Source organism: Coregonus clupeaformis, chromosome 24 (assembly GCF_020615455.1).
Source record: "Coregonus clupeaformis isolate EN_2021a chromosome 24, ASM2061545v1, whole genome shotgun sequence".
NCBI lineage: Eukaryota > Metazoa > Chordata > Actinopteri > Salmoniformes > Salmonidae > Coregonus > Coregonus clupeaformis.
In genome coordinates, this window is record NC_059215.1 from 26,307,292 (window position 1) to 26,576,260 (window position 268,969).

Consider the following 268,969-nt stretch of genomic DNA (forward strand, 5'->3'; position numbering starts at 1 on the left):
CGTTTGCCAATGACCATCTGGATGATCCAGAGGAGGAATGGGAGAAGGTCATGTGGTCTGATGAGACAAAAATAGAGCTTTTTGGTCTAAACTCCACTCGCCGTGTTTGGAGGAAGAAGAAGGATGAGTACAACCCCAAGAACACCATCCCAACCGTGAAGCATGGAGGTGGAAACATCATTCTTTGGGGATGCTTTTCTGCAAAGGGGGCAGGACGACTGAACCGTATTGAGGGGAGGATGGATGGGGCCATGTATCACGAGATCTTGGCCAACAACCTCCTTCCCTCAGTAAGAGCATTGAAGATGGGTCGTGGCTGGGTCTTCCAGCATGACGACGACCCGAAACACACAGCCAGGGCAACTAAGGAGTGGCTCCGTAAGAAGCATCTCAAGGTCCTGGAGTGGCCTAGCCAGTCTCCAGACCTGAACCCAATAGAAAATCTTTGGAGGGAGCTGAAAGTCCGTATTGCCCAGCGACAGCCCCGAAACCTGAACGATCTGGAGAAGGTCTGTATGGAGGAGTGGGCCAAAATCCCTGCTGCAGTGTGTGCAAACCTGGTCAAGACCTACAGGAAATGTATGATCTCTGTAATTGCAAACAAAGGTTTCTGTACCAAATATTAAGTTCTGCTTTTCTGATGTATCAAATACTTATGTCATGCAATAAAATGCAAATTAATTACTTAAAAATCATACAATGTGATTTTCTGGATTTTTGTTTTAGATTCCGTCTCTCACAGTTGAAGTGTACCTATGATAAAAATTACAGACCTCTACATGGTTTCTAAGTAGGAAAACCTGCAAAATCAGCAGTGTATCAAATACTTGTTCTCCCCACTGTATAAAGAAATAATCACTGATCTGACATGACTTGGTTGGTAGCCTAGCATAAAATCTAATTTCATTATCCATCTATCAGTGGTTATCATAGGTTATCCCAAAACAATCAGGGGCATCGTCTCCGTTATAAGCTATTTGTCTCAGTTATACCGCTAATTTAGGCTACCACTTGTTCACCTTATAGAGGCTAGTGACTAGACCTGTTACGTTATAATAATGGACCTTAAAAATGTTCTCAGACGGGGCTTTACCCAAACCCCTGCCCGCTAGCCCTGTGGCTATGCAATGTCCATGACAGGGGTTTGGGGCAGCCCTTGAGCCCGACAGGGATGCGCAATCCTTCACCACGCAATCCATGACTTATATTCACAAAATAATAAACCTAGGCCTATGAGGCTACTTCATTGGAAGTGTACATAAAACACAATGCCATTATGCATTTCTACCTATGTACTGTATGTAACCACACAGACCTGGATACCTCATTTGAGTCAATGTGGTTCGTCCTTCTGAAAATAATCTGTGGCACAACCTCTTCCAGGTCCTAATACTTATACTACCTAATAATATGGTTATTATGTGCTAAAAGAGCAAGGATTTTCTTGTTACTAAAGCCAATTCTAAAGTATAGTTTCACCAGGTCATCTAACTCCGCGCCATTTCAACAGTGGAGTGCACAGCAACAGGGAGACAGATAGACATGCAGTTAACCAAATCCCCTACTTTAAACTTAAAATATAAATGCGACTTCTCAAAATGTCGACTTTATAAAATAAATAAATACTTTATTCTCAAAATTACATTTAGAGTTTATTCTCAAAATATTACCACTTTATTCTCTGAATATTTTGACTTTATTGTTGAAATATTGCCACTTTATTCTCGAAATTTCATTATGACTTTATTTTTTAAATATTGCCACTTTATTCTCTAAATATTGCCACTTTATTCCTCAAATGTTATTTGTACTTTATTCTCACAAATGTATTTCTAGTTTATTCTAAAAATGTCTACTTCATTCTCGAAGTATTTCCAGAACTATCTGTGCAAATCTTTTTTATCCAAGTACCACCACCCATCATTTTGTATTTATTTTTTCTCTTCACTTGGCCCTAATACTCTTCTATGCAATTGTGAGTTTATTGGCAAATTCTTTATACTGTATGTGCACGCTGCAAATTGTAATGTAGCTGTTCCTGCCCATGCACATACCTTGTAAATGCATACAGTAAGTATGCTATTAGTGACACTTATTGTGAAGTGAGATAGAATTCACAATTACAGTATAGTCTTTTTTAATCTAATCAACATGAACACAAACAGCAAGGATGTGGATTTCTTTACTCTAAATATCGAGAGTAGATAGTTGTTAATGTGCATGTGTGAATGCCTGCTTTGCAGACTCTCTGAAGAGGAATTGCCACCACCCAGCTCTGTCAGTCAGAGGCAATATCTCAATGCAGTATTGTGGGTAATTATTGAAGGCCATGTGTTCCATGTATGCTACATCGATCATACATTGTTAAATTGTTAATATTTCCATTTAGAGTATGGAGAGGCTATGGTGGCCCGAAGTAGAAGGCATTTAAAGCAAACAAATGTCACAGAGCACTCTAGTTGTCACACTAGTGTGACAATTATGGCCACTCTGAGTTGAAATAGGTGTTCTGTTAACATCTCATTGACAGCATCCTGACAAGCATACAGCTCATATGATGTTCTCACCTGAATCATAACAGGTTATGATACCCATACTGACACCTGACCATACACTTACACATATAGCAGCTAACACTGCAAAATAATGTCTTGAAACATCAGGTATTTCATAACCAGTCTGCGGAAGAGCTTTATTTTGACCTATTATGAAAGGCAATATGCCACACTCATGACAAAAATGTTACATACATCAGGGACTGTACATAATTGTTCGATCACGTTTGATAACATAGCAAGAAACCAATGTAGCCTACTCTTGACACTTTGTATAAACCTGATATCACTAGCAATTCTGGGGTAGCAGAGGTCAGATGGTGAAGATTTCTCTAGCAGGCTGCGAATAGTGAAGGGAGCCCAATTTATTTTTCAAAGGATTTTTCAGTCACGACTGCAAACACTAACCTACCCCAGCTGCATGAGAAATGTTTCCCATTGTCCTCATTATGTCACATTTGACATTTGTGAGATCTTTTGCCGCTTTGTTTGCACTGGTTTATCAGGGGTTCCTCCGGTGCCACCCATGAGGGCCTTTCTGTATCAAAGAGTACCGTCAGAAATCTGGCACACATCAAAAGGCTTTGCAGAGCTTACTGAGGCTGCAAAGGGACTTCATTGAAGTCTATGAGCCAAGCTGTTGTGCATCATATTACAAAGATATGAAACCCCCATGATGTGGTATGAGTAAGAGTGTAGGCAGAAATTAGATTGTGGGTTGGATTTGTTGGCTGGGAATGGTTCTATGATAAGTATTGATATAGACATTCCCCATTCATAAGCCACTGCCCTGCAACACACACACACACACACACACACACCAACATTGACACATAAAACTAACCAAAACTGTCTTCCCATTCATGTTTTTGGTAAGTTCAACTTTATTGGCAGGATTTGAACAAAAGACGGTGTAGGTGAAGACCAAACTGAACAACCGTGGGTTGTGTTTATTAGGCACCAAACAGAAGACAACAGATTGAAGCGAGGAGAAGCTACCTATACTTGTCCAATAAAAAATGTGAACTTTTCGCTTTCTATTGGAGAACATTTTAATTGTTTTCCATTGTGTGTCCTAATGAAAAGACGACCCATGTCCCTCTACTCCTGTACAACCCTAACTGCTTGAAACTCCTATCCTCATATTGAATTCATACAGGTCTCATTGTCGATAATGATCTGCACTCTCGTATTCTACTGAACACTACAGTCTGTAATACTAGTTTTTGATTTCAACACGTTTAAGCCGTATAGCTCTCCCACCCCACCTGTCAAGTTCCAGGAAAGCCCTAAAAGCATAAAAGTAACCATAAGCAAAAGTTAATCCCAGATTATAGGATAATATTGTCACAGCGCTAACAGTGTGATTATCTATAAGGATGCATGAATATGACAGATAAAATGTGTGTCAATAGCCATTAGTTCTTCTGCAATCATCAAACCATCAGATATTGCTTCAACGTTTATAATACTTCATTTTGTTTTGAACGGTTGATCTCATTGTACTGAGGGGAAAGACACATGCTTTTATTTGCAAATGAACTCATGGATCATGTTTTTTTAACCAACGTGAATTTCATAGTGCATTAACCTTGTGCAAACTGACGGGGAGTCGGTCAGGTTGAATACATTCAAATAGGTGCTTCAAGCTTATCAAGTTAGCATGACCTACTTTTGTTGATGCTGCTGACATCCACTATTATTCCTAATGGGAAAGCAAGTGTAAATCACAATGACATTTTATTCATTTATGCCTCAGTGCCTATTGTCCGTAATCGTACGGTTGGGATCTGACAGTTGTACTGAGACGCTGTGCCAGGCAAAATTAACTAATTTTCTGGAGAAATACCGGTCAACCCATGTTAAATGACATCACATGAGTCGACCCATTTCAAGTTTGTCAACAAGCCTATGGTACAGTTTATTCTGGTGATTTGCCCCATGCGACACAAAGCAGAGTCAACACAAGAAAACAATGGAATTAACTTTATTTATACGCAGGCCCACACACACTCACACGAACACACACACACAGTCTTGTATAACTAACCTCTGGGGATACACAATTCAGTCCCATTCAAAATCCTATTTTCCCTAACCCCTAACCCTAAACCTTAGCCTTACCCTAACCCTAACGCTAACCTTAACCCGAAAACCTTACTCTAAACCTAACCCTAAAACTAACCCTAGTTCTTAACCACAAACCCCCTAGAAATAGCATTTGACCTTGTGGGGACTAACAAAATGTCCCCAGTTGGTCAAATTTTTGTTTGTTTACTATTCTTGTAGGGACTTCTGGTCCCGACAAGTATAGTTAAACATGTCCACACACACACACACACACACACACACACACACACACACACACACACACACACACACACACACACACACACACACACACACACACACACACACACACACATCAATTCTCACACCTCTCTTACTGTATCTCATATCACTCTGTCACAAAAAACACATAAGCTGGCACGCATTCCTGTTCTCAAGGGACAGACCCCACCCACCAGAACCACTTCTAGTTTTCCATTCACCCTTCATTGGTTTGTGTACGACCCATCCCAATGTTCTGTACACTATTAACTACTAATACCCAGTTGGAACCTCTCCAAACCAGGCGTCCACAATCTCATACTCTACCACACAAATATTACACACCAAATATTTTCCCTTTTTATCAGAACTCTGACATTCACAACATCCAATCTAACTGAACAGACACAGTGTTTAATTTGATGATGTCCCAATCACTTTATTTTAGTATCCATTATCTTAAATGAACCATACTTACTGTATGAGTGTCAATTTAGGTCACATAAAGCTATTAAAGTACTGCAGTGTGGGCCAGGGCCGGGCCAAGCTTTTTGGGGGCCCTAAGCGATATTTGGCGATATTTATTTTTTTGTGTTAAAGTGACTTTCCTGCAATTCTACACATTTTGCCATGGGATGTAGAGGAAATGTTGCCGTTTTCAAGCACATTTTCTGTATTTCTTAACATTTTGCCATAGGGCAGAGAACATTTTGCAGTTTTAAAACTAATTTCATGCAATTCTTCACATTTTGCCATGGGGCAGAAATAACAATTTACAGTTTCAAAGATAATAACCTGCAATTCTACACATTTTGCCATGAGGTGGAGAGACAATTGTGCAGTTTAAAGCCAATTTCCTGCAATTAAACACATTTAGCCATGGGGTGATGAGAAACCTTTGCAGTTTCAAAGGTAATATCCTACGGATTTTCTACACATTTTGCCATGAGGTGGGGAGATTGTGTAGTTTAAAGCTAATTTCCTGCAATTAAACACATTTTGCCATGGGATGATGAGAAACCTTTGTAGTTTCAATGGTAATATCCTGCAGATTTTCTACACATTTTGCCATGAGGCGGAGAGACAATTTTGCAGTTTTAAAGCTAATTTCCTGCAATTCTACACATGGCCATTACTTATGCCATGTTCATATGATATCCGAGTGAGAGTGAGTAACAAAATTAATGGGGGCCGCTGGAGGTCAGGGTCACTGGGCATATGCCCTGTGTGCCCGGTCGGTAATTTGATGATTACTACAAGGTTTAGATAGCTGGCTAGACATACCTAGCAAGACATTTTTTTTTGCTGACATCGGCTAATTGAGTAATTGTCAGTGACTGACATAACAAGTGGAAAACTGCTGATGCACTCCTAAATTTCGAAATGTCACCTTGTGTATTCTACTTTTCTAACTCTCAAAAGTAAGTTGAGACCCCAACTGAGTTATTTTGGGGGGGTGGGGGCCCTCTAGCGGCCGCGGGGCCCTTCGCGCAGTGTTGGGTTATTTTACACATCTTCACGTGTAATTCAGTTTACTTATAAGTGTTAAATAGAAATCACATTAACAAGGTTATCCTTTCTTCTCCAGCAAGTGTTTGTTTACGGTACATAGACACTTTTACAAGGTTTGAGGCAACATAGCTAATGCATTGTCCTCATTTACTGGTCCTGGGGCAGTTTGGAGTTTGAACCATAATGATTGTTTTGATTGGGTTGGGTTAAGCCACAGATTCTACACCAAGGGGCCATCTCACCCGTGAGTTGGGATTATCCAGAAGCTATTTGGACTGAATTGGTTCAAATGGGGATACAAGGATAAACAAAAAAGTTATAAATGACAGTCAGTTGGGCAACCTATGGCGTGTGATCAAAAGAAAAGGGGTTAAATGAGCAAATATCCATACCTCTACATCCCCTTTACAGATATCTTTACACTCATTTTATGTTATGAAATTAGCCATAGGAACAGATATTTTGGATTCACATCTCAATCTCTCAACCAAAAATCTAAAGAATAGGACTAAATCAAATCAAACTTTAAATGCACTTTAAATAAAGTTTTGATTTTGTCCTATTCTTTCACTTAGATTGTTGGTTAAGATGGAGATGTGAATCCAACATATACATTATTAACTTGTAGATTACATTTTAAATCAACCAAAGCTTGAAATCCGAATCTTATATGTATTGCCAATTTTTTGTTGAGTCCTGAGTAGAATTGAAACAATAGCTATTGATGACTTTGCAAATGTTATATAAGCCAAAATAACATTATTGATGATGCTCTGACAGTTACACCTACCGTATGGAATGACTTAGATAGCAGCAGTAAATCTATTTTGTTTTTAAGTGGAGATCTCAACAATCATTCTCACGATAGCACAATGGTAATAGTCAGTAACAAATATCAAAGCTAAGCAAGGCTGGGCATAGTAAAAACCCTGGAAGGGAGACCAAAGGGATAGCTGTAGATAGATTAATTATTCAGTAGGAGGTGCTGCCCAGACAATTTATTTCTTCTTCTGATAGTGGATATAACGTTGAACATCAGACATTGTTTCAGAAGTACAAATTCAACATATTTTATACAAGATTTATCTATGTTGTTACCATGATAAAATAAAATCCTGTGGTTGAATTTTCACCATGGCACGTTGATGACTTTGTGCATATCCAGTGTATTTTACACGTAGATTCCACATCACAATGCATTGAGAAATTATGTTGAAACAACGTTGATTCAACAGTTTGTGCCCAGTGGGGAGGCAATAATCATTACACAATATGAATATAAATTACTGTATTGACCACACCTGTGGTAACAGATGTTGAATGTGAGGGTAAAATGTTCTTTAATTCTTTATAAGGTGTCTTATTAGAGACTAGTTACAAGAGATTTAATGAAATCAAAACGTACATACTGTGAATTATAAATCATGCTTCATGCTCTATTATCACAGACAGTGAAAATATAAAATGCATTCCAACCACTATAAATCTACTCTCGCTTTATAGTCTGAAAATGCTGAGTCATCACTTGAAAGGAAAGTACCCATGTCATGTATTTAGTATCTTGGCCTGTTGAACATTGTCCAATATTTTCTGTTGATTAAATATTGATTTCTATACATTTTTGGAACACCATGAAAAATGCTTCCTTGAGTCATATTATGCAGGGCGAAGCAGGAGCCCAGTCAACTCAAGGAGATTTTTGTTCAGTGTTTTGACATGAACAATAAGGCTATTATACATTATGTTTATCTATGCATGTCTACCAGTATTAGCTGTATGATTATTCTGAAAGATTGCTTGAAATTACCTATCCTGAACAGACTTTAAGCTCCCCAAAACGTAATTTTCACTGCACTAAGTCCTTAAGCAGTCACGTATGAGAAAGATGACAATTTTAAAAGTGGATCTTGTGCTGATTTGCTTGCCATGCTTATCAAAATGCCCAGCCACTTATCAAATAGATTTGGTTTATTTGAAAGGGAAATAATTCAATTTGGTCACTGCAGGGTTAACATTGATTTAATATGACATAATTAAATAGGAGACAGATGGTGACAGTTGGATGGAGGACCTTGAATTTAAACTCTCTGCTATCTATAGTCTGCTATATTCTCTGTCTCTGTACACAAATGAGATCATGATAGTAAAGTCATGAAGTGAATTCAAAATGCTCAATTTAAAAGACCTACAGTATGGAGACATGTTCTTAGATACAGTGAGGGAAAAAAGTATTTTATCCCCTGCTGATTTTGTACGTTTGCCCACTGACAAAGAAATGATCAGTCTATAATTTTAATGGTAGGTTTATTTGAACAGTGAGAGAGAGAATAACAAAAGAAAAATCCAGAAAAACGCATGTCAAAAATGTTATAAATTGATTTGCATTTTAATGAGGGAAATAAGTATTTGACCCCCTCTCAATCAGAAAGATTTCTGGCTCCCATGTGTCTTTTATACAGGTAACGAGCTGAGATTAGGAGCACACTCTTAAAGGGAGTGCTCCTAATCTCAGTTTGTTACCTGTATAAAAGACCTGTCCACAGAAGCAATCAATCAATCAGATTCCAAACTCTCCACCATGGCCAAGACCAAAGAGCTCTCCAAGGATGTCAGGGACAAGATTGTAGACCTACACAAGGCTGGAATGGGCTACAAGACCATCGCCAAGCAGCTTGGTGAGAAGGTGACAACAGTTGGTGCGATTATTCGCAAATGGAAGAAACACAAAATATCTGTCAATCTCCCTTGGCCTGGGGCTCCATGCAAGATCTCACCTCGTGGAGTTGCAATGATCATGAGAACGGTGAGGAATCAGCCCAGAACTACACGGGAGGATCTTGTCAATGATCTCAAGGCAGCTGGGACCATAGTCACCAAGAAAACAATTGGTAACACACTACGCCGTGAAGGACTGAAATCCTGCAGCGCCGGCAAGGTCCCCCTGCTCAAGAAAGCACATATACAGGCCCGTCTGAAGTTTGCCAATGAACATCTGAATGATTCAGAGGAGAACTGGGTGAAAGTGTTGTGGTCAGATGAGACCAAAATCGAGCTCTTTGGCATCAACTCAACTCGCCGTGTTTGGAGGAGGAGGAATGCTGCCTATGATCCCAAGAACACCATCCCCACCATCAAACATGGATGTGGAAACATTATGCTTTGGGGGTGTTTTTCTGCTAAGGGGACAGGACAACTTCACCGCATCAAAGGGACGATGGAGAGGGCCATGTACCGTCAAATCTTGGGTGAGAACCTCCTTCCCTCAGCCAGGGCATTGAAAATGGGTCATGGATGGGTATTCCAGCATAGCAATGACCCAAAACACAACAAGGCAACAAAGGAGTGGCTCAAGAAGAAGCACATTAAGGTCCTGGAGTGGCCTAGCCAGTCTCCAGACCTTAATCCCATAGAAAATCTGTGGAGGGAGCTGAAGGTTCGAGTTGCCAAACGTCAGCCTCGAAACCTTAATGACTTGGAGAAGATCTGCAAAGAGGAGTGGAACAAAATCCCTCCTGAGATGTGTGCAAACCTGGTGGCCAACTACAAGAAACGTCTGACCTCTGTGATTGCCAACAAGGGTTTTGCCACCAAGTACTAAGTCATGTTTTGCAGAGGGGTCAAATACTTATTTCCCTCATTATAATGCAAATACATTTATAAAATGTTTGACATGTGTTTTTCTGGATTTTTTTGTTGTTATTCTGTCTCTCACTGTTCAAATAAACCTACTATTAAAATTATAGACTGGTCATGTCTTTGTCAGTGGGCAAACGTACAAAATCAGCAGGGGATCAAATACTTTTTTCCCTCACTTTATTAAATGGACAATTTCTCTGGTTATTGCAAATGTGATGAAAAAATGTCACAATGAATACTCACCCTCTGATTCTGCCCCTACAGAAACCCATTCTGCCAAATACCAATGCAACAGTGTCAAAACTACAGTTAAGTTAGGACATTATCAATCTCCCATTACATTTTTACATTTACATCATTTAGCAGACGCTCTTATCCAGAGCGACTTACAAATTGGTGCATTCAACTTATGATAGCAAGTGGGACAAACACTTTTTTCTTCTTTTTTTATGGGGGGGGGTGGGGGAAGAAGGATTACTTTATACTATTCCAGGTATTCCTTAAAGAGGTAGGGTTTCAAGTGTCTCCGGAAGGTGGTCAGTGACTCCGCTGTCCTGGCGTCGTGGGGGAGCTTGTTCCACCATTGGGGGGCCAGAGCAGCAAATAGCTTTGACTGGGCTGAGCGGGAACTGTGCTTCTGTAGAGGTAGGGGAGCTAGCAGGCCAGAGGTGGATGAACGTAGTGCCCTCGTTTGGGTGTAGGGTCTGATCAGACCCTGAAGGTAAGGAGGTGCCATTCCCCTCACAGTTCCATAGGCAAGCACCATGGTCTTGTAGTAGATGCGAGCCTCAACTGGAAGCCAGTGGAGTGTGCGGAGGAGCAGGTTGACATGAGAGAACTTGGGAAGGTCGAACACCAGACGGGCTGCGGCGTTCTGGATAAGTTGTAGGGGTTTAATGGCAGAGGCAGGGAGCCCAGCCAACAGCGAGTTGCAGTAATGGTGGTGAGAGCACGTGGTGCGGAGACAGATTCTCGCCACGCCACCTGGTAGGAGCGACCTGTCAGGTAGGACGCAATCCAAGAGTGAGCAGCGCCGGAGATGCCCAACTCGGAGAGGGTGGAGAGGAGGATCTGATGGTTCACAGTATCAAAGGCAGTGGATAGGTCTAGAAGGATAAGAGCAGAGGAGAGAGAGTTAGCTTTAGCAGTGCGGAGAGCCTCCGTGACACAGAGAAGAGTAGTCTCAGTTGAATGACCAGTCTTGAAACCTGACTGGTTTGGATCAAGAAGGTCATTCTGAGAGAGATAACAGGAGAGTTGGCTAGAGGCGGCACGCTCAAGAGTTTTGGAGAGAAAAGAAAGAAGGGATACTGGTCTGTAGTTGTTGACATCGGAGGGATCGAGTGTAGTGTAACCACCTACCTGTGGTTACACTATATTATGACTTAATTTGCTGTCTTTATTTGAGTAACAAAGCATACATTCGATTACGTAGGTTATGCAAAAGCCAATCTTAGTTGTTAAATGTTTCCCTATGTTTTATTACATATTTAGAAGTGCCTCATTTATTTATTCATCACGTGTGGTTTTGCTTGACATTTCACTATTTTAATTATTTTACCTTGAACTTGATATTGATAACCCTTTTGTAATGGTGTTTGTCTTGTGGAGTGAATGAGTGCATGAGTGAGTAAACTAGCAGAGTTGGAACCAGCCCCAACACACCTGATCAGCATTTTGATTAACAAGCTGCCACCTGGATAAAAGCAGTTATCGGTCAGTAATGGGTGATTCAGAAAGCAGCACAGAGACCAGGCAGAAGACAGGCCTCGCTGGGTGATTCAGAAAGCAGCACAGAGACCAGGCAGAAGACAGGCCTCTGTAAGCACACAGAGACGGCAGAAGACAGGCCTCGCTGGGTGATTCAGAAAGCAGCACAGAGACCAGGCAGAAGACAGGCCTCGCTGGGTGATTCAGAAAGCAGCACAGAGACCAGGCAGAAGACAGGCCTCGCTGGGTGATTCAGAAAGCAGCACAGAGACCAGGCAGAAGACAGGCCTCGCTCAGCTGTGCCACCGCTATCTGGGGAGAGGGGAGCTGCTACCGGGAGACTGAAACCCTGCTCGGTAGTGATGGGAAACTAGGCTTTCTGAGCAGGTTGACGTTTATTGTCATGAGTCTTGTCCTGGAGACAGAACTGAGTGATTTTCCCCTTAGATAGGCCAGCTGCAAAGTCCAAATTGGCTGTATTGTAAACATTTATTAAAACAAACAAAACTGCTTTTTGGTGTTAGTTTAAGGTTAAGGTTAGCAGTGTGGTTGAGGTTAGGATTAAAATCAGATTTTATGACTTTGTGGCTGTGCTAGCTAGTGATCACGCTGCAGAGCTGCCTCCAGAACAAGATTCATGACCTGCGCTTTCTGAAGCCTTTGGGGCTTTCACCAAATTGTGCGGAAAAACAGTTCATTACTTTGAGCTTTTAACACAATGCATATTAGTGACATCTGTTGGTCAACAATAAATACCAGTGTTTGATATTTAGTCGCTAGTGGAAGTCTACACCCCTTGCGCAGTCTTCATATTTTGATGCCTTTTAAAATTACATCAAAAAAAATTTACATGCGATTTTTTCCCCCAACCTTTCAAAGTGTAAGAAAAATTATAGACATTTTTGTAAAATAATACAAAATTAAGATGTCTTGATTGCATAGGTCTTCACACCCCAGAGTTAATACTTGGTGGAAGCACCTTTAGCAGCCATTACATCTGGGAATCATTTTGAATAAGATTCTACCAACTTTGCACAGCTATTAGGGTAAAATATATCCATAGTTCATTTCTAAATGGCTCAAGCTCAGGAAATTTGGTTGGGAATCATTGATGGACAGAAATATTCAAACCTTGTCTTTGATTTTCAAGCAGATTTAAGTCTGGACTGAGATGGGACCATTCAGGAACACTCAACACCTCATTGAAAGTAGCAGGCAATTGTCGCATCTATTTTCTGTGAAACTTTCTAAATGTCGACAAAAACAAGTAAAAGGGATACTATAGGATTTTGGCAATGAAGCCATTTATCAACTTCCCCAGAGTCAGATGAACTCGTAGATACCATTTTATGTCTCTGCGTGCAGTTTGAAGGAAGTTGCTAACTAGCGTTAGCGCAATTGCTAACTAGTGTTAGCATGCTAGTAGATTCCATAAACTTCCAGCCATTGCGCTAATGCTAGTTAGAATTGGCTTGTGAAACGACGTCTAACTTCCTTAATACTGGATGCAGAGACATAAAAATGGTATTCATGAGTTCATATGACTCTGGGAAAGTAGATAAAGCGCTTATTTTATTTTTATTTTTGGTCATTTAGCAGACGCTCTTATCCAGAGCGACTTACAGGAGCAATTAGGGTTAAGTGCCTTGCTCAAGGGCACATCGACAGATTTTTCACCTAGTCGGCTCGGGGATTAGAACCAGCGACCTTTCGGTTACTGGCACAACGCTCTTACCCACTAAGCTACCTGCCGCCGATTCTTTGACAAAATCCGCCGCTTCTTTGACAAAATCTCGAAGTATCCCTTTAATGGAAAAATAGCTATTGACTCCACAGACTTTTATTTCTCCACAATGAATAGAGCCCAAATTGACCGAGTCCCCTCATAGATACCTTGGCATTTGGATTGATGACAAGTTGTCATTTAAAATACATGTACAGTGCCTTGCAAAAGTATTCATCCCCCTTGGCGTTTTTCCTATTTTGTTGCATTACAACCTGTCATTTAAATTGATTTTTATTTGGATTTCATGTAATGGACATACACAAAATGGTCCAAATTGGTGAATTGAAATGAAAAAAAAACTATTTGTTTCAAACAATTCAAAAAAATAAATAACGGAAAAGTGGTGCATGCATATGTATTCACCCCCTTTGCTATGAAGCCCCTAAATAAGATCTGGTGCAACCAATTACCTTCAGAAGTCACATAATTAGTTAAATAAAGTCCACCTGTGTGCAATCTAAGTGTCACATGATCTGTCACATGATCTCAGTATATATACACCTGTTCTGAAAGGCCCTTTGAACATCCCACGGAGCACCATTAAATCCATTATTAAAAAATGGAAAGAATATGGCACCACAACAAACCTGCCAAGAGAGGGCCGCCCACCAAAACTCACGGACCAGGCAAGAAGGGCATTAATCAGAGAGGCAACAAAGAGACCAAAGATAACCCTGAAGGAGCTGCAAAGCTCCACAGCGGAGATCGGAGTATCTGTCCATAGGACCACTTTAAGCCGTACACTCCACAGAGCTGGGCTTTACGGAAGAGTGGCCAGAAAAAAGCCATTGCTTAAAGAAAAAAATAAGCAAACACGTTTGGTGTTCGCCAAAAGGCATGTGGGAGATTCCCCAAACATATGAAAGAAGGTACTCTGGTCAGATGAGACTAAAATTGAGCTTTTTGGCCATCAAGGAAAACGCTATGTCTGGCGCAAACCCAACACCTTCTATCACCCCGAGAACACCATCCCCACAGTGAAGAATGGTGGTGGCAGCATCATGCTGTGGGGATGTTTTTCATCGGCAGGGACTGGGAAACTGGTCAGAATTGAAGGAATGATGGATGGCGCTAAATACAGGGAAATTCTTGAGGGAAACCTGTTTCAGTCTTCCAAAGATTTGAGACTGGGACGGAGGTTCACCTTATAGCAGGACAATGACCCTAAGCATACTGCTAAAGCAACACTCGAGTGGTTTAAGGGGAAAAATTTAAATGTCTTGGAATGGCCTAGTCAAAACTCAGACCTCAATCCAATTGAGAATCTGTGGTATGACTTAAAGATTGCTGTACACCAGCGGAACCCATCCAACTTGAAGGAGCTGGACCAGTTTTGCCTTGAAGAATGGGCAAAAATCCCAGTGGCTAGATGTGCCAAGCTTATAGAGACATACCCCAAGAGACTTGCAGCTGTAATTGCTGCAAAAGGTGGCTCTACAAAGTATTGACTTTGGGGGAGTGAATAGTTATGCACGCTCAAGTTTTCAGTTTTTTTGTCTTATTTCTTGTTTGTTTCACCCCCAAAATATTTTGCATCTTCAAAGTGGTAGGCATGTTGTGTAAATCAAATGATACAAACCCCCCAAAAATCCATTTTGATTCCAGGTTGTAAGGCAACAAAATAGGAAAAATGCCAAGGGGGGTGAATACTTTTGCAAGCCACTGTAAATGAGCTAACAAAGAAGCAGATCATTAAATTGGGCTTCTACGGAAATAGATTTTAGTAGAAAAAAAAATCTGTTGATTTTGTCAGCTCTGGACTATGGCTACGTGATCTATATGAACGCAGCTACCACTTCTTTAAAACCATTGGATGCTGTTTGTCATAATGCACTACGCTTTATTACGGGTGACTAATATTGTACACATCACTGTAATCTGTATTAGAAATTGGCCAGAGAATGCAAAATTGCCTTTTGTTTATTTACAAAGCTCTCGTCCAAAAACTACCATATTACCTCACATCGCTGCTAACCTACAGAAGTACAAAATACCTTACTCGCTCACAGGAATGGCTAACTCTTTAAATTCCTTGTTGCCTCCGATTTAGGTAAAACGGCTTTTAGTTTTTATGCGCATATTCTGAATACCCCACGATTGGGTGCTAGTACCTTTCGGGAATTTTAAGGTATTGGTAAAAGTAATGTAATCAGTTACATTACCAGCAAAGATATTGTTATCAGATTACAGATACTTTTGAAAAACTAGATGATTACTTCTTTGATTAATTTTAAATTCAGAAAGGATGTGTCGGCATCGAGTAATTGTCTCTGGCCCCCTCCCAGTTAGGGGAAGTGACGAGCTCTACAGCAGAGTCTCAGCACTCAATCGCTGGTTGAAAACTGTTTTCTGCCCCTCCCAAAAGATAACATTTGTGGATAGTTGCCGCCTCTTCTGGGACTCACCCACAAACAGGATCAAGCCTGACCTGCTGAGGAGTGACTCCATCCTAACTGGAGGGGTGCTCTCCTCTTATCTACCAACATAGATAGGGCTCTAACTCCTCTAGCCCCCACAGTGAAATAGGGTGCAGGCCAGGCAGCAGGCTGTTAGCCAACCTGCCAGCTTAGTGGAGTCTGCCAATAGCATAGTCAGTGTAGTCAGCTCAGCCATACCCATTGAGACTGTGTCTGTGCCTCACTCGGGTTGGGCAAAACTAAACATGGTGGTGTTCACCCCTAGCAATCTTATTAGGATAAAGACCTCCTCCATTCCCTGCCATTATTGAAAGAGATCGTGATACCTCACATCTCAAAATAGGGTTACTTAATGTTAGATCCCTCACTTCAAAGGCAGTCATAGTCAATGAACTAATCACTGATCATAATCTTGATGTGATTGGCCTGACTGAAACATGGCTTAAGCCTGATGAATTTGCTGTGTTAAAATGAGGCCTCACCTCCTGGTTACACTAGTGACCTTATTCCCCGTGCATCCCGCAAAGGCGGAGGTGTTGCTAACATTTACGATAGCAAATTTCAATTTACAAAAAAATGACGTTTTCATCTTTCGAGCTTCTAGTCATGAAATCTATGCAGCCTACTCAATCACTTTTATAGCTACTGTTAGGCCTCTGGGCCACATTAGCGTTCTCTCTGAGTTTCCTGAATTCCTATCAGACCTTGTAGTCATAGCAGATCATATTCTAATTTTTGGTGATTTTAATATTCACATGGAGAAGTCCACAGACCCAATCCAAAAGTCTTTCGAGCCATTATCGACTCAGTGGGTTTTGTCCAACATGTCTCTGGACCTACTCACTGCCACAGTCATACTCTGGACCTAGTTTTGTCCCATGGAATAAATGTTGTAGATCTTAATGTTTTTCCACAAAATCCTGGACTATCGGACCACCATTTTATTACGTTTGCAATCGCAACAAATAATCTGCTCAGACCCCAACCAAGGAGCATAAAAGTCGTGCTATAAATTCTCCAGACAACACAAAAATTCATTGATGCCCTTCCAGACTCCTTCTGCCTACCCAAGGACGTCAGAGGACAAAAATCAGTTAACCACTTAACTGAGGAACTCAATTTAACCTTGCTGCAATACCTAGATGCAGTTGCACCCTAAAAACGAAAAACATTTGTCATAAGAAACTAGCTCCCTGGTATACAGAAAATACCCGAGCTTTGAAGCAAGCTTCCAGGAAATTGGAACGGAAATGGCGCCACACCAAACTGGAAGTCTTCCGATTAGCTTGGAAAGACAGTACCGTGCAGTACCGAAGAGCCCTCACTGCTGCTCGATCATCCTACTTTTCCAAATTAATCGAGGAAAATAAGAACAATCCAAAATTTCTTTTTGATACTGTTGCAAAGCTAACTAAAAAGCAGCATTCCCAAGAGAGGATGGTTTCTCAGTTCAGCAGTGATAAATTCATGAACTTCTTTGAGGAAAAGATCATGACCATTAGAAAGCAAATTACCGGACTCCTCTTTGAATCTGCGTATTCCTCCAGGGCTTAGCTGTCCTGGATCTGCAGCTCTGCGAGGGCCTGGGATCGGGAGACACTTAAGTGTTTTAGTACTATATCTCTGGACACAATGATGAAAATAATCATGGCCTCTAAACCTTCAAGCTGCATACTGGATCCTATTCCTACTAAACTGCTGAAGGAGCTAGCTTCCTATGCTTGGCCCTCCTATGGAACATAATAAACAGCTCTCTATCCACCGGATGTGTACCAAACTCACTAAAAGTGGCAGTGATAAAGCCCTCTCTTGAAAAAAGCCAAACCTTGACCCGGAAAATATAAAAAACTATCGGCCTATATCGAATCTTCCATTCCTCTCAAAAATTTTAGAAAAAGCTGTTGCGCAGCAACTCACTGCCTTCTGAAGACAAACAATGTATACGAAATGCTTCAGTCTGGTTTTAGACCCCATCATAGCACTGAGACTGCACTTGTGAAGGTGGTAAATGACCTTTTAATGGCGTCAGACCGAGGCTCTGCATCTGTCCTCGTGCTACTAGACCTTAGTGCTGCCTTTGACACCATCGATCACCACATTCTTTTGGAGAGACTGGAAACCCAAATTGGTCTACACGGACAAGTTCTGGCCTGGTTTAGATCCTACCTGTCGGAAAGATATCAGTTTGTCTCTGTGAATGGTCTGTCCTCCGAAACAAATCAACTGTACATTTCGGTGTTCCTCAAGGTTCCGTTTTAGGACCACTTATTGTTTTCACTATATATTTTACCTTCTGGGGATGTTATTCGAAAACATAATGTTAACTTTCACTGCTATGCGGATGACACACAGCTGTACATTTCAATGAAGCATGGTGAAGCCCCAAAATTGCCCTCGCTAGAAGCCTGTGTTTCAGACATAAGGAAGTGGATGGCGGAAAACTTTTACTTTAAACTCGGACAAAACAGAGATGCTTGTTCTAGGTCCCAAGAAACAAAGAGATCTTCTGTTAAATCTGACAATTCATCTTGATGGATGTAAGTTAGTCTCAAATAAAACTGTGAAGGACCTAGGCGTTACTCTTGACCCTGATCTCTCTTTTTGACGAACATATCAAGACTGTTTCAAGGACAGCTTTTTTCCATCTACGTAACATTGGCAAAATCAGAAATTTTCTGTCCAAAAATGATGCAGAAAAATTAATCCATGCATTTGTTACTTCTAGATTAGACTACTGCAATGCTCTATTTTCCTCGCTACCCGGATAAAGCACTAAATAAACTTCAGTTAGAGCTAAATACGGCTGCTAGAATCTGACTAGAACCAAGAAATTTGATCATATTACTCCAGTGCTAGCTTCCCTACACTGGCTTCCTGTTAAGGCAAGGGCTGATTTCAAGGTTTTACTGTTAACCTATAAAGCGTTACATGGGCTTGCTCCTACCTATCTTTCCGAGTTGGTCCGCATAACCAATACGTACGCCACGGTCACAAGACGCAGGCCTCCTAATTGTCCCTAGAATTTCTGCAAACAGCGGGAGGCAGGGCTTTCTCCTATAGATCTCCATTTTTATGGAAACAGTCTGCCTACCCATGTGTGAGAGACGCAGACTCGGTCTCAACCTTTAAGTCTTTACTGAAGACTTATCTCTTCAGTAGGTCATATGATTGAGGTGTAGTCTGGCCCAGGAGTGTGAAGGTGAAGCGGAAAGGCTGGAGCAACGAACAGCCCTTGCTGTCTCTGCCGGGCCGGTTCCCCTCTCCACTGGGGTTCTCTGCCTCTAACCTCTGCTGGAGGGGCTGAGTCACTGGCTTGCTGGTGCTCTTTCATGCCGTCCCTGGGAGGGTGCGTCACTTGAGTGGGTTGAGTTACTGACGTGATCTTCCTGTCTGGTGTTGGCGCCCCTTGTTTGTGCTGTGGTGGAGACCTCTGTGGGCTATACTCGGCCTTGTCTCAGGATTGTAAGTTGGTGGTTGGGGATATCCCTCTAGTGGTGCGGGGCTGTGCTTGGCGGGTGGGTGGGGTTATATCCTTCCTGTTTGGCCCCTGTCCGGGTTTCTTCGGATGGGGCCACAGTGTCTCGGACCGCTCCTGTCTCAGCCTCCATATTTATGCTGCAGTAGTTACTGTGTCGGGGGGCTGGGGTTAGTTGGTTATACCTGGAGTACTTCTCCTGTCTTATCCAGTGTCCTGTGTGAATTTAAGTATGCTCTCTCTAATTCTCTCGTTCTCTCTTTCTCTCTGAGAACCTGAGCCCTAGACCATACGTCAACTACGGGCATGATGACACCTTGCTGTCCCCAGTCCGCCTGGCCTTGCTGCGATTCCAGTTTCAACTGTTCTGCCTGCGGCTACGAAACCCCCTACCTGTCCCAGACCTGCTGTTTTCAACTCTAAATGATCGGCTATGAAAAGCCAACTGAGAGACCTGAGCCCAGGACCATGTTCGGGACTACCGGCCGTGGTGACTCCTTGCTGTCCCCAGTCCGCCTGGCCTTGCTGCTATTCCAGTTTAAACTGTTCTGCCTGCGTTATGGAACCCCTACCTGTCCCAGACCTGCTGTTTTAAACTCTAATGATCGGCTACGGAAGCCAACTGAGATTTATTCCTGATTATTATTTGACCATGCTTGTCACTTTGAACATTTTTGAACATCTTGGCATGGTTCTGTTATAATCTCCACCCGGCACAGCCAGAAGAGGACTGGCCACCCCTCATAGCCTGGTTCCTCTCTAGGTTTCTTCCTAGGTTTTGCCTTTCTAGGGGAGTTTTCCTCTGCCACCGTGCTTCTACACCTGCATTACTAGCTGTTTGGGGTTTTAGGCTGGGTTTCTGTACAGCACTTCGAGATATTAGCTGATGTAAGAAGGGCTATATAAAATAAAATTGATTGATTGATTGATTGATGTTTAAAACAATTATTATAATAAAGTTTAAGTTTGTTCCACCTGAGCAAGTCTTACCACTATGATGACACCCCAAATGCGTTAGATGGATCATTTTTGTCTTCTTCTAATGCCTCTTAAGGGAAAAGTAATCCAAATGTAACTGAAAGCAATCAGATGACATTACTGAGTTTGGGTAATCCAAAAGTTACGTTACAATTTAGGACAGGTAACTAGTAACTGTAACAGAATACATAAAAAATATATAATAATACCCAACCCTGTTGGTAAATGACTTGTTCTTAGAGGAATGTTTTTTTTAAAAATAATTTGTATTTTTGTATTTCTCATGCACCTGCCTTGTTTGTTGTAATTTGTATGATGTGGGTGAATATACAGTAGGTTGTAATCTCATTGATCAACATCTCAACCAAATATTACACAATTGTCCATGTTGAAATTACATGGTGTGCTCAGTGGGGAGCATTACCACAGTAGACAAAATAAGTGATCAAAATGACATATTTGTCACTGGTGGAGCCTTCTTGTGTTGTAGCCTGGGTGCTGAAAATAAAATAAAAATGCTGTCAAAATAAAATCAGAAGCTTGTCATTGTTGTCATGAGTCTAAAAGACAAACATAATTTGGGCATGCAGTGGGGAGAACAAGTATTTGATACACTGCCGATTTTGCAGGTTTTCCTACTTACAAAGCATGTAGAGGTCTGTAATTTGTATCATAGGTACACTTCAACTGTGAGAGACGGAATCTAAAACAAAAATCCAGAAAATCACATTGTATGATTTTTAAGTAATTAATTTGCATTTTATTGCATGACATAAGTATTTGATACATCAGAAAAGCAGAACTTAATATTTGGTACAGAAACCTGTGTTTGCAATTACAGAGAACATACGTTTCCTGTAGGTCTTGACCAGGTTTGCACACACTGCAGCAGGTATTTTGGCCCACTCCTCCACACAGACCTTCTCCACATCCTTCAGGTTTCGGGGCTGTCGCTGGGCAATATAGACTTTCAGCTCCCTCCAAAGATTTTCTATTGGGTTCAGGTCTGGAGACTGGCTAGGCCACTCCAGGACCTTGAGATGCTTCTTACGGAGCCACTCCTTAGTTGCCCTGGCTGTGTGTTTTGGGTCGTTGTCATGCTGGAAGACCCAACCACAACCCATCTTCAATGCTCTTACTGAGGGAAGGATCTCGCGATACATGGCCCCATCCATCCTCCCCTCAATACGGTGCAGTCGTCCTGTCCCCTTTGCAGAAAAGCATCCCCAAAGAATGATGTTTCCACCTCCATGCTTCACGGTTGGGATGGTGTTCTTGGGGTTGTACTCATCCTTCTTCTTCCTCCAAACACGGCGAGTGGAGTTTAGACCAAAAGCTTTATTTTTTGTCTCATCAGACCACATGACCTTCTCCCATTCCTCCTCTGGATCATCCAGATGGTCATTGGCAAACTTCAGACGGGCCTGGACATGCGCTGGCTTGAGCAGGGGGACCTTGCGTGCGCTGCAGGATTTTAATCCATGACGGCGTAGTGTGTTACTAATGGTTTTCTTTGAGACTGTGGTCCCAGCTCTCTTCAGGTCATTGACCAGGTCCTGCCGTGTAGTTCTGGGCTGATCCCCCATTTTCTAATAATTGCGCCAACAGTTGTTGCCTTCTCACCAAGCTGCTTGCCTATTGTCCTGTAGCCCATCCCAGCCTTGTGCAGGTCTACAATTTTATCCCTGATGTCCTTAAACAGCTCTCTGGTCTTGGCCATTGTGGAGAGGTTGGAGTCTGTTTGATTGAGTGTGTTGACAGGTGTCTTTTATACAGGTAACGAGTTCAAACAGGTGCAGTTAATACAGGTAATGAGTGGAGAACAGGAGGGCTTCTTGAAGAAAAACAAACAGGTCTGTGAGAGCCGGAATTCTTATTGGTTGGTAGGTGATCAAATACTTATGTCATGCAATAAAATGCAAGTTAAATACTTAAAAATCATACAATGTGATTTTCTGGATTTTTGATTTAGATTCCGTCTCTCACAGTTGAAGTGTACCTATGATAAAAAATTACAGACCTCTACATGCTTTGTAAGTAGGAAAACTTACAAAATCGGCAGTGTATCAAATACTTGTTCTCCCCACTGTATGTTGCTGAATACAAAGTGAGCTACATTTCCAACATACAGTATTTATGAGGTGTCATTGGCTCACCACAAAATGATTGCTGGAGTAACTACAGGCAGCTTCAAGGCAACCAGAAAGTTTGAACCAATTGTTGTATGTCGCTTGTGCACTTTTAACATTTTTATAATTTAGCCGACGCTCTTATCCAGAGCGACTTACAGTTAGTACATTAATCTTAAGATAGCTAGGTGGGACAACCACATATCACAGTAATAGTAAGTACATTTTTCCTCAAAGTATCAGCAAAGTCAGAGCTAGTAAAGAGTCAAGTGCGAGTGTTAGTTCACAAAAGGCTTTTTGGGGGGGTGAGAAGGGTATGTGTGAGGTGGGTGCTGTGGGACTATTTTAGATACTCTTTGAAGAGGTAGGGTTTCAGATGTTTTCGGAAGATGGGCAGGGTCTCTGCTGTCCTAGCTTAAAGGGAAGCTGGTTCCACCATTGGGGTGCCAGGACAGAGAAAAGCTTGGACTGGGCTGAGCGGGAGCTACCCTACGGTAGGGGTGGGAGGGCCAAAAGACCAGAGGTGGCAGAACCGAGTACTCGGGTTGGGGTGTAGGGTTTGAGCAGAGCCTGACGGTAGGGAGGGGCAGTTCCTTTTGCTGCTCCGTAGGCAAGTACTATGGTTTTGTAGTGGATGTGGAATAGCAGGGTGATGGGAGAATTTTGGAAGGTTAAATACCAGGCGTTCTGGATAAGTTGCAGGGGTTTGATGGCACAAGCGGGGAGCCCAGCAAACAGTGAGTTGCAGTTGTCCAGATGGGAGATGACAAGTGCCTGGATTAGGACATGTACTGCTTCCTGTGTGAGGTAGGGTCATACTCTACGGATGTTGTAGAGCATGAACCCGCAGGAGCAAGTCACTGTTTTGATGTTTGCAGAGAACGACAGGTTGTTGTCCAGGGTCACGCCAAGGTTCTTTGCTCTCTGGGAGGGGGACACTGGAGTTGTAAACCGTGATGGAGATGTCTTGGAGGGGGCAGGCCTTCCCCGGAGGGAAGAGCAACTCCGTCTTGTTGAGCTTGAGGTGGTGGGCCGACATCCAAGCTGAGATATCTGTCAGCCACACAGAGATGCATGTCGCCACCTGGGTGTCAGAAGGGGGAAGTAGTTGAGTGTCATCCGAATAGCAATGATAATGGAGACCATGTGAACATATGACGGAGCAGAGTGACTTGGTGTATAGAGAGAAGAGGAGAGGGCCTAGAACCGAGCCCTGGGGACACCAGTATTGAAAGTACGTGGTGCAGACATAGATCCTCTCCACGTCACCTGGTAGGAGCGGCCTGCCAGGTAGAATGCAATCCAAGAGTGTGCAGAGCCTGAGACGCCCAGCCCTGAGGGTGGAGAGGAGGATCTGATGCTTCATGGTGTTGAAGGCAGCGGATAGATCTAGGAGGATGAGAACAGAGGAGAGAGAGTCAGCTTTGGCAGTGCGGAGAGCCTCCATGACACAGAGAAGTGCAGTCTCGGTTGAATGACCCGTCTTGAAGCCTGACTGGTTAGGGTCAAGAAGATAGTTCTGAGAGAGATGGCGAGATATATATATATACAGTGAGGGAAAAAAGTATTTGATCCCCTGCTGATTTTGTACGTTTGCCCACTGACAAAGACATGATCAATCTATAATTTTAATGGTAGGTTTATTTGAACAGTGAGAGACAGAATAACAACAAAAAAATCCAGAAAAACGCATGTCAAAAATGTTATAAATTGATTTGTATTTTAATGAGGGAAATAAGTATTTGACCCCTCTGCAAAACATGACTTAGTACTTGGTGGCAAAACCCTTGTTGGCAATCACAGAGGTCAGACGTTTCTTGGAGTTGGCCACCAGGTTTGCACACATCTCAGGAGGGATTTTGTTCCACTCCTCTTTGCAGATCTTCTCCAAGTCATTAAGGTTTCGAGGCTGACGTTTGGCAACTCGAACCTTCAGCTCCTTCCACAGAATTTCTATGGGATTAAGGTCTGGAGACTGGGTAGGCCACTCCAGGACCTTAATGTGCTTCTTCTTGAGCCACTCCTTTGTTGCCTTGGCCGTGTGTTTTGGGTCATTGTCATGCTGGAATACCCATCCACGACCCATGTTCAATGCCCTGGCTGAGGGAAGGAGGTTCTCACCCAAGATTTGACGGTATATGGCCCCGTCCATCGTCCCTTTGATGCGGTGAAGTTGTCCTGACCCCTCAGCAGAAAAACACCCCCAAAGCATAATGTTTCCACCTCCATGTTTGACGGTGGGGATGGTGTTCTTGGGGTCATAGGCAGCATTCCTCCTCCTCCAAACACGGCGAGTTGAGTTGATGCCAAAGAGCTCGATTTTGGTCTCATCTGACCACAACACTTTCACCCAGTTCTCCTCTGAGTCATTCAGATGTTCATTGGCAAACTTCAGACGGCCCTGATTGAATCTGATTGATTGATTGCTTCTGTGGACAGGTGTCTTTTATACAGGTAACAAACTCAGATTAGGAGCACTCCCTTTAAGAGTGTGCTCCTAATCTCAGCTCGTTACCTGTATAAAAGACACATGGGAGCCAGAAATCTTTCTGATTGAGAGGAGGTTAAATACTTATTTCCCTCATTAAAATGCAAATCAATTTATAACATTTTTTACATACGTTTTTCTGGATTTTTTTGTTGTTATTCTGTCTCTCACTGTTCAAATAAACCTACCATTATAGACTGATCATTTCTTTGTCAGTGGGCAAACGTACAAAATCAGCAGGGGATCAAATACTTTTTTCCATCACTGATATATATATATATATATATATATATATATATATATATATATATATATATATATATATTTATTTTTGTCCCCTTTTTTTGTTTGTAATTTTTATATTTCAGCTTTAATATTGCAGATAGATTGTAACTTCCATCAATGTAATTGTCTGCATCACTTCCAATCCCCCATATGTTTTTTTTCTCTCGCATATATATATATATATATATATATATATATATATATACATACATACACAATATATACATACATACATACATACATACATACATACATACATACATACATACATACATACATACATACATACATACATATATATACATATCATTAAAACATATATATTTCCCTTTATTACTTTCCAACCCCACCACCCCTTTCCTAATTGGAGTAAACTAGTGAACAACAACACTTAGGCCTCTACTTCCAGCTTATATATACTATACACATTTTATGGACACAGTCAATCTTACAATAATTATATTTTGTTTGTTTTTACTACGAAACTTCCTCCACCCTCAACTTCTCCGATAATTTTCATGATGTCCATCCGGTTTGCTTCTATATGCCATATCTTTCTAACTGTGCTCTTTCACAAAAGGTCTCAACCTATAACCTTTATACTTATTATGGACACAGTATGCTTTACATTAGTTATCTTTTTGTTATTAGTTGATGTTAGTTGTTATTAGTCCCATCTTTCAACTCCATTCAACACCTCCCATCTATCTCTTAACACCATCCATATTGGATTTTATTTGCCATATATTTTTCAAATGTTCTGAACCATTCGATTCTCATTGTTTCTACAGATTGTAAATTGAAAATAAACATTTTTGCTAAAAGTATTATTATATTATTGATCGATTAACTATGACTTTTCAGATCACCCAGTAGTGCAATCTGCAGGGTTAGCTCCAGGTAAATATTGCAATCCTTTAGCCATTCTTGGACCTGTGACCAAAAACAAGCTACAAATGGACAGTACCAAAACAAAAGATCTAATGATTCTGTCTCTTCGCAGCAAAATCTGCAGATCTGGGAAGATTGTATCCCACATATAAATAACATTCTATTGGTAGCAAGAATTTTGTATAATTTAAATAGAAAAATTATACGTTTTGAATCCGGCGTCGTTTTGCGTATAAGTTCATAAACACTATGCCATGGAATCAGTACGCCAAAAATCTCTTTATTTTGCAATCTATATGGGACGGCTGTCAATCCTTTGGTCCTTAAATTAAACTGGTATACTTTTTTATTTATCACAATTTTCTTTAACCAATTATGTTCTTTAATGCAGGGCCGACAGACAAGTTCCTTACTTTTCCCCCCTTCCACTTTCCTCTTCCATTTTTGCAGTAATGCTGCAATTATTTGGTTGTAATTTTGGGTAGAGCAGACATTTCCATATGTTTTTGTTAGCTGCATGTGCAACATAACCCAGTCCTACCTATGATATAATTTTAAAAGATTTTACTTTTTTTTTTTTTTTTTTTTATAATGGTTTTTTATCAATTAGTATATTTGAGTTTAAGCACAATATTTGTTGCATTATTTGTTCTGTCGTTTCTGGAGGATTAAATTGAAATTGCAACCAAATTTCTATGGCTTGTTTTAGAAATAGTGATATTTGGGAGATTTCCTTTTCAAATAACTGAAAGTGAGAGGTTGTAATCTGAATAAAGAGAAAAAGGCCATTCTTGAACATGGGGTGAGACAATCTTACTAATTTTCTAGAGGACCACTTCGGATCTAAGTATAACTTTGGTATGACTGAAGCTTTTAGTGATAGGTCTACTGCTTTAATATTTAATAATTACTGTCCTCTGAATTCATATTCATTATATAAATAGGCCCGTTTAATTTTGTCTGGCTTGCCGTTCCAAATAAAATGGAATATTTTTTCTCATATAATTTAAAAAACAGTTCGCTAGGTGTAGGAAAGACCATAAGCAAATTGGTAAACTGGGATAATACTAAAGATTTAATCAGGGTGACAAATAGACAGATATTTATCTATTTTTGCTAACTTTCCATTAAAATGTATTGGTGTGAGATCATTTATTTCATTTGGGATATGTATTCCGAGTATATCCACATCACCATCATACCATTTTATTGGTAAACTACATGGTAATGTAAAAATTGTATTTTTAGTGATCCAATACGTAATATAGTACATTTGTCATAATTTGGTTGTAATCCAGAGAGGTTAGAAAACGTATCTAGATCCTCTATGAGGCTATGGAGGGATTCAAGTTGTGGATTTAAAAGAAAACATGAATCATCAGCTTACAATGACACCTTTGTTTTTAAGACCTGGATTTCTAATCCCTTGATATTATTGTTGGATCTGATTTTAATAGCTAACATTTCGATGGCCATAATAAATAGATATGCCGATAGTGGACAACCTTGTTTCACTTCTCTTGACAGTTTAAAACTTTCTGAGAAATAGCCATTATTTACTATTTTACACCTAGGGTTACTATACATGATTTTAACCCATTTTATAAGAGATTCTCCAAAACTGAAATGCTCCAGGCATTTATATATAAAATCCAGTCGTACTTTATCAAATGCCTTTTCAAAGTCTGCTATGAATAGCAGGCCTGGTTTCCCAGATTTTTCATAGTGTTCTATTGTTTCCAGTATTTGCCTTACATTATCTCCAATGTATCATCCTGTCTGATTAAAATGAATAATATCCGACATTACCATTTTTAATTCTATGCGCTATGCATTTTGCTAGAATTTTTGCATCACAACACTGAAGTGTAAGGGGCCTCCAATTTTTTTAATGGACTGGATCATTATATTTCCCACTTGCATCCTGTTTCAGTAATAATTAAATCAGACCTTCTTCTTGAGTGTCTGATAATCTACCATTTACATAGGAGTGGTTAAAACATGTTAATAACGGTCCTCTGAGTATATCAAAAAAAGGTTTGGTATACCTCGACTGGTATGCCATCCAACCCTGGAGTTTTTCTAGACTTAAAATCTTTAATTGCATCCAGAAGTTCCTCCTCTGTAATTTCACCTTCACATGAGTCTTTATGTATGGCTGTTAATTTTACATTATCAATAGAAAAAAAATCCCCAGAATTAGCTTCAGTTAGAGGAGTTGGAGCCGACTGAAACAAAAACATATGCTTAAAGTACTTTGCTTCCTCCTTCAAAATATCATTTGGTGAATCATGTGTGACTCCGTCATTTGTAACCAGTTTCAGTAAATTCCTTTTGGTAGCATTTTTATGTTAAAGATTTAAAAATAATTTGGTGCGTTTTCCCCCATATTCCATCCGGTTTGCTTTATTTTTATAATATATTACACTTGATATTTTTTGAATATGTTTCTCCATTTCTTTTTGTTTTTCCTCTAATTTATACTGAGCCTCTATGTTACAGTTTTTATTGCTATCTATCTGTTCTGTTAGACCTTCTATTTCCTTTGTTAGTATGGACTCTTTTGACCTAAATTGCTTTTGTTTTTGAGATGAGTACTGAATTGCATGGCCTCTAAAGGCACATTAAAAAGTGTCCCATACAATAAGGGGATTTGCTGACCTATGTTATGTAGGAAAAAATCTGTTATAAATTCCTCTGTCCTAGTTAAAAACAAGTTATCATCTAGTAGGCTTTGATAAAATGTTGCAATATCCTCGCCCACGTGGAAATTCAGTAAGAGTAATGTATATGCCAATTATATGATGGCCCGACCGCATTCTGTCCGCTATTAACACTTTTTAAACTTTTGGTGCCAACGAGAATGACATAAGAAAGAAGACGACTAGCTTGATTGAGTCGCTGCCATGTATATCTCACTAGGTCAGGATATTTAAGCCTCCATATATCTACTAGTTCTAATGTATCCATGACATTCATGATTTCCTTAAGAGCATGAGGGTGATAGTTTGTAGAGTGATTTCCTTTATGGTCCATTGAGATATTTAAAACAGTATTATAATCTCCCACCATAATAATAGAGTCTTGTATTGCTTGCAGGGTTGATAATTTATTATATATGGTGTGGATCATCATTATTTGGTCTGTAAAGGTTAATGAGCCACATCTGTTTATGGTCCAATAATAAATCAATTAAAAATCATCCATCTACCTTGCGGATCTGTTTGGACAATGACTGTTAATTAATATCATCACCCCTTTTGAGTTTCTTTACCATAAAGAGATACAGGTTTCAAATCTATTTATCATAATATATGTTTGTCCATTTACCAATAAAAAATACCATAGTGATTGAGTGTCCATATAGCAGTACCATGATATTTGCATTGCTACTAAGTAACCCTCCAATTGTTCTCCACTATTTCCCCCGCTAAAGCCCCTCCCCATCCCAAGTTGGGTTGTCATCCCAGTGATCGGCATACCACCCCCGTCCCTCCGGATCCCTAGGCCCCCCAAGAGGCCAGGACCCATCCTTCGAAAACAGTACACAGTGCCACCCACAAAACAGAAGCAGGTCAACCGCCAAAAGCATTTCCAATGCTCTCACCTCAATATATATATATATATATATATATATATATATATATATATATACAGTGGGGGAAAAAAGTATTTAGTCAGCCACCAATTGTGCAAGTTCTCCCACTTAAAAAAGATGAGAGAGGCCTGTAATTTTCATCATAGGTACACGTCAACTATGACAGACAAATTGAGAAAAAAATCCAGAAAATCACATTGTAGGATTTTTAATGAATTTATTTGCAAATTATGGTGGAAAATAAGTATTTGGTCACCTACAAACAAGCAAGATTTCTGGCTCTCACAGACCTGTAACTTCTTCTTTAAGAGGCTCCTCTGTCCTCCACTCGTTACCTGTATTAATGGCACCTGTTTGAACTTGTTATCAGTATAAAAGACACCTGTCCACAACCTCAAACAGTCACACTCCAAACTCCACTATGGCCAAGACCAAAGAGCTGTCAAAGGACACCAGAAACAAAATTGTAGACCTGCACCAGGCTGGGAAGACTGAATCTGCAATAGGTAAGCAGCTTGGTTTGAAGAAATCAACTGTGGGAGCAATTATTAGGAAATGGAAGACATACAAGACCACTGATATTCTCCCTCGATCTGGGGCTCCACGCAAGATCTCACCCCGTGGGGTCAAAATGATCACAAGAACGGTGAGCAAAAATCCCAGAACCACACGGGGGACCTAGTGAATGACCTGCAGAGAGCTGGGACCAAAGTAACAAAGCCTACCATCAGTAACACACTACACCGCCAGGGACTCAAATCCTGCAGTGCAAGACATGTCCCCCTGCTTAAGCCAGTACATGTCCAGGCCCGTCTGAAGTTTGCTAGAGTGCATTTGGATGATCCAGAAGAGGATTGGGAGAATGTCATATGGTCAGATGAAACCAAAATATAACTTTTTGGTAAAAACTCAACTCGTCGTGTTTGGAGGACAAAGAATGCTGAGTTGCATCCAAAGAACACCATACCTACTGTGAAGCATGGGGGTGGAAATATCATGCTTTGGGGCTGTTTTTTCTGCAAAGGGACCAGGACGACTGATCCGTGTAAAGGAAAGAATGAATGGGGCCATGTATCGTGAGATTTTGAGTGAAAACCTCCTTCCATCAGCAAGGGCATTGAAGATGAAACGTGGCTGGGTCTTTCAGCATGACAATGATCCCAAACACACCGCCCGGGCAACATAGGAGTGGCTTCGTAAGAAGCATTTCAAGGTCCTGGAGTGGCCTAGCCAGTCTCCAGATCTCAACCCCATAGAAAATCTTTGGAGGGAGTTGAAAGTCCGTGTTGCCCAGCGACAGTCCCAAAACATCACTGCTCTAGAGGAGATCTGCATGGAGGAATGGGCCAAAATACCAGCAACAGTGTGTGAAAACCTTGTGAAGACTTACAGAAAACGTTTGACCTGTGTCATTGCCAACAAAGGGTATATAACAAAGTATTGAGAAACTTTTGTTATTGACCAAATAATTATTTTCCACCATAATTTGCAAATACATTCATAAAAAATCCTACAATGTGATTTTCTGGATTTTTTTTCCTCATTTTGTCTGTCATAGTTGACGTGTACCTATGATGAAAATTGCAGGCCTCTCTCATCTTTTTAAGTGGGAGAACTTGCACAATTGGTGGCTGACTAAATACTTTTTTTCCCCACTGTATATTCAAATATCTTGCATATCTTAATTTCCATCATGATGGCGCCGGAGGGGATGGCTGCCGTTTCATGGACTCTTAACCAACCGTGCTATTTTGTGTGTTTTTTCGCATTGTTTGTAACTTATTTTGTACATAATGTTGCTGATACCGTCTCTTATGACCGAAAATAGCTTCTGGACATCAGAACAGTGATTACTCACCTTGAACTGGACGGAAAGAAAATATTTTATGAGTCGGACGAGAGGGATTTGCTCCAGACACCTGACAGAGCCCTCATCCCCGTCATTCACAGTAGAATGAAAAGGAGATATCGCGGAAGGAGATCGGGGTGCTTGGTAAGGAGCCGGCAACGAGTGGCTAATCTGCTTTTGCAATCGATCCTATTGGCCAATTTACAATTTACAAAATGGATGAACTACAGGTAAAAATATCCTACCAACGGGACATTCAAAACTGTAATATCTTATGTTTCACAGAGTCATGGCTGAACGGTGACATGAATAACATACAGCTGGTGGGTTATACACTGTATCGGCAGGATAGAACAGCAGCCTCTGGTAAGACAAGGGGTGGCGGTCTATGTATATTTGTAAACAACAGCTGGTGCACGATATCTAAAGTCTCGAAGTTTTGCTCGCCTGAGGTAGAGTATCTCATGATAATCTCTCCAAGATGGCGTAGCAGTACGGTCGCTTTTATTTTTCGTCCTGTGTAAATATCCCGTTTCTTGTTTTTTTGTCTATATTTCTAAATTTTTTACTTTCACTCTTTAACTAAATATACTCTCCTGCAACCCGCCTCACCCAACGTGGAAAGGATTCTATTATTTCTTTATAACTTTCATCAAGAACCGTAAGCTGAAACGTGTGTAGCCGCAATCTGAATTGGCTACCTGCTATTAGTTACCGTTAGCGTCTCCACCACTGTCCGTGGCCTACACTATCCACCAGCCAGCTCTAGCTAGCCTGGACAATTGTCGGCCAGTCTGCACAGCGTGCTATCGACCCAGCGTGCTATCGACCCATAGCTTATTGGACTTTCTGCCGGAATCACTGGACCCTAGCGCCGGATCATCACAACCAGCTAGCTAGCTGCAACTAAATGGCTACGTGTTATTAGTCACTGTTAGCGTCTTCATCTTTGTCCGTGGCCTACACTATCCACCAGCCAGCTCTAGCTAGCCTGGACAATTCGTCGACCAGTCTGCACAGCGTGCTATCGACCCAGCGTGCTATCGACCCATAGCTTATTGGACTTTCTGCCGGAATCACTGGACCCTAGCGCCGGATCATCACAACCAGCTAGCTAGCTGCAACCTGTTGCTGGCTGATACCATTGCCATATAGCAAGCACCAGTTAGCCTTGAGCTAGCCTGCTAGCTCCCTGCTAGCTGTGCTGAAGCACCAATTTGAACTGCTCTCGGACTCACATATTGCTGTTCACTGGACCTTATGATCACTCAGCTGCACAGCTGATGCCTGCTGGACTGTTCCTTTACACGGTACTCTGTCCTGTTTTTTCTGTTTAGTCTTAGCCCAAACGTTATCGCTATTTCCAGTTGTGTCTTAGCTCTCTCTAATAACACGTGACTGCTTTATGCCTCTCTCCTATGTCAATTATGCCCTGCCTATTGCTGTTTGGGTTAGTTCTTATTATACAATTTCAATGTAGAACCCCTAGTCCCTCTCAAACTGTCTCATATAGTTCCTTTGTTCCCCCCATACACGCCGAGACCGGCTCAATCGATGCCTCCAATGATGCTATCTCTTTCATTGTTACCCAACACTTAGGATTACCTGAACTGTACTCATATCCTTCCATATCCTTTTCTGTACATAATGCCCTGAATCTTTTCTACAACGCCCGGAGAACTGCCCCCTTTATTCTATGTACCCAACGCACTAGAAGACCAGTTCTTAAAGCCTTTAGTCGTATCCTTATTCTACTCCTCCTCTGTTCCTCTGGTGATGTAGAGGCTAACCCAGGCCCTGCAGCCCCCCAGTATCACTCCTACTCCCCAGGAGCTATCATTTATTGACTTCTGTAACCGTAAAAGTCTTGGTTTTCTGCACATAAATATCAGAAGCCTCCTTCCTAAGTTTGAGTTATTCACTGCGTTAGCACACTCCGCCAACCCTGATGTTCTAGCAGTGTCTGAATCCTGGCTTAGGAAGGCCACCAAAAATTCTGAAATTTCCATCCCCAACTATAACATTTTCCGTCTAGATAGAACTGCCAAAGGGGGTGGAGTTGCAATCTACTGTAGAGATAGCCTGCAGAGCTCCATCATACTATCCAGGTCTGTGCCCAAACAGTTTGAGCTTTTAGTTCTAAAATCCACCTTTCCAGAAATAAATCTCTCACTGTTGCCGCTTGCTACAGACCCCCCTCAGCCCCCAGCTGTGCCCTGGACACCATATGTGAACTGATTGCCCCCATCTATCCTCAGAGTTCGTACTGCTTGGTGACCTAAATTGGGATATGCTTAATACCCCAGCCATCCTACAATCCAAGCTAGATGCCCTCAACCTCACGCAAATTATCAACGAACCTACCAGGTACAACCCTAAATCCGTAAACATGGGTACCCTCATAGATATCATCCTGACTAACTTACCCTCTAAATACACCTCCGCTGTCTTCAACCAGGATCTCAGCGATCACTGCCTTATTGCCTGCGTCCGTAACGGGTCCGCGGTCAAACGACCACCCCTCATCACTGTCAAACGCTCCCAAAAACACTTCAGCGAGCAGGCCTTCCTAATTGACCTGGCCCAGGTATCCTGGATGGATATAGATCTCATTCCGTCAGTAGAGGATGCCTGGTTGTTCTTTAAAAGTAATTTCCTCTCAATCTTAAATAGACATGCCCCATTCAAAAAATACAGAACTAAGAACAGATACAGCCCCTGGTTCTCCTCAGACTTGACTGCCCTTGACCAGCACAAAAACATCCTGTGGCGTACTGCATTAGCATCAAATAGCCCCCGTGATATGCAACTTTTCAGGGAAGTTAGGAACCAATATACACAAGCAGTTAGGAAAGCAAAGGCTAACTTTTTCAAACAGAAATTTGCATCCTGTAGCACTAACTCCAAAAAGTTTTGGGACACTGTAAAGTCCATGGAAAATAAGAGCACTTCCTCCCAGCTGCCCACTGCACTGAGGCTAGGAAACACTATCACCACCGATAAATCTACAATAATCGAGAATTTCAACAAGCATTTTGCTACGGCTGGCCATGCTTTCCACCTGGCTACCACTACCCCGGCCACCAGCTCTGCACCCTCCGCTGCAACTTGCCCATGCCCCCCGCTTCTCCTTCACACAAATCCAGACAGCTGATGTTCTAAAAGAGCTGCAAAATCTGGACCCCTACAAATCATCTGGACTAGACAATCTGGACCCTTTCTTTCTAAAACTAGCCGCCGAAATTGTCGCAACCCCCTATTACTAGCCTGTTCAACCTCTCTTTCGTAACGTCTGAGATCCCCAGAGATTGGAAAGCTGCCGCGGTCATCCCCCTCTTCAAAGGGGGTGACACTCTAGATCCAAACTGTTACAGACCCATATCCATCCTGCCCTGCCTTTCAAAAGTTTTTGAAAGCCAAGTCAACAAACAGATCACCAACCATTTGAATCCCACCGTACCTTCTCTGCTATGCAATCCGGTTTCCGAGCTGGTCATGGGTGCACTTCAGCCACGCTCAAGGTCCTAAATGATATTATAACCGCGATCGATAATAGACAGTACTGTGCAGCCGTTTTCATTGACCTGGCCAAGGCTTTCGACTCTGTCAACCACCGCATTCTTATTGGCAGACTAAATAGCCTTGGTTTCTCTAATGACTGCCTCGCCTGGTTCACCAACTACTTCTCAGATAGAGTTCAATGTGTCAAATCGGAGGGCCTGTTGTCTGGACCTATGGCAGTCTCTATGGGGGTGCCACAGGGTTCAATTCTTGGGCCAACTCTTTTCTCTGTGTATATCAATGACGTCGCTCTTGCTGCTGGTGACTCTCAGATCCACCTCTACGCAGACGACACCATTTTGTATACATCTGGCCCTTCATTGGACACTGTGTTAACAAACCTCCAAACGAGCTTCAATTCCATACAACACTCCTTCAGTAGCCTCCAACTGCTCTTAAACACTAGTAAAACAAAATGCATGCTCTTCAACCGAACGCTGCTTGCACCCGCCCACCCGACTAGAATCACTACTCTAGACGGGTCTGACCCTAGAGTACGTGGACAACTACAAATATCTAGGTGTCTGGTTAGACTGTAAACTCTCCTTCCAGACTCACATTAAGAATCTCCAATCCAAAGTTAAATCTAGAATCGGTTTCCTATTTCGCAACAAAGCCTCCTTCACTCATGCTGCCAAACATGCCCTTGTAAAACTGACTATCCTACCGATCCTTGACTTCGGCGATGTCATTTACAAAATAGCCTCCAACACTCTACTCAGCAAATTGGATGTTGTCTATCACAGTGCCATCCGTTTTGTCTCCAAAGCCCCATATAATACCCACCACTGTGACCTGTACGCTCTTGTTGGCTGGTCCTCACTACATATTCGTCGCCAAACCCACTGGCTCCAGGCCATCTATAAATCACTGCTAGGCAAATCCCGCCTTATCTTAGCTCATTGGTCACCATAGCAACACCCACCCGTAGTCTGCGCTCCAGCGGGTATATCTCACTGGTCATCCCCAAAGCCAACACCTCCTTTGGCCGCAATTCCTTCCAGTTCTCTGCTGCCAATGACTGGAACAAACTGCAAAAATCTCTGAAGCTGGAGACGCTTATCTCCCTCACTAACTTTAGGCATCAGTTGTCAGAGCACCTTACCGATCACTGCACCTGTACACAGCCCATCTGAAATTAGCCCGCCCAACTACCTCATCCCTATATTGTTATTTATTTTGCTCATCTGTACCCCAGTATCTCTATTTGCACATCATCTCTTGCACATCATTCCAGTGTTAATACTAAATTGTAATTATTTTGCACTATAGCCTATTTTATTGCCTTACCTCCATAACTTGCTAAATTTGCACACTGTATATTAATTGTATTTCTGTTGTATTTTTTTTGATTTTTGTTTTGTTTTACCCCATATGTAACTCTGTGTTGTTGTTTTTATCGCACTGCTATGCTTTATCTTGGCCAGGTCGCAGTTGTAAATGAGAACTTGTTCTCAACTGGTTTACCTGGTTAAATAAAGGTGAAATAAAAATAAAAATAAATAAGCTGTAGACCACACTATCTACCAAGATAGTTTTCATCTATATTTTTCGTAGCTGTCTATTTACCACCACAAACCAATGCTGGCACTAAGACCGCACTCATTGAACTGTATACGGCCATAAGCAAACAGGAAAACGCTCATCCAGAGGCGGCGCTCCTAGTTGCCTGGGACTTTAATGCAGGGAAACTTAAATCCGTTTTACCTCATTTCTACCAGCATGTTAAATGTGCAACCAGAGGGAAATAAACTCTAGACCACCTTTACTCCACACACAGAGACGCGTACAAAGCTCTCCCTCACCCTCCATTTGGAAAATCTGACCATAATTCTATCCTCCTGATTCCTGCTTATAAGCAAAAACTAAAGCAGGAAGCACCAGTGACTCGGTCAATAAAAAAGTGGTCAGATGAAGCAGATGCTAAGCTACAGGACTGTTTTGCTAACACAGACTGGAATATGTTCCGGGATTCTTCTGATGGCATTGAGGAGTACACCACATCAGTCACTGGCTTCATCAATAAGTGCATTGATGACATCGTCCCCACAGTGACTGTACGTACATACCCCAACCAGAAACCATGGATTACAGGCAACATCCACACTGAGCTAAAGGGTAGAGCTGCCGCTTTCAAGGAGCGGGACTCTAACCCGGAAGCTTATAAGAAATCCCACTATGCCCTCCGACGAACCATCAAACAGGCAAAGCGTCAATACAGGACTAAGATCGAATCGTACTACACCGGCTCCGATGCTCGTCAAATGTGGCAGGGCTTGCAAACTATTACAGACTACAAAGGGAAGCACAGCCGCGAGCTGCCCAGTGACACAAGCCTACCAGACGAGCTAAATTACTTCTATGCTCGCTTCGAGGCAAGTAACACTGAAACATGCATGAGAGCATCAGCTGTTCTGGATGACTGTGTGATCACGCTCTCTGTAGCTGATGTGAGTAAGACCTTTAAACAGGTCAACATTCACAAGGCTGCAGGACCAGACGGATTACCAGCATGTGCTGACCAACTGGCAAGTGTCTTCACTGACATTTTCAACCTCTCCCTGTCTGAGTCTGTAACACCAACATGTGTCAAGCAGACCACCATAGTCCCTGTGCCCAAGAACACTAAGGTAACCTGCCTAAATGACTACCGACCCGTAGCACTCACGTCTGTAGCCATGAAGTGCTTTGAAAGGCTGGTCATGGCTCATATCAACACCATTATCCCAGAAACCCTAGACCCACTCCAATTTGCATATCACCCCAACAGATCCACAGATGATGCAATCTCTATTGCACTCCACACTGCCCTTTCACAACTGGACAAAAGGAACACCTATGTGAGAATGCTATTCATTGACTAAAGCTCAGCGTTCAACACCATAGTGCCCTCAAAGCTCATCACTAAGCTAAGGACCCTGGGACTAAACACCTCCCTCTGCAACTGGATCCTGGACTTCCTGACGGGCCGCCCCCAGCTGGTAAGGGTAGGTAACAACACATCCGCCAAGCTGATCCTCAACACGGGGGCCCCTCAGGGGTGCGTGCTCAGTCCCCTCCTGTACTCCCTGTTCACTCATGACTGCATGGCCAGGCACAACTCCAACACCATCATTAAGTTTGCCGATGACACAACAGTGGTAGGCGTGATCACCGACAACGACGAGACAGCCTATAGGGAGGAGGTCAGAGACCTGGCCGTGTGGTGCCAGGACAACAACCTCTCCCTCAAAGTGATCAAGACAAAGGAGATGATTGAGGACTACAGGAAAAAGAAGAGGACCAAGCACGCCCCCATTCTCATCGACATGGCTGTAGTGGAGCAGGTTGAGAGCTTCAAGTTCCTTGGTGTCCACATCACCAACAAACTAACATGGTCCAAGCACACCAAGACAGTCGTGAAGAAGGCATGACAAAACCTATTCCCCCTAAGGAGACTGAAAAGATTTGGCATGGGTCGTCAGATCCTCAAAATGTTCTACAGCTGCACCATTGAGAGCATCCTGACTGGTTGCATCACTGCCTGGTATGGCAACTGCTCAGCCTCCGACCGCAAGGCACTACAGAGGGTAGTGCGTACGGCCCAGTACATCACTGGGGCCAAGCTTCCTGCCATCCAGGATCTCTATACCAGGCGTTGTCAGAGGAAGGCCCTAAAAATTGTCAAAGACTCCAGCCACCCTAGTCATAGACTGTTCCCTCTGCTACCTCACAGCAAGCGGTACTGGAGCGCCAAGTCTAGGTCCAAGAGGCTTCTAAACAGCTTCTACCCTCAAGCCATAAGACTCCTGAACATCTAATGAAATGGCTACCCAGACTATTTGCATTGCACCCCCCACCCCTCTTTTATGCTGCTGCTACTCTTTGTTTATTATCTATGCATAGTCACTTTAATAACTCTACCTACATGTACATATTACCCCAATTACCTCGACTAACCGGTGCACATTGTCTCGGTACCGGTACCCCCTGTATATAGCCTCGCTATTGTTACTTTTACTGCTGCTCTTTAATTATTTGTTATTTTTATTTCATATTATTTTATATTGTATTTTTTTGTGATTTGTTTTGGTATTCTTTCTTAAAACTGCATTATTGGTTAAGGGCTTGTAAGTAAGCATTTCACTGTAAGGTCTACACCTGTTGTATTTGGCGCATGTGACAAATATAATTTGATTTGATTTGATCAATATGTGTAATAATGTTGTCAGTTCATGCAAAGGATTGTTACCTATAACCCGGATTGCCATTGTATTACATTACATTTTTGTCAAGCAATTATTATTTTAGCAAACAATTATTGTGGTTCATCCTATATTCTCCCTAACATCCTTACCCCCTTGCAACAGATGTGGGATACACACACACACACACACACACGCACACACGCACATACTCTTACACACTCAACCCCTTTCCTCCACAATCAACCATAAGCTCAGATGCTCAACGGTTGTTACATCACAGAGCCCAACTCAAGAAAGGACCTGATTTACGAATGCATTTACAGTTACAGCTGTTTGAGAAAGCATGCAAGATTGAGCAAAAATGGACAAACATTTGAGATTTGATTAACCTATGTCAAGTCCTAGGTGATGGAGATCAGATCCACCCTCTTCCCCTGAAACACAAACGAGAGAGTTGGTCAGAGACAGCACACTCAAGTGTTTTGGAAAGAAAGAAGGGATACCGGTCTGTAGTTTTTTACGTAAGAAGGGTCAAGTGTTGGTTTCTTGAGGAGGGGAGCGACTCAGGCCATTTTAAAGTTAGAGGGGACGCAGCCAGTGGTCAGGGATGAGTTGATGAGGGAAGTGAGGAATCTCCAGAGATGGTCCGGAGAAGGGAGGAGGGGATGGGGTCGCGCGGGCAGATTGTCAGTCAGCCGGACCTCACTAGTCGCAGGATTTCATCTGGAGAGAGAGGGGAGAAGGAGGTAAAAGCGTAGGGTAGTTCTGTGTGAGTGGGACCAGCGGACTCAGTAGGCAGAATGGATGTCGTCAACCTTCTTTTTAAAGTGGTTGACAAAGTCGTCCGCAGAGAGGGAGGATGGAGGGCGTGTGGTGGAGGATTAAGGAGGGAAGAGAAGGTGAAAAATAGTTTCCTAGGGTTAGAGACAGAAGCTTGAAATTTAAAGTGATAGAAAGTTAACAGTGCACAAGTGACATACAGCAATTGGTTCAAACTTTCTGGTTGCCTTGAAGCTGCCTGTAGTTACTCCAGCAATCCTTTTGTGGTGAGCCAATGACACATCGGAAATACTGTATGTGGGAAATGTAGCTCACTTTGTATTCAGCAACATATGCCCAAATTATGTTTGTCTTTTTGACTCAAGACAGCAATGACAAGCTTCTGATTTTTGAAACACAATTCATCAGGATTGGCTGTATGGATGTTTAAGTGATGTTTTGAAAATAACAACAAAAACCTCACTGTCAACTAGGGATGACAGCATCTCTCTGGAGTGAAAGAAAATGAGCACACCAAAGTGAGCAAAAAGACAGAAGGTTGCTATTTTAATTGGAAATATGCACTGCCAAAAAAGCTTTAAAGCAATTCCACAGTAACAGAATGACGCTGAAACTACGATTTTCGCTTTAAAATGTATGCCAAACAAAAACCATTGATTGCAAAGTTAAACAAACAATAAAACTCTGTGACTATTTTAAACAATTTCCACTTATCATTTTACAAAAACACATTTACTCGAAGAACAGTGCAGATGTAAAGTTTGGTAACAGAATGACCGTAAAATCTCCCTCAGTTTTTAATGTGACCAAGTTAAAAAAGCTCAATACCAGAAAGGCAGAGTGAGTGATTTTGAAGTTAATTTAAAATGTTAATATCTCTGCCATTTTTAAAGTCATGCACTCTTCCATCCTTGACTTTTCCTAAATAAGTCTATTTAACGCACGTATGTTGTTAGAATTTTGATATCACAAACAGAATTTGTGTTATAAGCAGTTTTAAGAGGACATGTCATTCTTTTCCCACAGCGCCAAAAAGTGACTTTTCAAATACTCCTACAGAGTCACATGCAGGTAAGATATTTTGATTTCTATATAGTATCAAATCGAGCATATTCTAAGGTTTCCAAAACACGTACCATTGACAAATACCTCTCAGAATTGAAGAGATGAGCTCTATTTCAAAATATCACATTTTCCAAGAATAACCACTGTTACATGCGCACAACACATGAGCACGGGCAACAGATAGCCTACAGTACTATAAAGTAATGAAAATACTATTCTAAAATGGCCTTTCTAGTTAAATATCTGCTCCGAATTAAGATTCAAAGATGTCTGCAGAAAGAATGGGGTGTCAGCTATGATATGACACCTTGAGTTTGAAAAAAATGTATTTTGGTTATTGAACTACATACAGTAAGTAAAGTGGATTAACACCCGGTAACAGAATGATGTAAACAGAAAAAAACGTAATGGGTCCTTGATCTGTACTATATAGAAATGCATAATTATGAATGTCATTATCTTCATGGTGATACATCCTGAATAGGTACACAAAGGTAGAAAAATGTAATATCCTCCTTTACATGTTTGGTTATTATTCTACACACTGGCTATTATTCTAATGAGCTCTGCCCCCAAACATGACCAAATCTGTACCAATCATCGACTTCTATGTTTCACATTTGGACATCACAGTACAGCACAGTAAAGCACAGTAGAGCACAGCACAGTACAGTACAGCATAGCATAGTACTGTAGAGTATAGTTCAGTACAGTACAGTAGAGTTTAGTACAGTACAGTAAAGTACAGTACAGTACAATAGAGTAAATTATACTGTACTCTACTCTAATGTACTGTATTGTACTAAACTCTACTCTACAGTACTGTACTGTATATATTGTACTCACCTACAATCTACTACTTTTCGATGTCCATGGACGTCCGGTGACGGTCGGTGCTCAGTGGGTGAAGAGGCTGGTTAAAGTAATTGGAAAGAGTGGGGGCTAATGGGTAGGTGTCTGTAAGAGCAGGGAGAGGTTACATTAACTGGAGAGCGAGAGAAGCGAGAGACAGAGAGAGAGGGAGAGAGAGAGGGAGGGGTTGTCCAGACTGTTTTCACACTCTTGAGTATTCAGTACAATCACAAACCAAATTGTTATCAGTAAAAACACTATAACTAATTGGTAGGTCTACCTTTACTTGTTTCTTCTGTGAACTTTCATTATCCTCTCTCCTCAAGAGGGAGATAAATGAGAAAATATCTTAGATATTTTTGGTAACAGAATGACAAGACACTGGGCAATATTTCTTAAGGCCAATAATTATAAATATTATAATAGGGGTCTTTACTTACTACATTACTATGTTTTGATGTATTTCTTAATACCTTTACCCACTTTGGTAACACTTTAGTTGACACCCAGTGTCATAACAGCTGACATAACTTGTCATAACCTGTCATAATATGGTCATAACACTGTCATGACCCATACATTTACACCTGTTGTGACATATTTTGTGTTATTTTATAGCTGGTTATGACACCTACATAAGAGTGTCAAAACCCACATTTATTTAAATTAGTATTTTCCCTGCCAAGAAGTTTCCTTTCAGTTGAAAGTTTGTTTCTTAAATCCTTTGTTGTTGTTGTAATGAATTCTTTACATTCATGTTTTTTTTCATCATATTTTAAATAACTTGTAGAAAATACACTTTATGACACTGTCAAGAAGCATTATGACCATCCTGTGTCACTTTCCTTGGACTAAGAAAATACACTTTATGACACTGTCATGAAGCATTATGACCATCCTGTGTCACTTTCCTTGGACTAAGAAAATACACTTTATGACACTGTCAAGATGTATTATGACAATCATAGTCATATAAGCCAGATAGGCCTATCACATACATTCCCTTATATCAGTCATCAGTCAAAAAGAGGGTGTCTTGTCCTGCTCCTGAAATCTGCTCCTGCATTCATCCCAGTCATCAGCAACAGACCATTGGTGTAGGTGCATGTCTGACATCAATGTGTGCACAATTACAATGATAATTTAATATGGCGTTATGATGAGTTTCTCGGGTATCAAAGAATCAAGGATGCAAGGATATACTGAGACACTTTGTAGAAAGTTAATGCAAATGTTTAATGATCGGTACCAGTTTCGTCACAAAAATGACCAGAGCTTTGCCCTTGATTTTACTTACTAACTTGAACAAAGAAAACACTCTACCTTATATACCCTTTATTACCCTCTTCCTGGCATACATCTGGCAAGTCTCCATGGGCACTCCCTGTCTTTGATGTTCATCACTCTTTACCCCAAGTCACTATCCTAAACATCACTCATGCTATCCTAAACATCAGTAATCTCCTTTGACATAATGGAATGTAGACTTCATGACCCCAAACCACTTATCTCGTAACTCTACTTCTGTCCTCACAATACTATGACATGCCATCATTATGCCATAAAAACATCATATCAAATGGTCAATAAATACATTAATTATATAACATAAACATACTATTGACATGTAGGCTATGGTGTAATGGAATGTTTTACCTTGTGTGGTAGATTTAGTGGGTTTTGACATTCTTATGTAGGTGTCATAACCAGCCATAAAATAACTTCTGTGGTAGGTTTTGTGGGTTTTTACACTCGTATTTAGGTGTCATAACCAGCCATAAAATAACACAATATATTTCACAACAGGTCTAAATATATGTGTCATGACAGTGTTATGACAATATTATAACAGGTTATGACACGTTATGTCAGCTGTTATGACATATTATGACATGGTTATAACTGTGTCATAACGTGTTATGACGCTGGGTGTCAAGTAAAGTGTTACCAAAACATTTTCTAATAGATGTTTTGTAAGACTCCCTTTCTATCTGTTTGACATTGGAATCAAAACCTTTGCTTATTCCTAATTTTTGGGATGTAAAATGGTTGAAAAATGTATATATGCCTTAATTTCTCAAGTATAGACTCTTAACTTTCATTTGACACCAAATTTGATGTGCTCCTATGAACTGTCCATTAAACTTTACCAAATAGGAAGAGGCGACGCGAGCTGGTTTACTCCCATCCAAATCTGTCCACGATAAGCCAACCGATAAGCAGACTGCCTGCCTTCCCGCTTTTGGGACAATGACTCCCATTGTTAGGGCGGAGATAAGACCATCTTATCATTATACACAGTATTTGTGACTATACAGTCATTGGAAATATAAAAAGTACAATCCGTGGAAACAGTAGCATTTATAAACAATTTAGTAATTTAGTACAAAAAATAAACCATTCCTTGTTTTCATACAGACAATGTTATAGTAAAATGTACAACATTAAAACCTGTGAAGGAACTCAGCACATGTCCATCCCCTGGACATTAAATGAGCCGAGCAATCTGAGATTCAAACAACAACAAAGTGTGTGTATAAGTTTCTCTGGTTTTACTATTTATACAGTGAGGAAAAAAAGTATTGCTCCCCTGCTGATTTTGTACGTTTGCCCTCTGACAAAGAAATGATCAGTCTATAATTTTAATGGTAGGTTTATTTGAACAGTGAGAGACAGAATAACAACAACAAAAATCAAGAAAAACTAATGTCAAAAATGTTATAAATTGATTTGCATTTTAATGAGGGAAATAAGTATTTGACCCCCTCTCAATCAGAAAGATTTCTGGCTCCCAGGTGTCTTTTATACAGGTAACGAGCTGAGATTAGGAGCACACTCTTAAAGGGAGTGCTCATAATCTCAGCTTGTTACCTGTATAAAATACACCTGTCCACAGAAGCAATCAATCAATCAGATTCCAAACTCTCCACCATGGCCAAGACCAAAGAGCTCTCCAAGGATGTCAGGGACAAGATTGTAGACCTACACAAGGCTGGAATTGGCTACAAGACCATCGCCAAGCAGCTTGGTGAGAAGGTGACAACAGTTGGTGCGATTATTCGCAAATGGAAGAAACACAAAAGAATGTCAATCTACCTCGGCCTGGGGCTCCATGCAAGATCTCACCTCGTGGAGTTGCAATGATCATGGGAACGGTGAGGAATCAGCCCAGAACTACACGGGAGGATCTTGTCAATGATCTCAAGGCAGCTGGGACCATAGTCACCAAGAAAACAATTGGTAACACACTACGCCGTGAAGGACTGAAATCCTGCAGCGCCCGCAAGGTCCCCCTGCTCAAGAAAGCACATATACAGGCCTGTCTGAAGTTTGCCAATGAACATCTGAATGATTCAGAGGAGAACTGGGTGAAAGTGTTGTGGTCAGATGAGACCAAAATCGAGCTCTTTGCCATCAACTCAACTCACCATGTTTGGAGGAGGAGGAATGCTGCCTATGATCCCAAGAACACCATCCCCACCGTCAAACATGGAGGTGGAAACATTATGCTTTGGGGGTGTTTTTCTGCTAAGGGGACAGGACAACTTCACCGCATCAAAGGGACGATGGACGGGGCCATATACCGTCAAATCCTGGGTGAGAACATCCTTCCCTCAGCCAGGGCATTGAAAATGGGTCGTGGATGGGTATTCCAGCATGACAATGACCCAAAACACACGTCCAAGGCAACAAAGAAGTGGCTCAAGAAGAAGCACATTGTCACGGTCGTCTGACGAATGAGTAGACCAAAGCGCAGCGCGTTGAGTGAACATGACTTTATTAAGATAAAGTACACTAACCAAAACAATAAACACTGACGAAACGTGAAGTCCAACAGTACACGACTGAACACGGAACAAAAACCCACAAACACACAGTGAAACCACAACAGTTTAAATATGGCTCCCAATCAGAGATAACGAGCCGACAGCTGTCACTCGTTACCTCCGATTGGGAGTCACATGAATAATCAAGAACCACCACAACATAGAAATGAACACCTAGAAACCAACATAGAAATACACCCAAAAGAAAATGAACAACCCTGGCTCAATAATCAAAGTCCATGGAGCCAGAGTGTCACAGTACCCCCCCCTAAAGGTGCGAACTCCGGGCGCACCAACATACAGTCTAGGGGAGGGTCTGGGTGGGCGTCTGTCCATGGTGGCGGCTCTGGCACTGGTCGTGGTCCCCACCCCACCATAGTCACTACCCGCTTACGTAGCCTCCTCCAAATGACCACCCCCCAACTAAACCCCACAGGATTAAGGGGCAGCACTGGACTAAGAGGCATCACCGGACTCAGGGGCAGCACCGGACTAAGGGGCAGCACCGAGCTAAGGGGCAGCACCGGGCTAAGGGGCAGCACCGGACTAAGGGGCAGCACCGGGCTAAGGGGCAGCACCGGACTAAGGGGCAGCACCGGACTAAGGGGCAGCTCCGGACTGAATGGCGGATCCTGGCTGGTTGGCTCTGGCTGATCCTGGCTGGCTGGCGGATCCGGGCTGGACGCTCTGGCGGATCCCGGCTGGACGGCTCTGGCGGATCCCTTGCTGGACGGCTCTGGCGGATCCTGGCTGGACGGCTCTGGCGGATCCTGGCTGGACGGCTCTGGCGGATCCTGGCTGGACGGGCTCTGGCGGATCCTGGCTAGACGGCTCTGGCGGATCCTGGCTAGACGGCTCTGGCGGATCCTGGCAGGACGGCTCTGGCGGATCCTGGCTGGACGGCTCTGGCGGATCCTGGCTGGACGGCTCTGGCGGATCCTGGCTGGACCGGCTCATGGCTGGCTGACGGATCTGGCTGCTCATGGCTGGCTGACGGATCTGGCTGCTCATGGCTGGCTGACGGATCTGGCTGCTCATGGCTGGCTGACGGATCTGGCTGCTCATGGCTGGCTGACGGGTCTGGCTGCTCATGGCTGGCTGACGGATCTGGCTGCTCGTGGCTGGCTGACGGATCTGGCTGCTCGCGGCTGGCTGACGGGTCTGGCTGCTCATGGCTGGCTGACGGATCTGGCTGCTCGTGGCTGGCTGGTGAGATCTGGCTGCTCATGGCTGGCTGACGGATCTGGCTGCTCATGGCTGGCTGACGGATCTGGCTGCTCATGGCTGGCTGACGGATCTGGCTGCTCATGGCTGGCTGACGGATCTGGCTGCTCATGGCTGGTTGACGGATCTGGCTGCTCATGGCTGGCTGATGGTGCTGGCTGGGCGGCTGGCGGTGGGAGGCGGACCCCAGCCTCGGATTGCGGTCATCACCTCCAGCAGGGCGGCTCCCATCTGCAGGAGCTGCTCTTGCTGGCCCCCGAACCTGGGCTTCCAGTCTAGTATGGGCTGCGTCGGCTCCTGCTGATTCCATAGCTGGTGTATGATTCTGTCTGGCGGAAGGCTCTAGCGGCTCCTGTCTGGCGGAAGGCTCTCAGCGGCTCCGGTCTGGCGGACGGCTCTGAAGGCTCATGGCAGACGGGCGGCTTTGCAGGCTCAGTACAGACGGGCGGCTTATGCAGCGCTTGGCAGACGGGCAGTTCAGACGCCATAGGGCAGACGGGCAGTTCAAGCGCCGTTGGGCAGACGGGCAGTTCAGGCGCCGTTGGGCAGACGGCCAGTTCAGGCGCCATTGGGCAGACGGCAGACTCTGGCCGGCTGGCGCACGCACCCGTAGGCTTCGTGCGTGGAGCAGGAACAGGCCGGGCTGGACTGGTGACGCACCCCGTAGGATTCGTGCGTGGAGCAGGAACAGGCCGGGCTGGACTGGTGACGCACCCCGTAGGATTCGTGCGTGGAGCAGGAACAGGCCGGGCTGGGCTGGTGACGCACCCCGTAGGATTCGTGCGTGGAGCAGGAACAGGCCGGGCTGGGCTGGCGACGCGCACCGTATCCCTGGTGCGAGTGGCCGAACAGGCCGGGCCGGGCTGGCGACGCACATCGTGGACCTGGTGCGTGGAGTAGGAACAGGCCGGTCCGTATCGGGAACACACACCACTGGCCTTAACTGGGGATCAGGAACGGGCCGGACCGGACTGGTAACACACTTCAGTCTCTCACGCCGTGCCACAACAACTTCCCTCCCTCTACTCGCCAATGGCTCCCGTAATCCGATAGCCTTCTCTCCACATCTCCCTGTGGCAGCCTCCTGCTGCCCAGGCGCCCAAGCCATGTGCCCCCCCCCAAATTTTTTTTGGGGTTGCCTCTCGTCCTTCCGACGATGGCCCTGCTGATGCCGTTGCTCCTCTCCTGCCAGGTTCTCCCCCTTCATCGCCTCCGGTACCGGACGGCCTCCTCCTGCGTAATATGTCCCCAGCCGAGGAGGACATCCACCAGCGTTCTCTCCATACCTGGCGCTTCCTCCCCAAGAAATTCTTGGGTAGTACTCTCGGGCTTCCAGCCTTGCCTCCGTGCTGCCTCCTCATATCGCCGCCTCTCGGCTTTAGCTGCCTCCCGCTCTTCACGAGGACGGCGATATTCTCCCGGTTGATCCCAAGGCCCCTTACCATCCAGAATCTCCTCCCATGTCCATGAATCCTTTATGGGAGTCCATAAATCCTGTGTAGGTAGGTCCTGTTGCCGCTTGACACGCTGCTTGGTCTTTTTGTGGTGGGTTTTTCTGTCACGGTCGTCTGACGAATGAGTAGACCAAAGCGCAGCGCGTTGAGTGAACATGACTTTATTAAGATAAAGTACACTAACCAAAACAATAAACACTGACGAAACGTGAAGTCCAACAGTACACGACTGAACAAAACCCCACAAACACACAGTGAAACCACAACAGTTTAAATATGGCTCCCAATCAGAGATAACGAGCCGACAGCTGTCACTCGTTACCTCCGATTGGGAGTCACATGAATAATCAAGAACCACCACAACATAGAAATGAACACCTAGAAACCAACATAGAAATACACCCAAAAGAAAATGAACAACCCTGGCTCAATAATCAAAGTCCATGGAGCCAGAGTGTCACACACATTAAGGTCCTGGAGTGGCCTAGCCAGTCTCTAGACCTTAATCCCATAGAAAATCTGTGGAGGGAGCTGAAGGTTCGAGTTGCCAAACGTCAGGCTCGAAACCTTAATGACTTGGAGAAGATCTGCAAAGAGGAGTGGGCCAAAATCCCTCCTGAGATGTTTGCAAACCTGGTGGCCAACTACAAGAAAGGTCTGACCTCTGTGATTGCCAACAAGGGTTTTGCCACCAAGTACTAAGTCATGTTTTGCAGAGGGGTCAAATACTTATTTCCCTCATTAAAATGCAAATCAATTTATAACATTTTTGATATGCGTTTTTCTGGATTTTGTGGTTGTTATTCTGTCTCTCACTGTTCAAATAAACCTACCATTAAAATTATAGACTGATCATGTCTTTGTCAGTGGGCAAACGTACAAAATCAGCAGGGGATCAAATACTTTTTTCCCTCACTGTAGATGACAAATTGCATTCTCAGCAGCAATATGTGTTTGGGTGAAATTAACATTTTTGTTTTATTCTATAAACTACTGACAACATTTCTCCCAAATTCCAAATAAAAATATTGTCATTTAGAGCATTTATTTGCAGAAAATGAAAACTGGTCAAAATAACAAAACATATGCAGTGTTGTTAGACCTCGAATAATGCAAAGAAAATAAGTTCATTTTTAAACAACACAATACTAATGTTTTAACTTAGGAAGAGTTCATAAATCAATATTTGGTGGAATAACCCTGATTTTCAATCACAGCGTTCATGCGTCTTGGCGTGCTCTCCACCAGTCTTTCACATTGATGTTGGGTGACTTTATACCACTCCTGGTGCAAAAATTCAAGCAGCTCGGCTTTGTTTGATGGCTTGTGACCATCCATTATCCTCTTGATCACGTTCCAGAAGTTATCAATGGGGTTCAGGTCTGGAGATTGGGCTGGCCATGGCAGGGTCTTGATCTGGTGGTCCTCCATCCACACCTTGATTGACCTGGCTGTGTAGCATGGCGCATTGTCCTGCTGGAAAAACCAATCCTCAGAGTTGGGGAACATTGTCAGAGCAAAAGGAAGCAAGTTTTCTTCCAGGACAACCTTGTACGTGGCTTGATTCATGCGTCCTTCACAAAGACAAATCTTCCCGATTTCAGCCTTGCTGAAGCACCCCCAGATCATCACCGATCCTCCACCAAATTTCACAGTGGGTGCGAGACATTGTGGCGTGTAGGCCTCTCCAGGTCTCCGTCTAACCATTAGACAACCAGGTGTTGGGCAAAGCTGAAAATTGGACTCATCAGAGAAGATGACCTTACTCCGGTCCTCTACGGTCCAATCCTTATGGTCTTTTGCAAACCTCAGCCTGGCTCTTCTCTGCTTCTCATTGATGAAGGGCTTTTTTCTAGCTTTGCATGACTTCAGCCCTACCCCTAGGAGCCTGTTTTGAACCGTCCTCGCCGTGCACTTCACCCCAGCTGCTGTTTGCCATTCTTTTTGTAGGTCACTTGATGTCATCCTACGGTTGTTGAGTGACATTCGAATGAGTTGGCGGTCATCCCGATCAGTAAAGAGTCGTTTTCGCCCTCTGCCGGTCTGTAGCTTTGTTGTCCCCAATGTCTGCTGCTTGTGACCTTGTTCTTATGAACCGCCGTCTTTGAAATTTTAAGGATGGAAGCAACCTGACGCTCACTGTATCCCTCTGCCTGTAAAGCCAGAATTGAACCCTTCTTTTCCTCACTCAAAACTTTCCTTTTCAACTCTTTTGGCATGGTCAATAGTTATTGTTTTATTAATATTACTTTTGAGGTACTATTAGCACTTTTTGCCATCCAGCTGGTCCGATTGCAAGAGGATAGTGATGACCACAGCAGCGGTTCTTATACTTTTCCTCGTTAAATAAGATTTGGTTCAGGTGATCACCTAATCAGTACCTAATTCAGTAGAATGAGGTGTGCCTGTGTTGGAATTCAACAGACACTGGAATGGAATGGCTGTCATACATGTAGAGATGCTGATTTAAGAAAAATTTACAGTGGTCTCTTAATTTTTTCCAGAGCTGTATATATACACTACCAGGACAGATTTCCTCCAATGGGGGGCCCACTTGCCTCCCAGCAATCCAATGAAAGTAAATGGTACCAAAATTGGCATTTCCCAAATCATGTCCAAAACATTTACAAGTAACAAGTAGTTCATTGAGTTACACATTCATTTTTTAGACACTTTCGGATGATTTGGACATTATTTGGCATGAAAATGAAAATAGGAACCTTACATCAAAACCTCATCATAGTGAGGATATTAATATTGAGATGTGCAATACCATTTTGTTTCAATATTATATTTATTTAATTAGAATAAGATATCTAGACTTTAGCTTTTAAAAGTTAATTACCCCATGTTACCCTATTCTTAAAGAAAAAATATACACTACCGTTCAAAAGTTTGGGGTCACTTAGAAATGTCCTTGTTTTCGAAAGAAACACAATTTTTTTGTCCATTAAAATAACATCAAATTGATCAGAAATACAGTGTAGACATTGTTAATGTTGTAAATGGCTATTGTAGCAGGAAACAGCTGATTTTTATGGAATATCTACATAGGCGTGCAGAGGCCCATTATCAGCAACCATCAGTCCTGTGTTCCAATGGCACATTGTGTTCGCTAATCCAAGTTTATCATTTTAAAAGGCTAACTGATCATTAGAAAACCATTTTGCAATTATGTTAGCACAGCTGAAAACTGTTGTGCTGATTAAAGAAGCAATAAAACTGGCCTTCTTGAGACTAGTTGAGTATGTGGAGCATCAGCAATTGTAGGTTCGATTACAGGCTCAAAATGGCCAGAAACAAATAACTTTCTTCTGAAACTCGTCAGTCTATTCTTGTTCTGAGAAATGAAGGCTATTCCATGCTAGAAATTGCCAAGAAACTGAAGATCTCGTACAACGCTGTGTACTACTCCCTTCACAGAACAGCGCAAAATGGCTCTAACCAGAATAGAAAGAGAAGTGGGAGGCCCCGGTGCACAACTGAGCAAGAGGACAAATACAATAGAGTGTCTAGTTTGAGAAACAGACGCCTCACAGGTCCTCAACTGGCATCTTCATTAAATAGTACCAGCAAAACACCAGTCTCAACGTCAACAGTGACAAGGCGACTCCGGGATGCTGACCTTCTAGGCAGAGTTGCAAAGAAAAAGCCATATCTCAGACTGGCCAATAAAAACAAAAGATTAAGATGGGCAAAAGAACACAAACACTGGACAGAGGAAGATTGAAAAAAGTGTTATGGACAGACAAACCGAAGTTTGAGGTGTTCGGATCACAAAGAAGAACATTTGTGAGACGCAGACCAAATGAAAAGATGCTGGAGGAGTGCTTGATGCCATCTGTCAAGCATGGCGGAGGCAATGTGATGGTCTGGGGGTGCTTTGGTGGTGGTAAAGTGGGAGATTTGTACAGGGTAAAAGGGATCTTGAAGAAGGAAGGCTATTACTCCATTTTGCAACGCCATGCCATTCCCTGTGGACGGCGCTTGATTGGAGCCAATTTCCTCCTACAACAGGACAATGACCCAATGCACAGCTCCAAACTATGCAATAACTATTTAGGGAAGAAGCAGTCAGCTGGTATTCTGTCTACAATGGAGTGGCCAGCACAGTCACCGGATCTTAACCCTGAGCTGTTGTGGGAGCATGTATAGTACATAAGAAGTGTCCATCAAGCCAATCCAATTTGTGGGAGGTGCTTCAGGAAGCATGGGGTGAAATCTCTTCAGATTACCTCAACAAATTGACAACTAGAATGCCAAAGGTCTGCAAGGCTGTAATTGCTGCAAATGGAGGATTCTTTGACGAAAGCAAAGTTTGAAGGACACAATTATTATTTCAATTAAAAATCATTATTTCTAACCTTGTCAATGACTACATTTCCTATTAATTTTGCTATATTTCCTATTCAAACTCATTTCATGTATGTTTTCATTGAAAACAAGGACATTTCTAAGTGACCCCAAACTTTTGACTGGTGGTGTATATAATTTAAAATAAAATAAATGTAGGTACCAATCCCAGATTGCCTCTAGAATTATGTAATTGTTCCCCAACAGATCAAATGTGTCCACAAATATGGAGTGTATCTGTAGTAGTTAAGCAACATTCTCTGTACAGCTTTCATCCTGCCAGTGCCAGCAGCATCAACTTTGTCATTCCGACGAGTGGTTTATAATGAACATTTGGTGTAAAATCCTGCAGTGGGTGAGCGCATAGAAGCCTCGATAGCCTACCATGGCCAAAATAGTGGCGCTTGGCAGCTTCTCTGTGGCGACCAGTAGGCTAAGCACTCCAGTCCCCTCTCGTTGGTTGTTAAATAATTAATAAATAGCGTATGAAATCCTGAAAATCCCATACTGTTTAGCTGGCGGGTTGGTTAGCCTACAGCAAGTGCCAGTCATCCGCGGTTGTGCGCGCGCTTCGGTTAAGATTTGAAGTGGATTGTATCGTTTTGAGTAATCCTATTGTATTTGTTTGGAACAAGAAAACATCTATCCGACTGAAACGTGATCTCAGTTGAAGACTTTCAGAGCGAAGTGAGTAACTCAACAACTACGTGTCTATCACACGTTGGAGAGAAGAGGAATGCGTGGTTTAACATGGATATCGGGCAAAGGATAAGCATCATAAAAAATTGCAGGAATTATAGACAGGTAACCCATAACATTTATGTTCTTGTTGTAGTTATGATTTTTGTTAAATGTTTTTTAAGCAGTACTGTACAAACACAATTAATACAGTTTTAGTTGATAAGACCAATATCAATCTGGGGAACAAAGTAGGTATTTTGTCCGTTGTCACTGTATGTTATTACTTTGCATATGCAGGTGTCTACTATCGTCTGTTTTTTTTTGCACTTCACAGTCTGACTAATTGTCTGCATTTAATTTGGTTAATGTTTGTCTCTCTTAAATTGTTGATTTGAATAACAAACATACTGCTTAGCCTACTGTAAATTCCATTTTACATACACATTTGAATATTTCAATATGCCTAAAATTTTTGAATACATGCTCTTATAGACTATGCCCATAAAGACTAAAGTACCAGCAAGATTGCAATTTTCTACCTATCAATTTTCACCCAATCAATTCTACCTCATTTAAACCACCAGTAGAACTAATTTGCCATTGGCGACAGACAGTGAGCAACAGGGGATTGGAATTATTCCATTCACAACATCTGTCACGCTTTCAATGATTGAAGGCTACAGAGCACTAGCCTAGTCATAGACTCTAGCAAACTCTAGAATCCATTCCAAATGAATATTTTGGCGGGGGTTGTTATTAAGAGCCCGGACGCTTGGTCTGAATGTGCTTGCGTAACAGTTTTGGAAACATAAGGACCTTATCTTTCATATAAACGAGAAATAATTTTCAAAAAACAAAAGGTTAAATTACTACACACCTTTATAGGGTTAGGGTTCCACATGGTCATATTTCCATGTTACAGCGCTTGTTTACAGAAGACAGACTGAAGACAGAGGTGACCACCTTTGTTAATTAGCTATGTAGCGTGCTCAGAACACCTGTGTGTAACGGAGGGGAAAGGATGTCAGAAAAGTGTTGTAACTGAAAAATACTTTGTCTGCAAATATGTTAAAACCGGTTAAGTGTATATTTTGCATTTGTGAAATTATTTTGATGTGAAAGTAGAGGTCTCTAAGTGTCCAAAACCATATTGCAAGCAAGGATTATTAACGTTTCTAAATGTTAAAACAGAGCATCAGGATTGTAGTTCACATGGAGCCAGCTGTGAGTGGTACTAAAGACTGAGAACCCCAGGGATAATGCAGAATGCCACCTTGGGTTCTTGAGAGCAAACAGAGCACCAACCTTGATTGTGTGGTCAGATTGTCCAAGTTCATTTGCATATGATAAACTTGAACTAGTTAGGCTAAGAAATCAAGAAGTCATATGTTTCATTGATTGTGTTTACAATACACTTAAATATTCTGTTATTGGTTGGAATGAACTCTGACAGTCCATTACATAGTCAGTCATTGCATCTAAAGCGCTGTCTTTCAATTTGAGAAGGGTTACATTTCACTAACCGCATCCCTGTATACCAAAACAAGTGACGGAGACCCCATTTCGTTGTCTTTTTAATTGCAGACTGCTTTAATTGTGCAAAAAGGGAATCGTCAACACTTCTGAAAGTATCTGATCTCAATACAACACTGTAGATTCTACAATTGTGCATGTAGCCATAGTCATTGACTGTGCTAAATCAGTAGGGCTTCATGTATTTGATGTATTTGATAGTGTAGCAAGTTCAGTTGGTTTACTTGGTTACCAATGTTCTAATAAGGTTTAAACATTGAGCAATGGTCGTAGTATGGTGATCAATTGCAAAGTCACTACACTCTCACTTTTTTGGGAAGTATGCCATGTTCTTATACAACAGACACACCTCTCTGATGATATCACTCTGGCACCATCCCATCGCTGATACCAATATAGCGAATTTAGGAGGGAGTACGACATGAGCTCAGTGCCACCCTTTTTTTACTGGCTCATCCTTTTTCTTAATCTAGCGATTACTAAATTGGATAGTGAAGGCTGATAGCAATGGCCATGTTGAGAATGAGAATTGTTCGATTTTATTTATTGTAAAAAGTATTAAAGTGGTATGAACAATGTGATACATGTATCATTCACCAAAAAACTGATTTAATGATCACTTGTGTTATGATTGGACAATATGTTGGCTAGTTTTGCTTTTGAATTGGCAGTATGTAGATGTTTACCTTTATGCAGTTTCACTTCTGATTAAAAACAAAGACATGGTGCCAGCTAGGGGAAAATAACTTGTTTTTTTACTCTGCTTGAGCTTAGCCATTGTCACTGGGCTTGTGGGAAAATGGGAATGCCATATGGTTTATATTGTAGCTTCAAGATTGACATGGTGCATGGGGAACCCTTTGACATATTTAGATGATTTGCTTGTGTCACATGAGCGCCCCTGGTGGGGTCTGGAAGAACAGAGAAGCTGGCATATGTTATGTCATGCCTGCGGGTTGTGTGCTTCGATCAAAACACCATTAGTCTCTTTGTCTAGTGCCACTTTTGAGGTGTTTTTTAGGCAAGGGAATATCTTGGCACATCTTCAACCCCCAAGTCACAATTTGTTGGGAAGAAAGAACTGATAGGACATGTTGAAAGAGTGTCTTAATTGGATGATGCAGGGGAGAACGACTGCCCCCTCCCATTGAAGCCACGGATGTTCAAGGCCGACCGCGATACTGCAGACATTGTTAGTAGAAAAGAGGATCCACCGTTATAGTGGTGGAAAAATACCAATCTTTGTGGTCAATCTTTGGGTAAAAAATAATCATTTTCAAAGACAATCATGGTACCAATAATTGCTTCTAATACAACAGATGTATGTCCTTGAACCCATTATTTCAAAATCGCACACAGAAAAAGTTATAAGGAACATTTTGTTGCTAATAGCAGCCTGCAGTACCCGGTCGGCCTTCAACTTGAGTTACTCAATGAGAGGCGGCAGCACTGAGCTAGCCTCCAACACTTCTTGGAGTAGCTCAAACTGCTCATGTTTGTCTCCATGAGACGCCATTTTAACTGACTTCTTTTGGCTTCAATACACTATTCCGTCTTCATATAGGAGTGAATGGTGTCATGTGATCAATGGCATTTCGCTACACCCGCAATAACAAATATGTGTATGTGACCAAAAACATTTGATTTGATTTGTCCATTCATATATACAGTTATTGGTATGATGCCATAACTAGGGCCAACGGTCAACTCTGTCTTGCAGTGGTCTCGTTAATCTTTCATTCCCATCAGAGTTTAGTCAAGGTACAGGGGATTGGTGGACATTTTCTGTCCCTCTCTACCACTAGTCTTAACTTGAGCCCCATCAGAAAATGAATTTTAAATGACGGGAAGGCACTTTGAGCAGTCAAATGAGCCTTGCGGACTGGGAATGAAATAGAGATGGTGTCTGTGGATCAAGTGAAGTCAAGGCCTGACCGATTTAAAGATGCAGCATCGTACTCAATTTTTCCTGGTCTTGTCTGTACTGAGGAGTGTGGGAGTATGTCTCATTCATAATTCAGAGCTTGGGGGGAGTGCTCATGCATTTTAGTGTGAATATTGTCATCTGGACTCCTCAACAGCAAGGAGCAGGAGTACTGTTCTATTAATACATTTGTCTTGAAAAATGTATAGTATTGGAGAAAGTGGGTGGTGAGGGGTCAAATCAACTGCCATCGGTGTAGCCTAAGTGTATGGCTACCATCAACAGTCGTGTTCCCCTGCTCAGACATTGCTGACGCATGCCAGATCTTACAACGCCTGGATAGGTATTTTATGTATTTGCTAACCACATCATATTTTATAGCAATCTGGTGCCCGACAGCACAGTCGATGACGTGTAACCCAACCATTGGTTGATGCATGCAATGTCTGAGCAGGGGAACATGACAATTTTCTCTCTCTTTGATCTTTTGCTATTTAATGGGATAGTTGCACACCAAAGTCAAAGTTTGTCCGATTTTTTTCATTCCTGAAAAGTGGTCTAAAGTTAATCACCCATACCATCTGCTGTGTATATCCCACTGTAGATCCCACTATGCATTAGGATGAATCTACAGGCCCCAATACCAAACGAATGGGAAGGATTTCCACCATCTAATTCCAACTGATTAAATGGTGCCAATCTTTTTCATTAATTTGGGATTGAGGCCTTCAGACTCCTTAATTTAGTGAGATCTATAGTACAACAGATGTTGTAGAATATGAATTGGACTTGACTTAAAGACACTTTTGAGGTATGAAAACATCTGACTAACTTTTTGATGTAAATAATCCCTTAAACCTCAATCTAAATCTGTCAATTTGGGTTGAACCATACCCATAATAAAATGGAACTATAAATTCATCAGGTGAAGAAAGAAAACCTGTAAGCCTATTTACAGCGTTTCCTACTCTGCTTCAGTGGTGTGTATTCATGGGTGCCAAGGGAAGCCAGGCTTCCCCCAAAAATTGACCAAGAAAAAAACATACAAAAATAATTTATCTTTCGTCTCTCTGTGTTTCATAAATTTCCTTAAATTCGCAAGAGGCTGAATGTATCTCACCGGAGAAAGCATCCGAGTAAATGTAACAGCGCCCCTCTGTCTCAGTATATGTAGCGTATCTATCTGATGCTGTCTGGTCAGAAAGAGTATGGCATTGTTGCCCCCCGTAGCATTGAATGCAAGGGAAGCCAGCGAGCAATCAGCGTTGAGCTAAACTGAGTGAGCTCAGCTGTGAATGGTCCTGGCGCACCAAAAAAAAAGTGTCAAGGGAAGCCAGTTTGGATTTGGCTTCAGACCAATCACATCACAAGCCAAACTTGAATCGTTGCATCTTGTTGTGTTGTTGTCCTCCGGTGGCTAGCTAGCTAAAATCATCCCTTTCATAAATTAGCTAGATGTAGTATGCTAATGTTAACGAGCTGGCCTGGCGCATCGTTGCCCATGAAAGGAAGTTAGACTAGCGAGCAAGTATTTTAGCCCGGTAGCCTAGGACAACAAAAACTAAAAGTGTGTACTGTATGACTGAGTCATAGACCAAGAGGAGGATGGCATTGGCGTTTCTCTACAAGTAGGAAGAGTCTACATGCACGCAAATGCACACTCACAGAAATCAGTACCATGGACAGTCACATCATATCTTGCTTATGTTGATTGGACTAAATAGTTTTTGGCATCTTTTAGTTATCACTATATTAGACTAAGCATAGCTGATTCAATTATGTTGAAATGTTGAAGTTGAAATGGTGCTGGAATAGTGGCGGCAGCTCCAGTTTTCTTTGCGACTTGCGATAACTCTCCATGGTTCTAAATCAATAGTTGTTTAGTAGTCCGAAAATGTTGGAAACATTACCTCGCTTGACCATGCTGTAGGTCATGTAACTGTTTGTTACATGCAATATGTTTTGTGGACTTCACCAGACAGATGTTGCTCTCCAGTTTTGTAATGAAACAAATGTGCGGTTGAATTTATTCTGCCACTGTGTCTTCTTATTGTCTCGGCCTTAGGCCTATATATCACAGTGTCAAGGCATATGAACTAACAGGTTATAGAGCAAACAACGCAATTATCACAACACATAGGTTGTAATATGCATTTGTTTCTGGATTGGCTTCCCCGATGATTTTACCCACGCACCGCTACTGCTCTGCATCCAAACTGTCAACATTTGGTATTTTATCTCCACAGGTAGCAAGGTTTGGATCACAAAATGCATCACAATTTCCTAGAGACACAGCCAGGGCTGTACTGAATGAGAACTAATGGATAGACATTTACTATCATTAGAGAAAACAGAGATGGCTACATGTTCGGTTTCATTAGCCACCGTGTCCTGTGATAGATTATACTCCATCTAGGGATGACACAGGACTGAATCTGTACCAGGGGAAGAGAACATAGGAAATGTGCTGTATGATTTCCCTTTGAAGGCTTTTTGCAGGTTATTTATCCTTCACTTGCACAAACTGTGCAGATAAGCTTATTGCAACTGAGTCTTACCACGGCAATGGAACTAAACACTGCAACCTGCGATTTAAAATATTTTGCATCCATTGCATGTTATACAGATACGGTATCCTAACAACCATGTCTATCAAAGGAACTTTCTCAAATGGTCAGAATAGACGTGAGCAGTGACCACTTTTAATTTGATTTAGTCATAGGGTGATTCCTCATCAAACTAGAACAAAAGAAGACCATGATTTTGGGGATTTTCAAGAGATTTCATCCATAGAGGGGTCCTTTGGAGGAAGAATTGTTGGCATATATTTGACATTTGTATCTTGAAGCATAATTGAGAAATAATTCATTGAAGTTGGAATATTTGTAACACTGGCCTTACCCAGGCCTCCTTAAAGACTGTTTCATCTTTAGGTACTACAAAGCAAATATGTGTAGTATTCTGATTTCAATAACACTTGTCTTACATTAATTTATGAATATAAACAAATATAAACATGAATATTGAAAATATGCCATTTTTGATTTGGCAATTTGTTCAATATATTGTGAACATAATATACTTTATGGGCATATGAAACTTCCAGAGTGGGATCTCCGCTACTTTTAGAGTTATGATCCAATTTGCAAAAGCATTACCAACAGAGTGAATGTGAAAATGGATTCAAAATGGTTGCCCTCTGCTGGTGATTTGCAGGATGTGCAAGTAAAAGGAGGACTGCGATTGGTTACATTGCCTACTATGCCAATTTCTCTGTATAAAATGGGCTATAACTTTAAAACCAGAAGAGATCCCACTCTGGAACTTTGATATGCCCGGAGAGTATAGTATGTTCAACGATATACATAAAAATGTGCCTATTTAAAATGCTTATATTTTCTATATTCATGTTCATATTTTTCTATATTCATAAATTAATGTAAGAAAATTGTAATTGAAATCGATACCACTCATATTACAGAGCAAGGGGTAAAGCTTCATATGACACCAATTTTTGCTTTGTAGCACCTACAGATGAAATATTATGGAGTTTTAAAGGAGGCCAAAATGTCACAAATGTTCCAACTTCAATAAAGTATTTCTCAAATTATTAAGATACAAATGTCAATAATCCTTCCTCCAAAGTACCCTTCTATGGATTACATTTCATGAAAACCAAAATCAACATGGTCTTTTTTGTTCTAGTTTCGTGAGGAATCACCCCGTGACAAGGTTGTTCAACTCCCATGAAGGCAAACAAGGCCACATACATTCACTGATGGATAGACAGGTCTGTCTGTCTGTGGAACAATGAGGAATAAAAAAGCCAAAGTCTGGTTTCTTCATGAAAACTTTTTTGTTAGCATTATAAATAATTTAAAAAGACATCAACAAGTTATGACAAAGATGCTAAGAGTGGGAGTTGAAATATAAAAGGAAGGCCACAATTAGTCCCAAGCAAAGTATAGATATAGAGTGTATAATTATGTAAGTGTAACATAGAATGTTAAACAGAATTAATTTGTCAAACTTAAAAATGGCTTTAAAGGGATAGGTCACCCAAACGATATATATACCCATTGATTATAGAATAATATAATTTATAAATGCCTCATGAGCTTAGTTCTCTCATACAGTGGGGAAAAATAGTATTTAGTCAGCCACCAATTGTGCAAGTTCTCCCACTTAAAAAGATGAGAGAGGCCTGTAATTTTCATCATAGGTACACGTCAACTATGACAGACAAATTGAGAAAAAATATCCAGAAAATCACATTGTAGGATTTTTAATGAATTTATTTGCAAATTATGGTGGAAAATAAGTATTTGGTCACCTACAAACAAGCAAGATTTCTGGCTCTCACAGACCTATAACTTCTTCTTTAAGAGGCTCCTCTGTTCTCCACTCGTTACCTGTATTAATGGCACCTGTTTGAACTTGTTATCAGTATAAAAGACACCTGTCCACAACCTCAAACAGTCACACTCCAAACTCCAATATGGCCAAGACCAAAGAGCTGTCAAAGGACACCAGAAACAAAATTGTAGACCTGCACCAGGCTGGGAAGACTGAATCTGCAATAGGTAAGCAGCTTGGTTTGAAGAAATCAACTGTGGGAGCAATTATTAGGAAATGGAAGACATACAAGACCACTGATAATCTCCCTCGATCTGGGGCTCCACGCAAGATCTCACCCTGTGGTGTCAAAATGATCACAAGAACGGTGAGCAAAAATCCCAGAACCACACGGGGGGACCTAGTGAATGACCTGCAGAGAGCTGGGACCAAAGTAACAAAGCCTACCATCAGTAACACACTACGCCGCCAGGGACTCAAATCCTGCAGTGCCAGACGTGTCCCCCTGCTTAAGCCAGTATATGTCCAGGCCCGTCTGAAGTTTGCTAGAGTGCATTTGGATGATCCAGAAGAGGATTGGGAGAATTGTCATATGGTCAGATGAAACCAAAATAGAACTTTTTGGTAAAAACTCAACTCGTCGTGTTTGGAGGACAAAGAATGCTGAGTTGCATCCAAAGAACACCATACCTACTGTGAAGCATGGGGTGGAAACATCATGCTTTGGGGCTGTTTTTCTGCAAAGGGATCGGGACGACTGATCCGTGTAAAGGAAAGAATGAATGGGGCCATGTATCGTGAGATTTTGAGTGAAAACCTCTTTCCATCAGCAAGGGCATTGAAGATGAAACGTGGCTGGGTCTTTCAGCATGACAATGATCCCAAACACACCGCCCGGGCAACGAAGGAGTGGCTTCGTAAGAAGCATTTCAAGGTCCTGGAGTGGCCTAGCCAGTCTCCAGATCTCAACCCCATAGAAAATCTTTGGAGGGAGTTGAAAGTCTGTGTTGCCCAGCGACAGCCCCAAAACATCACTGCTCTAGAGGAGATCTGCATGGAGGAATGGGCCAAAATACCAGCAACAGTGTGTGAAAACCTTGTGAAGACTTACAGAAAACGTTTGACCTGTGTCATTGCCAACAAAGGGTATATAACAAAGTATTGAGAAACTTTTGTTATTGACCAAATACTTATTTTCCACCATAATTTGCAAATAAATTCATAACATTTTCTGGATTTTTTTTTCTCATTTTGTCTGTCATAGTAGACTTGTACCTACGATGAAAATTACAGGCCTCTCTCATCTTTTTAAGTGGGAGAACTTGCACAATTGGTGGCTGACTAAATACTTTTTTTCCCCACTGTACCCCATTAGAACCTAAAATATAAGCTTTTTTTAATCCATTGTTTGTAAACAATTTAATTGTAAACTAACACAGTATAGCTTCAAGACATGGTTAAAACAATCAATTTAATCATATGGCTGGTCAGTCCTTGCAACCATAGTTCTGTATATGAATTTGAGAATGGTTACATCTCCACCCCCATTCCTCAGCTGTTCACCAAATCAGTGCTGGGGTTTTCCCCTTAAACTCTCCCACCACACACACATTTTTGGGTGCATCTGATCATTAACTACTATTTATGCAGCAAGGTGTTAATATAAACAACCAAATAAAATTGAAAGAATGAATCAGGAAATTATAGAGCCACCATTTTAGGCCACTGGGGTTATTAATTTGTAAAAATATTCAAGGAATGCTACAGACACACCATTTCCCAACATCATTTGAGGATGAACATATCCCATGATCAAAAGGCAGTCTTTTATCCCTCGCTCTAACCCTCTGTCTAATGTCTCATGTCTAAGGGATAACTCAGAAATAGAGATCAAGAGATTGCTGTCATAGGTGTTTCTGATTCCAGCTTTTAAGAATGAGTCAACTCCACGGGACTGATATTTCAGTTCCTACCTTCTGGCAACTCCAGTAGAGTAGTTGTCGATCTGAATATGCTAATTTTGTCCTTTCCCACATCAAACATTCATGTGGATGACAGAATTTACAAGAAGTATGTTGGTGAACATTTATGCTTTTACAATCATAATAGACAACATGATTTGTCCTTCCATCAAACAGAGAAAACATATTGGCTTTGAGGAGTGTAGTGTAATTATACATTGAGACTTGACAGTTAATAGATTTCAGGGCTCTGTCAATGAGAATGCAGTGATAATTTAATTGTTAACTTTCAAGGATTTCTTGCATGTGTTGATTAATTTATCTAGAGCGTTTTCTCACAATTATTCCCTCAAAGGATGAGTATAAATATCCAGTCACTGGGGCACAAGACTTTGTTTGAGATCTTTGTATTTTATTATTAAAACCCAACAGTTCCTCACGACATTTGCATCGTAATGACCGCCTGATAAGTTAGAACTAAGATGACACACTAAACCCAATCTCCATAATGAGATTTATGGAGGAAAGTGTCGTCTTTAATGTTTTAGCATGTGCAGAATGGATGCAGTGCTGGGGAATGTGTCAAGGATACAGTTGATTTATTCAAATATGCATCAGTATGCTTTGCGTTGCCTTAAAGGCACACAAAGATAAGAGCCAATGCGGAAAACAGAGAAACTGTGAAAATAACCCTCTGTCTCTGACTAGCTGCTCAGCCATTGCACCATCATTATTGTTTTATTATTTTTACTTTCACTCTCCAAAAAATATTTCTGAATGCTTGATGAATAGCCATTATTGTGTTTCCTTTTCATCATTAAAGGCACAATCTAGAATACTGTCAATTATCAATTCAATTAATGATACCCATTGATAAAATATATATATATATATATAACTTATAAATGCCTCATGAGCAACCTTTCAAGCTGACCACTTTGCAGGGATTTTGCACCTATATGGCTACTGTATGTCCGGATAAAAGTAAATCTAGGGCCATGGAAAAATAGAATAGTAAAACCTTATATTCAGAGAAAGCTGTAATGAAAACTCAGGGAGAAAAAGGTGTAGATTCACGCGCAAAGCGCGGCAGGTGTTTAATTCTCCTTCGCAGAAGGCAGGAATTGTGGACACAGGCAGGCAATGGTCATACACAGGTAGGAAAACAGGCAGGATAATCAAAAACTAGGACTGAAGGCTATAACTGGTTCTCACAAACGAGCTTGGAACAGGCTTAGTAGAGTCAAAACGAACAATACCTCACAAGGCACAAACAGAATGAACTGAATTAAATAAGGAGCTGATGAGACCAGGTGAGTAACTAACACAGGTGAAATCAATTAACAAAAATGAAAGACAGGGCTACGTTCAAGAACACAAAGAATCAGGGCTATGTTGAAGAACACAAGGTTGACTAAGAAAAGAAATACAGAACCTTACAGTACCCCCCCCCAAGAGAGGCTCCTGACGACCCAACGGCACTGGATGGTGGAGCGGGCGGGCGGGGGAACAGAGGCAGCCGCCTACCTTTGGGGCGAGGTCCGGCAGGATGGTTCGACAAGGTCGTGGACTGACCCGACGTTCTGCGTCAAGGCTGAAGTCCAGTGGGTCTGTTTGGGGGTTGACCCCGTGGTCGGGGAGCGGGACGATCCGGACGGTTACGGTGGAATGCCGGAATCATCTCTGGGTCGAGGATGTCCTGGTCGGGAACCCAGGACCGGTCTTCAGGCCCATAACCTTCCCAGTCCACTAGATAGTGGATGCGACCTCTCAGGCATTTGGAATCAAGGATGGCCTGATTGGCGAATGCAGGTTCCCCTCCGAAGTCCAACGGTGGGGGCACACTGCAGGTTGAGACTGGAGGATGAAGAGGACTGTAGGTGAACGGTTTTAACAGATACACATGGAAGGACGAGGAGATGTTATACTGACGGGGTAACTGGAGGCGGTACGTGACAGGGTTGATGCGATGGGTTATCTTGAAGGGACCAATGAAGCGAGGACAGAACTTTTTGCAGGGGAGGCGGAGCCGGATGTCTCTGGTAGAGAGCCACACGCTGTCCGGGGTGAAAGAGCGGCGTAGGTCGGCGGTGTTTGTCGGCAAAGCGTTTCTGGGAATTAGAGGCTTCCTGCAGATGCCGTTGAGTGGTCTCCCATACCCGCTCACTATGCCGAAACCAGTCGTCGACAGCTGGGACAGTACCAGGCTCTGCCTCCCAGGGAAACATGGGGGGTTGGTAACCAAGTACACACTGAAACGGAGTAAGGCGAAGGGATGAATGCATGAGTGAGTTCTGAGCGTATTCGGCCCAGGCCATATACCGACTCCAGTCGTGTGGAGAGGCAGAACATTGTTGGCGGAGGTACTTCCCTATTTCTTGGTTCAGGTGTTCCGTCTGCCCGTTGGTCTGGGGATGGTACCCGGAGGAGAGGCTGAGGGCGACCCCCAGTTGGTCACAGAAGGCTCGCCACACCCGGGAGACAAACTGGGGCCTGTCTGGAGTTTAACCTCTTGGCAACTCTGATTATATTCCAGATTACGATGATCTGATAGGACGAGAAAGGGTTGTTGTGCGCCCTCCAACCAGTGGTGCCACTCCTCGAGGGCCAGCTTGTTGGCGAGGAGTTCTCTGTTCCCCACATCGTAATTCCTCTCAGGGGCGGATAACTTCCTGGAGAAGAAGGCACAGGGATGTGATTTTGGAGGTGTTCCCACCCGCTGAGAGAGCATGGCTCCTACTCCTACTTCGGAGGCATCCACCTCCAGGGTGAAAGGAAGGGTCGGATCATGTTGGCGAAGGACAGGAGCTGAGGTGAAGAGGCGTTTCAAGTTGTTGAAAGCAGTCAGGGCGGTATCAGTCCATTGAAGGGTCCGGATCTTTTGGCTGGTAAGGGCAGTGAGGGGAGCAGCAGTAGAACTGAAGTTCCAAATGAACAGGCGATAGAAGTTGGAGAACCCAATGAAACGTTGGAGTTCCTTAACGTTGGTGGGTTTGGGCCAGTTACTGCCGGCGGTGACTTTGTTCTCATCCATGCTGACCCCTCCAGGTGTCAGTACGAAACCGAGGAAGTTTACCGAGGTTACATGGAAGGTGCTCTTTTCAGTCTTCACATAAAGGTTATGGTTGAATAACCTTTTGTACATGCTGTATGTGTTCCTTCAGGGAGTGGGAGTAAATCAGGATGTCATCAATGTAGACGATGAGAAAGCGGTTGATCATATCCTGGAAAACCTCATTCATAAAGGATTGGAAGACGGCAGGGGCGTTACTAAGGCCGTAGGGCATGCCCAGGTATTCGTAGTGCCCTCGTGCTGTGATAAAGGCCGTCTTCCATTCGTCGCCTTCACGTATACGGACAAGGTTATATGCACTTCGCAGGTCGGGTTTTGTATAGATGTTGGCGCGGCCCACTTGTTCAAGGGTCGCTGGGATCAGAGGAAGAGGGAAATGGTTCTTGACCGTGACGTCATTCAGGGAACGGTAATCAATACATGGACAGAGACTGGATGCAGCTGGGGAAGAAGAAGGATGAATGAAACCGTTTTCGAGTGCTTCATCAATGTAGTTCTCCATTGCCTCATTTTCCGGGATAGATAAGAGGGTAAAGACGGCCCTTCGTATTGACACTCCAGGGAGTAAGTCAATAGCACAGTCCACTGGGCGATGTCATGGCAGAGTGGAGGCCTTGATTTTGCTGAAGACATTGCTGTACTGGGCGTATTCAGATGGTATAGTGGGTGGCACTGCAGAGGCCTCAATGGTGGTGGCTCTGAAGGGTAGGCTGAGACAACTGGTGAAGCAGGTAGTAGACCAGGACAGTAGTTCACCTTGTCGCCACGAGATGGCAGGGTCGTGACGACAAAGCCAGGGGTGTCTGAGGATGAGTGGCTGTTTGGGGGATGATAGTTCCATGAGTTGAATGGTTTCGGTGTGGAAGACACCAATCTGGAGGATGACGCTCTGTGTCAGGTGCGTAATGAAGTCCGTGCCCTATGGCTGCCCGTCCAGGGCATTAATCCTTAAGGGAGGGGTGACCGGTGTTAGATCAATGTCAAGCTCTTGTACTAGCTGGTGATCGATAAACTGACCTGCTGCTCCCGAATCTATCAAGCCCTCTATACACTTAGTAACCCCCTTCGCGGTTATCAATACTGGGATGGAGAATTGCTTCTGAGAGAATTGCTTCTGAAATTTAGAAATAAGGACACGCCTACCTGCATGGCAGCGGAGGGACCCTTCTCATCTCTCCGTGGGGGGCGAACAGGGCAATGGCTGAGTAGATGATCTTTCCGTCCACAGTATAGGCAGAGCCCTTCTTGGATCCGCCTTTGACGTTTGATACGCGGGAGAGGATCATGGCCCAACTGCATTGGCTCTGGAAGACTCGGACGGGATGACGGAATCATGGAAAGAGAAGGTTTCAGGTTCCTGGGTGGCAGAGTTCATATTATTATATTGCAACTTTATTTGTGACTTCACCATGGACAGTCAGCTCTTTATGTCAGAAATGCATAATCCTTCCAGCTCAGAACTCAAAGTGCTAGGATGGTGGTTTATTATATATTTATTTGTCATGATTATACAAAGGACATCGGCTTACATCTACTATAAACATGCATTTTAATTATTTTGGCACAAGCAATTTGTTCGCATTTTGCTAAGATAGGTCAATTACTGTGTGTGAATGAAACTACAGTATGTTATAAGAAGAGTAGCACAGGGAAGGCGTTTATAGTTTATGAAATATTTATTTACCTTGAGTTACTGTATTACAAAATACACATCAAATACACTCCCCTCCGTATGTATTTGGACAGTGAAGCAAACATTTTAAGTTTGGCCCTATACTCCAACATTTTGGATTTCAGATCAAATGTTTCATAAACCGTACAGAAGGCCACCTTTTATTTGAGGGTATTTGCATACATATCTGTTTTACTGTTTAGAAATGAAAGCACTTTATATATCTAGTCCCCACATTTGAAGTATTCATAAGTATATGGAAAAAATAACTTGTAGTGCATTAAAGTAGTCAAAAGTTTAGTACTTGGTCCCATATTCCTAGCATCCAATGACTACATCAAGCTTGTGACTCTAGAAATTCGTTGGATGCATTTGCAGTTTGTTTTGGTTGTGTTTTGGGTTGTTTTTCCCAATATGAACTGAATGGTGAACGATGACTGGAGTAATTTTCTTTCCAAGTGAGTAGATACGTTTCTGAACACTTCTAAATTACGATTCATTCATGGTTATCCATAACCATGGTAGCATCCGCATCAGAAACTTTTTCCATTATTATTATTACTGGGGCCGAGCTTCCTGCCATCCAGGACCTCTAAATCAGACGGTGTCAGAGGAAGGCCCGAAAAATTGCCAAAGACTTCAGCCACCCAAGCCATAGACTGTTCACTCTGCTACCGTCCGGAAAACGGTACCGGAGCATCAGCTCCAAGACAGCTTCTACCCCCAAGCCATAAGACTGCTAAATAGTTAATCAAATGGTTACCTAGACTATCTGCATTGACCCTATCTTGCACTGACTCTGACACACACACACACACACACACACACACACACACACACACACACACACACACACACACACACACACACACACACGCACACACACGTACACACACACATACTCTACATACGCACACACATGCATTCTGATGCCCACACACACACACATACAGACACACACACATACACTACATACGCACACAGACATTACACACACACACACGCATACCGATGCCACACACACACACACACACTTTCACACTCATCATATGCTGCTGCTACTCTGTTCTTTATTTTACTCTTATTATCATCTATCCTGATGCCTAGTCACTTTACCCTGCCTTCATGTAAATATCTACCTCAAATAACTCGTACCACTGAACATTGATCTGGTACTGGTACTCCCTGAATATAGCTTAATTGTTGTGTATTTTATTCCTCTTGTCTTATTATTATTAACTCTGTAAGCGTTTCACGGTAAAGTCTACACCTGTTGTATTCGTCACGTGACGAATCAAATTGTATTTTATTTGACAGAAATTATACAATACATTCAACCTTCACTTCCTATTGGGCAAAACATAATCCGAAACCCAACCAAAACAAGCTGTAAATGCATCCCAATTTTTTGTCACAAGCTTGATGTAGTCATTGTGTGCAAGGAATATGGGACAAAATACTAAACTTTTGACTACTTTAATAACCTACACTGTATAAGTGAATTTGTCAGAATAATTATGACTCCCTCAAATGGCGGGACTAGGAACATAAAGTGCTTTCATTTCTAAACAGTAAAACAGATACAGTATGTATGAAAATACACTAAAATAAAAGGTGACATTCTATACTCTTGCCTCATGTGAAACGTTTGGTCTCAAATCCAAAATGCTGGAGCATAAAGCCAAATAAAAAATGTTAGCTTCACTGTCCAAATACATACGTAGGGGAGTGTACTTCCAATATAGCCATTTATTTTGGCATGGGAAGCACACAAACACGTACAGGGGTCTATTCAACAATTTCAAGCCCTGGACAATGTCGAGTGCCAATGCTTAACAAGTTTTGAAAACCGGTTTATGACTTTCCAGATGGAATAGATTTTCATCTTCCTCTTGTCCTTTCTGTCTTGGGAGTGGTTGCCTGGGGAACATGGACAATTACTGTCCCTGTGATATAAAACACTGTGACTAGCCAGTGGCCACTGATTCTGAATGTCTAATGGCCTCTCTCTCTCTTTCTCTCTCCCTCTCGCTTTCCTCCCCTCTGTTCTTTTCATGCCGACCAAAGGGCAGAAAAGGTGCCGGAAAGGACAAAGCCAGGATTCTGCACACCTGTGATTGGATGTGAGCCCATATTAACCTGAGACAGTTAAAATGGAGTTGCTATGGAAACTGATGCTGCTGCTTTCATTCGCGGAGTTCCTTGCAGGTAAGCGCCTTAAGAAATTATTATTTAGCCTTGCCAATGATGTTGCTTGGAAGTTGTCATCCTTTTTTATTCGTAATCATCAAGGGCAAATAAATGTTAAGGCATGGAGTATTGACATTGGGAACATGTGGCATTAGTGTGTTTTAGGACAAGCTTTCATAGATTTTGCTCAAGTGCCCAGACATCATCTTCCATTCACCGTTCTGACCTCAAGGCACATTTAAAGTCCTTAAGATGTGGATAATGGATACCGTTCTTTATTCTTTATGTTAATCCTGGTTGCGGAGAAAAAACCCAATTGAAAAGCGAGGTTGTGAGTCTAAATAAAGTCTCATCTAGCGCTTGAGTGCGCAGTCATTCATTTAAAGTACAGCTCGATTGGTACCCTAATTGAGGCTACGCTGGTAGTACAAGAGTCCTGCTATTGATCTTGTTTTAACGAGGCTATGAAGCAGCTTAATTTCTCTCACTTACAAAATGGCAGGGTCAAACGCTATAGCCCTGTAGATGTCAGTATTTGATACTGACTGCCAGATGAATATAGATGAAATTGCTGGATGATTATCCAACATCTTTGGTCGTTTCAAGAGAGAATGACACTGTTAAAGCTATAGTCTGGGATTTGGAAAGCTGTTAAATTTTGTTTTTTGTTTGAAGTTTTTCTGTTTTTCAAATCCCAGAATATAGCTTTAAAGAGCTTAAAATCATTGCGCACATGTTCCTACACATCAATTAGCACCACTCATCACTATATCCAGTGCACTTTAGTGGTTGCCTAATGAGGCAATGACTCACCTTGGGATTAGTAATTTCAGACTGTATCACATATGCCCTGGTTTAGGATGTAAACAAATAGGTAGGCCCTCTTTTAACAAACATTCATAGAAATACAGTGGCTTGCGAAAGTATTCACCCCCTTGGCATTTTTCCTATTTTGTTGCCTTAGAACCTGGAATTAAAATGGACTTTTGGGGGGTTTGTATAATTTGATTTACACAACATGCCTACCACTTTGAAGATGCAAAATATTTTTTCTTGTGAAACAAACAAGAAATAATACAAAAAAACAGAAAACTTGAGCGTGCATAACTATTTCACCCCCCCTAAGTCAATACTTTGTAGAGACACTTTTTGCAGCAATTACAGCTGCAAGTCTCTTGGGGTATGTCTCTATAAGCTTGGCACATCTAGCCACTGGGATTTTTGCCCATTCTTCAAGGCAAAACTGGTCCAGCTCCTTCAAGTTGGATGGGTTCCGCTGGTGTACAGCAATCTTTAAGTCATACCACAGATTCTCAATTGGATTGAGACATTTAAATGTTTCCCCTTAAACCACTCGATTCCAAGACATTTAAATGTTTCCCCTTAAACCACCCAAGTGTTGCTTTAGCAGTATGCTTAGGGTCATTGTCCTGCTGGAAGGTGAACCTCCGTCCCAGTCTCAAATCTTTGGAAGACTGAAACAGGTTTCCCTCAAGAATTTCCCTGTATTTAGCGCCATCCATCATTCCTTAAATTCTGACCAGTTTCCTAGTCCCTGCCGATGAAAAACATCCCCACAGCACGATGCTGCCACCACCATTCTTCACTGTGGGGATGGTGTTCTCGGGGTGATGAGAGGTGTTGGGTTTTCCTTGATGGCCAAAAAACTCAATTTTAGTCTCATCTGACCAGAGTACCTTCTTCCATATGTTTGGGGAGTCTCCCACATGGCTTTTGGTGAACACCAAATGTGTTTGCTTATTTTTTTCTTTAAGCAATGGCTTTTTTCTGGCCAGTCTTCCATAAAGCCCAGCTCTGTGGAGTGTACGGCTTTAAATGGTCCTATGGACAGACACTCCGATCTCCGCTGTGGAGCTTTGCAGCTCCTTCAGGGTTATCTTTGGTCTCTTTGTTGCCTCTCTGATTAATGCCCTCCTTGCCTGGTCCGTGAGTTTTGGTGGGCAGCCCTCTCCTGGCAGGTTTGTTGTGGTGCCATATTCTTTCAATTTTTTAATAATGGATTTAATGGTGCTCCGTGGGATGTTCAAAGTTTCTGATATTTTTTTATAACCCAAACCTGATCTGTACGCTTGCTTGGTGGTGCCCCTTGCTTAGTGGTGTTGCAGATTCTGGGGCCTTTCACAACAGGTGTATATATACTGAGATCATGTGACAGATCATGTGACCTTAGATTGCACACAGGTGGACTTTATTTAAATAATTATGTGACTTCTGAAGGTAATTGGTTGCACCAGATCTTATTTAGGGGCTTCATAGCAAAGGGGCTGAATACATATGCATGCACCAATTTTCCGTTATTAATTTTTTTAGAATTCTTTGAAACAAGTTATTTTTTTCATTTCAATTTGGACTATTTTGTGTATGTCCATTACATGAAATCCAAATAAAAATCCATTTAAATTACAGGTTGTAATGCAACAAAGTAGGAAAAATGCCAAGGGGGATGAATACTTCTGCAAGGCACTGTAAGTGTAGATTTGAGCGTAAAAGTTGCTGTGCAACGTTCTGATTTATCAAAGTTTCACATTTGACTTATGGGCAGCAGGTAACCTAGCGGTTAGGAGCGTTGGGCCTACTAGGTGAAAAATCTGTCGATGTGCCCTTGAGCAAAGCACTTAACCCTAATTGCTCCTGTAAGTCGCTCTGGATAAGAGCATCTGCTAAATGACTAAAATGCAAATGTAAAATGTCTGAGTGTAAATTAGTTAACTGATCTGACTTGATTGTTTGTGTGCACGTGACATGAAATTAACATGAATTATACCACAGCATTATTGAATCTGATTGGCTAGAAGGGCATTCTAGAAATTATTAGGGGGTTGAATATGATCATCAAGATGATATTCAAGAAACACGGAATCAGGATGATAAGATATAATATTATAGCTTGTAAAGTAGACTTTATGGTTGGGAACAAAGCTAGCATAGCTTTAATATTCAGAGTGGTCTATTTCAAGTGTGCTCTGTGTTTCAGAGGAGCACAGAATGAGAGAGTAAGGTGGGTAAGTTAAAGCTTTAGTATTCCGAGAGATAAACATTTTAATATTCAAGCGCATGTGTCCTATTGAGCACAGGAACACAGTGTGAGAGAGTGAGCCAGGTACTGTAATGTTGCAGATTTAAATACATTGAATGCAGCCCAAATTGAGAGTGTCCCTTCTCATAAATATCTAGGCATTTGGATCGATATAAGTTGTCTTTTAAAACACACATTTCAGAAAACCCTACAATTGGACGCCAAGTGCCTTTCCCGCAGTTCAGAGTATTATTCAGAGTAAATTACCTCTTCTCTGAGGAATGTGTGTGTTTTTTATAGTTGTGTTTTTTGATTTTTCAGTTTTTTGTACTACTTCTACATATTGTGCCTGTAAGGCAGCTCTAAAAATTACAACAATACTCAAATAGTCACAACAATACTCACAATGGCACCTTAACTACTCACCCATATGACTGTTAGAGTTGTTAAGTTTGTCATTGTTCACTGTCATTGTAGCATGGTGCTCTAATATTGCACACCACTACTGATTACGATAGTATTTGTTTTCTTTCAAATACTTTGAACTTGATTGAGCTTGCTTGCCTGGAGCAATGGAACCAATGGAATAGTACCATAAGTGTAAACTTCATCCATCTGGCACTCCAGACAGGCTCAATCATACACTTAAAGTATTTTGAAGAAAACAAATACTATTTGAATCCAGGTCTGTAATGCACACAATGAGCATGGTCCATGGCCACGTGGTGTGTAGTCCTGGGTCGTGTTCATTAGGGAACGCAAAATTAAATAATTCTCCCTACTGGACACAACCCTTTTAACTCCAAAGCTGATGAGGAAGTCAGCTTTCCTCCCACCCTGTTGTACAACACTTTTCCATCGGTCCTCATCCAACTTTTATTTCCTATAAAGCAACAATTTATTTCAGATTATTCTTAGACCATTTATCAAGCAAAGGCAAGGAATCCATAAAACTATGTTCTCTGCTGTCAAACCCCAAAATTAAATCCCCAAATAGTATAATCATGCATCCTCGGAGTATGGTTGGACATATACAGTAATAAACAATGATAAATGTTACTATTAGTGTAGACCACAGCAACTCATAGATGACAAATAACCCTCTTAGCAAAGTAGGGGAGGAAAAGGTAGGGTTATTACAGTAATTACAGTGAGGGAAAAATGTATTTGATCCCCTGCTGATTTTGTACGTTTGCCCAATGATAAAGAAATGATGAGTCTATAATTTTAATGGTAGGTTTATTTGAACAGTGAGAGACAGAATAACAACAAAAGAATCCAGAAAAACGCATGTCAAAAATGTTATAAATTGATTTGCATTTTAATGAGGGAAAAAGGTATTTGACCCCCTCTCAATCAGAAAGATTTCTGGCTCCCAGGTGTCTTTTATACAGGTAATGAGCTGAGATTAGGAGCACACTCTTAAAGGGAGTGCTCCTAATCTCAGCTTGTTACCTGTATAAAAGACACCTGTCCACAGAAGCAATCAATCAATCAGATTCCAAACTCTCCACCATGGCCAAGACCAAAGAGCTCTCCAAGGATGTCAGGGACAAGATTGTAGACCTACACAAGGCTGGAATGGGCTACAAGACCATCGCCAAGCAGCTTGGTGAGAAGGTGACAACAGTTGGTGCGATTATTCGCAAATGGAAGAAACACAAAATAACTGTCAATCTCCCTCGGCCTGGGGCTCCATGCAAGATCTCACCTCGTGGAGTTGCAATGATCATGAGAACGGTGAGGAATCAGCCCAGAACTACACGGGAGGATCTTGTCAATGATCTCAAGGCAGCTGGGACCATAGTCACCAAGAAAACAATTGGTAACACACTACGCCGTGAAGGACTGAAATCCTGCAGCGCCCGCAAGGTCCCCCTGCTCAAGAAAGCACATATACAGGCCCGTCTGAAGTTTGCCAATGAACATCTGAATGATTCAGAGGAGAACTGGGTGAAAGTGTTGTGGTCAGATGAGACCAAAATCGAGCTCTTTGGCATCAACTCAACTCGCCGTGTTTGGAGGAGGAGGAATGCTGCCTATGACCCCAAGAACACCATCCCCACTGTCAAACATGGAGGTGGAAACATTATGCTTTGGGGGTGTTTTTCTGCTAAGGGGACAGGACAACTTCACCGCATCAAAGGGACGATGGACGGCACCATGTACCGTCAAATCTTGGGTGAGAACCTCCTTCCCTCAGCCAGGGCATTGACAATGGGTCGTGGATGGGTATTCCAGCATGACAATCACCCAAAACACACGGCCAAGGCAACAAAGGAGTGGCTCAAGAAGAAGCACATTAAGGTCCTGGAGTGGCCTAGCCAGTCTCCAGACCTTAATCCCATAGAAAATCTATGGAGGGAGCTGAAGGTTCGAGTTGCCAAACGTCAGCCTCGAAGCCTTAATGACTTGGAGAAGATCTGCAAAGAGGAGTGGGACAAAATCCCTCCTGAGATGTGTGCAAACCTGGTGGCCAACTACAAGAAAGGTCTGACCTCTGTGATTGCCAACAAGGGTTTTGCCACCAAGTACTAAGTAATGTTTTGCAGAGGGGTCAAATACTTATTTCCCTCATTAAAATGCAAATCAATTTATAACATTTTTGACATGCGTTTAACTGGATTTTTTTGTTGTTATTCTGTCTCTCACTGTTCAAATAAACTTACCATTACAACTATAGGCTGATCATGTCTTTGTCAGTGGGAAATGTACAAAATCAGCAGGGGATCAAATACTTTTTTCCCTCACTGTAGATGACAAATGGCATTCTCAGCAGCAATATGTTTTTTACTTTATATAGACATTTAATGGAGCAAATCAACAAAGCTTTAAATTGTCATTCTCGTACGGAGATGGATTTGATCAATATTTTCTTTCCCCCAAAGAGCATAGTATTAAGTATTGATAGCATATTCCCGGCATATAATTTACTTGCTATTACATACTGTATATGGGCCCTATTTCCTTTGATTAAATTCAGTATGGTCTGACTGATTTGGATATCAATGTGAAAATGCAACCACACGTGATAAGCATGAAAACACATGATATCTGTCATTCCATCCACATGATATCTGTCATTCCATCCACATGATATCTGTCATTCCATCCACATGATATCTGTCATTCCATCCACATGATACAGTATCTGTTATTCCCCCCTGCATGACATCTGTTATTCCGTCCACTTGTTAGCCAAAGTTAATATCATAATTACGTTTTATTATTTTGTTGTTTGTGTGAAGGCCTTAGGAAATTGGCCCCAAATGTCTCCAGTACAGGTAGACTGCCCTGAACCTCTAATTCCTACATACCACCCTAACCTTCCTACATCCTCAGAATAACATTTGGAGCCCCTCAATGAGAGACATTTAGGGTGAATCTTATCTGTCGGGACAGAGGGAAAAGATGCTTTAAAAAGCAAGATTGCCTTTTTTATTTGATGCATAAAACCCAAAGCTGAAGCGAATGGATTGGGGACCTCACAAACGACCAATACCTCCCCCACAGTCGACTTCCCATGGGGCTGTTTATTCATGCTGAGGTAAGCTCACTGAATTCATTTGCTGTCAGCCAGTATTGAATTTGAGATTAGTTTATATTTCAGCCCTCCAAAGCACCCTTTTGCTCTCCCCCTGTGCTGATGCCGGTCTTGTGTAGTCTCTGGCCCTCGGCCCCGCCACATATCATCATCTTGCAGCAGGTGAGAGATATGAGGGAAGCTAGCTTTAAAAAAGAAACTTTCATAATGACCTCCGTCTCTGTCTAGGGGCATTGTGCAGTAAACTTCCCGTAAGCATTCTGAGCCAGTCTACCTTTAAAAAATCAGTGTAACTTCCTTTTAGGGCAATGACTGGCTTTAGCTCCTAAATAGTATTCCTATTCCTCAAAATCTCCCAAGAACGTCACAATTCTGTTTTGTTATCCAAGTCAAACAGCGCTGGAACACAGCACTTTTTACTTTTTGTTTTTCCTTTGTTACCAGAAAGCAAGATTGAAATTATTCCTACCTCCCTACTGCGTTACTACATAAATTCCCGTTGGGCAACGGGGAAGTTTCACAGAGTTTGCATCACTTTGGACTAACCCCCCAGGCACAGCCCCAATAACTCAATCCCATCCCATCTCATTATCCCATAGTTATTCTTCAGAATGGTTGCCATGGCGTTGCCAAAGATCAGCTCGGTTCAGCTTGGGCATACCTGTTAGGACGCATATTAGTTACGCTGATTAATTTCCCATTTAAATGAATAGAAATTGAGTTAACTTGGCACTCTGAAATCACTTCTGGATTGATTAAGAGAACAGGATAAGCATCAAGGTTATAAGAGGCTGATACTTGCTTTTTTATAGATGGTTCAGTGGGTTTGTTGTGCCTGCATGTGTTTTTTTTTCTCCACTATGAGTAAACTTATGCATGCAATGACGCATATGCAAATAACTAGTTTATTTATCTATTTATTTGTTTAATTTTTTGATCGGGATAGATAGAAATTTGTAGATATAATTAAAATTCTATCAGATAGCATTGCTTGCATCATTTCTAATCCCTTTTTATTATTTTAATTGTTTTATTATATCCCTACCACCCTCTCCCCGATTGGAGGACTTGCGTTAATTGATAACATCCCACGCATGAGTGCCTAGATGAGGGGTCATCCTAATTAGTGAAGCAGTGCGCATCTTTTAAGTTTTACAGCTACTATACTCTGAGTGTGCATTCTCTGTGTTTTTTTAATCTCTGTCCTCTTGAGGCAACATGTGTGCATCGATTAGCCAAGTCATTTATCAACACGTTCACTCACTCCCTCTGTAGCAAATGTCGATTCATTTCATGATTATGTTCACCGGGGGCTTACATGGTTACGTGTTTGTATACAGTATGTGTTTGTGCTAGTATGGAGCTCTCTGTAAGAAGTGTCCTCTGGTAATCAATCAACTTCAGCGCTGCTTCAGGGTACAAGGCTTATCTAACAAAGACTATAATTAGGCTGTCTTCCATTTTGTGTAACTTTCTCAAACGTGTGTATCCTTGAGTAGAAGAACAATTGGTGCACACAAGATCCCCGTCAAACAGCCTTCTCTCTCAGAGAGTTATTCTGAGTCCCGGGGATAAACCTGAGCACCCTGAGACTGGAATACAATATCTCTTCTCCATACAAATTACCTAGTGTTCTTACCTTTCTGCTGTTCTGAGAAAATGCAAATATATCCTCAGAAAGACACATTTATTCTCCTTCCTAGAGGAAAGAGACATGTTTATTTCAAAGAAGTGTTGTCTGCCGTAGTCCCACAGCTCATTATTTTGCTGTTCAGATCCTGTAGGTCTTCGCAGCAGTTACATACACTCAATAGGGTTTTCCCAATGAGCTAAAAAAGAAATGTCATAGTAGAATACGGTAGACGCCCCATTGTCTTTGTTGTGTCAGTGTTAACAGAGCGTTATGCATGAATACATTTCTGTAAGAGATGGCATTGAAATATATTGATGTAACTATGGAAAGAATGTTATGTTATTCCTACACCAAAACAAGTTTTTTTTTCAAATGATGTTAATTGCACTGTCAAACCCACTCATGGTTTTTAAGAGATAACGGGGCTGAAGGCTATTTACAATCATAAACTTCAGGTTTTAAGGTACAATGCAGCCCTGATATATCAAGTACAAAAACTGTTCATCTGCTGTCCTTTATTTAGCAAACTCTCTTTGCCTCAATCTTCTGTAAGGCAATAATTTTTATGAGCCTCTAATTTTGTTGATGCGGGCTATAACGCATAGCTCCATTTCAGTTATTACAGTCGGGCGTTTTTTGGTACAGAATTTCATAAAACATGGCAGATGACAACCTTGGTCCTTCACATTATTGTTTTATTTTTGTTTTCCCCAAAACATTTCTTCCACATCAACCTAAAGGGCACAATTTTGCAAGCAAATGCTGTTAGTGTCAAAAGAGACCATCTTACTCCCAAACTTGTTGTGGCATTTGTTTCAAAACTTTGTTTAATATGCAACATCCATGAGAGGGGGGTGATCATTTATATGGGATTAGAGTGACATACTGTAGTGAAGAAACATGATGCCCTCCATGCAGTCTAGTTTAGAAATGAGTGCCACACCAACTATTGTACGTGGTGGTACAGTTTTGTCAGTAGCTACTCTCTTTTGCTCAGGACCCTACTCAATTCAAACTGGTTTCTGAGTTTTCATGCTAAGATTGATATGGAACTGTAACAGGTGCTGGTGAATTTTTTTTTTTTTTATTCAAGTATTTTGGAACTGGTGTCTGTGAAATGGGACAGCAGACAATTAGCCAAATTATGATAATTTTGCACAAAAATCATAATAACAGACCCTTATCAGGCCCATGGGCTATGTCACAGCTTTTTCTCCCCCCCCATTCAGACCATCCCACCTTCTAGATAATGTTGTTGTTTCTCCTCCTGGCAGGAAACAACGTCCTGCTGAGGCCTGTGTTCACCAAACAACCAGGCAGTGTGGTGTTTCCCCTCTACCCCACCGAGACCAGCAGAGAGGTGGTGTTCAGCTGTGAGGCCCAGGGACATCCACCTCCCTTCTACAGGTACCAGATGTTGGTTTTGGCAGGGTATATACAGTGTACATTTAACTTTTTTTATCCAGGTTAGTCTTAATGAGATAAAGGGAAACACATTTTTAGAGTGCTCACATTTTACCACGGGTTACTTTAACCCTTTACACTTCGGGGAATTTGCCTGTATGGACAGGGCCAAATTGAAATGTTTCTAAAATAAATAATATAAGATGCATGACCATGGTAGCAATTGAAAGAGAACAGTTTGGAGATAATGGGTAAATTATAAGAACGAAGGTGAGGGCAAAGCCGTTCATCTGAAACAAGATTGAATTCAAAGATTACTCTGTTGATTTTATGTGCATTTGACTTTATTGTACTTTTCAAAGCCATTTGTCGATAATGAAATCTGGATATACACTGAACAAAAATATAAATGCAACATGCAAAAATTTAATGTTTTTACCTAGTTACAGTTCATATAAGGAAATCAGTCAATTGAAATAAATTAATTAGGCCCTAATCTATGGATTTCACGACTGGGAATGAAGATATGCATCTGTTGGTCACAGATACAGTACCTTAAAAAATAGGTAGGGGCGTGGATCAGAAAACCAGTCAGTATCTGGTGTGACCACATTTGCATAGAGTTGATCAGGCTGTTGATTGTGGCCTGTGGAATGTTGTCCCACTCCTATTCAATGGCTGTGTGAAGTTGCTGGATATTTGCAGGAACTGGAACATGCTGTCGTACACGTCGGTCTAGAGCATCCCAAACATGCTTAATGGGTGACATGTCTAGTGAGTATACAGGCCAGCTTCCGGGAATTGTGTACAGATCCTTGTGACATGGAGCCGTGCATTATGATTCTGAAACATGAGGTGATGGCGGTGGATGAATGGCTCGGCAATGGGCCTTAGGATCTCGTCACGGTATCTCTGTGCATTCAAATTGCCATCGATAAAATGCAATTGTGTTCGCTGTCCTTAACTTATGCCTGTCCATACCATAACCCCACCGCCACCATGGGGCACTCTGTTCACAACGTTGACATCAGCAAACCGCTCGCCCACATGACGCCCACATCTGCCCGGTACAGTTAAAACCGGGATTCATCCTTGAAGAGCACACTTCTCCAGCGTGCCAGTGGCCATCAAAGGTGAGCATTTGCTCACTGAAGTCGGTTACGACGTCGAACTGCAGTCAGGTCAAGACCCTGGTGAGGACGACGAGCATGCAGATGAGCTTCCTGAGACGGTTTCTGACAGTTTGTGCAGAAATCCTTTGGTTGTGCAAACCCACAGTTTCATCAGCTGTCCGGGTGGCTGGTCTCAGACGATCCCGCAGGTGAAGAAGCCAGATGTAGAAGTCCTGGCGTGGTTACACATGGTCTGCGGTTGGACGTACTGCCAAATTCTCTAAAATGTCGTTGGAGGCTGCAGTCAGCATGCCAATTCCATGCTACCTAAAGACATGTGACATCTGTAGCGTTGTGTTGTGTGACAAAACTGCACAGTGGCCTTTTATTTAAAATTAATTTAAATTTAGTTGCGCATAGAATGGAGTCATGAGTGAAATCAGGTGTGCCTTCCACTGCAAATTTGGTTTGTTCTGTTCAGAACAACCCCGGCTATGACGCCATGTCATCCTTGTAACTGTCCATCAAAACATAGCGATCATAAATGTTGGTACTGTAAATGACATGAGTTTTATATGAAGGAAATGTGAAGTGCTTTGCTTGTAAGACATCATAGCCGTATTTATTATAATCCTCAATGTCTCATCTTTCAGAACACATCGACTCCTCTCGATTAACAGCATTCCCCTCACTCAGACAACACGACATGTGCAAAAGTAGCCCAATTAGCGGGAGGGATGGGGGCATCTTCTTGTGCGTTATGCTCCCGATTAGAACGTCTGTCAGTTGAATCCCATACTGTAAAGCGGAGACCCTGAGCTCTGACGTAATGTAGAGTATGTTACTGTACTGCCACTGTGTTCCAATTTAGGCGCTTATCAGTGACCAAATATGCCATTTTCATATTGTATACACGCTGTTAGTGTAAAGGGCTACACCAACATTAAATTGCCACCTTCTCCCGGATATCTTAAAAGAAACGTTACAAGATCATTCCCTCTACGACATTGAGAGTTCTATTGTATTTCTTCTGCAGATCAGTACATTTGAGTAGAGGTATTCATGTTACCACAAACCTCTTTTGCAAGGACCTGTTCCAAGATGGCAGCACTCATCAAAGACGCCAAGGCAACATCTACAGTATTTACAAATGAAAATCAAGTGGGGCTGGGTTATTAAATACAAAATATTTGATACCAAAGGGGCAATAAGATTAGGCACAGAGACCACTGTAATGGCCCAATGGTGGGGTCAATGTTGCTCTTCCATCCTCCAATGCATTTATCCTTTCCATATAATGGAAAATGTTTTTAAACATTTTGGAATGGAAATTAGTGTTTCTTATTGGACACGTCCATATTGCCATTCAGTGCATGGGCTTTGGCAAAGGCTTTGAGAGGGGGTGTGGTAATCCATATTTGAAAACCTCAACCCCCTGAACCAAATAAAATAGCTGGCCAGTGCTCGCGAGATTTGTTTCTGGGGTCAGACGTGACATGTTTGGTAATCAATGGGAAATCCAGCCAACCTGCTTTCTGCAGGCCCCTAAGGCAGGTAGCCTAGCGGTTAGAGTGTTGGGTCAGTAACCGAAAGGTCGCTAGTTCGAATCCCTGAGCCAACAAGGTGAACAATCTGTTGATGTGCCCTTGAGAAAGGCCCTTAACCCTAATTGCTCCAGGGTCGCCGTTGATAAGGGCAGACCCTGGCCGTGACCCCACTCTCCGAGGGTGTCTCATGGAGAAAAATAGTTTTCCAATTCACACATGTATTAATACACACTTGCACATGTGTGAAATAGGACAAATATAAGCACCCATCCACAAGAGGTGTGGAGACTGTGGACTGCCAACCATCTATATTGGTTAGCTTTACTGTCAATCACAGTAATTCAAGAATGATGACTTAATCAAAATGTAATGGTGTCATCACTACATAGTGATGTTTCAATTGTCAGGGGTCTCTGAAATTGATTCTCTCAGTTGGAGATCATTGTGTAGCGACATCAGCTAGGGTAGGAACAAATCGCCTGCATTCTGTAGTGACACTATCAATACAGACAGAATAAAACAGCGTCCGAAATCACAGGTACAACGGTATATGAAATAACGCAACATAAGAACCGGAATTCATATTATCAACAACCCTATAGCAAGAAGATTCTTTGCTACCATTCAGACAGCGAAGAACCTAGCGAAGAACCCTCTCCAAGAAAATAGTTATTTGAGTAGCAATAGTTGTACATAGACTCATTGCTCACTTCAAAGAACCACTCAAGAAAAACATTTCTCAGTTTTCTCGCTTACTTATGGCGCTGCCTACTCCTGATGATTCATTTTTCAAATCATATGAGCAAAAAATATTTCGCTTTATCTGGGATGCTAAACCAGACAAGATAAAGCGTGCCTATCTATGTAATGAATATGAACTGGGTGGGTTGAGATTATTAAATAGAAAAGCACTAAATCTCTCTCTAAAAGCTTCACTTACACAAAAGTTTTACTTGAACCCAAAATGGTTCTCAAGTAGATTACTAAAAAAAGCTCATCCATTGTTTAAAAATGGCCTTTTTGCCTTTGTGCAGATTGCTATGTCTCATTTTCGATTAATTGAAAATGAAACCTTGTTCAAAGTATCTCTCTTTTTCAAACAAGCATTGCAGTGCTGGTTACAATTTCAATTACATCCTCCAGAAAATATAGAACAAATATTACAACAAATATTATGGTTGAACTCAAATCTGCTAGTTGATAAAAGACCTGTATTTATGGAAAATATGTTTGAAAAGGGTATTTTGTTTTTAAATGATATTGTAAATTGGAATGGTAGAGTTATGCCTTTCATGGAGTTATCGGAATCGTATGGGAAGGTCTGCTTAATCCAAGATTACAACCAATTGATTACAGCATTACCCCAAAAATGGAGGAGGCAGGTGGCAGCAGGCGGAGGTAGGGAACTGGTCTGTCTGCCCAATATAAAGGATCAAAACTGGTGGAGGAACAAAAATAGCATAAATAGGAAAGTATACCAGTTTCATTTGAGGACCAGGATGATGACAGCTGTGCCATACAGATAGCAAAATAGCTGGGAAGAGATTTTTGATGTACCGATTCCATGGCACAGGGTGTATGAGTTGACAAAACAATGCAGGATTCAAGACTTTGTGCTTTTCAGCAAAACATGTTAAATATTTGGGGCATACAATCATCGCAGCTCTTCAGATTTTGTTGTGAGGATACAGAATCAATAGACCATTTGTCCTGGTATTGCCCTCGGGGAGCCTGTTTCTGGTCTCAGGTTCAGGAATGGCTGAAAAAGCTTAACATTAATCTAAAATTAACCCTAGAAATAGCATTGTTGGGAGATTTGGTGAGACCTGGTCAGTCAATTACAAATATAGTAACACTCTCAGTAAAATTATTTATCTTCAACTCGCAATCTGTGGATTCTATTCGAATAGATCGATTAAAATTGTATGTTAAACATCACAGCATAGTTGAAAGATATATTGTATGGCACGTAGAAATCCGCAGAGGGTGGCCAGCAGAGATCGGTTGGATGGGCTAAGGGAAACTGAGGGTTGGTATGTGGAACTGGAGACAAGTGGGAATGGAGTTGCTGGGCCGAGGATAGAATGACAGAAATACAACGATAAAAGTAAAAAATAAAGTCTAAATAAACCAACCATTTTTTAATGACACTGAGGGGCAACACTGTTACATCCAATGCCTGTTTGCCTGAGGCTGATGCTGTGCAGGTTCTTGTACGCGCCTACAAACACACTCTCATTCAAACACACACATGTGCATACACACATACACACACACACATACACACATGTAAATAGTGCCACACATGCACTCAAAATCATACAGTTGGCCTTGCTGTTTAGATTTTTGTTGTCCTTGATGTCGCGTTGTTGTTTTCTGTTTTTTTTTAAATCTTTTTTTTCTCTTTTGTTTCTTTTTTTTAACTCTTTATAATTATCGTTTTCAAGTTCCACCTAGCCTGCCTACCCATCCACCTAACCTGCCTACCCATCCACCTAACCTGCCTACCCATCCACCTAACCTGCCTACCCATCCACCTAACCTGCCTACCCATCCACCTAACCTGCCTACCCATCCACCTAACCTGCCTACCCATCCACCTAACCTGACTACCCATCCACCTAACCTGCCTACCCATCCACCTAACCTGACTACCCATCCACCTAACCTGACTACCCATCCACCTGACCTCCCATCCACCTAACCTGACCTCCCATCCACCTAACCTGACCTCCCATCCACCTAACCTGACCTCCCATCCACCTAACCTGACTACCCATCCACCTAACCTGACCTACCCATCCACCTAACCTGACCTCCCATCCACCTAACCTGACCTCCCATCCACCTAACCTGACTACCCATCCACCTAACCTGACTACCCATCCACCTAACCTGACTACCCATCCACCTAACCTGACTACCCATCCACCTAACCTGACCTCCCATCCACCTAACCTGACTACCCATCCACATTGCTCCAGCCAAACGCCATGCCCACTAGCATTTCTTCTGCACGATGAGTCTGGATTTGCTTTCCTCCCCGGCAGCTTATAGATTGCGAACACATTCTGACCATTCTTATTGGCCCCAGACACATATGGGTTGGGCCAGAACTGGCCTACAAGAATCATGAATTACGTTATTGGCTTTGATATTCTGATTGGTTAGAGACGATCCAATCGCTGATTAATTTGTTTTGTACAATGCCCCTCATTTTGACGTCAGCACAAACGACTTCTAGGATGGCAGTTTCAGACTGAATGTATTGAGCGATCCATAGAGCAGCGGAATTAAATTCAAGATAAGTTGTCAGGCAAAGTTCCACCCTGTCTGTCTTTTTTCCCCGTTTGGTGCCTAATGATGACCCAAGATATTTAACTTCCCACTGGACACAGACGTCAGTTCAACGTCTAGTTTTTATTTGCATTTGATTGTAGTTTACAACTAACATTAATTCAAAGGGAAATCAAGAAGAATTTGAACCATGTCATTGGATTTAGGTTAAAAGTTGGGTGAAAGAAAGACAAACATTCCTTTATGTTGATGGATTTGTGCAAATCCAATCAGTTTTCCATGTTGATTCAATGTCATCACATTGTTTGTTTTTTTATGACATGGAAACAACATTGTTTCATTTAGTTTGTGACCAGAGGGTTTGGACTTCACTGTCACTGTCAAACTCTGCGTATTGTGTATTGCTCCTCTCTGGGAGTTGTCCCCGGTGCATTGTCCTAGGAATGTATTGATGCCCTGTTGATCACCAGCTTAAGTGATGACAAATGAAAACAGATGACAAATGATGATTTGCTTTAAAGAGCATCAGTTGCGTAAGCTATTAATTTGTAATCTATCAAACAACGACGGCTGTTGTACTCTTGTCACTGTAATTAAATGCAAATTGCAAAGCCAAGCATTTAATGTGCAATAGGTTGAAACGATCCCTCATAACATCAGCGTATTCGGCTGTTAATGTAGCTTGAAGATCCTGGGTGTTATGCCTAATGGGCACAAATTGAAATGAATGTACAAGATCTTATCACTGCCACTGGATAGAATACTTAAGCAATCCGTTTCTACAATGCAGCCTCTGACGCCAGCCTAAAAGATGGGAATCTAATAATTCTGTGTTCAACCCACGTTGAAGTCGTACACCTTTCAAGTCGTAAGTCTTTTAAGTGCTTGTCACTGTTTGTGTGTGTGTGTGCAAAGTGTACTTGCATGCGCACACACACACCACATTGAAGTAACCTGTTCCAGTGTATGAAATTAGTTTTGAAAAGTTAAGAGTCCTTCACTCAGTCTGCATCATAGTACGTCAAATGGGTCCTTAGAGCTGAGAATAGAGCAGCTCTTTTTCAGGAGTCGTCAAGGACACATTAATTTAAGACATATGCGTCGTAAACACTACGGGAAGAGTAGATTGTGTTTTAATGTAAAATTGGATAGAAAAAAGCATAAAAGAAAAAAACGAAAAAATGGGGGAATGCAAATTAATAGGAGAGACAGAGACATCTCGGCGGGAAGTAGAACAGTCTATGACTAGGGTGACTGGAGTCTTTGACAATTTTGAGGGCCTTCCTCTGACACCGCCTGGTATAGAGGTCCTGGATGGCAGGGAGCTTTGCCCCTGTGATGTACTGGGCCGTACGCACTACCCTCTGTAGTGCCTTGCGGTCAGAGGCCAAGCAGTTGCCATACCAGGCGGTGATGCAACCAGTCAGGATGCTCTCGATGGTGCAGCTGTAGAATTTTTTGAGGATCTGAGGACCCATGCCAAATCTTTTTAGTCTCCTGAGGGGGAATAGGCTTTGTCGTGCCCTCTTCACGACTGTCTTGGTGTGTTTGGACCATGATAGTTCGTTGGTGATGTGGACACCAAGGAACTTGAAGCTCTCAACCTGTTCCACTACAGCCCCGTCCATGAGAATGGGGGGCGTGCTCAGTCCTCTTTTTTTTCCTGTAGTCCACAATCATCTCCTTTGTCTTGGTCACGTTGAGGGAGAGGTTGTTGTCCTGGCACCACACGGCCAGATCTCTGACCTCCTCCCTATAGGCTGTCTCATCGTTGTCGGTGATCAGGCCTACCACTGTTGTGTCGTCGGCAAACTTAATGATGGAATACTTAAGACTACTCCTCAACCGCTGTCACTGAAAGCCCCCTCTGAGTTGTCACCGTGGTCCCTTGATTTGTCTAGTCTGGAGCCATTCCAGCTGCAAAACCAAATCAATACATCAATCTAATCAGCCAATCTGCCGTTAGGCACTGCTCCACTGAATAGGCTCTCTCTCTCTCTCTCTCTCTCTCTCAGAAATGGAAACCTCAGGCTTACTTGACTCAAGGAGTTGTGAAATTCCAATCAGCACAAAGGGGCCTAATATTCAATCTAATTGTGCCTTATCCCTGTCTCTGAAAGCTATTTCTCAAGAGCTCCTCATGCACACAACGATAGCTTTTCTTGTTAGGCTTTGTTCATTTTCTCTCTTTTTGACATCAAACTGTTGGGACAAACTTGATGCCCTTCTCTTGTGTTCATTATTAACAGTTTTGAGGTGCGATCAAACTGTATTTGAATAGGTTCTGTAACCTTTGATCATCAACATTAATCAAAATCTAGAAGGAAGAAAATGGTGTAGATGAGCAATACAGTAATCCTCTTCATATTGCACAGTGATTATGTTAGAATAGATTTTTTAACTTACTGTAGCAAATTATTGTGAAGCACAGGCAAGACTTCAGGGTTGGGGTAGATTCAGCTTTAAATTCAGGAAATGAACTGAAAGTTGCGCAGGAATTTTCAATTCAACTGAATTGACCACAACACTATATTACGGAAAATGTCCAAACATCTTGACAGCTGTTCACCCAATAAGTGTCAAGGTGACCACTTTGTTGTCATTTGAATCCCAGATTGCCCCTAGTGTTGTTCTGTATTCAATGTCTTTGTTTGCATGACCCTTAATCAAAACAACTGTTATTATAGGGTTATCATAGGGTTATCCAAGGGACTTTAAAAAAGTATGTGCTACATTATGGTGATATTGTTTACATGCAAGTCTCAGCCAGCACATTTAAGATACTGGACACTGTGTATCACAGGGCGCTTAGATTTATAACGAATGCAAGACCACTCACCCATCACTGTGATCTATATGACATGGTGAAGTGGCCCTCCCTTCCTACACGAATGCTGAAGCACTGGTACATCTTTGTGTACAAAGCAGTGCTTGGACTATTGCTTACTTACCTGTCCTCCTCACTAATAAGGTAATCACTAATTGATAAAAAAAAAAATGGTTTGATAAAATAAAAAATAAAAAAGGTATAATCTTCGTAAATTATATCATCGGTAGGACTGGTGGAGTTATGTAGCACATGCAACTAACAAAAACATATGGAAATGTCTGCTCTACACAAAATTACAACCAAATAATTGCAGCATTACCGCAAAAATGGAAGAGGAAAGTGGAAGGGGGAAAAAGTAAGGAACTTGTCTGTCGGCCTTGCATTAAAAAACATAATTGGTTAAAGAAAACTTTGATAAATAAAAAAGTGTACCAGTTTCATTTAAGGACCAAAGGATTGACAGCCGTCCCATATAGATTGCAAAATAGTTGGGAAGAGATTTTTGACGTACCGATTCCATGGCATAGTGTTTATGAACTGATACGCAAAACGACGTCGGATTCAAAACTTCAAAATTTCAATTTAAATTACTATATAAAATTCTTGCTACCAATATAATGTTATTTATATGGGGGATACAATCTTCCCAGCTATGCAGCTTTTGCTGCGAAGAGACCAAATCATTAGATCATTTGTTTTGGTACTGTCCATTTGTAGCTTGTTTTTGGAATGGAATGGCTAAAGGACTGCAATATTTACCTGGAGTTAACCCTGCAGATAGCATTACTGGGTGATCTGAAAAGTCATAGTCAATCGATCAATAATATAATAATACTTTTAGCAAAAAAAAAAATTTTCAATTTACAATCTGTAGACACAATGTGAATAGAAAGGTTCAGAACTTTTGTAAAATATCACAGTACAGTTGAAAAATATATGGCAAATCCAATATGGATGGTGTTAAGAGATAGATGGGTGGTGTTGAATGGAGTTGAAGGATGGGACTAATAACAACTAACAACAACTAATAACAACAAGATAACTAATAATGTAAGCATACTGTGTCCATAATAATTATATAGGTTGAGAGCTTTTGTGAAAGAGCACAGGTAGAAAGATATGGCATATAGAAGCAAACTGGATGGACATCATGAAAATGATCGGAGAGGTTGAGGGTAGAGGAAGTTCAGGAGTAAAAACAAACAAAATATAATTATTGTAAAATTGACTGTGTCCATAAAATTTATATAGTATGTATAAGCTGGAAGTAGAGGCCTACGCATTGTTGTTCACTAGTTTACTCCAATTAGGGAAGGGGTAGTGGGGTTGGAAAGTAATAAAGGTAAAACAAATTTTTAAAGGACATGTGTATGTGTATTTGTATGGTTATGTACAGTGGGGAAAAAAAGTATTTAGTCAGCCACCAATTGTGCAAGTTCTCCCACTTAAAAAGATGAGAGAGGCCTGTAATTTTCATCATAGGTACACGTCAACTATGACAGACAAAATGAGATTTTTTTTCTCCAGAAAATCACTATTGAAGGATTTTTTATGAATTTATTTGCAAATTATGGTGGAAAATAAGTATTTGGTCAATAACAAAAGTTTCTCAATACTTTGTTATATACCCTTTGTTGGCAATGACACAGGTCAAAAGTTTTCTGTAAGTCTTCACAAGGTTTTCACACACTGTTGCTGGTATTTTGGCCCATTCCTCCATGCAGATCTCCTCTAGAGCAGTGATGTTTTGGGGCTGTCGCTGGGCAACACGGACTTTTAACTACCTCCAAAGATTTTCTATGGGGTTGAGATCTGGAGACTGGCTAGGCCACTCCAGGACCTTGAAATGCTTCTTACGAAGCCACTCCTTCGTTGCCCGGGCGGTGTGTTTGGGATCATTGTCATGCTGAAAGACCCAGCCACGTTTCATATTCAATGCCCTTGCTGATGGAAGGAGGTTTTCACTCAGAATCTCACGATACATGGCCCCATTCATTCTTTCCTTTACACGGATCAGTCGTCCTGGCCCCTTTCCAGAAAAACAGCCCCAAAGCATGATGTTTCCACCCCCATGCTTCACAGTAGGTATGGTGTTCTTTGGATGCAACTCAGCATTCTTTGTCCTCCAAACACGACGAGTTGAGTTTTTACCAAAAAGTTCTATTTTGGTTTCATCTGACCATATGACATTCTCCCAATCCTCTTCTGGATCATCCAAATGCACTCTAGCAAACTTCAGACGGGCCTGGACATGTACTGGCTTAAGCAGGGGGACACGTCTGGCACTGCAGGATTTGAGTCCCTGGCGGCGTAGTGTGTTACTGATGGTAGGCTTTGTTACTTTGGTCCCAGCTCTCTGCAGGTCATTCACTAGGTCCCCCCCGTGTGGTTCTGGGATTTTTGCTCACCGTTCTTGTGATCATTTTGACCCCACGGGGTGAGATCTTGCGTGGAGCCCCAGATCGAGGGAGATTATCAGTGGTCTTGTATGTCTTCCATTTCCTAATAATTGCTCCCACAGTTGATTTCTTCAAACCAAGCTGCTTACCTATAGCAGATTCAGTCTTCCCAGCCTGGTGCAGGTCTATAATTTTGTTTCTGGTGTCCTTTGACAGCTCTTTGGTCTTGGCCATAGTGGAGTTTGGAGTGTGACTGTTTGAGGTTGTGGACAGGTGTCTTTTATACTGATAACAAGTTCAAACAGGTGCCATTAATACAGGTAACGAGTGGAGGACAGAGGAGCCTCTTAAAGAAGAAGTTACAGGTCTGTGAGAGACAGAAATCTTGCTTGTTTGTAGGTGACCAGATACTTATTTTCCACCATAATTTGCAAATAAATTCATTAAAAATCCTACAATGTGATTTTCTGGATTTTTTTTCTCATTTTGTTTGTCATAGTTGACGTGTACCTATGATGAAAATTACAGGCCTCTCTCATCTTTTTAAGTGGGAGAACTTGCACAATTGGTGGCTGACTAAATACTTTTTCCCCCCACTGTATGTGTATATATATATTTGCGAGAGAAAAAAAACATATGGGGGATTGGAAGTGATGCAGACAATTACATTGATGGAAGTTACAATCTATCTGCAATATTAAAGCTGATCTACCCCCTAAAAAATTAAGAAAATAAAAATAAGGTAATCACAAAGTTATAGTGTCCGTTCTCAGCTGCTGCAATCTTTCACAGTTCCTAAGGCCAGGACTGAAATGGGAAAAATAAATCAAATGTTCATATAATGCTCCTTGGTCTTGGTACGAGCTGCAAAATACTTTAAACTGAAGGAGAGGGTATTGCTTGCTGAGTTTAAAGCTCTGATAGAGGAAAATGTTGTTGACCGTTGTGATTGTTTTTAATGTATTGTATTGTGCTCTTGTGTTGTATTTACACGCTGACTACTTCCTGTTGAACTCTTGCCAGGTCCCCCTCGAAAAAGAGATTTCTAACCTCAAGGGTCTTTTCCTGGTTAAATAAAGGTTAATTAAAAAAATAGGGTTATCATTACATTAGATAGGCTATAGGCTTCATCCCCATGTCGCGTTTGAAAATCACTGTGATTGGTTTAGGAATAGTTTACAATTCTTGTCCCAGGGCCTCCGATTTGGGATTATTATTGAGCAGGGAGGTCTGGACGCTTTTGAGGTGTCGCTGGAAAAGAAAGGAAAATGATGACAGTATTTACAGCCATTGATTTTGGTCTCATCCCATGTTTAAATTGAGCAAGGCGTGAAAGGAATTTAATGAAAATGAATTATGGTTGCAAATGAGTAATGTCTCTCACTGATTACATCCCACATCTATTATATTCAGTGTTGTTTGGAGCGACAAGCACAGGGCCTTGTGTCGTTTGTTTTAATTTGGAATTTGCCACAAATTTGCCTTGTCTTGGGTTGTGATTGCAATTTGATCATGATGAAAGTGTGTGATTATGCTATCTGACTGTATGGATCACATGCATAATGAACCAGAACTGGGCAACCTTCAAGGAAACACGAGAGTTGGGCAACAGGGCATGCTGTGTTTGTGGCACTAGGGCTTGTGCAGTCTAATAAAAGGATAGTTGTGAACATGATCATACACAGTAGGACCTACGAGATATGAAAATGTTCGGAATGAAAGTCGTTCTTTAGGTGTCCCTAACTTTCAAATTCAATTGAAAACCGCTTAAAACATTGATAGAGAATGTTTATTGCGCATTTGTGTTTTCTAATAATTTAGCCAAATACTATACATATATGATGTGTTTGTGGCACATGTAAGCTACATTTGCATTTAATACATGTCCCGGATTGACCTGTCAGTCTGTAACTCTGAGGATTGTATATTTTCTTCATATTTAAGGTGTTCTGTGTCTGGTAACCTGTTCCAGTTTGCCTGTGCTTTTGTGTGCTTACAATATGTAGGCCACACTTGTGAATGTTTTACTTTATGTAATATTTCCAGGCATGATGATGAGCTCACTCATACACGTAGAAGGCTCATTCTGTACAGGCTAGTGGACTTTCCCTACAGTTCTCTTTGACAACTTATCCATTTAATGCTCTTGCTTTTCCAGGTGGAAGCTGAATGACTCCTTCATTGTACCTAGATCAGGGTCACGCTATGCCCTCACCGGGGGCAACCTACGAATCAGCCATCTGAATAAAGAGGAGGACGTCGGGATCTACCAGTGTCTGGCAACCAACTCTTTCGGCACCATCGTCAGCAGAGAAGCTAGTCTACATATAGCTTGTGAGTTTTCCTCTTAATACAGTAAAGGTTTAAATGGAATATTTCTCAGTCCAAGGAAAAAGGCAGTGGATTCTATCACAAAGCATCAGTCATTAGCAAACCATGATTATGTCACTCAGTTGATCCTTTAATCCAGCTTAAGCAGTGGCTTGGGACATCTGTGTCATAGGAGATGCAACTAGGGCTGTGGCGGTCATGAAATTGTGTCAGCCGGTGACTGTCATGCAAATAACTGCCGGTTTTACGGTAAATTACCGTTAATTAACATAAGTAAGTTTAGCATCTCCGGGCTTTCAGGCATAGCCTACAAGCCACTGATGCGGACCTTTGGAACATATTCATTTAAAAAAATGTGAATAAATCCATTTAATATAGCCTACACCTTCACAATAAATCCATTACTTATTTTAGGCAGGTCTGAAGAAATGTGATATGAAGAAAATGTAGCCTATTTCAGAAGAAGAGAAAAGCATATTCTGAGTCATCCTTATGTTAAGCCGTGATCTGGCTGTGCCGTATGGCTGTGGGCTACACTAGTTCATTTAGCAGACAAGATTTGCTTATAATTCCTGTGGCATTATTTTATATTATTTTATAGTAAGAAGAATACAATTCCACATAGCTGAATAAAATAGAAAGGCTATTTTCCCCAAATTATTTCCAAGGGAGTGCGCACATGCGGCTATTCTGTGTTGAGCGGTTAACAAAGTGTTAATTTGAAACAGGTCGTCCTATATGCTTAATTTACAGTTATTTATGCAACGTTAGTTGTGATACAAACCTTAGGCTATATGTTTTGATTTCTAATACATTCTAAGGCTGCATGATGTGACTCTAGTGATGATCTTTTTTAAAGTCGCATGAAAGGCATGAGCTCTGCTCTGTTTCTTGCGCTGGCTGCACACACTTCATCTGTCTCTCATTCACAATTTGACAAGCACTTAATAATATTCTCATAGCCTACTAATATATGTGTGGAATTTTTATTTATTTAGAATGGCCCACAAAAACAACATGTCATCCATAGCCTGCACTCTAATAGCGAATGGAGGTTACATGCGGTTACGTTTTTAATATGCCAGGTAAGCTACATTGGTTGTAAAACGGATGAATGTGTTTAATTTTAAGAATTTAGTAATAAATATAGCAGCACGAGAAATCTGGGATCCTTTTTTAAATAGTGTCTAGTCAAAACTCTGTTTTCACACGCGATTGCACAATGACTGGGCTTATAAGAACACATGTTTCACAAGGCTCCGTAGGCTATGGGCTCTCCAACCATGTTCCAGGGGTCCTAGGCTATAGGCTACACTTAGAGTTATTTGGCCACTTTAGTTGTGATACAAACCTTATCAAAACATATAGGCCTATGGGCTACATGATGCATGTTACTATGATTTGTTTCTTGCCTTAGACTGCACACGCTGGGCATCATTCACAAGTGATAATATTCTCACCCATCAGACTATTCTCAATTTAATCTTGTCTTTACATATACTAAATAATATATGTGTGACATTTGTTTTGATTTAGAATGGGCCATTATCATGCACATGTCGGAACAGGGGCAGGGGGAAAAAATACATGTCATTCGTATGCACTTGAATAGCGAATGGAGGAAGCTTTTCCCGCAGTTCATTTTCATGCCAGTCAGTTAGGCTACTCCGGTTGTAAAGCGAAGCAATGTGCTCAATATTAGGAAAGTTGCTAAATAAATATAGTCTATAGAAAACTGATCCTCCTCTTTTTAATGGAGGCCATCAAACCTCTGTTTTCTCACGCAATTGCATAGCATAGCCTGTAGAAATATAGGGCAACATGGGCTTATAGGAACACTTATTAAATGACATGTATCAACCAGCTATAAGGAGCTGGCTCTTGCTGTGCAACAGGTTATCCTATTCCGCTCAAACTCTGAATGCCTGGGCAATCATGAAGTGTTTGTTTTGATTTTCGATTGCATTTGCATTGATGTCAGAGTAATTAGAGGAACAATAGAGCACTGAGTACCAGGCCATTGGCGACTGGTTAGCAAGTTTGGTAGTCTACTAATGACCATCAGCGGCATCAGAGCGCAGTTTTGGAGAAGCCGAGTTACTGTGACTCAATGGTCACGTGGAATTTGACTGCGGTCATGACTCATGACTGCCGGTGTGGAGGTAATACGGTCATCGTAACAGCCCTAAATGCAACAGCTCTACCAAAGAGTAGGTCTGGGATCAAGAGGGTGTGATTGTCGGGGGCCTTGACAGAAGCTATATAACTGATCTTTTACAGTCTTCATCTATCACATTTTATAAGACTCAAGTCTTCAGAATCTCTGATGGCAAGGTAAACTCAGGGCCTCGGCTCTGATGGGCATACCATCTAAAATGACAGCGTGGACCTCTGAGAACAGATGGTGCATCCAGATTGAATTCTGACGTCTGTTTCCTGCTAGCAGACCTAGGGATGATCCTTGTGAGAGCACCCTAGGTATTTAGCTGGCTTCTAATGGGTGCATTTGAGTCACGAGTCCCCACAAAGCAGTATATCACATTCAAATGGATCCCACTGCTGACACCAAATGTCTACACCAGGCAGTGTATCATATTCATATTTCCTACCAATTTTCGAGGTCTGACATGCACTGTATGTCATTGTGATTGGTCTTATCCATTGCCTGGCTCTGACCTGGGACCTGTGGCTTTTGTCAACTGACAAGGACAAGTATCTGCTGTGATGTGTCATCCATCTTATTTATTGCTCTTGGTATAACTTAATTAATCCTGCGGAATGATTGAACGGTGCCGGGTCAGGGGAATAATTAATTCGGGAGAAGCCTTTTTGAAAGTCTGTATCATGTCATTTGTAAGAGACTTGGACAAGACCAGAAGTGCCTGGAGTGCTTTTTTGGCCCTCTCAGTGCTCAAAAGGCTTTGAGGCTTTGTTTTTTTATTATTTAATGTTTATAAAATAGGATGTAATGTCACAAAGATGTAACATATACTGAACAAAAATATAAACGCAACATGCAACAATTTCAAAGATTTCACTGAGTTCCTATACAGTTCATATAAAGATATCAGTCAATTTAAATAAATAAATTAAGCCCTAATCTACACTCTTACAAAAGGGTTCCAAAAGTGTTCTTTGGCTATCCCCATAGGTGAACCCTTTTTGGTTCCAGGTAGAACTATTTTGGGTTCCATGTAGAACCCTCTGTGTAAAGGGTTCTACCTGGAACCAAAATGGTTCTACTGGGAACCAAAACGTTTTCTTCAAAGGGTTCTCCTATGGGGACAGCCGAAGAACCCTTTTAAGTTCTAGATAGCACCTTTTTTCTAAGAGTGTATGGATTTCACATGCCTGGGAATAAAAAGGTAGGCGTGTGGATTAGAAAACCAGTCGGTATCTGGTGTGACCACCATTTGCTTCATGCAGCGCGACACATCTCCTTCGCGTAGAGTTGATCAGGCTGTTAATTTTGGCCTGTGGAATGTTGTCCCACTCCTCTTCAATGGCTGTGCGAAGTTGCTGGATGTTGCCGGGAACTGGAACACGCTGTCGTACACGTCGATCCAGAGCATCCCAAACATGCTCAATGGGTGGTGACATGTCTGGTGAGTATGCAGGCCATGGAAGAACTGGGACATTTTCAGTTTCCAGGAATTGTGTACAGATCCTTGCGACATGAGCGCATTATCATGCTGAAACATGAGGTGATGGCGGCAGATGAATGGCAATCTGTGACCAACAGATGCATATCTGTATTCCCAGTCATGTCAAATCCATAGATTAGGGCCTAATGAATTTATTTCAATTGACTGATTTCCATATATGAACTGTAACTCAGTAAAATCTTTGAAATTGTTGCATGTTGTGTTTATATTTTTGTTCAGTATAATACAATTGCTCAGAGAAAGAGATTTTGTTTAACAAGTAATACTTTTTCTCAATATTTGAATGATTTATCTTATACAGTCATTTTTGCTCATCTTTAACAAAGGTGTCAATCATTTTGGAACCCACTGTAGATGTTGCACATGATGCAGTTGGACCATGAAAAGCATTGGTTTAAAATATTAATTTGCAGGCACATAAGCTCTTGAAGTTGGTCTTTTAATTGGTATTTTGCTTGCTCAGCGTTACCAAGATTACATTTTTAAATGTGTTCCCTATCTAGTAAGATATCCATGTATAATATATAATATATAGGGTGGCAGGTAGCCTAGGCATTAGAGCGTTGGGCCAGTAACCGAAAGGTTACTAGTTCTACATCCATAGCCGACAAGGTGAAAAATCTGTTAATGTGCCCTTAAGCAAGGCACTTAACCCTAATTGCTCCAGGGCTGCTGGACAATGGTGACCCTGGCCATGACCCCACTCTCTGAGTGTGTCTTAGGGGAGTTGGGATATGCAAACACATTTCCAATTCACACTATGTGTATTAATACACTTGTACATGTGTGAAATAGGACAAATATATATATTATTATAAAAATATAGGCACAAAGAGTGAATGTGTTACGGATGCATGGCAGCCCTTCATCCACCACTATCCTGTGGGCTGAGCCATGTAAGCTGTGGACTATCTTTCACCATCTAATATGAGCTTAAAATGTCAAAACTTTTAAAGGTTGATGATTCCACTGACAATACTGTGGTGAAATTTTTTTAAAGCCTCTGCTCGTCTGTTGTGTCCACTGGAATAATCTCACTCGTTATAGGGGCAGATTTAATTCTGTAATCTCTTTGGGATTTTTATAATTGAAAGGCTCTTGACTCTGCTGTGGTAAGATATAACATTACGCTACAGATTGTAACTGCCATATTACAGGAATATCCTTTTAATATGTACCCAAGATGCAATGTTGTTTTCAGATCATCGCTAGGGTTTAGCTCTGTGCTTAATTATTGAATGGTGAAATAACTGTATTTAAGAAACTGCACAGGATGCAATTATCTTGTATCTTAGGTGCTTCAGATTTCATATCACTTCTTTAGTTCTGCCTCACAATTGCACATAATTAGCATATTTGTTTTCCAGTGTCTGTCTGACATTACAATCCTATCTATTTCACAAGTAGATCTGATTTCTATCTCTTGTTTTTAACAAACACCTTCCTTCATTTCTATCAAGTCCCTTTTATAACTTCCACACATTCGCCTCAGGTGAAAATTACATCCTTATTTGGTTTTATAGCAATCAGAGAGTGGGGACATGAACAGCACTCACAGTCTTGGCCTGTTCAAAATATATCAGGGCTCTAGCTACCTGCATTTCAAACATATATATATTTTTTAACAGCAATTTATCACACAATGCTAGAGAGCAATTGTAAAGAGTTTCTCACTGAACGTTTTTGATGTCATAGTGTAAATCTCTCAAACTCAACTCTGGACCTCAAAGTCAGTTCCACAGCATTTTTTCTAATCAGAGACTGATTTAGACCTGGGACACCAGGTGGGTGCAATTAATTATCAGGTTGACCAGAAAACCAGCAGGCTCTTGACCTCGTAGGGTAAGAGTTGAATATCCCTGGTGTAAAGTGTCTCAGACTTGTAATATCTCACTGCAAAATTGTGTGTTGCTCACTTTTTGAATGAGCAGAACATAGAGCATTGAGGAGATGGGAACAGTATCATATCATATAAACTATACAAAGCGGTATAACATTTACATTTTAGGGTATGAAAGTGGTTTGAGTGGTACTTTCTACAGTAATATGACTCAATATTAAATAACTGTGAAGGACAAGCCATGGCTGTTGGTTAGTGCTCTCGTTCACATCACAACAAAAAACCTGCTCACATTCTCTTTTGATACAATCTCCTCTCATTCATTGCATTAAGTCACAATGGGGCAACCCAAAATGCTAATTCACATCCAATTTCACGGACCTGAAAGCACTCAAAATAACTTGAATTAGGCCATGAAAAAGCACACAGAAGTATATCTTTGATAGGCTTGACAAAATAATCCAGGGGTTGCAGAACAGTTTGGTTTGTCAGGCACGGCTGGCTTTAGTGTGTCCAGCTCATTTGCGTTTCACACTATGAGAATATTGATCGTTTATTTACTTCAGATGTTGTAATTCACAATGGTGTAGTAATGTTGGTAGGTGCTATTGGGAAATACTGCTCATATACAGTGGCTTGCGAAACTATTCACCCCCCCCCCTTGGCATTTTTCCTATTTTGTTCCCTGAAATTCAAATGGAATTTTTGGGGGTTTGTATAATTTGATTTACACAACATGCCTACCACTTTGAAGATGCAAAATATTTTTGGGGGTGAAACAAAGAAGAAATAAGACAACAAAACTGAGAACTTGAGCGTGCATAACTATTCACCCCCCAAAGTCAATACTTTATAGAGCCACCTTTTGCAGCAATTACAGCTGCAAGTCTCTTGGGGTATGTCTCTATACGCTTGGCACATCTAGCCACTGGGATTTTTGCCCATTCTTCAAGGCAAAACTGGTCCAGCTCCTTCAAGTTGGATGGGTTCCGCTGGTGTACAGCAATCTTTAAGTTTCTCAATTGGATTGAGGTCTGGGCTTCGACTAGGCCATTCCAAGACATTTAAATGTTTCCCCTTAAACCACTCGAGTGTTGCTTTAGCAGTATGCTTAGGGTCATTGTCCTGCTGGAAGGTGAACCTCCGTCCCAGTCTCAAATCTCTGGAAGACTGAAACAGGTTTCCCTCAAGAATTTTCCTGTATTTAGCGCCATCCATCATTCCTTCAATTCTGACCAGTTTCCCAGTCCCTGCCGATGAAAAACATCCCCACAGTATGATGCTGCCACCACCATGCTTCACTGTAGGGATGCTGTTCTCGGGGTGATGAGAGGTGTTGGGCTTGCGCCAGACATAGCGTTTTCTTTGATGGCCAAAAAGCTCAATTTTAGTCTCATCTGACCAGAGTACCTTCTTCCATATGTTTGGGGAGTCTCCCACATGCCTTTTGGTGAACACCAAACGTGTTTGCTTATTTTTTTATTTAAGCAATGGCTTTTTTCTGGCCAGTCTTCCGTAAAGCCCAGCTCTGTGGAGTGTACTGCTTAAAGTGGTCCTATGGACAGATACTCCAATCTCCGCTGTGGAGCTTTGCAGCTCCTTCAGGGTTATCTTTGGTCTCTTTGTTGCCTCTCTGATTAATGCCCTCCTTGCCTGGTCCGTGAGTTTTGGTGGGCGGCCCTCTCTTAGCAGGTTTGTTGTGGTGCCATATTCTTTCATTTACATTTTACATTTTAGTCATTTAGCAGACGCTCTTATCCAGAGCGACTTACAGTTAGTGAGTTTTCAATTTTTTTATAATGGATTTAATGGTGCTCCGTACGATGTTCAAAGTTTCAGATGTTTTTTTATAACCCAACCCTGATCTGTACTCCACAACTTTGTTCCTGACCTGTTTGGAGAGCTCCTTGGCCTTCATGGTGCCGCTTGCTTGGTGGTGCCCCTTGCTTAGTGGTGTTGCAGACTGGGGCCTTTCAGAACAGGTGTATATATACTGAGATCATGTGACACTTAGATTGCACACAGGTTGACTTTATTTAACTAATTATGTGACTTCTGAAGGTAATTGGTTGCACCAGATCTTATTTAGGGGCTTCATAGCAAAGGGGCTGAATACATATGCACACACCACTTTTCCGTTATTTATTCTTTTGAATTTCTTTAAAGAAGTAATTTTTTTCATTTTACTTCACCAATTTGGACTATTTTGTGTATGTCAATTACATGAAATCCAAATAAAAATCCATTTAATTTACAGGTTGTAATGCAACAAAATAGGAAAAACGCCAAGGGGGATGAATACTTTTGCAAGGCACTGTACAGTATGCACCTAGTTTCAGTGATTCTTTGTAAAATAAATATTTATTTTAATACTCACTTTGAGAAAGTTATATTTTAAGCGTTAATATTTTTTGTAATTATATACTGTGTTCAGTTAGTTCTTAAACCTTGTTAGTTCTGAATACACAGGACATGTTGTTATAAATCAGGGATAGGGAAAGGGATAGGGAAAGATAACTTTGATGATAGCAATGACTTTCTTTAACAAAGTAATTTCAGTGGCCTCTTAAGATTTGGTTGTTTTTCAAATCCACCTAATCATGCCTCTCAAATGCTGAATACTTGTGCACCTGTTTAAAAATAGAAACACACGTTGTTTTAATTGGACAGCCTAAACAATGTAAATGTCTAAATGTATGTTGACAGGTTAAAGAATATGGGAAATAAGAAAAACAGGCCTTTATAACAAAGTTATCCCATAGCCTTGAGGACATTCATTACTGTACCTGACCTCGCTATACTTTTAATAAATCAGTGGGCTCTGTTATTCCCAATTTACACTGCTTCCTAAAGCAGAACTAATCACCCATGTTATTCAAGACTTAGAATCGATCTAGAAGTGTTTCTCATAAATCTTGCTTAGGTGGGGCACAGATGTCCCTGAAGCATCATCCAGACATGCTGACATAGCCCTCCAATATTATACAGACTTCTCAAATGAATCAGTTAATTGAGGCATTGTTCTCATTAAGTTCATGTAATCATGGGGAATTAGTATTCTTTCTATTTACATTCTCTCTTGATTATGGCACTATAGGTTACATTGGTTTGCTATTTTGCAGTATAGGTTCTTAGAAATCTACAAGAGCAACAACAGCAGAGCAGGTTGTCAACAAGTAATTGGTTGCCATACACATGCTATTTCAATCTCAAAGCCGTTTAATTGTTGCTGGACCGTGTGCAATGAGGAACGCAATGAATGAAACACAGAAAGTGATAACAATACATAGTTTCAATTAAAATCACTCATGTGTGACTTATACTTGAGGAAGGGCTTTCCGCATGCCGGAGGTGCTTGGGATTGAACAGTTCTGTAAGTACACGGGCAGAAATTGTTGTCTCTCAAAGTTGTCCAAAGGTGTCGGATACTGCCATTTAACCCAATAAGGTAGATGCTCAATATATTACATAGGAGCTAGAATAATAAATTATTATATATTAATATAATAATATAGTAAAATTAGTGTTCCAAAATATTAAATTGTAGTCGTTAGAATAATCAATGACTCACTGTTAAAAGGGAGTATTAGACAAAAATACATGACCTGTGTTTGGGGCTATATCAAATTGTATAATGTCAAGTCACTGCATGGAGTTCCACACTACCGATGATCGATTAACTACTATGTCAATAATGGATTAGATAATGGCAATAATGGCTATTGCCATTGCTTCATAAATTCAGTAGAATACTGCTTGATCATTTTGGCTTATTCCCTTTGTCTTTCTGAAACAGACTTGGAGAATTTCAAGACACAGAGTCGAAGTCCAGTGAGGGTTCGTGAGGGCCAAGGAGTGGTCCTACTATGTGGCCCACCACCCCACTCTGGAGGTAAGAAATCCTTTGCGAAACACCTAATGACTGTGAAAGGACCAACTGAAAACTTGTTTAAGTGGCAAACTATTTCCATAAGTCATATGTAGGCCTACAATAAATCAATAAATAGCATGGGTATTAAATGAATGCTGGTGGGATGATGATCGGTGCTTGGCTGGCAATTATCAAATAAAAAGTATCTTGCTTTTCCATATCTCATCAATATAACCTACCCTGTCCACTTTATCAGCGAACTGTTGTCTAGAGGGCATGCGCCAAAACCAGATTGGGCAAGTATGCTATTTATCCCAAAACCATTGTTTGAAAAATGCAATGGAAACACATTGAACTCTTGCTTTTTATTCGGTACATGGAAATGTAAGTGCAAAAGTGCTTTTTATGTGCACTACGTCATCACGCACAACTTTTATCCGCAACAAGTCAGTCTGATGGAAACACAGCTCCGGTGGGAAAATGCGCAAATGCAGATTTTAGAATATTTGCGTTAAAATTTTTCGGCAATTGGATGGAAACAGCTACTGAAATACATGGGATATAATCAGAAAATAAACAATTACACACAATTTAGATAAGAAGACAGAAGTTGGGTATGGGGGATTTATTTTATCTCTAAGTCCTGGCCTGTGGAACATAGAGGAGGTGGGTGCTGCAGGTGGTTCTGCCTGTCACTTGTCCTCAACAAGCAAGTAACCAGTCACGGAAGGGGGACTTGTAGAGAGAGATTGCAAAATCCAGGCACAGCTGCTCTCTTTGCTCTTCAAGTGTTTGCAGTGCCAGTGTCTCCAGTGCATCCATGTACCTCACATATGCAGTGCCCAGGATGATGCGGCAAGCACACATTTGGATGTGCTCAAGCTGGTCTGAGAGGAATTGGGATAGTAAACTATTCCAAGCTGTGCAGGCAACTGTTGTCTTACAGTCAGAAAATACACTATCTTCTTATTTTAGTATTTACAATCTATGCACTTCTGGATCAATTAATACATTTTCTGACTGATTACAATTTACATTTGGTGTCTTGAGGTTTCTTATGGCCTATTTTAACATAATAAATGCATTCATTTTGCAATGTATTATTTATTATGGAATATTTACACAATTTAAATATCAACAGTCAAAATGTCAGACATGGCCATTCTAGTAATTATAGAATTCCGGCGCTCAGAGGGTTAATGATTAACTAGAAATGCCTCGAGAAGGCTTTGGGATTTGAGTGTGGCCAAGACCCAAGATGCTATACAGAGTTAAAGAGAAATCACGGTGGCACTCTTTTTTTTTTTTTTCAGAGCCTGTGCATTAGGGTGCCTGCCTGTCTGCACTCATGTCCTCTACTGCTCTCTGAGTGTCTATCTGGATGTCTGTGTTCAGACCCAGACCTAATGCACCTGACCTCCTTTTCCTAATGGAACTAGACCTTTTAGATTTACTCAAGGATGAAATCACTTGTTCTCCTGACACAAATCAAGGTAGCTAGCAAGCTACACACATGGCTTGCAGATTTTATCCTCTATCAAATATGATATACCTGTATGAAACAATGCCATATACAGTTGTGGCCAAATATACTGGCACCCTTGCATGTATTATTGGCACCCTGGAGCTAGTACTTTTGTTACATACACAGCCTTTAGCCAAAATAAATGCCAACAAATGCTTTTTGTAGCCATCAATGAGCTTGCTGCACCTTTCTACACTTCAACAGCAAACTGCTCTAATTATTCAGTGTTTGAGGGGTGCCACCCACCAACTGCTGTTTTCAGATCTTGCCATAGGTTTTGGATATGATTTAGATCTGGACTCTTCGCTGGCCACACTAGAACAGTCCAGTGAGTCTTCTTCAACCATTTCTGGTTGCTTTTTGATGTGCGTTTGGGATCATTGTCCTGATGGAAGACCCACAACCTTCAATGGAGACCCAGTTTTTGGACACTGGGTTAATCTGCTGATTTCATGATGCCTTGCACACATTCAAGGCCCCTAATACCAGAGGCAGCAAAGCAACCCCACAGCATACTCAAACCTCCCGATGTTTGATTGTAGGGAGGGTGTTTTTTTAATTGAATGCTTAATTTGGGTTTGTGAACTGTATTGCCAAAGAGCTCTAATTTAGTTTCATTGCTCAACAGAACATTTCCCCAGGATTTAAGCTTGTTTAGGTGGGTTTTTGAGAAGTTCAATAGGCTTTCTTGTGTGTCCTTCAGCAGGGTGGTCTTCCTATGTTTACCAACGACCAAAGGAAGCATTCAAAGAAAATAACCCCTACCCTACAATCAAACATGGGGGAGGTTCAATAATGCTGTGGGGTTGCTTTGCTGGCTCTGGTACAGGGGGCCTTGAACGTGTGCAAGACATCATGAAATCAGCAGATTATCAAGGTGTTTTGGTGTGCAATGTTCAACCCAGTGTCCAACAACTGAGACTCTGTTATCGAACCTCCCCCATAACCTTCAACTGAGTCTCAGTTGTTGGACACTGGGTTGAACATTGCACTCCAAAATGCCTTGATAATCTGCTGATTTCATGATGTCTTGCACACGTTCAAGGCCCCCAGTGCCAGCAAAAGCAACCATTGGTAAACATAGGAAGACCCCCCTGCTGAAGGAGACACAAGAAAGCCTGATTGAACTAAAATTAGTATGATATATTATGTTTGGTATAGTTACATACAGTGGGGAAAAAAAGTATTTTTGAGAAAAAAATATCCAGAAAATCACATTGTAGGATTGTTAATGAATTTATTTGCAAATTATGGTGGAAAATAAGTATTTGGTCACCTACAAACAAGCAAGATTTCTGGCTCTCACAGACCTGTAACTTCTTCTTTAAGAGGCTCCTCTGTCCTCCACTCGTTACATGTATTAATGGCACCTGTTTGAACTTGTTATCAGTATAAAAGACACCTGTCCACAACCTCAAACAGTCACACTCCAAACTCCACTATGGCCAAGACCAAAGAGCTGTCAAAGGACACCAGAAACAAAATTGTAGACCTGCACCAGGCTGGGAAGACTGAATCTGCAATAGGTAAGCAGCTTGGTTTGAAGAAATCAACTGTGGGAGCAATTATTAGGAAATGGAAGACATACAAGACCACTGATAATCTCCCTCGATCTGGGGCTCCACGCAAGATCTCACCCCGTGGGGTCAAAATGATCACAAGAACGGTGAGCAAAAATCCCAGAACCACACGGGGGGACCTAGTGAATGACCTGCAGAGAGCTGGGACCAAAGTAACAAAGCCTACCATCAGTAACACACTACGCCACCAGGGACTCAAATCCTTCAGTGCCAGACGTGTCCCCCTGCTTAAGCCAGTACATGTCCAGGCCCGTCTGAAGTTTGCTAGAGTGCATTTGGATGATCCAGAAGAGGATTGGGAGAATGTCATATGGTCAGATGAAACCAAAATATAACTTTTTGGTAAAAACTCAACTCGTCGTGTTTGGAGGACAAAGAATGATGAGTTGCATCCAAAGAACACCATACCTACTGTGAAGCATGGGGGTGGAAACATCATGCTTTGGGGCTGTTTTTCTGCAAAGGGACCAGGACGACTGATCCGTGTAAAGGAAAGAATGAATGGGGCCATGTATCGTGAGATTCTGAGTGAAAACCTCCTTCCATCAGCAAGGGCATTGAATATGAAACGTGGCTGGGTCTTTCAGCATGACAATGATCCCAAACACACCGCCGGGCAACGAAGGAGTGGCTTCGTAAGAAGCATTTCAAGGTCCTGGAGTGGCCTAGCCAGTCTCCAGATCTCAACCCCATAGAAAATCTTTGGAGGGAGTTGAAAGTCCGTGTTGCCCAGTGACAGCCCCAAAACATCACTGCTCTAGAGGAGATCTGCATGGAGGAATGGGCCAAAATACCAGCAACAGTGTGTGAAAACCTTGTGAAGACTTACAGAAAACTTTTGACCTGTGTCATTGCCAACAAAGGGTATATAACAAAGTATTGAGAAACTTTTGTTATTGACCAAATACTTATTTTCCACCATAATTTGCAAATAAATTCATTAAAAATCTTACAATGTGATTTTCTGGAGAGAAAAAATCTCGTTTTGTCTGTCATAGTTGACGTGTACCTATGATGAAAATTACAGGCCTCTCTCATCTTTTTAAGTAGGAGAACTTGCACAATTGGTGGCTGACTAAATAGTTTGAATCTCATCATGGACAACTTTAGCATTTTAGCTAATTAGCAACTTTTCAACTACTTACAACTTTTTAGCTACTTTGCAACTACTTAGCATGTTAGCTAACCCTCCCCCTAACCCTAACCTTAACCCTTTAGCTAACCCTTCACCTAACCCTAACCTTAACCCTAATCTCTAACCCTAACCCCTAGCCTAGCTAACGTTAGCCAGCTAGCTAACATTAGCCGCCTAGCAACCTAGCTAGAATTCGTAACGTTCATACGTTTTGCAAATACTTAACATATAGTACGTTTTTAAAATTCTTAACATATTCTACGTTTTTCAAATTTGTAACATATAATACGATTTGTAATTCGTAACATATCATACGAAATGGGTGATGGACATCCACAAATTAATACAAACCATACGAAACGTAACATATCATACTAAAAGGAGTGTCTTGGATAAAAAATTATACGAAATGCTCTGAGACCAGGTTGTGGCCAAAGGCTGTGCAACCAAGTACTAGCAGTACCTGCAGTTTAATATTTATCCATCCTCAAACCATTAAAAGGAAATTGAAGCCGCTTTTCATAATACATCAGCTAAATGGAACCACAAAGGAAACCCTGTCAATCCATGTCAGTCCATGGTGCATTATTGACTAACCACAGAAGTTCTGGAGTGACTCAGCACACTGCTCCTGCTTTAACTAGTCAATTAGTAACCTTTTAGTTCCTCTTATTCCTGTTTGTCACCCCCTCGCACGTTTGGATAATGTTGTTTCAAAAAACAAACATAAAAAATGCATAGACTTGTCAGGATGAGCACTGAATGTATTATTAATAGGTGAAGAAGATCGTACGCCTGTATCTCTGCAGCAGATGTATCAAACCTTGATGCTACAAGTCATGAATACCAAGGTGATGCTCAAAGGGGGCCCTATACTACAAATGTGTATTTATCTATTCAACATAAGCAGTGTACTGGGTACCTAGCTACATACCTACATTAAATGTGTAGGCCTACTGTAATAGTATTGGGATGCAATCATAAGCACTACATAAAAAGTTAATCAATACTAATGTGCTTATGGCAACAGTTGTAGGAACCGAATACATGGGATGTAATATAAACAATGCAATTGTTCATTGATGAATGTAAATGCAATAATTACATACTTTAACTTTGGCCATACTTACATACCACTCTCCAAATAATAGTCAAGCAATCACTAGATTGGAACTCGTCTCTGTAAATCACAGGAGGCTGCTGAGGGGAGAACGGCTCATAATAATGTCTGGAACGGAGCAAATGGAATGGCATCAAACACATGGAAATTATGTGTTTGATGTATTTGATACCATTCCACTCATTCATTTAATGAGAGCACAGCTCATTTCACAATTATTCCCAATACTACACTGCAGAGTAATCTATTAAACAGGCTTTACCAACAGGAATGATTGCTTTTGGGACAGGGAAACAACTTGGTCCAGAGCAATCTATCCTGAGGGATATACTACGACGCTAGCTAGATCTACTCAGGACTCAAAAAGCCACACACTGCAGCCCTTCAGGACCTATGAAGAACATTGACTCAGTGGAGGCTCCTCAGAGGAGGAAGGGGAGGATCAGACTACTCAGTGAATTTCATACAAATAAAAATAGTGAAACATTTAAAAAATGAAACTTTTTTAGATAAAACTATATCAAATATATTCTCATGTCACCAAATAACTGATTAAAACACAATGTTTTGCAATGACAACAGCACTCTGTCGGGTAGCACCATGGTGTAGCCAGAGAACAGCTATTTTCCGTCATCCTCTGGGTACATTGACTTCAATGCAAAACCTAGGAAGCTCATGGTTCTCAACCCCTTCCATAGACTTACACAGTAATTATGACGTCTTCCGGAGGACATCCTCCAACCTATCAAAGCTCTTGCAGTGTGAACTGACATGTTGTCCATCCAATCAAAGGATCATATAATAAATATAGTGCTATAAGCATAAGCTACAGCTAGCTAGCACTGCAGTGCATGAAATGTGGTTGACCCAGAGAGAGAAAGACAATAGTTGAACAGTTTTGAACAAATTAATTTCTTCACAAATCATCAAGTGATAGATTTTAAACAAATTGAACACCATGCCATGATTAGATAGTGAGAAAAAAACACATATACAGTGAGGGAAAAAAGTATTTGATCCCCTGCTGATTATGTACGTTTGCCCACTGACAAAGAAATGATCAGTCTATAATTTTAATGGTAGGTTTATTTGAACAGTGAGAGACAGAATAACAACAAAAAAATCCAGAAAAACGCATGTTAAAAATGTTATAAATTGATTTGCATTTTAATGAGGGAAATAAGTATTTGACCCCTCTGCAAAACATGACTTAGTACTTGGTGGCAAAACCCTTGTTGGCAATCACAGAGGTCAGAGGTTTCTTGTAGTTATTATTATATTATTAAGTTTCTTGTACTTAGCCACCAGGTTTGCACACATCTCAGGAGGGATTTTGTCCCACTCCTCTTTGCAGATCTTCTCCAAGTCATTAAGGTTTCGGGGCTGATGTTTGGCAACTCGAACCTTCAGCTCCCTCCACAGATTTTCTATGGGATTAAGGTCTGGAGACTGGCTAGGCCACTCCAGGACCTTAATGTTCTTCTTATTGAGTCACTCCTTTGTTGCCTTGGCCGTGTGTTTTGGGTGATTGTCATGCTGTAATACCCATCCACGACCCATTTTCAATGCCGTGGCTGAGGGAAGGAGGTTCTCACCCAAGATTTGACAGTACATGGCCCCGTCCATCGTCTCTTTGATGCGGTGAAGTTGTCCTGTCCCCTTAGCAGAAAAACACCCCCAAAGCATAATGTTTCCACCTCCATGTTTGACGGTGGGGATGGTGTTCTTGGTGTCATAGGCAGCATTCCTCCTCCTCCAAACACGAGTTGAGTTGATGCCAAAGAGCTCGATTTTGGTCTCATCTGACCACCACTTTCACGCAGTTCTCCTCTGAATCATTCAGATGTTCATTGGCAAACTTCAGACGGGCATGTATATGTGCTTTCTTGAGCAGGGGGACCTTGCGGCCGCTGCAGGATTTCAGTCCTTCACGGCGTAGTGTGTTACCAATTGTTTTCTTGGTGACTATGGTCCCAGCTGCCTTGAGATCATTGACAAGATCCTCCTGTGTAGTTCTGGGCTGATTCCTCACCGTTCTCATGATCATTGCAACTCCACGAGGTGAGATCTTGCATGGAGCCCCAGGCCGAGGGAGATTGACAGTTATTTTGTGTTTCTTCCATTTGCGAATAATCACACCAACTGTTGTCACCTTCTCACCAAGCTGCTTGGCGAAGGTCTTGTAGCCCATTCCAGCCTTGTGTAGGTCTACAATCTTGTCCCTGACATCCTTGGAGAGCTCTTTGGTCTTGGCCATGGTAGAGAGTTTGGAATCTGATTGATTGCTTCTGTGGACAGGTGTCTTTTATACAGGTAACAAGCTGAGATTAGGAGCACTCCCTTTAAGAGTGTGCTCCTAATCTCAGCTCGTTACCAGTATAAAAGACACCTGGGAGCCAGAAATCTTTCTGATTGAGAGGGGGTCAAATACTTATTTCCCTCATTAAAATGCAAATCAATTTATAACATTTTTGACATGCGTTTTTCTGGATTTTTTTGTTGTTATTCTGTCTCTCACTGTTCAAATAAACCTACCATTAAATTTATAGAAAGATCATTTCTTTGTCAGTGGGCAAACGCACAAAGTCAGCAGGGGATCAAATACTTTTTTCACTCACTGTATATAACGTTTTGGAATATAACTCTTCATATATTTATACCTCCCCCCTCTTTCCACAGAGCTCACCTTCACCTGGATCTTTAATGAGTACCCATCCTTTGTGATGCAAGACACTCGTCGCTTCGTATCTCAAAAGACGGGTAACCTGTACATTGCCATGGTGGAGCCATCAGACGTGGGCAACTACACCTGTGTGGTGACCAACACAGTCACCAAAAGTAGCATTCAAGGCCCCCCCACCCCTTTAGTGCTACGTATCGATGGTAGGGCTCTCAACCTGTACCACTGGTGTACATTACACATTCTGTATCATTACACGATTTCCAAACAGTAACATCATCATTTTTTACATTATTGTGTTCTTCAGTGAAGAGGTTTGTAAATAAATAACATAAGCGAACAAACCACAAATACACTTTCCAATATTACAGCTCACCCACCTGAACTGGAATGCCTCATTTTGAATGATTTGTTAATTATATGTGTATTATGTGTATTACCTGTTTGTTGATACTCCTTTAGGTGTAATGGGTGAATATGAGCCAAAGATTGAAATCCAGCTTCCCGACATCATACCTGTGGCCAAGAGTTCCACTGTCAAACTGGAGTGTTTTGCACTGGGAAAGTAAGTCCTAATCTGTATCACTCTAGAATAACAGATTTAAGATCATAACGTAAACTCACTTCACAGTAGAGCTGGGTCGATAAACTGAAAATTACAGACACCGACATTGCCTTCCTCTTATCAAAACAATTTTGCTTACATCGGTTATTTTCAGTGATTAGGCTACACAACGTTCCTGCAGATTTTTTGGGTTCTAAAACCATTATTTGGTCAACGGTAGTGTTCATTAACCTGCTTCCAGCAATTTTGACATAGCCAAAAAAAATACCAGAAGGCCTATGCTAGCAATTGTTGCTTGATGCCCTATTACTGGTTAGCTTGCAAAGTAAACAGTTTATATTCTTGATCGGCAGATTTTTGGAGCTGCATATTTACTAATGGAAATCCTCTCTACAATTTGACGATTGCGCTGCACCCTGTTCAGCAATCTGCTATCTCACTTGACCTGTGTTGATTAACAGTTTTCCAAGTCATCAGTCTCAAGTCAAGTCTTGAGGCTCCAAGTCCAAGTCAAGTCTAAAGTTATTTTATTTTCTATCAAGACGAGTCTCAAGTCAACAAATTTGTGACTTGAATAATCTATGTTTTGTGACTCGAATCCACACCTCTGCCTATAGGCCTACCAATGGAATGTTTTTGTAGGACATTACATTTACTGTTAGATCAATTACATGGCTATCTAGCAAGAATATCATATTTAGAGTTAGCAATCTAGCTAATGTGTTTTTAGTTCCCACTTCCTCAGGTGATGAATTATATAGCATATACGTAGGCTATAGTCCATAGGTTATAGAAGATCCAGGCAAATTCATCTCTAAATAGCCCAAACGAAATCTGATCATTCTGGATACTATTTTGACATGTTGCACATTAAAATATCAATCATGGATTCCCTGAACATGTTAGATGAAATAGCTAAGTTCTTTCCTGCATTACTTCTTAATGACACTGGAAAAAGTTAGTCTAGAGCACTGCCACTAATGGAAAGTAACTGTGCATAAAAAAAACATATTTATTGTTATTGAGCAAAATATCATGATATTACTTTTTTGTCCATATCACCCAGCTCTACTCCAAAGCTTGAAATGACTCCACTTGTGTTGTGGAATTGCTAGGTTTTTCTTGGTACAACTTGGTAGTACGTTGTCAAGTGGGCAGTCACGTGTGTTTGTGAGGCAGAGGACCCTGGTTCGACCCATTGTACGAACAGTGTACCCAGATGGGGAGGAAGCTATACTGCTAAGCAGACACGCTGTGGTCCATCACACTAGTCATGAAACAAAATTAACAAGATGTTAAGCCTTGAGCACACTGTGTGATATGATTTATAGAGCAGTGTTTATTTAATTGACAAGACAGCATTGGACAGGGAAGAGTTAATTTGCTGGCTGGTTTCTCCTCTCAAAGACCAGCCCCTCCTTCCTCAATTTGCTGTAATATCAGCGAATCACATTCCATATTATCCTTCCAGCCAATTAACTATTTTCAGTCCAACTGGCCGGTTAAATAAACACATTTACAAAAACAGAAACATTCACTTGAAAAGTGCTATTCAGGTTTTTACATTGCATTCTCTATTATTGTGTGTAACTAGCCCAGTTCCCACCATTAGCTGGAGAAGAGTGGATGGGGTAGCAGTTGGCCGAAAGGTGGACGTGAACAAGGCCAGCGGAGTGCTCGAGATCCCCTACTTCCAGCAGGAAGATGCAGGCCTGTATGAATGTGTTGCCGAAAACTCCAAAGGGAGGAACTCGGCTAAAGGAAAGCTCTCTTTCTATGGTGGGTAAGAGTTACTGGGGGTTTTGTGTAGAGTTGTGAAGAAAAACAACTGGGGAAAAAAACAATGGAGCCACTTCATTTGGTATACCATGATGGAGTCACAACTTAATTTCCCTTCTCTTTCAGAAACCATCTTTTCTTAAGAGGTTTTTTATGAACATTCTGGTGCAGCAAGGCTGAGTTCCCACTTTCTCAGAGATTTGTAAAATATTAGACTCATCCTATCCTCTTACCTACTACTGTTGTAGATCATGAGGTAGCAAATAGCGTCCACAATGTCATGATGTTGCACAATTGTTCCAGTCATATTACAGTATATATCTGTAAAGAATTAACTGAAAAAGTAATTAATTATCCGTATTATGTAAAATAGCTTGATGAAAAAAGTTAGCAAATAGTTTTAGGTAAAATGTCTTCTCCTGTTATATTTGTTGTGAATCTGTAACGGACATGAGTCGGTCATGGTCACGTGATGAGGTAGCCCCGCCTACGAACTTCAAAACCAGTGTCTGCCCTCGGCCCAAGAGGGAATTTCCTCTTGGTCTAATGGTCTAAGATGTTGGTTGCTCCCGTGGGAGACCCGGGTGCATATCCCGCATGTTACAAATGTTCAACACTTTTTTTCTTTACTGGCTATATAACTGCATCATATAGTGGAATGAGGTTGTAAATTAAGGTTTTATCAATATTTCATTCTTGACAAGCTGTGCCAGAGGCTAAAGAGAGGCTGTAGTGTCCTTAGAGATTTATATATCCCTTCAAGGCCAGGTGATTCTTCCGCACTCAGACTGGACTTATGGCCCATTTACTGAGAAAGCTTTTAATGGCCACTCTGAAGGTTTTACAGTATTTCTACCTATTATTTTATTGTTTATGCATTACTGAAGGATCCCCACTGTAGCGTGTGATTTTGGACGGAGTCAGGCGCAGGAGCGTAAATCACAGAATAAATGGTTTATTCGGCAATACAGCGGTAAGCAGCAATGCGTAAAATACTCCAGTGCACTGTTGAAAACAAGGCACACAGGTGAATATCCCAGCGATACAAAATACAATATAGCTCCACCGAGCTATAGTGACCTCCACAATAAATAATCACACACAACGACATAGGGGGCAGAGGAGGGAGTAGTAACCTATTCGGAACCTTGTTTACTCTCCTCAGGACTTTGAACGGCCCCACAAACCGCAGGCTCAGCTTCCGGCAGGGCAGGCGGAGGGGCAGATTCCGGGTCAAGAGCCAGACCCGATCTCCCAGTACAAAGACCGGGGCCTCACTGCGGTGGCGGTCAGCGTTGGCCTTCTGGCGACGCACGGCGCGCTGGAGGTGGACGTGGGCAGCGTTCCACGTCTCCTCCGCACGCCGGAACCAATCATCCACAGCAGGAGCTTCGGTCTGGCTCTGATGCCACGGTGCCAGGACCGGCTGATAACCTAAAACACATTGAAATGGAGATAGGTTAGTGGAGGAGTGGTGGAGAGAGTTCTGGGCATATTCGGCCCATGGCAAGAACACCAACCACTCCCCCGGCCGGTCCTGGCAGAAGGACCGCAGGAACCTACCTATATCCTGATTCACCCATTCCACCTGCCCATTAGACTCAGGGTGAAACCCAGAGGTCAGGCTGACCGAGACCCCCAGACGTTCCATGCATGCCTTCCAGACCCTGGATGTAAACTGGGGACCCCGGTCAGACACTATGTCCTCTGGCACCCCGTAGTGCCGGAAGACAAGAGTAAACAGGGCTTCCGCAGTTTGCAAGGCCGTGGGGAGACTGGGCAGAGGAAGGAGGCGGCAGGCTTTAGAAAAGTAGTCCACAACGACCAGGATGGTGGTGTTACCCTGAGAGAGGAGAAGATCAGTGAGGAAGTCAATTGACAGGTGGGACCATGGCGATTGTGGAACTGGTAAGGGATGTAACCCACCCGCTGGAAGGTGCCTAGGTGCCTTACTCTGGGCGCACACCGAGCAGGAGGAGACATACACCCTCACATCCTTAGCCAAGGTAGGCCACCAGTACTTCCCGGTCAGGCAGCACACTGTACGGCCAATACCTGGGTGACCAGAGGAGGGGGACGTGTGTGCCCAATAGATAAGACGATTACGGACAAGAGACGGCACGTACCGCAGCCCAGCTGGGAACTGAGGTGGAGATGGCTCTGTGTGTAACGCCCGCTCTATGTCCGCGTCCACCGCCCACACTACTGGCGCCACAATGCAGGAGGCCGGAGTATGTGTTGTCTATGGGCCTCTCCTCTGTGTCGTACAGCCGTGACAGTGCGTCTGCCTTCATGTTCTTAGTACCTGGTATGTATGACAACGTGAAATCAAACCGAGTGAAGAACAAAGCCCACCTGGCCTGGCGAGGGTTCAGCCTCCTCGCTGCCCGGATGTACTCCAGGTTACAGTGGTCAGTCCAGATGAGGAAAGGGTGTTTCGCCCCCTCGAGCCAGTGCCTCCACGCGATCAGGGCTCTGACAACAGCCAACAGCCAACAGCTCTTGATCACCAACATAGTTCTGCTCCGCCGGGCTGAGCTTCTTAGAGAAGAAGGCACAGGGGCGGAGCTTGGGTGGAGCAGAACGTCTGGGGGTCTCGGTCAGGTTTTGGAAAACATGTGCGCCAAGTCAAGGTATTCGGGGGGAATGCGCACGGTGGAGGTAGTGTCTGGACTTTCCACAGTGGTTGCACCAACGGAAACAGCTAGACACCTACCCTGACACTCTCGCGACCAACCCGTGAGAACCCTCTGAGGCCATTAATAGGTGGGGTTGTGTAGTGTGAGCCAGGGAAGACCCAACACAACAGGGAAATCGGGGGAGTCAATAATAAAAAAGGTGATTTGCTCCTTATGGGTTTCCTGCATAATCATCGTGACGGGTGCTGTAACCTCCCTAACATAACCTGACCCTAATGGTCGACTGTCAAGTGCTTTGATGGGCAATGGAATGGGTAGGGGAACCAATGTGATAGATAGATGATTAGCTAAAGACCTGTCCATGAAGTTCCCAGCTGCGCCTGAATCGACCAGCGCCTTACACTGGGGAACTACCGTGTAATCAGGGAAGGTGACGTGTATGGTGAAGTGCGCAGCAGAGGGCTCTGAATGAGTGTGGGTTTGCGCTACCTGGGGTGACGCGAGAGTGCCCTGCCTGCCGCCTCCAGACCCAGGAGAACTCTGACGACAGCATGCAGCAGAGTGTCCTCTCTTGCCACGAGTGAAACTGGAGCTGTCGTCCTCCGTTCTCCCGGATCGCGGCACCACCCAGCTCCATCGGAATGTAATCCAGGTTGAGGGGTGGTGAAACGGGCAGGTCCCTTCCAGGACGTCCTCTTGAAGCCAGCAGGTTGTCCAACCGGATGGCCATGTCCACGAGCTGGTTGAAAGTCGACGTGGTATCCCGGCAGGCTAGCTCCCTTCGGACGTCCTATCACAGGCTGCAACGGAAGCGGTCGATGAGGGCCCGCTCGTTCCACCCGGACCCAGCCGGTAGAGTTCTAAACTCCAGGGCAAAGTCCTGCGCGGTCCTCGTCCCCTGCCTCTGATGGACCAGCCGCTCGCCCGCCTCTCTTCCTTCGGGAGGGTGATCGAAGACTGCCCGGAAGAGGCGAGTGAACTCCCCGTAGTTGTCCAACGCATCTCCTCCTTCACTCCAGACCGTGTTGGACCACTCCAGGGCTTTCCCAGAGAGGCAGGAGACGAGGGCGGACACCTTCTCCCGCTCCGATGGAGCTGGGCTAATGGTGGAAAAATATAGGTCCAGCTGCAGTAGAAATCCCTGGCAGCGGGCCTCTGTGCCGTCGTACTCCCTCGGTCGGGATAGGTGAATACCTCTGGGCGCTGGGGTGTGGGTAGCTGGATCCGGTCACTCAGCTGGTCCCGAAGGATCGGGTCCTCTCCTCTCCAGGCGTTGGACGACATGGAGAACCCGATCCATCGTTTCGCCCAAGCTGGCTAACATGTTGGAATGCTCCCGGACCCGCTCCACAACTCCAGGCATATTCCCTGCTCCTGCTGACTTCATGCTGTCGGGTGTGTGATTCTGTAGTGGGTGATTTTGGACGGAGTCAGGCGCAGGAGGGTAAATCACAGAATACATGGTTTATTGAGCAATACAGCGGTACGCAGCAATACGTAAATCACTCCAGTGCGGTAATACGGTGCACTGGAGAAAACAAGGCACACGGGTGAATATCCCGGCGATACAAAATACAATATAGCTCCACTGAGCTATAATAACCACCACAATAAACAATCACACACAAAGACAAGGGTGCAGAGGGAATAGGTGTGTGTAATAAACAACACAAAACAAATGGAATGATTAAAATGAGGAGCGGCAGTGGCTAGAAGGCTGGTGACGACGAATGCCGAAGCCTGCCCGAACAAGGAGAGGAGGCAGCTTCGGAGGAAGTTGTGACACCCACAAGGCTTTACAGAGGGTTGGGCTATAAAATTATGAATTACCGATTTTTATTCAAAAGGAGATGTCTTTAATATGATAATACATTTCCCAGTACTTGTGGGTAGATCAAAACATGTTGTAATTTGACAAGAACCTTACATGGTCTTGATACTTTCTCCGGCTCTGAGTGGTGCATTGTGGAGGCTTGTTTGTCCTTGTAAGCTTTTCGTCTGTTCTTTCTCCCAGCTACAATGACTGGCCTCTTGCCAGGTGATAAAAATCAGTTATCTCCTTTTGAACTCCCATAGACAGGAGCTTGTGGGGCATCCATCAGCTGTATAGAGGAATAAGATAATCAATATGGGGGATCTGGACATGAAGCACAACATCCCCTGCTGCTGGCACAGGAACAATATCCCCATATCCCCAGCCTCTCTTTCAATTTCGTTCTTAATTGCCCTTCAAAGTTCCACTAAATGTATTAAATAAGATCCTGTTTCACAGGTTGGATGACATATGAATAAGCCTGCTTTTGGATAAAATGAACTTAAAAAGTAGCCTCACAGTTGTGTCTCCCTTCCATTACCTACTCTTTGGTGGTCTCATTTGTAATTCTTGGGGAGGTTATCATTTTGTATTTTCTTCATACAGTAATGTATTTTCAATTCTCCAATGGTTGGGACTTGGATTCTTCCCAGTGCATTCATCATACTGTAGGCTTTTGTAAAAGCAATACAGTTGAGGAAAGGTTGTTTAGAAATAATGGAATTATTCTTTCAAAAAGCTGCAAAACAGTTCTTCACCCTTATAGGGTTGTCAAGAAACATTCACTTCAGACTATGAATTCCGCAAACCTATGTTAGAGGAGATAAGAAATACAAAGATAAATCATCAACATAAAACACCCCAAGTCCTTTTTGCAACTAAGTCCAAATCTAAGTGATTGATTGAGTGCTATTGTACGTTTTTGGACACATCTCTGAAGAGTGTAGTCTCCTCCAGAGTAGTGCTTCAAAAAGTCTCATTACAATAAGCATGTTGGACAGGTGTAAAAGTTAGAGGTATTCCTTATGCACATTACATTTTCATTTACACTTTGGTAATTTAGCAGATGCTCTTATCCAGAGTGACTTACAGTCAGTGCAATCAACTAAGGTAGGTAAGACAACCACATAGACATTGCAAGTAAAAACCTTCTTCAATAAAACTTCTACAGTATCAGAAAAATCAGTGCTAGTAAGAAAATACAAATGCAAGTGTTAAGCAAGAAAGACAAGTACAACATGACAATATGACAGCAATCATGATTCAACACAATATACTGTATATCAATCACTCAGGAGTATTTACAGAACAGTCTTCCAATAATAGATTCAACTTAGTAGTAGACATGGTGCAGTACTCTTGTCGTTGTCTGTTTTCCCAGGTTTATCCCAGCATGCTTACAGTATGTTATCTACTAAATCACACAACAGCAGCTTAGTTTACAAACTTGCTCGCATCCACACACAAACGCACAAAAACACACACCAAATAGGTGTCCTTGACCCCTGGCCAGCATACAGTATTTATGTGATGACTCAAAGGCCATGAATCTGCCCCTGTCCTTGTGGAAGATACTACCTGGTCTCAGGGCTTCGTATGATTTGGTACGTATTATTTAAACTCTCCATTTAGTATGATATGTTACTTTACATAAGGTCACATTATGAATGGAATAGCGGTCATACAATATGATATGAATTAAAGAACGTATAGTATCATACGACGATTATACATCATTTTCTGAGACCAGGTTGCTTGTTGCGTCATAACAACAAAGGACAATTACAAAGGACAATTACAGGGAGAATTGATATTGGTGGTAAGGAGAACTAACAACAAAGGTTAGGATAATTTACGTAAAAGTTTAGGAAACTAAATCGACAAAGGTTAGAAGAATTTATGGAAAAGGTTAGGAGAATTAAGTTAAGGTTAGGAAAAGGGTTTGGAGAAGGGTTAGCTCAAATCCTATAGTTGTCACTGACACGACTCAAACACGCAACCTTTGGATTGCTAGACGGTCGCAGCGTAGGCCCACCCATCCTCTCCTACCAACCTCCCTACTTTCATTTCTGTCTAAAGTAACTAGAGTCTAGACCATTGGTACATATCATATGTCTTGAAGGTGCACAAAAATACATATAGTATGCTTCGTATGGCTTTGAGGCCAAGCTGGAAGATAAGGCAGTAGTCATTCATGTGACACAAGAACCACCATTTTAAATACTCCACCATTTTCCAATAGAAATGGATTTGGGATTTTATTTAAAACGCTGCTGCCTTAGACTCACATCCACTTCACTTAGCAGTAATTCACAATAATGTGTCGAGTCAATATGAACTAACCTAAGCCAATCACCAATCTGTAAGCTTTTCATTCAAAATGGTTGTGACAAAAGAGCTGTATATGGGCTCTGTTATTGAACCTCTTATTGCTGCTGTTTTTGTTTTTTTGCTTCTTTTGGGGTCAGATTTGGGTTCATGGGAAGTTGATTAATGAATAGCTTGGTTGGTTGCTTTATTATAACTAATTGCCTGCTCGGTTGATTCATTGATTTATGTTCACAAACTGTAACCCATTTGCAATCTTAACCACCATCCAGAATCCCGGTAAACAATGCATAAAAGTTGAGATGTTCGTTCATTGAGTGTTGTATACTGTGGACCTTGCAGCTCCCCCTCACCTGATTGAGAAGCCTCAGGATGCACAGAAGCCAATCGATGACACCCTGGTGTGGGAGTGCAAGGCCAGTGCCAAACCGAAGTCCTCGTACCGATGGCTGAAAAACGGCGAGCCTCTGGACCCGATGGAGGTGGGTGGCTTCCTGTGAAAGCTGGAGGGAGGCCAGTCTCACTTCTTTAAAAAAATTGTTTTATTGCAGTACAGGTTTTTGTGATAAACTATCGCTAGGTGATACCGCAATACCACAATGTGACCTAATTTACAAAAATATAATTAGAATGTAGTTATAGATGAGCAGCTAATTGCACCGATGGTGTGCATTATAGAGCATTTTGCATACCTCATAAGGCATTATAAATGTGCTTTTAATGCATTATGAAGAGGATATTCATAAGAGGTGTTACCCAATTACTCAAATTACTAGAACGGAAAAAGCCTATCAGACTAATTAATTGTAATTCTATTGTCCTAAGACCCTGGGACATGACCAGTGTAAATCAAAGTGTTTACTCATAAATAATGCAAAATGTTTCATCCAAATACTTGACCATATTGTTGCTTAGTGAGAAAATGCATTGCTAATATGGTAAGCAATGACATGACTGTTTATGGGTTGAAGAACATAGCATAGTCATTCTATTTGGAAGAGCTTGGAGACACAAAATAGCTGAATCTTAGCATACAATTGATAAAGGCCCACATGTCTGTGTAGCAGGGTGAGTTTGTTTTGCGAATGAGCCAAAGTGATGCAATTTTCTGCTTGTTGTCAAACACTGAGCACCGCAGTAATCTGATTTTCAATCTCTTCTATCTGCTCTTCCGAGTTTTTACCATTAAGCCACTTCTCCCCAGGGAAAGGAAACGAGAAGCCTTATCACACTGAGTAGATTTCACATTCATGCATTTGGCTTAGTTTGTTATTGTGATAGCTCCAGTCAATCACAGACACTGATAGTGGGCTCCCGAGTGGCGCAGCGGTCTAAGGCACTGCATCTCAGTGCTTGAGGCGTCACTACAGACCCCCTGGTTCGATTCCAGGCTGTATCACAACCGGCCGTGATTGGGAGTCCCATAGGGCGGCGCACAATTGGCCCAGCGTCGTCCGGGTTTGGCCGGTGTAGGCCGTCATTGTAAATAAGAATTTGTTCTTAACTGACTTGCCTAGTTTAATAAAGGTTAAAAAAATCATTAAAAAAAAGTGTTGGAATTCCGTAATGAACCTTCCACTGTGTTAAACAGGAAATGTGTTAAACACTTTTTGTATAAGTGAACAGGTGTCCATTTAGTTGATTTAAGAATCGTGGTCAGCAGTCTCAAATATGCAATCCTTGGTCAACCATGAGGGGGTCATTCGAAGGTCAAGTGTTAGTCACCACACATCCCGGACCACATAAAACACTTGTTAGTATACCAGTGTACCTCAGTGTTTATTGACTTTCAAATCACATATTCTATTCAAAATATCGGTCGGCGGAGGAAAGGTAACACACTTTTCATACATGTAGCTTTGTTAATGAGATGGGGTGTTACCATTTTCGAAATGCCACCGTCAACCGAGGCAGCATTTAATCAATTTCCCAAACTCAAAGGTCAGTGGTGTAGTGGGTGAGGGGAGGCAAGGGAAAAGTCTATACGGACACTCCTGATCTGCAAAACGGTATTTCATTTCAGTCGGTTAGAATTGGGTTAGGGTTAAGGGTTTGGTTAAGGTTAGGGTTAAGGTAAGGCTTAGTTTCAGATTTTGGGTAGTGGTTTTACAGGTCAGGAGTGTCCTTATAGCCTCTCCTGGAGGAAAGGAAGGGGAAGGTGCCATTTGTTATTCCTCATTACAATGAATCTGTCCGGCCCAGTCTCTCTTTTTGCTCCGACTGTTACTAATGTTGGCTAGACGCCAAGGGAAGTAGATGGCGTTGAGTAGGGCTGTCACTTAAAATGTCACCTCTTGAAACGAGGACCTTCTCACGCATATATTTCCCCACTCCACAGCTAGCCCTGGACAAATTAATGAGTGCATCTCGAGGTGTTCGGATTTTTACAAATGCCCTCTAAAGTCACAAACATGACTTTGGAATCGTTGCTGTTTTTTGTGTCTGCTCACCTAGCTGTGTCAGTGATGGGATCGTTAAATCCATTTCATACGACATATGGTGCTCAAATGGCCTTTCCACTACCAACGTAAAATACTGCTAAAATCAGAGAATAGTCAAGCTTAATTAATGACATCCATAAAGCAGATATATGCCTCCATTTATTGTATCTGCTAAGAGCTAGAACCTCCTCTAATTGTTCAAGTGGACAATGCTGGGCACCGAATGGCACAGTGAGGCACAACCCCTACACACACACACACACACACACACACACACACACACACACACACACACTGGTACAGACACAGAGACTCACGCTTTGTGTGCCATCCCAAGTGCTGCATGCACTGCCCCCTCTCGCAGCCTCTAACACTGAGTCAGCCACTCGCCCATCGCATGACTGAGACTCATAAGGGCCCCATTTGAAGCTCCTCAGCAGGGTCACTCACTGATGGTAAGGGACAGCCTTGTATTTTCAACAGGCAGAGCAGTAATGCTTTCAGACAACAGACAGAGTGCAGGACGGTCCCTCCGGAACTGCTCTCTCAATGACATTAAAGGACCGGCTGCACTCAATGGAGAAGATCAAGGGCAAGAACAATGAGTGTAGCCCGACTAAATTGACACAACTATAAAAGGGGAGTAGGAAGCAGTGCCAATTCTCATAAAGGTCAAAGAGAGAATAGAGGAGGAAAGAAGTGGATGTCATCCACTTTGTGTGTGTGTTTGTGCGTGCGTGCTTGTGTGTGCATGTGTGTGTGTTTGTTTGTGTACTTGCATTCACATGTGTGCGTCTTATCAACTCAATATTAATTTTTTTGCTCCTGCATAACAAACAGTTCTTCTGAATAAGACGGTCATCCCAGATTTAGCAAGTCTATTATGTTCCTGATTAATTCCACAGGGACTGTTCATATAAAACTCTCATTTGATGAGGTTTCAGGACCATTTTTAGCAGAGGGGGTTAATCCCCTATGGGCCTATTAGCACCCCAGAAAATTAGCAGTATTTTAATTACCACCCCCCTGACGAGGAGAAAGAGTGGCTACCGCTGAAATTAGATCAGGTCTTCCAGCGGAATACACCCGTTTCCATGGAATATTATTTCAAGTGTCCACGCAAGGCCCTTATTATGTGCTCATAAACTGCTTATAGTTTGCTGTTTCATAAATCATCAGTGCCTTATTTGGCATGTTTAAGTCGTGAGGTAACACTTCATTTGGTTACACTTCAGCCCTTCGTCAAAAGGCCTCAAACAAAATGTTACCAAACCTAAAGTATACAGTATAGAGAAGCAATACATTGAAATTATACTTTTCAAGCACAGTGTGTGGGATCTTCTTTCATTTGAACACCAAACCTTAAAGTGTCAGCAAGTATTTGTATTTATTAAGGATCCCAATTAGCTGCAGCAACTTCAAGGCAGTTATATACAATTTAAAATATCACATTACATTTCATAACACTTTTCACAACACATTAAGTGTGTGCCCTCAGGCCACTATTCAACTATCACATATCTACAATACAAAATCCATATGTATGTGTGTCTGTGCCTGTGTGTGTGTCGCTTCACAGTCCCCGCTGTATTTTTATCTGTTTTTAAAATCTGATTCTACTGCTTGAATCAATTACCTGATGTGGAATAGAGTTTCCATGTAGCAATGGCTCTATGTAGTACTGTGCGCCTCCCATAGTCTGTTCTTGACTTGGGGATTGTGAAGAGACCTTTGGTGGCATGTCTTGTGGGGTATGCATGGGTGTCCGAGCATGGCTGTCCGAGCTGTGTGTTAGTATCCTGCCCTACATTGTTTTTCTCTCATTAGTTTGAACCTGTTGAATGCATCCTGCCATACTATGAGTACAATAGCTCTCTCTCTGACTTTCAGATGGAAAACCAGGTGTCTCTTTTTCAGGACAGAGTGCAAGTGAACAACGGAGTCCTGACCATCAGCAGCTTGAAGCTGGCCGATATTGGGATGTACCAGTGTGTTGCAGAGAATAAGCATGGCCGGGTCTTAACCAACACTGAACTCCGAGTTATAGGTAAGATTGAGCATGCCAATCTCATTATCATCATCGTCATCGTCGTTCAGCTGCATAACTAGCTCTCTTCTGTAGCTATGGTCACTAGCAAGGTTTGCAATATAATGGGGTTGAAGCCACTGAAGGCCATACTGCATGCTATACATGTATCCTCCCATAGTCTCAATCCTGGAGGAAACCACAGGGTCGATTAAATCCGTAACGCGGAAGATCTGTGTTGTAGTGTGGTTGACATTTAGGGCTGTATTCAACCAGTTCTGCCTTAACCTGCGATAACCGACAACTGCATAGCAGTTTGATTGTTTTTATTTAGGTGATGTCGGAGGTGTAACTGCGTTGGAGCTGTCAAATTAGCAAGTGGCTCCCGGTGTTATACCTATCGCGAACATTGGCAGGATGCGCTGAGTCGCATTAGTAATAATCCAATGCAGCCTTGTTTACAAGTTCGAACACTGGAATGTGTGTTGTAATCTATACCTCAATTAGGCTGAAACTGTAAATCCTTATTATTTTGTTGAATGATTTTCATTTTGAGTGTCAGTATTTCTATATCAAAATCAAATCAAATCAAATGTTATTTGTCACATGCGCCGAATACAACAGGTGTAGACCTTACAGTGAAATGCTTATTTACAAGCCCTTAACCAACAATGCAATTTTAAGAAAGAATACCAAAGAAAATACCAAAAAAACATTAAATAAAAAGATAATAAAAAATAAAAGTTACAAATAATTAAAGAGCTGCAGTAAAATAACAACAGCGAGGCTATATACAGGGGTCTTATGGCTTGGGGTTAGAAGCTGTTTAGAAGTATTTTGGACCTAGACTTGGCGCTCCGGTACCGCTTGCCGTGCGGTAGCAGAGAGAACAGTCTATGACTAGGGTGGCTGGAGTCTTTGACCATTTTTAGGGCCTTCCTCTGACACCGCCTGGTATAAAGGTCCTGGATGGCAGGAAGCTTGGCCCCAGTGATGTACTGGGCCGTACGCACTACCCTCTGTAGTGCCTTGCGGTCGGAGGCCGAGCAGTTGCCATACCAGGCAGTGATGCAACCAGTCAGGATGCTCTCGATGGTGCATCTGTAGAACCTTTTGAGGATCTGAGGACCCATGCCAAATCTTTTCAGTCTCCTTAGGGGGAATAGGTTTTGTCGTGCCCTCTTCACGACTGTCTTGGTGTGCTTGGACCATATTAGTTTGTTGGTGATGTGGACACCAAGGAACCTGAAGCTCTCAACATACTCCACTCCAGCCCGTTGATGAGAATGGGGGCGTGCTCGGTCTTCTTCTTTTTCCTGTAGTCCACAATCATCTCCTTTGTCTTGATCACGTTCAGAACATCTAACACGGGTGGGATTAAAGGACGGGTGTGGTTACGTGACAATGACGACAAGAGCAGCCGCTCACCAATTCGACCACTCCAACGTAGTTACTATACACTTCCGACTTTGCCTAAACAAAAACAATGAAACTGCTACTCAGTTGTTGGTTATAGCAGGTTAGAGCTGGAACTGATTGAATCTAGGCCTTAAAGGTCATTTCCGATTCAGCCGACATATGCAGCATTTACCGTGAATGCAATCTCTGCAAACGCGGTAATGTTGCCTTTAAATGTAAATCGCGCTACAACGCAGATCTTCCGTGCTATGGATTGAATCGAGCCCCAAGTCTTTTAAGGCAGCCTTTCTTCAAGTATGGGTCGTGACCGAAAGTGGCTCGCGGACATGTTAATGGTGGGTCACGACATGTCAGAGTTTTCGGCACTCCGTCAAGATCTCAGCTTACTGTTTGTTGAGAGTTAAAATAATAGAATACACAAGATGCAATTACTAAATTTTGTCTTGTTATGTCAGTCACTGATAGTCACTCAATTAGCCAATATTTTGATTGGTAAGTTAGTATAGCCAGCTATCTAGTAATAATGGCAGAATACCGACCAGGCACGCAGGGCACGTGCCCCTGACCTCCAGGGGGCCCCTATTGATTTTGTTAGTCACTGACAGTCACTCTCACTCAGATATCATATTAACATGGCATAAGTCATGGCAAAATGTGTAGAATTGCAGGAAATTAGCTTTAAAACTGCAAAGATTTCTCTCCACCCGATGGCAAAATGGGTATAATTGCATGATTCTTTAAAATAAAATTGTTACATTTTCTCTCCGTCCCATCGCAAAATGTGTAGAATTGCAGGAAATTTACTTTTTAAAATTATTATTCTCTCCGCCATCAAGAGGGGGGCACTAAAATGTTTTGCCCGTGAGGTGGGGCGACCCCCAACCAAATTTCACTTAGAGCCCCCAAAAGGTGGCATGTTTTCATGAGCTTGGGTCCCAGGCAAAGACTGAATTTCTCATTTGGATGCCAGGCTTAAGAAGTATCAGAACCCCTGTTTTAAGGCATGACACCGAAATGACCAGGGCAAATGTAATAACAATATATGTTGTTCTGTAGATATTAACCCTTTACACCCGTACCCATATACAGGTTGAAAATAGCAGATTTGGGCAAGCCTAAATTGAAACGCAGTGGCTGTACAGTAACATGCAATAAATGACGTCAGAGCTCAGGCTCTGCACTTCACAGTGCTGTATGGGTTTTGACTGACAGCCGTTCTGAACTTGAGCACCGGACGCGACAAGAAGTTGCCCCCATCCCTCCCGCTAATTGGGCAAATGTTTTGTTGACTGAGTGAGGGAAATTCTGTAAATTAAGAGGACTATGTATTTTGAAAGATGAGACATTGAGGACCTACCCCACATTTTCCAGGAATATTCTTATCATGTTACTGAATGTATCCAGAGTATTTTCAGATTTCGTTATCAACAAATGCGGCAAAAAGTACAGTAAATGTAAAATGCACAGTGTAATGTTTGGATTCAGTCTTGTGTCAGGTAAACTGTTGTGTCCTCACCTTTGGTCTAATAATTTTCCCATAATCTCCAAACTGTTCCCTTTCAATTACTACCATGCTTATGTATATGCTTTTCATATTTCTTCTGTAAGAAACATTTCAATTTAGCCCTATGCATATAGGCGAAGGGTTAAAGGGAGGAAGTGACATTGTATCTTTCTTTTTTTTTTCTTACACAAGGTGGCAGGAAATAATTGCAAGCCGCATTGCACAGGTTCTCAGCGCTGTCATCGTCGCTCGACAGCGTGTTGGCTTTGAAGGGCGCTCTGCTGAGTCGATATGCATACAAAACAGATCCAGATGTCGGAGTGTTAGTAATTAAAGCCTAAAGGAGCGGCTACAAAGCCTCCGCTCGTTTTACATCTTTTCTTTTTTGTCAAAGCCCCACGGCTGAATGCTTGATGTATTACACCCCATCAAAGAAAAATGCCAGGCTTTCTAAAACTGTGAAGTATCTTTCTTAAATGAATGTATTTTTAAAGACGTCCGCTCCAAATGTGAGTGTGTGCGTGTGTGTGTGTGTGGTGTCTATGGAGGACGTGTGGTTAGCTGACCTACCTAATAGATAAGGTGACCTACATGTTCTGAGGGATGCCCTCTCTCGATTTCTCTCTCTTCTTTCAATCTCTCTATTTTAGTCAATTGAGATCTGTCTCCGTCTCTTAATCTCTCTCTCGTAGCTGTAGCCCCAGATTTCTCCCAGAACATGCTGAAGCCCCAGACCCTGGCCAGGCAGGGGGGTGACGTTCTGATTGAGTGCAGGCCTAAGATGTCTCCACATGGGATGATCTCCTGGAGGAAGGGGAAAGAAGCACTCCGAGAGAGCCACAGGTATGGTGGAAAGCTGGGACAGGATTGAGAAGGGGCATTCACAAACCTGGATTCAAATTGTACTTAATACAAATACTTTTTAGCATTTACTTCAGCCTGTCTGGAGTGCCAGATGGGTATTGTTTGCGATTTTGGGACTATTTCATTGGATCCATCGCACTAAGCAGAATCAGTCAAGCACGCTAAAGTATTTGAAAGGTTTAAAATACTATTTGAACCCAGGTCTGATGCCCATACTTTCTGAGAAATGCAGTTGTTGACACTGTCATTATTTTACAGGATGCTTTGTATCAGTTCAGTGTTTTTCATACCAGTGACTGGCAAACTATGGTCCCTCATCTTGTGTCAGGGCTAGCTATGATTTTTCCTCCTTGAGGGACCACTTGCAAAACAACTACCAATGTAGCGGTTACTAAATTAGTGTCAGTTAACCATCTGGGACCAGGGACTGGTAAGCAACATCCCACAGACCGACACAGGCCCACGGACTGGAGATTGAGAAACACTGCCGTAGTAGTTCTTAGGGATGCATACAAACACTTCTAAGTACAAAGCCATTTGGTGCCACACAGTTACCAATGTTGAATTACTTTTGATGAGTTAACATGAGATTAGAGTCCTGTAGAATTACTGATATATTTTCTAATCTTCTTTCATTTCCCCTTCTCCGCTACTCTACTACGCTGTCTTGGGCTTTGTGTGGAACTGATTTCCTAGTGTTTACTTAAGGTAATTGGGACTTTCTAGTCTTTGGCACACAAATCGATCCATTGATCCATCAGCTCATTACCACTGGGTTGGTCAAGTGAGAGGATTGTTAGAGCTGAATGTATGAGCCAGGAATTGAGACACCAGGGTAGTGGATGAAATCTCAAGCAGCGATGATCAATCATCGGTGGATTTACAACTTTAGCTAGACATCCCCTTTGTGGTATAATGGCACTGGGTGAACTGGCTAACAACCTAATTCCATTACTGTAGATCTGGGTGTAATACCTCTGGCACTACAGGTAGAGCAACAATGGAAAAGGCTGGAAAAGCTCTCTTTCTCTACACCACAGTGCCATTGGTCAAAGTAATGTTGTATGAATTGTGCAAAAACTATCAGAATCACAGGTTTTTATAAATTCACTGTAGTGGTGATGTCTTAGTTTTTATTGATCTTTGGCCTTTTTCATTGATAGGCGCTATAAATGTGGCATGGTTCAGCATGGTCATGCAAATAATTTTGTGAATATGATGACTCATTCACACAACGGCTCATAATAATGTCCGGAACGGCGCTAATGGAATGGCATCAAACGCCTGGGAACAATGTGTTTGATGTATTTGATACCATTCCACTGATTCCGCTCCAGTCATTACCACAAGCCCATTCTCCCCAATTTAGGTGCCACCAACCTCCTGTGATTCACACGTGCACCCACATGCACGCACGCACCGTAATTCAGGTAGTATAACATTGGCCTTGGGCAGAGTTCCTACAATACATGAAATATGGCCACTAATTATGTGTGCGCTAGTCTCATATTAGCTGCTATAACTCAGACAGCCTAGATAAGGCTCTATTTACTGGTTTTACTGTAGAGATAGTGACCCAACGGGATGACAACGGAATACTGTTCACCTTACATATTTGACTGTTCATTCAGATACACCGATTAGAATAGAGAGTGACAGGGACAGGCGAAAGAGGAATGAACTGTCAGAAGAGGTTTATCTGGGAATCAAATCCCCAGGGGCCATGTGTGGTCCAGAGGTGGCACTGACCTCCGGCATGAGATGAGAGAACATTGAAAATAATCACACAGTAGCAATCTAACCTTCCCTAGCAGTATATAAATAATTCTATCCACCACACATAATTATCTAAGTCTGCTATAGATTTACTTCAATGTAGCCTGGTAGCAGATCAGTTTGTTAAGTAGCCAGCTCCTCTGTCATGCTCGTTGTCATACCAAGAAAATAAGGTATGGCACAACAACAAATACAGAGGATTTGGCAACAGCACATAATCCATTTTTTACAAGGCTGATGTCAACGTTACCTTGTGCTATGTTATTCACCTCTGGTTGACCTACTGTATAGCTTTAATTGTTGTAACCAATACTCATACATTTTCCATATTGCTTGTAGTTTTGCTTTTTAGGCACTTTGTTATTTTTTCTGTTATGAAAACCGCTATAGAAATTACACAAATTATTGCTATTGTTATTATTATCTTCACTGCAATAGCATCTTCATTTGCACAGAGGAACGCCGAACGGGAGACATTACAACATGGGCACATCTGCCGGTGCATGTGAAGAATCAGTGGGGGTCTGCATTTCTTATTTGATCTGGGATTAATTGTATTAACTGCCTCAGCAGCTTTTGTGCTGCATCTCCTGGATATCCATCCGCAGGCCTGGAAGTCTCACCTCCCTCTGCCAACATTATTGGGAAGGACCAGAGGTGATGTACCAGGTGGAGCCAGGCTGCTTTGAAGAAATAGCAGGGTTGATACATCTCGCTCAGGAACAAGAAAGAGGTGCTATTGTTTGAACTGGCTTCTAGCAGTAATATCATTCCAAAGATTGAGTGTGAGGTGTGTCAAAATTCCACTCGTATTTTGCTATGGTAATGCTTCAGTAATGCTCCTAAAAATGAATTTGGACAATATTTATTTATTTCTGTACAGATATATTCCTGGTGTGAACAATTTTAATCTGCTCAGGGATCAAATCAACTACACCTAAGAAATATTTGATTCAAAAAGGAAATATCCTAGAGTAGAGATGTGTATAGAAAAAGTTGTTGGCTAGGGTTATAGCTGCATCTTTCACAAACCAATTTCCCCTGTTTGTCTCTTAAGGATTCTTCACCTCTTTATCCAGATAGGACTGCACCACTGCTACTACAGGAGTGCAACACTACTAATCTATCTCACTGTCCTAACACTGATACTTATTTATAATCTTCATGGTATTATTATGTGTTGATGCTCTGGGCCAGAGGAGAGCAAACGTACCAAGAACAAGTTGGGGTGGTGATTGTTTAATCAAGTCATGCAGCGGTGGCACTGAGCATCACATGCACGTCTTAAACAGGATTTGTGTGTGTACTTATGCTGGGGCTATGACATTAACCGCAATGGCTTACAAGTAATTCAATTTCAATGCTGACCAAATGGAAAGGACAAAACTCACAAAATAGCTTTATAAAATTGGAATTTGAATTAGACCTCTACAGTATGTTATATTAAACAGCACACGTTGTTGCTTGAAAAAATATATAATCCATCTGTAAGCCTCTCAACCAAACAGACTGCAATACGTTCCTAAAGAGTCTCTAAAACTGAGGAAGAGAGTGTAATGTTTGTATCGCAATGAGGAGATGAAAACTCTACAATTTGATGTTTCGTACATACCCCATATCAGCACAACAAAAGTATTGTAGAAAGACTACAATTAATGGTTTTCTCTTTCCAATGCTTTTTGAGGTTTGTGTATTCACATTATTTAATTATTAGATTTATTTCATGTAGCTGATAGCCATGGCCTACATAGTGCTCTGGAGTGTGGTATGCCCTGGAGTTTCTGCCAATTATGTATACAAACCCTGGGATGGCTGATGCTATGTATTTGCCAATGAGAGGCTTTGAAGCCACCTCCGCCATATTGGTGGTATTCAGAAGGAGCAGTCCTCCATAGGAATGAATGGAATTCTACAGTATTTCAATTAAATGTTTGAATACAAAATTTGATGTATTTAAGTATTTCTTTGTTGTAGTGGGGACAGTAACATTAGTACGCTCAAGAAATTATACTTTAAGGGGCATAGTGTTTTTTATTGTATTTTTTATGTTCAGTTCACATAATACATTTAAAAGTATGCATTAAGGTGTGTGTAATAGAATATACTTGGCAAAAACTAATTTCTATAGCTTCCAATATAAAAACATTTAAATGGTGGAGGAGTACAAAAATGGCTGCGCAGTGGCTTCAAAACAGTGCACCCCTGTCAGTCATCTAGGGTATATATACATAATTGGTTGTTACCCACTTTAACGTGTTTCCCCAAGTCAATTGAATAATTCCCCTTGGTTTGTTCTGAGAATGACTGCTTGCTGCTTACATCCTTGGAATTGATACATACTGCCCTTAACTCTCCAAGCCAGGGTCTGTATCTTTATCACCATCCAATAACAGAGAGAAAAAATTGTATTTGTCCCTAAACTGTGATTTTTGTCCGAATTTCACAACGGCCCCCATACACCTTAATTATAACACAGTATTCCGTTGTCATACACCGTAAATGTAAATATGGGCTGCATCTTTATATTCTATTCCCGCTTTGAAAGATAAGGAGGAAGTCTGTGCAGTGAAATCTCATATCCATAACTCTTTATTATGGTCCATTTCATTGGAAGCCCTCTGATAAAGTTAGAAGAAATGCTTCCCTCTCCCGGGGGCCTAGTTATAGAAATGGACTAATGCCATGTGATTCTGGTGAGCTTAGCAGGTCATATTTGGTTGTTTGGGAAGAGATAGCTATCCTGTACGCTAAGGGGTATCTTTTAGGGAGCCGTAATGTAGCTTCATTTCCTTTTAAAGCTTTTTTAATGTGCATAGGGCATTGGTTAGCCTCATCACACCCTCTTGAGCAGTTTTGATGATGAGAGAGCCGCTTAGAGCAGGGATGTGCAGGGATCTGCATTTTTACGACTTACTTATTGATTAATAGCGGACGGTATTATCAGAATATGAAAATAACGCCAGTGCTAGTTCAGATGGTTGGGTCGGAATCTATCACTTAATTCAACTCAGCAACTTGCTTATGTTCACATGGCAACCATGATGTGCTATGAATATACTTGATATACTATATATTTAGTGTTTACACAGGAAATCTTCTGCAATTTACACATTATAGATCACACGTCATCTGCCTTGCCATTTAGTTATTTGTATCAATCATTTTTATTCTGCATTAAGTTATTGGTTAATTTCTTTAATCATCAGTATGGTTGCTATCTAAGATGAGTTCAATTAGTTTTAAACAAACTACAACTTCATAAGCCTTTCATTACATATCACTCTGACCAACAGATGTGTGGCTTTAGATCGGTGGCACCAGTGTTTATACAAAAGCTTTAAACGTAGTGATATGACAGTGCTACAAGCAGATATTGCAGATGAGGACGTTTCAAGCTCTTGCACTCACACAGAAAAAAGATGTGCATGTGCTGCTGGACCAAAACAGCAGAGACTTTTGGCCTCGCAATTCACATTCTTAGTTATTGCGTAAGTCGGCCCGATATTGCTGTTTACTTGGTGCATGGCTGACTCTACCTTTAACTATGGACTGTTGTCATGGTACCTGATGGTCAAGGGCAGGGGTGCACAGCTCCAGTCTGAGCCACAGCAGCAGTACCACTGGTTCTCTTTTCTTAATTGATCAATAAAACATCTCACTGTTCTGACTACTAGACAGAGTCCACACAATATCAGACAGAGTCCACACAACTGGTCTATTGAAATCGATTATTCAATGACAAGGCTGATATAACCAGCAGAAACTGCAGCCGTTGAGGTCTGGATCTGTGAAGAGAACAGAATGGTTTCACTCCTCACTGAAGATTTAGAACAATGTTTAAAATAATAGTTTCAATGCAGGTGAAATAGTCACAATGGTCACAAATGGTACTTCTTTTTTATTTATTTTTACCCACTCCTCAATAATAGCATTCTCAAACCTTCAGAAACAGGCCTTAGGTGGATGACAGTTTCTGTGGCAAGATATTGACATTCATTATTTGTATTCATTTCTAGAGTCTCAGTGTTGGACAATGGAAGTCTTCGAATAGCAAACGTTACCAAAATGGATGCCGGCCTCTACACCTGTGTGGCAAGGAACCAGTTTGGAGTGGCAAGCAGTGCTGGGAGTCTTTTGGTTAAAGGTATCTCTACTTCCACTCCTTGAGTTGGCTCTCCATTTCTCTAATCCTTGCATTAAGATGTACATTTTTTCAAAATACTGACTGGATGCTTGCAGCAGCAGATTGTACTGTAGGCTTCACGAGTAGGTTTGGTTGGTTGTTATTAGTTGAGAGTAGGACCCTTAGAGTTTTTAATTCGGCTAATATAATGACCCTGCACTATTGGAGAAGAGGAGGTATTTTGGAATAGGACAAAATTAATTGTATGACTTTTTACATCTCCAGAGCATGAAGAAAGGGACCAATGTTTTCCTTGGCAATAGAAGTTAACTATCTGCACTATCCATGAACAAGTGTCTCATTACAGGAACCAGACTACAGATCCATGTATGGATGGACGGTACAATAACAGCTAGTTTCCATGTACCACACAAACATACAATTAGTTGATTGGGCAGGGTCAGACTTAGCATTGGATTTAAGATTAATTGCATTGCTATGCCTTAATGTTTAATTCATATATTCCTGGGGTAGCTAATAGCCATGCTCTGTTTGTTTAAGAGTTCAATCCATTTAAATCACCCACTTCTGCAAGGCAATGGATTTCCAAGCCCTTCTAAAGAGCAGAGTCAACAACAGTGCTCTATTAAAATGCCTTTCGGTGATTCCTAACAAATTATGAATTGCAAATTGTTTGGTATAGAAACTGCTTTCATTTCCTTTTTTTCAGCCCTTTTGCCTGTAAGAATGTCAGTATCTTACAAACTGTATATCTATATTTTATAGGTGATTTTTGTAGATTATATTCATGAAATACAGCCAGCACCCTTTGAAAGAAATCAATATCAGCCACATTCAGTACAATTATTCAGTACCATTCTTAAAGGGAAAATTCACAAAAAAACAATATTTTGGTATTTTTTTCCTTAGTCCACTGTTGATACAGTCGCAAATGTTTTGTATGTCAGCAGTCAAGATTTCAAGATATTGGATTTCAAGAAGCAAAGTTTCACCGGCCACATCATCATGATGTGGTCCTCTGTAGCTCAACTGGTAGAGCACGGCGCTTGTAATGCCAAGGTAGTGGGTTCGATCCCCGGGACCACCCATACACAAAAATGTATGCACGCATGACTGTAAGTCGCTTTGGATAAAAGCGTCTGCTAAATGGCATATTATTATTATGCAAAATGTAAAATATCGTTTTTGAGTGGATTTTCCCTTTAATAGTACATTCACATTCAGGGCTTGAGATATGGGCATGTAACCATATCTCCATATTTGTCCTTAACTCAAACTGAATTGCAGATACACAATTTCACATCAATGCATGCCTCACATTAAAGTTTAAGTTACGTAAGTTACGTGTGTGTTTCTCAAGTTCGGATCCTGCTCTCAGCAGAGTGAGTGATCTGTCAGCATGGTGCCATAAAAGAATCAAACTCTTAATTTTACCATTGCTAGCACCATGCTACAATCAACTACTTATTTAATCTAAAATAAGTGTCTGGCTGTTATGATAGCAATGAAAGCTACAACAAATGTCACAGACTGTTATTTTGTGGAGAGACATACCCAGCAGGAATGTGCACAGATAGGGCCCAAGTGGTGCTCGAGAACCTGCCCTTTTGCCCTATGAGGAAAATGTTTTTATTTTATTCCCTTTTTTTGTGTAACTGTAAATGTAACGAATTGCCCATAAAACTAGCTAATCTCACAAATCCCCCCTGCCCCCCTGTCGCCAGGGGACAAATCAACTGTTTTTTTTAAAAGGCTGATGTCACCAATGAAAGAAACTAAAATCAAATAAAGACTAGTTAAATTGTTTCGACAGTATAACTATAACTAGCTAGCTAACTAGATAGCTGATTTACATAATCTTCTAGCTACATTTGCTATGATCAGATACAGGCGCAGTAGAGGATTATGATTGTAGTCAATTAATTGAAGTTAAAGTTTTTATTTTATTTGACCCCCAAATGGTCTGTGCACAGCCCTGATATCCTGTATAATTATCCTGGATTGATAGTGGTTCGTCTATACCATGTTAGCAACAAGAAATCAATGAGATGACAATGAAGAGGGAAACCATGATACCCTTTTCATTGTCAAGTAAAATAATGCACTAGCAAAATTGTAGCTGGATGACATTGAAACTGATCCATCTGCCATGCTCTAACACGCATGTCAAAATGTGTTCAAAGGATTCCATCATTTCAGAACTCAATAGGTAGCAGTTGTAAATCTTAGTTCTCATTTAGATAATAGCTTATTTGAAGGGTACCTACATAAGAACTTCATAACACATTCATAACCCATAACACATTCATAAGCAGTACATAAGCATTTCTTAAATTATTATTTCAAGAGCCGCATGTTCATAATTGCAGTGTAAATGATAGTACTGTGACATAACAAAAATATCAACTTGCGCTTGTTGACATAAGCACTGCTTATCAATGCAGCATGTAGGGATTATGAATGTGTTATGAAGTCTCCTCATTTTTTTTGTCTTGAGACATCCATTCATAGGGCATGCATTCATAGGGCTCACCTGGAATGCACCGTAGGGGGTGTGAGATAACCCACTGGGCTGTTTTGACAGCGCAACGTATAGAGACCTTAAACACCATCTGACATGCAGTGTCTGATTCTCTGTCCATTAGCTTATGACACGCATGCATAATTCAGCTGGGGCTTGCTGTATGGAAACTCAGCCCTGCGTATCTCACTGCACCGCCAAAGTGGAAAAGACACCCAAAAGAGCCAGAGCAAAGATTAGGTTGATATGCAGCACACCACCATGCTGTGGTTGAAATAGGATGGCTTTTCGTCTGGCCAAAATGGAACCAAATTATAGACTCCGGACTGACCTGTGGAAATGGAGGCGTGCAGAGGAGTGGGTTTGTGTGGTTTCGCAGTTTCTTCAGTGATGCATTACTTTGTATAAGTGACTTGTGGTTATAGTTTCAGTGACAGCTAAAGCCACTTACACTGTTCATTCTCATTCAGTGTATGAGAAAGGATGACAATATGAGCCAACGCCTGAACAGGAGATTTCCATAGCTGTCTAGACAGGCGCTCTCCATTCATTGACCATTACAGCCACCAGTTTAGATGATTTTTTCCCATTTTCTTTATGTAAAGAAGCTGTTACTGGGCTCTACTACTTACGATTTCTTTGTGATATTTCAGCTAAATCAAATCTACAAATTAAATTAAATAAATCGTTTTATATTCCAAGATGTGTGTTTAACACAATCAACTAATATTGTTTTACTATGGTATTTATTTTTGGTTGATAACAATACAGTATGCCTAGGCTAGAGGTTGCGCCCGACGGCACATTCTCTAGCGGGTACTTGTATACTGAGAAGCCAAGCGGTCCTAGTGTTAATGACTGCTTCCACTTCAGTCAAGAACGTTTGGCGTTCACATGGGCTCCTAGAGCCCTTATTAGACAGGTCCATGATGAAAATTAATAATCAGATAGCTATATGGGCATCTGTTACAAGCTGGCAATCACAAGCAACCCTGCTGTAGGCTATCAAATAACTGTCAATGCATAATCATATCCGTGACCATTACAGCCATCATTACACGGTCTGAAAGCACAATAGAAGCACAACTGGCGTAACAATTAATTTAACAAAATAAAAATTACGTTGTTTGGACAAGATAATAAGTAATCTAAACAAGATAATTAGTTGATTAAACTACTTAAGGTGAGTCGTTTGGACAAGATACTAAGTCATTTGGTCGAAATACCAAGTCATTTGGACAAGATACTAAGTTGTTTGGATGAAATACTAAGTGGTTTGGATGAGAGGTCACACTTTATTTGGATAGTCCATCTGTAGATGCTCTACAGATGGTCATACTATTTGTTGATAAGCAACTACTTGCTAAGGTTAGGTTTAGAATAAGGGTTAGGGTTAAGTTTAGGGTTAGGATAAGGGTTAAGGTTAGGGTTAAGACTAGGGTTAGGGTTAGTAGACAGTTAGTTAAAATGTTACTGATAGTCTGTAGAGCATCTACAGATGGACAATCCAAATAAAGTGTTACCGGATGAGAGAATGCCGCAAGTCATAAAATAAAAATGTTTTGCTTAGGCCTTCCTTACTAGACTGATTTACATCATTCATTTTACAGGAACAAAGCACAATAATCACAATCTCAGACATGACTGAGGTGTAACAGTCCCTGAGTTAATAAGACAGCAGAATAGCCCCATGCCTCCAAAGAAACACCTGTAGAATGGACTCAAACGAAACCTAATAGTGCTATAAAACATGTATATACATTTTGTCAATGTAAATAGGCAGAACAAAGTAGATAGTGACAAGAGAAGCTCCCCGCTGATTCTGTCTTGCCCAGGTAGCTGAACTTGTTTTTGTCTCTTGCAGAGACAACTGTTATCACCAGCCCAGCTGGGCATTTGGACGTGACGGTGGGCGAGAGCATCGTCCTCCCCTGCCAAGTCTCCCATGACCACACGCTCGATTTGAAATTCACCTGGTTCTTCAACGAACAGCTCATCCACTTTGGAAACCACGGGGGCTACTTTGAGAAAGTTGGCGGAGTAAGTGCTTTCGAGTCTGCCTTACACTCATGTGCTTGAATTAAGTCTACTATGATGACCTTTTATAATTACTTGACTTATTTATGTGGTTGTCACTTGTGATTTGCAATCCAATTACATACAGTTGATCATATTAATTTATTTTTACTGTGTATGTTCATAAATGATGTAAATCTATCAAGGGCAGAATATATATTTTTACCAGCATTATGTTATGAGCACAATAACATATACAGTACAACAATGAATACTTTACTGCTGATATATAGTGAATGGACTAGAGGAAGTGTATTGAATGATTTTCATTAATGAATTATATCAAATTAGTTTTTGCAATTAACAAGAGCGGTCTGCCTGTTTGCCTGTTCTGCTTGTTGATAACAACTACTCCTTTGAAAAAACTGGTGCCTAAGAAATTGTCGATTCAATGCTCAAACATTACATTTGGTCATCTACAGTAGAATGTATTTATCTTTAATTAGAAAAGCAATTGTAATGTCTTGGCTTCTTACTACCCACAGTTTGTTCTATATTTCTTTCGGCTCATCAGCAATGCCATTAGTTGTATAATCGTGTTTGCCTCCTGGCTTCATTTGAACACTTGACTCCCTGCACCAATCACTTGACACAAAGCTGACATGTTAAAGAAAAGTGTGTCTTAAATGCAATCAGTCTTTTCAACAGTTCCATTCATCATACATTATATTTGTTGGAGGTACAGTGCCTTCAAAAAGTATTCATACCCCTTCACTTATTCAAAATGTTGTTGTGTTATAGCCTGAATTCAAAATTGATTAAATAAATAAAACATCTCACCCATCTAGACACAATATCCCATAATGACAAAGTGAAAACATGTTTTTATAAAAAAAAATCGGATTATTTGAAAATGTAATACAGAAATATGTCATTTACATAAGTATTCACACCCATGAGTCAATACGTTGTAGAAACACATTTGGCGGTGATTACAGCTGTGAGTTTTTTTGTCTCTGTAGCTGGTGATTTGGACGGAGTTAGGCGCAGGAGGGGTAAATCACAGAATAAATGGTTTATTCGGCAATTACAGCGGTACGCAGCAATGTGTAAAACACCTACAGTGCGGTATAACGGCGCACTGGAGAAAACAAAACACAGGGGTGAATATCCTGGCGATACAGTACATAAAGCTCTACCGCGCTATCGACACCTCCACATTAAACAATCACACACAAAGACATGGGGGGCAGAGTGAATACTTATACAGGGACTGATGAGGGGAATGAACCAGGTGTGTTTAAAAAACAAGACAAAACAAATGGAATGATGAGATGAGGAGCGGCAGTGGCTAGAAGGCCGGTGACGACGAATGCCGAAGCCTGCCCGAACAAGGAGAGGAGGCAGCTTCGGAGGAAGTCGTGACCTTGACGCGCAGCTCCAGCAGCGCGCCGACACCGACCTCGGGGATGGCCAGGAGGACGCGGAGCAGGGCGAGCCGGATGGCAACGGTGGAAATCCCGCAACAGGGAGGGATCGAGGACATCCTTCATCGGGACCCAGCACCGCTCCTCCGGACCGTACACCTCCTACTCCACGAGGTACTGAAGGCCCCCCACCCGACGCCTCGAATCCAGGATGGAACGGACAGAGTACGCCGGGGCCCCCTCTATGTCCAGGGGGGACGGAGGGACCTCCCGCACCTCAGACTCCTGGAGCGGACCAGCCACCACCGGCCTGAGGAGAGACATGGGAAACTAGGGGTTAATACGGTAATCAGGAGGGAGTAGCAACCTAAACATAACCTTGTTTACTCTCCTCAGGACTTTGAACGGCCCCACAAACCATGGGCTCAGCTTCCGGCAGGGCAGGCGGAGGGGCAGGTTCTGGGTCGAGTGCCAGACCCGATCACCCGGTACAAAGACCGGGGCCTCACTGCGGTGGTGGTCGGCATTGGCCTTCTGGCGACGCACGGTGCGCTGGAGGTGGACGTGGGCAGCGTTCCACGTTTCCTTCACGTGCCGAAACCAGTCGTCCACCGCAGGAGCTTTGGTCTGGCTCTGATGCCACGGTGCCAGAACCGGCTGATACCCTAAAACACATTGAAATGGGGATAGGTTAGTGGAGGAGTGGCAGAGAGAGTTCTGGGCATATTCGGTCCATGGCAAGAACATAACCACTCCCCCAGTCGGTCCTGGCAGTAGAACCGCAGGAACCTACCCACATCCTGATTCACCCGTTCCACCTGCCCATTAGACTCAGGGTGAAACCCAGAGGTCAGGCTGACCGAGACCCCCAGTCGTTCCATGAACGCCTTCCAGACCCTAGAGGTAAACTGGGAACCCCGGTCAGACACTATGTCCTCTGGCACCCCGTAGTGACGGAAGACGTGAGTAAACAGGGCTTTCGCAGTTTGCAGGGCCGTGGGGAGACCGGGCAGAAGAAGAAGGTGGCAGGCTTTAGAGAAGCAGGATGGTGGTGTTACCCTGAGAGAGGGGAAGATCAGTTAGGAAGTCAATCGATGAATGGGACCATGGCCGTTGTGGAACTGGTAAAGGATGTAACTTACCCGCTGGAAGGTGCCTAGGTGCCTAGGTGCCTTACTCTCGCGGCACACCAAGCAGGATGAGACATACACCCTCACGTCCTTAGCCAAGGTAGGCCACCAGTACTTCCCGGCCAGGCAGCGCACTGTACGGCTGATGCCTGGGTGACCAGAGGAGGGGGACGTGTGTGCTCAATAGATAAGACGATCTCGGACACTAAACGGCACGTACCGCAGCCCAGCTGGACACTGAGGTGGAGATGGCTCTGTGCGTAACGCCTGCTCAACTACCGGCGCCACAATGCAGGAGGCCGGGAGTATGGGGGTGTTGTCTATGGGCCTCTCCTCTGTGTCGTACAGCCGTGACAGTGCGTCTGCCTTCACGTTCTTTGTGCCTGGTATATAGGAGAGCATGAAATCAAACCGGGTGAAGAACAAAGCCCACCTGGCCTGGCGAGGGTTCAGCCTCCTCGCTACCCGGATGTACTCCAGCTTACGGTGGTCAGTCCAGACGAGGAAAGGGTGTTTCGCCCCCTCGAGACAGTGCCTACACATGGTCAGGGCTCTGACTACCGCCTTCAGCTCCCGATCACCAACGTCATAGTTCTGCTCTGCCGGGCTGAGCTTCTTAGAGAAGAAGGCACAGGGGCGGAGCTTGGGTGGCGTGCCCGAGCGTTGGGATAGGACAGCGCCTACCCCTACCTCAGACACATCCACCTCCAATATGAACAGCAATGATGGATGAACAGAGCCCTCAGGTTACTGAAATCCCTGTCAGCCTCAGCAGACCAGCGGAGCCGGGGCGGCCCACCCTTCAACAGAGAGGTGATGGGAGCTGCGACCTTGCCAAAGCCCCAGATAAACCTCCGATAGTAATTGGCAAAGCCAATGAAGCGCTGCACCTCCTTTACCGTGGTTGGAGTCGGCCAATTACGCACGGCTGAAATGCGGTCTCCCTCCATCTCCACACCTGAGGTGGTGATGTGGTATCCGAGGAAGGAGACGGATTGTTGGAAGAACAGACACTTTTCTGCCTTGGCATACAGGTCATGCTCCAACAGTCGGCCCAGCACTCTGCGAACCAGGGACACATGCTCGGCGCGCGTAGCGGAATACACCAGGATGTCATCGATGTAGACCACCACACCGCGACCAAGCATGTCCCAAAACACCTTGTTCACAAAGGACTGGAAGACTGATGGAGCATTCATCAACCCGTATGGCATCACCATGTATTTGTAATGCCCCGTGGTTGTGCTAAATGCTGTCTTCCACTCGTCCCCTTCCCGGACACGCACCAGGTTGTACGCACTCCTGAGATCTAATTTCGTGAAGAAGCGCGCCCCATGCATTGATTCGATAACAGAGGAGATGAGGGGTAGAGGGTAACTATAGCGAATGGTAGTTGGATTAAGTGCATGGTAATCAATGCAAGGGCGCAGACCTCCGTCTTTCTTCTTCACGAAAAAGAAACTTGAGGAGGCGGGTGAAGTGGAGGGACGTATGAACCCCTGGCACAGGGACTAGGAGACGTAGCCTCCGTTTCAGCCTGCGACAGGGGAAGGACACCTGTATATTTGTAGTGACTGGGTGTATTGATACACCATTCAAAGCCTAATTAATAACTTCACCATGCTCAAAGGGATGTTCAACCTCCCTGGTCTTTGTGGTTGAATCTGTGTTTGAAATCCACTGCTCAACTGAGGGACCTTACAGATAATTGAATGTGTGGGGTACAAAGATGGGGTAGTCATTCAAAAATCATGTTAACCACTATTATTGAACACGGAATGAGTCCATGCAACTGATTATGCGATTTGTTAAACACATTTTTACTCCTGAACTAATTTAGGCATGCCTTAACAAATGGGTTGAATACTTATTGACTCAAGACATTTCAGTATAACATTTTTTATTAATTTCTAAAATGTTCTACAAACAAAGTTCCACTTTGACATTATAGGGTATTGTGTGTAGATCAGTGACACAAAATCTCAATTTAATCTATTTAAAATTCAGTCTGTAACACAACAACATGTAGAAAAAGTAAAGGGTTGTGAATACTTTCTGAAGGCACTGTATATAATTAACTTAGCCCACTAAAGTGCAAGTGTGTTTTCCAAAACAATACATTTCTCTTGCAAAATGCACTATCAAAACTTAAAATACCTGTCACAAAATGTCATAATATCAAAAAAGTATAATTTGTCATCTAATGAGAATATTTCTTTATCAAAATTAACTATCAAAATCACAACTTAAAGTACACTTTACAAAAGCAACTAATGCTATCAAACAGTATTATTAGTCAACAAATGAGATGGTTATCTCACCATTTATTAAATAATGGCTCAACAAATACTAACTATAACCATCAATAGACCAACTTTTTCTATAAAAAATAGTAAATGTTACAAGATGGTATTCAAACATTTTAGAGACTTAAGCAGTATTCTCTGAATTAGGATCAAACAGTACAGTTTTTCTCAGTGGTGTACAGTCGTGGTCAAAAGTATTGGTCTTTACAAAGTTTGCTGCTTCAGTGTTTTTAGATATTTTTGTCAGATGTTACTATGGTATACTGAAGTATAATTACAAGCATTCCATAAGTGTCAAAGGCTTTTATTGACAATGACATTAAGTTTATGCAAAGAGTCAATATTTGCAGTGTTGACCCATCTTTTTCAAGACCTCTGCAATCCGCCCTGGCATGCTGTCTGTCACACCCTGGCTCTGGGACTCTATATGTTGAGCCAGGGTGTGTTCATTCTATGTGTTTATTTCTATGTTGGTAGTTCTGTTGTGTTTATTTCTAGGTTGGCCAGAGTGACTCCCAATCAGAGGCAACGAGTGTCAGCTGTCGTTGGTTGTCTCTGATTGGGAGCCTTATTTAAACTGTCTGTTTTCCCTTTGTGTTTGTGGGTTCTTGTTCCAGTTGGTCATTGTTACCGTTGGACGTTACGAGTCGTTTATTGTTTTGTTGGTTGTGTATGTTATCACTGAAGATAATAAATACCATGTTCGTTCAACACGCTGCGCATTGGTCTCTCCCTGACGATCGTGAAACTGTCAATTAACTTCTGGGCCACATCCTGACTGATGGCAGCCCATTCTTGCATAATCAATGCTTGGAGTTTGTCAGAATTTGTGGGTTTTTGTTTGTCCACCCTTGTTTGTCCACCCGCCTCTTGAGGATTGACCACAAGTTCTCAATGGGATTAAGGTCTGGGGAGTTTCCTGGTTATCACTTTTGCCTTATGGCAAGGTGCTCCATCATGCTAGAAAAGGCATTGTTCGTCACCAAACTGTTCATGGATGGTTAGGAGAAGTTGCTCTCGGAGGATGTGTTGGTACCATTCTTTATTCATGGCTGTGTTCTTAGGCAAAATTGTGAGTGAGCCCACTCCCTTGGCTGAGAAGCAACCCCACACATGAATGGTCTCAGGATGCTTTACTGTTGGCATGACACAGGACTGATGGTAGCGCTCACCTTGTCTTCTCCGGACAAGCTTTTTTCAGGATGCCCCAAACAATCGGAAAGGGGATTCATCAGAGAAAATTGACTTTACCCCAGTCCTCAGCAGTCCAATCCCTGTACCTTTTACAGAATATCAGTCTGTCCCTGATGTTTTTCCTGGAGAGAAGTGGCTTCCTCGCTGCCCTTCTTGACACCAGGCCATCCTCCAAAAGTCTTCACCTCACTGTGCGTGCAGATGCACTCACACCTGCCTGCTGCCAGTCCTGAGCAAGCTCTGCACTGGTGGTGCCCCGATCCCGCAGCTGAATCAACTTTAGGAGACGGTCCTGGCGTTTGCTGGAATTTCTTGGGTGCCCTGAAGCCTTCTTCACAACAATTGAACCTCTCTCCTTGAAATGGTTGATTTAGGTGCAATCTTACTAGCAGCAATATCCTTGCCTGTGAAGCCCTTTTTGTGCAAAGCAATGATGACGGCACATGTTTCCTTGCAGGTAACCATGGTTAACTGTCACGCCCTGGCTCTGGGGACTCTTATATGTTGAGCCAGGGTGTGGATTTTCTATGTGTGATTTTCTATGTTGTGTTCTAGTTCGTGTTTTCTATGTTGGCCAGGGTGGTTCCCAATCAGAGGCAGCTGATTCTCGTTGTCTCTGATTGGGAACCATACTTAGGCATCCTGTTGGCACTAGTTATTTGTGGGATCTTGTTCTGTATAGGTTTGTGTTGGTGAACCTGTAGACTTCACATATCGTTTTGTTGTTTTGTTATTTGTGTAAAGTACTCATTAAAAGATGTACGCCTATCACGCTGCGCCTTGGTCTGCCTCTTACAACGATCGTGACATTAACAGAGGAAGAACAATGATTTCAAGCACCACCCTCCTTTTAAAGCTTCCAGTCTGTTATTCTAACTCAATCAGCATGACAGAGTGATCTCCAGCCTTGTCCTCGTCAACACTCTCACCTGTGTTAACGAGAGAATCACTGACATGATGTCAGCTGGTCCTTTTGTGGCAGGGCTGAAATGCAGTGGAAATGTTTTTTTGGGATTAAGTTCATTTTCATGGCAAAGAGGGACTTTGCAATTAATTGCAATTCATCTGATCACTCTTCATGACATTCTGGAGTATATGCAAATTGCCATCTAAAAACTGAGGCACCAGACTTTGTGAAAATTAATATTTGTGTCATTCTCAAAACTTTTAACCACAACTGTACAAGCATTTCTTGGAACAATGTCGATTTTCAAAAACAGAACTCTGTGGCCTTTTGCAAAACAGAAAATGCATTTGTTTTATGTGCTGTAGTTGCCTTCTAAAAACATTCATCAAACCTATAAAATGTTGTCAAAATTGCAAATAACTTCATCAAAAGAACACGACTGGGAGGGGCTATTGGTGGACAAATCGATGGCGTATATTGCGCTGCTGAGAGCTGAGTGAACCAAATCACACTGACCATCTTTCTTTGGCCAAATACCGAACGGACTGTCATGCAGGAATTCATTCTTCCCTGCGTCTTCTTTGACAGGGAAGTTAAGTCGCGAGTTCAAGTGGTGAGTTTTTTTTATTGTATATTAAATAGCCAAGTCGTATGGTTTATACGCAAATATTTATGCATGACAGTCCGTTCTGTCTTTGGCCAAAGAAAATTGGTCTGTGTGATTCGGTTCACTCGGCTCTTTACGTCATTGATTTGTCCACCGGGATTATTCGTATAGCTTCTCCCAACACGACTGCCTGCAAAAAGATAAACACAACAGTGCATTCCTCTTGAGTCAAGCTGACACAACAGAAAGTTAGTCTCTCTTTAAAAAAATCCCATTAAAGCAACATATTTTCTTTGCAGTCACTAAATCAGGATGATCAAAACTGGAAGTACAGTTGAGGAACACAACTGATAATAATGTATAGACCACACCAAAGCAAAGCTCTGTAATGGATGGTCACAATGTTGTAAATTACTACATAGGACTAACCCAAAGTTGCATTAGAGTAACTCAACTTCATTCTCTGCATGTTCGCAATGTTGTAAAAAATCCTAAAATTACAGTGTCCCCATTGCCTAAATATTTCCCTATATTGTATATGAAATAGCAGTAATGGAGTGATTTAGAATTTTCTGCACTAGTATTACAGTTTTTGCCTATTGCTTACACACTTTTTGCAGAATTTGGCTCATTATGTCAAAACTCAACACACAAGCCAATCAGACATAGCACTTGGAGATTAACAACTCACATATATGCCAAAATGAAACACTGTATTTGGCCAAAGAAAGATGGTCAGTGTGATTTGGTTCACTCAGCTCTCAGCAGTGCAATATACACCATCGATTTGTCCACCAGTAGTGTCCGTATAGCCTCTCCCAGTCGTGTTCTTTTGATGAAGTTATTTGCAATTTTGACAACATTTTATAGGTTTGATGAATGTTTTTAGAAGGCAACTACAGCACATAAAACAAATGCATTTTCTGTTTTACAAAAGGCCACAGAGTTCTGTTTTTGAAAATCGACTTGTGTGCCGAATCCACCCTTGGATTGATCCCACCTCAATGTCTCCACATGCCTCTTCCATTGCTTGCAGAAGAGTCATGCGGGCATGTGGTTGCCGATCATATACTTTCCACCGCCACGCTGAAAAGAATTCCTAGATTGCATTTAGAAAGGGGCTGTAAGGGGGCAGGTATAAAACTGTGAAATTATTATGGTTGTTGAACCAATCTCGGACCAGAGCAGCCCGGTGGAAACTAACATTATCCCAGATGACAACAAACCTGGGCTGCTGTGGTCTGTCCTGCACAACTGCATGTAGTGCATCTAGAAATGCAATGATCTGTCCTGTATTGTAGGGACCTAGAGTGGCATGATGATGCAGGACTCCTTGGACACTAATTGCAGCACACAAGGTGATATTTCCCCCACGCTGCCCAGGGACATTTACAACAGCCCTTTGTCCAACTATGTTACGGCCCCGACGCCTGGTTTTGGCCAGATTGAAGCCTGCCTCATCCACGTAGATGAACTCATGCGGCAGTTCGGCGGCATCAAACTCCAGAACTGTCTGTAACAGAAAATATTGAATAGTGTTACTGAAAACACATACAGTAACTACAATGTCTATATTTTCACACAAGTAGGGGCTGGGTTGGGTGAGTATAGACAAAAACTACAAGCTACAGGCAGGGCAGGTGGCAGCATAAACCCTCATTCCCACATCACAATATATAGTATGTAAAGTAAAGTGACACATACCTGCACATAATCATGGCGCAGATCCTTGACCCTGACACTGTTCCTCTCAAATGGCACCCTGTACAGCTGCTTCATTCTAAAGTTATGTTTCTGTAGGATGCGACTTAGTGTAGAAATGCTGACCCTGTTGATATTGTTGAATTCATTTCCATTTGCAACGAAGTCGGATTGCATTATTTTCTCGCACCATTTCAATGATGGCAAGCTCTTGTTGTTGAGTGAAGAGCCGTTCCCTTCCACCTTCAGGAGGTCGTCCAACCATTCTGTAGAAAATGCCACCACAAGATGTCATTGGTTAGGTTATTTTTCACATACTGTACTTTCAAACTGTACACAGTACTGCAACATCACAATGGTAGTCCTTTACATATACAGTACTTCACAGCACTACCCATTTTTGTATAGTATAGTTAGTACAGTAATACTGTAGTATGATACAGAATCATGTGACACATACAGTAGGTACAGTCTGTAGTAGAAACTTGAAGATATACCTGTTCTCCAGTCGGAATGTCCTTATCATCAATGCTACTGTGTAGCGACTGAGGTTAGGGTGGACTCTTTGCCCAGCCTCCCTCATGGACAGGCCATGATTTATCACATGGTCCACCAGAGTAGCCCTGATGTCATCTGATATACGTCTCCGCACTGGTCCACGTCCTCTTCCACATCCGACTCCTCTCTCTCTTTGTCCTCCTCTTACTCTGACTCTCATTGCCTCCATGCTTGCAAAGTTCTAAAAATGGCTTACCTGAGGCCTATTTGTAGTGCTAAGGCTCAGACTGATTGGTGTTCTGTTTTCTGTGTAAGTGTTTTCAGGTGTGTATGTAAGTGCATACAATTGCCAGATGAGTTTTGCATTTTGAACAGAGTGTTTTCCCAATGATAACAGGTGATTTCGTTTTTGAACAAAGTGTCTAATGTAAGAAAACGTGTGTAGTGTTTCGCAATAAGTGTGTAACAGAATTGCAAACAAAGTGCAACGTTTACATTGTGTTTAAGCTATGGTTACACTGTGTTTAAGGTATGCTACAAGAAGTTTAGGTATTGAGGCTTTGGTCTAAGCATTCGGTTTTAGTGTATAAGCAATGGGCAAAAACTGTAACTGATTGCTGAAAACAGTGAACACATATGCACACATTTCTCTTCTGATGAAAATGTGTTCATATTCTACGAACAAAACACTTAACAGTGAATTTTGTATCCACTGATGCCATTTGTATTTATAATTTTGCAAAAGGACATCTAAGATATGCAATCCAGATACAAAGGCAAGAAAGTAATCAGAAGTTTGGAAAATGTATTTGGATACATTTGGCCACAGTAAAAAAAAGAATATTGTATGTGATTGAGAAACAGGTAGTTATGGTACTACAAACCAAATACTGTGAGGTAGTTAGGCCTACTGTATATGCTGTGACTAGACTTGGCTGACAAAGCCCTGCTATGTAAAACATGATGAGGCCTCTGAAAAAGCAACATGGAATACAGTAATATTGAAAGTAATTCCCAAAAAACAGAGATGATATGTTCTAAGTGTGAAAGTGACTGAAGTAGAGTAAACACAATCACTGTAAAAAGTAAGGACTGAAATGACTGTTCAATTAAATTTCCTTTTCATGTAAGGCCATATGTTTTTATATACTGTACATCACATTTAATATTTTCCCTATAAAACAGCTGCCAATATAAAAAATTACAATATGATCTAGTTTATAACCCATGGAAAACCAAACTACTGGTCGGTGAACTATTTAATATATACTTATGGACTGATTGTGAGGTTAACAATTATGCAAAGGTTTTTACATGTTGGTGGTAAAGATATACATTATGGAAGTAATTGTTATTGACCGTGAAAAAATGATTTAATTTTGATTGACATACTTTACACCATAGATTTTTGTGTCTTATGGAGAGAGTTGTGTCTACTGTTTTGTAAAAAGTGTTTTGTGATAGAGAGTTCTGTATACTGTTTTGTAAAAAGTGGTTTGTGATAGAGCGTTGTGTCTACTGTTTTGTAAAAAGTGTTTTGTGATAGAGAGTTGTGTATACTGTTATGCAAAAAATGGTTTATCATTATTGTATTGGCCATGTGGATCCCAGTTTCACTCACATGGATCCCAGTTTCCTTCACAGTGTTCAAGCAATCTAGAAAAACTGCAAGTGCCGCCCACCACATGAGTTACTTACAACTACATTGTAACTTGGGTATCTTGAGGCCCAATAACAAGAAATCATCCCAGAGCATAGTTAGTGTGAGCTAATGCTAGGCAAAAATGATCTCCTCACAAATGTTCTACGGTCTGAAACCTTTGGAAATCTTGACCTCAATCTTATCTATGTGACAAAAGTCACACTTTTAAGTACAGCGGAGCAGCTTTAAAGGTCAGCATGTCTTGCAGCTGACAATTAGAAACAGAAAGGAGTAAAAGGAATGGGACTGAAAATAGCCTTTTCATTCTCTCAGGTAGAAACTGTCATCTTTAAACGGTCTGAACTATTCAGCAGTTTCTACTGAAGGCCTTTGACTTTTATCATGACTTTCACCTCATATATTGAACACAGAACCAATCGAGTGTACTCTCATCCTGCTCGTATTTGAAGAAGGGCTTTTTATTGGATATCTTTTTCTAGAATTCTAACATTTTCCTTACTGCTCATGAATTACATTCCTTATGGACAGCGCTCAGCCGGTGACATCATGATCCGTAACATTCAGCTGAGGCATGCTGGGAAGTATACCTGTGCTGTCCAGACCAAGGTGGACAGTGTCTCCATCGCCACCGATGTGGTAGTTAGAGGTATGGCTATGCTGGAGCACCAGTAGCACAAAATGTCTTGTTGATCTGTTTTAGGATCCAGTCAATATTTTGTTTTTGAATTTGAATTGTGAAATGCCACTTTTGCCACTAATGTAGCAAATGGAAGGTTTAGAATTAAACCTGGAACCTTGGGTTCTCCTACTCTCCAATAATCATCCCATACTGTTTAGACCTCTTCGTAAGCTTGTTTTTGAATCATGACTGCTACATTTTAATTAATAAATAAATAATTAAAATGTATGTGTAGAATATACAGTACTTTATATCTCATTTTGATCAACTAAGTTGATGCTGTGATTACGTTCTTTCCAGGAGCTCCAGGCCCACCTGTGGACTTCCAGGTGACAGAGATGACAGACAGCACAGCGTCTCTGTCCTGGGGACCAGGTCCTGACAACCACAGCCCAGTCCTCACCCACAACATCCAGGCCCGCACAACTTTTTCCCTGGGCTGGCAGGGAGTCATCACAGGTGTGTGTGTACGCGAGTGCATCTTTGTGCCTATCTTTATCTATCACACATACTGTATAGTAAATTGAAAAATGCACTCACAACATAATCAAGATTCAAGATACATCATCACAATTAGCACACAAAGTTATAGACTGTATTTATATAGCACTAGAAGAGCCTGCAACATGCTAATTAAAGGCTATTTGTTGTCCGGGTTAGTTCCTGAACTTCTTGGGGGCAAACAGCTGACAGCCACTGTCATTGACCTCAGTCCGTGGGTGGAGTATGAGTTCAGAGTGCTGGCAACCAACGCCATCGGAACAGGAGAGCCCAGCAAACCTTCCAAAAAAGCCCGGACCAAAGACATGCGTATGTATCTGCTCCACATAGCTCCCAACACAACGATGAATACTGAATACTGTACTATAATTCTTGCCATTTTATTCAATGAATTGTTTGTTTACATTCAAGTTGTGATGCAATATTATTAATGCAATATTATAGGAAAGTGCAAGAGGTACAGTACAAGCATATTTCCACTGGGATGTTGATGATTGATGATGAGGAGGATATTTTGTGTGAAAACTGTTGGGTGACCCCAACAATGAACAGCTTTAATTGACAGATGTTTTGCCATGAAGATACTAGGAGGCATGCAGACATTGAAGTTTCTCTATGAAAACAAACACCCTTGATTTTGCAGCTCCCAAGATCACACCATCCAGAGTGAACGGAGGTGGTGGTGGTCGCTCAGAGCTTGTCATCACTTGGGAGGTAAAGTGAACAGTTCCCAACACCTCAAAATACCAGTGGTATACCACTACTAATAAAGATGATCAGCTTGATTGGTAAAGTCATACAGATTCAGCACAAAGTGCACCAAATGATATGTTGAAATAAATTATGAATCAAACATAACCCATTCTCTGACTGCAAGTGTTTTTCAGAGCATGCAGGTTGTGCCTATAGGACTTTTTACACTACTGGGCCAATCCAAGCTATATTGAGCTGGCCTGGTTACACATTCACCAAAGTTGCTAGAACCATGCTGAAAAGGACAATGTGAAAATGTTTTATACGAGCCAGCAAAGTACAGTTTCGGTCTGCCTGGTAGTATTAGAAGTTACATGTGTATTATGTGAATGCACTGATGTACGTTTGTGTTTTCACCTCTTTCTGCAGCCTGTCCCTGAAGAGCTACAGAATGGCCCAGGATTTGGCTATGTGGTAGCCTTCCGACCTCAGGGGGCTCAGGGCTGGATGCAGGCTGCAGTCACCTCCCCCGACGCCTCCAGATACATCTTCAAGAACGAGAGCATCGCTCCCTTCTCTCCTTTTCATGTGAAAGTGGGCGTGTACAATAACAAAGGGGAGGGACCCTTTGGGCCAGTGACCACCATCTACTCTGCAGAGGAAGGTACAGTACACTGCCAGACCCTGGTATTTGTTTAGGGAATGAATTAAGTGAAAATGTAGGTTTTTTTTACGTTATTGAGATGTTCTATATAACTCTAGAATTCTGAAATCCATCAATACCTCTACAGGTTTCAACACTAATAGGATGCCATTGATTTTTTTTTAACAAGTTTAAGTGATGCCAGACCCAGCTGAGTACACCTTTTAATTTCAGATGCTATATTTACAGTGGCTATAGAAAGTCTACAACCCCCTTGGATTTCTTCACATTTTATTTTGTTACAAAGTGGGATTAAAATTGATTTAATTGTAATTTGTTTGTCAACTATCTGCACAAAATACTCGGTAATGTCAAAGTGGAAGACAAATTCTAATTATTTTTTAATATTAATGAAAAAGAATACACTAATATACCTTGATTAGATAAGTATTCATCCCCCTGAGTCAATACATGCTAGAAACACCTTTGGCAGTGATTACAGCTGTGAGTCTTTTTCGGTAAGTTTCATAAGAGCTTTGCACACCTGTGATGCGCAATATTTGCCCATTATTATTTTTAGAATTCTTCAAGCTCCGCCAAGGTGTTTGGGATCATGGCTAGACAGCAATTTTCAAGTCTTGCCATAGATTTTCAAGCATATTTAAGTCAAAACTGTCTTTTTGGTAAGCAACTCCAGTGTAGATTTGGCTTTGTGTTATTGTCCTGCTGAAAGGTGAATTCCTCTCCCAGTGTCTGGTGTAAAGCAGACTGAAGCAGGTTATCCTCTAGGATATTTTCATTTTGCCTATACCATTTCTTTTCATCCTGAAAAACTCCCCAGTTTAATACATCACCCACAGCATAATTATTAACTTGACCATACTTAAAAATATATTTGATGTCTAATTTGTTATTGTTAACCATCTACCAATCACTGCCCTTCTTTATGAGGCTTTCAAAAAGCTCACTGGTCTTTGTAGTTGAATCTGTGCTTGAAATTCAATACTTGACTGAGGGACCTTACATATGATGAATGTATGGGGACAGAGGAAGGGATAGTCATTCAAAAATCATGTCAACCCCTATTATTTCACACAGATGGAGTCCATATAACTTATTATGTGATTTGTTAAGCACAAAAATATATATTTTACTCCCCAATTTCGTGATATCCAATTGCGATCCAATTACGATCTTGTCTCATCACTGCAACTCCCCCAACTGGGAGAGGTGAAGGTCGAGTCATGCGTCCTCTGAAACATGACCCGCCAAGCCGCACTTCTTAACACCCGCTCGCTTAACCAGGAAGCCAGCTGCACCAACGTGTCGGAGGAAACACAGTTCAACTGACGACCTGAAGTCAGCTTGCAGGCGCCCGGCCCGCCACAAGGAGTCACTAGAGCGCGATGAGCCAAGTAAAGTCCCCCCGGCCAAACCCTCCCCTAACCCGGACGACGCTGGGCCAATTGTGCGCCGCCCTATGGGACTCCCGGTCACGGCCGGTTGTGACACAGCCTGTAGTGACACCGCAACACTGCTATGCAGTGCCTTAGACTGCTGCACCATTTGGGAGGCCCCACATTTTACTTCTGAACTAATTTAGGCTTGCCTAAACAAAGGGGGTGAATACTTATACAACAACTTTATTTTAATTTGTAAAAATGTGTAGAATCTTCACTTCACTTTGACATTATGAAGTATTTTGTGTAGATCAATTACAAAATATATTTCAATCCTACTTTGTAACGGCAAAAAAAAAAAAAAAAAGTTCAAGGGGGTGTAGACTTTCTATATGCACTGTATTTCTTATTGTCAGCTATCAGTAGTTACACATTCACTGTGTGTGTGTGTGTGTGTGTGTGTGTGTGTGTGTGCGCGTGTGCATGCATGTGACCCTAGAGCCCAGCAGAGCCCCAGGTAGGGTGCGGGCCAGGAGTGTGTCGGCATCGGAGATGGAGGCCACCTGGAAGGCCCTGCCCTGGAGCAACAACAGGAGACGCATCCTGGGCTACGAGGTCAGAGCCCAAACACACTGGACATCATAGACATAAAATTGAAAGATTGACACCTCTTCAGTATTTCTCTTCGTACAAGATCAATGGACTATCCATTATTAGCCCTCATTGAATTGTTACATTTATGTTGATTAAATCAACACCCTATCCTGTCTGAACAACTATTAATAATAATAATAATAATATGCCATTTAGCAGACGCTTTTATCCAAAGCGACTTACAGTCATGCGTGCATACATTTTTTGTGTATGGTATTAATTAGCGTACAGCCACACTGAGACGCATGAACATGGATGAAATCGTATATGACGTACATCATTGTCCGTTTTTGTCCGTCATTAGTACAACTCAGGTCAACTATTTTCTCAAAGGTTTTTTTATTTGGAATTTTGAATGATTATACAGATAATACAGACAGAACAGGTAGAGGGCAAAGCATACACGGATCCCCTACCAGATGAAACCCACCCCAACCCCTCATGCTCCAACAGAGCCCCACCCCAAAACCAGAGTTAAAGCTGGCATGATATATAATTGGAGTAATATAATCAAATAACAAACAAAACAAAGATATAATCAAACAAAAAGTAAAGAAGAGTAAAAATAGTGATACAAATTCTAATTTGGGTTGGTTTATGGAGTTGTGAAATTAGCTGGGTCCATGTCTTCTACAAAGGATAGGAAAGGTTGCCAGATATTATAAAATGTAATAGCAGATCCCCTAATGGAGTAGCGCATTTTCTCTAGCTTGAGATGTTGCGTAACTTCCTTTATCCAATGGCTAAAAGTAGAAGGAAACCGATCCTTCCACTTAAATAGTATAAGACGTCTAGCTAGAAGAGTCGTAAATGCCAGCATGTTGCCCATAGCTGTTTAGAATTAATCCATAGATTAGGGCCTAATTTATTTATTTCAATTGACTGATTTCCTTATATGAACTGTAACTCAGTAAAATCATTGAAATTATTGCATATTGCGTTGATATTTTTGTTCAGTATATTTTAAATTGAATTACAGCATGTCTTAGACATATAGATGAAGAATGGATTCTCTGAAGCATACTCTGCCAAATTTCATCTGAAAGTTGTTCACCTAAATCCTTTTCCCATTGGTTCTTAAGAGAGTCCAGGTATTCCAGTGCGAGTTTAATAACATATAGACCAAGCCTTTGATATAAGGATTAACTTTAAAAACAGAGTCTATAAGGGAAGTCGTTTTTTTCTTTTTTCTTTGGCAGACAATCATCTCTGTTGTCATTCATCGGGCAACAGATGATTCCCATTGAAAAAGTATTGGTTCCATCCCAAATATTCGAACACAAAATCCTAATGTGACCACAGCCTTAGACAAGCATATGAATACTCTGACGTGAGAAACTATCCTGCCTTGATGGTTATATACTCTTAACTTCTACCCTGTACAGCCCGAGGAAGATGGGTTCTTCTCTAGGTTTCCTCCTACTGGGGAGTTTATGTGCTTTAAAAATACATTTGATTACATATCAGTGATGTTGACCTGTAGTGTTGACTGGCCCAATGGTGTGTTTTGAACTGTAGCTGAGGTACTGGGGTGAGAGGGAGAGACAGGAGACAGCCAGTGTGATCAGGACCATGGGTAACCGGACGTCTGTGGTGATCAGAGGCCTGGAGGGCGGCAGAACCTACTTTATCTCCCTCCGAGCCTACAACAGCGCCGGGGTGGGCCCTCACTGTGCCACAGTCAATGTCACCACCAAGAAACCACGTAAGTACAAAACCTACATTCAAGGATACCTGCCTGCATCCACTCCATAGAGCCCACCCCCCCACCTCTCTCATGAAAAAAAAAAACTCTTGACCCTGACTCGCTGTGTTTGAATACTCTTTGGGCTGTCGTCTTGGATACATTTCATTTGGATAGGCCATCTATAGATGCCCCAACAAACTATCAATAGACCATCAGCAACTATAGATGGACTGTCCAAATACAGTGTTCCCGTTTTATTTTCCTCCAGCCCCAAGCCAGGCACCGGTGAAGATCATGTGGAACACCTCAAACTCGAAGGTCATCCTCAAATGGGATCATGTCAGAGCTCTGGAGAACGAGTCCGAGGTCACTGGTTACAAAGTAAGGGAGTAAACACGTATAAAAAATTTCTGTGATGTTGAGCTTTTTTTCTTCTTATTTATTAGATGATCCATTATGTGCTAGGGTTATTCACCTACGTTGAGTTGTTCAGCACTTTTATTGGTTTACAGAGTACTCCTCTTCTTACAAGAATCAAAACAAACTTGGATGACTGAACAGACTGATTCTTATAAGCAAAGTAAATTATAAGCATAGCAGTGTTTCTGACCATGACGAGGTTGATTCTCGTAGTGATTCTTATACGGTATGTGCACTCTAGGCTATGTTGTGCAGATCCTCACTATATTTGTGTTGTCACATTTCTCCAGGTGATGTACACAAAGGACAGACACAGTCGTCCCAACGTGGTCGAAACCAACACCACTTCTCTGGAGCTGGCGCTACCGGTCAACGAGGACTATGTCATCCAGATCAAACCATTCAGCGAGGGAGGAGAGGGGAGTAGCAGTAGACAAATCACTATTCCCAGGATAGCAGGTGAGATATTCTGCCTGACACGGTTAGAGCGTTGGGCCAGTAACCAAAATATTGCTAGTTCGAATCCCCGTGCTGACAAGTTGAAAAAGATGTGCCCTTGAGCAAGGCACTTAACCCTAATTGCTCCAGGATCACCGTTGATAATGTCTGACCCTGGCCATGACCCCACTGCCCGAGGATGTCTCATGGGGAGTTGGGATATGCATAAAGCACATTTCCAATTCACAAATGCATATAATACACACTTGTACATGTGTGAAATAGGACAAATATAAGCACCCACCAAATTATAAAATTATTATGAGGGCCAACTGATTCAACTTGTTGTATGAGATCATGTAAATAATTGTAATTGAGATGACTGAAATAACATTAAGAACAGAACAGAATTGATTTAAGAGCAACATTATATCATCATACATGTGAAGCTTTAATTGGATTAAATGCAAACAAGTCCAATACAATGGGCCCTTCTGATGTCTAACCATTTTGATCCAAAATACAGTATAGCAGCGCCACCTCCTGATGCATTTGAGCAGTAACAACATGGTGGAAAACTTTATTGCAGACTAGATGTGCATCATGACAACCTCAGTGCTATCACTCACCATGTGTTTGTGAGGATATTCTTAATTCAGTGCAGGGTTGGGGTCAATTCCACTTCAGTCAGTTCAGGAAGTAAACGGAAATTCAAATTCACATTTTCCAAAATGCATCTCTATGAGAAATTACATTACATTACAGCACGGGACACAGTGTTAATAACATGGTAAATGTATGGGAATAAGTTGTGAGTCAACATGAAGACCTTATTTTGCCCAGTTAGCCCTTAATATCTGTGTAATTATAATCTTGTTTTAGGGTAATACTCCAAATATGTAATAGAGGGCTAACAATTCACAAATAGTATGGTAACAGGGATCTGTTTTTCAAAACTCCCTCTAACCTTTAACCCTTTAATTCCAGCGCTAGTTACATATTGCTCATTCATGGTGTGTAACCGTAAATTGTTACCATACTATTACCATGTTATTACCACTTTCTCCCGTGCTGTAATGCAAAGCGCTAGAGACGTTTTGGGAATTGGAATTTCAGTTTACCTCCTGAATTTAAATGGAATTTACCCGAACTCTGATTCAGTGTCTAGAATATAATTGTACTTCATTCTGAACAGCATATCCTGTAAGAAACTTGTTAGATTTTACTGGTTTTATTGCAGGTTCAATGGCCATTGGTGCAGCCCCCGAGTCATCAGCGTTATCCATGGTCAATATGCTAGCACTCTATTTCACAGCCAGGACGTTCCTATGACAAACAGCTCCTGGACCACACTGCTTTCCATGAGGAGACTGGACAAAGAGGCCATGTACCTTCTTCCTCTAACAGGTACCCCCTTTGTTGAAAATATATTTCCCCTCAACCTTTCATGGGAGATATTGTAAGTCCAGCTTGGAAACTGTTGTTACATAAGCAGCGTTGATAAACGCTGAAATTACGTTGTTACCGCTTTCTGTCTTTTTAAAATGTTTTCCGTAAATGGATAATCTCAAAAGCGTTTCTTTATGAAGACAAGGAGATACGATGCACAAGAAGCTGTGTACGTTTCAGGAACCCCTGGGAGAGCTTGGGTCCCAAAAAAGGAGACTGTTACTTTCTAACATCATTTTGATAAGGGTACAACTGGCGAGTTAAGATGCCACCGACTCTGGTCAGTGTGAAGGGAATTATCTCACACACGTGAAATGAAGCTACGTTCAAGAGACCCATACCTGCAGTGATGATTGTCATTCCCTGAATCATCAAGGACTGTATCTAGGACACCTACTGCACTGAAAAGGTTAGGAAGAGAGAACCTCTTGTTTCACTGGAGACCCCTGCAACTACCAGGGGGTCTTGACAAACCTCATCATGTTATGGCCTAGTTTGGGACCTATGTTCCTTTTCCTGGAGACTGCACTTACTCTTACATAACATAAAATATAATATTATGTGCCATTTAGTAGATGCTTTTATCGAAAGCGACTTACAGTCATGCGTGCATACATTTTACGGATGGGATGGTCCCAAGAATCGAACCCACTATCCTGCCGTTGCAAGCGCAATTCTCTACCAACTGAGCGACAGAGGACCACATATATCGTTATATATGGACTATTATATACAGTATAACTGATAACGTTTTGAGCCAACATGGTTCCCATCCACCCAGCCTCATAGTACTGGCAGCTGCAGGACAGTCAGCACCAAAATGGCTTCTGGTCTGAACTACAGTGTGGTGGAAAGCTGATAGATGGATGTCTTTTCCCTCTTTGCCTTTCCCTCCATTACAAGTGCATAAATAGCCACGCTAAGCTGTGTGAGCCAAATTCTTGTACACTGTATGTATGAAATCCTCAGGTCCCAAAATGAGCCTTATGTCTATTATTGTTGTTTTTATTGTTATTATTATTACCTTGTTACTATTATTTATGAATCACATTTGTGTATCCAGATATTGTTTATTAGAAATTATCCCAATTTTATTTATTGAGAACATGGTTCCTTTGGACCATTTTATGTTTTAGATCATGTTTGATCATTAGTGCTCAGATAAGCCTTTTTTCTTATGTCTTTCATGTCTTGCATTGTAAAAGAAGTGGCAGTGCTTATTGAGTTTCTGAACATTGTGCATATTCCTACAGTCAACTGCTGTTTGGCATGCAAGTGGTCAATGTAAGTGGCTTGGAATATTTTAATGGGTCAACCTGCTTTTAATAAACATAATGACATTTTGTTTGCTTCCTTTCTGAGGTGAAATGTGATCTGATCTAATGTATTATTATTTACCATAGCAATAGTGAGAATACAGATGGACACGTTCAAACAATTTGTTCTAATGTTGGATGTATGGCACTGTATAGGCCTACCATTTTGAAAAGTTAAATATGTACTCTTCAGAATATATATATTTGCTATATATTTGCCATGAAAAGACAGGTCTTGGCATTAGGGAGGTTATGTGAAATACAGTGCCATATTGTACAAATATGACGATGTAAAAACAATCAAACAAACAGTATACAAATTGTCATGATATCATATGTTGAAATACGGATGCTACAACAAAAAAAGGGTGTTTCATGGACAGCGAACAGAGGATCGCACTCTCGTCTTGCTCTTTTCAATTCGTTTATTAATGTATGGAATGCAAGTTCACTGTACAGCAAAGACACAGCACCAAGCAATGGGGAGCAGCACAGAGCAAACATGATGTGAACTGAGAAGAGGGGGACTATACAGGGGTCTGGGAGGGTTCCAAGGTCAGCCAGAGGTCATCCAATCAGGGTTCGGCACAGGGCGATGGTCTCGCCAACGCCTCTGATTAATCATGGCCGGTTTGATTACTTGTCCAAGTTGCCAGGGTACTTCAACATGTAGGATGTAGGATGAAGTTGCCCTTAGACACTGATCTAAGGTCATGATTAAGGTTAAGACTTGGGTAGGGTAAACTGATGCTAGATGCACCCAATTCAGACTGCACCGCAAACTATCTAGAGCTCATTGAAACTCTCTAGTGTACAGTAGTAACATTGCCACTTATCTGAAACCAATTTAATCCTCAGTATACTGTACAAAGGAATGCATGGCTGTTGACATTGGTTTCGCCACTCCTAACCCCCACATTGATTTTGCCACTGTCATTTGTAAAAGATATCAAACATAAATGCAAAAACGGAGCTCGGCTGTCCAATGCGATTCAACAGTTACACACCACACACCTGGTAACAGTTGAGTTATGTGTCCCAAAGCCAACTTTAACTTGTCATAAACCTGACATTGCACATTCAGTTCAACCTTTGCTTTTTCCTCTAAATGCATTAACTCCGTCTGTATAGCTTAGACTCAGTCAGAAATGACCAGTGTTGTAAGAGAGTACCTGACAAGTAATACTATGACAGGACATATACATTAGTCTTACCATATCATGTTTGTGACATAATTTTGTTGGCTTTCTGGCACATAGTTAATCTAAAGTATATCCTTGATTACAAAACTGTTGGAAGTAGTTCCTTCATACAAATACAAAAGTCTCACTACTACCAAACATTATCACAGCACACTTTTCATACAGTAGTAAACATAGCCCATGGTATCCCTCAAACACAAAATATAACCAGACCAAAACACACCAAAAGCAGATGAGGGATTGAGATTCCAGGTATCACTGGAACACTTTGCTTGAAGGAGGATAAATAAGGACTTATATTTATAATGCCATATAATCACTGCAAGAGGCCTGGTAAATGTCCATAAAAAACTTCAATCCATATAACATACAGTAAGTCATCCCTGATAAATGGCATAAACGCCACCAGGATAAAAATCATTAGCAATTGCTAATGTCATGATAGTTGTTGTTAAATGTGTATGTAGTTGGATGGAGAGCCTTATGTATGCCCCTTCAAGTGCAGTGATAGCGCTTTACAGCACTCCTATTATTTAATGGAGTCAACCCAATGTGTACATGTTGTGGGACCTCGGGATCGGCAAACCCTCTTATCATGACTGAATTTGTTATGTTATTGTCTTTTTTCCCCCATTCTGTATTGAAAACACTGTATACTAATACCTTTCATTTCCTTTTTCCTGTTACAGAGTTTAATTTCCTGTAGATGGAGTCTACAGTTAGAATAGACATAATGCAGACTTTTGCATTTCACTGACATCTAGGCCGGGATTCAAGCCGAAGCACATTGTGGAACGCATTACATTTAAAGATAATTTCCAATTGAGCAGACATCCAACAGCTGCTACAATCAATGCGATCTCCGCGGGAACATTGCCTTTAAAGGTGGAATCCGCAATAGGGGGAAACAGCGCCACTGTCTGCCCCACGGCTGTTGTTATTGTTTTAGTTTTGTCGACGAAGCAGAGGTGGGGAGCACTGGGGGAGCGTCGTGCATCAAGAAAAAAAAAAAAGCAGTACATATGCTGCTGTTCTATCGCGCATGCAATGATGTCAAAGGGAAAACAACTGTGTTCATTGTTTCAAGTAACTTCTTTGTTGTTGTAATATCGCAAACAGACGTTGCAGTTTCACCATTAAGAATTCTAGCTTTAATGGGCACATTGTCGACAGGGCTCTACAACGTGCCTCGGATTGAATCATGGCCATAGCCTATGTTGGACATTTACTGATGTAGCTAGCTACTGTGATATTTCATACTGCGTTAAGGTCTCTTCTACTTTGTATAATACTATAACTTTGTATCTATACAGTAGGTATTCTAGTGGTTTAATTTAATTTCATAATGAATGTCTTTATCATGCAAACATTATCTAAAATACTAGTTTCATTTAAAAGGTAGCCCATTTGGCAAATTTAACAAGGTTCTAATGTGTATCTATTAATATTTCCTAGACAAATGGCCACACTATAACAGCAGAAAGTGACTGTATCTCTAAAGTTTGGAAGGGGACCTGACCTTGGATCATTTTAGAACAGCAACATGCTCAGAATTTATACTTTCACCATTTTAATAAATAACCAACAGGCACATTCTATAGATCAGAGGTTAATAACCACTCCATTCATATACATCCAAATGTCTGCACAGTTCAACTTCAATAACAAGTAAACCATCATCATAATACAGGAACGTCAATTGTGTTCTTAAAACACAAGGGTTCAAGGTAGGGTCTGCCAAGATGTCAGCCAAATGGCCCAATTGTGGGTAAAAGAAAAAGCAAGATATCTTGACAAAGCCCACTTATCCGAGAGAGTTTCAACAGCTCTTCTCCTCTGTTGTGTGATTGTGAGGATGCGCCATTGCAGGAAGAAAAGTTCAACTTTGACCTTTCTGTGTTAGCTGTGTTGCCCCTTTCTCTACTCTGGAACATTTGGCATCGTTGAGTTAGTGCCACCAAACCAACGCCGCGATTTACTGACCTCGCTGGTGCATAGTAGCCTACTGTTCTCACATCTCCTGCAATCTGTGTATCCTCTGGCATTCTCATAACCATTCTCACTGTTACAGAAATGGGCCAAAGCACAGTTATGGACTTTGCTGGTTTAGCAAGTATAAAAAATCTAAGGGAAGGTTTTCCTGTTCACGAAAACCTGCTTTACTGCATGCACGTCAACAGTACTGGACCTACATCTAATGGATACATATATGTTTTTTTCTCTTTACAAACTACATAGGTATATAAGCACACTCTAGATTTAATCTGGACCGCGGAAGATCCGCGTTATTGCGCAATTAAAATGTAAAGGTAATTTACAATTGAGCCGACATACTGTTTGCAGCGTTTACTGTGAATGCAGTCTCAGCGAATGCGGGAACATTGCCTTTAAATTAAAATTATGCTTTAGCATCGATCTTCCGTGGTCCAGATTGAATCTAGGCCTCAGTAGGCATTAGAGTTGGATCTGAGGTCTAGAATGCTGGGTGGAAGTTACTTAGTAGGACTTCGGACCACATTGTAGTCCTATAGTCTGCCAGATTATTTTATACTAAGTAACCCTGTAATAAAAATGTCCCGTACTTCAAGTGTGGCATTGGTGTGGGTTGTGGCGGCCGTGAGACTCTACAGTGATATGATGGGATGAGCACAGCAAAGAGACAACAGCTCCTAAGATTTGGATCCACTTGACATTCAGGCAAAAACCTTCCCATTCATTTCCTTAGAGGATACTATGCAGAGGCAAGCTGAGAACAGTTTGGTGGTCTAGATAGGATACAGCTTAAATCAAATTAATCTTGTGCACCAGCTGGCTCTCTCTCTGTCGAACCGTCTGGTTTCCGACCACCTCAGAATGGGACTTGACTGGAAGCCTATGGCAGGAGCGGAAAAACAACCACTGGTTTTAATTGGCTGATCTCTCAGTCCATCACTATCTAGTGCAACCCTTAGAACCTCCCCCTAAGTGTGCTGCATCCGGGGGCCAGTATTGTTTTTATGTTCTTGTGTAACAAAGGTATGGCTAGCTATTAGCATGAATGGCGATATGTTCCTACTACCTTGGGTCCAGGGAGTTATTTCCGTGGTGCACCATAACAAACACTTTTCCGCCCCAATTTGGAACGTCTCATTGTCGTGTGATTCACTCAGGATTTTGAATTGATTATCATGTCACTCAGGAAATCTACACCCCTTCACAGTCCCACAATTTTACCAGGCTCTATGTTCCGGCAATTCGAGCCTGGGGACGAGTTTTTGTGTGTGCAATTTAGCTAACCCTAACCCTTCACCTAACCTTAGTCTAATTCTCCTAACCTGCTACATTAATTATCCTAACCTGCTACAAAAAGTCAATTTTTACATAAGCTGTACTTTATCTAGTCAAAACCCAGTTGTTTGGCTTGAGTGTTGAGACCAGTGTAGACAGGTGTACTAGGTGTAGACTGAAACTTTCCAGCAGTGAAACAAGGAATTCTAGCACTATTTTGTCGTTCAACCTGTTATTTCGTAGTACCGAGACTGCCATCATTTATGACAATTCCATATCTAGCCAGTATGAAAATGTATGCACTCACTAACTGTAAGTCGCTCTGGATAAGAGCGTCTGCTAAATGACTAAAATGTAAAATGTAGCCATCCAAGTCTGTATTTCACCTTGTCTAAACATCAGACTGTTACCATGGTTACTCCATGGCTATCAGTCTGAAAGAAGTTGCTGTAAAAAGACGCAACAGTCAGAATGTTGAATAAAATTATATTTCAATGTACTTTACCGGTTGTCTTTTTGGCGGTAGGAAGTGGAGATAAAATGGCCACAGGAAAGTATTATTAGCCCAACTTTCTGGGGTGCCGGTAGGTATATGGCTCTGTCGGCTTGTAATTCCAGTGAGTATTTTCAATCATGTGATGCAATTCACGTGATGCACAATATGTAAACAATAGCTGAATGTAACCAAACGTTGTCAACCGAAGCATGTTTCCTCGCAATCAGCTGGAAGTGTTTGCCGTTCGGTCTGTGGTTAGGTTCGGACATATTGTGCAAGTGTTTGTCTCGTGCAAATTGAGTCAGTATTGAAAATACAAACCGGAAATACAAACGATATACAGACCAGTGTCCTGAAGGTCGGGTTGATAACGCTCCCCTATGTATATTCTTTATCCGGCTCCGACATAGGGCCAAAATCGGTGGACAACAGGTAAAGTACGTTGAAATGAAGTTTGTTCGACATTCTGACTTGTAATGTGACTGTTTGGGAATGCTGAGCCTACATGTTAGAGACGAGTATGTAAGTATTTCACTCTCGGATTCTAAGAGGCTATATTTCACCATCTCACCGCCAGAGCAAAGGTTCATCAATAAAGAGTCCTGTTACTATGGTAGACAGCAGGGAAGGATATGGGTTGGCCCGGTGGGCAGGAGTAGTAAGGGTGAGGGATTAGAACGTGTGTGTGTGTGTGTGTGTGTGTCGGAGCCACACTAGCAGTGGTCAGGGTGGTACAGTAGAGTGGTGGTCTCAGGTAGCTCAGGCACCAACAGGTCTGCTCCTGAGGGGGGCGCTCATGTCCCAGGAATCAGGACTATAGGAGAGAGGAGACAGTTCATTGTTTAAAGCAGGGATGGGCAACTTTGATGGGGGTGGGGGCCACAAAATCGGAACTCATCATGAGGGGCCGCAGTTGTCGTCGTCCCCCGCCCCCCTCCCCCACCTTGATTACTACAAGTCTAGATAGCTGGCCGTTAGACTAATTTACCAATCTAAAACATGTTAGCTGACATGGGCTAATTGAGTGACTGTCAGTGACTGACATAACAAGAGGAAAACTGTTGATGCACAACCACATTTCGAAATTGCACCTTGTGTATTCTACTATTCTACCTTGCAACAGTTAGTTGAGACCCCGACTGAGTCCCCCCCCCCCCCAAATTGATCCGAGGGCCTTCAAATGGGGGGCCACCAGTTGCCAATCCCTGGTTTAAACTATGACAAAAGATGAAAGGAACTACCAACTTTTCATGCAAAGAGGTTATGGAGATTCGATACACAATAGAAACCTGTCAGACTCCTGTACCTAAGATGTCCCATGTGGATCCTCAGTGGATGATTCTGTTTCCTTGACAACTACTGCCTTGGTGACCAACATGTCTGGATGCTGTTGCTTGGCTTCCTGTATCGCAATAGCGAGGGCCTGTGAAGGAACAAATTATATGACATTCATTTCAACTGCTTACTATGTAGAATCACTAGACTGGTGTATGTCTAGTAATGAAAACTCTATGAACACTTTTAAGACTACACATCCCCTGCTGTGTCTATAGCTTATAGGTTACTGTGTTACAGAGTTAATGTTGTCCTTCAGCTGGAGTCTGCTCACCTGCTCCTGGTCAACATCATCATCTCCTGTGATTATGATCCTCTTCTCAATTCTGGTCTCTGAATAGCCCCCTTTCACCGTCTGGAACACACAACAATTAGTTTTGGAACATTTGCCAAATTGAACACACTGTTGCTGTTGCTTATACAGTTGAAGTCGGAAGTTTACATACTCTAAGGTTGGAGTCATTAAAACTCTGTTTTCAACCACTCCACAAATGTCTTGTTAACAAACTATAGTTTTGGCAAGTCGGTTAGGACATCTACTTTGTGCATGACACAAGTAATTTTTCAAACAATTGTTTACAGACAGATTATTTCACTTATAATTCACTCACAATTCCAGTGGGTCAGAAGTTTACATACACTAAGTTGACTGTGCCTTTAAACAACTTGGAAAATTCCAGAAAATGATGTCATGGCTTTAGAAGCTTCTGACAGGCTAATTTACATCATTTGAGTCAATTGGAGGTGTACCTGTGGATGTATTTCAAGGCCTACCTTCAAACTCAGTGCCTCTTTCCTTGACATCATGGGAAAATCAAAAGAAATCAGCCAAGAACTCAGAAAATAAATTGTAGACCTGGTTCATCCTTGGGAGAAATTTCCAAACGCCTGAAGGTACCACATTCATCTGTACAAACAATAGTACGCAAGTATAAACACCATGGGACCACGCAGCCGTCATACCGCTCAGGAAGGAGACGTGTTCTGTCTCCTAGAGATGAACGTACTTTGGTGCGAAAAGTGCAAATCAATCCCAGAACAACAGCAAATATATTGTGAAGATGCTGGAGGAAACAGGTACAAAAGTATCTATATCCACAGTAAAACGAGTCCTATAACGACATAACCTAAAAGGCCGCTCAGCAAGGAAGAAGCCACTGCTCCAAAACCGCCATAAAAAAGCAAGACTACGGTTTGCAACTTCACATGGGGACAAAGATCGTCCTTTTTGGAGAAATGTCCTCTGGTCTGATGAAACAAAAATAGAACTGTTTGGCCATAATGACCATCGTTATGTTTGGAGGAAAAAGGGGGTAGCTTGCAAGCCAAAGAACACCATCCCAACCGTGAAGCACGGGGGAAGCAGCATCATGCTGTGGGGGTGCTTTGTTGCAGGAGGGACTGGTGCACTTCTCAAAATAGATGGCATCATGAGGAAGGAAAATTATGTGGATATATTGAAGCAACATCTCAAGACATCAGTCAGGAAGTTAAAGCTTGGTCACAAATGGGTCTTCCAAATGGACAATGACCCCAAGCATACTTCCAAAGTTGTGCCAAAATGGCTTAAGGACAACAAAGTCAAGGTATTGGAGTGGCCATCACAAAGCCCTGACCTCAATCCTATAGAAAATGTGTGGGCAGAACTGAAAAAGCGTGTGCGAGCAAGGAAGCCTACAAACCTGACTCAGTTACACCAGCTCTGTCAGGAGGAATGGGCCAAAATTCACCCAACTTATTGTGGGAAGCTTGTGGAAGGCTACGCGAAACGTTTGACCCAAGTTAAACAATTTAAAGGCAATGCTACCAAATACTAATTGAGTGTATGTAAACTTCTGACCCACTGGGAATGTGATGAAAGAAATAAAAGCTGAAAGAAATCATTATCTCAACTATTATTCTGACATTTCACATTCTTAAAATAAACTGGTGATCCTAACTGACCTAAGACAGGGAATTTTTACTAGGATTAAATGTCAGGAATTGTGAAAAACTGAGTTTAAATGTATTTGGCTAAGGTGTATGTAAACTTCCAACTTCAACTGTACCTCTACAGCTAGAGAAAACATAAGATCAATGGAAACCAATAATACTGAAGGTACTGAATATGTCAGACCATATTTGACCATCTTTGATACCTTGGTGACATGTGTGGTTGCAGAGGTAACATTCTCAGTAACAAGTATTGGAGATCCAGAGGCCTCTCTTCCCAAAGTACACATGTGCACCTGTCAGGACACATGGGGAAAAAAGCATTAATGACATCATGATCATACATGGACACCAGACGTGGGTTCAAATACATGTGAATTGGAGAATCTGGTATTTAAAATATTTGTTCTGTGTATTTGAGTATTTTCAAATACACAGCCCGAAACAAGTACTTTTATTGAGTATTTGAATAATAGTCTGCTAAATTGTGTTTGACAGGATTATTGAGTATTTGAATAATAGTCTGCTAAATTGTGTTTGACAGGATTTTCAAATACTTATTTCAAATATAATTTTCAAATACCTAGTTTAAATGGATAGGAGTGTATTTAAGTCAGTGTATTTGAGTTTTTCAAATACTTTCCAAGTGTATTTCCAAATAAATTCAAATATTAATTCCACTACTTGTCTTTTCAAATAAAAGATAGCTGAATACTTACTATGAATGTATGTGAAAGTAATTGAGATATTTGAAACCCAGGTCTGATGGACACACATGCACACACACAGACACACATATACATGATTAAATACATACAGTGCATTCGGAAAGTATTCAGACCCCTTCACTTTTTCCACATTTTGTTACGTTACAGCCTTATTCTAAAATGGTTAACATAAAACATTTTCCTCATCAATCTACACACAATAACCCATAATGACAAAGCAAAAACAGGTTTTTAGAAATGTTTGCAAATGTATTAAAAATTAAAAACAGAAATACCTTATTTACATAAGTATTCAGACCCTTTGCTATGATACTCAAAATTGAGCTCAGGTGCATCCTGTTTCCATTGATCATCCTTGAGATGTTTCTACAACTTGATTGGAGTCCACCTGTGGTAAATTAAATTGATTGGACATGATTTGGAAAGGCACACATCTGTCTATATAAGGTCCCACGGTTGACAGTGCATGTCAGAGCAAAAACCAAGCCATGAGGTCGAAGGCATTATCCATAGAGCTCTGAGACAGGATTTTGTCGAGGCACAGATCTGGGGAAGGGTACCAAAAGATTTCTGCAGCATTGAAGGTCCCCAAGAAGACAGTGGCCTCCATCATTTTTAAATGGAAGACTTTTGGAACCACCAAGACTCTTCCTAGAGCTGGCCACCCGGCCAAACTGAGCAATTGGGGGAGAAGGGCCTTGGTCAGGGAATTGACCAAGAACCTGATGGTCATTCTGACAGAGCTCCAGAGTTCCTCTGTGGAGATGGGGGAATATTCCAGAAGGACAACCATCTCTGTAGCACTCCACCAATCAGGCCTTTATGGTAGAGTGGCCAGACAGAAGCCACTCCTCAGTAAAAGGCACATGACAACCCGCTTGGAGTTTGCCAAAAGGCACCTAAAGGACTCTCACACCATGAGAAACAAGATTCTCTGGTCTGATGAAACCAAGATTGAACTCTTTGGCCTGAATGCCAAGCGTCACGTGTGGAGGAAACCTGGCACCATCCCTATGGTGAAGGATGTTTTTCAGCGGCAGGGACTGGGAGATTAGTCAGGCTTGAGGGAAAGATGAACGGAGCAAAGTACAGAGAGATCCTAGATGAAAATCTGCTCCGGACTGCTCAGGATCTCAGACTGGGGTGAAGGTTCACCTTCCAACAGGACAACGACCCTAAGCACACAGCCAAGACAGTGCAGGAGTGGCTTCGGGACAAGTCTCTGAATGTCCTTGAGTGGCCCATCCAGAGCCCGGACTTGAACCCCATCGATCATCTCTGGAGAGACCTGAAAATAGCTGTGCAGCGACGCTCCCCATCCAACCAGAGCTTGAGAGTGTCTGCAGAGAAGAATGGGAGAAACTCCCCAAATTCAGGTGTGTCAAGCTTGTAGCGTCATACGCAAGACTGACCAGTCTTTAGAATAAGGCTGTAACGTAACAAAATGTGGAAAAAGTCAAGGGGTCTGAATACTTTCAGAATGCATCCATATTAAACAGCACAATGCAAACATACTCATACATAGATACATAGTCAGGCATACACATTCAAATTATTTGGTTCACTCTAACACATCTAATTCTAACACAATCTCATTCTAACACAGAGGGAGAAGTAGGTTTAAGCTGCTGAGACCTACAATCTGTGTGCTGGAGTTAAAATTGGACAGGTCAGGTAATAATGTACTCACAGGGGAAACACCTTCTGTTGTTGAATAAGAAGTATCGCCTATACTGCTTACAGTCACACCATGATCCTGAAAGAGACAGAAAACCCGATGTGATGCCCACTCCTGGTTTGAATGACAAACTTTCAAATATGTCAGACAGACCATTTTACGATCAGTCGAGATATAATGCATTATCTCTGTGCTTTCAAATCATTATAGGAATGTATTATAAGGATGCTATAACTACTTATGAGCAATTATGATATGTCATAGCAAGTGTTATAAGGCATTTTAAATGAACTTATTAGGCATTATATATATATATATATATATATATGTGTGTGTATGCATCATAGAAAGTGTTACCACGACGGTAGGACCACAGAGAATTGGGGTCGTACCGAATACTGAAATGTTGGTAACTTTGAAATGACTTTAAAAAAAACATCAAACCTTTATAGAGAACACTAATGGCATATTAATGTGCATTTTCTAACATTTAGTCAGATACTGTAAATGGCTGATGTGTTTTTAGCACATGAAAGCAACATTTGCATTTGTCTGTAGCCTACAGAAGTTTGTTGTTTGCAATTATAATGTCCAGGTTTGATATTGCCCATTTGGTTGACTGGTCAGTCTATAAATCTGAGGTCTGTATATTTGAGGTTCTACTGTAGCATCTATATACCTCTTCTCTATCTTTATACCTAACGAGCAATGGCCTCTACCTGATCAATTGTACCAGATCTCCATCGGAAATGCTTCTCTACCTGATCTGTGAACTCCACGATGGTTGTGGTGACCTCTGACCCATTGGACTGTGTCTCGACCTTGACATCGGTCTTCCTCAGTGCATGGCTGGCGACAATGCAACTAGCCTCTCTGCTCAGAGCTGTCATGGGGGACACGTAAGTGGTCTCTCTCACTGTCTGGTCTCTGTCGACCTTGACCTCAGTCTTCCTCAGTGCATGGGATGCGACGACATCACTAGCCTCTCTGCTCAGCGCTGTCATGGCGGACACGTAAGTGGTCTCTTTCTGTGACTGGTCTCTGTCGACTTTGACCTCAGTCTTCCTCAGTGCATGGGAAGCGACGACGTCACTAGCCTCTCTGCTCAGCGCCGTCATGGGGGATGAGTAAGTGGTTTCTTTCTGTGACTGGTCTCTGTCGATGGGCACTGACCTCTTTGGTTTTCTGGGCACAACAGGCTTTGGAGGAAAACACAGAATAATAACTTCCATTGCTAGAATTTAATTTGAGATTCAGCACTCACAAGCTGTATGTAAAATATTTGAGCGAAAGCGTCTTTACATTTCCTTAACCCTCCCGTTGTCCTAGGGTCAAAATGACCCGCCACTGTGTTGAACCAACTTTATTAAATTTTTATATTTTTGGGATCATTTGTGAGAAGGAGGCAGTGAGACTTTAAAGAAAGTCCCATGATTTTGTCATATGAAAGACCAGTGAAGTCCAGCATAAACTTCAAGAAAACATTAGTGAGCTGTAATGGTACTCACATTACACTGTCAATGTCAATGTTACATTTAGTCAATTACTGTTAATTATGTAATGATTTGTACACGAAGGCTTACTTCAGCCGTTTTGACCTGTAAACTCATTACTAGTTACTTATTCTAAGGCTAAAAGATGATCCCATAACCGTAAACCTTTAGTGAACTATCACTTCAAATACCTACCTGGACCCAAACTGTCAGTGGCGTTTGCTTGTGTACTTTACCTCGTGGTGTCGGACCTCTTCGGTGTGCAGCTGCTTGGCAGGAGGGCTGCTGCTAGCCCCGGTGAGAGGAGCCGAGACGAGAGGTGGCGGGGTTCCCTGCATCAGGTCGATGCTCAGGCTGAGGCCCACGTCGGGTGACAGGGGCCTCTCGCCCAGCTCCATCATGCCCCTGGAGAACTCCTCCATGCCCGTATGGAGGTCCATGAGGACAGTGAAGTCTACCTCGGCCTCCAAGCTGGACGTAGAGCTGACCGTGATGCTGGAGCACTTGCGCTCGATGCCCAGGTGGGTTTCCTTCAGGTACAGGGTCTCGTGGTCTTGGTCGTCCTCTGACACTGAGCCCAACCGCCGCTCCCATGGCTCCCTCTGCAGGTTAGATTGGAGAAGACGGACAAGAGAATTAAAAAACATAGTCGGCTCAATACAAGGGACTCGATATAAAGATTTTTGCACCTGTGCTAAAAAATATATACTTAAAAGGTCAAACAGAAATATCAAATAATCTTTCATCATTAGACTTTAAGGTCATATTTTAGCTTTGTGTTTTGTTTATGATCAGCAGATGCTAATGAAGGGGTTGAACATGCTGAAGAGGTTTTGCACATTGAACAAAACAGTGACTCACCATGGCTTCGTCAAAAGGCTCCTCATGAATGGCAGGTGTAGGAGGGGTGTCCTATAGAAGCAAAATGAGACCATTTTATTTCACCTAACGAAACTGTAAAGAACAGCCATGAACTGTACACACAATAATATTGGCATCATCCTTCTGACTGTCATTGAACGAGAAACTTCCCAGAGAGAATTCAAGGGTTTGCATTGTCAATGAATGCAGTGACATCACCTTGGGATTTACTCTTTACTTCAGTACAAGGCTGGTTACATTTTTTTCCAAACAATGGAGTGAATGTGAAACCAACTGTATGACAAGTTATGAGCAACATATGTTGACGTCACCACACATAATAGCTGTTTCCACCATCATTTTGTTGAAGACATTGTTCTAGCCAGTGGTTCCAAGATATTTTGCACATGGCAAGGCTGAGGAGGCTTCATAATGTCATGCTAATCCCATTGAAAGTAGACCTATGCTAACTGTAAGCTTACAGTTCATATATGAATATAATAACTTGAGGTAATTGTTCACACAACTTTCACACATGCACATAGGATGTGTTTAAAGTCAACATTATCACAAAATCTGTAAGTGCGATGGTAATGCCATGCACTGTTGAGGTTAGATAACAATACCTTCCAGGAATCAGGTATTTGTATACTTAAGTCCAGTGTACAAGTACCTCAGCCCTGAACAATGTGGCTGGCAGCGCTGCAGCCAAGAATTAGTGCATAACATCTCATAATAAATGGCATATTGGCTATTGCTGTAGAGATGCCAACACTGAACATTTTGGCCAAATGTCCAAAGCGCACTGTGGCTTCAAAGGAAGGTGATGGTGCGAAGGCCATTGACTCCTTGCAACAGCAACCACCTTTAGTCAGGGAGGTAAGAGGATGATGTTGGAAGGAGAGACCAGGTGTTAACGTGGTGACGAACAGACGCCAGAAGCTTAAGCAATGGAAACATTGCTTAAAGGCCCACCGGTTTCTAAAATGGACAAGCAGATGTTAAGCTTTGCAGAGGGGAACGAGAGCCAGGAGCTCCCGGGCCATGAACTTGTTAAGTCTCAAAATGCCATTGGCCAATAATAAGATGTGAAGGGCCACAGGCTTTTACCTGCTTTTTATATACAGCCACATGAGTTCTACATGTGTATATTCAAGTGGATAAAAACAAGGTTGTGATCGACTTAAGCACATGCAATGCTTTAGTTTCCAGTGATAGACAGGCAGGTTAGGCAGACGGCGTTACCACTTGTTTCCTCTTGGTTGCTTCCTGGCTAGAGTTCCTGTAATGGCCGTTGCTAGAGTCATTGGTGACATTCTGCCTGTTGCGATCTCTAGTCTCCTTGGACCACTGTGTTTTCAGAGGGAGGGTTGGAGGGGGAGCTGCATGGGAGGCCAAAACCTTTGAGCCAAAGGAAAAGGTGTCTGTAAAATCTGGGTAAGCCTCGGGACGTCCTTCATGGATTAGTCTTCCACCGTCAGTCCAGAAACTCGATCCACAAATGTCCCTCTGATCCTTGTGTTCACCTGTCCCTTGTAGCTCATTCTCTGGTAGTTGCTTTGCGACCTCTGTGTGCTGGTTGGTGGTTGTCATCCCTTGCTTGCTGTCATTTGGGTCAGGACATGCTGTAGGCAAACCACCTGTTCTCTTTCTGGTTTCAGAGGACCCCTCTGTTGATTGCATCATCCGAGTGTCATCTACTCTTCCGGCCACGCCTCCTTCAGCTTGGGTTTGCGTTTGAGGTATGATGACACCTTCGTTCCCCCCTTTATTCAAATACTTCTTTGATCTCTGTGGCTTGAGAGGAACTATTCGGGTGACTTTGGAGTGTGATGCACTCCCAGTTTTGTTGAAATTGTTTCCTCTCTCTGGCTTTGGGTCTTTTGTTTCCAGAGCTTCAGGTTCTCTCATCTCCCTCTTTCTTTCAGACTCACTTCGACCTTGGTTGCCGTTATTTATAGATTCCATAGCGACCTGGTCATCGCTATTGTTTTTTCTCTCTGGGAACGATTCATACTGATACAGACTCTGCTTCAACTGTTTTCTTTTCATTTCAATCCTCTGTTTGGAATAGAGATTATCCGCTGGAGGTGAATCAAATCCATTCTCTTGAACACTGTTCCTTGAGAAAAAGGTGTCATATGAATGCGTATTACTTCCAAAGGTTGCATCATCCATGGAGTGCATATCCTTATGTCCAGTTGCAGTCGAAACTGTTTCTTGTCTTTGGGATCTCGATCCAGTGCCACCTGCTTTAGTTTTCCCAGAATCCTGAGGTGAAGTTATAGGCTTCATCTCTGTTGTTTTTCCAAGTTGCACATTCTCAGACACCATACCAATACATGTGTCTTTGGGATCAAAAGCCAAATGCAGTGTATAGGGAGAGGACTGATTCTGTTCTTCTTTTGAGCTTCCTTGACCACCATCTTGCTTTTCACTCAATATGGAATCCACAGAGGCCTATATATTGGTAAAAACACAGATTCATTAAGCTGCATGTACTATTCTAATGCATTACTATTAAGTTTGTTACACCATATCACCCCATGGACCTTAGGTAGTATGTCATTTGAAATGACTGGATGCGTGAAAGCTATATCTGGTGGAATACTATTTTTATATACGTTTTGGCAATATTTTTTCCACCTATCTAGTCCTTTTATCTAGTCCTTTTGGATTAGAGAGCCGTGTTTCCTGTTGCTTTTCTATCAACATTTTGCAAAGGAAGCTAACTACTTGTAGTCATGGGCAGGGGAGGGGGACAAACAGAGTATGAGGGTGCCTGTCCTTCCAATTAAGTGGTAAGGGAACCCCTCCCAGCAAACATGCCAACACGTATTGGGCACGTGGGCCCAATGCAGGCTAAAATATTGGCTCAATGTAGGCTGCCCACATTGGGCCAAAGCACCTTTGCTCATCGGCTCCATGTTGGCCCTAAGGCAGGTGGCCCCAAGGGTAGCACTCATTTCGCCTGAAATAAGCCCACCCTTTGGATCGGCTGCCCTTATTGAGCCCATTTGGGCCCCAATATGAGCTTATAGTATTGGCCCTAGGTGTATTGCCCAATGTATCAGTTTTATCTCTTATTTAATGGAAATGTATTTATTCAAAATGTATTTATTGCAATTTAACACATTTTCTAGCCTTAAAGGTTTTTAGCAAACGTGTTTTATTGTATCAGAAAGACAAATACTATCATACATATATTATTTGACAAGAGAAACTGTTAAGTTTTTAATTTCACATGCACTCATTTAAATACACTTCTTAGATGTAAACTCCCCGAAATCAGGGACTTACGTGGATTTTTGGCCGGTTCTGAATGTGTTTGTAGCTTGTAGATGTGTCTGTGTTGGGTTTAGAGAAAAATAGGCGTGTGTGATTCTGGTCGCTGACTAAGGCAGTACGACCTTCAGAGCTGAGGGAGTTACGTATACCATTTCTTGGCCTTTTTCTCTGGCTCAGTATGTCACTGGTTTCATTTTGCTGTGATGTTCATGATCATATTTGTTTTACAGTTATAAGGAAGGTGAAATCTTATAGTGAGTCATTTTATAATTTGGCTGTTACTATATTTAGAGAGCATATCAGTCATGTCAGGCCCTATTCACCCACTTTTGTTGAATAGGAATTGCATCATACTGTATATTATATTTTGATATTTCATATTTTCAGCATATTTGTACTATGTACTTGAGCTTGTGTCCTCAAAAGTGAGTACAACTCAGCAATTTATAACTATTTTTGCCAGAAAGGTGAGATTTTTCTGGCTGTATAAGCATTACTAGTTATTGTTTATGTCCCTCGCATGAGGTTTGTCTATTTACAGTGAGGGAAAAAAGTATTTGATCCCCTGCTGATTTTGTACGTTTGCCCACTGACAAAGAAATGATCAGTCTATAATTTTAATGGTAGGTTTATTTGAACAGTGAGAGACAGAATAACAACAACAAAATCCAGAAAAACGCATGTCAAAAATGTTATAAATTAATTTGCATTTTAATGAAGGAAATAAGTATTTGACCCCCTTTCAATCAGAAAGATTTCTGGCTCCCAGGTGTCTTTTATACAGGTAACGAGCTGAGATTATGAGCACACTCTTAAAGGGAGTGCTCCTAATCTCAGCTTGTTACCTGTATAAAAGACACCTGTCCACAGAAGCAATCAATCAATCAGATTCCAAACTCTCCACCATGGCCAAGATCAAAGAGCTCTCCAAGGATGTCAGGGACAAGATTGTAGACCTACACAAGGCTGGAATGGGCTACAAGACCATCGCCAAGCAGCTTGGTGAGAAGGTGACAACAGTTGGTGCGATTATTCGCAAATGAAAGAAACACAAAAGAACTGTCAATCTCCCTCGGCCTGGGGCTCCATGCAAGATCTCACCTCGTGGAGTTGCAATGATCATGAGAACGGTGAGGAATCAGGCCATAACTACACGAGAGGATCTTGTCAATGATCTCAAGGCAGCTTGGACCATAATCACCAAGAAAACAATTGGTAACACACTACGCCTTGAAGGACTGAAATCATGCAGCGCCCGCAAGGTCCCCCTGCTCAAGAAAGCACATATACATGCCCGTCTGAAGTTTGCCAATGAACATCTGAATGATTCAGAGGAGAACTGGGTGAAAGTGTTGTGGTAAGATGAGACCAAAATGGAGCTCTTTGGCATCAACTCAACTCGCCGTGTTTGGAGGAGGAGGAATGCTGCCTATGATCCCAAGAACACCATCCCCACCATCAAACATGGAGGTGGAAACATTATGCTTTGGGGGTGTTGTTCTGCTAAGTGGACAGGACAACTTCACCGCATCAAAGGGACGATGGACGGGGCCATGTACCGTCAAATCTTGGGTGAGAACCTCCTTCCCTCAGCCAGGGCATTGAAAATGGGTCGTGGATGGGTATTCCAGCATGACAATGACCCAAAACTCACGGCCAAGGCAACAAAGGAGTGGCTCAAGAAGAAGCACATTAAGGTCCTGGAGTGGCCTAGCCAGTCTCCAGACCTTAATCCCATAGAAAATCTGAGGAGGGAGCTGAAGGTTTGAGTTGCCAAAACGTCAGCCTCGAAACTTTAATGACTTGGAGAAGATCTGCAAAGAGGAGTGGGACAAAATCCCTCCTGAGATGTGTGCAAACCTGGTGGCCAACTACAAGAATCGTCTGACCTCTGTGATTGCCAACAAGGGTTTTGCCACCAAGTACTAAGTTATGTTTTGCAGAGGGGTCAAATACTTATTTCCCTCATTAAAATGCAAATAAATTCATAACATTTTTGACATGCGTTTTTCTGGATTTTTTTGTTGTTATTCTGTCTCTCACTGTTCAAATAAACCTACCATTAAAATTATAGACTGATAATTTCTTTGTCAGTGGGCAAACGTACAAAATCAGCAGGGGATCAGATACTTTTTTTCCTCACTGTAGGCGGAAATCTAAATTTTGCCATTACATCTAACAGGTTAAAGACTTCATCATTGGGAGTGTACAAGATACATTTGAACAACAGAACAAACTGGAACAACACTCTCAGTAACAGTTGCACAAAAATAACTGCAATCCACAGACCCAAATATTCTAATGAGCCCCAGCCTCTACAGTCGTGGTCAAAAGTTTTGAGAATGACACAAATATTAATTTTCACAAAGTCTGCTGCCTCAGTTTTTATGATGGCAATTTGCATATGCTCCAGAATGTTATGAAGAGTGATCAGATGAATTGCAATTAATTGCAAAGTCCCTCTTTGCCCCACAGGGGGCCAGTATGAAAAAATAAAATAAAAATGTATGCACTCACTAACTGTAAGTCGCTCTGGATAAGAGCGTCTGCTAAATGACTAAAATGTTAAATGTTAATCCCCCCAAAAAACATTTCCACTGCATTTCAGTCCTGCCACAAAAGGACCAGCTGACATCATGTCAGTGATTCTCTCGTTAACACAGGTGAGAGTGTTAACGCGGACAAGGCTGGAGATCACTCTGTCATGCTGATTGAGTTAGAATAACAGACTGGAAGCTTTAAAAGGTGGGTGGTGCTTGAAATCATTATTCTTCCTCTGTTAACCATGGTTACCTGCAAGGAAACATGTGCTGTCATCATTGCTTTGCACAAAAAGGGCTTTACTGGCAAAGATATTGCTGCTAGTAAGATTGCAGCTAAATTAACAATTTATCGGATCATCAAGAACTTCAAGGAGAGAGGTTCAATTGTTGTGAAGAAGGCTTCAGGGCACCCAAGAAAGTCCAGCAAGCGCCAGGACCATCTCCTAAAGTTGATTCAGCTGCGGGATCGGGGCACCACCAGTGCAGAGCTTGCTCAGGAATGGCAGCAGGCAGGTGTGAGTGCATCTGCACGTACAGTGAGGCGAAGACTTTTGAGGATGGCCTGGTGTCAAGAAGGGCAGCGAGGAAGCCACTTCTCTCCAGGAAAAACATCAGGGATAGACTGATATTCTGCAAAAGGTACAGGGATTGGACTGCTGAGGACTGGGGTAAAGTCATTTTCTTTGATGAATCCCCTTTCCGATTGTTTGGGGTATCCGGAAAAAAAGCTTGTCCGGAGAAGACGAGGTGAGCGCTACCATCAGTCCTGTGTCATGCCAACAGTAAAGCATCCTGAGACCGTTCATGTGTGGGGTTGCTTCTCAGCCAAGGGAGTGGGCTCACTCACAATTTTGCCTAAGAACACAGCCATGAATAAAGAATGGTACCAACACATCCTCCGAGAGCAACTTCTCCCAACCATTCAAGAACAGTTTGGTGACGAACAATGCCTTTTCCAGCATGATGGAGCACCTTGCCATAAGGCAAAAGTGCTCAGGGAACAAAACATCAACATTTTGGGTCCATGGCCAGGAAACTCCAGAGACCTTAATCCCATTGAGAACTTGTGGTCAATCCTCAAGAGGCGGGTGGACAAACAAAAACCCACAAATTCTGATAAACTCCAAGCATTGATTATGCAAGAATGGGCTGCCATCAGTCAGGATGTGGCCCAGAAGTTAATTGACAGCATGCTAGGGCAGATTGCAGAGGTCTTGAAAAAGAAGGGTCAACACTGAAAATATTGACTCTTTGCATAAACTTAATGTAATTGTCAATAAAAGCCTTTGACACTTATGGAATGCTTGTAATTATACTTCAGTATACCATAGTAACATCTGACAAAAATATCTAAAAACACTGAAGCAGCAAACTTTGTGAAGACCAATACTTGTGTCATTCTCAAAACTTTTCACCACGACTGTACATTATGAAGTAGTTGGGCGTGGTGTAGGCTAGGCTGTGCTGGGCTAGCCCGCGATGGGCTGGTGTTGGCTTGGTGTGGGCTAGCCCGAGCCCACCTTGCCCACCGAATACCCACAGGGGGCCAATGGGGTCATGTTTGCTGGGCTGGTGAGAATGAGTATACAGTAAGATTCCAAATTAGAGTGTTGGAAAGTAACATCGCAAGGAACCCCCCCTTCCTTACTTGTTTCCTCTCTGGGGTGCCTCCGGGGGGCGTGGCTGAGGACAGGCGTTTCTCCCTCTGTGACAGCTTGCTGTTGGGCTCCCTGAGAGCTCTCTTTAGTTCGTTGATGCTGGCCTGGTGCTTCTGCAGGACATCCTCGGGCTTGTCCAGGAACTGCTGCTAGATAGAGAGAGGGAGATAGGTCACAGACTGGAGTTAGGATTCCTCCCACTTCCATTTCAGAATTGAACCAGACATGGACATTTGAATGAAAAGTGCTGTGTTAATGGTATATTATGTGTTTGTAATTCTTCATCTCAAATTCCACCTCCATTTCAATTCTGCTCGGAGCTCACAACATGGATGTTACAACAAATATCCAATCTGTTTCTGATATGGGCTGAAGAATGAGACTAACGCTGCTATGCATGGATGAATAGATGAGTATAGACATGGACCCCATTACACTCCTCTTGAGTAAAGAGTACAATGTTTTTTATCTGCTCTGGAATTACATATTTCAGGCAAGAGATATCTAGAATTTTCCAGATTACCAGATCACACAGTATGAAAATCTTTCAAATCAACTGATGTTATGTCCTCCTCAGTGGTAACGTTATCTGATTAAATATCTTTCAATCACGATGACATAACTATGTCATAATATGTCATAACAGCTGACATAACTTGTCAAAACCTGTTATAATATGGTCATAACACTGTCATGACACATATATTTAGATTTGTTATGACATATATTGCGTTATTTTATGGCTGGTTCTGACACCTACATAAGAGTGTAACAACCCGCAAAACCTACCACGGTAGTTATTTTACAGTATGGCTGGTTATGACACCTACATAAGAGTGTAAAACCCCACAAAACCTACCACATAAGGCAAAACATTCCATTACACCATAGCCTACGTGTCAACAGTGTTTATGTTGTATATATATTTTTGAAATGTACCATATTAAATTATCCTTGTAATTGCGCACACGTTGATATCAAACTCACTCCAATTCGCATACCACCCCAACAGATCCACAGATGACACAATCGCACTCCACACTGCCCTTTCCCACCTGGACAAAAGGAACACCTATGTGAGAATGCTGTTCATTGACTACAGCTCAGCATTCAACGCCATAGCTTCCACAAAGCTCATCACTAAGCTAGGGACTCTGGGACTAAACACCTCCCTCTGCAACTGGATCCTGGACTTCCTGACGGGCCGCCCCCAGGTGGTAAGGGTAGGCAACAACACATCTGCCACGCTTATCCTCAACACCGGGACCCCTCAGGGGTGAGTGCTTAGTCCCCTCCTGTACTCCCTGTTCACCCATGACTGCGAGGCCAAGCACGACTCCAACACCATCATTAAGTTTACTGAGGACACAACAGTGGTAGGCCTGATCACCGACAACGATGAGACAGCCTATAGGGAGGAGGTCAGAGACCTGGCAGTATGGTGCCATGACAACAACCTCTCCCTCAACGTGAGCAAGACAAAGGAGATGATCGTGGACTACAGGAAAAGGAGGGCCGAACAGGCCCCCATTAACATTGACAGGGCTGTAGTGGAGCGGATCGAGAGTTTCAAGTTCCTTGTTGTCCACATCACCAACAAAGTATCATGGTCCAAACACACCAAGACAGTCGTGAAGAGGGCACGACAACACCTTTTACCCCTCAGGAGACTGAAAAGATTTGGTATGGATCCCCAGATCCTCAAAACGCTTTACAGCTGCACCATCGAGAGCATCCTGACCAGTTGCATCACTGCCTGGTATGGCAACTGCTCGGCATCCAACCATAAGGCGCTACAGAGGGTAGTGCATACGGCCCAATACATCACTGGGGCCAAGCTTCCTGCCATCCAGGACCTATATACTAGGCATGTCAGAGGAAGGCCCAAAAAATTGTCAAAGACTCCAGTCACCCAAGTCATACTGTTCCCCCCACTCGCTGTTTATTATCTATGCATAGTCACTTTACCCCTACCTACATTTACAAATTACCTCGACTAACCTGTACCACCGCACATTGACTCGGTACCGGTACCCCTTGTATATAGCCTCGTTATTGTTATGTAATTTTATTGTGCTACTTTTTATTTTATTTTTTACTTTAGTTTATTTAGTAAATATTTTCTAAACTCTATTTCTTGAACTGCATTGTTGGTTAAGGGCTTGTAAGTAAGCATTCCACGGTAAGGTCTACACCTGTTGTATTCGGCGCATGTGACAAATACAATTTTATTTGAACACCTACGCTCTGTTGCTGATGACTGGGATGAATGCAGGAGCAGATTTCAGGAGCAGGACAAGACACCCTCTTTTTGACTGATGACTGATATAAGGGCATGATAGGCCTATCTGGCTTATATGATTGTGATGGTCATTATGCTTCTTGACATTGTCATAAAGTGTATTTTCTTAGTCCAAATAAAGTGACACAGGATGGTCATAATGCTTCATGAAAGTGTCATAAAGTGTATTTTCTACAAGTTATTTAAAATATGATGTAGGTGTCATAACCAGCCATAAAATAACACAATATATGTCACAACAGAGGTAAATATATGGGTCATGACAGTGTAATGACCATATTATGACAGGTTATGACAAGTTATGTCAGCTGTTATGACATATTATGACATGGTTATGACTGTGTCATAACATGTTATGACACTTGGTGTCAAGTCAAGTGTTACACTTTATTGCAATACTGTATTATTATAATGTAGCTTAATAGAGACTGCGGCTATAAAGACGATAGAACAAAAATGCAGAATACTCCGTCTCCTACTGGCTTTGTCTATGTTAACAATGTCCAAACCTACAACTGAACTTTTACAATAAAGTTGTGCTTGGTTGTAAAAAATTAATAAATGCAAACAAACTGAGGGGTACTGAACAACATATATTGCTGCCCTTACAGATGGACACAGGTACGATGAGATACACAGCACATCACAGCTCATGACAGCACACCTGGTGAGGGGTCACAGAGAGAGAGCACAGGCACAGAGCAAGAAGCAGTACCTCCTGTTGGGGGCGTGGGGTGGCCAGATCCTGGTCCGACTGGGGGAGGGGGGCGGGGAGAGTGGAGCAGAGGCACGGTGGAAGAGGTGGGGTGGGGGTGGGGCACGTGCAGAGACAAAGAGGTAGAGTACCGCAGGTGAGTCAAGAAGGCAGGCGACTACACATACACACACACACACAGAGAGGTCGTGTTGGTAGCATCCAAGCATCTCACTGAGACAGTGAGTTTGTTCGGCAATGGAAACATCTAGCATTCGGAAACAGATGTACAGAGAGATGTAGACTGGTGAATTACATAAATACTGTAACTAAGATATTTGGAGGAAGGACTCAGAGTCTCGTGCTCCAAACATTCTGTGCAATGACAAAGTGTTGTATTATGGAGATGAATGTAAATCAAACATACAGTAGTTGTGGTTCTACACCATCTGTTCAAGCTCAGCTAATCCTTCTAATGACAATGTACACATTAAAATTGTAATGCACCCATTATTGAACACAGCTGGCCACTCAGATGCACTGAAATTAATTCCTAATGTAGACATATTACAAACACTGACCAAACACAGTCTAAATACCTTGATAGTACCCAGACTTCATATTGCCATTAGCCTACCCTATACTACTACGGTGATCCAATTTGAAGTCAGGTGATGTGATTTAGGCTGTGCCCAAAGCCAAGGGATCTAAGAAAGCCATGACTGTACTGTCAATGAGGAATAACACTTGGAGTAATAACCTAGCTACAAGACGGAACAGGCTGAATAAAGATTTAAACAACACTAAAACCCAGAATGGACAGACAAACAGACATACAGAAAGACAGACACTACTCATCACAGACAAAGTACCTCAGGCTTTGAGTCTACTGGCGAGCCTGCCTCCTCACCCTGCAAGCGAAGGAGGTGGGAAGAGAGAAGTGGTTGGTTAGTGGGTCGCAGGACGCCACAGCAGGAAGAGGAGAGGGGAATTTTAAGAGAGTGAAGGGCGCAGAGTTAAAACGGGGTGAGGGGAAAGAGAGCATGTTAGATTTGAAGAGGAGATTCAGGAAAGTTCCACAGAGAGGTTTCTTGGGTGAGGAGCGGAAGGGAGGGAAGAGAAGAGGAGCCGAGGGAATATGGATTAGAGTGTAAAGTGAAGGCAGGAGAGAGGGAATATGGATTAGAGTGTAAAGTGAAGGCAGGAGAGAGAGATGAGTGGAAGTCAGGGGCTCACATGATGGATTTTCTCACTGTGCTACAGGTTAGGTATACTGAAACAGCAAGGGGAGGGATATGAGTAAAATGTATCGTTCTTCTCTGTATCTTATGCATATCATTTAGAAAAACTAGTTAGGTATTAGATACATTTGGTAAATAACCACAATTCCAACAAACCTGAATTTAACTTACTAACCAAAGGTCTTTTTTACCAGGTTCTTGTTTTCAATCATATTAATAGTGTTACAATAATAAAACGGATGCCTCTTCCAGATAGCTTAACAACCGAAGCTTCTGAGCATGTGTGGGATTCTCTACTTTACAATTAGTTTTACGTATCTGCTGCTCCCACCGCTGCTGCTTCCCCCTCCTGTGTGTGTGTGTGTGTGTGTGAAATTGGGAGTTAGCTAAGTGTTCAGGATTCATTTAGTTTAGATAATTTCAATGCCATACTTGTATATTTTCGGTGAAAAATCACTACAACCAAGCAACCACTGTCACCTGTGCTTTAGCTGTCAACTTGAGAAATTGGCAATAATACTTCCCTCGCTAAAACGTTAACAAAACTGCCGGACATTGTATCCCGGTGTTGTGAAACACAGACTTGCCTTGCATGCTCTCCCCACTGAATAGAATGTTTCCCTGTAACATCCAGATGGTTACCAATACTATAATATTTCTCATGAAGATCTCACAGTGTCTGTAACACATGCGCAGAATGTGATTAGGTTGTTTAGCTCTGGGGAAGAGGTGTCTGATTCAGCCATAATAAAAAGGGGGATCTAACAATACATACATGTTAGGTAGAAAGCTAGACTTACACTCACCGTCATGTGAATTTGGACAGTGAACCACATTGGCTCTATATACAGTGAGGGAAAAAAGTATTTGATCCCCTGCTGATTTTGTACATTTGCCCACTGACAAAGACATGATCAGTCTATAATTTTTATGGTAGGTTTATTTGAACAGTGAGAGACAGAAAAACAAAACAAAAATCCAGAAAAACGCATGTAAAAAATTTTATGAATTGATTTGCATTTTAATGAGGGAAATAAGTATTTGACTAAAACATGATTTAGTACTTGGTGGCAAAACCCTTGTTGGCAATCACAGAGGTCAGATGTTTCTTGTAGTTGGCCACCAGGTTTGCACACATCTCAGGAGGGATTTTGTCCCACTCCTCTTTGCTGATCTTCTCCAAGTCATTAAGGTTTCGAGCCTGACGTTTGGCAACTCGAACCTTCAGCTCCCTCCGCAGATTTTCTATGGGATTAAGATCTGGAGACTGGCTAGGCCACTCCTGGACCTTAATGTGCTTCTTCTTGAGCCACTCCTTTGTTGCCTTGGCCGTGTGTTTTGGGTCATTGTCATGCTGGAATACCCATCCACGACCCATTTTCAATGCCCTGGCTGAGGGAAGGAGGTTCTCACCCAAGATTTGACGGTACATGGCCACGTCCATCGTCCCTTTGATGCGGTGAAGTTGTCCTGTCCCCTTAGCAGAAAAACACCCCCAAAGCATAATGTTTCCACCTCCATGTTTGACGGTGGGGATGGTGTTCTTGGGGTCATATGCAGCATTCCTCCTCCTCCAAACACGGCGAGTTGAGTTGATGCCAAAGAGCTACATTTTGGTCTCATCTGACCACAACACTTTCACCCAGTTCTCCTCTGAATCATTCAGATGTTCATTGGCAAACTTCAGACGGCCCTGTATATGTGCTTTCTTGAGCAGGGGGACCTTGCGGGCGCTGCAGGATTTCAGTCCTTCAAGGCGTAGTGTGTTACCAATTGTTTTCTTGGTGACTATGGTCCCAGCTGCCTTGAGATCATTGACAAGATCCTCCCGTGTAGTTCTGGGCTGATTCCTCACCGTTCTCATGATCATTGAAACTCCACGAGGTGAGATCTTGCATGGTGTTCCAGGCCGAGGGAGATTGACAGTTATTTTGTGTTTCTTCCATTTGCGAATAATCGCACCAACTGTTGTCACCTTCTCACCAAGCTGCTTGGCGATGGTCTTGTAGCCCATTCCAGCCTTGTGTAGGTCTACAATCTTGTCCCTGACATCCTTGGAGAGCTCTTTAGTCTTGGCCATGGTGGAGAGTTTGGAATCTGATTGATTGATTGCTTCTGTGGACAGGTGTCTTTTATACAGGTAACAAGCTGAGATTAGGAGCACTCCCTTTAAGAGTGTACTCCTAATCTCAGCTCGTTACCTGTATAAAAGACACCTGGGAGCCAGAAATCTTTCTGATTGAGAGGGGGTCAAATATTTATTTCCCTCAATAAAATGCAAATCAATTTATAACGTTTTTGACATGCGTTTTTCTGGATTTTTTTGTTGTTATTCTATCTCTCACTGTTCAAATAAACCTAGCATTAAAATTATAGACTTGTCAGTGGGCAAACTTACAAAATCAACAGGGGATCAAATACTTTTTTCCCTCACTGTATGGGGTGGGCAAACTACATCCTGTGTTGTTTGACAAACAAATCGGTTAAAAGAAGATGTGTGCGGCCCTCCGTTGAATTTCGAAATCCCGATGTGGCCATTGAGCCAAAAGGTTTGCCCACCCCTGATTTATATTCCAGCATTTTGGATTTGAGATCGAATATTTCATAAGAGGCGACAGTACATAATGTCATCTTTTATTTGAGGGTATTTTCATTATCAGTTTTACCATTTAGAAATTAAAGCACCTAATGGCCGTGTCCGAAATCTGTCTTGCCTACTACTTACTTAAACTACATACTATCGCGCTTGTTCCCCGCCATTCGTTCATTTTTGTAGAGCGAGTCACCTATTCTGATTATCAGCTGTTGTCAAACACACGTGGGTGTGAAAAGACAATTATCTTCCTTTGTGCAGCGATTTCTACTAGTTGAAAAGCAGAAATGTCACATTCTATAAAACGTATAAACTATAAAACGATTTTCGCATTCGGACACGGCCTATGTATCTAGTCCCCCCATTTGAAGAAGTCTTAAGTATTCGGACAAATTCACTTATAGTGTATTAAGTCAAAAGTGTAGTATTTGGTCACATATTCCTATAATAATAATAACTTACAGTCATGCGTGCATACATTTTTGTGTATGGGTGGTCCCGGGGATCGAACCCACTACCTTGGCGTTAGAAGCGCCGTGCTCTACCAGCTGCGCTACAGAGGACCACAGCATGCTATGACTACAACTACATTCACAGTTTATTTTGTTTGTGCTTTGGGTTATGTTTTGCCCAATAGGAACTGAATGGTGAATGATGACTGGAGTAATTTTATTTCTTAGTGAGTAGATAAGATTTTTCTGAACACTTCTAAATTAATCCTGATAATGCCATGATTAAGAAAAAATAATGAATGAATCATGATGAGTGAGAAGGCTACAGAGGCTACAACAAAACATGCTAATCTCTCACCATTACTGATAACAGAGGAGGTTAGCATTTTTGGGGGGGGATATGATCTTTGTGCCTCTAACTTTCTCACTCATCATTATTCACGATTCATCCATAATCATGGTAGCATCCACATTAATGAAGAAGTGTTCAGAAACATCTATTCTTACTTACAATACACGTGACTCCAAAATGATACAATATATTATTCACCATTCAGTTCCTATTGGGCAAAATATAATCTGAAACACAACCAAAACAAACTGCAAATACATCCAACAAGTTTGTAGAGTCATGAGCTTGATGTAGTCATTGAGTGCAAGGAATATGGGACCAAATAGTACTAAACGTTTGACTACTTTAATACACTGTGAATTTGTCCAAATACTTACTTACAAAATGGCAGAAAACTATCCTTTATCCTTTCACCTGTGATCAGTGATCCTCATGACGAAGAGGACTCAAGAAAAAAGGGAGCCATCATCTACTATGAATATAGGGTCCGCCACCCTTGCCTCGCCTTGTACCTTCAGCTCCATGGTCTTGGTGGACGTGGCAACACCATCAGTCTCCTCATCCTGATCCTGATACTCCTGGTCTTGTTCCTGGTAATCCTGATCCTGGTCTAGGTCCAGACTACCCTCTTGTTCCAGGTCTTCCCTGGACAGGAATTGGGTGTGATCACTGGAGCTGCGCTGGGACAGCTGGTCCATGCTGTCTCCCAGGGCTGAGGCTGGGCAGGGAGTTGGGGGTAGGGGGCAGGGCACACAAGGGATGTCGGAGAGAAGAGAGAAAAGCTAGTCAGCCCTGGCTCACAGAAAACAAGAGAAAGGTCAACGTTGTCTATACTGTAAATTATGATTGATCGAGATTATACAATTTGTTTACATTGACATCCATTTTACATGTAAGTATTTATCTCCTTACAGTTGAGGCAGGGTAAACTGATTCAGGAGTCAGAACATAGATTATGGCCAGGAGTGATTCAAAGGTGCGTTGATAGCCATGGGAAGATGTTTGGGGGTTGCATGCGCTACATCGGTCCGCTAATTTTAATTTTTTTATTTCACCTTTATTTAACCAGTTAAGCCAGTTGAGAACAAGTTCTCATTTACAACTGCGACCTGGCCAAGATAAAGCAAAGCAGTGCGATAAAAACAACAACAACACAGAGTTACATATGGGATAAACACAACGTACAGTCAATAACACAATAGAAAATCTATATACAGTGTGTGCAAATGTAATAAGTTATGGAGGTAAGGCAATAAATAGGCCATAGTGCAAAATAATTACAATTTAGTATTAACACTGGAATGATAGATATGCAGAAGATGATGTGCAAATAGAGATACTGCGGTGCAAATGAGCAAAATAAATAACAATATGGGGATGAGGTAGTTGGGCGGGCGGGTGAAAGCACCGTTCAATTGAAGAGCATGCATTTAGTTTTACTAGCGTTTAAGAGCAGTTGGAGGCTACGGAAGGAGTGCTGTATGGCATTGAAGCTCGTTTGGAGGTATGTTAACAAAGTGTCCAATGAAGGGCAAGATGTATACAAAATGGTGTCGTCTGCGTAGAGGTGGATCTGAGAGTCACCAGCAGCAAGAGCGACATCATTGATATACACAGAGAATAGAGTCGGCCCGAGAATTGAACCCTGTGGCACCCCCATAGAGACTGCCAGAGGTCCAGACAACAGGCCCTCTGATTTGACACATGGAACTCTATCTGAGAAGTAGTTGGTGAACCAGGCGAGGCAGTCATTTGAGAAACCAAGGCTATTTAGTCTGCCAATAAGAATGCGGTGATTGATGGAGTCGAAAGCCTTGGCCAGGTCGATGAAGACGGCTGCACAGTACTGTCTTTTATCGATCGCGGTTATAATATCGTTTAGGACCTTGAGCGTGGCTGAGGTGCACCCATGACCAGCTCGGAAACCAGATTGCATAGCGGAGAAGGTACGGTGGGATTCGAAATAGTCGGTGATCTGTTTGTTAACTTGGCTTTCAAATACTTTCAAAAGGCAGGGCAGGATGGATATAGGTCTGTAACAAGTTGCAGCGGAGGGTGCATAGCTGGTGGCCGGGGTAGGGGTAGCCAGGTGGAAAGCATGGCCAGCCATAGCAAAATGCTTGTTGAAATGTTCGATTATCGTAGATTTATCGGTAGTGACAGTGATTCCTAGCCTCAGTGCAATGGGCAGCTGGGAGGTGCTTTTATTCTCCATGGACTTTACAGTGTCCCAAAACATTTTGGAGTTTCTGTTTGAAGAAGCTAGCCTTTGCTTTCCTAACTGATTGTGTATATTGGTTCATGACTTCCCTGAAAAGTTGCATATCGCGGGGGCTGTTCGATGCTAATGCAGTACGCCATAGGATGTTTTTGTGCTGGTCAAGGGCAGTCAAGTCTGGGGTGAACCAGGGGCTATATCTGTTCTTAGTTCTGTATTTTTTGAATGGGGCATGCTTATTTAAGATGGAGAGAAAAGCACTTTTAAAGAACAACCAGGCTTCCTCTACGGAGGAAATGAGGTCAATATCCATCCAGGAGACCCGGGCCAGGTCAATTAGAAAGGCCTGCTCGCTGAAGTGTTTTAGGGAGCGTTTGACAGTGAGAGACATTTCTGGAAAGGTGGATTTTTAGAAGTAGAAGCTCAAACTGTTTGGGCACAGACCTGGATAGTATGATAGAGCTCTGCAGGCTATCTCTACAGTAGATTGCAACTCTGCCCCCTTTGGCAGTTCTATCTAGACGAAAAATGTTGTAGTTGGGAATGGACATTTCTGAATCTTTGGTGGCCTTCCTAAGCCAGGATACAGACACTGTTAGAACATCAGGGTTGGCGGAGTGTGCTAACGCAGTGAATAACTCAAACTTAGGGAGGAGGATTCTGATGTTAACATGCAAGAAACCAAGGCTTTTGCGGTTACAGAAGTCAACAAATGATAGCGCCTGGGGAGTAGGAGTGATACTGGGGGCTACAGGGCCTGGGTTAACCTCTACATCACCAGAGGAACGGAGGAGGAATAGAATAAGGATACGGCTAAAGGCTTTAAGAACTGGTCTTATCGTGCGTTGGGTACAGAGAATAAAAGGGGCAGATTTCCGGCCGTTGTAGAATAGATTCAGGGCATTATGTACAGACAAGGATATGGAAGGATATGAGTACAGTGGAGGTAAACCTAAGTGTTGGGTAACGATGAAAGAGATAGCATCACTGGAGGCACCGATTGAGCCGGTCTCCGCGTGTGTGGGGGGTGGGACAAAGGAGCTATCTGAGGCAGGTTGAGCGGGATTGGGGGCTCTACAGTGAAATAGTACAATAAGAACTAACCGAAACAGCAATAGGCAAGGCATATTGACATGGGAGAGAGGCATAAAGCAATCACAGGTGTTATTTGAGAGAGCTAAGACAACAGCTGGTAATGGCGACGAAAGTTTGAGCTGAGGCTAAACAGATAAACAGGATGAGGTACCATATAAAGGAACAGTCCAGCAGGCATCAGCTGTGTAGCTGAGTGATCATAAGGTCCAGTGAACAGCAATAGGTGAGTCTGGGATCAGTTCAGTAGCTGCTACGGCACAGGCGAGCAGGAGGCACGGCTGTTGATTGCGTGTGCTAGCGGGCCGGGGCTAGCAGATGGATCTTCGTGGACGTCGCAACAGGAAGCTTGTTGAAACCACATCAGACGATTACGTCAGCAGACCAGTCGTGATGGATCGGCGGGGCTCCGTGTCAACACTAGGAGGTCCCGTCCGGTTGACAGAGAGGTAGATAGCCGGGAGATGGGCCTGGCTCGAGGCTAGCTCAAGGCTAACTGGGGCTTGCTTCGGGACAGTGGTGATTAGCCATCAACAACAACAGCCATTCGGTTGCAGCTAGCTAGTTGCGATGATCCGGTGTTAAGGTCCAGTGATTCAGTGATTCCGGCAGAAAATCCGATATGCTCTGGCTCGATAGCGCGATGTGCAGACTGGCCGATAATTGTCCAGGCTAGAGCTGGCTGGTAGGTAGTGCAGGCCACGGACAATGGTGAAGACCGCTAATGGTGGCTAATAGCAAGTAGCTAGTTAGCTGGCTAGTTTCAGCCGGAGGTTCTAGATAAGAAGGTATAAAGAAATAATAGAATCCGTTCCACATTGGGTGAGGCGGGTTGCAGGAAAGTATATTTAGTTAAAGGATGGAAAGTGAGATTGAGAAATATATACGAAAAAGACCAAAAAACAAAAAAACTGGCTATTTACATGAGGACACTACAGAAAACACGACCGCACTGCTACGCCATCTTGGCAGCTTTTTCAAGATACAGGACTTGTAAAAGCCCAGTGCACTACGTTTGTGAATATATATTTTTAATTCAGATTTTTTAGGGGGTGCTGCAGCAGCCTCAGAGCCCCTACTTCCCACGGCTATGGGTGTGTTGCAGCTCTGGGTTCTACCTGGAACCAAAAAGGGTTCTCCTATGGGGACAGCCGAAGAACTCTTTTGGAGACCTTTTTTCTAAGAGGGTACTGATGCAACGTACTGATGCAAATTTGAAATAACAATGAATAAACAAGGACCTACCTGACAAAGAGGCATACATTTTTTTTTTTACAGAGTGGGCCAATATTCTAAGTGGTGAGTTTGTAGTACATACTCATGATGTTATAGTACAGTAATAGTAAGGTGCTTACCTCCGTCCACACTGCGGGGCAGCAGGTACCTCTTGCTAACCGAACGGTCAAACTGCGGAGCTGGCCGGTCGATCAGCACACTGGCCTGACGCGACTGGGCTTGTGTCCGCCCACTGTAGCGGAATTTGGAGCCAATCACCAGGAAGCCCTTGGGAGGGGGTTCTGGAGACACTAACCTATAGAGAGACTCGGTATGAGTATGAAGCTTTAAATAGCTAGACACTATAATGTTTGTATTTTTTATTACCCATTAACACTAGATGTGCCGAGATCGTCCTTATGAATTTACATGTTTAATTACTCTGCCATTTTTTTAATCATATCCTCTCCGTCCTTGACTTTTCCAAAATAAGTCTACATAACACACAGAATTTGTGTTACAAGCAGTTTTATTTCTGTACATGTGTCTGGTTTAGTTGTAGTTATACACAGTACAAGTCAAAAGTTTGGACACACCTACTCATTCAAGGGTTTTTCTTTATTTTTACAATTTTCTACATTGTAGAATAATAGTGAAGACATCAAAACTATGAAATAACACATATGGAATCATGTAGTAACCAAAAAAGTGTTAAACAAATCAAAATATATTTGAGATTTTAGAATCTTCAAAGTAGCCACCCTTTGCCTTGATGATATCTTTGCACACTCTTGGCATTCTCTCAACCAGCTTCATGAGGTAGTCACCTGGAATGCATTTCAATTAACAGGTGTGCCTTGTTAAAAGTTAATTTGTGGAATTTATTTTCTTCTTAATGCGTGTGAGCCAATCAGTTGTGTTGTGAAAAGGTAGGGGTGGTATACAGAAGATAGCCCTATTTGGTCAAATACCAAGTCCATATTATGGCAACAACAGCTCAAATAAGCAAAGAGAAACGACAGTCCATCATTACTTTAAGACATGAAGGTCAGTCAATACGGAACATTTCAAGAACTTTGAAAGTTTCGTCAAGTGCAGTCGCAAAAACCATCAAGCGCTATGATGAAACTGTCTCTCATGAGGACCGCCGCAGCAAAGGAAGACCCAAAGTTACCTTTGCTGCAGAGGATAAGTTAATTAGAGTTACCAACCTCAGAAATTGCAGCCCAAATAAATGATTCACAGAGTTCAAGTAACAGACACAACTCAACATCAACTGTTCAGAGGAGACGGCGTTAATCAGGCCTTCATGGTCGACTTTCTGCAAAGAAACCACTACTAAAGGACACCAATAAGAAGAAGAGACTTCCTTGGGCCAAGAAACACGAGCAATGGACATTAGACCGGTGGAAATCTGTCCTTTGGTCTGATGAGTCTAAATTTGAGATTTTGGGTTTCAACCGCTGTGTCTTTGTGAGACGCAGAGTAGGTGAACAGATGATCTCCGCATGTGTGGGTCCCACTATGAAGCATGGAGAAGGAGGTGTGATGGTGTGGGGGTGCTTTGCTGGTTACACTGTCAGTGATTTATTTAGAATTCAAGGCACACTTAACCAGCATGGCTACCACAGCATTCTGCAGCGATACACCATCCCATCTGGTTTGCACTTAGTGGGACTATCATTTGTTTTTCAACAGGACAATGACCCCAAACACACCTCCAGGCTGTGTAAGGGCTATTTGACCAAGAAGGAGAGTGATGGAGTGCTGCTTTCACGACTTCCTCCGAAGCTGCCTCCTCTCCTGGTTCGGGCAGGCTTCGGCGTTCGTCGTCACCGGCCTTCTAGCCACTGCCACTCCTCATCTCATCATTCCATTTGTTTTGTCTTGTCTATTTCACACACCTGGTTCATATCCCCTCATTAGTACGTGTATACAGTGGGGGAAAAAAGTATTTAGTCAGCCACCAATTGTGCAAGTTCTCCCACTTAAAAAGATGAGAGAGGCCTGTTATTGTCAACTATGACAGACAAATTGAGGAAAAAAAATCCAGAAAATCACATTGTAGGATTTTTAATGAATTTATTTGCAAATTATGGTGGAAAATAAGTATTTGGTCACCTACAAATAAGCAAGATTTCTGGCTCTCACAGACCTGTAACTTCTTCTTTAAGAGGCTCCTCTGTCCTCCACTCGTTACCTGTATTAATGTCACCTGTTTGAACTTGTTATTAGTATAAAAGACACCTGTCCACAACCTCAAACAGTCACACTCCAAACTCCACTATGGCCAAGACCAAAGAGCTGTCAAAGGACACCAGAAACAAAATTGTAGACCTGCACCAGGCTGGGAAGACTGAATCTGCAATAGGTAAGCAGCTTGGTTTAAAGAAATCAACTGTGGGAGCAATTATTAGGAAATGGAAGACATACAAGACCACTGATAATCTCCCTCGATCTGGGGCTCCACGCAAGATCTCACCCCGTGGGGTCAAAATGATCACAAGAACGGTGAGCAAAAATCCCAGAACCACACGGGGGGACCTAGTGAATGACCTGCAGAGAGCTGGGACCAAAGTAACAAAGCCTACCATCAGTAACACACTACGCCGCCAGGGACTCAAATCCTGCAGTGCAAGACGTGTCCCCCTGCTTAAGCCAGTACATGTCCAGGCTCGTCTGAAGTTTGCTAGAGTGCATTTGGATGATCCAGAAGAGGATTGGGAGAATGTCATATGGTCAGATGAAACCAAAATAGAACTTTTTGGTAAAAACTCAACTCGTCGTGTTTGGAGGACAAAGAATGCTGAGTTGCATCCAAAGAACACCATACCTACTGTGAAGCATGGGGGTGGAAACATCATGCTTTGGGGCTGTTTTTCTGCAAAGGGACGAGGACGACTGATCCCTGTAAAGGAAAGAATGAATGGGGCCATGTATCGTGAGATTTTGAGTGAAAACCTCCTTCCATCAGCAAGGGCATTGAAGATGAAACGTGGCTGGGTCTTTCAGCATGACAATGATCCCAAACACACCGCCCGGGCAACGAAGGAGTGGCTTCGTAAGAAGCATTTCAAGGTCCTGGAGTGGCCTAGCCAGTCTCCAGATCTCAACCCCATAGCGGTGACCCGATCCTGTAGGTTCATGCTCTACAACATTCGGAGAGTACGACCCTGCCTTACACAGGAAGCGGCACAGGTCCTAATCCAGGCACTTGTCATCTCCCGTCTGGATTACTGCAACTCGCTGTTGGCTGGGCTCCCTGCCTGTGCCATTAAACCCCTACAACTCATCCAGAATGCCGCAGCCCGTCTGGTGTTCAACCTTCCCAAGTTCTCTCACGTCACCCCGCTCCTCCGCACACTCCACTGGCTTCCAGTTAAAGCTTGCATCTGTTACAAGACCATGGTGCTTGCCTATGGAGCTGTGAGGGGAACGGCACCTCCGTACCTTCAGGCTCTGATCAGTCCCTACACCCAAACGAGGGCATTGCGTTCATCCACCTCTGGCCTGCTGGCTCCCCTTCCTCTGCGGAAGCATAGTTCCCGCTCAGCCCAGTCAAAACTGTTCGCTGCTCTGGCAACCCAATGGTGGAACAAGCTCCCTCACGACGCCAGGACAGCGGAGTCACTCACCACCTTCCGGAGACATTTGAAACCCCACCTCTTTAAGGAATACCTGGGATAGGATAAAGTAATCCTTTTAACCCCCCCCCCAAAAAAAAAGTGTTGAAAAACGAGTTTTAATGACTCCAACCTAAGTGTATGTAAACTTCCGACTTCAACTGTACATCCCGGGTACGAAGAACGTGAAGGCAGACGCACTGTCACGGCTGTACGACATAGAGGAAAGGCCCAGAGACAACATCCCCATACTCCCTCCTCCTGCATTGTGGCGCCGGTAGTATGGGTGATGGACGCGGATATAGAGCAGGCGTTACGCACAGAGCCATCTCCACCTCAGGGTCCAGCTGGGCTGCAGTACATGCCTGCTCTTGTCCGTGACCGTCTGATCTACTGGGCACACACGTCCCCCTCCTCTTGTCACCCAGGTATCGGTCGTACAGTGCGCTGCCTGACCGGAAAGTACTGGTGGCCAACCTTGGCTAAGGACGTGAGGGTGTATGTCTCCTCCTGCTCGGTGTGCGCTCAGAGAAAGGCACCTAGGCACCTCCCAGTGGGTAAGTTACAGCCTTTACCAGTTCCACAACGGTCATGGTCTCACCTGAGTATTGATTTCCTTACTGATCTTCCCCTCTCTCAAGGTAACACCACCATCCTGGTCGTTGTGGACCGCTTTTCCAAAGCCTGCCGCCTCCTTCCTGTGCCCGGTCTCCCCACGGCCCTGCAGACTGCGGAGGCCCTGTTTACACACGTCTTCCGGCACTACGGGGTACCAGAGGACATAGTGTCTAACCGGGGTCCCCAATTCACATCCAAGGTCTGGAAGGCGTTCATGGACCGTCTGGGGGACTCGGTCAGCCTGACCTACTTCCAGGACCGGCCGGGGGAGTGGTCAGTGTTCTTGCCATGGGCCGAATATGACCAAAACTCTCTCCGTCACTCCTCCACTAACCTAACGCCATTCCAATGTGTTTTAGGCTACCAACCGGTTCTGGCACCGTGGCACCAGAGCCAGACCGAGGCTCCTGCGGTGGATGACTGGTTTCGGCGCGCGGAGGAGACATGGAACGCTGCTCACGTCCACCTCCAACGCGCAGTACGTCGTCAGAAGGCCAACCGCCACCGCAGTGAGGCCCCGGTCTTCGTACTGGGTGATCGGGTCTGGCTATCGACCCGGAATCTGCCCCTCCGCCGGTCCTGCCGGAAGTTGAGCTGAGTTTGTGGGGCTGTTCAAAGTCCTGAGGAGGATAAACGAGGTTACCTATAGGTTTTTACTCCCACATGATTATCGTATTAACCCCTCGTTCCATGTGTCTCACCTCAGGCCGGTGGTGGCTGGTCCACTCCAGGAGTCTGAGGTGCGGGAGGTCCCTCCCCCTCCTCTGGACATCGAGGGGGCCCCGGCGTACTCCGTCTGTTCCATCCTGGATTCGAGGCGTCGGGTGGGGGCTTTCAGTACTTCGTGGAGTGGGAGGGGTACGGTCCGGAGGAACGGTGCTGCGTTCCAGTGAGGGATCTCCTCGACCCCTCCCTGTTGAGGGATTACCACAGTCACCATCCGGCTCGCCCTGCTCCGCGTCCTTCTGGCCATCCCCGAGGCCGGTGTCGTACTGTCACGACTTCCTCCGAAGCTGCCTCCACTCCTGGTTCTGGCAGGCTTTGGCGTTCATCGTCACCGGCCTTCTAGCCACTGCCACTCCTCATCTCATCATTCCATTTGTTTTGTCTTGTCTATTACACACACCTGGTTCATATCCCCTCATTAGTATGTGTATAAGTGTTCCTCTGCCCCCTTGTCCTTGTGGGTGATTGATTAGTGTGTGGAGAGTGGAGCTCGGTTGAGCTCTGTGTATTTTGTATTGCCGGGGTATATTTTCCCCGTGTGCCTGTTTGGTTCCAGTGCGCCTGTTTTGTGCACTGGACTGTTTGACGCATTTCTGCATAACATTGTATTTCGGAATAAACTCTGTATTCTGTGATTTACCCTCCTGCGCCTGACTCCTTCAAATCACACATCACAGCTGCATCAGATGACCTGGCCTCCCCAATCACCCAACCTCAACCCAATTGAGATGGTTTGGGATGAGTTGGACCGCAGAGTGAAGGAAAAGCAGCCAACAAGTGCTCAGCATATGTGGGAACTCCTTCAAGACTGTTGGAAAAGCATTCATCATGAAACTGGTTGAGAGAATGCCAAGAGTGTGCAAAGCTGTCAACAAGGCAAAGGGTGGCTACTTTTAAGAATCTAAAATATCAAATATATTTTGATTTCTTTAACAATTTTTTTGTTACTACATGTTTCCATATGTGTTATTTCATAGTTTGGATGTCTTCACTATTATTTTACAATGTAGGAAATAATACAAATAAAGAAAAACCCTTGAATGAGTAGGTGTCCAAACTTTTGACTGGTACTGTATATGTACAGTGGGGAGAACAAGTATTTGATACACTGCCGATTTCGCAGGTCCAGAATCCAGAAAATCACATTGTATGATTTTTAAGTAATTAATTTGCATTTTATTGCATGACATAAGTATTTGATACATAAGAAAAGCAGAACTTAATATTTGGTACAGAAAACTTTGTTTGCAATTACAGAGATCATACGTTTCCTGTAGGTCTTGACCAGGTTTGCACACTGCAGCAGGGATTTTGGCCCACTCCTCCATACAGACCTTCTCCAGATCCTTCAGGTTTCGGGGCTGTCGCTGGGCAATACGGACTTTCAGCTCCCTCCAAAGATTTTCTATTGGGTTCAGGTCTGGAGACTGGCTAGGCCACTCCAGGACCTTGAGATGCTTCTTATGGAGCCACTCCTTAGTTGCCCTGGCTGTGTGTTTCGGGTTGTTGTCATGCTGGAAGACCCAGCCACGACCCATCTTCAATGCTCTTACTGAGGGAAGGAGGTTGTTGGCCAAGATCTCGTGATACATGGCCCCATCCATCCTCCCCTCAATATGGTGCAGTCGTCCTGTCCCCTTTGCAGAAAAGCATCCCCAAAGAATGATGTTTCCACCTCCATGCTTCACGGTTGGGATGGTGTTCTTGGGGTTGTACTCATCCTTCTTCTTCCTCCAAACACGGCGAGTGGTGTTTAGACCAAAAAGCTATATTTTTGTCTCATCAGACCACATGACCTTCTCCAATTCCTCCTCTGGATCATCCAGATGGTCATTGGCAAACTTCAGACGGGCCTGGACATGCGCTGGCTTGAGCAGGGGGACCTTGCGTGCGCTGCAGGATTTTAATCCATGACGGCGTAGTGTGTTACTAATGGTTTTCTTTGAGACTCTGGTCCCAGCTCTCTTCAGGTCATTGACCAGGTCCTGCCGTGTAGTTCTGGGCTGATCCCTCACCTTCCTCATGATCATTGATGCCCCACGAGGTGAGATCTTGCATGGAGCCCCAGACCGAGGGTGATTGACCGTCATCTTGAACTTCTTCCATTTTCTAATAATTGCGCCAACAGTTGTTGCCTTCTCACCAAGCTGCTTGCCTATTGTCCTGTAGCCCATCCCAGCCTTGTGCAAGTCTACAATTTTATCCCTGATGTCCTTCAGGGATAAAATTGTAGACTTGCACAAGGCTGGGACTTGCACAAGGCTCCACAATGGCTCTCTGGTCTTGGCCATTGTGGAGAGGTTGGAGTCCGTTTGATTGAGTGTGTGGACAGGTGTCTTTTATACAGGTAACGAGTTCAAACAGGTGCAGTTAATACAGGTAATGAGTGGAGAACAGGAGGGCTTCTTAAAGAAAAACTAACAGGTCTGTGAGAGCCGGAATTCTTACTTTATTATTATATTATTTATTATATTATTATTACTGGTTGGTAGGTGATCAAATACTTATGTCATGCAATAAAATGCAAATTAATTACTTAAAAATCATACAATGTGATTTTCTGGATTTTTGTTTTAGATTCCATCTCTCACAGTTGAAGTGTACCTATGATCAAAATTACAGACCTCTACATGCTTTGTAAGTAGGAAAACCTGCAAAATCGACAGTGTATCAAATACTTGTTCTCCCCACTGTATATACACTGAACAAAAATATAAACGCAACATTTTCTAAAATGTTATTGAGTTACAGTTCATATTAGGAAATCAGTAAATTTAAATAAAATCATTAGAACCTAATCTATGGATTTTAGATGACTGGGAATACAGATACAGTGCCTTGCAAAAGTATTCTTCCCCCTTGGCGTTTTTCCTATTTTGTTGCATTGCAACCTGTAATTTAAATGGATTTTTATTTGGATTTCATGTAATGGACATACACAAAATAGTCCAAATTGGTGAAGTGAAATGAAAAAATAAATAATGGAAAAGTGGTGCGTATATATGTATTCATCCCTTTTGCTATGAAGCCCCTAAATAAGATCTGGTGCAACCAATTACCTTCAGAAGTCACAAAATTAGTTAAATAAAGTCCACCTATGTGCAAACTAAGTGTCACATGATCTGTCACATGATCTCAGTATATATACACCTGTTGTGAAAGGCCTCAGAGTCTGCAACACCTCTAAGCAAGGGGCACCACCAAGCAAGCGGCACCATGAAGACCAAAGAGCTCTCCAAACAGGTCAGGGACAAAGTTGTGGAGAAGTACAGATCAGGGTTGGGTTATAAAAAAATATCAGAAACTTTGAACATCCCACGGAGCAGCATTAAATCCATTATAATTTTTTTTAAAGAATATGGCACCACAACAAATCTGCCAAGAGAGGGCCGGCCACCAAAACTCACAGACCAGGCAAGGAGGGCATTAATCAGAGAGACAACAAAGAGACCAAATATAACCCTGAAGGAGCTGCTCCACAGCAGAGATTGGAGTATCTGTCCATAGGACCACTTTAAGCCGAACACTCCACAGAGCTGGGCTTTACGGAAGAGTGGCCAGAAAAAAGGCATTGCTTAAATAAAGAAATAAGCAAACATGTTTCTTGTTCGCCAAAAGGCATGTGGGAGACTCCCCAAACATATGGAAGAAGGTACTCTGGTCAGATGAGACTAAAATTGAGCTTTTTGGCCATCAAGGAAAATGCTATGTCTGGGCAAACCCAACACCTCTCATCACCCGGAGAACACCATCTCCACAGTGAAGCATGGTGGTAGCATCATGCTGTGGGGATGTTTTTCATCGGCAGGGACTGGGAAACCCGTCAGAATTATAGGAATGATGGATGGCGCTAAATACAGGGAAATTCTTGAGGGAAACCTGTTTCAGTCTTCCAGAGATTTGAGACTGGGACGGAGGTTCACCTTCCAGCAGGACAATGACCCTAACCATACTGCTAAAGCAACACTTGTGTGGTTTAAGGGGAAACATTTAAATGTCTTTGAATGTCCTAGTCAAAGCCCAGACCTCAATCCAATTGAGAATCTGTGGTATGACTTAAAGATTGCTCTACACCAGCGGAACCCATCCAACTTGAAGGAGCTGGAGCAGTTTTGCCTTGAAGAATGGTCAGTGGCCAGATGTGCCAAGCTTATAGAGACATACCTCAAGAGACTTGCAGCTGTAATTGCTGCAAAAGGTGGCTCTACAAAGTATTGACTTTGGGGGGGGTGAATAGTTTTGCACGCTCAAGTGTTCTGTTTTTTTGTCTTATTTCTTGTTTGTTTCACAAGAAAAAATATTTTGCATCTTCAAAGTGGTAGGCATGTTGTGTAAATCAAATGATACAAACCCCCCCAAAATCAATTTAAATTCCAGGTTGTAAGGCAACAAAATAGGAAATATGCCAAGGAGGGTGTATATTTTCGCAAGCCACTGTATATGAAATGTACTTATTAGACTGTTATAATGTTGACTTAGGTATGGGAGTATCAAGGCCTGGAATTCCTAGTGTGGAAGAGAGTGTCATACTAGATGGAGCATTGATTTTACAGAGGTAAGAGTGGCTGGTGCTTAGATTAAACGTTGCAGTCTTTTTCCTTGCTGTTTCTTAAAGCTCAACCACACTGTGTGAGGAAGGCCCAAACAATTGTCAAAGACCAGTCACCCAAGTCATATACTGTTCTCTCTGCTACCGCATGGCAAGCGGTACCGGAGCGCCAAGTCTAGGTCCAAAAGGCTCCTTAACAGCTTCTATCCCCAAGCCATAAGACTGCTGAACAATTAATCAAATGGCCACCCGGACTATTTACATTGATCTGTTATTATCTATGCATAGTCACTTTACCCCTACCTACATGTACAAATTACCTCAACTAACCTGTAGCCCCGCACATTGACCCTGTATATAGCCTTGTTATTGTTATTTTATTGTGTTACTTTTTATTGCATTTTTTACTTCAGTTTATTTAGTAAATCTTTTTTAAACTCTATTTCTTGAACTGCATTGTGGGTTAAGGGACTCTAAGTAAGCATTTCACGGTAAGGTCTACACCTGTTGTTTTTGGCGCTTGTGACCATTATTTTATTTTAATTTTATTGTTGCTGTGCAATGTAGCATGAGCTGTGTGATGCTTAGTGTCTTCAGCTGAGTATATTTGTGTGGGTGCGGGTACGTGCATGTGTCCCCAGTGAAGGGCAGTTGCCTACCTGAAGAAGGTGTGGTGTTCAATGCAGACCTTCCACAGGCGTTTGGAAGCCCGGTGGTTGGGCAGCTTGAAGCCGATGGTGCTCTCAAACTGTTCATACTGAGGGTGGAGGGGAGGAGTGAGAGATGGGGGAGGAGTGGAGGATAAAAGGAGTGAAGGAGCGTGTGTGTGTGTGTATGTGTGTGTATGTGTGTGTGTGTGTGTGTGTGTGTGTGTGTGTGTGTGTGTGTGTGTGTGTGGAACCACCTCACGACCCTTGCTAAAAACAAGGAAATTGCACCCTGCATATTGTACTCTATTCTCTCAACAGTAAGAGTGTGTCATTCAAACACTACACAGCAGTACTGAAAACTGGGCCCATACAGTAATTACACTGTGGGTTTTAGTTATTTTGAACTAGATAGTTGGGAGAAAAGATCTTACACAATCCCTGAATGAAGATATCAGTGTCAGATTAGGGTCTATTCAATCTGTATCGCGAAAGTTCAAGCGTTACAGCGTCATTTAAATTTAAAGGCGATGTTCCCGTGTTAGCGGAGACTCCATTCACAGTAAATGCTGCATATGTCGGCTCAATCTGAATTTACCTTTACATTTCTAAAAATGCTTCAGAGATACAGATTGAATAGAGTCCTAACATTCTGTAGATACATAGGCCCGTAGAAGGCAGAACACAGAGGAAAACCATTGGTAGATAATCACTTTAGGAGTAGAAAATCAGTGCAAGCAAAATGAGACACTAACACTTCTAGTGAGCAAAATCCCTGATGAAAGCATATCCTCACACGCAGCTCACCATGCTTTAAAGTCCCAATGCTTGGCAAAAGAAGAAGAAGACTGTTCCCACTTCCAAGACCACAAAACATGCCACATTTCCCTAATCTTTAAGAATAGTAACTCGACCGCTATAAATAGCCCACATTGAAACATATCATGCCCAATTATTCCGTGGCTCACCGAGTCCCCAGATAAGATTCAAAAGTGACACTTCAATAGAATCTGTTAAATAACACCTACAGTGAGGGAAAAAAGTATTTGATCCCCTGCTGATTTTGTACGTTTGCCCACTGACAAAGACATGATCAGTCTATAATTTTAATGGTAGGTTTATTTGAACAGTGAGAGACAGCATAACAACAAAAAAATCCAGAAAAACGCATGTCAAAAATGTTATAAATTGATTTGCATTTTAATGAGGGAAATAAGTATTTGACCCCTCTGCAAAACATGACTTAGTACTTGGTGGCAAAACCCTTGTTGGCAATCACAGAGGTCAGACATTTATTGTAGTTGGCCACCAGGTTTGCACACATCTCAGGAGGGATTTTGTCCCACTCCTCTTTGCAGATCTTCTCCAAGTCATTAAGGTTTCGAGGCTGACGTTTGGCAACTCAAACCTTCAGCTCCCTCCACAGATTTTATATGGGATTAAGGTCTGGAGACTGGCTAGGCCACTCCAGGACCTTAATGTGCTTCTTCTTGAGCCACTCCTTTGTTGCCTTGGATGTGTGTTTTGGGTCATTGTCATGCTGGAATACCCATCCACGACCCATTTTCAATGCCCTGGCTGAGGGAAGGAGGTTCTCACCCAAGATTTGACGGTATATGGCCCCGTCCATCGTCCCTTTGATGCGGTGAAGATGTCCTGTCCCCTTAGCAGAAAAACACCCCCAAAGCATAATGTTTCCACCTCCATGTTTGACGGTGGGGATGGTGTTCTTGGGGTCATAGGCAGCATTCCTCCTCCTCCAAACACGGCGAGTTGAGTTGATGCCAAAGAGCTCCATTTTGGTCTTATCTGACCACAACACTTTCACACAGTTCTCCTCTGAATCATTCAGATGTTCATTGGCAAACTTCAGACGGCCCTGTATATGTGCTTTCTTGAGCAGGGGGACCTTGCGGGCGCTGCAGGATTTCAGTCCTTCACGGCGTAGTGTGTTACCAATTGTTTTCTTGGTGACTATGGTCCGAGCTGCCTTGAGATCCTTGACAAGATCCTCCCGTGTAGTTCTGGGCTGATTCCTCACCGTTCTCATGATCATTGCAACTCCACGAGGTGAGATCTTGCATGGAGCCCCAGGCCGAGGGAGTTTGACAGTTCTTTTGTGTTTCTTCCATTTGCGAATAATCGCACCAACTGTTGTCACCTTCTCACCAAGCTGCTTGGCGATGGTCTCGTAGCCCATTCCAGCCTTGTGTAGGTCTACAATCTTGTCCCTGACATCCTTGGAGAGCTCTTTGGTCTTGGCCATGGTGGAGGGTTTGGAATCTGATTGATTGATTGCTTCTGTGGACAGGTGTCTTTTATACAGGTAACAAACTGAGATTAGGAGCACTCCCTTTAAGAGTGTGCTCCTAATCTCAGCTCGTTACCTGTATAAAAGACACCTGGGAGCCAGAAATCTTTCTGATTGAGAGGGGGTCAAATACTTATTTCCCTCATTCAAATGCAAATCAATTTATAACATTTTTGACATGCGTGTTTCTGGATTTTTTTGTTGTTATTCTGTCTCTCACTGTTCAAATAATAATAATAATAATATGCCATTTAGCAGACGCTTTTATCCAAAGCGACTTACAGTCGTGCGTGCATACATTTTTGTGTATGGGTGGTCCCGGGGATCGAACCCACTACCTTGGCGTTACAAGCGCCGTGCTCTACCAGCTGAGCTACAGAGGACCACAAATAAACCTACCATTAAAATTATAGACTGATCATTTCTTTGTTAGTGGGCAAACATACAAAATCAGCAGGGGATCAAATACTTTTTTCCCTCACTGTAGCATTAAGCTAGCATAGGACAACTGGCACATCAGGTTACAGCAGCCATGCTCGAAATCCTAACTATTGTGAAAGCATGAAACAACTGTAAAGATTGCTATAATGGTTGACCTTTTTTACCATTTCATGCTTTGTGGCACTTAACTGAGTTGTCACAGTTATACAGTTGGCTGCAATTAACTGTTTTAACGGTTTTGTAGAGTTAGTGTTGACTTCGAGTGAAGTGAAGTGTTGTCATGTCAAACAAGATGCATAATGTAGGCTACAAGATAACATAATATGGTTGGACTACCTCCCCGGGGCGTATTTTGATGTAGAAGTTGCTCCTCTTGTAGGAGATTTTGAGGATCTTCGGCCAGGCGAAGCGGTTGATCCTCAGACGGTCACGGTAGATTAGTAGTCCGTTGGCGCTGACGCCAAGCATGATGTCAATGCCCTCCGAATCCTGTCAGAGACAAAGGGTGCAACAGAAGGGAGGGAAGGTTGGGGATTGCAATGAAGGGTGTGTGTCACTCTCTATCATACGGATCCAATCCAGATAGATAAGATTAAGTAATATGATCGCTAGGTTGGAACAGGCTATCAAGTTGACATCTTGTGACTATTATTTTAAAATGACTCTAAACCATAATTGCAGCCTTACATTGTTAGTTACATTGTTGTCTATAATGTAGCAGTACACACACACACGCACACACCACCACCACACCACACCACACCACCACACCACAACCACAACCACCACCATACCACACCACAAACAAGCACAATTTGTACATCTTTCCATAGCTCATACTGTACCTTGGCGTGATGCAGGTCTACACCATACATGGAAAGCTTCTTGGCATTTTCTAGAAAGTTCACCTCTGCCTCCGCTGGACTCATTCCCCTAAGGAAGAACACAGAGGCTGTCATTGGACTATTATCACACCACAACTTCCAGCACTTTGAATAAAGAGAACAATCGGTCTGTTTGGGTTATGGTACGCAAGTTTTTCATTGGAATTAATGGTTGATATATGGTTGTGGCACAAAGACTTTGAGGTCTTCTCAGGCTCTGATTAATGTTACACTTCTGCATGTTTTGAGTGTGAGAACTCTTTGCGTTTGCATGAGCCAATTGTGTGTAACTAATTTTATTGTCTAGCTACTATCCATATCCATTCATGTATGGAGAATTCAACACAATTGGTAACGACCTAGTACCAAATTGTACATATCAGGGGCGGACTGGCCATAGGGCGGTTTGGGCAAATGCCAGATGGGCTTGTCAATTTTTAGCCCAGTGGGCCTGTGGAAATTATGGGTTTTGCTCAAAATGATAATTATTTAGCTAATTCTAGTCCCAGTCCGTCCCTGGTACATACTGATGCTTGTGTCAATGAAACCAAAGTGTCTACTATGCAATTGTTAGGTAATTACCATTTGAATTGTATTCGAATCTATGCCGACAGCGTAGATCTGTGCCGGAGGCTTTTTATTTACAATGACGAGCTGGCACGTGGCCGGTCAGGCCCTGACCTGTAGTTGCGGTGAAGCTCCATCACCCTCTCCTCTAGCTCCCTCGTCTGGTTGGGGGCGAAACGGAAGTCACTGATGTAGTCGGGCCCGTGTTCCTCTGGCTCATAGTCGCCCAGCTCCGCCTGCACCGTGTAAGAACCTAGCAGGGCGTAGGTCCCGAAGGAGCAGGGCAGACGCCAGGACAGCATGTCGTCTCTCAGCTGCAGACACAGGTAGTACCTGCATGCGTCGATGAGTTGTGTTCATTAGGCACCAAATGAAGGACAATGGATTCAAACAGGGAGAGGACTACCTGGTCCAATAAGAAATGCTTGTTTTCTGTTTTCCGTTGCAAAAATATAATTGTTTTATTCTGTTGCATGCCCTAATGAACATGATCATGGATACACAAGAGGCAAACAGCATAGAGGGAATGCAGGATTTATAAGGCAACTTCCCACAGCTCGTTAGTCCCTCCAGGATTTCGCAGTTTTTTTGTGATATCTCACATGAAACAATACTACAGTTTACTACAGAATAGTATAGTACTTACTATAGAATTATGTAGTAAACTGTAGTGTACTGTACAATACTATACTCCACACGGTAGTATCCCTTGATCATATGTAGTACTTAATATAGAATTTTGTAGTATACTGTAGAATACTATACTACACACTGTAGTATCCCTCGATCGTGTAGTGCTTACTATATAATCTTGTAGTATACTGTAGAATACTATACTCCACACTAGGGATGTAACGATTCACTGATACGCATCGGTCCCCGATTCAAATGTTTAAGATACAAGTGCATCGGTCCACGGACCCCAAACCGATCCAATGTAGCATGCATCGGTCAGAAAATCTATTACAATTTTACAAATCGCTGGTTCACTAAATGTATTTGCTCATATTACATTCTTTCTACCTTTTGAAAATACCTCTCATCTTTTGTGACAACTGATGCTTCCTCTCCTTCAGTGTCAAACTGGATGTAACTGTGTTGACAGATATTGATAGTGATTTTGCATGGCAAACAGCCATAGGCAATATCAGTAGCCTAGTCAAACTGCACACTGTGCCCAGTTTCGCGTGCTGACCAATGCGAGGTAGGCGGCCTTCAGAATTTAAAATGCTAAAATGGCTTGATTTTAGGCTTTATTAGTTGTATGTAATTTGCTAGGTCATTGTTATCTATGCGCTGTTGAAAATTGTGTTTTAATGGAATAAAAGTAAGCTACTGGAGACACTTCTCATCTGGCTATACCTGCTGAACAGGGTTTACAATAGATTGTATTTTGATTGTTCAGGTTCATCATCAGCAATAGTTTTGGTAGTTTTGCGTTAAACAATCAGTGTATATGGTCATTTTTTTATATACAGTGAGGGAAAAAAGTATTTGATCCCCTGCTGATTTTGTACGTTTGCCCACTGACAAAGACATGATCAGTCTATAATTTTAATGGTAGGTTTATTTGAACAGTGAGAGACAGAATAAAAACAAAAAAATCCAGAAAAATGCATGTCAAAAATGTTATAAATTGATTTGCATTTTAATGAGGGAAATAAGTATTTCACCCCTCTGCAAAACATGACATAGTACTTGGTGGCAAAACCCTTGTTGGCAATCACAGAGGTCAGACATTTATTGTAGTTGGCCACCAGGTTTGCACACATCTCAGGAGGGATTTTGTCCCACTCCTCTTTGCAGATCTTCTCCAAGTCATTAAGGTTTTGAGGCTGACGTTTGGCAACTCGACCCTTCAGCTCCCTCCACAGATTTTCTATGGGATTAAGGTCTGGAGACTGGCTAGGCCACTCCATGACCTTAATGTGCTTCTTCTTGAGCCACTCCTTTGTTGCCTTGGCCGTGTGTTTTGGGTCATTATCATGCTGGAATACCCATCCACGACCCATTTTCAATGCCCTGGCTGAGGGAAGGAGGTTCTCACCCAAGATTTGACGGTACATGGCCCCGTCCATCGTCCCTTTGATGCGGTGAAGTTATCCTGTCCCCTTAAAAGAAAAACACCCCCAAAGCATAATGTTTCCACCTCCATGTTTGCCGGTGGGGATGGTGTTCTTGGGGTCATAGGCAGCATTCCTCCTCCTCCAAACGCGGTGAGTTGAGTTGATGGCAAAGAGCTCAATTTTGGTCTCATCTGACCACAACACTTTCACCCAGTTCTCCTCTGAATCATTCAGATGTTCATTGGCAAACTTCAGACGGCCCTGTATATTTGCTTTCTTGAGCAGGGGGACCTTGCGGGCGCTGCAGGATTTCAGTCCTTCACGGCGTAGTGTGTTACCAGTTGTTTTCTTGGTGACTATGGTCCCAGCTGCCTTGAGATCATTGACAAGATCCTCCCGTGTAGTTCTGGGCTGATTCCTCACCGTTCTCATGATCATTGCAACTCCACGAGGTGAGATCTTGTATGGAGCCCCAGGCCGAGGGAGATTGACAGTTATTTTGTGTTTCTTCCATTTGCGAATAATCGCACCAACTGTTGTCACCTTCTCACCAAGCTGCTTGGCGATGGTCTTGTAGCCCATTCCAGCCTTGTGTAGGTCTACAATCTTGTCCCTGACATCCTTGGAGAGCTCTTTGGTCTTGTGGAGAGTTTGGAATCTGATTGATTGATTGCTTCTGTGGACAGGTGTCTTTTATACAGGTAACAAGCTGAGATTAGGAGCACTCCCTTTAAGAGTGTGCTCCTAATCTCAGCTCGTTACCTGTATAAAAGACACCTGGGAGCCAGAAATCTTTCTGATTAAGAGGGGGTCAAATACTTATTTCCCTCATTAAAATGCAAATCAATTTATAACATTTTTGACATGTGTTTTTCTGGATTTTTTTGTTGTTATTCTGTCTCTCACTGTTCAAATAAACCTACCATTAAAATTATAGACTGATCATTTCTTTGTTAGTGGGCAAACGTACAAAATCAGCAGGGGATCAAATACTTTTCCCCCTCACTGTACAGGGTAAAGTTAATCATTTCACAACGAGGACAGCAATCAGTTTTGCAAGGCGCACTGCATGGCCGAAGCAAGAGGAGAAGAGAAGATCACTCCGTAAAAACGTCCAAACTGTCAAAATCAGATGGGTGTAAAATCCAAAGTTGTGCTATATGATCATTGGCTATGTCATAGCTAATTTGTAAATGATAAATATTGATACATTACTAGCTCAAACACTTCATCTGCAAAAATGACAAGTTAATTAGTGGGGGATGGTGATTTCAGAACCAAAGTGGGGGGAAACATAGGTTATACAGTGGGGGAAAAAAGTATTTAGTCAGCCACCAATTGTGCAAGTTCTCCCACTTAAAAAGATGAGAGAGGCCTGTAATTTTCATCATAGGTACACGTCAACTATGACAGACAAATTGAGAATTTTTTTTCCAGAAAATCACATTGTAGGATTTCTAATGAATTTATTTGCAAATTATGGTGGAAAATAAGTATTTGGTCACCTACAAACAAGCAAGATTTCTGGCTCTCACAGACCTGTAACTTCTTCTTTAAGAGGCTCCTCTGTCCTCCACTCGTTACCTGTATTAATGGCACCTGTTTGAACTTGTTATCAGTATAAAAGACACCTGTCCACAACCTCAAACAGTCACACTCCAAACTCCTCTATGGCCAAGACCAAAGAGCTGTCAAAGGACACCAGAAACAGAATTGTAGACCTGCACCAGGCTGGGAAGACTGAATATGCAATAGGTAAGCAGCTTGGTTTGAAGAAATCAACTGTGGGAGCAATTATTAGGAAATGGAAGACATACAAGACCACTGATAATCTCCCTCGATCTGGGGCTCCACGCAAGATCTCACCCCGTGGGGTCAAAATGATCACATGAACGGTGAGCAAAAATCCCAGAACCACACGGGGGGACCTAGTGAATGACCTGCAGAGAGCTGGGACCAAAGTAACAAAGCCTACCATCAGTAACACACTACGCCGCCAGGGACTCAAATCCTGCAGTGCAAGACGTGTCCCCCTGCTTAAGCCAGTATATGTCCAGGCCCATCTGAAGTTTGCTAGAGTGCATTTGGATGATCCAGAAGAGGATTGGGAGAATGTCATATGGTCAGATGAAACCAAAATAGAACTTTTTGGTAAAAACTCAACTCGTCGTGTTTGGAGGACAAAGAATGCTGAGTTGCATCCAAAGAACACCATACCTACTATGAAGCATGGGGGTGGAAACATCATGCTTTGGGGCTGTTTTTCTGCAAAGGGACCAGGACGACTGATCCGTGTAATGGAAAGAATGAATGGGGCCATGTATCGTGAGATTTTGAGTGAAAACCTCCTTCCATCAGCAAGGGCATTGAAGATGAAACGTGGCTGGGTCTTTCAGCATGACAATGATCCCAAACACACCGCCCGGGCAACGAAGGAGTGGCTTCGTAAGAAGCATTTCAAGGTCCTGGAGTGGCCTAGCCAGTCTCCAGATCTCAACCCCATAGAAAATCTTTGGAGGGGAGTTGAAAGTCTGTGTTGCCCAGCGACAGCCCCAAAACATCACTGCTCTAGAGGAGATCTGCATGGAGGAATGGGCCAAAATACCAGCAACAGTGTGTGAAAACCTTGTGAAGACTTACAGAAAACGTTTGACCTGTGTCATTGCCAACAAAGGGTATATAACAAAGTATTGAGAAACTTTTGTTATTGACCAAATACTTATTTTCCACCATAATTTGCAAATAAATTCATAAAAAATCCTACAATGTGATTTTCTGGAGAAAAAAAATCTCATTTTGTCTGTCATAGTTGACGTGTACCTATGATGAAAATTACAGGCCTCTCTCATCTTTTTAAGTGGGAGAACTTGCACAATTGGTGGCTGACTAAATACCTTTTTTCCCCACTGTATTGCCCCCCTCCTAATCTCCCAGAGTGCGAAGAACCTTGGCTTGACCCTGGACAACAACACCCTTCTCTGCAAACATCAAAGCGGAGTACATCCGTAGAGTATGGCCATTCCTCACACAGGAAGCGGCACAGGTCCAAATCCCGCTCCTCCAAACACTCCACTGGCTTCCAGTCTAAGCTCGCATCATCTTCAAGACCTGGTGCTTTCCTATGGAGCCATAAGGGGAACTGCCCTTCCTTACCGTCAGGCTATGATCAAACCCTACATCCCAACCCGAGAACTCTGTTCCGCCACCACTGGTCTCTTGGCCCTCCCACCCCTACAGGAGGGCAGCTCCCACTCAGCCCAGCCAAAGCTCTTCACTGTCCTGGCACCCCAATGGTGGAACAAGCTTCCACCTAAAGTCAGGACAGCGGAGTACCTGCCCATCTTCCGAAAACGTATGAAACCCTATCTCTTTGATGAGTATCTTAAATAACTCTCACGCCCTCTGACAAAACAAAATTACAATTAAAAATCCGTACTATACAAATAAAATGTAACCTACTATACTACACACTGTAGTATCCCTTGATTGTGTAGTACTTACTATATACTTTTTGTATACTGTAGAACAGTGATTCCCAACCAGGGGTACTAGGACACCTGGGGGTACTTCGCCTATCCACAGGGGGTACTTGAGAAGACTCATGAGACCATAGGCTTACTGGTAAAATGCACATAAGGGAGTACTTCAGGGGGACCCCGGGCAGAGCAAAATTCAGTTGGTGGTACAATAACTGAAAAAGGTTAGGAATCACTGCTGTAGAATACTATACTACACACTGTAGTATCCCTCGATCATATGTAGTATAAACTATATAATTTTGCAGTATACTGTAGAATACTTTATTAAGTACTACAGTGTTATCCGCAAAAAAACACTGTAGTAAATACTACAGTAATGTCCGCAAAAACACTACTGTTTACTATAGTAATACTACATTATTTCATTTGCATATACCCCACCCATTCCCATCTGACATATCCCAATTTGTGCCACCCATGAGTGAGAAACCTACATGCAAAGTATAGACCATATACTGTGTTCCCTACATGTTATAGAAAAGAGCAGAAGCTCTGAACTATCAGTTTAGACACCAGTCCTACCTACAGAGGCTTGCGAAAGTATTCACCCCCCCTTGGCATTTTTCCTATTTTGTTGCCTTACAACCTGGAATGAAAATTGATTTTTGGGGATTTGTATCATTTGATTTATACAACATGCCTACCACTTTGAAGATGCAAAATATATTTTATTGTGAAACAAACAAGAAATAAGACAAAAAAAACAGAAAACTTGAGCGTGCATAACTATTCACCCCCCCAAAGTCAATACTTTGTAGAGCCACCTTTTGCAGCAATTACAGCTGCAAGTCTCTTGGGGTATGTCTCTATAAGCTTGGCACATCTAGCCACTGGGATTTTTGACCATTCTTCAAGGCAAAACTGCTCCAGCTCCTTCAAGTTGGATGGGTTCCGCTGGTGTAGAGCAATCTTTAAGTCATACCACAGATTCTCAATTGGATTGAGGTCTGGGCTTTGACTAGGCCATTCCAATACATTTAAATGTTTCCTCTTAAACCACTCGAGTGTTGCTTTAGCAGTATGCTTAGGGCCATTGTCCTGCTGGAAGGTGAACCTCCGTCCCAGTCTCAAATCTCTGGAAGACTGAAACAGGTTTCCCTCAAAAATGTCCCTGTATTTAGCGCCATCCATCATTCCTTCAATTCTGACCGGTTTCCCAGTCCCTGCCGATGAAAAACATCCCCACAGCATGATGCTACCACCATGCTTCACTGTGGAGATGGTGTTCTCGGGGTGATGAGAGGTGTTGGGCTTGCGCCAGACATAGCATTTTCCTTGATGGCCAAAAAGCTCAATTTTAGTCTCATCTGACCAGAGTACCTTCTTCCATATGTTTGGGGAGTCTCCCACATGCCTTTTGGCGAACACGAAACGTGTTTGCTTATTTTTTTATTTAAGCAATGGCTTTTTTCTGGCCACTCTTCCGTAAAGCCCAGCTCTGTGGAGTGTACGGCTTAAAGTGGTCCTATGGACAGATACTTCAATCTCCGCTGTGGAGCTTTGCAGCTCCTTCAGGGTTATCTTCGGTCTCTTTGTTGCCTCTCTGATTAATGCCCTCCTTGCCTGGTCTGTGAGTTTTGGTGGGCGGCCCTCTCTTGGCAGGTTTGTTGTGGTGCCATATTCATTCAATTTTTTAATAATGGATTTAATGGTGCTCCGTGGGATGTTCAACGTTTCTGTAATTTTTTTATAACCCAACCCTGATCTGTACTTCTCCGCAACTTTGTCCCTGACCTGTTTGGAGAGCTCCTTGGTCTTCATGGTGCCGCTTGCTTGATGGTGCCCCTTGCTTAGAGGTGTTACAGACTCTGGGGCCTTTCAGAACAGGTGTATATATACTGAGATCATGTGACAGATGACGTGACACTTAGATTGCACACAGGTGGACTTTATTTAACTAATTATGTGACTTCTGAAGGTAAATGGTTGCGGCAGATCTTATTTTGGGGCTTCATAGCAAAGGGGGTGAATACATATGCACGCACCACTTTTCCGTTATTTATTTTTTAGCATTTTTTGAAACAAGTTATTTTTTTAATTTCACTTCACCAATTTGGACTATTTTGTGTATGTCCATTACATGAAATCCAAATTAAAATCAATTTAAATTACAGGTAGTAATGCAACAAAATAGGAAAAACGCCAAGGGGAATGAACACTTTTGCAAGGAACTGTACCTACCTACCTACCTACAGGTTATGGAAAATATGCTCTTTTAGTATTTGTCCAATAGGTTTCCTCAAACAGAAAGCCCCTAGTGATGGGAAAATAAGGCTTTCTGAAGCCTTTGGGGCTCTCACCAATTAGTGCTGAAAAACTGTTAATTACTCTGAGCTTTTAACACAATGCACATTAGTGACACCTGCTGGTCAGCAATAAACAGAAGCATTTGATGTTCAGATATACGTTTTGACCAAGGCATTTATCAAAACTCTGTGGTACAGCGGTTAGTCATGGGCTTTGAACACCTAAACAGTTAGAATATGAGGTTAGCATCTTACATCCTTCTTCCTTTTATTTGCCTCCAAGTTTGTTTTAAAATCTGTATATCATTGGCATTATTTACAGTGAGGGAAAAAAGTATTTGATCCGCTGCTGATTTTGTACGTTCGCCCACTGACAAAGAAATTATCAGTCTATAATTTTAATGGTAGGTTTATTTGAACAGTGAGAGACAGAATAACAACAAAATAATACAGAAAAAAGCATGTCAAAAATGTTATAAATTGATTTGCATTTTAATGAGGGAAATACGTTTTTGACCCCCTCTCAATCAGAAAGATTTCTGGCTCCCAGGGTGAAAGTGTTGTGGTCAGATGAGACCAAAATGGAGCTCTTTGGCATCAACTCAACTCGCCGTGTTTGGAGGAGGAGGAATGCTGCCTATGACCCCAAGAACACCATCCCCACCGTCAAACATGGAGGTGGAAACATTATGCTTTGGGGGTGTTTTTCTGCTAAGGGGACAGGACAACTTCACCGCATCAAAGGGACGATGGACGGGGCCATGTACCGTCAAATCTTGGGTGAGAACCTCCTTCCCTCAGCCAGGGCATTGAAAATGAGTCGTGGATGGGTATTCCAGCATGACAATGACCCAAAACACACGGCCAAGGCAACAAAGGAGTGGCTCAAGAAGAAGCACATTAAGGTCCTGGAGTGGCCTAGCCAGTCTCCAGACCTTAATCCCATAGAAAATCTGTGGAGGGAGCTGAAGGTTCGAGTTGCCAAACGTCAGCCTCGAAACCTTAATGACTTGGAGAAGATCTGCAAAGAGGAGTGGGACAAAATCCCTCCTGAGATGTGTGCAAACCTGGCGGCCAACTACAAGAAACGTCTGACCTTACTAAGTAATGTTTTGCAGAGGGGTCAAATACTTATTTCCCTCATTAAAATGCAAACAAAGTGATTTGTTAAAATTGCGAGCTCTCTTTTTGTAGTGCAGTGATCACACAGTTATATGAAGTAATAATTGCAGTGATTTTACTGTTTAATGCCGTAATAGTGAGATGATTGGTCAAATTTGCAAGCACTAGCATAAATCGCAAAATCCTGGAGGGACTGGTTAATATCAATATAGGCAGTTAGACATCAAATCTGACTTCCAGAGTATATTTAGTGGATGTTGTTGCTGTTGATGATCCAAACCTACCTGGTGATGTCTTCAGTGAGTTGAGATGGGTCAGGGGGATAAAACTTAACAGCAAAGCCGAAATGCCATGAGCCAACTGTGGATAAACGACACACAGTCACACAGTCAGCACTGTGTGTGCGTTTCTTTGTGTGTGTGTCTCTGTCTGTGTCTGTGTGTGTGAGTGTGAGTGTGAGTGTGTGTGTGTGTGTGAGTGTGTGTGTGTGTGTGAGAGTGTGAGTGTGTGTGTGTGTGAGAGAGAGTGTGTGTGTGTGTGTGTGTGTTTGTGTGTGTGTTTGTGCGTGCGTGCGTGTGTGCGTGCGTGGTCACACTAACTTCGGATTTGCTTCTTGATCTCCTTTGACGGGTCCAGCCAATTCTGAAAGAAAGAATGGAGAAATCCCCTTGAGAACAACACACAGCAAAAACCAGCCAATGCCCCTCTCTACGAAAACCCTGTCAGGGAGCTAACTACTGCACTGACTCCTCTCTTCCAAAGCCATCTCCTCTATTGGGGGCGAAATGCATCCACAAAGCAATAGGAAATAAATGCCTCAGTAAACCATCAATGCCTTAAAGTAACTTCCCAGTGTTGCAGATTTCTATGAAATATGACATATAATTAATTACAATATTAATTAATTAATTTCCTTCCTAAAATGCCAATTAAAGATTTTAAAAAGCAGTTATTCTCTGTGCCCCTGCTTGGCCTGTTAGGAAACAAAAGAATGTGGGCATATACCGGTCAAAAACAGCTGATTTGCCAGCTCAGCCAACCAGACGTGCATGCACTTGGATATTTCAAATTAGCTACCAAGTCCAAGTCCCACGTGTGGAAGGCTGCCCAGATGCACATGCACATGCCATTTTTACCCATGCCAAAGTCTGAGGCTTGTAAACCAATTTAAATAGCTAGTATGGATGGGTTCAGATTTTGGAGACGCATAATGGGACTACTAGGAATCTTTAACTACAACAACAATAAATGCAGACTGATTATTTCACAAACATGAGTCATTTCTGTCCATTGCTTTGTCACTATTTTGGAAATTGTTGTTGTTAGTTAGCTAGCTAGTCACAATTGCTAGCAGCTAAACTAGCTTACTGCTGTTACCTAAATCAGTCAACAACAGCTAACTGGGTCGTTCCACAAAATACATAAGTATTCAGACCCTTTACTGAAGCACCTTTGGCAGCAATTACAGCCTTGAGTCCTTTTTTTTTTTTTTGTCATTTAGCAGACGCTCTTATCCAGAGCGACTTAAATGAGCAATTAGGGTTAACTGCCTTGCTCAAGGGCACATCAACAGATTTTTCACCTAGTTGGCTCGGGGATTAGAACCAGCGACCTTTCGGTTACTGGCACAACGCTCTTAACCACTAAGCTACCTGCCGCCCCGTCTTCTTGGGTATAATGCTACAAGCTTGGCACACCTGTATTGGGGGAGTTTCTCCCAGTCTTCTCAGCAGATCCTCTCAAGGTCTGTCAGGTTGGATGGGGAGCGTCGCTGCACAGCTATTTTCAGGTCTCTCCAGAGATGTTGGATCGGGTTCATGTCCGGGCTCTGGCTGGGCCACTCAATGACATTCAGAGACTTGTCCCGAAGCCACTCCTGCGTTGTCTTGGCTGTGTGATTAGGGTTGTTGTCCTGTTGGAAGGTGAACCTTAGCCCCAGTCTGAGGTCCTGAGCGTTCTGGAGCAGGTTTTCATCAAGGATCTCTCTGTACTTTGCTCCGTTCATCTTTCCCTTGATCCTGACTAGTCTCCCAGTCCCTGCCGTAGAAAAACATCCCCACAGCATGATGCTGCCACCACCATGCTTCACCGTAGGGATGGTGCCAGGTTTCCTCCAGACGTGACGCTTGGCATTCAGTACAAAGAGTTAAATCTTGGTTTCAACAGACCAGAGAATCTTGTTTCTCATGGTCTGAGTCTTTAGTTGCCTTTTGGCAAACTCCAAGTGGGCTATCATATGCCTTTTACTGAGGAGTGGCTTCCGTCTGGCCACTCTACCATAAAGGCCTGATTGATGGAGTGCTGCACAGATGGTTGTCCTTCTGGAAGGTTCTCCCATATCCACAGAGGAACTCTGGTTCTCTGTCAGAGTGACCATCGGGTTCTTAGTCACCTCCCTGACCAAGGCCCTTCTCCACTGATTGCTCAGTTTGGCCAGGCGGACAGTTCTAGGAAGAGTCTTGGTGGTTCCAAACTTCTTCCATTTAAGAATGATGGAAGACACTGTGTTCTTGGGGACCTTCAATGCTGCAGACAATTCCTTTGACCTCATGGCTTGGTTTCTGCTCTGACATGCACTGTCAACTGTGGGACCTTATATAGACAGGTGTGTGCCTTTCCAAATCATGTCCAATCAATTGAATTTAACACAGGTGGACTCCAATCAAGTTGTAGATACATCTCAAGGATGATCAATGGAAACAGGATGCACTTGAGCTCAATTTAGAGTCTCATAGCAAAGGGTCTGAATACTTATGTAAATAAGGTATTTCTGTTTTTTATTTATTTTTATAAATGTGCAGAAATTTCTAAAAACCTGTTTTCGCTTTGTCATTGTGGGGTATTGTGTGTAGATTGATGAGGAAAATGTTTTATTTAATCAATTTTAGAATAAGGCTTTAACGTAACAAAATGTGGAAAAAGCCAAGGGGTCTGAATACTTTCCGTATGCACTGTACATCTATGCTCTAACTCATCGTTTCCCAAACTCGGTCCTGGGGACCCCAAGGGATACACGTTCTAGCAAAGACGTTTGTGAAGTATTTATTTAGTTTCATAGTGCAAACATTGCTAGCAAGTTTCTCACACTCGCTTTAGCCGCGGAGGCGCAGGCCTGCTCCGGCAACTCCAGGGGGGGTGCCTAGCAAGTTCAAGTTCAAGTTTTTTATGTCACATGCACAAGTACAGTGTGTGGGGTTCTATTTTCTAATAATTGGATTTGTATGTGAATGAATAGCTTAGAAGGAATGCATTAATGATAAGCATAGGTTTGTACTATACTGATATAAATTGTTTCACATAACAGGCTGTGATTCATGTGTGGAACGTTAGGGGGTAAGATGAGATAAGGACTTGTCTCAAAATATTAGACTACACTGCTTCTTTGTGATCTGTGAACCGTCCAAGGACATGGGTACTGCAAAAAAAGTGCTAACTCCACAGGTTATTATGATAGCAACTTATGCCTGGCAACAGTGTGCAACAAGTGGAGCGCCAAGGAGTTGGGACCAGCCCGTGCGCCAACGGATAAAAAAAAAAAAAACCTTTATTTAACCAGGTAAGCCAGTTGAGAACAAGTTCTCATTTACAACTGCGACCTGGCCAAGATAAAGCAAAGCAGTGCGATAAAAACAACACAGAGTTACATATGGGGTAAAAAAACAAAGTCAAAAATACAACAGAAAATATATATACAGTGTGTGCAAATGTAGCAAGTTATGGAGGTAAGGCAATAAATAGGCTATAGTGCAAAATAATTACAATAGTATTAACACTGGAATGCTAGATGTGCAAGAGATTATGTGCAAATAGAGATACTGGGGTGCAAAAGAGCAAAATAAATAACAATATAGGGATGAGGTAGTTGGGTGGGCTAATTTCAGATGGGCTGTGTACAGGTGCAGTGTAAGGTGCTCTGACAACTGATGCTTAAAGTTAGTGAGGGAGATAAGAGTCTCCAGCTTCAGAGATTTTTGCAATTCGTTCCAGTCATTGGCAGCAGAGAACTGGAAGGAATGGCGGCCAAAGGAGGTGTTGGCTTTGGGAATGACCAGTGAGATATACCTGCTGGAGCGCAGACTACGGGTGGGTGCTGCTATGGTGACCAATGAGCTAAGATAAGGCGGGGATTTGTCTAGCAGTGATTTATAGATGGCCTGGAGCCAGTGGGTTTGACGACGAACATGTAGTGAGGACCAGCCAACAAGAGTGGTCCTCTGTAGCTCAGCTGGTAGAGCACGGCGCTTGTAACACCAAGGTAGTGGGTTCGATCCCCGGGACCACCCATACACAAAAAAAATGTATGCACGCATGACTGTAAGTCGCTTTGGATAAAAGCGTCTGCTAAATGGCATATTATTTATTATTATTAAGAGCGTACAGGTCACAGTGGTGGGTAGTGTATGGGGCTTTGGAGACAAAACGGATGGCACTGTGATAGACTACATCCAATTTGCTGAGTAGAGTGTTGGAGGCTATTTTGTAAATGACATCGCCGAAGTCAAGGATCGGTAGGATAGTCAGATTTACGAGGGCATGTTTGGCAGCATGAGTGAAGGAGGCTTTGTTTGCGAAATAGGAAGCCGATTCTAGATTTAACTTTGGATTGGAGATTCTTTATGTGAGTCTGGAAGGAGAGTTTACAGTCTAACCACACACCTAGGTATTTGTAGTTGTCCACATACTCTAGGTCAGACCCGTCGAGAGTGGTGATTCTAGTCGGGTGGGCGGGTGCCAGCAGTGTTCGATTGAAAAGCATGCATTTAGTTTTACTAGTGTTTAAGAGCAGTTGGAGGCTACTGAAGGAGTGTTGTATGGCATTGAAGCTCGTTTGGAGGTTTGTTAACACAGTGTCCAATGAAGGGCCAGATGTATACAAAATGGTGTCGTCTGCGTAGAGGTGGATCTGAGAGTCACCAGCAGCAAGAGCGACATCATTGATATACACAGAGAAAAGTGTCGGCCCAAGAATTGAACCCTGTGGCACCCCCATAGAGACTGCCATAGGTCCAGACAACAGGCCCTCCGATTTGACACACTGAACTCTATCTGAGAAGTAGTTGGTGAACCAGGCGAGGCAGTCATTTGAGAAACCAAGACTATTTAGTCTGCCAATAAGAATGCGGTGGTTGACAGAGTCGAAAGCCTTGGCCAGGTCGATGAAGACGGCTGCACAGTACTGTCTATTATCAATCGCGGTTATAATATCGTTTAGGACCTTGAGCGTGGCTGAAGTGCACCCATGACCAGCTCGGAAACCGGATTGCATAGCGGAGAAGGTACGGTGGTATTCGAAATGGTCGGTGATCTGTTTGTTAACTTGGCTGAGTAAGTCTAAACCACGCTCAGTCTCTACTCTGATTGGCCAGCAGAGAGGTGGGAACTCTCTCTCTCTGTCAGAGTATTTGAGGAAGAACCTGTAACAATGGATCAGTTCTCTGTCTGCCCTGCGTGGTATTTCAGTGAGCCCGTATACGAACCAACATACTTATCATACATACATTTTGCATATAATAAATTTAGCTTGGATTGAATATCTCTTATAATATGCCATTTAGCAGACGCTTTTATCCAAAGCGACTTACAGTCATGCGTGCATACATTTTTTTTTTTCTTGATTATGTTTTCTCTTATTCCAATACCAGATTTGAATTACGCAATTTCTAACAAGTGAAATGCCTATAAACCCAACAATGCAGAAAGCAATAAAAATGTAATACAAAAAATAACACAAGGTAGAACTAAAACACACAACAAATAAAAAGAAGAAATAAGAAGTAGGTAAGCATACAGGGTCAGTTCCAGTACCATATTTACAATGTGCAGGGATACTGGAGTGATAGAGGTAGATATGTATAGGGGTAAGGTGACTAGGCATCAGGATATATGATAAACAGTGTAGCAGCAGCGTATATGATTGTATGTGAGTGGGTGTGTGTGTGTGTAGAGTCAGTATCAATCTACGTGCATATTATGTGTGAGTGAGCAAATGATGTGGAGTGTCAGTGTGCGTGAGTGTGAAGGGCCCTGTGAGTGTGCAAAAAATACAAATAAAAGGGTCAACTCAGATAGTCCTTGTAGCCATTTTGTTAGCTATTTAGTTAGCTATTTAGCAGTCTTATGGCTTGTGGATAAAAGCTGTTCAGGAGCCTGTTGGAGTCAGACTTGATGCACCGGTACAACTTGTCGTGCGAAAGTCTTCCTTTCGCACCGCCTGATATAGAGGTCCTGGATGGCAGGGAGCTTGGCCCCAGTGATGTACTGGTCTGTCCGCACCACCCTCTGTAGCGCCATGCGACCGAGGGTGGTGCTATTGCCATGCCAGTCAACATGCTCTCAATGGTACAGCTGTATAACTTTTGGAGGGGGAAGAGGTGCTGTCGCGCCTTGTTCACGACTGTGTGGTGTGTGTGGACCATTTTAAGTCTTAGTGATTTAGACACTGAGGAACTTGAAGCTCTCGACCCACTCCACTGCAGCCCCGTCGATGTGGATGAATGCATGCTCGCCCCGTTTCCTGCAGTCTACGATCAGCTCCTTGGTCTTACTGACGTTGAGGGAGAGATTTTGTTCCAGCACCACACTGCCAGGTCACTGACCTCCTCCGTGTAGGCTGTCTCATCGTCACCGGTGATCAGCCCTACCACCGTCGTGTCGTCAACAAACTTGATGATGGTGTTGGAGTCGTGCGTAGCCACACTGTCGTGGGTGAACAGGGAGTACAGGAGGGGACTAAGCACACACCCCTGTGGGGCCCCCGTGTTGAGGACCAGCGTGGCTGAGGTGATGTTGCCTACCCTCACCACCTGGGGTCGGCCCGTCAGAAAATCCAGGATCCAGTTAGAGAGGGAGGTGTTCAGTCCCAGGGTCCTAAGCTTGGTGACGAGCTTGGAAGTGACAATGGTGTTGAACGCTGAGCTGTAGTCAATGAACAGTATTCTCACATAGGTATTCCTCTTTTCCAGGTGGGTGAGGGCAATGTGGAGTGCAATTGAGATTGCGTCGTCTATGGACCTGTTGGGGCGATATGCAAATTGGAGTGGGTCTAGGTTGTCTGGGATGATGGAGTTGATGTGAGCCATAACCAGCCTCTCAAAGCACTTCATGATTACAGTTGTGAGCGCTACATGTCGGAAGTCATTGTGGCATGAAGAGTTCTTGGGAACAGGAATGATGGTGGTCATCTTAAAAGATGTGGGGATTACAGACTGGGACAAGGAGAGGTTGAAAATTACTGTGAATATGCCTGCCAGGTGTTCTGAGCATGCTCTGAGAACATGCCCTGGAATACTGTCGGGCCCCCCGGACTTGCGGGTGTTGACCTGATTTAAAGATTGGCCTCGGAGAGCGAGATCAACCGGTCCTCTGGGTCGGTGGTGGCCCTTACACCTGGCACGATGTTCCCATGGCCGAGCAGCCGCACACAAGCCTGAGATCACCATGCACAATGACAAGCGTTGGCTGGAGTGGTGTAAAGCTCGCCGGCGAGTAATAAATCACGCTTCACCATCTGGCAGTCCGACGGACTAATCTGGGTTTGGCAGATGCCAGGAGAACGCTACCTGCCCGAATGCATAGTGCCAACTGTAAAGTTTGGTGGAGGTGGAATAATGGTCTGGAGCTGTTTTTCATGGTTCAGGCCCCTTAGGTCCAGTGAAGGAAAATTGGAACACCAACCGCGAGCCAGGCCTAATCGCCCAACATCAGTGGCCGACCCACTAATGCTTGTGGCTGAATGGAAGCAAGTCCCCGCAGCAATGTTCCAACATCAAGCGGAAAGCTTTCCCAGAAGAGTGGAGGCTGTTATAGCAGCAAAGGGGGGATCAACTCCATATTAATGCCCATGATTTTGGAATGAGATGTTCGACGAGCAGGTGTCCACATTGTTTTGGTCATGTAGTCTATTTTGGGTTCTGATGGGGAAGGACAGTTGAACTAAGCTCATGAAGCATTTAAAAGTTATATCTTCAACAATCAATGGCTCAAGAATCAAAGTCCAAAAATGTATGTACCAATCCCGGATTGTCTCTTTAATATTCTCAGGACACAGGAATATAAATGCCAGTTAAGCCCTGTCCGCTTAGCTTAATGTCACAGGAGTCTTCTGAGAGATACTTTGTCTATACACTGTGGACCCCACGCGCCACCTTTAAAAGGGCAGTCATTTCCAATCACATTTCAAGGGGCAATGGTCTCTGTCCTTCTCTCACCCTGACTGGTCCACTGTGAGGACAGCAACCACCGCATAGCCCTTTCCTGCAGTCAAATGACCTAGTGGCCTCATGGGTGGAATGTTATAAATATTTTTCATAATTTCATAATTAATACACTTTTATTTCTTTTCTAAGCCGAAAATCCGGTGTTTCTATGTCAAACGGTTGTGTTATATTTCAGTCTTCTGTGATGTATATAAAGTGGAATATTGGGATGCAAACTCAAAATTGAATACATTTCAACTCTATATCTGACATGGTACATGTGTCTTCTTTTTTTAAGCCCATAACCATGTGTGTGAGGTGTATACTTTTGTTTCAAAGTAAATGTGTTTAAGACTATCAAGAAACACTCAGTGTGACCCTGATTTAGCCCACTGCAGTAAAAGGTTAATACATTATCAGGTTTTTAAGGACAATGTCACCCGCACATGGGTTGTTCCACGAATAGAGTGCCCTCAGACATTATGGGTGTGAATTGTGATAAAATACTAAATGTAACAGTTGGATCACACACTGTACATCTATGCTCTAACTCAGTGTTTCCCAAACTCTGTCCTGGGGACTCCAAGGCGCGCACATTTTTTTTTTGCCCTAGAACTACACAGCTGATTTAAATAATCCAAGTTTGATGATGAGTTTATTATTTAAATCAGCTGTGTAGTGCAAAGGCAAAAACCTAAGTTCCCAGGACAGAGTTTGGGAAACACTGCTCTAACTAAACTAAACCATGTTAAAGGGATAGTTCGAGATTTTGGCAATGAAGGATACCATATTTATGTCTCTGCGTCTAGTATGAAGGAAGTCAGAGGTAGTTTCGCGAGACAATGACTGGAAGTCTTCGGGATCAGCTAGCATGCTTCATTGCCAAAATCTCGAACTATCCCTTTTAAATTTCAAATAGCTGTGTGTTTTCATTTTAAAGTTGTTTGTTTTATCTGAAAATCGCCATTTTGGCATGTCCCACGTCATGTTTGTTCTTCTAGAATTTTTACTTGCCTGACGACTCATCGTGAATTAAATGCTGCTGCTCTATCGATTGCTCCATACATCAGTCTGAAACTGCCATCCTAGAAGTCGTTTGTGCTGATTTCAACCGATCGGAGACCAATCAGAACGGTCAGAATGTGTTCGCATTCTCGAAGAGTCGGGGAGGAAAGAAAATACAGACGTGGAGAAGAAGCATAAGTGGGCATGGCGTTTGGCCGGAGCGATGTGGATGGATAGCCAGGCAAGGTTTTAACCCACTTAACCCCAAGATTTTCCCAGGTTTTCTCCATCATTGTAAAGCCCTAGTTATTTAGTTGCTTTGGGAAAGTAATTTCTGAAGATATGTACTTATTTAATGTCATTAGTAATTCATTTACTTTTGTCCCTCAAGTTTAAGGTCAACAGTGTAACATGAACTGAACTCTCATTTTAACATGGTAAAACTATTATTTTTTAATTATATTTTCAAAAGAAACATTGAACATCTAATAGTCAAATCATAGTGTAAAAGCAGGTGAGCTGGGTTACTCTTCTAGGCCATTTTCCAGTGTTTTGTGTTGGAAAACTGAGCGTATCGAGCATAACACGTCAACCCTGTTACCCATATGCTAGAAATGTTTTAAATTCTACCCCTGTCACTTTTATCTTTATTAATATTCAACCCCCTGAGTCAATGCATGTTAGAATCACCGTTGGCAGCAATTACAGCTGTGAGTCTTTCTGGGTAAGTCTCTAAGAGCTTTGCACACCTGGATTGTACAATATTTGCCCAATATTCTTTTCAACATTCTTCAAGCTTTGTCAAGTTGGTTGTTGATCATTGCTAGACAGTCATTTTCAAGTCTTTCCATAGATATTCAAGCCGATTTAAGTCCAAACTGTAACTAGGCCACTCAGGAACTTTCAATATTGTCTTGGTAAGCAACTCCAGTGTATATTTGGCCTTGTGTTTTAGGTTATTGTCCTGCTGAAAGGTGAATTTGTATCACAGTGTCTGTTGAAAAGCAGACTGAACCAGGTTTTCCTCTAGGATTTTGCCTGTGCTTAGCTTTATTCCATTTCTTTTCATCATTAAAAAAACTCCCTAGTCCTTGCTGCTGACAAGTAAACCCATAACATGATGCACAGAATGAGTCCATGCAATTTATGTGACTTGTTAAGCACATTTTTACTCCTGAACTTATTTAGGCTTGCCATAACAAAGGGGTTGAATACTTATTGACTCAAGACATTTCAGCTTTTCATTTGTAATTAATTTGTAAAAAAGGGTATTTTGTGTAGGCCAATGACAAAACATCTCAATTTAATAAAGTTTCAATTCAGGCTGTAACACAACAAAATGTGGAAAAAGTCAAATACTTTCTGAAGGCACTGTAGGTGCCAGTAGGTGGGAGTGAGGGGGAGGGTTCTAGGTGGGAGTAAGAATGAAGATTCTGACCTTGGTGTTGTCTGTGTCATAGAACGTCAGGCCAAAGTAGTCCCTCTCCAGCAGGTTCAGATGGCCACACACCATGTCCAGCACGGACTGCCCCCTGGCAAATTTCTGTCAAAAACACACATGATTATAAAAACGTACACATGCGCACACCGTACACCCACAACCCCCCACATACACGCACGCACACACACACACACACAGGAATGGTTTGTTGTTGTGGGGATTTGTCATATTCAGAAAGATACCAGTGAGTCAAGTGATATCATCATAACCTTGTACATATGCTGGATATCTCTTCTACACTGTCAGAATGAATCACACTGCCAAAATATTGCATAGTCCATTTTCGATACAGATACAGTAACAGTGCATTTTTAAATATAGGAGCTATTTATGAATTTAAAAAACTGAAATGTGTGAGCTATTACTTTATTGTCCAGTCGTTTAGGAAATGCATCATGGTATTATATACTGTATGTATATTTATATCTATTAGATTAACCGACTACATGAAAAATCTCTTTCATCACACTATGAAAATACCATCAGCATGAAAACCCAGCCCTTCTGTTGGCTGACAGACATGTTCATGGTCCAGTACCTCCTCAGCTCTGAGGGATAGGAAAGGCAATGGCTACAAAACAAAGGAACCGCTAGTATTTCACAGGGCCACACCTAGTTTTCACCCCTTTAGGGCTTAGAGCCGACACACTGCATGTTTCAGTGTTTCAGAGGCAGCCTTGGCAGATGCTGTCTACACAAACACACACACACCACGCTCGTCTCCCGGGAAACCTGGCTCCTACGGCGACAGTGCAACCAAGCAGTTGTTACCATGGAAACAGAAGTAATAGGTTCCTTCTCTTTTTGTCTGTGCTCTGTCTTGTGAATGGTGGGGCACATGGCTTTGTTACGCTCCTTTAAAGAAAACAGGTACAGTAGCCATTACCTTGCAAAATTATTAATGAAACATAAATGAAATATTAATGAAACAATAAACATAACCTGGCCTTTAATCAAATAAATGCTGTGGTACCAGTCTGGCGGTATACAGCAACCACGAGCGAGTGAGAGTGAGTGAGGGAGTGATTTAACGTAGTGGTTGCTGAGAAATTTTGGAGCGTATTGGATTTTCTTACTAAATGAAATTGCAACACACATTTTAGGTGGTCCCCCCAAGCGTTGCAACCAAGCTGTTGATGAGATTTCGCTCCCGTCCCAATTGCCTCCAATCACATTTCTGCCACACTAGTTCTATGGGCTGATCGCATTAGAAGCCATTTGGCGTAATTCTAGAAATCCATTTTAGAGACTGTATGGTCCATGCAAACACGATGAAGGGAGACAGTATCTGGGTATGGGCTAATAGCTAGTCTCAGAGAGAGAGTGGGAGTGTTGAGTGAAGTAGTGATAAGATTGATCAAGTAAGAAAGGCTATACAGGACACCAGACCGGAGTATAGAATAGAATATTAAAAACAGGCCTTTTCAAGTTTAGGCAAAACGTCCTTCTCTTTTATAAACATTAATTCATTCAAGAAATCCGGTGGGAAATTAATATCCAGTTAAGAATATTTTTCTTTTACATTTTATTGTCTTACTAAATTACTATAATAAAAAATTGGTTTATCTTGTATTCTTAGATTGCAAAAGGAGTACTGTGTGATGATGGTAACCAGTTTTGATTGACTACGGCCCAAGGTATTATAGCCTACCTACTGTACCTGCGTTATTCCACTAGTGCCTTTTGGGTACTGTAATTTGGTTTTAACAAATTAATACAATTATTTCACCTAATTTTAAGATTTTATTATAAAAAGCACATGTTCAACTTAATAAAAAACATGTTTTCCCATCTCAAGAGGTTAAATGAAAAAAATACTATAGTAATTGGCAAGTACAGTGAGGGAAAAAAGTATTTGATCCCCTGCTGATTTTGTACGTTTGCCCACTGACAAAGAAATGATCAGTCTATAATTTTAATGGTAGTGTATACCTTGTGGTAGTGTAGGTTTATTTGAACAGTGAGCGACAGAATAACAACAAAAAAATCCAGAAAAACGCATGTCAAAAATGTTATAAATTGATTTGCATTTTAATGAGGGAAATAAGTATTTGACCCCTCTGCAAAACATGACTTAGTACTTGGTGGCAAAACCCTTGTTGGCAATCACAGAGGTCAGACGTTTCTTGTAGTTGGCCACCAGGTTTGCACACATCTCAGGAGGGATTTTGTCCCACTCCTCTTTGCAGATCTTCTCCAAGTCATTAAGGTTTCGAGGCTGACATTTGGCAACTCGAAGCTTCAGCTCCCTCCACAGATTTTCTATGGGATTAAGGTCTGGAGGCTGGCTAGGTCACTACAGGACCTTAATGTGCTTCTTCTTGAGCCACTCCTTTGTTGCCTTGGCCGTGTGTTTTGGGTCATTGTCATGCTGGAATACCCATCCACGACCCATTTTCAATGCAGTGAAGTTGTCCTGTCCCCTTAGCAGAAAAACACCCCCAAAGCATAATATTTCCACCTCCATGTTTGACGGTGGGGATGGTGTTCTTGGGGTCATAGGCAGCATTCCTCCTCCTCCAAACACGGCGAGTTGAGTTGATGCCAAAGAGCTCCATTTTGATCTCATCTGACCACAACACTTTCACCCAGTTCTCCTCTGAATCATTCAGATGTTCATTGGCAAACTTCAGACGGGCATGTATATGTGCTTTCTTGAGCAGGAGGACCTTGCGGGCGCTGCAGGATTTCAGTCCTTCACGGCGTAGTGTGTTACCGATTGTTTTCTTGGTGACTATGGTCCCAGCTGCCTTGAGATCATTGACAAGATCCTCCCGTGTAGTTCTGGGCTGATTCCTCACCATTCTCATGATCATTGCAACTCCACGAGGTGAGATCTTGCATGGAGCCCCAGGCCGAGGGAGATTGACAGTCCTTTTGTGTTTCTTCCATTTGCGAATAATCGCACCAACTGTAGCCCATTCCAGCCTTGTGTAGGTCTACAATCTTGTCCCTGACATCCTTGGAGAGCTCTTTGGTCTTGGCCATGGTGGAGTGTTTGGAATCTGATTGATTGATTGCTTCTGTGGACAGGTGTCTTTTATACAGGTAACTTTAAGAGTGTGCTCCTAATCTCAGCTCGTTACCTGTATAAAAGACACCTGGGAGCCAGAAATCTTTCTGATTGAGAGGGGGTCAAATACTTATTTCCCTCATTAAAATGCAAATCAATTTATAACATTTTTGACATGCATTTTTATGGATTTTGTTGTTGTTATTCTGTCTCTCACTGTTCAAATAAACCTACCATTAAAATTATAGACTGATCATTTCTTTGTCAGTGGGCAAACATACAAAATCAGCAGGGGATCAAATACTTTTTTCCCTCACTGTAGGTGCCAATGAAAGTAACAGAGTTGACCGTAACAGGGTTGATGTTTTCATCTTAAATCATAAATCCCATTGTGACAGCGGGAATTGAAGCTTGTTGTGTGCAAATGAATGCAAGCTTTACAAAAAAATTGTTATTGTTAAAACATTTCTCGCCTGTCTACTGTATCTACAGTATAGGTAACAGGGTTTGCATGTTATGCTCGACGCGCTCAGTGTTCCACCACAAAACACCAGAAAATGGCCAAAAAGAGTAGAACCAGCTCACCTGCTTTTACACTATGATTTGACTATTATATATTAAAATATTTTAAAAGGAATTGTTTCAACATATTAAAATGAGAGTTTGTTTCACATAACAGGGTTGACCTTAAAATGAGGGAGAGACGTAAATGAATCACTAATCACACTAAATAAATAATAATCTTCAAAAATATGGATAAAGAAAATATGCACATTTTCCCACCAATGGTGTTTCCATCAAACTGACTTGTTGCGGATAAAAATTGTGCGTGATGACGTAGTGCACATAAAAGGCACTTTTCCCTTAAGTTTTCATGTACCGAATAAAAATCAAAAGTTGAATGTGTTTCCATAGCAACTTTATTGATGGTTTTGTAACAAAAATTGGTGCGTTAAATATAGGGCTGGGAATTGCCAGAGGCCTCACAATACGATATTATCACGATACTTTGGTGCCGCTTCGGTATGTATTGCGATTCTCACAATTCTCAAGATTCTATATATATTGCAATTCGACAATGTGATTTTATTGCCATTCGATGTTCCAAACATATTACTCACCATATGTCTGCTGCAGAGGGACAAGTGAGAGCCATGAGAAAACAAGTATTGATCAATTATGGAAATAAAAGGGCTGAAAACTAATTGGCTCCCTATTGAAAAAGAAGATGGCAAACAAGCTATGAAGGAAAAATACTGGAGTTTTGTTGCATGTACAGCCATCTAGCAGAAAAATAATAATATTATTATTGTGATCTGTAACTGTATCGATTTTTTCCCCCATCACTAGTTAAATAGCAAATGTGCCAGCTCTGGTCTTGGCACGTGAACTCTAGCCAACAGCTTGCAGATAGGCTACAGTGCGGGTAGGCTAGCCTATATGATGAGATTATTATGGATAAGAGCAAGATTATTTTTATCTGTCAAACGGCAGCCGAGCATCAATCATCATGTCATCAGAATAAGACCTTCAATATTTATTGGAAAGGAGCATCAACCTCATCACAATGCACTTTCACCACCCTGTGAAGTTCATCATATCTTTATTTAATCTGTAGCCTAATAAACTGCATGCTTTCCCAAGTCGTAGTGGGAGGACAACACAACATACAGTATCATCGCGTGACTCCAAGTTTACTTTGATATGATGGTTATTCTATTAATATTTGCGTATAAAGGCGTTTTCACCACCATTTCTCTAATAATAAAACCACTCCCTTTTTTAAATAAATGCGAGAAACAGATACATTTTAATACATTATTTATATGACAGCATGGAGTGAAATGGAACTGTTAAATTGTATGCAATGTCTAAATCTGGCTTCTCTACGGCCTCTGCATGATGAATCAACGCTCAGGGTGGGGACAGACAGCCCATCTCAGTTTGTAGTGCAGTTCACAATGCATGTAGACCTATCGTCTCATCATTGTAACTTATTTTCTTGTGACAGGTAGGCCTACGAATGCGAGTCTAATTTACCCATCTCCATCTGGCTTTCGGGGGTCACCTTGTTTTTAATTGTAAACACTCCAGAGTTTTAAAACAGCCTATCACTCGAACATCGTTAAAATCAGTGCAGTGCCATTCAAATTGCATCCAAAATAGAGAATCCTGTTCTACAGTAGTTTGATATATTGCCCAATATATAGATGTCCTAGCCTGCCTCTTTCAGGTAATAAATTCAATGCAGTATTAGCTTTATATTTAGCTAATTAATGATGGGTTATGCATACTAAGCTTCTAACTTACAGCCTCTGTCTCTTGCGCAATACGCACGCACCTGTGCTCCATAGCTCTTGGAGTCCCATGCAGGAAAAGCTAGACTAGAATAGCTTGTTGGATATACTTTTTTTTTGCATTTCTTATAACAATAGACTATTCAAAGAAGGACGCAAGCTCTTTTTTGTTGAATGTTAAATACAGCAGCCAATAGAACTGACATGTAATTTAAAAGAAGAGCGAACACGCGACGGCGGTAGGATATAGCAGTTATTTATTCAGACCCATAACCATTCAATCTTCGTGAAAAGAAGTGAAAGCCTTCTGCATCTAATTCTAGTCCAAAATTATACAAGGATGACATTGGAATGATGAAGATGAGGACAACAAAACGTATTTAATTTAACTGTTGAAAGCGAGGAAGGAATGAAGCAACAATAGAGAGAGAAAGAGGAGGTAGGCTATTAACATTAGGGAAAATATTATGAAAGGTATACACTACCGGTCAAAAGTTTTAGAACACCTACTCATTCAAGGGTTTTTCTTTATTTTTACTATTTTCTACATTGTAGAATAGTGAAGACATCAAAACTATGAAATAACACCTATGGAATCATGTAGTAACCAACAAAGTGTTAAACAAATCAAAATATATTTTATATTTTAGATTCTTCAAAGTAGCCACCCTTTGCCTTGATGACAGCTTTGCACATTCTTGGCATTCTCTCAACCAGCTTCATGAGGTAGTCACCTGGAATTAATTTCAATTAACAGGTGTGCCTTCTTAAAAGTTAATTTGTGGAATTTCTTTCCTTCTTAATGCGTTTGAGCCAATCAGTTGTGTTGTGACAAGGTAGGGGGGTGTACAGAAGATAGCCCTATTTGGTAAAAGACCAAGTCCATATTATGGCAAGAACAGGTCAAACAAGCAAAGAGAAACGACAGTCCATCATTACTTTAAGACATGAAGGTCAGTCAATCCGGAAAATTTCAAGAACTTTGAAAGTTTCTTCAAGTGCAGTCGCAAAAACCATCAAGCGCTATGATGAAACTGGCTCTCATGGGGACCGCCACAGGAATGGAAGACCCAGAGTTACCTCTGCTGCAGAGGTTAAGTTAATTAGAGTTACCACCCTCAGAAATTGCAGCCCAAATAAATGCTTCACAGAGTTCAAGTAACAGACACATTTTTGGTTCCAACCGCTGTGTCTTAGTGAGACGCGGTGTGGGTGAACGGATTATCTCTGCATGTGTATTTCCCACCGTAAAGCATGGAGGGGGAGGTGTTATGGTGTGGGGGTGCTTTGCTGGTGACAATGTCTGTGATTTATTTAGAATTCAAGTCTGCAGCGATATGCCATCGAATCTGGTTTGGGCTTAGTGGGACTGTTTTTCAACAGGACAATGACCCAACACACCTCCAGGCTGTGTAAGGGCTATTTGACCAAGAAGGAGAGTGATGGAGTGCTGCATCAGATGACCTGGCCTCCACAATCCCCCGACCTCAACCCAATTGAGATGGTTTGGGATGAGTCGGACCGCAGAGTGAAGGAAAAGCAGCCAACAAGTGCTCAGCATATGTGGGAACTCCTTCAAGACTATTGGAAAAGCATTCCAGGTGAAGCTGGTTGAGAGAATGCCAAGAGTGTGCAAAGCTGTCATCAAGGCAAAGGGTGGCTACTTTGAAGAATCTAAAATCTAAAATATATTTTGATTTGTTTAACACTTTTTTGGTTGCTAAACTCAGCAAAAAAAGAAACGTCCCTTTTTCAGGACCCTGTCTTTCAAAGATAATTCGTAAAAATCAAAATAACTTCACAGATCTTCATTGTAAAGGGTTTAAACACTGTTTCCCATGCTTGTTCAATGAACCATAGACAATTAATGAACATGCACCTGTGGAACAGTCGTTAAGACACTAACAGCTTACAGACGGTAGGCAATTAAGGTCACAGTTATGAAAACTTAGGTCACTAAAGAGGCCTTTCTACTGACTCTGAAAAACACCAAAAGAAAGATGCCCAGGGTCCCTGCTCATCTGCGTGAACGTGCCTTAGGCATGCTGCAAGGAGGCATGAGGACTGCAGATGTGGCCAGGGCAATAAATTGCAATGTCCGTACTGTGAGACGCCTAAGACAGCGCTACAGGGAGAAAGGACAGACAGCTGATCGTCCTCGCAGTGGCAGACCACGTGTAACAACAACTGCACAGGATCGGTACATCCAAACATCACACCTGCGGGACAGGTACAGGATGGCAATAACAACTGCCCGAGTTACACCAGGAATACACAATCCCTCCATCAGTGCTCAGACTGTCCACAATAGGCTGAGAGAGGCTGGACTGAGGGCTTGTAGGCCTGTTGTAAGGCAGGTCCTCACCAGACATCACCGGCAACAACGTCGCCTATGGGCACAAACCCACCGTCAATGGACCAGACAGTACTGGCAAAAAGTGCTCTTCACTGACGAGTCGCGGTTTTGTTTCACCAGGGGTGATGGTCGGATTCGCGTTTATCATCGAAGGAATGAGTGTTACACCGAGGCCTGTACTCTAGAGCGGGATCGATTTGGAGGTGGAGGGTCCGTCATGGTCTGGGGCGGTGTGTCACAGCATCATCAGACTGAGCTTGTTGTCATTGCAGGTAATCTCAACACTGTGCATTGCAGGGAAGACATCCTCCTCCCTCATGTGGTACCCTTCGTGCAGGCACATCCTGACATGACCCTCCAGCATGACAATGCCACCAGCCATACTGCGTTCTGTGTGTGATTTCCTGCAAGACAGGAATGTCAGTGTTCTGCCATGGCCAGCGAAGAGCCCAGATCTCAATCCCATTGAGCACGTCTGGGACCTGTTCGATCAGAGGGTGAGGGCTAGGGCCATTCCCCCCAGAAATATCCGGGAACTTACAGGTGCCTTGGTGGAAGAGTGGGGTAACATCTCACAGCAAAACTGGCAAATCTGGTGCAGTCCATGAGGAGGAGATGCACTGCAGTACTTAATGCAGCTGGTGGCCACACCAGATACTGACTGTTACCTAATTTTGATCCCCCCTTTGTTCAGGGACACATTATTCAATTTCTGTTAGTCACATGTCTGTGGAACTTGTTCAGTTTATATCTCAGTTGTTGAATCTTGTTATGTTCATTCAAATATTTATACATGTTAAGTTTGCTGAAAATAAACGCAGTTGACAGTGAGAGGACGTTTATTTTCTTGCTGAGTTTTGTGATGAGTACTGAGTATACGAAGAGGCAGGACGCAGACGCAGGAATTAACAAGGTCAAGGTTTACTTAATAATGAGAAAGAGAATAACAAAGAGAGAGTAAATGACACAACGCTTAACAATCACACACAACACAATACAGAACAGTCCAGGGCTAAATAGGGGTGGTGATGAGATGATGAGGTGCAGGTGCCCTGGAGGTGATTAGGGTACGTTGGGTTTCCATTCCGGTGTTGCCGAGGTGGTGCGCTCAGACTGGTGGCTCAGTAGACCGGCGAATCAGAGCGCCGGAGGGGAGCAACGGGAGTAGACGTGACAAGTTTACATGATTCCATATGTGTTATTTCATAGATTTATGTCTTCACTATTATTCTACAATGTAGAAAATAGTAAATATAAAGAAAAACCCTTGAATGAGTTGGTGTTCTAAAACTTTTGACAGGTAGTGTATATCCGTCAGCCTACTAATTATACAAATAGGCCTTATTATATTTCAAAATTAAAATCAAATTCACTAGCCTATACTTGTAACTTTATAGGCAGAATGTGCTGCACCAGAATCGCATGCGTCTTCTGCTTAATCATGGTTTGAAAGATGTGCGTAATTCTAGTCCATATACAGTGCATTCGGAAAGTATTCAGACCCAGGGAGGTGACTAAGAACCCGATGGTCACTCTGACAGAGCTCCAGAGTTCCTCTGTGGAGATGGGAGATTATTCCAGAAGGACAACCATCTCTGCAGCACCAATCAGGCCTTTATGGTAGAGTGGCCAGACGGAAGCCACTCTTCAGTTAAAGGCAAATGACAGCCTGCTTGGAGTTTGCCAAAAGGCACCTAAAGGACTCTGAGACCCTGAGAAACAAGATTCTCTGGTCTGATGAAACCAAGATTGAACTCCTTGGCCTGAATGCCAAGCGTCACGTCTGGAGGAAACCTGGCACCATCCCTACGGTGAAGCATGGTGGTGGCAGCATCATGCTGTGGGGATTGGTTTTCAGCGTGAGGGACTGGGAGACTAGTCAGGATCGAGGGAAAGATGAACGGAGCAAAGTACAGAGAGATCCTTGATGAAAACCTGCTCCAAACCGCTCAGGACCTCAGACTGGGGCGAAGGTTCACCTTCCAACATGACAATGACCCTAAGCACACAGCCAAGACAATGCAGGAGTGGCTTCGGGACAAATCTCTGAATGTCCTTGAGTGGCCCAGCCAGAGCCCAGACTTGAACCCGATCGAACATCTCTGGAGAGACCTGAAAATAGCTGAGCAGCGACGCTCCCCATCCAACCTTACAGAACTTGAGAGGATCTGCAGAGAAGTATGGGAGAAACTCCCCAAATACAGGTGTGCCAGGCTTGTAGCTTCATACCCAAGAAGACTCGATGCTGTAATCACTGCCAAAGGTGCTTCAACAAAGTACTGAGTAAAGGGTCTGAATACTTATTTAAATGTCATATTTCCGTTTATTTTTAATTTTTTTGGCAAAACAATTCTAAAAACCTGTTTTTGCTTTGTCATTATAGAGTATTGTGTGTAGATTGATGAATAAAAAAACGATTTAATCAATTTTAGAATAAGGCTGTAACATAACAAAATGTGGAAAAAGTCAAGGGGTCTGAACACTTTCCGAATGCACTGTGATACAGTATAACACAATACAGTACAGTAATACAGTTCACACTAAAAAAGATTAGCCTACTGGAGCTTGTTTCATTTATTTACCCAAGAGAGCATATAGCTAGCTACGTCTATGGGCTTTTATGTTTTTCTGTCGTGCATAATGTGCAGTAGCCTATATCATATACAGAATGTGTTGGATAATGGCACAATCATTTTGGCTTTTTTGGGCTTGTGCTCATTAAATGTTGTTCATGTAGGGATCATAAAATGTTTTTAATATATGGCTCATCGGGCTCAGGTAGCATCAGGTTAGAATTTTCATGCTGATCAAAGCTCTAATCAAATTCAGACATATTTATATTAGGGCTGTCAAATGATTAAAAATTTTAATCAAATTAATCAGAATTTTCAGTGGATTAATCATGATTAATCACTATTTGCAATTACACCTGAATCCTAACCATTTTTTTTCTGAAATGCATACGATGTCCCGCTCACGTGCAACAGACAGGAACTGTTCTTTACAAGCCTCCGCAAAATGACGCTCCTCAGTTTTTAATATAGTCAGCGCAAAAGACTTCAGTTCCCACGTGTCACTGATTAAATGTGCAGTTACTCCGAGGTAATTGTTGTTACTCACTGATGTCCAATGGTCTCCTGTCAGGGCGATATGATTTACTTGAGCCAAGACCTCTTTCCTTTTTTCTTTTTCGTTTTCATAGAGCTCGTGGATTTTCTTCATAACTGTGGCTCTTGACGGTGGCTTATAGAATGAGTCTTGAGACGCCACTTGCAAAACATCAAGGAAACCTGAGTCTTCTACAATGCTAATGGGTCTACAATCCTTTGCAATCCATTTTGCTATTGTGTTGGTCAAATTATCTGAGGTTGATTTAGTTAATTGCCTGCAAACATTCAGCGTGGTCTGGCGCAAACCACTCGCTGAATCTGACGGCCCAGCAAACGCATGTTTGGCGTTGACATGGTACTTCAAGCTTGAACAGCTCCGGTGAAATTGAAACTCCTTCTTACAAATCTTGCAAATAACCTTGTACTTGTTAACTGTACCATCATCATTCTTTTTATATTTGAATCCGTCAATAGGCCCACTTTGCTCACCTTGCTCCATCTCGCCTCTAGCTCCCAACCACTTTCCTGACCTGAATAATTTGTCACACTGCGCATGCGTGAAATGCGTTAAAAAAATTGACGTAATTAACAGCAAACAACTAATTAACGTCGTTAACGCGCTATTTTTGACAGCCCTAATTTATATGCTTTATAATGCTTTTGAATGACACTTCCGGTTTTGGCGGGAAATACCGGGTTAACCGGAAGAAAAGTGACTTATTCTGATTTATTCTCAGGATAGAACATTTGTAAAATACCGGGAAAATGTTCAACCCTAGTGTGTGTGTGTGTGTGTGTGTGTGTGTGTGTGTGTGTGTGTGTGTGTGTGTGTGTGAGAGAGAGAGAGAGAGAGAGAGAGAGAGAGAGAGAGAGAGAGAGAGAGAGAGAGAGAGAGAGAGAGAGAGCGAGAGAGAGAGAGGACACTGAATCTGAATCAAGAGGTCCATTGATATGGGAGGGCTGTAACCAGCAGCCTCAGAAAACGGAGCCTGTAGTCACCGTCTGAGTGAACCTTGTGTTCAAGCATGCATTATTTCAGCTTGGAAAATAATTATCTTACATAAATATCACTAATTAAGAAAAAGTTCCCATAGGGAACAGAATGGGGATGCTGTGCCATATGTAGCACTACAGCCTTTACTAGAAGGGAATGAGCTGCAGGCAGCGTACATAGATAGAGGTGTATTTGCAGCAACGTGGATATTACTTGGTAATGTCTACAGTTCAGCATGTTCGATTTATTAGCATTTGAACACTACAAGGGACGGACTGCTTTGTAACTGGCACTATACTTATTCTTGAAGTGTTACAAAACATGCTAATCTACTTGTCACGAATTCCGCCGAGACTGCTCCTCCTCCTTGTTCGGGCAGGCTTCGGCGTTCGTCGCCTCAGGAGTACTAGCTGCTACCGTTTGATGTTCTCTATGTTTGTTTGGTTTTGTCTGATTAGTGCACCTGTTCCATATCACGTATTGATTATGTCACCTATAAGTTTCCTTTGGTTTTGTTTGTAGTTGTGTGTTGTTGTCCGCCTGTCCGTTGGTGATTTGTATTTGCTCTCGTGTATTTAGTGTATTGACGCACTGTTTAGCGTAATCACTTGTATTTTGTGTATTGACGCACAGTATGCGTAATCGCTCGCCTCCGTTGTGTTGAGGCCCGTTATTTTGTATTGTCGTGTTTTGACAAGTAAAGTCTGTTGGACTAAGCTTCTGTGTCCTGCGCCTGACTCCAACACCACATCCACATCAGCACGTGACACTACTGCTCATCATGCTAAGATACCGCCTAAAATCATTTATTTCACAGAATTTAAATCCTGTGAGTCTGGTCTAATGATTAGCCCTTGTCATGGCCATTCCTGTCTTTGCCCCTAAACTCTCTATCTCCCTGTCTGATTTCAACTTTGTACAAAAAAAGGGGTCAGAAAAATATAAATATATACAGTGGGGAGAACAAGTATTTGATACACTGCCGATTCTGCAGGTTGTCCTACTTACAAAGCATGTAGAGGTCTGTAATTTTGATCATAGGTACACTTCAACTGTGAGAGATGGAATCTAAAACAAAAATCCAGAAAATCACATTGTATGATTTTTAAGTAATTCATTTGCATTTTATTGCATGACATAAGTATTTGATACATCAGAAAAGCAGAACTTAATATTTGGTACAGAAACTTTTGTTTGCAATTACAGAGATCATACGTTTCCTGTAGGTCTTGACCAGGTTTGCACACACTGCAGCAGGGATTTTGGCCCACTCCTCCATACAGACCTTCTCCAGATCTTTCAGGTTTCGGGGCTGTCGCTGGGCAATACGGACTTTCAGCTCCCTCCAAAGATTGTCTATTGGGTTCAGGTCTGGAGACTGGCTAGGCCACTCCAGGACCTTGAGATGCTTCTTACGGAGCCACTCCTTAGTTGCCCTGGCTGTGTGTTTCAGGTCGTTGACATGCTGGAAGACCCAGCCACGACCCATCTTCAATGCTCTTACTGAGGGAAGGAGGTTGTTGGCCAAGATCTCACGATACATGGCCCAATCCATCCTCCCCTCAATACGGCGCAGTCGTCCTGTCCCCTTTGCAGAAAAGCATCCCCAAAGAATGATGTTTCCACCTCCATGCTTCACGGTTGGGATGGTGTTCTTGGGGTTGTACTCATCCTTCTTCTTCCTCCAAACACGGCGAGTGGAGTTTAGACCAAAAAGCTCTATTTTTGTCTCATCAGACCACATGCCCTTCTCCCATTCCTCCTCTGGATCATCCAGATGGTCATTGGCAAACTTCAGATGGGCCTGGACATGCACTGGCTTGAGCAGGGGGACCTTGCGTGCGCTGCAGGATTTTAATCCATGACGGTGTAGTGTGCTACTAATGGTTTTCTTTGAGACTGTGGTCCCAGCTCTCTTTAGGTCATTGACCAGGTCCTACCGTGTAGTTCTGGGCTGATCCCTCACCTTCCTCATGATCATTGATGCCCCACGAGGTGAGATCTTGCATGGAGCCCCAGACCGAGGGTGATTGACCGTCATCTTGAACTTCTTCCATTTTCTAATAATTGTGCCAACAGTTGTTGCCTTCTCACCAAGCTGCTTGCCTATTGTCCTGACCCAGCCAATTTTATCCCTGATGTCCTTACACAGCTCTCTGGTCTTGGCCATTGTGGAGAGGTTGGAGTCTGTTTGATTGAGTGTGTGGACAGGTGTCTTTTATACAGGTAACGTGTTCAAACAGGTGCAGTTAATACAGGTAATGAGTGGAGAACAGGAGGGCTTCTTACATTTTACAATTACATTTTTAGTCATTTAGCAGACGCTCTTATCCAGAGCGACTTACAGGAGCAATTAGGGTTAAGTGCCTTGCTCAAGGGCACATCGACAGATTTTTCACCTAGTCGGCTCGGGGATTAGAACCAGCGACCTTTCGGTTACTGGCACAACGCTCTTACCCACTAAGCTACCTGCCGAAAAACTAACAGGTCTGTGAGAGCCGGAATTCTTACTGGTTGGTAGGTGATCAAATACTTATGTCATGCAATAAAATGCAAATTAATTACTTAAAAATCATACAATGTGATTTTCTGGATTTTTGTTTTAGATTCTGTCTCTCACAGTTGAAGTGTACCTATGATAAAAATTACAGACCTCTACATGCTTTGTAAGTAGGAAAACCTGCAAAATCGGCAGTGTTTCAAATACTTGTTCTCCCCACTGTATATATACACTGCTCTAAAAAATTAAGGGAACACTAAAATAACACATCCTAGATCTGAATGAATGAAATAATCTTATTAAATACTTTTTTCTTTACATAGTTGAATGTGCTGACAACAAAATCACACAAAAATTATCAATGGAAATCAAATTTATCAACCCATGGAGGTCTGGATTTGGAGTCACCCTCAAAATTAAAGTGGAAAACCACACTACAGGCTGATCCAACTTTGATGTAATGTCCTTAAAACAAGTCAAAATGAGGCTCAGTAGTGTGTGTGGCCTCCACGTGCCTGTATGACCTCCCTACAACGCCTGGGCATGCTCCTGCGGATGGTCTCCTGAGGGATCTCCTCCCAGACCTGGACTAAAGCATCCGCCAACTCCTGGACAGTCTGTGGTGCAACGTGGCGTTGGTGGATGGAGCAAGACTTGATGTCCCAGATGTGCTCAATTGGATTCAGGTCTGGGGAACGGGCGGGCCAGTCCATAGCATCAATGCCTTCCTCTTGCAGGAACTGCTGACACACTCCAGCCACATGAGGTCTAGCATTGTCTTGCATTAGGAGGAACCCAGGGCCAACCGCACCAGCATATGGTCTCACAAGGGGTCTGAGGATCTCATCTCGTTACCTAATGGCAGTCAGGCTACCTCTGGCGAGCACATGGAGGGCTGTGCGGCCCCCCAAAGAAATGCCACCCCACACCATGACTGACCCACCGCCAAACCGGTCATGCTGGAGGATGTTGCAGGCAGCAGAACGTTCTCCACGGCGTCTCCAGACTCTGTCACGTCTGTCACGTGCTCAGTGTGAACCTGCTTTCATCTGTGAAGAGCACAGGGCGCCAGTGGCGAATTTGCCAATCTTGGTGTTCTCTGGCAAATGCCAAACGTCCTGCACGGTGTTGGGCTGTAAGCACAACCCCCACCTGTGGACGTCGGGCCCTCATACCACCCTCATGGAGTCTGTTTCTGACCGTTTGAGCAGACACATGTACATTTGTGGCCTGCTGGAGGTAATTTTGCAGGGCTCTGACAGTGCTCCTCCTGCTCCTCCTTGCACAAAGGCGGAGGTAGCAGTCCTGCTGCTGGGTTGTTGCCCTCCTACGGCCTCCTCCACGTCTCCTGATGTACTGGCCTGTCTCCTGGTAGCGCCTCCATGCTCTGGACACTACGCTGACAGACACAGCAAACCTTCTTGCCACAGCTCGCATTGATGTGCCATCCTGGATGAGCTGCACTATCTGAGCCACTTGGGTGGGTTGTAGACTCTGTCTCATGCTACCACTAGAGTGAAAGCACCGCCAGCATTCAAAAGTGACCAAAACATCAGCCAGGAAGCATAGGAACTGAGAAGTGGTCTGTGGTCACCAACTGCAAAACCAGTCCTTTATTGGGGGTGTCTTGCTAATTGCCTATAATTTCCACCTGTTGTCTATTCCATTTGCACAACAGCATGTGAAATTTATTGTTGATCAGTGTTGCTTCCTAAGTGGACAGTTTGATTTCACAGAAGTGTGATTGACTTGGAGTTACATTGTGTTGTTTAAGTGTTCCCTTTATTTTTTTGAGCAGTGTATATTGAAATCCCATATAGTAAATACCTCTACTCCAGTTTCATACTCTGAGCCGTCAAGTAGGGTGATTTTGACAGGAATGGTTTTGGGGCGTTTGGATGTTTTCTGGGGGGATTTTGATGCTTTGCTGGGGGTCTTCTCCGAGCTGTCATCCATGTCCCCATGATGGTCATCTGACGTCTTACTGTCATGATCCTTAAGATAAGTGAAACAGTTTCAAATAAAACTTCATAAACTACAAACTGTTGACTTAGTAACCAAGCCAAGTACATGTATGAAATCACAAAACAGTAGGCTATATGATGTGGACATTCATGTAATAACCACAAAAGGCATATGATACAATGCACACTGCATAATATTCAAAGATTCACTCCATTTTATGATATACTGTGTTTTGTAGGTTAAATGCAAATGCTAAATGATTAGATGTGAAGTGCAAAATGATACATGACTGTGAGTCTTGCAGCTCTCCAACCTGATTGGTCCTCCTGACATCACCCTCCATGGTACTCTTCATCTCCATGGGCAATCCCTTTTCTGTTGTCATGGTAATGGAATGCAATCCTGAAACAATAAATTAACAGGAACATAAAGTCAGTAGTCTTCTGATGTCCACATCCCAAGACCAGCATGACATATTACCTATAGTGGGTGAACCCAGCATGACATATTACACCCTCTCAAACCCATAACACTCATCCCTACCCCTTGCAAAATCCAAAACATCCCCAATGTTAGTGAATTCACCATCCTGCGACACAGTGGCAATTACTGGCCACAAAACGAATATCCAACAATGTCACATCTAATTTCCTTCTGAACTGACGGCTATTGTGGTTGCTTCCATTAGGCTCTGACTGCAATCACTAAGTGCTTTTTACGTCAAAAGCGGTGTGTTCCTCACTGTAATAGCAGAGCTGAGCAGAGCCTCTCACAGGAGCTGTCTGCATGAAGAGCTTTCGCTTTAGGAGGCTCTCCCTGATGCTAGGAGAAGACATAGCATAAATTACATCAGCAAGAGAGCCCTGCGGCATAGCGGAAGACAGCCGAGAGAGAGAACGTGACAACAATTTCATTAGAGGGGAAGCGAAAGAGAGAGAGAGCGAGACAGATGAGCCTTGTCATGTGAAGGTGACCACTCGCGCTCTGAGAATAATCTGATTTGTACTCTTAAAGAGGTTCCTCCCTTCACGATTAAAAATAGCTGACATTCTTAGAGAGCTCAATTATCTTTCAGATAACAGCCACATACTGTAGCTCTTTTATCAAGGGGGGCATAGGGTGTCCGCTCCAAGTTTCTTTCTGCTTCAGCTGTTGTCTTCGAAGATATGGGGAATATGACAACTACGTCTACCCCAGTGATGGTAATGCAGTACTTTCTACAACCCTTTTTGGAATAGAGGTCTTTCATGACAGTGTTTCCTAAATGGTTGGTTGTTGTTATCTTACATTTACATTTTAGTCATTTAGCAGATGATCTTATCCAGAGCAACTTACAGTAGCGAGCACATATATTCTCATGTTTGTTCGTACTGGTCCCCCATGGGAATCGAACCCACAACCATGGCGTTACAAGTGCCATGCTCTACCAACTGAGCCACACGGGAGCTACCAAAAGTATGTGGACACCTGCTCGTCGAACATCTCATTCCAAAATCATGGGCATTAATATGGAGTTGGTCCCCCCTTTGCTGCTACAACGTCTCCACTCTTCTGGGAAGGCATTCTACTAGATGTTGGAACATTGCTGCGGGGACTTGCTTCCATTCAGCCACAAGAGCATTAGTGAGGTCGGGCATTCCAATTCCATTCCTATTGCCACAAAGTTGGAAGCACAGAATTGTCTAGAATGTCATTGTATGCTGTAGCGTTAAGATTTCCCTTCACTGGAACTAAGAGGCCTAGCCCGAACCATGAAAAACAGCCCCAGACCATTATTCCTCCTCCACCAAACTTTACAGTTGGCACTATGGATTTGGGCAGGTAGTGTTCTCCTGGCATCCGCCAAACCCAGATTTGTCCGTCGGACTGCCAGATGGTGAAGTGTGATTAATCACCCCAGAGAACGCGTTTCCACTGCTCCAGAGTCCAATGGCGGCGAGCTTTACACCACTCCAGCCGACGCTTGGCATTGCGCATGGTGATCATAGGCTTGTGTGTGGCTGCTCAGCCATGGAAACCCATTTCATGAAGCTCCCGACAAACAGTTATTGTGTTGACGTTGCTTCCAGAGGCAGTTTGTAACTCGGTAGTGAGTGTTGCAACCGAGGACAGATGATTTTTACGCACTACACGCTTCAGCACTTGTGTGGCCTACCACTTCGCGGATGAGCCGTTGTTGCTCCTAGACATTTCCACTTCACAATAACAGCACTTACAGTTGACTGGGGAAGCTCAGGGCAGAAATTTGAGGAACTGCAACGGGTGTGGCTGAAATAGCGGAATCCACTAATTTGAAGGGGTGTCCACATACTTTTGCATATATAGTGTAAGTCATAAGAAAATGCTAGAAGATTTAGGTTGGTCACACAGTTCAAAAAAGTGAAACAAGTAATGCATATAGTATACAGTAATAATACTTTATGGACAACAGACAACTATGATGTCTGGCCATTGTAGCCAACTTGATAACAATATAATTGCTTCCTATTAACATGTGAATTTAAGCCTTTAGGTGTCTTAGAGTAGGCTACATTTGCTGGTCTGGTTATCCTATTTCCAAAGTATTTCCATGTAGACCTACAGTGGGGAGAACAAGTATTTGATACACTGCCGATTTTGCAGGTTTTCCTACTTACAAAGCATGTAGAGGTCTGTAATTTTTATCATAGGTACACTTCAACTGTGAGAGACGGAATCTAAAACAAAAATCCATAAAATCACATTGTATGATTTTTAAGTAATTAATTTGCATTTTATTGCATGACATAATTATTTGATCACCTACCAACCAGTAAGAATTCCGGCTCTCACAGACCTGTTAGTTTTTCTTTAAGAAGCCCTCCTGTTCTCCACTCATTACCTGTATTAACTAGACCTGTTTGAACTCATTACCTGTATAAAAGACACCTGTCCACACACTCAATCAAACAGACTCCAACCTCTCCACAATGGCCAAGACCAGAGAGCAGTGTAAGGACATAAGGGATACAATTGTAGACCTGCACAAGGCTGGGATGGGCTACAGGACAATAGGCAAGCAGCTTGGTGAGAAGGCAACAACTGTTGGCGCAATTATTAGAAAATGGAAGAAGTTCAAGATGACGGTCAATCACACTCGGTCTGGGGCTCCATGCAAGATCTCACCTCGTGGGGCATCAATGATCTTGAGGAAGGTGAGGGATCAGCCCAGAACTACACAGCAGGACCTGGTCAATGACCTGAAGAGAGCTGGGACCACAGTCTCAAAGAAAACCATTAGTAACACACTACGCCGTCATGGATTAAAATCCTGCAGCGCACGCAAGGTCCCCCTGCTCAAGCCAGCGCATGTCCAGGCACGTCTGAAGTTTGCCAATGACCATCTGGATGATCCAGAGGAGGAATGGAATAAGGTAATGTGGTCTGATGAGACAAAAATAGAGCTTTTTGGTCTAAACTCCACTCGCTGTGTTTGGAGGAAGAAGAAGCATGAGTACAACCCCAAGAACACCATCCCAACCGTGAAGCATGGAGGTGGAAACATCATTCTTTGGGGATGCTTTTCTGCAAAGGGGACAGGACGACTGCACCGTATTGAGGGGAGGATGGATGGGGCCATATATCGCAAGATCTTGGCCAACAACCTCCTTCCCTCAGTAAGAGCATTGAAGATGGCTCGTGGCTGGGTCTTCCAGCATGACAACGACCCAAAACACACAGCCAGGGCAACTAAGGAGTGGCTCCGTAAGAAGCATCTCAAGGTCCTGGAGTGGCCTAGCCAGTCTCCAGACCTGAACCCAATAGAAAATCTTTGGAGGGAGCTGAACGTCCGTATTGCCCAGCGACAGCCCCGAAACCTGAAAGATCTGGAGATGGTCTGTATGGAGGAGTGGGCCAAAATCCCTGCTGCAGTGTGTGCAAACCTGGTCAAGACCTACAGGAAACATAAGATCTCTGTAATTGCAAACAAAGGTTTCTGTACCAAATATTAAGTTCTGCTTTTCTGATGTATCAAATACTTATGTCATGCAATAAAATGCAAATTAATTACTTAAAAATCATACAATGTGATTTTCTGGATTTTTGTTTTTAGATTCCGTCTCTCACAGTTGAAGTGTACCTATGATAAAAATTACAGACCTCTACATGCTTTGTAAGTAGGAAAACCTAAAATAAATCTTGGTAGACCAAGAGTCGTCTGTTTTAAAACATGTATTTTTCCATATATACAAATCAACTTTATTCACTGAGCTTGTCTGATGCTTTATGCACACTGTTTGATTAAATAATTAATACACACAAATGACTAGAGGGAGTCTGATCACCACAGTGTTTATCGCGCTGTCCGTGTTGCCGAAGCTGCAACATAATTACAGCCATTTCTGACTGAAAAGTGATGTTACCAAAATCCCTCATTTATTTAGGAAAAACATTCCCTATTCCTTCAACTCTTGCTCTCTTTACGTGACACATGTATGCATCGCATGCACGTGACCAATAGGGCCTGACCTATAGCATATCATAACACATCAATAAATTGGTTATAACAAACTCTGAACACCGTAACAGCAAAATAGATGCAGAAGACGTGACAAATACACTCGAAAGGGGGGAATGTTTAGGTTACTAGTTGCTCATGAGATAAAGGGGAAGTCAGATGTGTGGAATAAATGTGTAGTTGTGGAAAATACTGGAGATCAAGAAAAGTAAGGTAAGGAGGAAGCGCTGCATGCATATTATGTATGACAAACAGGTGCTGTTAGATTACAATATAATTTTTCTGACCGTTTGGATCAATGTAAACAACACTAAATACATTTCAAGCGTACCAGAGAGTCTGTTGTAAAAAAATATATATTAAGCCTTTATTACAGCAAAGACTAAAAACAGTTGCAATCATTCGTGAATGCAATTTTCGAAATGGAACAGTTTATTTATTGTTTAAGATAATTATTCAAGGCGCGCTTTATTTTATTTTAAAACTAAAATGCTTGATTGCATTTCAAATTATGAATGACTCCTATGCTGTGTGATGACATGAACGAATAAATGATTGATTGATCCAGTACCATATATAAGTATTGAAATATAGGCCTAATATAGGCCTAAGTTATGGTATTAAGACTAAAGAGGATGCGCTCTTAGGCCTACAGCTCAATGGTGGTTATACAAGGCTGCTATATTAAGCCTACTAATGATAAGGACATTACTTATTATTATAATGATGATCATAATAGTAATAATAATAACAATAAGAAGGAGATCAAGAAAAAGGAGAGTTATTATTATTATACAGTGAGGGAAAAAAGTATTTGATCCCCTGCTGATTTTGTACGTTTGCCCACTGACAAAGACATGATCAGTCTATAATTTTAATGGTAGGTTTATTTGAACAGTGAGAGACAGAATAACAACAGAAAAATCCAGAAAAACACATGTCAAAAATGTTATAAATTGATTTGCATTTTAATGAGGGAAATAAGTATTTGACCCCCTCTCAATCAGAAAGATTTCTGGCTCCCAGGTGTCTTTTATACAGGTAACGAGCTGAGATTAGGAGCACATTCTTGAGTGCTCCTAATCTCAGCTTGTTACCTGTATAAAAGACACCTGTCCACAGAAGCAATCAATCAATCAGATTCCAAACTCTCCACCATGGCCAAGACCAAAGAGCTCTCCAAGGATGTCAGGGACAAGATTGTAGACCTACACAAGGCTGGAATGGGCTACAAGACCATCGCCAAGCAGCTTGGTGAGAAGGTGACAACAGTTGGTGTGATTATTCGCAAATGGAAGAAACACAAAAGAACGGTCAATCTCCCTCGGCCTGGGGCTCCATGCAAGATCTCACCTCGTGGAGTTGCAATGATCATGAGAACGGTGAGGAATCAGCCCAGAACTACACGGGAGGATCTTGTCAATGATCTCAAGGCAGCTGGGACCATAGTCACCAAGAAAACAATCGGTAACACACTACGCCGTGAAGGACTGAAATCCTGCAGGGCCCACAAGGTCCCCCTGCTCAAGAAAGCAAATATACAGGGCCGTCTGAAGTTTGCCAATGAACATCTGAATGATTCAGAGGAGAACTGGGTGAAAGTGTTGTGGTCAGATGAGACCAAAATCGAGCTCTTTGGCATCAACTCAACTCACCGTGTTTTGAGGAGGAGGAATGCTGCCTATGACCCCAAGAACACCATCCCCACCGTCAAACATGGAGGTGGAAACATTATGCTTTGGGGGTGTTTTTCTGCTAAGGGGACAGGACAACTTCACCGCATCAAAGGGACGATGGACGGGGCCATGAAAATGGGTCGTGGATGGGTATTCCAGCATGATAATGACCCAAAACACACGGCCAAGGCAACAAAGGAGTGGCTCAAGAAGAAGCACATTAAGGTCCTGGAGTGACCTAGCCAGTCTCCAGACCTTAATCCCATAGGAAATCTGTGGAGGGAGCTGAAGGGTCGAGTTGCCAAACGTCAGCCTCAAAACCTTAATGACTTGGAGAAGATCTGCAGAGGAGTGGGACAAAATCCATCCTGAGATGTGTGCAAACCTGGTGGCCAACTACAAGAAACGTCTGACCTCTGTGATTGCCAACAAGGGTTTTGCCACCAAGTACTAAGTCATGTTTTGCAGAGGGGTCAAATACTTATTTCCCTCATTAAAATGCAAATCAATTTATAACATTTTTGACATGCATTTTTCTGGATTTTTTTGTTTTTATTCTGTCTCTCACTGTTCAAATAAACCTACCATTAAAATTATAGACTGATCATGTCTTTGTCAGTGGGCAAACGTACAAAATCAGCAGGGGATCAAATACTTTTTTCCCTCACTGTAAATATTATTTTCTGACAATATAGAACAGTGTAAACAACACTAAATCAATTATAAATAATACCAGAAGCTGTTCTAACAAAAAAAAAGTGTAAAGCCTTTATTACAGCAAAGCAACGATTAAAAACAGCCACATTTGTAAAATTGTTTACTTGAAAAACAAACACTCAAACAGGCAACAGAAACAGGATCTGTCTTATTTCTGTAGATATACAGTACCAGCCAAAAGTTTCAAGAACTTTGAAAGTTTCTTCAAGTGCAGTCGCAAAAACCATCATGCGCTATGATGAAACTGGCTCTCTTGAGGAGGAGGTGTGATGGTGTGGGGGTGCTTTGCTGGTGACACTGTCTGTGATTTTTTTAGAATTCAAGGCACACTTAACCAGCATGGCTACCACATCATTCTGCAGCGATACGCCATCCCATCTGGTTTGCGCTTAGTGGGACTATCAATTGTTTTTCAACAGGACAATGACCCAAAACACATCTCCAGGCTGTGTAAGGGCTATTTGACCAAGAAGGAGAGTGATGGAGTGCTGCATCAGATGACCTTGCCTCCACAATCACCCGACCTCAACTGAATTGAGATAGTTTGGGATGAGTTGGACCGCAGAGTGAAGGAAAAGCAGCCAACAAGTGCTCAGCATATGTGGGAACTCCTTCAAGACTGTTGGAAAAGCATTCCTCATGAAGCTGGTTGAGAGAATGCCAAGAGTGTGCAAAGTTGTCATCAAGGCAACGGGTGGCTACTTTCAAGAATCTCAAATAAAAAATATATTTGTTTAACACTTTTTTGGTTTCTACATGATTTCATATGTGTTATTTCATAGTTTTGATGTCTTCACTATTATTCTACAATGTAGAAAATTTGGCCGGCAGGGATTTAGCCCCCCATGGGAATTGAACCCACAACCCTGGCGTTGCAAACGCCATGCTCTACCAACTGAGCTACATCCCTGCCGGCCATTCCCTCCCATACCCTGGACCAATTGTGCGCCGCCCCATGGGTCTCCCGGTCGCGGCCGACTACGACAGAGCCTGGATTCGAACTAGGATCTCTAGTGGCACAGCTAGCACTGCGATGCAGTGCCTTAGACCACTGCGCCACTCGGGAGGCTGATTTATAAAGCCAGGCACATTTAACAGTTAGGCTATTGATTATAGACCTAATTAAGTTGGGGTTTCCTCTCTCCTCACATTTCTTAGACATTAAGGCAAGAGCTGTTTTCTTGTCTCCTCATTCTGCTGCTACCTCCGCCGCATTGTTCTCAACACCAATATGCTGGTTAACTTTGCTATTATGCACATAGCAACATGGCCTAGGAAAAGGTGCCATTTCAACAGCGCACTGATGTGTTTCAGAACCGCAGACAGCGACCACTATCCAGCGCATTTGTTATAAAATAATATTATTTTTATTAGTGTTGCACCATTGTTCTTATGTAATATAACCATATACAATTTCAGTAGCACATGTCTTAGAGAGATGGATTGTGCCATCCACACGGCCTCCACAACGGATTAGTCCACACATACATACAGGTGCGAATCAGACAGGTGTCTTGCACACCATGATATATCCACTACCGTTCAAAGGTTTGGTGTCACTTAGAAATGTCCTTGTTTTCGAAAGAAAATAAAATGTTCTGTCCATTAAAATAACATCAAATTGATCAGAAATACAGTGTAGACATTGTTAATGTTGTAAATGGCTATTGTAGCTGGAAACTGCTGATTTCTAATGGAATATCTACATAGGCGTACAGAGGCCCATTATCAGCAACCATCAGTCCTGTGTTCCAATGGCACGTTGTGTTTGGTAATCCAAATCTATCATTTTAAAAGGCTAATTGATCATTAGAAAACCCTTTTGCAATTATGTTAGCACAGCTGAAAACTGTTGCGCTGATTAAAGAAGCAATAAAACTGGCCTTAGACTAGTTTGAGTATCTGGAGCATCAGCAATTGTGGGTTCGATTACAGGCTCAAAATGGCCAGAAACGAATAACTTTCTTCTGAAACTCATCAGTCTATTCTTGTTCTGAGAAATTAAGGCTATTCCATGCGAGAAATTGCCAAGAAACTGAAGATCTCGTACAACTGTGTACTACTCCCTTCACAGAACAGCGCAAACTGGCTCTAAGCAGAATAGAAAGAGGAGTGGGAGGCCCCGGTGCACAACTGAGCAAGAGGACAAATACATTAGAGTGTCTAGTTTGAGAAACAGACGCCTCACAGGTCCTCAACTGGCAGCTTCATTAAATTGTACCCGCAAAACACCAGTCTCAACGTCAACAGTGAAGAGGCGACTCGGGATGCTGACCTTCTAGGCAGAGTTGCAAAGAAAAAGTCATATCTCAGACTGGCCAATAAAAATAACAGATTAAGATGGGCAAAAGAACACAGACACTGGACAGAGGAAGATTGGAAAAAAGTGTTATGGACAGACGAATCGAAGTTTGAAGTGTTCGGATCACAAAGAAGAACATTTGTGAGACGCAGACCAAATGAAAAGATGCTGGAGGAGTGCTTGATGCCATCTGTCAAGCATGGTGGAGGCAATGTGATGGTCTGGGGGTGCTTTGGTGGTGGTAAAGTGGGGGTTTTGTACAGGGTAAAAGGGATCTTGAAGAAGGAAGGCTATCACTCCATTTTGCAACGCCATGCCATTTCCTGTGGACGGCGCTTGATTGGAGCCAATTTCCTCCTACAACAGGACAATGACCCAATGCACAGCTCCAAACTATGCAATAACTATTTAGGGAAGAAGCAGTCAGCTGGTATTCTGTCTACAATGGAGTGGCCAGCACAGTCACCGGATCTCAACCCTATTGAGCTGTTGTGGGAGCAGCTTGACCGTATGGTACGTAAGAAGTGCCCATCAAGCCAATACAACTTGTGGGAGGTGCTTCAGGAAGCATGGGATGAGATCTCTTCAGATTACCTCAACAAATTGACAACTTGAATGCCAAAGGTCTGCAAGGCTGTAATTGCTGCAAATTGAGGATTCTTTGACGAAAGCAAAGTTTGAAGGACACACTTATTATTTCTATTAAAAATCATTATTTCTAACCATTTCCTATGCATGTTGCTACATTTCCTATTCAAAATCATTTCATGTATGTTTTCATGGAAAACAAGGACATTTCTAAGTGACCTCAAACTTTTGAACGGTAGTGTATATATATATATTTTTGCTACTGTTCGACTAAAGAAATCTTGGTCGACCAACAGCCTATCGACCAAACAATAGACCATTCGACTAAATGGGGTCAGCCCTACTATGTTGTGGAGTACTTAAGCTAATCATGTAAACAAATGTTACTCCTACTGTATCTGTAAGTCAAACCACACATTTATCATGGTGTTGGTGTAACAGTATAACTTCCATCCCTGTCTGCCCCAAATCAAATCAAATGTTATTGGTCACATGCGCCGAATACAACAGGTGCAGACATCACAGTGAAATGCTTACTTACAGCCCTTAACCAACAGTGCATTCATTTTTAACAAAAAAGTAAAAATAAAACAACAACAAAAAAAGTGTTGAGAAAAAAAAGAGCAGAAGTAAAATAAAATAACAGTAGGGAGGCTATATATACAGGGGGGTACCGTTGCAGAGTCAATGTGCGGGGGCACCGGCTAGTTGAGGTAATATGTACATGTGGGTAGAGTTAAAGTGACTATGCATAAATAATTAACAGAGTAGCAGCAGCGTAAAAAGGATGGGGTGGGGGGGCAGTGTAAATAGTCCGGGTAGCCATGATTAGCTGTTCAGGAGTCTTATGGCTTGGGGGTAGAAGCTGTTGAGAAGTCTTTTGGACCTAGACTTGGCACTCCGGTACCGCTTGCCGTGCGGTAGCAGAGAGAACAGTCTATGACTAGGGTGGCTGGAGTCTTTTACAATTTTGAGGGCCTTCCTCTGACACCGCCTGGTATAGAGGTCCTGGATGGCAGGAAGCTTGGCCCCAGTGATGTACTGGGCCGTACGCACTACCCTCTGTAGTGCCTTGCGGTCGGAGGCCAAGCAGTTGCCATACCAGGCGGTGATGCAACCAGTCAGGATGCTCTCGATGGTGCAGCTGTAGAATTTTTTGAGGATCTGAGGACCCATGCCAAATCTTTTTCAGTCTCCTGAGGGGTATAGGCTTTGTCGTGCCCTCTTCACGACTGTCTTAGTGTGTTTGGACCATGATAGTTCGTTGGTGATGTGGACACCAAGGAACTTGAAGCTCTCAACCTGTTCCACTACAGCCCCGTCGATGAGAATGGGGGCGTGCTCAGTCCTCTTCTTTTTCCTGTAGTCCACAATCATCTCCTTTGTCTTGGTCACGTTGAGGGAGAGGTTGTTGTCCTGGCACCACACGGCCAGGTCTCTGACCTCCTCCCTATAGGCTGTCTCATCGTTGTCGGTGATCAGGCCTACCACTGTTGTGTCGTCGGCAAACTTAATGATGGTGTTGGAGTCGTGCCTGGCCATGCAGTCATGGGTGAACAGAGAGTACAGGAGGGGACTAAGCACGCACCCCTGAGGGGCCCCCGTGTTGAGGATCAGTGTGGCAGATGTGTTGTTACCTACCCTTACCACCTGGGGGTGGCCCGTCAGGAAGTCCAGGATCCAGTTGCAGAGGGAGGTGTTTAGTCCCAGGATCCTTAGCTTAGTGATGAGCTTAGAGGGCACTATGGTGTTGAATGCTGAGCTGTAGTCAATGAATAGCATTCTCACGTAGGTGTTCCTCTTGTCCAGGTGGGAAAGGGCAGTGTGGAGTGCAATAGAGATTGCATCATCTGTGGATCTGTTGGGGCGGTATGCAAATTGGAGTGGGTCTAGGGTTTCTGGGATAATGCTGTTGATGTGAGCCATGACCAGCCTTTCAAAGCACTTCATGGCTACAGACGTCAGTGCTACGGGTCGGTAGTCATTTAGGCAGGTTATCTTAGAGTCCTTGGGCACGGGGACTATGGTGGTCTGCTTGAAACATGTTGGTATTACAGACTCAGTCAGGGACATGTTGAAAATGTCAGTGAAGACACTTGCCAGTTGGTCAGCACATGCTCGGAGTACACGTCCTGGTAATCCGTCTGGCCCTGCGGCCTTGTGAATGTTGACCTGCTTAAAAGTCTTACTCACATCGGCTACGGAGAGCGTGATCACATAGTCATCCGGAACAGCTGGTGCTCTCATGCATGCTTCAGTGTTGCTTGCCTCGAAGCGAGCATAGAAGTGGTTTAGCTCGTCTGGTAGGCTTGTGTCACTGGGCAGCTCACGGCTGTGCTTCCCTTTGTAGTCTGTAATAGTTTTCAAGCCCTGCCACATCCGACGAGCGTCAGAGCCAGTGTAGTACGATTCAATCTTAGTCCTGTATTGACTCTTTGCCTGTTTGATGGTTCGTCGGAGGGCATAGCGGGATTTCTTATAAGCGTCCGGGTTAGAGTCCCGTTCCTTGAAAGCGGCAGCTCTACCCTTTAGCTCAGTGCGGATGTTTCCTGTAATCCATGGCTTCTGGTTGGGGTATGTACGTACGGTCACTGTGGGGACGACATCATCGATGCACTTATTGATGAAGCCAGTGACTGATGTGGTGTACTCCTCAATGCTGTCTGAAGAATCCCGGAACATGTTCCAGTCTGTGCTAGCAAAACAGTCCTGTAGCTTAGCATCTGCGTCATCTGACCACTTTTTTATTAACCGAGTCACTGGTGCTTCCTGCTTTAGTTTTTGCTTATAAGCAGGAATCAGGAGGATAGAGTTATGGTCAGATTTGCCAAATGGAGGGCGAGGGAGAGCTTTGTATGCGTCTCTGTGTGTGGCTTGCTGGTGCTCTTTCATGCCGTCCCTGGGAGGGGTGCGTCACTTGAGTGGGTTGAGTTACTGACGTGATCTTCCTGTCTGGGTTGGCGCCCCCCCCTTGGTTTGTGCTGTGGTGGAGACCTCTGTGGGCTATACTCGGCCTTGTCTCAGGATTGTAAGTTGGTGGTTGGGGATATCCCTCTAGTGGTGCGGGGGCTGTGCTTTGGCGGAGTGGGTGGGGTTATATCCTTCCTGTTTGGCCCTGTCCGGGGTTTCTTCGGATGGGGCCACAGTGTCTCCGGACCGCTCCTGTCTCAGCCTCCAGTATTTATGCTGCAGTAGTTTATGTGTCGGGGGGCTGGGGTTAGTTGGTTATACCTGGAGTACTTCTCCTGTCTTATCCAGTGTCCTGTGTGAATTTAAGTATGCTCTCTCTAATTCTCTCGTTTCCTCTCTTTCTCTCTGAGAACCTGAGCCCTAGGACCATACGTCAGGACTACCGGGCATGATGACACCTTGCTGTCCCCAGTCCGCCTGGCCTTGCTGCTATTCCAGTTTCAACTGTTCTGCCTGCGGCTACGAAACCCCTACCTGTCCCAGACCTGCTGTTTTCAACTCTTTAATGATCGGCTATGAAAAGCCAACTGAGAGACCTGAGCCCTAGGACCATACGTCGGGACTACCGGCCGTGGTGACTCCTTGCTGTCCCCAGTCCGCCTGGCCTTGCTGCTATTCCAGTTTCAACTGTTCTGCCTGCGGTTATGGAACCCCTACCTGTCCCAGACCTGCTGTTTTCAACTCTTAATGATCGGCTATGAAAAGCCAACTGAGATTTATTCCTGATTATTATTTGACCATGCTTGTCACTTATGAACATTTTTGAACATCTTGGCATGGTTCTGTTATAATCTCCACCCGGCACAGCCAGAAGAGGACTGGCCACCCCTCATAGCCTGGTTCCTCTCTAGGTTTCTTCCTAGGCTTTCGCCTTTCTAGGGAGTTTTTCCTAGCCACTGTGCTTCTACACCTGCATTACTAGCTGTTTGGGGTTTTAGGCTGGGTTTCTGTACAGCACTTCGAGATATTATCTGATGTAAGAAGGGCTATATAAAATAAAATTGATTGATTGATTGATTGGAGTAAAGGTGGTCTAGAGTTTTTTTTCCTCTGGTTGCACATTTAACATGCTGGTAGAAATTAGGTAGAACGGATTTAAGTTTCCCTGCATTAAAGTCCCCGGCCACTAGGAGCGCTGCCTCTGGATGAGCGTTTTCCTGTTGATTTATGGCCTTGTACAACTCATTCAATGCAATCTTAATGCCAGCATTGGTTTGTGGTGGTAAATAGACAGCTATGAAAAATATAGATGAAAACTCTCTTGGTAAATAGTGTGGTCTACAGCTTATCATAAGATACTCTACCTCAGGCGAGCAAAACCTCGAGACTTCCTTAGTATTTGATTTTGTGCACCAGCTGTTGTTTACAAATATACACAGACCGCCACCCCTTGTCTTACCGGAGTCAGCCGTTCTATCCTGCCGATGTAGCGTATAGCCCGCTAGCTGTATGTTATCAATGTCAGATCGTTCAGCCACGACTCGGTGAAACATAAGATATTACAGTTTTTAATGTCCCGTTGGTAGGATAACCGTAATCTTAAATCATCCCATTTATTTTCAAATTATTGAACGTTGGCTAATAGGATTGATGGAAGAGGCAGTTTACTCGCTCGCCGTCGGATCCTTACAAGGCACCCCGATCTACGTCCACGATATCTCCGTCTCTTTCTCACGCGAATGACGGGGATTTGGGCCTTGTCGGGTGTCTGTATGATATCCTTCGCGCCGCCTCGTTGAAGGAAAAAATCTTCGTCCAATATGAGGTGAGTAATCGCTGTCCTGATATCCAGAAGCTCTTTTTGGTTATAAGAGACGATGGCAGAAACATTATGTACAAAATAAATTACAAATAACGCGGAAAAACACACATAATAGTACAATTGGTTAGAGGGCTGTAAAACGGCAGCCATCTTCTCCGGCGCTGTTAGTAGGAATGGAAGTATTGTTGGGCGCGAACCAAGGACCCTCTGCACGCAACATTCGCCACCCAAAGAATCACCATCAATACCACTGACCTCCAAAAAAATGGCATTTCTAGGTCTGGAGAAACAATACTTCTAGGTCTCAGGGCGAATGACATCACTTGCACAAGACTAGCGCATCGCTAACTAGGTAGTTATTCCACATCGGCTACACTATAGCATAAAGGCAAGAAACCCGGAGTGCCACCAATGGACAGTAGACAAGATTAAAGACATCTCTAAATCTTTCAGTACTTTGATCCAGATTTGAGTACTATTTCTGTAGCTAGAATGGAAGTGTGATATGAAAAACAAGGGATAAAGCTAATGAGATGGTGGGATTAGGGAAATAGGACAAGGCAGGTGAAGATTAAAGTTTAATACATCCAGGAAAACCTTAATTAAGGAGTAACAAAATGGGGTTTTAATTCAGTCTTATAATTGCTCCACACTTGTAAACAGCTGATGGATAATGTGGTATTAGTCACCAAAGCATCAAGGAAGTTTAGATTAACATTTCCCTCAGCCAGATGTCTGTCTGCTAGCGGCTCTCTGGATTTAACGCTTGAAGGCCTCAGACGGAAGACTTCTCTCAACTTTAGCGACAGGCAAACCTATCTGTGCATAATCAGAGGCAATCCAAAAAGTATATAAACAGGCTCTTGAGAGGACTCATATGACACGCAGCATGATAAGTAGGCTTGGGCGGTATACCGTACATATACCTATACCGGGGTATTTGGAAATAGCCACGGGATGGTTTTTCAATACCGTCAATACCGTTGAAACTATTTCTTTGAAGTTTTTTTAAATACATTTGAATATTTGTAGCTACTTTTTAAAGGGCTACTTAAGGATTAGCAGATACCCATAGACTTCCAGTCATTGCGCTAACGCTAGTTAGCATTGGCTCAAAAAACTAACTATAACTTTCTTCATACTGGACACAACGACATAAAAATGGTATCCATGAGTTCATCTGACTCTGGGGAAGTAGATAAAGGGCCTCATTACCAAAATACCAAAGTATCCCATTAAGTAAATACCTGCAGTCAACTTGTGCAATACGTCAGGAGATAAATGTCACGGATTCTGCCGAGGCTGCTCCTCCTCCTTGCTCGGGCAGGCTTCGGCGTTCGTCGTCCCCGGAGTACTAGCTGCTGCCGATCGATGTTATCGGTGTCTGTCTAGTTTTGTCTGTATTGTTTACACCTGTTCCACATTATGTTTGATTGTTGCCCTATAATTACCCCTGTCTCTCATCGGGATCTTGTGTGTGATTGTTTCCCTTCACGTATGTCGTTTGTGAGCAGGTTATTTCCTCCCTGTGTGGAGTTATTCTGTGTTCATCTTTTCAGTATCGGATTAAAGTACGTTTCCGAGAGTTCCGTGTCCTGCGCCTGACTTCTTCAACCGCATCTCACTGACAGTCGTGACAGAATCACACACCGCAACATGGAGTCAGCAGGAGCGACGGCACCGACCGGATCACTCGAGGAGCGCGTCCTACAACAGGCAGCTATGCTTCAAGATCTTGGTGCCGCCATGGAAAGGGTGATGAACACCTTGGGATGATAGGAGAGAGGAGGTTTGCCCACACCTCCTCCAACGATACCACCACCATCGGCCACTCCTATCGTCTCACATCAGGAGTCCAGTGGGATTCGGCTCTCGCTCCCGAGGGCTTATGATGGCACCGCAGCCGGGTGTCAGGGTTTCCTGCTCCAGGTGGAACTTTACCTGGCAACCATTCACCCGGCACCCTCGAGATACGAGAGCGTGTCCGCCCTCATCTCCTGTCTGTCCGGCAAGGCACTGGAGTGGGCCAACGCCGAGTGGGGAGGAATAGACGCCGCTACTGTGAACTATGCGGAGTTCACCCGCCGCTTCAGGGCGGTGTTCGATCATCCCCCGGAAGGGAAGGCGGCGGGTGAACGTCTGTTCCACCTCAGACAGGGGAGGAGGAGCGCGCAGGAATTCGCACTGGACTTCCGGACTCTGGCTGCCAATTTGGGATGGAATGAGAGGGCCCTCATCGACCACTACAGGTGTAGCTTAAGAGAGGACGTTCGTCGAGAGTTAGCCTGCAGGGACACCAACCTAAGCTTCAATCAGCTGGTGGACATGTCGATTCGCCTGGATACCCTGTTGGCTACCCGTGGACGTCCGGAGCTGGGGCCGTCCATTCCATCCCCCAGCACTTCCGAGCCGAGCCCTATGGAGCTCGGGGGTGCTGGTAGTAGGGAGGCCAGGAGAGAGGCTGTCCCCTGCACCAACTGTGGCCGCCGAGGACACACGGCGGTTCGGTGCTGGGGAGGGTCTCCTCGGATTCGAGGCAGCAGGCAACGCACTGATGAGTCATTCCAGGTGAGTAAGGCCCCAACTCACCCAGAGCTCTCTGTTGTTCATATGTGTATTCAAGTTGTGTTTCCAGAGGTTTCTTCTTACTCCCAGCATAAGGCGCTAGTCGATTCAGGCGCAGCTGGGAATTTTATCGATCGCCATTTCTCATATAAGTTAGGAATCCCTATATTACCAGTCGATGTGCCCTTCCCTATCCATGCCCTAGATAGCCGGCCTTTGGGGTCGGGATTGATTAGGGAGGTCACAGCGCCACTGAAGATGAAGACGCAGAAGGGTCATGAGGAGACTATACAGTTGTATTTAATTCCCTGGTTAACATCTCATGACCCCAACATTTCATGGCAACAGAGGGCTCTCAAGGGATGGTCTGATCAGTGTGTGGGGCGGTGTGTAGGTGTTTCCGTAGGGGCAACGACGGTGGAAAGTCCGAACCAAATGCCCACAATGCACATTCCTCCTGAGTATGCCGATTTGGCACGCGCCTTCTGTAAGAAGAAGGCGACTCAATTACCACCTCATCGACAGGGGGATTGTGCGATAGACCTCCAGGTTGGCGCTGCGCTCCCTCGTAGCCATGTGTATCCTCTGTCTCAGGAGGAGACGGCTGCTATGGAGACATACGTCACTGAATCCTTGAGACAGGGATACATACGGCCATCCACTTCCCCTGCGTCCTCGAGTTTCTTTTTTGTGAAGAAGAAGGATGGGGGTTTACGCCCGTGTATTGATTACCGTGGTCTCAATCAGATCACTATTAAATACAGCTATCCTCTCCCTCTGATTGCTAGTATGACGGAGTCATTACACGGGGCGCGCTTCTTCACAAAATTGGATCTCAGGAGCGCTTACAACCTGATGAGCATTCGGGAAGGAGATGAGTGGAAGACAGCATTCAGTACCACCTCGGGTCACTATGAGTACCTCGTCATGCCATACGGTCTAATGAATGCTCCTTCAGTCTTCCAATCATTTGTGGACGAGATTTTCCGGGATTTGCATGGACAGGGGGTAGTGGTGTATATTGATGACATTCTGATATACTCCGCTACACGTACCGAGCATGTGTCCCTGGTACGTCGGGTGCTGGGTAGACTGTTGGAGCATGACCTGTATGTGAAGGCAGAGAAATGTCTGTTTTTCCAGGAGTCCATCTCCTTCCTGGGACACCGGTTGTCTGCGTCAGGTGTGGAGATGGAGATTGACCGCGTTTCAGCCGTGCGTAATTGGCAGACTCCCACTACGGTAAAGGAGGTGCAGCGTTTTTTGGGTTTTGCCAATTACTACCGGAGGTTTATCCGGGGGTTTTGGACAGGTAGCAGCTCCCATTACCTCCCTGCTAAGGGGGGCCGGTGCGTTTGCAGTGGTCGGCTGAGGCGGACAGGGCGTTTAGTCATTTGAAGGACCTGTTCACCTCGGCTCCGGTGCTGGCACATCCGGATCCCTCTTTGGCGTTCCAAGTTGAGGTGGATGCGTCCGAGGCGGGGATCGGTGCTATACTGTCTCAGCGCTCGGGCACGCCTCAAAACTCTGCCCCTGTGCTTTCTATTCCAAGAAGCTCAGTCCGGCGGAACGCAAATTATGACGTGGGGGACAGGGAGCTGCTAGCGGTGGTCCACGCCCTGAAGGTGTGGAGACATTGGCTTGAGGGGGCTAACCACCCTTTTCTCATTCTGACTGACCATCGTAACCTGGAGTACATCCGGGCAGCGAAGAGACTGAACCCTCGTCAGGCTAGGTGGGCCATGTTTCTTTCCCGGTTTGTATTTAAGATCACTTATATCCCAGGGTCACAGAACGTTAAGGCAGACGCCCTGTCCCGACGATATGACACAGAGGAGAGGTCCATTGAGCCCACTCCCATACTACCTGAGTCTTGTCTAGTGGCACCGGTGGTGTGGGAGGTCGACACGGAAATCGAGTGGGCGTTACGTACCGACCCTACTCCCCCAGAGTGTCCAGAGGGACGGAGGTACGTGCCGCTTGAGGTCCGTGACCGACTGATTTATTGGGCTCACACGTCACCCTCCTCTGGTCATCCTGGTATTGGTCGGACGGTGCACTGTCTTAGCAGGAAGTACTGGTGGCCCACCTTAGCCAGGGACGTGAGGGTTTACGTTTCTTCCTGCTCGGTGTGCGCCCAGTGTAAGGCGCCTAGACACCTGCCCAGAGGGAAGTTACAACCTCTACCCGTTCCACAACGGCCGTGGTCTCACCTGTCGGTGGATTTTGTCACGGACCTTCCCCCCCTCCCAGGGGAATACCACGATCTTGGTCGTTGTGGATCGGTTTTCTAAGGCCTGCCGTCTCATCCCTATGCCAGGTCTTCCTACAGCCCTACAAACGGCCGAAGCCCTGTTTACTCACGTTTTCCGGCACTACGGGGTGCCTGAGGATATAGTGTCTGATCGGGAGTCCCCAGTTCACCTCTAGAGTGTGGAGGGCGTTTATGGAACGTTTGGGGGTCTCGATCAGCCTTACCTCGGGTTTTCACCCTGAGAGTAATGGGCAGGTGGAGAGAGTAAACCAAGATGTGGGTAGGTTTCTGAGGTCCTATTGCCAGGACCGGCAGGAGGAGTGGTCGGGGTATATTCCTGGGCAGAGATAGCCCAAAACTCACTCCGCCACTCCTCCATTAATCTTACGCCTTTCCAGTGTGTGTTGGGATATCAGCCGGTTCTGGCACCCTGGCATCAGAGCCAGATCGAGGCTCCTGCGGTGGAAGAATGGTTTCGGCGCTCGGAGGAGACATGGAACGCTGCGCATGTCCATCTGCAGCGGGCCATCAGACGGCAAAAGGCGAGCGCCGATCGCCACCGCAGTGAGGGTCCGGTTTATGCACCTGGAGATCGGGTCTGGCTCTCGACCCGAAACCTGCCCCTTCACCTGCCCTGCCGGAAGCTGGGTCGGCGGTTTGTGGGGCCATTTAAAGTCCTGAGGAGATTGAACGAGGCATGTTATAGGTTAAAACTGCCTATTAATTATCGCATTAACCCCTCGTTCCATGTGTCTCTCCTCAGGCCGGTGGTAGCTGGTCCACTCCAGGAGAATGAGGTACGAGAGGCCCCTCCGCCCCCACTAGACATCGAAGGGGCTCCGGCGTACTCAGTCCGTTCCATCGTGGAATCGAGGCGTCGGATGGGGGGTCTGCAGTATCTCGTGGAGTGGGAGGGGTACGGTCCGGAGGAACGGTGCTGGGTCCCTAGGGGGGACATCCTAGAACCCTTCCCTGTTGACAGAGTTCACCGGGAGTCATCCGACTCGCCCTGCTCAGCGTCCTCCTGGCCGTCCCCGAGGCCGGGGTCGGCGCACGGCTGGTGCCGCGCGTCAAGGGGGGGGGTACTGTCACGGATTCTGCCGAGGCTGCTCCTCCTCCTTGCTCGGGCAGGCTTCGGCGTTCGTTGTCCCCGGAGTACTAGCTGCTGCCGATCGATGTTATCGGTGTCTGTCTAGTTTTGTCTGTATTGTTTACACCTGTTCCACATTATGTTTGATTGTTGCCCTATAATTACCCCTGTCTCTCATCGGGATCTTGTGTGTGATTGTTTCCCTTCACGTATGTCGTTTGTGAGCGGGTTATTTCCTCCCTGTGTGGAGTTATTCTGTGTTCATCTTTTCAGTATCGGATTAAAGTACGTTTCCGAGAGTTCCGTGTCCTGCGCCTGACTTCTTCAACCGCATCTCACTGACAGTCGTGACAATAAAGAAGATTGCGTTTTACATTTTACCTGCAACATAATTGTTTACTATGAAGCTTACCAGTCGTCCCCCAGTCACGTGGTGTTTGTTTACAAGCACACAACAATGAAAGACCGGAGCCTTGTGAGTCACTCACTGTTGTGCAGCACATGCCAGGTGATCTAGTTACAGCATGGAATTCACAACTAAATGTTTGCCAGCTAGATAACTTATAACTATTAAGCGAACTGTCTAAAATGTGCTAAATGCTCTACAGTTGGCATTTGGTTTGCTAATTTAGTAGCTCGTTAGTTAGCTATCTAGCTAAGTGGCTAGCTTCTTACAAAATCAAGTTGCGCTTGGTAACAGCAGAGAATCCCCTCCTGGATCAAGAGCCATGCTGTCTAATATTTGTTTTGTGCACGCAGCAAACTGTGAGTAATATTTTTTTGTTACTTGTATAACTTTATGAGCTGGGATGTCTGTCCTGCAAATACTTTAGGTCAGAGACTGTATTACATGTTCGCAATGCGCTCGTTAGCATTTAGTTATCATTCTCTATGGGATTTTACATGTACTTGTCAACATTGCTAACCTTCGGATTACAAAGGCTCAGTGGGGTTTGAAAATAGCGCCCCTTGTGTTCAGTGCCAGTAGTACCGAATATCCCGGTATGGCACAAGGTCAGTATGAAGGCATGACAATCTGGATACCGCCCAAGCCTAGTGATAAGTCCCTCAATTTCAAAGCTCAGTGTGAAGAAAGGAATATATGGAGTCTCTTTGAACCCTTTATGTGTGTGTGTGTGTGTGTGTGTGTGTGTGTGTGTGTGTGTGTGTGTGTGTGTGTGTGTGTGTGTGTGTGTGTGTGTGTGTGTGTGTGTGTGTGTGTGTGTGTGTGTGTGTGTGTGTGTGTGTGTGCGTGCATGCGTGCGTGTGTGTGTGAAGAGAAATGGTCTTAGAAGTTGATCAGTGACAGAAACGTGGGTGCTCATTTCACATGTCAAGATGTGGGGGCCAATCAAATATTTCATTTAGGCCGCAATGCAATTAAAGTACTGAAAGCTCCACGTCTGTTATGGTCACTGCACACTTAAGCCTAGAGGAGATAATAGGGAATGGGACGGCAGGTGCTTAGGTGCACAACTCTTTTGACTGCTTATCTCTTTAAAGAAGCTCCTTGTCATTAAGTCTCTCTTTACAGATTTGTTCATGGACTTTTAGATGGAGAACTTAAAAGGAGGCCTGTGTGTTTGAAATAGTCCCTATGGAAGTATTACGTTCTGAACCTAATAAAATATACAGTTGAAGTCGGAAGTTTACATACACTTAGGTTGGAGTCATTAAAACTCGTTTTCAACCACTCCACACATTTCTTGATAACAAACTATAGTTTTGGCAAGTCGGATAGGACATCTAATTTGTGCATGACACAAGTAATTTTTCCAACAATTGTTTACAGAGAGATTATTTCACTTATAATTCACTGTATCACAATTCCAGTGGGTCAGAAGTTTACATACACTAAGTTGACTGTGCCTTTAAACAGCTTGGAAAATTCCAGAAAATTATGTCAAGGCTTTAGAAGCTTCTGATAGGCTAATTGACATTATTTGAGTCAATTGGAGGTGTACCTGTGGATGTATTTCAAGGCCTACCTTCAAACTCAGTGCCTCTTCGCTTGACACCATGGGAAAATCAAAAGAAATCAGCCAAGACCTCAGAAAAGAAATTGTAGACCTGTGACACTCTGGCTCCACGGACCTTGATATTTGAGCCAGGGTTGTTTAGTTTCATTGTTTGGGTGTATTTCTATGTTGGGGATTTCTGGTTGTGCATTTTCTATGTTTGGTTAATTGTTCTTGATTAGTCGTATGACTCCCAATCGAGGTAACGAGTGTCAGCTGTCGGCTCGTTATCTCTGATTGGGAGCCATATTTATACTGTGTGAGTTCACTTTGTGTTGTGGGTTATTGCTTCTTTGTTGCTGTTAGTAGTATTCTGTATAGAACTTCACGGATCGTCGTTTGTTGTTTTTTCGTGTGAGTACTTTATTTAATAAAAGTCATCATGTTCACTCCACGCGCTGCGTATTGGTCCGCTCCTTCCGACGATCGTGACAGAATAACCCACCAAAAAAGGACCAAGCAGCGCGTCCAGGAGCAAGGGGTCTGGACACAGGAGTTATGGATGCCTCCTAAGGACTTTTGGACATGGGAGGAGATTCGGGCTGGAAAGGGTCCTTGGGCACAACCGGAGGAACATCATCGCCTCGTGAAGAGCTGGGAGGCAGCTGCAGCCGAGAGGAGGTGGTCTGAGGAGGAATATCACCGCCCTCGTGAAGAGCTGGGAGGCAGCTGCAGCCGAGAGGAGGTGGTATGAAGAGGAAGCGCGGAGTCGAGGCTGGAAGCCCGTGGTTACTCCCAAAAATTTTTTGGGGGGCACATGGCTTGGCGCCTGGGCAGCAGGAGGCTGCCACAGGGAGAAAAGGAGAGAAGGCTATCGGATTACGGGAGCCATTGGCGAGTAGAGGGAGGGAAGTTGTTGTGGCACGGCATGAGAGACTGAAGTGTGTTCCCAGTCTGGTCCGGTCCGTTCTTGATCCCCAGTTAAGGCCAGTGGTGGGTGTTCCCGTGCACGTCCGGCCTGTTCCTACTCCACGCACCAGGTCCACGATGTGCGTCGCCAGCCGGCCTGAACGGCCGTCTGCCCAACGGCGCCTGAACTGCCCGTCTGCCCAACGCCGTCTGAACTGCCCGTCTGCCCAACGCCGTCTGAACGCCCCGTCTGCCCAACGGGGCGCCTGAACTGCCCGGGCTGCCCAACGCCGTCTGAACTGCCCGTCTGCCCAACGCCCGTCTGGAACTGCCCGTCTGCCCAACGCCGTCTGAACTGCCCGTCTGCCCAACGCCGTCTGAACTGCCCGTCTGTACTGAGCCTGCAAAGCTGCCCGTCTGCCATGAGCCTTCAGAGCCGTCCGCCAGACCGGAGCCGCTAGAGCTCTCCGCCAGACAGGATCAGCCAGAGCCTTCCGCCAGACAGGAGCAGCCAGAGCCTTCCGTCAGACCGGATCAGCCAGAGCCTTCCGCCAGACAGGATCAGCCAGAGCCTTCAGCCAGCCATGAGCAGCCAGATCCGTCAGCCAGCCATGAGCAGCCAGATCCGTCAGCCAGCCATGAGCAGCCAGACCCGTCAGCCAGCCATGAGCAGCCAGATCCGTCAGCCAGCCATGAGCAGCCAGATCCGTCAGCCAGCCATGAGCAACCAGATCCGTCAGCCAGCCATGAGCAGCCAGACCCGTCCGCCAGCCATGAGCAGCCAGACCCGTCAGCCAGCCATGAGCAGCCAGATCCGTCAGCCAGCCATGAGCAGCCAGATCCGTCAGCCAGCCATGAGCAGCCAGATCCGTCAGCCAGCCATGAGCAGCCAGATCCGTCAGCCAGCCACGAGCAGCCAGATCCGTCAGCCCGCCAGGATCCGCCAGATCCGTCAGCCAGCCAGGATCCGCCAGAGCCGTCCTGCCAGGATCCGCCAGAGCCGCCCAGCCAGGATCCGCCAGAGCTGTCCAGCCAGGATCCGCCAGGAACCGTCTAGCCAGGATCCGCGAGAGCCGTCCAGCCAGGATCCGCCAGAGCCGTCCAGCCAGGATCCGGCCAGAGCCGTCCAGCCTGGATCCGCCAGAGCCGTCCGCCAGGATCCGCCAGAGCCGTCCCGCCAGGATCCGCCAGAGCCGTCCCCGCCAGGATCCGCCCAGAGCCAGCCAGCCAGGATCCGGCCATCTAGTCAGGTACTGCCCTTAGTCCGGTACTGCCCCGTAGTCGGTGCCGCCCCTTAATCCAGTGGGGTTTAGTTGGGGGGTGGTCATGGAGGAAGGGAATACGGAAGCGGATAGTGACTAAGGTGGGGTGGGGACCACGACCTGGGCCAGAGCCGCCACCAGGGACAGACGCCCACCCAGACCCTCCCGAGACTGTATGCTGGGGTGCGCCCGGAGGTCGACCTTTAGGGGGTAATGTGACACTCTGGCTCCACGGACCTTGATATTTGAGCCAGGGTTGTTTAGTTTCATTGTTTGGGTGTATTTCTATGTTGGGGATTTCTGGTTGTGCATTTTCTATGTTTGGTTAATTGTTCTTGATTAGTCGTATGACTCCCAATCGGAGGTAACGAGTGTCAGCTGTCGGCTCAAGTATCTCTGATTGGGAGCCATATTTATACTGTGTGAGTTCACTTTGTGTTGTGGGTTATTGCTTCTTTGTTGCTGTTAGTAGTATTCTGTATAGAACTTCACGGATCGTCGTTTGTTGTTTTTTCGGTGAGTACTTTATTTAATAAAAGTCATCATGTTCACTCCACGCGCTGCGTATTGGTCCGCTCCTTCCGACGATCGTGACAAGACCTCCACAAGTCTGGTTCATCCTTGGGAGCAATTTCCAAACGCCTGAAGGTACCACGCTCATCTGTACAAACAATAGTACACAAGTATAAACACCATGGGACCACGCAGCCGTCATACCGCTCAGGAAGGAGATGCGTTCTGTCTCCCTAGAGATGAACGTATTTGGTGCGAAAAGTGCAAATCAATCTCAGAACAACAGCAAATGACCTTGTGAAGATGCTGGAGGATACAGGTACAAAAGTATCTATATCCACAGTAAAACGAGTCCTATATCGACATAACCTGAAAAGCCGCTCAGCAAGGAAGAAGCCACTGCTCCAAAACTGCCATAAAAAAGCCAGACTACGGTTTGCAACTGCATATGGGGACAAAGATCGTACTCTTTGGAGAAATGTCCTCCGGTCTGATGAAACAAAAATATAACTGTTTGGCCATAATGACCATCGTTATGGTTGGAGGAAAAAAGGGGTACCTTGCAAGCGAAGAACACCATCCCAACCGTGAAGCACGGGGGGTGGAAGCATCATGCTGTGGGGGTGCTTTGCTGCAGGAGGGACTGGTGCACTTCTACAAAATAGATGGCATCATGAGGAAGGAAAATTATGTGGATATATTGAAGCAACATCTCAAGACATCAGTCAGGAAGTTAAAGCTTGGTCGCAAATGGGTCTTCCAAATGGACAATGACCCCAAGCATACTTCCAAAGTTGTGGCAAAATGGCTTAAGGACAACAAAGTCAAGGTATTGGAGTGGCCATCACAAAGCCCTGATCTCAATCCTATAGAAAATGTGTGGGCAGAACTGAAAAAAAGCGTGCAGCGAGCAACGGAGGCCTACAAACCTGACTCACTTACACCAGCTCTGTCAGGAGGAATGGGCCAAAATTCACCC

The 268,969-nt window shown here is 42.8% G+C and overlaps 2 protein-coding genes and 1 non-coding gene across 8 annotated transcripts; 2 read left to right on the forward strand and 1 right to left on the reverse strand.

Moving 5' to 3' along the window:
- The first annotated feature begins 53,442 nt into the window (after positions 1-53,442).
- cntn3a.1 (contactin 3a, tandem duplicate 1) lies at positions 53,443-159,378 on the forward strand. 2 transcript variants are annotated; one of them, XM_041846303.2, is made up of 23 exons: positions 53,443-53,747; positions 70,211-70,351; positions 79,822-79,954; positions 93,295-93,470; positions 102,769-102,864; positions 110,884-111,087; positions 111,347-111,449; positions 113,044-113,228; positions 120,351-120,490; positions 124,340-124,496; positions 128,091-128,241; positions 134,055-134,182; positions 138,568-138,743; positions 150,681-150,798; positions 151,132-151,290; positions 151,492-151,641; positions 151,976-152,046; positions 152,455-152,689; positions 154,568-154,683; positions 156,241-156,427; positions 156,678-156,790; positions 157,120-157,288; positions 158,508-159,378. In XM_041846303.2, exons 2-23 carry the CDS (start codon positions 70,297-70,299, stop codon positions 158,597-158,599), a joined length of 3,114 nt encoding a protein of 1,037 aa, XP_041702237.1. In that variant the 5' UTR covers positions 53,443-53,747; positions 70,211-70,296; the 3' UTR covers positions 158,600-159,378. The 2 variants fall into 2 exon arrangements, with proteins under 2 accessions (XP_041702237.1, XP_041702238.1); XM_041846304.2 differs by having other exon boundaries at positions 124,367-124,496.
- A 1,061-nt stretch (positions 159,379-160,439) lies between these two features.
- LOC121538371 (protein 4.1) lies at positions 160,440-243,346 on the reverse strand. 5 transcript variants are annotated; one of them, XM_045207131.1, is made up of 22 exons: positions 243,261-243,346; positions 242,810-242,977; positions 226,650-226,754; positions 216,611-216,653; positions 216,296-216,371; positions 207,153-207,371; positions 206,433-206,520; positions 205,924-206,076; positions 202,848-202,945; positions 192,813-192,988; positions 188,660-188,865; positions 184,382-184,420; positions 183,531-183,569; positions 180,504-180,659; positions 173,025-173,075; positions 172,400-172,765; positions 171,432-171,869; positions 170,683-170,748; positions 168,471-168,560; positions 166,607-166,687; positions 166,304-166,420; positions 160,440-165,811 (listed from the first exon to the last, which is right to left on the reverse strand). In XM_045207131.1, exons 1-21 carry the CDS (start codon positions 243,330-243,332, stop codon positions 166,304-166,306), a joined length of 2,847 nt encoding a protein of 948 aa, XP_045063066.1. In that variant the 5' UTR covers positions 243,333-243,346; the 3' UTR covers positions 160,440-165,811. The 5 variants fall into 5 exon arrangements, with proteins under 5 accessions (XP_045063066.1, XP_041702236.2, XP_045063068.1 ...); XM_041846302.2 differs by having other exon boundaries at positions 180,504-180,662; XM_045207133.1 differs by lacking the exon at positions 183,531-183,569.
- On the forward strand, positions 214,845-214,899 carry LOC121538671. The gene has a single exon (XR_005995221.1). It is a non-coding gene; the product is annotated as a U7 small nuclear RNA (small nuclear RNA).
- Positions 243,347-268,969: the final 25,623 nt, after the last annotated feature.

Bases quoted from the DNA above. Each gene is read 5' to 3' on its own strand.
- cntn3a.1 (XM_041846303.2), top strand. From the start codon at position 70,297: ATGGAGTTGCTATGGAAACTGATGCTGCTGCTTTCATTCGCGGAGTTC. The intron at 124,497-128,090 runs GTAAGATTGAGC...TCTCTCTCGTAG, and splicing joins CACTGAACTCCGAGTTATAG to CTGTAGCCCCAGATTTCTCC. The intron at 134,183-138,567 runs GTATCTCTACTT...TGTCTCTTGCAG, and splicing joins TGGGAGTCTTTTGGTTAAAG to AGACAACTGTTATCACCAGC.
- LOC121538371 (XM_041846302.2), bottom strand. From the start codon at position 243,332: ATGACAACAGAAAAGGGATTGCCCATGGAGATGAAGAGTACCATGGAG. The intron at 192,989-202,847 runs GTAGGCAACTGC...GTCTCTCTATAG, and splicing joins GAACACCACACCTTCTTCAG to GTTAGTGTCTCCAGAACCCC. The intron at 180,663-183,530 runs GTACTGCTTCTT...CTCTCTATCTAG, and splicing joins CCCCACGCCCCCAACAGGAG to CAGCAGTTCCTGGACAAGCC.